Genomic DNA, 264230 nt, shown 5'->3' with positions numbered 1-264230 from the left:
ATCAGAGAAAGTCTCTCTGTCCAAACATAAGTTAACACGGTACGTGTAAAATGAAGAGAATTAGATGGATAAAATTTGATTAACATCTAAAGTGTAAATATCTATCAAATTTGTAACAAAATCTGACAAGGGGATAGTTTTCTATCTGTCTGTACATGCAAGCATGTAAGCGCGATAACTCAAAAACGCAATGATTTACATATATCAAATTTGCCATGTGATTTCATGGGACTAAATTTGTAGCTATATGATTTTATGGGACTAAACTTGCTACGTGATTAGGACTAAATTTGTAGCTATATGATTTTATGGGACTAAATTTGCTATGTGATTTTATGGGACTAAATTTGTAACTATATGATTTTATGGGACTAAATTTGTAGCTATATGATTTTATGAGCCTAAATTTATAGCTATATGATTTTACGGGACTAAATTTGTAACTATATGATTTATGGGACTAAATTTGTAGCTATATGATTTTATGGGCCTAAATTTGCTATGTGATTTTATGGGACTAAATTTGTAGCTATATGATTTTATGAGACTAAATTTGTAGCTATATGATTTTATGGGACTAAATTTGTAGCTATATGATTTTATGGGACTAAATTTGCTATGTGATTTTATGAGACTAAATTTGTAGCTATATGATTTTATGGACCTAAATTTGCTATGTGATTTTATGGGACTAAATTTGTAGCTATATGATTTTATGGGACTAAATTTGTAGCTATATGATTTTATGGGGCTAAATTTGCTATGTGATTTTATGGGACTAAATTTGTAGCTATATGATTTTATGGGCCTAAATTTGCTATGTGATTTTATGGGACTAAATTTGTAGCTATATGATTTTATGGGCCTAAATTTGCTATGTGATTTTATGGGACTAAATTATATGATTTTATGGGACTAAATTTGTAGCTATATGATTTTATGGGGCTAAATTTGCTATGTGATTTTATGGAACTAAATTTGTAGCTATATGATTTTATGGGACTAAATTTGTAACTATATGATTTATGGGATTAAATTTGCTATGTGATTTTATGGGACTAAATTTGTAGCTCTGAGTCAAATTTTGATTTCAATCGGTTTGAAAAAAAATACATTTGAAACAAAAGTTCGGGCAGTAATTATCATGATTTCGATAAATCGCCGAAATAATCACCAATGTTCACTGGATAGATTGTGTAAAAAGGCTAAATTCGCACCAAATATCAATACTTCGTAACTACCGCTCACCAATGCCATGGAAGTCATTCGAGGCGTTACCCAAGATCCAAAATTTTATCCATGTAGCAATTTTATTAAAGAGTATGCAAGAAAGTATTGGAGACTATTATATGTTTATGAGATAGTATTTTGTGCAGGCTCGTTCTCTTTCTAATTATTATGGGGCAAATGTAGTAAACTATCCTGTGAAACAGTACATTTTTCTACCTACAGTGTCTCCTTTTAGTTTTTCTGAGAACAGATATTTATTAAAATGATAGATATTAAGGTAATGTAATATCAACTTGCGAAGTTGCTTCAGCATTCCATCTATTCTTTAACATTTCTAGTCATAGTCATTTAGCAAATAGTCACAATATTGATTTACCTTTTTCTGATTTTCATATCCTCATATTTCCTTTTTTGCATTCGACAATTCTGTAGACATTTTCAAAATGCAGCTATACAAATTATTATTTTTCATATGTTATCAATACAAGTATAAAACCATTATACCGTAAACTGAATACAGGCTATTATTTTATAGAGAGAATTCAAACATGTGGCAAAAGAGTATTTGCTTGGATGCTTTCGTATCCCATATTCCCACGTTTTCCCCTGCGGCGTTCTGGCTTAGGGGTATATCGTCTTCCTCGTGATCTGAGCGCCCCGGGTTCGAGTCATGGTTCGAGTATGATTGTTCTTTCCTGTGCTCTATTTGTGAGGTGTGAAGGAGCCCTCCTGTAAAAAGGGGTTGTGAAAGCGAATATGTGTGTGCCATCTTCTATGGATGAGTAAATGAAATGCATGAATGAAGTCAGCCCCGTAAAATGTGACGGCGTTGTGAGTTGTGACGCCTGAGTAGCTAAAACGTACTCATGGTCCTAGTTGGCGCTACTGAAAACGAGACGCTCTCTCGGCTTAAAATCGCTGCCTCCGTCAGCGGGCTTGTCTACGACAAGTGCCATGAAAAAGTGCCAGTACAACCCTTCCTGAAGGAAGTACGTCTCTTCATCGATAGGAGGAGCCATATCCCTCGCCTTTTTGTGTACCCTCCAGGGTGGCGAGATCCACCCACCTTACCGGAAGCATCTCATCCTCTTTCCGAGGTGCCCCCGGAGGTTTAGGATTTCTGTTAGATGGATGAACACAAATTTACAATAAATTTATAGATTTTTATCAAATTTTGAACAAATCTATTAGCAGGAAGTCTGTCAGTTTGAATGTTCGGATACAAGTGAACACGATCATTGCAAATCAGATTCTACTAAGCAGATAAAATTTGGTATACGTTTAAGCATCTGGATAGTAGATTTATATCACATTTTGAACCTAATTCATCAAAGTGTCGACTGTCGATTTGTACTTTCACATGCATTTTAGCATGATAAAAATGCAACTACTTGGATAAATGAAATTTGGTACACGTTTTAGCACCTGGATAGTAGATTTATATCACATTTTGAACCTAATTCATCAAAGTGTCGACCGTCGATTTGTACTTTCACAAGCATTTTACCATGATAAAAATGTAACTATTTGAATAAATGAAATTTGGTACACAGATTCAGTATCTATATTCACAATAAATTTTTAACCAAATCTGTTCACAGGGTTGACTAACTTATCTATATGTACTCTCAAGCATGTACACGCGATAATTCAAAAACGCTACGACATAAATGTATAGAATTTTGTATGTAATCTTGTAATTAATTGTATTCTGTGTCAAATATTGGTTTCAGTTGGTTCAAAAGTGTCAAGAACTCTGAAAATAAAAATCAGAAAACGCTCGTTGCCTGGATGGTCTGGCTCAATACCGAAATCCGTATTAGCATGACATAGGTTCGATATCTCTACTATATTGTTTGAATATAGTGAATGAAACGAACGATATTGAATTTCATAAGATATAGTGAAAATATCTTAATAATATGGATAAACATTTTATTCTAAACTGTTGTTAAATTACACGACCCTTAATTTCGTATTATCTTTCAAAATGCTCTTCATTTTCACGAATCTAGTCTAAACTTGAAAATGAAACCTTCTACTTTCAGAAAACTTTAGGATCTCATCAACTCAAATCAACATCACCCTGGCCCACAGTAAAGAAAATATAATAATATTTGGTAAAAGCTACAGAAAATATCACGAAAAAGTTTACTGGTAATAAATTAACTGCGTAAGCATTTCCAGTTTGAAATTCTTTAAATATAAAAATGTTTTAGAATGAACTTGATAAATTGCAAAATAAATTTACTTATTTTTGGTTTTAAAATTAAAACTCAATTCTATAAAAGTATCAATACACACTCTCATTTTTATACTCTCCAACCCAGATTCTGAAATCATCTGTATTTCAAGGCAATCTAAACTAGGTGGCGCTGCCATCGTATCGTCTGCTGTCAGAGTGAAAGTGCATATGAAAAACATTACCGAGAACGGAATTCGAGTGGGTGACTGTTCTGTCATGATTTAGCTTTATTTTTTTTCTGCCTTAATTGCTCTAGTTTGAAGCTGAAATACAATCTTTGTATTATCCTTTTCATATACCGCTGGAGACAATTGGTCTTCACTATGTCCGGGTTTTTGCGCTGCCTATTTCTGTTTGCTGTATTATTAGCAAATGAAGCTTTAGTAATACCGAAATCTGATGGACCATCCAAAAGAATTCATGAAAGTGTAAGTATTTTTATTTCTCAAATTTAAATCTATCGTTAAGATTGCTGAATTTTATCATTTTTATTCTGTATACGAATAATATTGTTGTGCTAACGCTATTTACCATTATTTTTTCTCTGCCATATGATTTTAATAATAATAATAAAAAAAAAACTGCCACAATTTTTTTCTATCAACTCTGTTGAAGCCCTTCCGTCCGGTACTTTAATTAAATTTTCTTTTAAGACGTTGCGTTTGTTGGTTTTTATGTATGATTCAATTATATTATTTCATATACTTTATATATGTTTTCTGAGATCAGGTTTTAAATAAAGCAGTCATATTCCGTCATTCTTTATTGCTTTTCTTTTATTTAACTAACTGCATGAAAAATAAAGCTAAAAATTTTAACTTAAATAGAAATTACGAAATGTAATAAAAATTCTCCAAATGTTCATGATATTTTAATTATTTTTTAGGGAATTAGAATAAAATATAAGAAATGTTATGTGTATGTGTACCTTTTAAAATTTAGGCGGTACTTGTTCCGGTATTAAAATAAATATATTTATATAATTTTTTAATTTCGTTAAATATTATCTTTTCTCATCTATTTAAAATATTCTATTACTGTTGCTTTAGTTTCTCTGTAAAAACATAGTATTTTTCATATATACATTAGTTGTTTTTTTAATTTGTTGATTGATTTTATGACTATTTTCAGACAGCATTCAGATTTATCCTGTGTATCTGTTTTCAGAAAAAAGAAAAATGTGCCCTTAAAAAAAATTGCCCAATGTGTATTAACTTTCATAATTAAGTTGTATGATGTTCCTGGTTTAAAGTTCAGCTTCTTAAATTGCAAGGTCATAAGGCCCTGCTCATTTCAAATTCATCAATTCATTTTGGAGCAAACTTGGTATTTTAAAACATTTACTAAAAATAGCATCATCACTATTTTGAATTGAAATTTAATATTTTTTGTAATTTTATTATCATATTTCGTTAGTTTTGTAACAGAATTTTTCGGTTGAGGATGGGGATACAAAAACTTTCCCTCTTCAGATAAAAAAAAGTTGTTAATGGAAAGGAGTTTAACCCTTTGATTATGGATATATAAATTCCACTTAATTTTAAAATTACTTTAAATAGTTCCTATGAAAAATAAAATAAATCCTAGGATAATAATTCCTAGGAATCATGTTCCAAATCTCCGGTTTAAAAATCCTTTGGGAAAGAAAAAAAATTCTAAACACAGTTTTCTTATTTAGAACTTATTCGCTTTACTTGCATAAAAAATAAAGGGGGGGACAGAGAAAGTGCCACGAATTAAAGTTTAGTTCTAGAAAATTTGTTTACATTTAAATTTAATAAGTTGATTCCTTTTTTAAAAAATATTTATACAAATACATTATTGTGAATATATTTCTAGGTCTTGAGTGATGAGAAACATTATCTTGAAGAAGAGCTCCACAATGTTGATTATGATCATGAGGCATTCCTGGGAGAAAAAGATGCCAAAACATTTGCAGAACTTTCACCCGAAGAAAGTAAAAGAAGACTTGGTAAAATTGTTGATAAAATTGATTCTGATAAGGTAATTTTCTTTTCGGTTATTGGAACCAATTTGCTTGAATCTAAGACTATAAAAACATTTGTCAAAATCCACATTTTTGTCTGGTGTAATAACATTAAAACAGTTTTTAAATATTTGTAATTGTAATAAGAATATAAATTAATTTTAAACTTTAAATGGACATTTAAAATAACTTTAAAAGTCATATAATAGCTTAATTTTTAAAAAAGAACATAAGAAAACATGTGATTTATATTTCTTTTAGTGTTAAAATTTATTTTATGCATAATTTTCTTATTTCTTTTGATATAGAATAGATAATTTTCTACTTCTATTTATATTTTCCTGAACTTATTGGTATAGGCATCCAATTTGTTTCTTACTACATAGTTATTTAATAATTTAGGGATATTTAACCATTTTATCATTTAATACTAAATCTTTGGCATGAGGGTAGAAAAAAATTGTCTGCAACAAATAGATATTTAGGAGAAATCTAATGTATTTGCAGCTCATTCGTTTTTTAAAGGATTATCATCTATATTTTATTCATTACAGGATAATTTTGTATCTATGCAAGAATTAAAGGATTGGATACAGCATACTCAAAAAAGATACATTATTGATGACTCTGAGCGTCAGTGGAAAGGTTTCAATCCAAATAATGAACTTGAACTTTCATGGCAAACATATAAGAAAAATGCTTATGGTTATGCTGATGGTAAGGCTTATTTCAATTTTTAAAAAAACTAAATCCGTCTTCTCCATCCTCTTATTATTCTTTAAATTGTTCTAAAACAAAATTCATATAAATTGAAGGAGCTTTTAAAATTACTCATTTGTAATTTCAATAGTTTAAGAAAGTCCAATCAGGTAATTTTCATTCTTATAGAAAAATGCAACTTTTATAAATAGGAATATTGCTAAGCATGTTAAATTCTTAATATATTATCTTTTTTATAAAATATAATTAAAATATAAAATACTTAAAAAGTTTAATATGCTATCTTTTAACTCTTTTCATATATGCTGATGCCTATACCAGTAACCTCTTTTATTTTTGCTTATGCATTAGTTTATATATTTAACAGCAAACTATTAAAATGTCACTCCTTTTGCAGCATTGATCAGATGAGTTTCTTATATAAATCTGTAAATAATATTTCTTTGTATTGTTATAACATGCATAAAGGAATAAGTTTATTGCTTCTGGAAGAATATTAATAAAGAAATCGCAGATCTTATATCTTAGTAGATAAATTTTGTTGCTATCTAAAGGTTGAAGCTCTATTAAGTATCAAAAATAAAATTTGTCTTCATTTTGAGAATTTTCAGTCAATTTTTTTTTAATCAACAAAATGTAAAGTTGTTGTTTTTAAAATGCCTTTTATAATTATATTTCTTATTTTATCAGAAATAAATTCTTCAAAAGTAGCTATTATAATTTAATCTGCAATCTTGTATATAATTAAATTTTGTATTTCTAAATTTTTTACAAGCTGAAAATTAATTAAAAGATCTTATTTTTATTTTAAAATTTCAGAGAATTTTGATGGGGATACTTATGGGTACAAAGACATGATAGAACGAGACTTAAGAAGATGGGAAAAAGCAGATTCGGATCGTAGTGGCTCCTTGACTAAAAAAGAATTCATTGATTTTGTACATCCTGAAGAAAGTGCTCATATGAAGGATATTGTTGTCATAGAAACAATGGAAGACATTGATAAAAATAACGATGGCAAAATTTCTATGGAAGAGTATATTGGTAATTATATTAAAACTTTATAGAATTCTAGTTAGTTGTTTGGTTGTAAATTAAATTTTTTAATAAAAAATAAGCACTTAAAACATGCTGATGGATATATAATTAAAATTAGGGAATAAAATTTTGTGAGCAAAATATTTCTAGCATATTGAATTGCTGCTATATAAATTAAATAAAATATAATTTTTTTCTATAAAAAAACTTGGAAAAAAAATAAAATTGATCAAGATTGGGACCTATAGCTAAATAATATATATATATATAGACATTTAAATTTTCAAATTCACTTTTAATTTAAAATCATTTGCAGGTTGTCTATATACTGATTAAGTTTATTTTCAGATTAAAAATTGAATATCCATAATATATCTAAAATCAATCATAAAAAATAATGCACGAATTATACATGTGAAACCATTCACACATATATATTCATTCTCGTATTTCTCACAAAAGAAACTTGCTCTGTATTCCAAAAATCATAGTTTATGAATGTGCATGTTGTGAAATTTTTTTTATAATAAAACTTTAATCATTCATAGAATCCTTTTATAGTAGTTACTGTTCTTAATCACTGTCATATTTCAGATCTTTATTTTTCAAATTATATATTTTTTGAGGGATATTTTTTAAGACATCATCAAGTTTTAATTTCTGCATAAAGGAAAACATTCAATATGATTGCAAGTATATTAACTAAATTTTGATTATGTTTAAAGAAAATAATGCCATTTCTTTCAAATATTATATTGTAATTTCTAAATTCATTTTAACTATTTAGAGTTTCTATAATAATTTCAATGATTCCAAATTATTTAATGCCTCCTATTTGGAATTTAAAATTATATGTAAATCTGTTATTCTATTTCAAAAATATAACATTAAAAAATTTATTTAAATTCTTGCACAGTAAGTTTTCAATTTAATGAATTAAAATTAGGAAATTGTGTTATGGACAATATTTAGTAAAGGATATTACACTTTAAATTGAGCTGTATTATATAAATGTAAAATATTTAATTTACATAACATATTAAAAATAAAAATATTTTTATAATTTTTTTTATAGAAATATAAAAATTTGGGAGGTTCAAAAATATTAATCTAAACATATCTGTTAAATTTTGCCATAATATTTACATGCTTGGGTGGAAAAGGGATAGTCCAAACTACTGCTCTTATAAGTTAAAAACTGTTTAAAACTATGCTTTTTATACATTCTGTAAACATATACAATCTGCCGAAGTAATTATTTAAAATATATTTGAAATTTTTCTCTTAATTAGATAAATCTTTTTCATTCAAATTATTTATAATATTAAGCTATTTTTTTTTTTTAGTTCTATACTTATAAAGATTGTGGCATGCAAATTTTCAAATGTGGAAGAAAAAAAAATCCTTAACCTAATTTTAACAATTGATATGAAAGATACAAGTAGATTTATGCATTGTTTTGAATAATGTTGACTAAATTTTATAACATTTAAATTAAATTCTTCATTTTATGACTTTAATGAATATATCCTTTAAAATGACATTGTTGAATGTTTAGGTGATATGTATATTGATGCTGATAATGACTTGGAATCTGAGCCTAGTTGGGTACAGTCGGAAAGAGAACAATTCATCCAGTTTAGAGATAAAGATAAAAATGGATTCTTAGAATTTCCAGAAGTAAGACAGTGGATTCTTCCAGATGATTATGATAACAGTGAAGCCGAAGCTAAACATCTCATTTATGAATCTGATGTTGATAGAGTAAGCTTTGATACTATTTATAAAACAATTGGAATAATTGAATAATTTGATATATCATTTTTGTCCATTCACTAAATGGTTTTCTAAATATTAAAGAAAACAAAATATTTTTTCTGTGGTGATATTTCAAGCAGACTTCCTAATTTGTTATGTTAAACTTTTCTAAAGTGGTATCACTGCTCCAGGTGCTTACCATATCAATCAAAAAACCATAATTTTAGAGCTGGACACGCAGTTAATTTTAAGAAACCTTTATTTCTGTAGGTACTAATGCGTGAAATGAAAGCATAAGAACAGAATGTGTCATGAAATTTTGTGTACAGTTCAGAATATTTATTACTTTTTAATTTTGATGTACACTTATAGTAAAAATGAGAAGTTTAAAATTTTAATTGCTTTTAGATAAAAAACTATCTACAATACAAAATAGTTCATGTTTTTGAAGAGGATTAATTTTCTTAAGAACTAGTACATAATTTATTTCTTTTGTTTAATAATAAAGATGAGTTTTTAAAAAAACTTACTTAAATTGTAAAATAAATAAGAGCTGATTTATGTTTTTTAACAAAAAAAGGTTTTAATTATTTAAGGCTGCTTTTTATTTTATTCTACTTTTTCCAAATTAATCCTTTTTAAAATTTAAAATCACATTGTTAAATTATTTCCTTGCTTGTTAAATTAGCATTTAGTGTGTAGTACATAGAAAAATATGGAAATAATTAAAAGAATTTAAAAGTTATATTATTTTGCTCTTCCTTCTTAAATTATGTATAACAAATAATATTCAGTGTATTTAAAAGAAAAATAAAAAAAAATTATAGCCATATCAAAAATTTCAACCAAGATCCCTATTATAGATCTTGGAGTGAAATAGTGTCTTCTGAATTAACTCCAAACATTATGTGTACTTTACATTTTGCTTAAAAATTTGATAAATTCTTTATTCTTTTGTGGGGTTTTTTCCCCATCTCTATAAATAGAGTTTTGGTAGAATTATACCTTTTTAGCTATAAAAGTAGAATAATTCACTTTTTACAAGTAAATAATATTTTGTGTGTGTGTGTGTGTGAAGTAACTTTATCAATTATTTGCTATTGGTTTGAAATATTTAAAAATAGTCTTTTTATGTGAATTTCTTATACATTGAAAATAAATGAAGTGTTATGTCCCTGTTTTGTCATCGTTATTAAAAAAGGATCTACTTTATTTATAACAGGATATCTGTAATGAAGACTTAAAACCTTTCGTGGAAGGGCTAACAGAACAAATTGCAAAAAACTATTTTTCATGCTTCTTTTGAATTCTTTGATATTCGTAATTTTGTAATGTTAGACAATTCAGCAAAAGATCCTATTTAATTCTTTTAAGTACAATTTTTTCATTTATCATTAATTGATGCATCATTTTAATATTTGTTTCCCACTTTATTTTGAGGTCATATCAAAATTTGTATGAATGAAAATGGGTTCAAGAAATGTTTTTCCTTCTTGAAAAAATACTTGGAAAATGTAAAAAGTTTTATATAATGCTTTGGGTTTCTTTTCTTTCTTTTTATTTTATCAGAAAAATTTATCTGACTTAATTAAGAAATTTATCTATTATTAATGATATTTAAATCAACATTTATATCGGAAGCAAAAGTGATATTTTATAGACCTAAAATATGAACAAAATTCAATATTTGAGTAGTATGTATATGTATTTGAGTAGTATGTTGTCCAATATCAAGTTCTATGTAAAAGGTTTACAGCATAACATAAACAAATGACAAATTTCTCTGTGGAATTTAAATTTTATAACTAAATAAACAGACAACCTCAACATTCAAACATCATGGCAAATAGTTAGCACACCAATATTTCTGTAATAAGATATTTGTTAGCGATTGAAGACAAAGAGTAATAATGCAATTTGCAGAAAACAAGCGGGACTGTTTATAAAGATGCCCTTTTATTGCATGATATTATTCAGTTATACATAATTCAGTGCATCATTTTCAATGGAATGTATTGGAGTACCCTCCCTATAGTTGAATCTCGCACCAAATTATTTTCCTCTCTTCAGATTGTTAAGAAACCCATGGCAGGTTGCTATTTCAAAATCAATACCAACATTCTAGAAACTATTATTATGTGGCTCTACGACTTGCTCCCCGATTTCTTTTGTGTGGTTTAATTCTAGCATAAATGTTCTAACAAACTTGTTGACTATGTGCAAAAATATGTACTGGTACCTTTCTAATTTTGTCAATATCTTTGATTCCATGAATAAGCCTTTTCTCATAAAGGACATGTTACCTTACCTTTTAAACCATTCTTGTATATGAAAGCCAGTTTAAATTTCTGAAAAATTCTATCCATTTTTTAACTAAGCTTTTTTTTAATTTGTATCACCCTGAAAGTGAAAATAAATTTGATTTATTAAATTTTTAAGTTGTATTTTCTTTAATTTAGGACAATCAATTAAGCAAAGAAGAAATTTTAAACAAATTTGACTTATTTGTTGGAAGCCAAGCTACTGACTTTGGTGAAGCTTTGGTAAGACATGATGAATTTTAAAGGATGTTCCAAAATAAGAAGATAAAATCTAAACCAAAATCTTTTTTCTGCATGAGCTGCTTTTTTGTATGGAACTTTTGTACTTAAAAAGTATGAATGTAACAGAAGAAAAACATTTTTAAGTGTAATTTACGCTGAGCATTTTATTTTTTGATTCTTTGTTGTTTTACTATTTTTAATACTAAATAATTATGGGATATTCCATTTGTGATGAATCAAAACTTTTCTTTTATAATCCATTTCAGTTGTATTTTCCTAATTATACTATATTGTAAAATTTCTATTAATGACTTATTGAAATATATCTTTGCAAATTATTAATAGTTGTTAATGGAACTCACTATTAAGTGGTTCCTTCTTTGTAAGCAATTATTGTTTATTTTTTTATACTTGTACAGTACAATATCCTGCCCATTGTTATATGATTTAAAAAGTAATTCTGAATTTTTAATTAAAAAAATGTTATATATTTATAGTATGGTTTTGAAGGAGAGAATCTCACAAAAATTAACAATTTTGGCACTGATGTTTCTACTTAATGTATACTTATTTAGTATATAGTGAGCTTATTTTATCAAATATTTGAATTCATTTAAAATTGCTTTCTCTTTATTTTCATTTGTTATTGATCGGCACAGGTTATATTTCTGCATGTTGGTTTTTGTTTTTCCTTTATTTCAGATGAACAAATCTTTTTAAACTATTTTTTGTCAAAAATTCCTTCAGTAAATGTGATGAACATGAATTCCTACATATCTCTTCTATGGATTCTTAAATATACTTTCATAAATTTCATTTTCTCTCGGTGTGTGAATCATATACATATTAATATCTACCAAAATCCCTAACATATTTTAGATGCAACATATACTTAAGAAAATAGAATTTTATTCCAATACTTGATTCAATTAAATATTTAATGTTTTTTAATTATTGCATAATTTGTGTTAGATATTTTTAGCAGCTATTATTACATTGATATTTTGGAAAAATTCTAGCTTCAAATCATTGTATTTGATTTATACTGAGCATTTTTTTTCTTTTTAGTTATATCATAAAATTTTACAAGACAAAAAAAAAAAAAAAAAAATCACCCCATACTGTATAAACTTTATTTTCAATAAAACTGAAAATTTTTAATGATTCTGTCAGGAATAATAGTGAATTCATTTATTGGCATTTATTCATAAGAATATGTTTTGTATTGTGACCAAATACATTCATTTCAATTGTATGATTTTAAATATTTTCATGTATATTTTTAACTCATAATATTAAGATATTTAGTGCTGTAACTTGCATTACATGATGTGTTGGGACAAATTAAAATATAAATAATAATTTCTGATTATTTTCCAGATTAGTGCCATTCTAAGATATCAATATTTCTTCAGAGCTCAAAATGAATATATTTGCTTAGTTACAGCACTAAGTATAACTTATTTGTTACTTTACAAAACAAAAGAAAAAAATATTGGTGTTTATATATGTTGTATGTGAATGGTTAAATCAAAGTATTTAACTGGTGCATGAGCTGTTTTAAATAGGTATAGTAGATAGATGTCTTGAAAATATTCAGATATTTTATACAGGGTATGTATTCTCTTAAATAATTTTATTGGAAAAATCATGCACTTAATTTACAATAGACATTTTATGACATTTTTTATTATATTTTCTATTTTTGTGCAACTGCAGTTGGCTTTATTTTGATATTTTATGCCATTCTTTTTTTTTCAGAAATTTTGTCACTTTTAAATAAAATGAACTATTTAATATATATTAATCATCCAAATGGCCTGTTTTGTTCTTCATGCTCAGATCCAACATTCTTAATTATTTTTTTTATTATTTCTTTGGTTTTCAAAATTTTTTGGTCAAAACTAATTACTTAGACTACTCATATTTTACTCTATATCAAAAAGTATTGTTCCTATATTTTAAAAACTCATTTGACATAGATAAGAATATTCATAAAATAATTAGTTGCATAATCTGTTATCTTTTTTTTATTTACAATATAAATCATATGTTCTCTTCATTTTCAATAAATAGTCATACAGTTATTGCCACCAAAAATTTTTTTAAGTGTTTTAAAAGAGTTTGTGTACATTCAAGATGTTTTTAAAATGTCAATTTTGTGATTAATTTTCTTTTTTTTATTTATGTTCAAAGGAAACTATAATTTTTGTGATATTTAGTTCAGCAGATAGTGCAATCATTGTAGTTATTATGCCAAAGATCATTGTTATTGTTATTGAAAATAACATTATAAGAGCTTAAAATCTCAAATCTGTAATTCTTTAAAAAGAAACACTAACAATTGTAAAGTCTTTATTTTATACATATTACCATTTCATTGATTGGAGCAGAAATAAATAAAATTCACATATATTTATCAAATTAAAACTGTTGCCAGATTTCTTAAAATGTTTCATACAAACCACATTTATTTATGACATATTTTTTTGTAATTTTAGAAAATAAGATTTAGTCATTCATATTCTCTGTGTTGAATTTGTTTTTCTTCATCATTCTGGAATTATATTGCATTTCTATTTTGTTGTTGTTTGTTGAAAAATTATCTTTTCAAATTGTTAAATTTAAAAAAATTTCCTTTTTTTTTTTGTGATCAAATAAATATTTTGCATCTGCAGAATTCAGCCTAATATGTTGTTACGTTGTTAGATGTATTTTCCTTGTGCCAATATATTTTAGATTATTATATACTGCCATTAATTTTGTTTAAATATTTATTATTCTCTTATAAAACTGCTGCTTTTTATTTCATTTGTATTGTTTGTAATCTTTTGATGAAATAAAGGTATAAAATTTTTTAATCTGGGTTTTCTTAAAAACCTCTAGTGGTATTAAATGAAACTGAAAACTATTAATTTATAATGAAAAAAAACATTCAATGTTATTTTTAATATAAAACAGAAAATCTGTATGCCATTCTGTTGCGATAACTCTTACAAAATGAAGAATAATATCAACGTGAAATTAACATATCTTCTTTTGTGATCCATATCTATATTCAATGAACTATTTTCAAATTTAAAAAATATTTATTTTTAAAGTTATTTAATTAAATAAAAGACTATCGCAAATTCTGAAATAAAATGCATTATATCAGTGAACTTGAAATATTTCTTTTTAAATTTGAGCATTAAAAACTGAAACTGAAAACAAACTTTAGAAACTCTATCTAAAAGCTATCAATATATATATATATATAAGAATAAGTAAATAGAAAGAACAAGTTTCTACTGTAAGTGAAAGAAAAAAATTGTTTAATTCTTCATGTATTCTAACAAAATACAATCACAATCAATAAAAGTGAAGGCATGAATCAGATGGATTTAAATATGTTAAACAATGAATGAATAAAACTGCTGAACAGAATACTGAAGTGCTAATGATAATTATCACAGTATTTCTGAGCTGTGTATTGATTATATAGATTCAAAATTTTAGCATTCATAAAATTGATGATAATGAATAAAGATGCACTTGAATGTACTCGGGATGAAGTCTAGTAATGAAGCTAGTCTCAAAAATGTGAGAATCTACAAAAATATTGCAAAAATTAAAAATATCTTACTGGATATTTCTTTATAGTTAAATAATATTTTGTTTTGATGTTTTTATAAACAAGATAGCTAATTTACTATATTTTTTAAAGTGCGATTTTTAAAAAAATCCTTGATTTCAAAACACATTATCTAAAAATTTCATTTAATTGTATGTGTGAGCACATTCAACTAAAAAGAATATATAATTTTAAAAGATTTTTTTTATTACAAGAAGTATTAATAGCTTTTATGGGAAATCTAAATTTTAAATGTTATATTGATATATAAATGCTAACATTCACATTATTTAAGTTTGTTAACTGTTTCAAAAATATGAAAATTCTATGAATGTAGATAAGTATTTATAAATATATCTTATGACTAATGATAATAATCTAAATTTTAAACTATTGCACAGTTTAAAACTTATTATTATTATTTTAATTCTAGAAATGTCTTGTAGAATTTTTCAAATAAATCTTTTGAAATAGAGATTTTAGTGTCGGCATATTTTTATCTACTCAAAATTATGATTCAAATGTTTGATTTATTACTTTTTTAATGACATTCATTATAAAACTATGTTTTAATTATAAACTATGTTTTATAATTATTTGAACTAGATTATTTCTAATTATGGCTGATATTACTATGTGTTTTTTTTTCTAAGATTTAAATTATAGAAGAAATTCATATTGTTTATGAGAAAAATTCATAAATATTACAAAAACAGTTCTTTGTCATCAAGTAGAAGCTTTACATCTAAAATTCTACTTGATTGATTCCATTTAGCAGAGCATTTTTCTGGATCCACATGCTTAGGAAGATTTAAATCCAAATAGTACTTATTGGTTTTACATATCACTGAAACATTTGATATCTTTAATGTGATTTCATCACTTGAGTTTACATCTTCTAATTTTATCTTTATTAATAAACATTCACAGTTGTTGGAACCTGGTCCTTTACCATCAAGCTAAAAAGTAAAATTAAAACAATATAAATCAGATGAATATTACAATTTTTTCTTAAAATGAAGCAATTGAACGAGTTATTATAATTAAGTAGTACATAAGAAAACGAAATTAAAGTTCCTTTCAAGTAGATTTTATGTTATATACATGAGCATAACTTATAAAATCTGATTTTTCAACTTTAAAAATATCATGAATTTCTTTAAATATAGTTAATTTTCTCTCTCATATGATGATGCACCTGTTGAAACATATTATTTGATAGAACTGTATTCTTTCTCCATAAAACTTGTAACTGTTACAGTACATGATTTTTCTGTATAATGTGCTTTTAATCAACACTTTAACATAATATTTTTCTCATTAACATCTTGTAAGCTCATTTTCCACATGTAGAAATAAGTATTATATGTATCAGTGATATGATTCTCTTTATATCTGTATGATTCTCTACAGCATGATATTCTATAATCTGATAGGTATTTGATCTCTTATGTGTCGGATTAGAGAGAATCTACAAAACTTACAATTAAGAAATATCAAAAATAAGTTATAAAAATTCTGTTTTTTTGCCTAAGGAATTAAACTGATTTAAATTTCTTGTATAAGTTGTAAAATTTTAAATAGATTAAGGAATTTTTTTTTCGTTTATTAGTTTTTTTAATTAATATACTAATAATTTAGTTCATATACAATCAATTTTATGCATATATAATTTATGAAGTTTTTATTATTATTAAGTGATTAATGCATTTAGTAAGCTATTCTGAGTTACTTGCATTATGCTAATATAATAAATATAGTTTGGAATAACTACTAAAAAATATTCTAATCTGTTTGATGATGCTTTTAAATGATAATTAATCTAAATTAATGCATTTTACCTGCAAGAACATATCATCAGGTGTAACATTTTGCTGGTAAATCATATCATATTTTGGTTCCTCTTTCATTTGAATCTCATCATAATCTTCATCTGGCACTTCATCATCCTCCCATATGTTTTTTGATTTATCTAATTTAGAGTAATAATTGGGTTTATTGTCAATTTCCGTTTGGTTCGTACTATTATTTTCCATATTTTTATTCATCTTCTCTGAATATATACTTCTTTTTTTAGTTGATAAATAATCAGAATTATCAATATCTGAATCATTATCCTCCTCAAAAGTCAATAAATTTACTAGTTGTCTGATATCAGAAGTTTGGAAATCTTCCATAGCAAATTTATCACTTAGAAAACTATTTACTATTGTTATTATTTAATTAATTATAATAAGAATGACTGCTAATGATAAATGCAGAAATATTACTTATCAAAGGTGGGACTTTTTTTAAAAAAAGAAATGGGAATAAGTTGACCAATTGCTTTCCTTTTCTTTTTAAGTAAATTACCTTCATCCGTTCCTTTACTTTCGTATTCGTTTATATTCGGTAGCTTAGCAACGAGACAAAAGAAAATAGACATAAATCTGACAACAATTAAAAATTTCATTGCCTCTCGATCTAGATCCAGATGAAATTTAAGAAAAATGTATTTGATAGACTGTGATTTTTTCTTGTAATTTGTAATTATTAACTAGTAATAGTTTTATATAGCCGCATCGTAAACTGTAATTTTGCAGTTGAACAACAAATGAAACGTCAATAATCTTTCAGCTCTAGTATGATAGCAATGCAATAAAAAATTATTAAAATAATCAAGTTGCTGAAAAGTAAAATAATTTTTAGATGAAACAATAATTTTTATTTGCCTTTCTTACCATTAAATTTTCATTGCATATATTTTTTATTATAAAATATTTTACAAAAAAATTTAGCAACTGCTACTTCCGAAATATAAGCTGATGTTTTGAAAAGTGACGTTTACTTTTAGTTTTGATCGAATTCCGGTTGTCGACTGCATTAATTAAGTGAATTAAATATGACAGAAAAGTATAGTATTTTATTACCTACATACAACGAAAAAGAAAATCTTCCAATAATAGTTTGGATGATCATCAAATATATGACTTTGGGAAATTATGATTTCGAAATTATAATAATCGACGATGGCAGTCCTGATGGAACTTTGGAAGCTGCAAAGCAACTTGAAAAAATATATGGTTCCGATAAAATAGTGTTGAGACCAAGAGAGAAAAAATTAGGTCTAGGCACAGCGTATATACATGGAATCAAACATGCAACTGGTAATTTTGTTATTATCATGGATGCCGATCTGTCGCATCATCCAAAATATATTCTAGACTTTATTAAAAAGCAGAAAGAAGGTGACTATGATTTAGTATCTGGGACTCGCTATCTCGGTAATGGTGGTGTGAATGGTTGGGATTTCAAACGAAAATTGATTAGCCGTGGTGCAAATTATCTTACACAAGTACTATTGCGACCTGGTGCATCTGATTTAACTGGCAGCTTCCGGCTATACAAAAAAGACGTTCTTCAAAAATTGGTAGAATCCTGTGTATCAAAAGGCTATGTATTTCAAATGGAAATGATTGTGAGAAGCAGAAAGTTAGGCTACAAAATTGGTGAAGTGCCTATTGTATTTGTTGATAGATTATACGGTGAATCAAAGTTAGGTGGTAATGAGATATTTCAGTTTATTAAAGGACTGCTATATCTGTTTACTTATATATAAATTTATGCATATTTTTATACAAGTAAAAAGATTGCTGTTTTGAATAACATTTGAAATTATGCTGATTTGTAGGAATCAATGCAATAATTCTCAATATTACTAGCTATAATGTAATATTTCTCATTACTGTTAACTTTAATCCAGTTTGTTAATTAAAGCTATGTTTTAAGATTGCAATATCCTCATTAAGCTTTTGTGCCTTAACCCTTTGTTAAATATATCTGTTGTATGCCTCATATTAGTTGGAAGCAATCTGTTGGATCACATACTGTTTATTTTTATATGTATATCTACAATGTTTGTAATAATTAAATATTTAAAATACATTTATTTTTGCATTTATTGCTTTATTTCTACAATACTGGAAAATCACTTCCAATTTTTTTTTTTTTTTTTTTTTTTGTATGTTTTGAAACAATTGTAAAACTAGGTGAAAAGTAATAGTTTCAGCATACTGATTTTAGACAATCAGCTACAATTTTTAAAAGAAAATTCACTGCCCAACTTGAAAGTGAACAATGAATGAAGGGTATAACGATACAGAGTTTATTCCTTTCATCATTTTGAGTTAAACAATAATATACATTGTATATACAGAGAGAGAGAAATAGCTTGCAACTTCAAATGCTGTAATTTGAAAAAATATTACTGGGTTTCTGACATTTGGTAAGGAACAAATAAAATTATCATGTTAATATTTCTGCCATAATGGCTTACAAAGTTAAGGTTGATTAAGAAACAACCTTAACTGACAGCTGATTTTAAGAAAGCAAAACATATCCAAACAAGGAGATAATTTGCACTAATTTTGAATTCTTTGGAAACTTTTTTTAAATATATTTTTTTCTTTGCCTTTAGACCATTTTTACTTTTTTTTTTTAATGAAAAAGTAATGTATTTCATACTTTAAATGTTCAAAAGCCAAATATTTAAATTGTATTTATGCATAAAAGTTTTATTGTACTAAAGTTATAATTGTCAGTTCTCCCATTGCCTCTCTTAAAATCTAACAACAAAAAATTTAAATGTCTCAAATTACATAACATTTTCAAAAAAGATAAACCAAAATTAAAGATGTAATTAAATAAATGATTTCATCATGTATTTGCTTATAAATGCTAAAAAAAAAATTGCGATGGGTTACTATTCATCATATTCCAGTTTTATTGAAATATTGTGAAAATAAAAGCTACTAAATAGATTTTATCTACTGCAAAGTTATTGTTTCTCTAGAAAACCGATATATAATAGTCAAACTGAAACTATCCAGATTTATAAGATGAATGTAAAATGGCCATTAGATTTGCTGCATTAATGTCCTTTTTTCGACTTGAGAATATATATAAATTTCAGTTTTATTTAGATCATTAAGCAGCACAATTTATACTAAATGTTTACTGCTCAACTCCAATAATATCTTATGCAATCAAAAAGACATCTTCTCAGTTATAGTAAGGAAGGGTAATCTAAATAAGCTGAATTATGCCAGACAACTAGCATGTATTTACCTTAGTTACTAAATAATTAAAATTTTACACATGAAAGCTTTCTTGTTTATTCAGAACTCTTTCTTAGTTTTATTTCTAATGATTCCCATGTCCAATCTGCATATAATTTTTAAATTAAAAATGAGCCAGTTGCAAGTTTTATTTTTGAACATTATCATACTTGAAAGGGAACATTGTATAATACCAGGCCTACTGTTGCATATACACTGGTATAATTTACTGTTGCAATTTTCATTCTTGCCATATTTAGTTGGGAAAAAATATGCCATCTTTTTAAGATTTCAAAATTATATAATTTTTTAAAATGTCAGTGATTTTGTTAAATGCTGTAAAGCAGTCCAACAAAGTAAAATAATTTAAATTATTTTCTTTAAACATAAATTATGAGTTTTCTACATAAAAATACTGTCATTTCAAAAGCTATTTAAAATTACATTAAATATTTTTCATTTTCTTAGCAGCTTTTTTACAATGTTTTTTTTTAAAAAAAAATATCCAATTTTTTCCCCCCTTTAAAAGTTATATACATAAGTTAACTTTCCTACGCTTAAAAGCTTTTTAAGATACTATTTTGCAAACATGTTTAATTGAAACTTTGAAATACAAACTTGATCTATTATAATTTGCATTTATTGATGCTAAAGAACTTAATTAAATTTCTTTAGGTCAGGATTTTTTAACTATTTGAAAAAGTGGCAAAATTAAATAAACAAACTTTTAAAAAATATTATGCATCTCCAATATCCTCATTCTAAAACTGTGGATTCACTTAATTAACTTAAATTCCTAATCTCATTCCCCGCCCCCTTCACTTACGTATTTTATTATAATATTGAGATTCTTTTTTTTTTTTTTAATCTGGACATAGTTATATTGTTTTTCCTCAACTATAACCATATAACAATTCTATGTATAAAAAAGTTCCAATTTAGTTTCCACTAACATTTCCATTTTATTGTCAAAGGGAAAAAAAAATTGCAATTATTCTGAGCAATCATATCTCGATAGACAACTTATTGTAGGCAAATTAGCAAGTATTCGTATATTTCTAAATTATTTTTCTTAAAGAAAGCAACAGTAACTGAATTTTTTCAGGCTTAATATTGCTATTTAAAAAACAGCAATTCAATTTTTAAAGTTATAATGTATATGATAAATTATTTTGCAACAACTATTTATTCCTGGTCTGTACGAAGAACAGTTTGATAACTAATATTACGGGATAATTTACCGAGCAGGTATTAAGCAAATAAGATCTTTCATGCATTATAAAAAAAGAAATTACACAAAAAAATTTTTTTCCTTCTTCTTGAAAACATTTTTCATTATATCTTTATAAAAATGGATGCAGAGAGAGTGGAATAGTTTGTTCTTCACCTACATCTTTAATGGTTAGAAAATGGGCAAAAGTCATGAACATAGTAGTTTTAAAATTTAATTAAATATAGAATACTAAGAAAAAAGTTTTTTTAATGAAATACAAACATGAAATATTGAGAAATACATGAAACAAATAATTATTAACACAAATGGCTTAAAATTTATTTATTTTCATGTAAATGTAGAAAATTTTAACGATAAGATTTCTGGTAACGAGCACGAGCACCAGGTCCACCAAACTTTTTGGGCTCGCATCGTCTAGGATCAGCTACCAGAAGAGATCTGTCATACTGAATTAATATGTCCTTAATTTCCTTTTTGGAAGCTTCATCAACATCTAAAAATAAAAATAAACTTAATTAAACTACATTTTAAAATTTAGATTAATTGTAAAACCAATTAATTTTGGGACATATTTCAAATAAGAGCAAATGCTGCTATTTATATATAAAAGCTGCTCTATAAATTAATAAAATCAGACAAATAATCACAAATAGTTATCTAATTGAAATTTAAACATTTCTAATATTTTTCTAACTAAAACTTTTTAAGATGCTTTTTTTTAAACCATCGAAAAAAGTATTTTATGGTACTTACATTTTTGATAATATGCAACTAAAGCTTTAGAAATGGCTTGACGAATTGCTAGAAAAAGAATTGAAATTAAAATCATATAATGAGAAAATCAATACTCAAAACTTATAAATTAGAAATGGTACATAATTAATGCAAAAATATAATGCATGCAAACTATTGAAAACTAAAAATTAGCTATGTATAACAACTTTCCAACTGAGTAAATTAAATCCTAAAATTCTTAATTCTCCATTCGAAATCGGGCAATTTCTCGTACGATGTACATTAGGTGTCATTCCTGAAATCAACTGCTGACTATGTTTTTCAGTTATCTCCATGAACTTTTATCACAATGCCTGTAAATGCAAAAGCAACCTGGCAAATTATCAAGTTGAAATTGCAACTTTTCGCTCTATTTTTCTTTAATTTTGTACTGTTACTTTCACAAGATTATGAAATTTCATTTCAGAGCTTACTTTTTCTAAGAATGAGGAATATTTGTTTAAAATAAGATTAACTGATGCTAGCATATTAGAATACAAAAATGTCTAAAAGAGGAATCAACTGCACATACAAAATGTCTGGATTCCATAATATTTATTGTAAAAGCAACAACAAAAAAGTTATGCTAATTGACACCAATAAACAGAAAAATTTGATTTACTGGCAATAAAAGAATAAAATGTTAAGCTCCCCCCCCCATAAGTTGGCTGATTTATTGCTATTTGGCTGGCCCATTGACAAATATATTTAAACCAGAATACTGGCTTATCATTTTTCATCTTACATTGGAAAGACGATAGCCTAAAAATGATTCCTTCTACTTCATAAGAATAGATTCCCTCATGACCTTAAATATGCTCATAGACCTTAAATATGTCTTAAATTCACCATAAAAAGACTGATGAAATATACAAGTTATGGCTGTAATGTCTATGTTTAAAATACACTGGCATAATATGCAAACCTGTCAGAATTAAAACAAGTATTTTAAAGTTAATTCTATAATTTTGATATTTTAAAATTTTATTCTTTAATATTTGAATTCGTATACAAGCTTACTTTATTTCCCAAAGACAATTGCTAATAATCTGCTACAATTTAGATTAATCGCATTTCAATAATAATTAGATAAAGTTGCTTAATTTCCTTTTGATATATTTGCTCAATTGATTTGCAAGAACGGGAAGTACACTATGAATAATATATTTAAAAATAAAGATATCAAAGTTATTTGATCATAAGAATTAAATATAAAGAAAGTTTATCTAAATACACACACAAGCATGCACCCTAAAAGATAGTGGTAATCTCATATAAGGAAGGCATAAAGTAGCATCATGCCTCCTCATAATGGAAGTTAAAAATATGTGCAATATCTTTCAATAAAATGCTAAAAAACATTTCAAAAATAATTAAGATATTGAGTTTACTTTTCCTGTACGGCTCTGTTCACCAACCACAAGGCTGATGCCCTTTATAGTACAGGATTGTGAAATTTTCCAACATTTGAAAAAATATATATATAATTAAAACATCAATAACATGCAAATAATTGGATACTAAAAAATATCTAATAACTATTTCCAGAAGTACATTTGATATGTACATTTACAAAATTAATCAAATGAAAACTGAAATGCATACAAGCTTCCTGAACATAATGCAAATTTTCTAAATAAAATACAAAAATGGTGATTTAATAATTTATAAAATTTATACAACAAGATTTATAAGTTCTTTATTGCTAATAACAATTATAATAAGAAGGTTTCTTAAGCTGTAAATCATATAATCAAGCAGGACCACAACAAGAATCTTGAAATTAAACAAATTTTCATTGACCGTTCTCAGGTTATTGACCAAGAAAAAATGTTTAAAAAATTCTTTCAGTTTACAATATTTCATTTAAATTTATCAATATAAGATCAATTTTTTATCTCTTCCAATTTGGAGGTTGGCAACAAAATAATTCGGATGAAAACCAAAACTGCAAGCAAATGGAAATAAGAAATCATATTATAAAATGAATCATTATACAGTACAGGTATTCGAAAATGCACTGTTGAAAATCAAAAATTACTCACAAAACATCAATTTTCAATAATAATTACTTAAATAGCTATGATTCAGAATGTGATTAGTTAAAATAACAAATTTGATCTATCAACAGAAATTTATTAAATTTAATGTTTGTTTTCAAACTATGGACATAGAAAATCTTATCAACTCCCAGAAAACATTCAATTACCTTAAGACTTCAAAATGAAGCTTTGGGTGAAATTTTATTTACCAAGAAGTTAAGACAAAAAATACCAAGACTAAGTATTTTTGTAGACAACTTATGGATTGCAATAAATAAAGATTAAATTTTATGAGAAAAAAAAAATATTGATATTGAATGCAGCAAGTTCTATGAACTCAATATAAAAATATATAAATTGATTTGTTTGTTTTCAAACTAAGGACATAGAAGATTCTATCATCCAACTCTCAGAAAACATTCTCCACCTCAAGACTTCAGAACGAAGCTCAAAGTGGAGTTTTATATACCAAATAGTTAACACAAAATACCAATTAAATATTTTGCTGACAACTTTTGGATTGCAATTGCAATATAAAAAAAGACTAAAATTTAAATTCAGCTATATTATTCAACACAAACATTTTAGATATTTAATATAAGATTTTTAAATAGACATAGAATCATCTATCATACAACTCTCAGAAAACATTCACCTTAAGACAACGGTGATAAATTTAGGTGAAAATTTAATCTACTACAAGTTAAAACAAAAGAGTACTTTGCTCACGACTTATAGATTGCAATAATTATATTAAACTAACAATCTAATTTAAAATTCACATATATTACACTGTTTAAAATATTCACATTTTAATTATAAAAAAATCTACTTTCATCATCGTTTTTATTTCATACAATCCAAGTATTTCAAATGAAATAACAATACCAAAAAAGATAAAATATTTACCATATATCTGCGATATATGACCACCTCCCTTAACTCTCACACGTATGTCAACACCTGCAAAACGCTCTTTTCCTAACAAAAGAATTGGTTCCAAAAGCTGAAATAAAAATTAATATATCAATCTTGTGCTGCACATTACTACATTATTTATACATTTATACTGATATGTTTTAATAAAAATTAGCATTTGCTTTTGTTGAATGAAAAAAAAAATCTGCTTATGGAAATTTCCAATTACATTTTCATAAAAATTGTACAGAAAATTATATAACTGTTTTACTGTAATTAATTCAGCAAAATTTGATGGTTTTGGGCTACTTGAGAAAGCAAAATTGTTTTTGAATACTTAGAACAATTATAATCTTGATAAAAGCATTGTCGATTCTGAATAAATATAAAAGAATCAGGCAAGTAGCTTCTTCCTACTTAATACATAAATTTATATGTACCATAATTTAAAAACATATAGATACAAAGCAATACTTAAATTGAAATATTTCTATGACATTATATATAATATATTATAAATGACTAACATATTATATATGAAACTGAAAAAAATAACAGTTATAATGGTTATGCAAATTGATTTGAGGTGGATAATTATAAAACACCTTTTAAGTAATTTGGTAATTAATAACATTTTTGAAATAAAATCTTTTACACAAATTTACACTGCATGAATATATTCCAAGATATCAAAGCTTTTAACATTAAATGTTTTAAGTATATTAAGATATACAACCAATCATGTTAAATAATTAATATATAATATAATTAAACATTGAGAGTTTTTTTTTAAAAAAATCTAACCTTATATTTGAGAATCTGAGGCTCAAGCAATTCCAGGGGTCGACCATTTACTTTCAATAAACCATTGCCTGTTTTACAGTATGCAACAGCAGTAGCCGTTTTCTGAAAGAAAAGTTTGGAAAGACTTAAATAATTTAAACAAAATACACAAATTCTATGCTGATAGGAACTAAAATAAATTCTCATTCATTACTTTAAATCTAATCCTGAATATTTTAGTGATTCGATTTAAATGATCTGCAATGTTTTTATTCATACCTATTTTATTCATTAATTTCTTTTATTGAATCAAAAAAAGTTTTGTATTTGCATAATGTTAATGCACTACATGCCTTGCACTTAAATATTCTTGCCATGTAAATACAAATTTATTTATTTTCGTATAAACACTACATTAAAATATAAGAAAATTTCTACACTAATTTACAAAACAAGCTGAAGATTTGTGTATACTTAATCAATGCAAATTAAAGAAATTATCTACGCAAGATCTGATAAAAATGTAGTCATAATAAAAAGCAAATAAAGCAATTAACAAGTAAATTATATAAAGATAATGAGACTGGAAAAAAATATTAAATGTACCAAAAAATTTGCAATATTTACAATTAACGTTATATATTTTGTCGAAGTGAAACTTTGAAAATATCAGTAAAAAGAATCGAGTATTTATATTAAAAATTCACAGAAATTATTAATTTTTTTAACAAAAATTCCGCTATTAGTACATTAGTTCCAAATAATGAATAAGATCGAATGTAGCAGAAAAGTATGTTAATATGTAGGCTTAACATGAAATAAAAATCAGAAGACAAAAAATGAGCAATCAGCTTTTACCTTTCTTCCAAATACTTGAACCGAATTTGTTGCTTCTTTTGCAGCTTGCTCCATTTTACTACAATTTTTACTTTCAATAAATATGATTAAAAATTTAATATATTGAAATGGTCACCCCACGCGCTTCCGCATTACACCGCAAAATATGAAGTTGAGCTGTTCCTTTCAATCCGACGTTAAATAATAATTTTAAAATACTGGATGCGAAATCTGAGAAACAAATCAATTCTATAGTTGTTGAATATTAAAAATTTCGATCTCTATAAAAAATATTTTCTAAATTATGTTTATTTATCTGCCTAAAAACATGATATTTTACAAAATGGAATAAGAAATATGAAAGAAATACTATATATAGTCATTACACCAATACTAACCAAGAAAGAAAAAAAAAAAGGAATCTATCTCTCTGTCTTTCTGCGTTACGTATGCACGATAAAAAAAAATAAGCAATAAAATTGAAATTTCGAATATGGTTTTATCATCAGCATTGTAGAACTATAAATTTTTGATGAAATTCCTTTTCAAGTTTTTTTGCCTCATCTATCATTCGTAACTCGAATGTAAGAATCAAGTAATTCGAAAACAAGAGCAGAATCGACAGATGAAATTCTATCAGTGGTCTTGACACAAAAACTGCAGATTTATATAAAATCGATATCAGAATAAATGTTGAAATTGCATACTCGATTTTTTTTTTTTTTTTTTTTTTTTTTTTTACAAAGCACATTGTAATGTGGTTGTTTCAGAAAACCACGCCTATCATTTTAAGATCATTTTATTCTTCAAAGTGGTAACAAGCAATAAGTAAGAATAATGCTTCTTAAACATCCACATATAAATTTCTAAGCACAGAAAAAAAATTCGTAGTGTTTTAAAAATGTGCCATTTTTATAAAAAAATTAATAAATGAAAATTCAAAAATTTTCTAACAAAAAGAAATATCTTTTCATCCATCTTACCCCTACTTTGATAAAATTAAAACACTGCATACAAAAAATTATGGAAGGAATCTACTGCTTGAACTGGACAGTATATGGAAATGGAAGGCAGAAAAATTCCTTTCGATGCTATTTTAAATTTTAAACAATTTTGTTTATCAGATTATTATTTATTTTGAAGTACTTCTTCAAATATAAAGACTAATTTTGTAGCATTCAATGAAATATCGCAACCAGATGTCTGAATGCATCGACATCTGTAACAGCCTTTTATTGTCTAAGCTTCTATGTCATAAAACATGATATATAAAATTCATCTTCAATTCTAATATATTAAAGACAGGATGTGTGATACACTTGGCAAACTTGGCTGTTACTAGATTTTAAACTCGCGATCTCCAAATGAAAAAGATGTGATTTTTTCCAAATTTATAAAAAGATTTTCAAAATTTTTAATAGGTTTCATTGAAAAAAAATGTTATCTTTATTTCGTAGAAAAAAACTGCTTACGTGCGGTATGCTGTCTGCTATAGTTCAAGATATATAAAATAGCCCTTTCTCCTAAAAGAATTGTTTTCATTCCTTATACAGAATTGCAAGGAATTTTTTCCCTTCCGACTTATTTATTGTTGATTAGCCACCTACTGAAAGCAACTAGTCAGGCCAGAATGCTGCTTTCCAAGCTGTTAAACCATTATATGAAATGTATAACTGTTTAAAGTTTCATCTTTATTTTTTTGATAAGTTTGAAAGATAGGAATTTATTGGAAATGGAAATTGCGAAAATGGATTTATCTTTTTCTATGTCTTTGCCGAAAGAATGTATAAATATATAAAGAAACGTTAGATCTTATGTGTTATTAAATCTAATGCCAAATTTGATGAATTATGTCTTACCAATTTTGAATCTACAACGCCTTTTTTAAATCAATCCAAAATATCATTTAAGTAAATTTTCAGAATTTTGAAATTCGGTGAAAAGTTTTTTTTTTAATTTCCTTAATCAAAATAGTTAAAAGAAAAGAAATTCGATAATGATGAAACTATCACATTATAAAAAGTAGTCTCATTGTATCACATCTATAAAATCACATTACATGAAGTTATTTATAGTTGGTATAAGGAAATATTTCGATATATTAACTTATAAGATGAAATATAAATCAATTCATTCCATAAGTTTACCGGAGAAATAAATTTTAAAAAGTGTAAGGATATAACTGCTAATTCTATTTTAGAGTCAATCCAGTTAGTTCATATATAAGAGAAAGCAAGTTTAATTCAATAGTGCTTTGAGATTTATACTTACCATTCGATCGCTTTATCTCCATTTTTCTCGAGTCTTTATAAAAAAAATTAGCTTGACAAATATTGTACAAAAAAGATGATGGCTCAAGTCTAAATTTAAAACGACGAAAAGGAAAGAGATGAAACGGAAAGCTAAATTCATGCAAAATATGACAATACAAAAAGATAAAGAGTAAAACTTATCCAAGGAACTTTGAGGATCAGAAGTTTGCTGAAGAAATTTGATGTTGAAATTTGTTTTCATCGCTGCATCTGCCGTTAAATTAAAGATGCAAGTGAAAGAAAGTGGACCAATTCGCATTCGCTCCCAGAGTTGTTCATGAAAGCTTAGATATTTTTTACAAAGAAAAAGAATATGTTCAATATCCTCAATTTCATTACAAGGAGGACATTTAGATGAAATGGTCAGATCAAACCTATACAGCTTTTCATGGGATGGAAATGTTCCACAACAAAAATGTGAGAGCAAAGGAGATAAGAGATTTTTCGATCGACGATCCTAGATTTAATGCTTTCCAAGTCATAAAAGCATTTACTATAGTTACTTTCTTTCCATTCCTTAAATCCTATCCTAAGAATTTCATTTTGGGTGTGTTGGAAGATATTTTCTGGGGATACCCATTTCACAGCTACAGGAATTTGCGTTTTTCGAGTTAAATTATTTGCTCGTTTGCTTTCTGGGATACCAGAATGACTTTGGGTTTAAACAAGTTCTAGAGATTTTATTTTATTTTAAGAAAGGAACAAATTTTGCTGGAAAAATGTAATTAGACAAGGGGATTCATTACTAATATTCATAAGAGCTAGTAAAATTAATAAGCTATCTGTGAGTAAGATATAATCGTATGTTTCTACATAAAATTGGGAGATTGCAAGGAAAATTTCAAGATCTTCGCGATCAAAATTATTGTTGAGATCAGAGACCTATCCAGAAATTTGGTGTCCTGTTGTTGTATTGATAGCTACCAGCATAGAAAATTCCTTGCCTTTTGCTTCATCCGTTGAAATTAAAGCTGTATAATTCTACGTAGATGTTTTATGATCTTGAAAAAGCTTTCTTATGACTTCCTTCGCTAAATTTTTATTTTGAAATGGTAAATCATGTAAGAGAAAAGTGATTTTGAGCAAATCTTCTTGAAAAGGAATAAATTATATGATAAAAGTAAGGAAAATTTTAAGATTCGAAGAATGAGTACTGAAGAAATACTGAAGTAAAGCAAGTTCCTTTAATCTAATTCGAACAATGGGGGAGGGAGGTTGGAGAAGACGAGTTAAGTCTGAATTCTTAGAAATGTAAAATATTTAATATAAAATCGTGAAGCTAAAATTTTTAATCTATGGTTTAAAGAAATTTGACCGACCACTCGATAAAGAAGGGGAATTGGTGCCCACTTCGGTAATCCAGTGGATTGCGAAATGCAGATCGCTTTACGATTTCCAGAGGGAGAAAACTTGAGTTTAAGGAAATACAGAGTTGTGGCTACCATATTCTAGTTTATTTACTAATCGTTGCGTTCACTATTTTAAGAGATAATGGATTCTGGCTCCCCAAGAGTTGCCAGCTATTCCTTAAATGGCGCAAGCAGGTTTATTACCCTCTTTTCTAAATTTTGCTATTTCTCTCCCCCTCCCCCTTTTTTTGGTAATCTTTAAAACCAATAAAAGATTTCTAAATAATATTTACAAAAAAAAAATAATAATAATGGAAAGCAAATTATAGCACAGTAAAAAGCAGCAGTATTTAAATTGGATGCATTAATTTTTTTTTGTTGTTGATTGGTTCTCAAATTATACCTGAATTCTAAGTACAACAAAATTCCAAGAATTCTATAAAATGCATGCCTTAACTGAAACCTACTCAACATGGAGAAATAAGCCCAATTTTTATTGCTTGACCATCAACAATGAGGCCAAAATCCAGAATGAAAAATGCTAGTAGCAACAATGAAAAAGATTTGAGTCTCACCTAAACACTAAAATATATTATTGTAAAACATATTTTTGAAAATTGATTTAAAATAGAAAAAAAAATTATATCGGGGGAAAAAAAATTGGTATAATTGAAAAAGTAATTTTTTGAATTTTAAGCTGAAGTAAAAATCATTTTTGTATGCAATATTTTCGGAAGTTATTATTGGGAAAATGAAAAAAATTTCGTTGAATTTTTAATTATTTAAAATTTTAAAAATTGCTGCGAGATACTCATTTTGTTTGACAGTTTCAAGTCAAACGGTTAGGCCTACAGAGCGTCAAAACACAAATACTCATTTATCTTTTTTTTTTCTAAGTAGAGACAGAGATAAAGTAGAGCACTCACCATTTTGCCTGTTACATTTAGGATATCTGTATTACCAAATAACAATAATTTAAAATATAGCAGTGTGAACAAAATAAAAAGAATTTTATTGAATTTTGCTTGTTTATTTTTTCTCGATTTGTACCTCGTGAATTACAGACGATAAAAATCAAATGAAATGATAGAAAAGAAGATGTGCAAAAACTAAAAAGAGAGGGCAATAAAAAAATAATTTACATGAGTCTTGGTTTTCTTATTTGGCACCTTTCCAAATCAGTGAAAAAGTATAACTTCAATCAACGGAATGATGGGGATAAAAATCCTCGAACTCATTAGGAAAACAATTTAATAAATAATCAATGAATACTTGTATTTTGGCCGTTCTTATTTTAAACTGTCTGGTTTACTAAGGATAATGGTTACATTTAATTCAGTTAAATCGTTTAGATATATATTCAAATGTCACGAAAGTAATTGCTAAACCAAATTGTCAGAAATTAAAGCGATGTTATTTTAACAATATAAGTTGTCTTTAATATGTATTTTTATAATAGGGATCAATCACACAGTGTTAATAAACACAGAAGACATCATAGCGTTTATAAAAACATAAATGCACAATTCTTCTATTTTCTAAATTACGCAGTATTATAGCCATTTTTATATTCGTATTGCGAACTACACAGGTGCTAAACAGAATCATTCTATCTTACTTTTAAACAACGTAAGAAAATAAAGCGATTAAATATTTGATGAAACAACGAAAACGATTTGAATTTCAGAGCACAAATGCAATCTATTGTTGGGAAAAATATCATAAAATATTTTTTTTTAATTGCCGAAATTGAGGAAAATTTTGTACGATTTTTAAATTGGTATCATTAAAATGGCAATTTTTAAATTTTCAAATGGTGTGACATTTTGTTTTGTTTAATAATATTTTCGCAAGTTAAAGGAGAAAATGAGGATTAATTTTGAATTAATTAAGATTTTTTTTAAAAATTCCCTGTTCCGATGTGTACATTTCCACTTTCTAAGATATATATATATATATATATATATATATATATATATGTTTTAACTTTAATAGCTCTATATCACACGGTCTAACCTATAGAGAGCCAATACATACACAAACACATGCATTCATCTTTATTATTACTATATATTAGAAAGAAATGCTTAAATAATCGCTTCAAAAATTTGAAAGAGATAACGGAATTAAAATGTTGGATGTAGGAATTTTAGTTTGTAGTGAATAGCTTATAAGCCAGTTAACAGCTACGCTACCCGAAAAATTGCTTTTGTATCGTGGTCATGTTACTGGGCTGCGAACCACAAGGTCCCATGATAATAGCTTATAAGCCAGTTAACAGCTACGCTACCCGAGCAATTGCTTTTATATCGTGGTCATGTTACTGGACTGCGAACCGCAAGGTCGCAGGTTCTATCCTCGCGCATCGCAAATCCGTCACAAGTTCCATTCCTCAAAATTTTTCTGGATAGATAACTACTTTTAAAAATGTCTCAAAATGCAGTAATTTATGTCAGAGGTGAAATAAATTTTCTAAAATGATAATTGTTTTTATTTTCTCGTTACATATTTCTCATATTTTCTTTTAATCTTTGCATCAATCGCCATTTTGAAATTAGATGCTTTGTATAAATAGTCTTTGAAACAAAAGGATAACTTCGTAATAGCATCGCATTATTGTGATAAAGAAACTAGAAAATGTATAGATAGAAAGATTAAAATTAGCAGTTTAAGACTTATGTCAATTAAACCTTAGAACATAGGAAAATAAAATTTTATTTCAAAGAAATATTTTAACTGTTTTTGCGTAGTGAAAGTATGTTTCTAAAAATTCTAGCTATATTTTAGAACAATGAATTTCATGCATATTATTAGTTGTCTTTATAAAATTATTTCAAATGTGTCAAAATTTTGGGGGATACCCTATAGTACAGCTCTATTATATAGCATCCACTAACAGTATAGTATACCCTGTAGTATCCCCTAGTACATTATGTTTTCAACCTTTTATTTTCTCGCATATGAAATATAGAGGAATTATTGTAATCTTGAAAAAATTCAAACTGGGGATTTTGATGAATCTCCACATTTTAGAATAAGTTCCTAAGTTTCCTGAGTTCGAAAAAATAAGTCTTTTGCATTATATATGTCTGTGAAAACGATAATTCAAAAACGCTTTGAGCTAGACGAATGAAATTTAGTATATGGACTTTATACCAAATTTAAAGATATGTTAAAAATTTTGAACGAAATACATTCAGATAAAATCTGTCTTTTCGACTTTTCGAATATTAGCGAACTCGATTACCAAAAAAATATGAAGAGCTAGATAAATGAAATTCGCTACATAAGTTTAGCATTTAAAAGTAAATCTTTCTAAAATTTTGAACCAAATCTTTCAAAGAACTGACCATCTATCGATCTGCATATTTCTATGCGTGTAAAAACAATAACTCAAAAGTATAATGACTTAAATAAAAGAACTTTGATATGTGACTTTGTGATTGCAGCTGTAGTTCTGCGTCAAATGTTGGTTTTAATTCATTAGGAAAAACGCATCTAAAACACAAATTTAATTTTCGGGTAATGATAATTGCATACAAGGGATTAATCGTTAATGATCACATGATGGATTTGGTAAAAATGTTAAATTCAAATTAAAGAACAATATTTCGTAACTATATTTTGCCAGTGGAGCGCAAGGTATTCGCGGACTTGTCTAAGGCCTAACATTTTATGCACAGGTAAAGAGATAACACACTTATTAGAGAATATGCGGGAAAGTTTTGATGAAATTACTGCTACAAATTTCTCTCTAATGGCGCAAAATTCTTTTTGCTGTCATATAGAACAGTACAACGGGCAAATATGTTTAAAAAAACATCCAAAATATCACAAAACATTAAATGAAATTTATTCTTCAGATGCAATGAGTTATCATTACGATTCGTCGCCAAATTTCATGATTATAAATGAGACAGATTTGTCTGGGCAACGCAGACGCACTCGTACATACACATACAAACACTTCCTTTTATAAATATAAAGGAACTAACTGAAAACTGCTCGACATAAAATATTCATTAATGAAGAATTTATAGTTTAGTATATTGTCAAAAAGATTTCACTAAAACCTCGCTTTTACTTCAATATTTGTGAGTGAAATTTTAATTATGCATTTTGTCCCTCCCCCCCCCCAAAGAAAAAATAATAATCTATTTGTTATAATCTATTTTTAATGCCAATGTTTATTTTATTTTCAATACTATCGTTCTCAAAATGTTTCTGTCGTCTGCAATTTTATTTAAAAAAAACAACCTTCAGAATGTTTTTCAACCAATAAAAAAGAATTGCCAAAATTATTTTTAAAAACTAAAAAAAAAAAAAAAAGATAGATAAAATAGATAGCTCAAAATTCCAAATTCCTTTTTGTCCAAAATCTGACAAGGGTTGGGGTATTTTGAACTTAAGACGTTTGGTAAAAATCTCAAAACCCCTGTCAATCAATGAATTAATCAATATCTGTTGCCCAGCAACAGAGTATTTATAAATTTCCTTATTTCAGAATCATCTGCATTTATCCAATTATTTATTATATCGTGAAAAATAATAAAAATTGCCCCAGAAGGATAGTAATATTTATATTGAAACTTCGAATTTTAAAATAATAAAGAATATTTTTTGCGAGATAATTTTCTCAGAAGTTATTGCGGAAAAATGGCGAAATTTCAGTTAATATTTAATTAATTTTTGCATTTTGAAAAAGTTGACAATTTTTTTTCTCCTCTCTTAAATAATAACTTTGCAAAGTTAGGTTGAATTCGGGTTTAGGAAGAGTTGTGAAATATATACTATATAACCACAATGGCTTTTATTTATATCAAGATTTCTATGTAACTTTATTTAAGCAATTGTTCCTTTTTTATTCGCAAGCAAATAAATGCATGACTATATTTCCTATTAATCAAATAAATCTGCAAAACATCATTTTCACAAAGATTTATCTAATATCGTTCTAAAATGTTCAGGCGCTGGAATATAACTTCTCAAATTAGACGTATATATTTGTAAATATTTTGTATTTCCTACATAATATATATACATATTTCATACGTATGATATAAAAATGTTTTAATCCAGAAATGTTATTTTTAACATGATAATGATTATACACTGGTACACTACCTGTGAAATGCGGGATGTGGCGCATTTCAAGATACAAAAGTAATTCAAAACACTCTATAGGACAGGGATTAAGATCTATAGCTGACAAATTCGGCAGATAGTTATTTCTTAAGTAGGGAGAATCAGTAAGAAAAGATTTTCCAAAATTTCATTAAAAGAAAGCAATCCAAATGTACACATTCTTACATAATACAGAGAAAGTATGGCAATGTTCTGATTCGACATTCTGGCGAATTTTCATATTTTCGATCTTCGTGAGCTCGGAAAGCATACTTTTGGCATTATGTCTTCTGTCTCTTATTGAACGCGATAACTCAAAAATGCTTTGAGCTAAACGAATGGAACTTGGTATATGATCTTTACACCATATTCGTATATTTCTACGAAATGTTGAGCGAAATCTAGTAAAAAGAAGTCAATCTGCTCGAATATAAGCTAACACAATAACTACAAAAAAAAAAATGGTTGAATAAAATTTGGTATATAGATTTAAGGTACCTATCAAATTTGGAATCAAATCTGTCGCGGAGTTGACCATCTGTCGGTCGGTAGTTTCACAAAGATGTAAACATGATAACTGAAAAAAGAAACGACCTAAATATACGAAATTTGTTGTTTGTTCTGTATCATATTTCCATTTTAATCAGCTAGAAAAACACACCTTTAACACAAATTCGAATTTTCAGCACTATTAACCGGATGACAGAAATTAATAGCCAAAAAAAAAATTATCATAGATTGAATGAACGATTTATAAAAAAAAATCTTACCGAATTTCTAGCAAAATCTGTCAAAGGTTTAGATTTTCGCATACATGTAAACGCACTGACTTAATGAAATTCGGTATGTGCTCTGGTAAAAAAAAAAAAAAAAAAAAAAAAAAATAGTAGTTCTATGTCAATTTTTGCTTGTCAAGTCGAAGAAAGGCTTCAAAATAATTATTCGTAAGACAGATTTAAAAAAAAAAAATGCTAGATTCACGTTAAATATCTAAATTTCTTAATTATTGTTCGTCAACGTCATATAAAGCATTCACGACTTTACCCAAAGTCCACAATTTTATGCGGGTGCCAGGTGGACTTTTATTAGAAAGTATGCAAGAACGTTTTGAAAGCACCACCCCCGTTGGTTACATTACCGTACATGAAGTACTCCATTATAATACTTTATATTATAATCACCAAACTATTCGAAATCTAGATTTTGACCTATTTCCATGTTTCAGACTGTGGTGAAATCTTATAAGCCAGTTAACAGTTACATACACGAGCAATTGCTTTTGTATCGTGGTCATGTTACTGGGCTGCAAATCATAAGATCCCAGGTTCTATCCTCGCTCAACACAATCCGCTACAAGACTTCCTTGAGTCCGAAAAACACATTTTTGAAATTATACCTTTATGTCTGCCTGTGAACATGATAGTTCAAAAACACTTTCAGCTAGCTTGATGAAATTCGGTGTGTGATTTCTACTCCGAATTTTTAGATTTCTATAAAATGTGAAGAAAGATCAAGTCTGTCCGTCTGACTGTCCGAATATAAGTTAACACGATAATTATAAAGAGAAGAGAATACAAATTGATACACAGATTTAACATTTAAAATGTAGACATATATCGAATTGTCCGCCTGTCAGTCTGTATTTTCACATGTAAATGCATAACTCAAAACACTGACTTAAATATATGTAATTTGGTATATGTGACCTTGTGACCACAATTGAAATTCTGTGCCAAATTTTAGGTTTAATTGAACAGAAAAAAATCAACCAAATATACATTCTGTTTCTGCGTTTTAATCCTGTTGTATATAAAACCATAAATCCCCCCTCCCAAAAAAACAGGGCCAAAAATGTCATTCTAATAAGCCTCTTCCTAATTATTGTTCGCCAATGGCATTCGGTTAATAATACACACTAATTAAAGAATATGCTGTAATGTTTCAAGGTGACCATTGACGCTAGTTCCTTTAAAACTTTGTTGAAAAAAGTTACTACAATTTAGAATTTTAAAAAAATTAGCTTTTCAATCAAACCAATTTTATTTTCATATAATTTTTTTCAGTAATCTTAATTTTTTTTTTTCGAAAAATGTTTAAGTATATTTTATAACAATGCTTTTCTTTGTATTATTGCGTTTATACTCAAGCTCACAATAACGATATTAAATACAGTTTTTGCGCGTAAGTTAATGCTGCTATATAATCAAAAGTAAATTTTAAAAAGGAAATAAAGACAGACGAATTAAGATAATAACATTATTATATACGATGTTTTAGGTTAGAAGATAGAATTTTCTTTAAATGATTTTTATTAGAATCTTCTTTAAATTGTTTAAGATTAACGGTTATCCATGCTAAAAGACAATATTGAGAAAATATATTAGATAATTAGCAAAAGCTACAAATGTTGACTCATTGATTTAGTATTTTCAAAAAAATTCCAAACAACAATAATTAGAAATGTAACGTTACGTCAATAAGCATTCCCTGCACTGAGATTTGAAAAAGTTGTGTGCCTTCTTTTCGCTTAAAAACTTCTATTAATGCAAGAAAAGTCTATTTCAAACAACAACAAAAATAAAATTATTTCGCCTACAAATGAAAATTGAATGTCATTCGTTTGAAATACACAATTTTGAATTTTAGAACGTACATTTTTCCGGAAGTAAAGCCCTGAAGGTTGGTGTGTTTTAACAATAAAAAAAACTTCGCCAGAAATTTAAAAACTTGTCAATAATGATCAGCATATCAAAAATCAAAATCAATGTGTTAAATTTAACAAATGTGTCATTCAATTTTGAAATCCGTCGAGTTTTCTTTACTTACTAGAGATAATATGACGTCATTACACTTTGCAAGACTATGCACTATTAAATAATTACTTCTTTTTGACATAAGCAGGGTAGGCCCGAAAAGGGGGGGGGGTAGATAGTGGAGCTCATAACAAACCTAGCAAATGGCTGATTTTTCAAAATGAAAAAACTTTTTTTTTCTATTCTAACTAATACGCATTCGCCTGACTGTTATTAAATGATTTGTATACCTTTCATACCTATCAGTATAAAGTAAATTTGGGTGGTTTAAATCTCATTACATGTAAAAATAGGTAGCGCCAGCTACATACTGAGTTTTAATATATCTTGTTGAATAATTTTTGTCTTTATTAATTATAAAAAAGTGTGTACGTGGCGTTCTATAGGAATGGCCTTTGACCAAGATATCCCAAATATAGCACATACATATTTTGGAGGTGCGAATTTTTTGAAATTTTAATTTTAATTAATTAAAAATGTAAGCAAAAGTGTGGCGTGTTTCCAAGATGACTCTAGAAAATATTACTGTACAAAACTAATTTTTATACTGTTTCAAAAAATTTTAAAAAATTGTTCTTTTAATAAAATGAATTATGAAATTTTTTCGGAATTTTAGGATTTTTTTTAAAGTATTTGTTATTTTCAGAATTTTTAATAATAGATTTCATTGTTGCAATGCAATTTAAACCGTTTTTAATGTTCCTTCAAATATTTAATCGTACGATTATCTTTCATTCTTGAAAGCTAAGGAAGAAGAATTCTGCTTAATACTTGCGCAGTTTACATGAAAAATAAAAAAGGGAAATTTTAGTAAAGCGAAAATCAGAAGATAGATCATCTAAGCATTTAGTATATGTTTTATACACTTTAATATCATGGAATTGACTCTGTTAGATGGCTCATACACATAATAAACAGAGCAAGTGCAAGATAAAAGTAACACTATTTTGATGACAATCATAATTTAATGCTTAAACATTTTTTTCTAGAGAAAATCTTGACCATTAAGTTATGCAAAAGAGCCTTTATTCAAAATAAACATTTTCTAGACTAATCAGTTGACAACTAAAAAATGATTAGAGAATAATACATTTCATTGTTATTTATTATAATCATTCCACTAAAAGACGAATTTGATACTCTTATAACGCTATTTTTAGACGATTATGCACCGTGACTATTGGAAGCAAAGATGGCAGAAGAAAGTATTGTTGATCAAGTAAATCTCAATACCCGGATACAATCATTGTTTACGTCACAGGTCCACGTGACTCTATCAAGTACGTGTAGCGAAAGCAGCTGCAGGTTTAGATTTTGGGAAGTCCCGCTACGAACGGTGGACGGGGACCTGACCCAGACTTATTGCTTTTATTGATTTTCTATCCTGTATCAGTGGGGAGAAAGAAAAAAAATATCGTGTGGTTGTTACTCCCTCTTCTCTGATCATTTACTGACTCACTCTCTTAACCGGAGGAGAATGTGTTCGGGTCTGATAAATGAAAGGAAAAACCAGTGTAAGTGATCGCCCCAAAACTTTCTCGCATATTCTGTAATAAAGGTGTTATTATTTGCCCACTGAATAAAATCGTGGACCGTGGGTAAGCCCATGAATGCCTTGCTTGTATTGGCGAACAATAGTTAAGAAATATAGATAATTGAAACGAATCAAAAAATTTTACTGAATTTATTGGTGATCTTGGAAAAATTTTTTGACAATTAATCCTTGCCATGCGGTTAATGCACAGGTAACTGCAAATCGAATATGTAATTTGGACGATTTTTTTTTTGACCAATTGAAGCCAAAATTTGTCATGGAACTACAGTTGTAATAACAAAATTAAATCCAAATTCATTGATTTGTGTCATTGCGTTTTTGTGCTATCGCGTTGACATACGTGAGAAAGTGCAAACTGACAAACACTCAATCTTTTCATTTGAGATTTGGTTCAAAATTTTATAATACTAAATTTATACATTTTAAATACTAAACATGTATACCTTTTAAATACTAAACTTGTGTACCAAATTTTATTTATCTAGATCTTTATGTTTAGCAGTTATTGAAGCCGCTTGTACTCGAACAACCGGACATTCTCTGAAAAGATTTCGTCCAAAATTTCGTAGAAATCGACAAAATTTGGTAGATTTCTATGAAAAAACATGAAAACAAATATTCCATATACCAAGTTTCATCCGTCTAGCTCAAACCGTTATTGAGTTATCGTGTTCACAGGCAAATATAATTCCAAAAATGTCATTTTCGGAATTGGTTATATTTGTCTGAAGCATGGAGATTCGTCAAAAATCTCGAATTCAAATTATTTGACGACTGCAACTCTTTTTCTTTGTATTCTTCGTATACGAGAAAGAAGAAAAAGAGAGATACTTTAGCAAAAATTTTAATGTGCATTAACTAACAAATCAAAATGATGAAATTACTATTGCATCTTAGAAAACGACCCTGGTCATAAAACCAGTTTTTACTTTAAAGAGGAGAAAGGCAGTTATATAAAAAAATGAATGCGGTGAAACAGAAAGGAACTTCAAGCGGAGAATTTTTGTTTTGTTTAATTATATTAACATTCCTTTTTAAAGCAACACTAGGGTTATTTTGGGATAGATCTCGTAATTTTGAACCGCGGTCAGATGACGAGGACGACACCTGAACTGGCACCTCCCTCTATAAACTTCCACACCAGCGGAAGGACGTTTGGCACCGACGGATTTTACGCGCACCAGGCTCACTTACACGACGGTTCTTTGGTTGAAACAGATCCCGAATCTGAAACAATCCGGTTCCGAAGCCGAACCTGGAGAATTTTTGTCCGCCTCCAACGAAGAATTTTTCCGATTCTCTCAATTTCATCAGGAACAACAAAGGACAAAAATCAAAATTTTGACATCAATGGTATCCATGATACTGTAGCGATATGTAATGCGCGAGGATAGAACCTGAGACCTTATGTTTTACAGTCCAGTAACATGACCATGATACCAAAACAATTGCTCGGGTAGCAGAGCTGTATGCTATTCACCATAGACTCTCCCTCCAGTGAGTCGGAGGTGAGACGAACGATATGGTTGTTGAGTGGTGATGTATTTTTAGCTGTTATCTAATGGGCCTGTACCCAGTTGAGTAGCACCAAGCGTTATGGCGAGCGTGTGTGGGTGAGTGGTTGCTGATGCTGCTCCATTGACGGCTTTGGGTTGCTGTGGCCTTTTTTTATTGCTGCGTCAAGTGAGTTTGACGACTTTGGTTTGCTGTGGGTAGATGGCGCCACAACAGCTGTACGAAGGTTGAAAGTTCATCGTCCGAGGTCACCAATTTAGCGATATGGGATGAATGAGGATAGAACCTGGGACCTTGTGGTTCGCAGTCCAGTAACAGGACCATGATACCAAAACAATTGCTCAGGTAGCAGATCTGTTAACTGGCTTATATGGTGTTCACCACAATAATTAGCTTGAAATTATAAACTTAAAATGATATTGTAGCAGTTGCATTACTCTATCTTCTCTTTTGGATAATAGATGGCGATGCCTGATTAGGTACTCATCCCATAGTTCTCTGCGATTGTAATTAGAATGAGATGATATGCTGTTCCGTTAAGGTGTGCGCGTAAATGTTTTGTCTTTTGTGTTTGTTTTGTGTGAAATGTGATCATTAAAGAAATGTCCCCGAAAACATGGGTCGTCTTGCTTCCACTGCACGGATCATAATAATCTTTATTTCACCACAATATGATAAAAAAGGAGTGAGAACAAATGACACAAGTGAAACCTGGTCACGTGGTCTCTCCAAAACGTTCCTTACATGGCACTGGTGTACAATAGTTACGAAATATCAACCTTTCTGTGAATTTAGCATTTTTACTGAATCTTTCGTGTCATCCTTGGCGAGTTATTTGGCGATTAATCCCTAGTATACGGTTAATAGTGTCCGAACATTGAATTTATGCTTTAGACATGTTTTTCTCAATTGATAGAAACAAAAATTTAACACAAAATTGTATTTGCAGTCACAAAATCATGCATCAAATTAAAGTCATTGCAGTTTTGAGTTATCTTATTTACATGTTTCTGAAAGTACAGATCGATAGACGGTCAATTCATTATGGACTTGGCTCCAAATTCGAAGGTGTCTATAATATAGATGTTAACTCTATATATTGAATTTTATCTATTTAGTTATTTTTGTTTTGTAGTTATCGTATTAGCTTTGTAATGTCTTGATCTAGACTAATTAAATAACGAAGCAGAATTTCCAGACAATTCTTTATTTTACAGCCCTATATATACAAAAGAACAACTTGTTCTAATCTTGGTTAAATAAATAGTTATTTACACCTGTAGTAGGAGACACAACAGTCGAAGTAGAAGGTTTATCTTGAAACTCAGTTGGTTCTCGGACTCCGAACTCGTGGGCGTAGTCCAACAGTCTGCCTGCAATTCGTTTCTTCTCTTTCTAAAAAAACAATCTCTGCACTTTATTTCGGCGACAATCTCCACCTCTTAATTTACATTGGTCATTTGATCTCTCTTTTGGCCAATGGGGGTTCAGCCATATGCTCTCTCAACGGCGCCAGTGGGTCGTGGGAAGGTTCCTTTCACAAAGAGAAACATCTAGCATCCAGATGTTTGGACATCCCTTTCTCTTTGAAGGTACTATCAATACCTCTTGGACAAGGAATTCCACATATGGTCTTTCACTGTAGTCGCTAATGAACAGATGCGAGACCACCCAGGTGAAAAGATCCACCATCTGGCTATCTCGAGGAGTTTAGTAAGTAACAGCGACGACACAGCTGGCTGTAAATGTCTTATCAGTACTGGGAAACAGGAAATGTTGCAGCTTATATTCAACTAAACGTAGACACATATATAGGTGATTCAGGTTTACGACCAAGTATTATGGATGATAAGCTTAAGTTGTTTTATGTTAAAAACAGACCTGTCAACACAAAGGAGCTTTTTCAAAGAATACTGACGATAGATCATTTTCCACCACTTACTATATTTTTTTAAAGTGCCAATTGGTGAAAAGCAACTTCGCAGCCGACTGATTTATTCAAAAACGCAAGACTCGGTATTTTGTTTTAGTTGTATATTATTTTCCAGAGGAAATGAAAATCTACATGATTTATAGGTGTTTATAAGAACTGGAGAAATTCAAGATCATAAGCGTTCTATCCATAAAGCTGAGATACTGATAGAGAGAGTGCAACCCTACTTTGGTGTAGGACAAGATAAAATCACGTGACCTGTGGACAGAATTTGTGCTCACTGTAACCGCATTCTTCGTTCCCCATTATATTTCAATGGCAGATTTTTTCTCGCTTTTAACTGTTGGATTTTAAAACTTATTAAAGCCATGGTTAACTATTGCTGTGCAACTGGATGCAAAGAAAAAGCTTCTAAGGATAGTCCTGTATCATTTCACAGGTATGTACAGTAAACATATTCTGTTTATATCCATTTTAAATCAATTTAAAATTTCGCAACCTCGATCACTCAGTTATTTTGGTGTTATAACTGAATAATATTTCATTCTTTGGTTTAATTATTGTATTAAATTTGTTATTAAGCTTCATTTAAACTGATGTAACTGCATTATATTTTGTTCTTGTTTTATTTTAATCTCGAATGTGTTGCAAGTGCTTGGCTGCAAGCTTGGCGCCATTTTTTCTCGCCAATACAAGTGTTTACATAAACATTATTGACCGATTAATAATTGTGTATTTATTTTAGTGCAAATAAAATTCCTTATTATTTCCGTTATGTTGTTTCTTTTTTATCATAAATATTCGAATCGTATTATACCGTAAAAGATATTAAATCATCATTGTGAATAAAATAGTGAAGCTAAAACTTATGTTTTATTGAAAATACATAGTAAAATTTCATAAATGGGATAGCAGTAATTGCATGCTTTTATAAATTTTAATTAAGATCTAAAAAGAAACTATTCTAAAGATAAACTGTTAAAGAAGGAAATGCTATCTTTACAGATAAAATTTTTTGGCTAAATCCTAGGGACGGGTACCGCCAAATTTGGCTCCAAACTTTAAAGATAAAGTCACCAAAATAGTCATAATATTGAGAAATAAAATTCTGAAGATTACAGCGTCCGCGGAGCTTGGCGAGAAAAAATTGGCGGAAAATCGCCAAATGGTACCCGTCCCTAGAACTGTACCAAATTTTTTTTCTGAATATTAACTTTATTAATAACTTGCGGTATGCACATACCCTAAAATCACCGTTTTCGTAAAAATTTCGAATTTCCTTATTATTTTGTATTAAATCAACATATTTAAGATTCCAAAAATGATTAAAGACATGTATCAAAGTTTCAGCGAAATTGACAAGGGGTTTACTGTCTGTCCATCTGTATTTTCAGAAATATGTAAACGCAATAGCTCAAAAGCGGAATGATTTAAATATATCGAATTTGATATGGCATTTTGTCATTACAAGTGTAGTTTTGTGTCAAATTTTTGTTTCATTCGGTTCGAAAAAACGAATCTAAAATACAAACACGATTTTTAGACGCAATTAACCGCATGGTAATGATTAATCACCAAAAAACTCGCCAAGAGTAAAATTCGCCAATTCAATGCTAAATTCAGGCCAAAGGTTAATTTTTCGTGACTATTATACGGTAATGTATTCTCTTAGATTGTATTCTGGGAATTGAATACTGTTTTGCTTGAAACATAGGTCGCTGAGAGTTCAACATAAATTGGAAACATTTAAACCAACTTTTTATATAGATAATTTTTGCAAGATTCCATTTTAATTTTAAATTATTACAATCTTCTACCAAAACTATTTCATTCACTTTGAATTTCCTCACTCTTTCACCCTTACACCATTTCGGGTTCGATTGGAGACGATTCAAATAATCTGACGACCATTATCTCCAAAATGTTTGTGCGAGTTTTTTCACTCATTGCCACCTATCAAATCTATTCCTTGGAATTTTTCCCAAATCATATTCAAGCAAAGATGTTAATGCTAAGATAACCAAAAAATGTTGTGGTTTAAGTGCCAAATCATCATTCGGTCACGGCACAGAAGACATGAATTCAGCACAGTTTCTACCTAAAAAATCAGGGTATAAAATTCCTCATGAGTAAGGATATTATTTGTTACGACCCTCTTAAGATTTATCCCTTGCTTCCCATAAACCACCAAAGTCAGGTGCGACCAGAGGGTTAAAATGCCATTTAATCCATTCTCTGGATCAAGAAATTCCTCTAATTTTTCTACATTTTTTATTAAATAAAGTCTTTAAAATTTTGGGTCATTCATTGGTGAATCCTACAAAATTTGTTCCGTTATCAATGAAAATATCAGTTGATTTATCTCTAAGAGATAAATCGTTTCAATGCACCAATAAAAGTATCTGTACTTAAACTATTGACTATTTCTAAATGATGATTACGAAACATATAAAGACACAAACATAACATTTATATATTTTTTTAATTCTACCAGTCACAGACACTCTACAAGTGATTATTCTTGCCACTGTTAAATCTGTCATTATTTAGTTTGGTACTTTTCCGTTAGCCGGACGCAAATGTCGCCAATTGTGAACCAAACGCGAATTTGGCGAAATTCTACATTATTTGGCGATTTTTCGCTGGTGCCGGCTAACGGAAAAGTACAAGTTTGGTTTTTACCTTTTGCACCGACCCCCGGGGGGGCACCTTGAAATTAGGATGAGATGCTTCCGGCATGGTGGTTGGATCTCGCCACCCTGGAGGGTACACTAATAGGTGGGAGATCTGACTCTTCCCATCGATGACGGGACGTACTTCCTTCGGGGAGGGTTGTACCGTGGCCGGTGATGGCCCTTAGGACTCAACCAGAGTTCCCGCCAATGTTGCTGTTGTTAATGTCCGGTCATTCAGTTTTTATGGTTTAAATCCGTGTGCCTTCGTGGCAGGTCGGAGAGTCAGATGGCTGACTTTACCTTTTGCACTTAGCATAAGACAATTAATACATTTTTAATAACCTTTTTTAAAGTATGTTCAACCATTTATAATTCAGATTTGGTTTCGAATATTCACTCAAGTAGCTTTAATACCTGTATCCAAAACAAAACAACCTGCATGTTCATCACATCAAAACAATTATTATACTCACGAATTATTGTATAAAAATTCACAGACGCTTTTGAAGCAATTTTTAAATATATATTACTCGTAGAAATTTTGCCAACGGAAGTAAGAATAGTCAAATGATCTTTGAGTGAATTAGATTTCAAATATAGTTTATTTTAGAAAGTCAAAACACCAAAGGGGAAGTCTGACTTAATGCCCTTTGAATTAATACCAATGTAGAATTTTTGAGGACGACTTTTCGCCAAATATGTAATTTTGATAATTTTTAATGCAACCCTAAAATACATATTTCTAGTCATATATTGTAACTATTACCATCAATCCGAAGTTTGGCAAGTTTTTGGTAGATCGGAACGAATCAATTGTGTTTGGCGAGAAATTGAATACTCTATTTTTTTTTCTGCTATTAGAGAGCAGCACATTGTCATCTTTTATTGTTAGTACACTTTGTTAGTACACACTAATAATTAATTAAAATAACAATATTTAAATAGGGCAAATGAGAATTGTATATAATTATTCAAAAAACTGATTTTGAAACATATATTCGTACTTAGTAATTAACTGTGTGGCCGGGATAACCTGGTTGGTAGGGCATTGGATTCGCATCTCTTGGGTTGCGAGTTCGAACCCCGCTGGTCGAAGACTCCCCGCGTGTGTGGTGACCGGCGCGCGTATAGATCTGTCGTGGTCACAAAGTCCTCCATGTCGAGAGTAATACCACTGGGGGTACTGGATCAGTGGTGATCGTTCTCTGATTCAGGTCTGAATTACGATCTGTAGTTAAGTGAATGAAATGAATGGTTGAGTGAATGAAATGCATGAATGAAGTCCGCCGCGGTTGTGACGCGTGTGTAGCTAAGTTGTTCTCTTGGCCCTTGTTGGCGCTACTGTAAAAGTAAAAGACGTACATTTGGCTTTATGCACAAATGGCTTAAAGTCAGTGGGCTTGTCTAGGACAAGTGCCAATAGAAACAACAACAATTAACTGTGAGTGATTGGCGATAATAATAATTCGTTATCGTTAATAATGATGATAATTCGCGACTACATTTGGCCATTTTTGGATCTTTTAACTTTCATAATAAGCAATGCATTTCAGAAGAGAATTTAAACACATGCCGTTGTTTGATCCAACTTATTTATCATCATTACACACGTATATACAAAAATCATACTCTTATTATCGATAGTTTCTCTTATATTATCTATATTACAGAATCATTATTTCTCATTCCGTCACTTTATATAGAACCTATGATACTTTTACGATTTACATACGTGTAAGCAATACATGAAATCATGATAAGATCAGTTCCGAAACCAAGAAGAAAGATTCGAATGTCATCGGCTTGAAGGTCATGTTGCATAGACATTGTAACATACCGACTTGAATAATGTAAATTCTCCATTGTAATGCCCTAAGGAATTGACAGGAAACTAAAGAATATAGTAAATGCAAAAAGTATCAATATTTTATCATTATTCTTTTCATAGAATACTGGCTTATGGCGGTACACCAGCTAATATTTACCATCAGTAAAATTTCACTACAGGTATAAGTCGCATTTTTCACAAAATCTTTTGCGATATTCAACAGTTGTTTCACAACTTTGAAGGAGGAGGTCATTTCATCATATTTGATTAAATTCTTATCACAATGTTGAGATTATTAACATAGACATTTATTTCTAATGAAAAAGTAAAATTAATTGATGTGATTGCGAATCATCTGCTTTTACCACATCTGTTATTTTTCCTGAAGTAATATATTACATCACTGGCGAATTAGAAATGACTAAATTATTTCATACTGTTACTTATAAACTATTTTGAAAGTGAATAATGTCTAACTTTTATGAAAATAAAGAGTCAGAGTTCTAATACTGAATCAATTTTGTATTATCTTAAGAAATTGAATGAGTGATGAAAAATAACTCTAAGACTCTATTTTTTAAGAGTTGCATTAGACCAATTATAAGATGGCCAATAGGCAGCGCATGCGTAGAAAGGGACTGATTTATGTTTGCCACCATTTCATAAGATAAATTCAGGCATTCCATGCTTTGCTATAAATTACCGTTTTAGCGTTCCTGCATTTTTCTTTTACACTGTGTATCGTATTAAAACGATGGATATTTACAAAAGGAACCATGGTTAAAAAAAAAAAAAGTAGGTCAACATACCTAAATTTGGAAAACTATAAAATAAACCGTCTTATTAAAAAGAACAAAGAGCAAAATTGTTGGAATTTATCCATGATAAATATTCAATTTTAAACGCAAAAACAAACAAACAAAAAAAAAACACCCAAATTCTACAAACGCATGCGCAATAAGAAAAAAATACAATACAGTTGCATGTTGTCCGTTGGACCAAGTACTTGCCATGAACCGAAAAGCATTTTTCAACCTTTCAACGCATGAGTTGACTACTGGGCGAATGTAAACCCACCTTCACAAAATGCTATTCGGTTTTCTTGCAATTTCGCATTTGTAACCAAAATCTATTTTTCAAATTTCGTAAGTGGATATTATTATTATCATGAAGATTTTTTTTTTCAATTATCGATAAAAAAAACAATAAAATTTCCTCCAAACACTCCACTACTAATCGTTCTGAACGCTTTATAGTCAAATAGATTGACTATTATGCAGTTGACCTCTATATGACTTATAATGCGGTTCATGTCAAAAGTAATAAATAAATGAGGGGAGTTATTCAATTCATACTCAGCCAAATCGAGACAATGAATATTAATTAGCAATTTTCCGAGATCGAATAGGCTTGTAGTGACATATTAATAAATGTCTATCCTTTTGGGTGATTGAAAAAAAAATGGCGCCTCAATGGAATTGAAGATAATATAAATATATATATAATTGAAATCTATTGTCGCAAATTTCAAGTTATCATGTGAGAACATTATTATTTTTTTTGTCATTGTTTCTCTTGATTAATTTAAGTCATTAACCAGTTTAAACCGGTTTGAAATAATCAGGCGACTATTAGATTACGCATGCGTTGATATTTAGAAAAAAGATGATTTTTTTACATTTCAAAATCGGTCGAGTTCATAGAGCTGAGATACTGATATTTATATATCAGCTCTATGGTTCTATCTGTCACTTAATTCATTTATTGCTTGGAAAGAGTTACTGAAACGACTAAATTTATATTCGATTATTGATAAAACAAATCAAGTTAATATAAATAAGGAAATGGAATGAACGGATTTTATTCAAAATTTGTTAGAAATCTATAAATCTTATATAAAAACTACATCACAAATTTCATCCGTCTAGCTTAAAGCGTTTTCCAATTGTCTTTGTCACAGACAGATAGACATTTTCCAAAGATGTGCATTTCGAACTAAGGAATGTCTAAAAAGAGGAGATTCGTCAAAATCTGGAGTTCGAATTTTTTAACGATTACTATACTTTCTCTATACTTGTATACGAGAAAGTAAAAATAAAGAAGGGGAGGGGGACTGTCAGAAAGCCAGTAGAGAAATCTTCCACCACAGAGAAGTTTTCTTTTCATTGGTCTTGTGGTGAAAGCTTATAAGCCAGTTAACAACTACGCTACAAGAGCAATTGCTTTTGTATTGCGATCATGTTACTGGGCTGCGAACCATAAGGTCCCAGGTTTTATCCTCGTTCAATTCAATTCGCAACATTGGTGACCTGGACGTGATTTGAACACGCTCTATCCTCGCTCAATTCAATTCGCAACAGTCTTCATGAAATTTTCTCGCATACTTCCTATTAAAGGTAGTATCCTCCTTCATATAAAATTTGCAAGCTTGTGAACGCCACGAGTGCTCATATTGTGATTTTCAGAATCAAGTTCTAGTCTCGTTTTGCTGTTTGTAGTATAATGAGGTGGAAAAGAAGAAAAAGAAACCATGCATGTATTTCGGACGCTTTTCTTCGACCGAAGCCACAATTTAACACAGAACTGAAATTTTGGTAATAAGAACGCATATCGAATTTCAGTTATCCAGGTCTTTGCGTTTCTGAAATAACGCATTTACACTCATTCAAATATATAGACTGTCAGATTTTTAACCCGTTAATCGATCTAGACTTTATATTTTAAAATTGTGCAAAAAAATTTAGCCATTTTTTCCCCTATCGAGTTTATTTGCTATCAGACAGATAGACCGATAAACTTCCTAAGAATAGATTTATCTCAAAATTTGATAGAAATCTATGAATTTCGTGTAATGATTACATACCAAATTTCACCTGCCTAGCTCAAACCATTTTTGAGTTATCATTTCCACAGACAAACATAATTCCAAAAATGTATCTTCAGACTCAAGGAAATTTAGTTGAATTTGTTGACGATTATAATGCTTTCACTTTAAATACTTCATACACGATAATGTAAAAATAATTTTAAAAAATAAACACAATTTTAAAATATGCGTTGTGAATGAAAAATAAATGCGATTTTATATTTATCACAGGAGGATTCGGCATTTAGGGGAAGTAATGATATAAATTTCACAGCTGTAATTTATTAGGTTGATTTCACCCAATCATGGGACAGCGTTTAGATAAAATCCTGCATAAAAGTACCATAACATTTTTAAAAAATTTCATTAGATACAAGATAATTTCTGGTTAGAATTAAAAAACGAAAAATTTATTTTTAAAAAGTTCAAGTTTTCTCAATTTTATTAAATTGTTCTCTGATATGATGTACTAAAAAAGTTATATGTTTTTAGATGTTATTGAAGATAGGTCTAAAAGTGACGCTAGTATGCAAGAAAGATCTATTTGTTTCAAAATAGTAAATTATTTGATAGGTAAAGCGTTATTAGTCTAAATTAAAAACGTATTAGAAATGGAAAAATTTATCGAATTGTCTAGGACAGTGATGCAGAAACGGAATTAACCGATTTTGGTCATATGATTATGACGTCAAAGAGTAATAGTGAGTGAATTGGCTTTATTTTTGTGTGTGTCTGGTTTTCATAGTTTTCATTAACATAAGATCTCTTTCCCTTTATTATAATTCGCTTTTCAGGAAAACTGCAGCGATATATTACAAATTTATAATGCATTTTGTTTAGTTTTACAAAAGTAATTGTTTGAGTAGTAGTTTTACTGAAGAAACACGAGATATCCTATTTTCACATCAAAAATTTTGCAAGACAAACTAATTTTTGGCAGCAGTAAATTACTGTAAATATCTTAAATTTTCCCAACTAAATAATCCAAACTATTTCATAGGAATATAAATTGAATCATTTTTTGAAATAAATGCATCAACAAATCTAAATTAAATCGTTAATCATATAATAAATAATATTTGGATAAATGTGCTTATTCTATGGCAGTTATGAGTTCTCCTGGAGGAAATAATCTTTCCAATCTTGAAGATGACAATACAAACATTATAACTGAAAACAGTGACAGCATTAACAGTTTTGATAATAACTTATATTCATCTGGTGATAGCATCGGAATTACCTGTAATGCATCTGAAAATAAAGGTTTCAATTCAGTGACTACAGTTGATTTAGATGATAATGATAAAGAAGTGTCAGAGAATGAAAGCAGCTGGTCGAAATTACCATCTCTTGCAGTAGAAAACATTTATACATTCCTCAGTAGAACTGATCAAAGCCGCATGTCCTTAGTATGTTCTCGATGGTCTAAAGATTTCAACTCGCCAAGGCTATGGAAAACAATGAAGTTTTATTTGCCTGAACATGATTACTCTTCAGAAATATATCCAGAAGTGAGATTTGCTCGCAAATATGCTTACATGTTTCGGCATGTTGAAATTATTTGCAAAAGAGTCAGGACCCATCTGACAGGTGTGATATGGAGACAGCTGAAATTGTTTCTGAAAGCCATGTTGTCCTCATCTCAGCTTTCTTCAGTCAAATTCATTAATATGGGAAACTATTTCCGTCATCTTGATGATATCATTCGCGAAGACTTATTCAAAATCGTTGTTCGTTTTTTCAATTCACAAGAGAATCTTAAAACAGTCATTTTTCAAGATAGCCACTTCAGCAAAGATGAGGGTTTGGAACTCTTGAAAGCAATGTTCCATTCCGATAAAAACACAATAAGAAACCTCACACTTCAAGGATTTGTAAGTGAGGCTCCATCTATGGAATTGAGCAATCAATATTTGTCAAATTTGTCAGAAGTCTGTTGCAAAATTTCAAATGTAGAATCGCTTGACGTAGACTATATTCAAATCTTTGAAGATGTCATAAACTGCTTATATGAAAAGTTCTCTTCTGGTGACTGCCAGCTTGATAAAAACAAACCCAACATATCGACTCTTTGTATTTACTGCGAAGATAAAAGACTTTCGGGGCTTAAAGGGATTCTACCTGGAACTTGGAAATATTTGACAAATGTCTTTCCGGACATGAAAGTGAAAATGGATGTCACTATACATAACCATCTGTACGATGAGATGGAAAAGTTCCTAGTAAAAGAAATACCGCTGCAGACATTGAATTTTAGATTTGAGAAATCTCCAGCAAATATAAGGACAGATATAAGCGCTTTGTTCACATATCTTCAAATGTGCAAGTATCAGGACTATTTGGAAGTCTTGAATGTTCTTTGGATGCCTTCTATCGATGATTTTGCTGAGTCTGTTATCCCGTTTGTCCAATCTTGCAAAAAGTTACAAACTTTCCACATCCATGCTCAGTACACCCCAACAGAAATTGAAAACGTTCTTAAAGGATTTTTAGAAAATCCTCCCGCATCATTGAAATCAATTACATTATGGTTTAACTATCTTGATGAAGGTGCAGATGAGGACAACATAAGAGCCTTATCAGAAGAATATTATCTATTATTTAACACACAAGGTATAGAATGTTTTTTGATTGTGGATCCAAGTCGAAGGTTGCGAAGGCGTGAGAGAAATGTAATTGTTCCTTAATCTCAATCATATTTCACCTAAGGTAAATTAATGCAAATATCAATAGATACATTCATAATTTTATTAATGAAACTAAAAAATAAATTATGCATTGTTTTAATATTGATTAATAATATATGTTCCCATTACAATTTCTTTTTGAATCTCTTTAATTATTTTAAAGTTAGTTCTGCTTTAAAGTTAATTGTTGATGATGAGATGTTAGATGTTCGTTTGCGGCTCCTTTATCTCAAATTATCCTTGGAAGTTAAATTTTATCTAGACTCATTTTTCATAAATTAGCAATACTGGCTGAAATCTATTTTAATGTTCCCCTTGAGTTTGTCGCCAATATGGTAGCTGAAACATGTAGTCAGAGTAGTTTGAAACGATGAGTACTTGTGAAAAGACAACAAAGGCCATCATCTCCTGTTTCCCAAAGGAGTAATAATTAGGAATCATGTTAAATGGAATTTTTTTTTTCTTTCCTAACAATACTTTGCACAACATTATTTAACTTGTCATCCATTTTTAATTCTGACTTTGGCGACTTGAAATCTTTAGGCGCTGTGAAGGGTCACATTAAAGTAGATTTCAACCCTAAGATTTTATATTTTAGATTGCAAACAGGTTTATTATAATTCAGTATCATTCGAAATGTATAAAAATTCCACTTTAATCGCGCACTCTAATCATCCGATTGGCACAAAATACCGAATGATATTGTTAAGATATTTTCGCAATATTGAACAGGATTTAAAATAACAAACAATAACCGTGAAGATATGATACAGTATTTTGTACCAATTGTGCGCCTAATCTCTAAGCGGTTACTTAGAAAAAAAAAATGCTTTAAATGACGCAAAGAATTATATTTTATGTTGTTTGAGACAATGAATACACTTTTGAAAAATTACAACTAAAGTGTAATAATTTTAAAGAGCTTTTTGTTTCTGTTAACAATATTTAATAAAATATTCTTGCTACATTAATATTAAAAAAATTTACTATTTTGTAACTAAAATTGTCCGAGTTATGAAGCTTGGAATACATTTTAAAACGATTTCAATGCAGCATAAATGGACATATACTAATAAATCCAATGCTCCACATCGAGGCGGCCATTGATTAGCTAAAAGTAAGGAAATTCTAAGTTTCTTATATCGGCCAATTTTAGATGATGAGAAGAAATTTTTTTATTTAAAATATTAATGTGAAAAAAAAAAATATTTCGCTATTTATGCCTTAAAAAAAAAAAATACTGAAAAAAAATCCTAATTTTTTTTTCAGCAGTACATTTGTTGATTTAAAAAAAAAAAAGAACACAAAATCATTATTTAAAACATTTTTTGAAAACTAGATCAGTTTTAACAGTTTTGCGATAAACTTTTTGGCAACGATTAGAGGTGGCCTTCCCAAATGATGAATCTCAACAGAGGAGAAAGAATTTATTACTTCTTGAAACAGCTGCGAGCTGTTTTTGAGGATATAAAAAAATAAATAACAGTCAGTTCTATTTAACTTTCAACATAATGTTGTTCTCCTCTCTAGACTTTTCGTATTCTAAGTATACGAAGCGAAAGTATCAAAATATCAATCTTAAAAAATAAATAAATAAATAAATAAAACCGTGATTTTGTTGAATGTCCACATTTGAGATCTCCTTGAGTCTGAAACACACATTTTTGAACTGCGTTTGTCAGCAGCTATACTTGTCTGTCTATGACTACGATAACGCTTTGAGCTAGGTGAATGAAATTCGATATATGGTCTTTAAACAAAATTTGTATGACTAATTTTGATTGAAACCCATTTACAAAAAGAATTCATAGCCTTACCGAAGAATCACAATTTTGTGTGGAACAGTAGCTGTATGGAAAAAAGTAGCACTTAGGTGTAATATGATTTTTACTTTCTCGTATACGTAGTATGGAGAAAGTATAAAAAAAAATCGAATTCGAGATTTCGATGAATCTCCGCGTTTCTGACCTTAATGAATTAAAAAAAAAAAATCTGGAATATGCTGGTTTATTTGTCTGTCTGTCTGTGGCAAAGATAACTGAATAGCGCTTTCAGCTAGACGGCTGAAATTTGGTTTACTATCTTCCCACCAAATTTGCAGATTTCTATCAAGTCTTGTGCAAAATGTGTACAGAGAGAGCCCGTATATAAGTAAACACAATAATTAAAAGAAGAGAGCTACATAAATAAAATTCAGTACACAGTATTTAACATCTATAGTATAGACACCTGTTCAATTGTGAGCCAATTGCAACTACGGGTTGATTGTCTGTACTTTCAGAAACATATAAACTCAATTATTTAACATCGCACTGAATTAATTATATAAAATTCAATCTGAGATTTTATGAATACTAGTTCAGTTTTGTGTCAATTTATTGTTTCAATCGGTCGAGGAAAACACAAATTCTACTTTTGGGTATTATTAACGCACGTCCGGGATTTATCGCCAAATAGCTCGCCAGGAATGAGACGATAAGGTAGAATAAAAGTACTAAATTCACGTTAAAAGTTAATATTTCGTAACTATTGTATGCCAATGCCATTTAAGACGTTCTCTGGCAATGCAATTTTAGTATGTGAAAAAGTTTTGGAAAGACCATTTCCCGCTAGTTTACGATTATTGTCACCCTCAGTGGCTTTGTGTGAATTTTAACCGGGACGTCTTGCTTTTTTCCTGGCTCATCTGTTTTTTTTTAAACAGTGGTATGTCCGCTTTTAACAATTTGCTTTCCCGCTTTTCCATGGCTTCTCCAAAGACTGGCGCCTGTGGATCTACACCCCCCCCCCTCTCTCCCACCCGTTGTTTGCTACGTTTCTGGCGCAGGGTGGAGAATAACACCTTTATTAGAAACATAGTATGGAAGAAATTTTCGGGGAAACCATTTTCGTTGGGTTTTTTCCTCCCTCCGTCATTTCATCCTATTTTTTTTTTTTTTTTTTTCCCCCCTGGGAAAGAGAACCCAGGAGGCGCGGTGCGAGTTTGTAAACATTATTACTTAGCCGACTGGCTACTTGTAAACTTGCAATGTCACTGAATCCCTTTCTTTACACGTTTTCAAAATGAGGAGGGGGGGGGGGACGCGGAGAAAAAAAAAATTCTTTCTTTGACTTTATTGCGTAATTTTTAAAAATGAATCTAGACATTTTTTTAAAAAAAGTTCTTACATTAATCTATCTCTACAGAATTTTGATTTTTATTTTCTCGTATACGAAATACACAAAAAAAATTGTAATCGTCAAACAAAATGTGAATTCGAAATTTTAATGAACCTTCATATTTCAGACTTCTCTGAAAAATACACTCTTAGATATTATAAATGTATGTCTCAAAAAGCGGTAACTAAAAAAAAAAAAAAAAAAAAAAAATAGATAGACGGAGGAAATTCGGGATGAAGTGTTTACACCAAATTTGCATATTCTTATTAATTCTGATATGAAATACATTCGACCTAAATCTATCTGCCCGAATATACGTTAACATGATAATTACAAAACGAAGAGAACTAATTGGACAAATTTGGTATACATATTTAACATCTAAAATGTAGATACCTATCAAATTTGGAACCAAATCTGTTCAAGGGTTGCCCATTTGTCGGTCTGTATTTTTATGAGCATATAAACGCAATAATTCAAAAATTAATGACTTAAATATATGAAATTTAGTATGTGATTTTGTGACTACAATTGCAGTTCTGGGTCAAATTTTGGTCGTAATTCACCGGAAAAAAGTCTTTAAAATACACATTCGATTTCAGGGCTTCTATGTTAACCATATTCTAGCGAATAATTAGAAAAAAAAAAAGCCTATTAAAGATCCCACTTTGGTTTATGTTTAGTTTAGTTATATTAAAGCCCCGTTTTAAAGCAATACTAGGGCGATTTTAGCGCAGACTTCGTAATTTTAAACCGCAGTCAGATAACGAAAGGTTCAGATCCTACTTTAATAGGCTTTCTCGTAACTATTGTTGGTGAATGACATATATTTATTTGAGAGTATACGAGAAAGTTTCGAGGAGACCATTCCAGCTGATTTTGAATAATGATGCAAAAATAAATGCGAGTTACAAAAAATCAAGAAGGTAAATCAAACCAGGATGAAAGAGTAAGTTGTAAAAAGGGTCTAAATAATTTCTCCCATATATGGTGTGAATATTTTTTTTTAATTGCAAGATTTTAAGTTATGAAAGAAAAAGAAAAATAGCTTCCTTAAATTCTTAACAATTTCGAGCCTCTTGTAATGGTGTCGAAGTCATGTGCCCAGTTTGTTCCTTCTAGTTGTACTATAAAATTGAGTTAACCCTTTCTAGGGTCGTGGGAAGTATGCTTCCCACCACATTTATCAATATATTTGTATGAAATTATGTAGGTTGGCATAAGTTCTGACAATTTTTCTTAGAAAGACAGAAACTTAGATGCTTTAGTTCTTTATCTCAGACAAAATGATGTGTCTTGATTTGTTACTTAATTATTAATGAACCAAATTAATTAATCAAATTAAATTTATCTAATAAGTTAAATGAATCCCTTTTCTTATTCTAATTTCAAGCCTATACTTTAACATAATGACTAGAAAAAAATGGTCCTTTAAAAGGTTAAGAGAAGACTGCACAAACGGCTCTTTGACACGAGGCTTCTGTGGCTGTATGCAATTGAGAGTAAGCGGGCGAATTAGCTAAAGGCGGGATCTGCTGAGAAACAAAGGATTTGATTTGTAAAGCAGATGATGCAGCATATTTCAATCACGCTTCATTTAATTCTTCTCCCTCACTTTATACAAGGAAAAAAAATTTATCTACACGATATTATTATCCATAGCGGATTTAGATAGTTTGATGCCCTTGGCGATGTATATTATGAGAGTTCTATGCTTTATTAAATTTTACATTTTTAAAAAACTTTATTCAACTTATTATTGTTTTAATTAAGATATAGCATATAATCGTTTAAGAACTTTGTGAAATATATATATGTGATTTTATTATTAGTAGCTGTTTTTTTTTAATCGCCGGAAAAATGATTGCCTTTACTTTTAATGATAAAAATTGTATTTATTATCATTAGAATATATAATTACTGAATTGATTAAAATTGATATCCACGAGTTCCTCAAAAAAATGTTTAAGCTCCAAATTGTAGCAGGCATTAAAACAGTGCTATTTTTATAATCGTATACTTATTTGCTCAAGCCATTGCAGCCGAGTAACAAAGCCACTAGACAAAAGTGTACACTCTTCCCCGGAAGTTGTTATCTGGCTTATGATGTTACCACCACAAACCATTCTAATGGAAATAAGTCCCATGAAAACAAAATGTTATTGAAAATGTAACTATCTTATTCATCTATTTCTAACTTTCGTGAAAATGTTACTTTGCTTTTTTATTCTTCACTGTCGGCCTTTGGCTATATTCATTTGACCAATATTAACTCCATCAACCCCTCAAACTTACGAATAATGGATCTTCATTCTTGCATCTACAACATAATTGACCAAAATATACATAAAAATCATACAACATTGTAAAATCAACCCTGAGTGGTTTGAGATAATTTATTTCACCATCTCTATAACCTCCCTTTTTTATTGAAGAGAATCAAAATCAACTTTAGTTTTCTCACTGAATATCACATATTTTTTTATTTCTCCATGTCAGTATTCATAGCTTCTTCCATAGTTGACGTCAAACAGCATCAAGTCATCATCAATTTCGAATTTTCGTTCATGTAAGGTAATATATATGCAGATCTTTGTTAATCTGACATAACATTATTGACGGAACAGGTGTTGCATTAATTAATTTTAGATTAATATCATTTCTTATCATATAAAGAATTGTTCCAAATGCATGAAAAATAGTTTTTATTATTATAAAGTTCTATTCTAAATTTCATCATCAACAATAGGAAAAAGGCCAAGATGAAATATTAGCAGTAATAATGAAAATGAATTTCACTTCAACAATGAAATATATTGTTGAAAATATGCTTAAAATATTTAAAAAAATTAAAAATAGAAAAAAAAGTATTCAGTAAAAAATTAGATGTAATTAAAAAAAAAAATTTAAGATAATGTAAAAGCATTTCATGACACAATGTATTTGGAAGTTATTGCTGAAAAATGCCAAAATTTCTCTGAATTTTTAATAATGAAAATTCCATTTAAATTTTTTTTAAAAATCCCTCCATGATGGACATTCTCACATTCAAAAGTACATACATTCCAAGTTTGTAAACTCTATGCCAAATGGGTAAAAATTAAAAATAGAAAAAATAAAAAAAAATTACTTCTTTAAAAAAATTGGTATTATTCTATATACATATATTATATATAAATTAATTTTAAGATGATGAACAAAATCCTTTCATGACATAATGTTATTGTGGAAAAACACCAAAATTTCTCTTGAATTTTAATTAATGAAAATTCTGATAAATTTTTTTAAAAATTGCTCTGAGATGCACATTTTTACATATTAAAGCACATATGTTTGCAAGCTCTAGCCAAATGGTTTGACTTGTACACTGCAAATACACATATTCATGTTTATTATTAATAGAGATTTCAAGAAATCTGTATTGCACCATACAATTTAACCAACCAGATTTTTTATTATGTCCATTAGACAAAATTCAAGTTAAAAATCTGTTCAATTTACTCTTCCTCCAAACAGCAAAAATTAACTTTAGAGAAGTAAATGAATTATTGTTCTCTAACAAGACAAGTATATCAAAGAAAGCTTGGAATAAAGGGGGGGGGGAGTAATGTTTTTGTATGAGTGAAATAAATCTTAATTATATTTTATAATATATTATCCTCACAAGACAATTTCTAACATTAAGGTGATGTAAAAAATATGAATGAATATTTATATTCTACTCAGAAGAAAGCTTATCCGAAATTCTTCATTCTGAAACTTTAATCTGAATCTCTGATTTCAGCTTTTTACCACAATTCTGAGTCAAAAAGGTTTGAAATCATATGTATTGGAATTATTCTCTACAAATATTGAAAATCCTATATATCATGAGGTTATACGTCACTTGTAAGATATTATTTCTTAAATATATTTTTTAGATCCATATTAAAAAAAATTAAGACTGAGGAATATAAAAGAGCCTTTTCTCTTTTCTTAATAGGCAGACAGATGGGAGAGTACAGCAGTTGGTGAATCAATTTCATTTTTTAGATAGTTAATAAATTGGGGGGGGGTATTTTTTACAATCAGTTTTATTATATGCTGAGGAAATTTATACTCGTAAAAGAGTGTTCATCTGTGTATGCATGGTGTCCAAACAAATCCATTATAATCCCAGCTAAGAAATATAGTTCACAAGAAATCACAATGGTGACTCAATGCATTTTGAAACCCAAAATTATAAAATTAAATATAGATATTCTTGAATTTAATATCATGTATCACTTTGAATATTTTTTTTTTCTGTATATTTACTTATAGTAATGTTTCTATAAAAAAAAATCGATGGTTTATTGAAGAGAGCTAATGATTATCATTTTAATAAAATTTGTTTCCTCTAATGTAATTTACAGAATTCTGAAAAGTTTAAAAAATATATACAGACATTTTCTGCATAATTTTAAGGATTACAATTAAAATTTCTGTATTTGAGATTTCAATTTTATTATCTTTTTTCAAATTCTTGAGGTAATTATTTGAACATTTTTTTTTTTCTAATTTAAAACAAGAATGAACAAAACATCTTTATTCATTGATTTTTAATTAATTATTTTCCTGATAAGTGCATTTTTTTTTACTGATATATGGGAAAAAAGCACAGATCTACTGTAAGAAATTTTATTTCTTTGCTAATTTGACCATTGTAAGGGGACCCCCCCCCTTATAAAATTACTTTCATATAATTTAAATTTTATTTTCAATGATTAAAACAAATATTCTAATTTCATTGTCTCAGTCATGCTTTTTTAAAGCACGAGACAAAAAAGTTATACATTTGCAGTTATTTGTTATTGAAAATTATTTCTATTATCTGTAGTTACTCAGCTAATGTCACAAATAAATAAATCTGCAGAATCTATATTAACTATTTTTTACTTCATTTTTACAGGTATTATTTTATGATTATTGTGGTTCTGATTTTACTCACATTCATTATGTTATGGATAACACTGCATGGGTTTCCATAGTACTTTATAACATAGATAACATATCAATTTCATTGAAAAAATTATTTTTTCATTTAAACTTTAGTGATTCTATTGGTTATTTTAAAACTCACAACAAATTTTGAGTCTTTATGTAGTTAGATATATTTATATAAAGAAGACATTAATCAGTATTTTACATAATAAAACACCATACAACTGGATTGTTATAAAACTAAAACAAATAAATTAAAAATGGATTTATTTATACAGTGATTATATTTTACAATATATTTTGTTTTAAAGTTTTATTTGTTCAACTAGTTTCTTCAGTGTCTGCTTCCAGCTCAACTCTCGGGGGGTTTCCCAGAAATACAACATCATCTGTAACATGGGAGATTCATCAATATTCAAGGAAATAATCAGAAAAATGCTATAAAACAATACATAATTCTTATAAAAGATGTTTTCAGTACATTTATAAGTATTTAAATTGAATTAATGACTTTTAGATTTTTGACTCAAATGGTTGTGTATTTTATTTTTTTTAAACTTAAGTAATTATTTGGCTCATGAATTTGAAGATCATGACAGTCTTTCATATTACATTCTGATAACAGTACTTTAGGATAAAAAAATTAAGGGGAAAAAAAAAAACTAAACCTACTTGCAACAATAGATGTTGATGAAAATGTGGTTCCTCTATTGTCATTATATTCACTATAGACAATTCTTCCTTCAACATATACTCTACTTCTAAAAATAAGTTAAAATGTGTAAAAAAATTATTATATATTTCAAATAGTCTAGTATAGAAGAGGAAAAATCAATGAAAAATTTGTGGTCATATTCATTTTTTGTAATAACAAGAAACAAATTAAATTTTTGTCAATAAATCAAAATATTAGCTTACCCTTTTCTCAAATATTCCAGCACAGTATCTCGTAAAGAATTTTTGAAAACGGTAATTCTGTGCCAGTCAGTCTTTTGTTTAATTTCACCTGTGATGAGAAAATAAATTAAATTCACATTCAAATAATAACAAATGAATAAGTTTCCTTTTTTAAAAATGCTATCCCACTACAATATATTTAATGTACTTTTTTGAAATAAACAATAAAGAATTGATAAATTATTCAAATAGTGAAACAGAGAAGATGAACTGGAAAAGGAAATCTCTTTCTCCCCTCCTTCAATTTTTCCTTCCAACCCACACTAACCCCCCCTTTTTTTTTATAAAAAATTATATAGAAAATCAATGTACTTTTGAAACTTAATAAAAAAAAATATTAAAAGCAAAAATTATTTTCCACATACTGTTTGAATTCTTAATACTCCACATACTTTGTTGAATTCTTAATAGAGTTCAGCAAAAAAATAGGGGTATTGCAAAACCTATAAGATTTAACCTTTTGTCTTTAAATTTTCAAGATTTTTATGGAAAGTTATTTAAAAAATAATCCAAAAATTAAAAAAAAAATCATTCACATTGTTAAGTAGGCACTTTTAATTAAACTTCTAACTCTTCCTATTATTAATTCACATTTAATATCATTACTTGACCTCAGATTTTGCAGTCAAACCAAAATCTTCAAGATAGAATTAGAGTAACAAAATTTTTATACTAAAGAAAACAGCTGCAAATTAAAAAAAAAAAAGGTGTAATGAGTATTATGATGTATTTTTCAGTTATTTATTATTCTACAGATAAAATACTTCATATAACAAGAATTTAACAGCCAATAACAACAGGAATAAAATTATGATTACCTGTTTCATATTTATAATTTGTATTTGTTGCTAAAGTGAACACAACAACAGGCTTCGTTTCTGTGCCTCTGAGCTGCGGATCGATACCAACTCTTCCTAATAGAGTAACATGATTGACACCTGAAAAAGAGAATGAATCAAAGTGAGGAAAACTTAATTTTTTAAAAATATAAATGTAATAAACAGAGAATTAGATTGGATTTTTCTGACACGACAGTCTGTTGACTAAGAGCTACACCATACAAAATCACAGTAATGTGTAATAAACAAAGACAACAGAAGTTGTCATAAAGTGAGTTATATAAAAATTTAATGTTAACTAGATGTAATATGCAATGAACTATAGGATTTTAATACATTTTCTTATGCAGATAAAATGAAAATACCAATTTCTACTTTTTCAACAGATATATTTAAGCTGAATGTATCTTTAAATTGCTACAAAAATATTTGGTAAAAGTAAAGTTTAAGGTACGGATCCTCGCCAAACCGCGCCAAAATATCGCCAAATGCTACAAGAAAAAATTGAAATTTGGCACCGTACCTTAAACTTTACTTTGGCCAAATATTTTATTTTCATAATATCTTTCTAATGTAATATTTTTATTAATCATTTTAAAAATAAGTTACATTTTTTTATACATTATAACTTATATTAATTAAAATACAGCTATAATTGCCAAACTTAAGGCTACAATATTTCCTTTTATAATATGCACTAACTTTTTTCTAAATGCATCCTTGAAGCATCTTCAGAATTCATATTTGTTGTGGAACATTGTCTAGTTTTACTGCATAATGGCATCTATAAAGGAAAAAAAATTAATAAAAAAACATTATTGAGAAATAAAACATAGATTCAAGAAAATAATATAATTCTGAAGATATAAAAACATATATAATTCACGTAAATATATGTAAACAGAATTGAAATGCCAGAGCTATTAACAAACTATAAAAAATTCAAACTACTGTATAAATTTTAATAACATTTTTCTTATAAACATTATCAAGCATAAAAGAATTTTTGTTGAAAGTTTCATCATAATGAATTAAATAATTAATTTGTAATGTGTTTCCATCACATGTATGCAGTACAAGCTGTTTATAAATACAGCTCTAGCATAGGAAATAAATGCAGATAATAAGACATACTAAATAGAGATACATTTAGGTATTTTGCTGCCCTAGACAGTACACATTATGAGGCTCCTCTTTTAATAAGATGGTATATTTAGCTTCAAATTTCATAAACATTTTAATAATTTATTTTAGTTTAATATTTTTTAAAGTTTATTAACTTAGCAAATATGTATTTATCTATCACAACTCCAGAGTTTCTGGCATCCATGTTTGTACACAATATATTATTGAGGTGGTGTTCAATTTCATAAATGTTTAAATAGCTAAGTGAATATAAAGAAATCTGCCCAATTATATATAATAAAATATTAATATTATCTTAATATTTTATCATTAATAGAATTTATATTTTTTATAATTATTTACAACACAATTAGGTAAATGTTTTTAATTGATTTGCTTATGGCACCTTCTCAGCCTAGCAGCTGCCTATTTAGAAATCTGCAAGTGATCCTAAGCAATTATTGTCAACTTGGCTCTTTGGCTCAGTCAGCACCCAACCCAATACAGTAAGTATACATTACAGTAATCAATAAACCCCTCAGCTAGGGTGGGCATATATCATATGTGACTGAATGATCACTTCTTAAACTTATAAGTTAAAATGAAATAATTTAAAAGTACTACAATTCCATATAAATATTATCAAATAATCCATAAACACTTCACATATTTTGCAAATTCTTTGTTAAATCAGCAGACAGCACATTTCGACATGGAAGATGCTATATAATTGGATATCAAAAAAAGCAATTTGTTTTTAACATAACTGTGGTTTCAGATAATTCCATATATCTTATGGAACACTTCTATTTCATTATTAACTAATAAACAAGAAGCTTCAAATGCAATTATTTATTATGTGCTCCATCTATGTTTAAAATGTGTCAAATACCTCTGATGCATTTACTCACAAGTGCCATTGCCCAATAGCGACTATAACCCAAAGTTGAAATAATATTTTCTCAGTTATATCAAACTAAAATTACAAATCAATCAAACACTGCATCGTTTTTGATTTGTAACTTTGAAAATTCTATAAGCAATTGTTGGAATAAAGTAAATATTTATAAGAGAAAATTTTAATTCATATTTTATATCAAAATTGAATAAATATATTAATTGTATAATGAAATTTGATGTAATTATTGAAAAATGACACACGCACACACACATATATATATGAAGAATTTTTAACTACAAATAAAAGTTTTGAAAATTTATCTATTTTATGTTTAAAATAATCACATAGTTTTTTTTAACAGCCAGTATTTTAAGGATTCACATTTAAGACAATAAAGCAGGCCTCAATTAATCAGTATTTACACAGTTAATTGTTAAGCTTTCATTTTAGCCTCTGTTTTTTTCAAAAGAATGATTTATCCTAAGTATAAGCAACAAGAGTAGATCTATTATCAAAATTAGTTGAATGGTATTGTCAAAATAAACACTAAGTTATTGTAAAATTTCAGATAAAAAAAAAAGAGCAGTTATCTTATGCGGTACGGTGTTCTTTTAAAGACATTTAACATATAAAGGGCAATGTGTAACCACATCTGTATAGGATCGCATTAGAAAGTTTTGTTTCCTTACACAGATTCTCTTGTTTTGTACTCGTGGATATCCCATGCTCTATATTCACAGCTTACAATGATTTATCATGTTTGAATTTAAAAGTCACCTCCTTTGTGGACATTTCCTTACACAGATTTCAGAGGCATCTATCAATTAAAAATAAAAATTATTTGTTAATCACATTCTATAATTACAATTTGGCTGTGAAAACTCAATATTTAATAAAATCTGAAGTCAAATAAGTAGCTACAGCTGTTTTATTTCTAGCTCAGAATGTTTCATACCCAAAGACTATAAAAAACTATTACTATTGGGCCTGCATAGCAAATTGACCAATCCCTAATCACAGGAAAATTCAGATATTGATACTCTTTTGATTTTCATCTCTTTTAATTAATTGAACTTTTTACTATTTATTATCACATAATATTTATATGCTTTATTTATTTATCTTATTACCAATCAATTGTTCAGAAATACAGTTTATTATATGAGAAATAAATATATTTCATAATGTATTTGTAAGAAATGCACCCTTACTTTGTTTCTTAACTTGAAGCAAAGGAAATTATACATACCTTAAAGCTTAACAATTTATAACTGCTTAAATGTAAAGGAATTAATATTTGCCAACCTTCGGAATAAATATTTGGACTTCAAAAAATTTAATAACTTTTAAAACTATATTTTTGCATTGGAACAATATCTCATTTTGGAATTAATGAGATATTGTTGTAATTTTGAACTGGTCTGCTCAATGTGAAATAATTCTTAAAAATCCCTCTGTTGATGATGGATAGACAAGAATTTCTTATTTTTTAACTGAATTTCAGGAACAATGTTTAAAAATATGATTAATTAAAATTGCAAATTTTTAAACTTGAAATATTCAAATACAGTTCAAAAATTTGACTTCTTTGAAGAATAAAAATAAAAGAAGCAGAGGATGAGATGGGAGCAGCAGCTAGTAAAAGTGAAAATAAGAAAACATTTGAAAAAATAAGGCACTAGTAATGAAACAATCCTATAATACGAAAAAGTCACTAGTTTACAGTAAAAGAAACAAAATCATATGAAACTGTCCAGAAAGTATATGTATGTTTTTTTTTTTTTTCCATTTTTAAACGTTTCAAATAATTTTGCAAATACAATCTAACTGTACAATCTATATACCATGTGCAATTTTTTGACTCATTTAAAAACTCAACTTATTTTGACTTATTAATTTATATTTCAGTACTTTCATATCGATAACTACCGTAATTAAAGAATATGTGAGGTGACAATGAATGCACAATAACCACAAAAAATTCTTGTAAATATCAGATGAATGATAACAAATGCACATAAAGATTCTTGCTACGAAATTTTATTATTCCACTTTTTTTTCCCACTTCTTATTGTCGGAATGAATTTCTTTTTTCTAAATTAAAAAAAAAAAAAAAATCCATGAAAATTTAGTGTACAATGTATATTCACTTTTAATATTTGTATTTCTATAAAACAAGATTTCTTTGAAAAAGACTTCTTAATGCAATAAGTAAAAATACAAATTTCTATCAATGAAATAGACCCAACTTTTTTTTTTACACAAAAATTTGACATTCAAATCTGCGTAGTATAAACAATTTTATAAAATTTTATCCTAAATGTATCAAATGAATTCTCCAAAGTTGAAATTTTGTTTCCAACATTGAGTAAATTTCTTTAACTTAAATTTTACAAATATTATTAATTCCTCCATTCGTAATAAAAAAACATGAATAAATCCTAAAAGCTTCTAAATTCGATTTTTGGAAATAGTTCCTATTTCACATTATTAATAAAAAAAATTACCAGTAATTTTGTCGATATATTTTTCTGTAAAACTAGATTTGAAAACACATTTCTTATATGATTCATTTCGTATTTTTTATTTGACAATAAAGTTAAAAAAATAATTAGAAAATATAATCATAAAAATTAAATTCAAAAATTCGCAAGTCAGATGGCACAACACTTCTTTCCTTTACTTCATTTCAGTTCGATTTGTTCTATCTTTTTCCTGCTGCTATTGATTAGTTGCAAAATTTTACAGAATGGATAATATAATTTCAGAATTTAAATCAAAATTCACTTTTGGATACATGAGGAACTGCTCAAGTATTTGAATTCAACAATATATTTCCATATGAATATCACATAATGAGGCAAATTATGAAGTTGTTTGTTGGATAATGAAACGTGCAATGCAGCCTTGTAATTTTTTCTAGCTCTTTTGTACTCTGGCTTCATTTTACTTTTGAAGAAAACGGTTCCATTTTAAATTTAGCAATCTATAAGAAAAAATTTCACATTTAAGTTTCTCTTATCAGAGTAAGGATAAACTATTTGATAACAAAGCATTCATATTGAATAAGCTTGCAGCATTTGTAAGTGAAATCATATTACTATCTTATTTAAATAAAAGCGTTCAATATCAGCAACTTTTAAAGTTAATAAAAGTCATCTGAACGATATTTTAAATATCTTTTCCAAAATTAGGAATTTTATTTATCTTTTCTTACTCATCTGAATTATCGTTTTCTTTTTAGAATATTTATTCTAAACTTAAAGAAATATGATTTTAAAATTCTTACTTTCTTAATATCAAATAACATGATCAATTTATAACCTATCTTACAATCTTTTTATTGCAGGTGTTTTGAAGCCGGAAGCTTCGAAATAAAGAAAAAATAACAATTATAGAAGAATCCTGTGGTGAAGCTTTATTCTCTGGCAGCCGGTTACCTAAAGAGCGGGAATACACACGATTTATTTTATTGGAACACTAAACGGACGCATGAGCCTCATTGGTGGAAAGGAGTCACGTGGTCCTCTTCTATATATACATTGTCATAGCGGATTCCCCGCCATTTCGTTCTTGCCGTTTGAAGATTAGAGACGCTTGTTATTGCACGTAGATTTTTCTTTTGGAAATCCAATTGAATTATTTGAAAGCAATATATTTCCCTTTAAAAACATAGTTTTGAATAATTCTTTTGGCTTAGTGCTAACTAATTTATATATTTCTTTTTACTAAATTGAATAAATTAAACTTCATAATGCCGGCAACTAGATCCCGAACAAGCAGGTAAGAAAGCGAATTTATGTCGGAAGTTTGATCATTCGAATTGTTCGTTTTTTCTATTCTTTATTTTATTTTATTTTAAAGATGTTCGTAATTGAACGAATTGTTTAATATTAAATGTGTAAAATATATTTTATTATTCATATTAAAAATTCTATTTCATGTTAATTTTTTTGGTCAACTGTGTGGTTCTATTCTTTAATGAATTTTCGTAATTTTTTCTTTATTTAATAAGACAATATTTCATCATTCATTTTATTTCAGCGCTGAAGTTGCAGTTGAAGTCAGCAAAGATAGTCCTAAAAAGGTAGTTAAAGCTGACGAACCAGTTCCTGAGGAAGCTTCTAAAGTAGAAAAGGTATTATACTCGTATCAAAATTATTCTAACTTGATTATTTCACGTACCAGTGACTAAAAAATTTTTGAGTTTTGCTTTTTCTAATGTTTTCGTTTTTATACAACTAGGTTGATGAAGTAGCTGAAGAAGTAAAAGCTGAAGCCGATTCTAGTGTAGAATCGTCAGAAAAGAATGGTACAGTCGAGGAAGCTTCTGAAGAGAAGAAACCCGACGAAGAGTCGAAGTCAGAAAATGGAGGTAAGCGAGACGAAAAGTAGTCCATTTTGATAACTAAACCAGTTATTTTTCTGTTTTGTACTTATTTTTAAAAACATAATTTATAAGTTGTTTTTCAGTATCCTGTTTGTCTCAATATTTGACAAGCGTTTAGTTCATTATTTGTGTACTTCCGTTTTTAAATGGTTCTGTTTATACAAGTCTAGGCCAACTGTTTTATGAAAGTGATCCTTTGTTAGAAATTTACGATTCATCTTGCATCTTTTTTATGATTAATGCTGTTAATTTATTATTCAATATGCAATATATATAATGATATTTGACAAGCGTTTAATTCATTGTTTGTGTACTTCCGTTTTTAAATGGTTCTGTTTATGCAAGTCGAGACCGACAGTTTTGTGGAAGTGATCTTTTGTTAGAAATTTAGGAGTGATCTCTTTTATGATTAATTCTGTTAATTTTTTTATTCTTTATGCAATATATATAATAGTAATTAACTATTAATTAGCTTTAATTGAAAGTGTATTTTTATTAGCGATTATCTTAAATCTATTAATTTAGTAATATGATTTCAGTTAATTGGTACATAATCTTAAATATTTTCATAAATTATCTAGCTTTTGTCTTATAAATAATTATTGACGTTATAATAAATCTAAGCATTAGCTTAAGATAATGATAAATAAGTATTAACATTTTTCTTTGCTTGATTCTTTTTTGAAGTTATATATAAGAATTATTTTCCGAACTAGTATCGTTTTCAATAAGTTTTAACAGAAAAGCTTCTATAATTTTAATGGCCAAATAATGAACTAGCATGAAGTATTGTTAAGATTAAAAAAAAGTTATTTAAAATTTTTTTTCTCTACCAGGTTGTAGATGACTATTAAATTGCACAATATTCTTATGAATTAAATTTGATTCCTTTTCAAATGTGGATGTATATAAGTTTGTTTTATTTTATAAGATTAACATGTTACAAAAATTGATATTAAGAAGTGATATTTTTGTCATATTTAATTTTATAGATTATACAATTCAAATTTTTTAGTTGTAATTTTGAGGTCCAATGATAGGTGTTATGATATTCTAGCACTTGATTCTGTTTTATTTTTTGGTAATATACCTTTATTTGTATAGGTATTTGTTAATGTTAAGTCATTTATTTTTTCTATTAAATTGGATACATTGTAAATTCATGTTACAGTGACTTCTGAAGAGAAAACAGAAACAGAAGACAAACCAGCTGCTGAGGAAGAAGAGAAAGAAAATGGAGAAGCAGCTGCCAAGGAAACTAGTGAAGCCGAAGAAGCTCCAGCTAAGGAAACAAGCGAAGCCGAAGAGGCCAAAATGGAAACCGATGCTGCTAAGGAAGACGGAGGTGTGAAACGCAAGGCTGAGGAGGAGGAGAAGGAGGAAGCGGATAGTAATGTTAGTCCTAAGAAGGCAAAGGTCGACGAAGCCAAGGAGGAACCTGAAGCCAAGAAAGAGGAGGAAGTCAGTGCATAAACTATCAAATGTGCATAGGGACCATCATTTTGTACATTGATTTTTTAATTTAATTTTGTATATGAGTGGGTGGTTTTTATTTTCATTTGTAATGGAAAGCACAAGTGGCTAGTAGTGCACAGCCGACTTATTCATCTCAGATGGATATTGCATTTAAAGTTATCAAGGAAGATCGGTACAAACATCGATAAAATGAATATTTTGTGGTTGTAATTTTTGCATTTGATTAGCATTTATGTTAAAATTTCAATTCAACTTTTTCTTTTTCCTCATCATATTCAACAACATTGCTGTAAACACACTTTTCAATGGTAATTGTCCAGAATGTTATCACTTAGTCATTTTTGTTCATTTTCAATAATCATTGTACCATTGTCTTCCGTCATTTGATAATTAAAAGTTTTTGTTTGTTGTAAAGTTTTTGTCAATTTTTTTTTCTTTTTGTTTCCACATGAATCTGACATAGATCTGACCTGAGTTTTTAAAATTTCAAAAACAACTTTAAGGAATTCACACTGCAGAATTAATTGATTGGAATTGGCCATGTTAAGTAACTTTCAATTTGTAAAGTACTTAAGAAAAATTATATTTAATTATTTAGGGAAACAACAGAAAAAAAATATAATACACAAGTTAAAAAATATATTCTAGACATGCAATTCTGGCCGAAATCGAGTATTTGTAAATTGGATCGTGATGAAATTCAGAATAGAATGTAACTACAGTTGGAAAGTTGATTCATAACAGTTTGCAAATTCCTTTTGCCATTGGTAAAGATGAATCTTGGAACTGTTAAATCTTTGAACAGCTGTATAGAAAATATTTTCATGTTGACATATTTGCTTATCTATTATTTATATCTTAAATTTTTACAATTATAAAAAAATTAAAATTGCAGTTGTCATAAATTGGGTATTCCAATTCTATATCTAAATGATTTCCATTAAAAGAATCGGTTATAAAATTGAGTACTTGACTGACAATTACCAATTTAATGAATTCTAAGAAATTTTTAACTAAAAAAATGTGCTTGCAGGTTAAGAGACCCTGTTCATGGTAAGCAGTAAGCTTGGATCAATTTCTTTAACTAGCTGTGTAAGAGTGTCCATTGCTTTGAATGTAAAATTTCATTACTCAGAAAACTAATTACTGGTATTTAAATAAAATCTTGTTAAATTAGATAATTGATTTTACATTGGATCATAATGAATGATACAAATTGTTGATTCAGTTCTTCATTGATTGTACAAAATATCTTCAAGTTTAAATATGTAAAGCTAAACGAATCAATATACACACATTCAAGAATTATTAAAAATTCTCACTTCGAATTTAAGACTTTACTTTCTATAAAATTATTTCAATTTAATCCATCCTGTATTCAGAAAATAAAGACTTTTGAGGAAATTAAATGTAACCCTACTGTATTTTTGGTAAAATTAATAAAAATTGTTAAATTTGTATTTCTGAAGTAGCATGAAAATTGACAGATTATAAATATTACTGATTTTTAAAATAATTGTAAAATAATACAATTTACTTCAAGTTTGTGTAAAAATTCGCTTGCTTATATGATTCAGTAGATTGCTAAAATTTAAAAAATAAATTAATACCAGTATGGATTTATATTTACATTTAAAGTTATTAAAATTTAGGTTTTTGTTATTCTGATAATATTGATTAAATGAAATAATTGTTCCATGCTTTATTTTAAAAAGAAAATCCACTTTTTAAGATAAGATTTTGATTGAACTATGTTTCAGTAAATTCATGTCGAATAAAAATTTCATACATAACATTTAAAGGATAATAAATAACAAGCTTCTATAGTAAGTGGAAAAAGCATGTTCACATGGATTTAATTTTTAAATATTTCTTATTTTAAGTTTCCATTAGTTCACTCAAATATCCTGTGATGAAAATTTTACATTCCTCAAGAGCCCAATTATTCAATGCGACAACTTTTGGTAGTGAGAAATTAGATTAACTATGTTGATTGGTTTGGTTTCATGGCACAAGGACCAGATTTTAACTACATTGATATATAATTGAATTTTCAGTTTGAAAATGATTAATAAAGGAAGATTATGTACAAATGTAACATAATTTATAGCTGAATCTGAGCTGATTGAAATGCTAGGAGACTTGAAAAAACTGTTTGATGATTATTTTCAAATTCAAAGCTTTTAAAATCTGGCCAAGAGAAAATTTTCAGCAGTGACATATATACAAATAGATTTTTAAACTTTATATATCTGAATTTACTTTTGTGGTAAAACTTTTTATATCTAAATTTTTATACCATTTTATGAAAAATATACATTTCTAGTCAATCTTCATAAGAAAACAATAGTATGATTTTTGAAGTAAACTGAATGTTTGATTCCAACAGAATGGTAAATTTTCCTTTTTTCAAACATTTAGCTATAAATACTAATACACTTTGATTTATACAACCAATTGTCAATTTACAACTACGTACAATTTTATGTATCAGGAAAAAATAATTTCATGTAAAATGGTGAAGCTTCTGTGCAAATAAAGCAAACAAGTGTTTAGTAATAATTGACCTCAACTTTAAGAATTTGGGCAATATTATTCATTCAGATGATTTTTAATAAAGTGGTAAGTTAGTCTTGGGACATTTAGATTGTTTAGAAGAAAGTTGGGAATTCAAAACTGAGTGCAATCAATATTTTTTGGTATCTAATTATACCAGCTACGGGTAGCTGCCCACTCTTTATTTCTGTAAGCCCTGAAACTAAAGAGGACTATCTAAAAAAACAGACAGTTCTATACCAGAAACCAGATTAGATTGACAGCTCCATCACTATAAACAGGGAAGTATAACCCTTTCCATTCTCCATACGGGGAAAATCAAATACACATTTTATGGTTCAAAAACATTTCCAAGTAAATGTGAAGGAAGGGGGAAGGTGGCTTCAATCACCACAAAGGAAATGCTTTTCTATCCTGCCTAAGTCGGATAAAACGATTTTTTTTTTTGTAGTTTTTCACTAAAAATGTATTTAATAATTTTTTTATTTAATCAGTGTCAATCATTAATTTCAATTAATAATTGACACCGATTAAAACTTACCAGTTTTGTAAATAAAAGCATAAACTCCTTTTTTAAATATATATATATACACACACCCACACCCAAATATAACATTTGAAGCTCTTTTAAATGATGAAACAAACTGCAAGAAATATAAGGATTTTATTTATTTCAACATACTTGAATAATAAACAGCATCCCAACTATTAATATTCTCTATCAATGGCATCCAAAATAATTTTATTAAATCAGTCATATTAAAATTTTGTAAAATGGTTTAGACTAAAAACACGAGTGCAAAATAAATTAAAGTGCTCTAAGAAATTTTACCTTTTCTCAACAATAGATAAAAAAATTTATTAAATAAGATAAAAAAATTCATTCTTGAAATTTAAAATTTTGATCTATAATTTTATAACATTCAAAAAATATACACAAAATATACAATACAAATATTTACAAATGGAATGTAAATTAATATTTGTACAACACTAATTTTTAGAAATGGCTCTAAAATTTAGAAAAATTTAAATAAATTAATGTTAAACCATTTTTCTAAATTTGCTATATTTACAACTGGAGTAAAAGAATTTCAGTAAACAATAGTTTAAAAATATTTTCAAAATGAGTTAAATTATTTCCTGTATTTCACAGAAATTAAATAAGTACAGTGACATACTATGTATTGCTTTTAAATGAACATCAAGAATAAGTAGTTGCAAAAACACTATATTAATTACCAAATATAGTGCATAGTTAACAAAACTTTGACTTCACTACTTTGAAAATATCGAGAAATGAATTAAATAGTCAAATGAATGTCATGGCTTTTCAAACTAAAAATTCGAAATTGAATTTTACACCAAGTATAACAGTAAAGTTGCTAATGTATAAATAATCATGTAATTATAAAGCCTTTAAGTAATTAAAAATTTTTATCTGAATATATTATACCTATTCTGTACATAAATTTATAAATTTAATATATGTATAAAAAATTTTTATAATTTTTTTAGTCCGAAAAATACTGATTCAATATTTTTCGTAAAGTTTGTATAATTAATAAGACTGCTTAATATCACTGTAGCTTTTGATCGGAAGTTTTAAGCTGTAATTAAGTAGAACTTTAGATTTGTTGTACAACTGGTGGTGCTTGGCTAATGGAATTTGGACCTTCAACTGGCTTTTTTTCAGCTTGAGGAACCTATGAATAAAAGATAAAATTTTATAGAAAATAATTAAACTGAGTTAAAAAAATTCTTTTCTTTTAAAAAGAATTAACACATACCTCATTGATGGAATTAGAAGCTTTTTGTTCATTTTTCACAACATTAGCCTGTTGTTGGACAGACAACTGCTCAGGAGGCACAGATGCAAACTGCTGATTGGGTTTGGGTTGAGCATTACCTCCAACTGGTTGTTGTTGTGGATGACCTTGCTGAGGTGCTTGAAGAACCTGCTGAGGATGCCCTTGTGGGATCCCTTGCTGAGGATGCCCTTGTGGGATCCCTTGCTGAGGATGACCTTGTGGGATCCCTTGCTGAGGATGACCTTGTGGGATCCCTTGCTGAGGATGACCTTGTGGGATCCCTTGCTGAGGATGACCTTGTGGGATCCCTTGCTGAAATTGCTGAGGATGACCCTGTTGAAACTGTTGTGGATGACCTTGTTGGAATTGCTGGGGATGTCCCTGCTGGAATTGCTGAGGATGACCTTGCTGGAACTGTTGTGGATGCCCTTGTTGAAACTGTTGTGGATGGCCCTGCTGGAATTGTTGTGGATGTCCTTGTTGAAACTGTTGAGGATGTCCTTGTTGAAACTGTTGAGGATGTCCCTGCTGGAACTGTTGAGGATGTCCTTGAGGTGGGTATTGTGGCATTCCTTGATAATTGATATTTGGCGGTATTCCATGTTGTTGCCCACCGACATCATAATACATTCTTGGATCTTGTTGATAATGCTACCAAATAAAGAATTTTTATTACTATTTATTTTTAATGCTGTTATATAAAAGCAATTCAAATAAAATCCATTTAAAACAAAATCATGATAGTAAGTTTTATTAATAAAATTACCATTTGTCTTTGTCGCATATATTCTTGGAGTTCTGCATCAGAATACACTTGTTGTTCGTCTAATCCCTAAAAAAATGGATTATAACGTAAAATAAAAAAAATAAGAGAAGAATTTAGAGAAGTATTGATATATGAAAATAGAGATCAATGCAAGAAAATAAAAATAATTCAACCAAAGCACTTTAATTAAACAGCCATTTTTCTTGCAATTATAAAGCATACTATGTATTGCATAATATGGATTTCAAAAATACTTTTAAAATTCAGAAAGTTTTTATTTCTTTTTTCCTTTCTATTTTTATTAATATGTATTAAAAAATATATATTAAATTTTAGTAAAAATTTTATTTCTAGGAAAGTTTATGAAGATTATTAGAATATTTAGGAAAGCATCTCATTAACTTTTGAGTCACAGTGAGATGAACCTGAGCCATTCCCACTTCCCCAAATTACTACATGCGATCTGATTTAGACAGATTTTGTTTATATATAGGTAAAAACACATAGCAGATTTTCAGTGAAAGTGGATTTCAAATTAGGAACTCGCTAGTCAAAAAGTTGAAACTAAGCCACATCTAATGTACTTTATTTATCTTGTTGTATTCAAAAGTTTTTACCATTTTGAAGGAAAAAGAGACATTTGTTTAAATTAAGTACAAGAATATATGATTGCTATTATATATAATTATAATAATAATAATAATAATAAAAAATGCTTACTCTCCAGCCTTCATCTTGTTGAAATTCTTGCTGCTGAGTCATTTGAAGGAATTCTTCAAGACTGATGAGACTATCCTTATTTTTATCAGTCTGCACAGACAGAAAGATGAAAATATAGGGACATAGTAAAACATTAAAGATGTAAAATAAAATAAAAAAAAAAGAAAGAAACCTTTACCTTTAAAAGCAGGTATTGCATTTCTTATTTAATCCTTTAAGTAAAGTTGAATTATTTTGATATAATAGTTAGTCAGAAAATTTAATTATCAAATGAATAAACTGTACTTTTTTGTATTCATTCAAATTTCAAGAATATTTTATTCATGGCATGTTAAGAAAATATGTATAAAAAAATTAATTTTTTTTTACATTAAACATTAAAAAAATGATAAATTGATCCAGCCACTTGAAAAATTAGATAAAAAGCATATGCAGATATGCAGTCATGGCCAAAAGCCTTAATTCAATGCAGCTTAACCAAAAGATTTCAATACAAATGAGGACAACTAAAAAATTTTTGGATAAGCAAACTGCTTGATTATTTATTCCATTTTTAATTATTAGTAATTAGAAATAATTCAGAAAGCTGTTAAAATCTTTAATAAAAATTTATCAAGCAAAATTGCAAATAAGAAAAATGAAAGCATATATAATAAAAATTCAATTGGTCATTATATACATCATAATTTCTATGACTTAAGATTATAAACACTATGAAATTCCAACATGCTAATATTTTTTTAACAGATAAATTTCATTACTGAGTAATTCAATTTTGCATGTGACTTTCATATTTATCAAAAATCTAAAATGATGTCCTTTGAAGAATTTTCTGATTTTCAGAGGAAAGCAGGAAGATTATTTTCATATAGGAAACAAACTCTTTCAAGCACTGCATTTTAATCATGTCCTGACTTCCTTTTATTGCACAAGGCATCAAAGAAATATTCAATTACAGAAATGGAATTGTTTTTTTCAGCACTATTATTTTGATAGTCAAAAATTTGAAAACAAGTAATAATTTAAGAATTCTACTACAATTTTTTTAGTAAATATATATGAAAATAATTTTCCTACATTTACTGCTTACTTTTAGTGCCCAAATATGCAGTGGAATGAATCTTTAAAAAAGAACTGGAAGTCAAATAAGAAAATTTCTCTTGAAGTTAAGTTTTTATTAATATAGAAAAATAAATAAAAAATAAAAAAATCCTTTAAATTACACAGAAATGCAAAACTGTGCTGTAATTTAATGTTATATCTTATTTTAAAAGCAACAAACTTTTTATCATATAATATTTTGATTGGAATTCATTAAGTGATTGAATTTCATGGTAAATTACACAAATTTTACTTATATTGTGTTTATTTGTTATTTATAGTACATTAACTTTAAAAATAGAATTATAAACTTTTTTGCATAATCAAACCTAAATGAAACAAAACAGTGAAAAATATTTACTTCATTGAAGATGTGCTCTCGCATTCTGTGGAATTCTTCTTCCATTTCTATAGGATCATCTTCCTCATTGTTTGGATTATAGAGTTTTTTTACCTATATTTAATAAAGTAAGTGAGTGTCATATTTAATTTCCAAGTTAAAAAATTTAAATAAAGAAATATAAATAATAAAAAATGTTACAAGTACATACTTCTGGTATAAGGATAGCTTCAACTTCCTCAACATCTAAATGACCATCTCCATTGATATCTAAAGTGAGCAAAATATTTAAGAATAAATTTATGTGAATCATAATTATCTGCTTCAATGAATAATCACTTTTCTGAATATTTACTTTTTACTTACAAATTTATAACTAAAATGCTGACTACAACTAATATGAAAAGTTAAGTCCTTATTTAGACTATTATTTATATATAAATTAAATATAGATAAGCAACTGAGAAACAACGCACACACACATATGAAAACAAAGAAAAAAAAATCCAGTTTAAAAACTGCTGTTTTTGCCAAGTATAAATACTCTCAAAACTCTTTAATTTCTACATGCTTTCAAAATAATATCGTATTTCCAACTACATAAATTCAATTTTAACTAGCAAATTATGCATGGAATTTAAAAAAGTGAACAAAAAAAATCCATTAAATGATAAATGGTTCTTAATTGTATAAATCCATATTATTAATATTTTTATGAAACTTTCACAGTATGCCAAATAATTTTATTCCAATTACCATTATTAGAAAAAAAAAAAAAAAAATCAGCTTTAGGTGTTATTTTCAAGTTTATAAATTAGAGTTACAAAATACACAAAATACTTCCGAGTGAAACACAAAAAAATTGCTAAATACTGTCTACAAATCTTATCAATTGGTAGACAATAGTAGTTTTTCAGGAATCTCGGAATATTAATATTTTGAAAAAGAATTTCTTAGCCAAACAAAATCAAACATTTGATAAATAAGCTGTATACACATTTTTTTCATATGTTACATTGAAATTAAGAAACATTGAAATCTGAAGATATAATGAGTAACTTTTTACTTTAATATATTGCACATTCAAAGCTTCGGTACAAGTTGCTCACTATGTCAATTAGTTAGAAAACATGTACAATCATATCTGGAAACATTAATGGATTTTAAACTGTATATTATATCTTTATTACTAAAAATGATGAATGTAAGTATGTTGGGTCATTTGACTTAGTGTGATCAAACTTGACAATATATATTTTTTAAGGAAGGAATGTGCAATCCAGAGATTTTCATAAAATTTTAATTAAAAATTAAGACTAAATATCAATGTTTCAATTATAACTTCCAATATGTTATAGCACAAAAAATATTTTTGTCAATTTAAAATTTACAAAAATACCAAAAGAAAAAGATTTGCTTCAAAATTAAGCAGCAGTCAAAAAAAATTTTTAATGTGTATTTTTAAACACTGCTGCTGTCTTCTGTGATTAATTGAACATATTCAGCTTGACCAAGGCAGCTGTTCACTGAATTAACTACAAAATAGAAACTGCCTTACCATGCATGGCAAAGAAAGTTCTAGGATTGAATTCTTCTTTAGGCATATGGTCTTGATCTTCCCAAACCTGTTCCAACTGTGGTTTACTACCCTAGAAATTATTCAAATTTATATTTAATAAGAAGGATAACAGCAACAACAATAATAATAATAATAGAATACAGAAGTAGCTTCTATATATATATTTTGTAATTTTAGCAATATCTAACAAGCATACATGATTTTTACATAAATTTTATATTAAAAATGAGTAAATATTTTACCATGAAAGTTAACATTTTAAAGTACTTTAATGCATTTAGAACAAACATATTATTTTTAAAAAGTTAATAAACTGTTAAACATTTAATGTTTATGGCTAAAGAAAAACCTCATATGGAAATAGGTTCCTCAAATACAATTGACTTTCAATTTTTCACAATTTATTCAGCTTTGGAATACAAAATATTAATTGAAAAAATATTTTATAAATAATTTATAATGCTTCAATCTCATTTGATCCTTTGAAAAGATTTTGAACATAAATAGTAAGGATTTTGTAATGTTATCAAAGTATTTGATCCATTAAATAAATAAAAGCAAATCGTGGAATATACTGAACTCATAAAAAAATAAATACAAAAAAGCCAATAAACGTAATGATGGGAAGTATAATTAAAAGATAATCCATAGCAGCAGGTTAATGCACTGTATTTTTATTTTGATCAAATCAACCAACATTATAACATTTTGTAAATTGGGAACAATAAATAAATAAATTAATTAATGCAATAAAATATTTAGTGATGATATGAATAAAGTGATTGTTACCATTTGAGGTTTTGCAAATTCAATAACTTTATTTTGCTATATCCTTTAGCATAGAAATGAAATTAAAATTCAGTATTTAAGCTCAAAATAATAATTCTTACCGGATGATGTACTTTAGGATGATCTTTGTGTTTGGCAATCAGTTCTTGATGGTGCTTCTCTGCTTCTTTTCTTTGCTCCTCAGTCATGTTTTGCAAGCTTTCACGATAGGTAGCTTCTTTTTCCAGTTCATACTTCTTGAATTCTTCTCTTCTTTGTCTATCTAATTCTTCAAGATCACTAGTAGCCTTTTTTTAAAAAAATATGAAATTAGCAATATAATTTAATATTTCAAACTATGATGAAAAAGAGAATAAGAGTCTTCTACATTAAAATGCATATATAATAGCTACATAGAAATGGTATGAACCCATTTGAATTTCTATAAAAACCAATGAGAATGAACTCCTCAATATTTTCTTGTATATTTCCTAATTAAGATTATTTTCTACCACAATAAAAATTGAGGACATTAGGATATTTAAATTATTTTATCATTCTTTGAATCAAAGATTATGACAAGGCAGAAGGGCGATAATACACTACCACAGTGTTCCACTACAGCTTCCAACTGTCATGCCATATGTTCAAATGTTTTGGACTTTATATCAGAGTGAAGAAAACTATTGATTTTGAATGCCTTCTTTTTGATGAATTAAAACTAAAATTTTATACAGATAAATAACACACTAAATTTAATTATTACAATTTAGATGATCTGCCAACTGATTTTTTTTTTTTTTTAATAACTTGTATTTGAGGAACATAAATAGCTTAAAAGATAAGAATTCGTAAAATAAAAAGAATTCATGCTAAAATATATAAGAGATTCTATAGAGGATTTGTGATATTTCAAAAGTTGCAGCAGTTTGATCCCCAATATATATGCCACTTTTTGGTGCAAATGCAAGTCAATTATTCAAAGGCATTGCAAATGTATGATAAAAGATTATTAAAAGAATGTTTTAAAAACCTTTACTTACAGTTTGAATGAGCTTTTTCAAATCTTCAATCTCAAAACTGTGTGGGTTTTCAATATCTAGATGTTTTGGTATTTTTACCCCTTTACGATCCAAACCTAAGCAATAAACACAGTACATCACAAATCAATTTATAAACGTACTTTTTTTTTCTTTTACAAAAATGACTGTAATCAATTATTTATAATTTCAACTTTGATTTGAAGTAGAGATAAAAATTAACAAGGTGAAAAAAAATAATAAACACTATCATATAATCCATTTAGCTAGCAACTATACCATATATTAAAAGAACATTTGATTTCAATTTCATATCTTATTATTTAATTTAATATAGTCTAAAGTAACTTAATACATAATATACTAATATGTGTTATTATGTTCATCATATTGTAAAATCATGCACAATACATAAATTGTGACTATACACAACACTTAAAATAAAGTTTTACGGTCAGAATTATTATTAGTTATAAAAAAAAAAAACATCTTCAGATTTAACGGAATTTTTTATTTACTGGATGCTAAGTATTTTATTTTTTAATTATTCATTTGCATTTGGTTTAGGTTGCCATTAATGCCCCATCAAACTCTCAACATTCCACATTAAAAAGGCAAATACATAGAAAAAGCACATTGCCTCATTCTGTCACATGGTATCATTAGGTCAGAATGGTTTGATGAAAGCTTGCACATCTTTACAAAATAGAAGAGAAATATAAAGAAAATAACAGAAGAGGCAGGAAAAATAAACAAATAAAAAGTCATCTGGATGTGATCCAAAGTGAAAATAGTCAAGTTTATGTCGCAACCTTCAGACTAGTAGTGGGTGAAAAGTTTAAAAAAACCTTTAAATGTTAAAAATAACTTTTTTCCAGAATAAGATTAAAGAAGCTGTTTTTCATTAGGGTGAAAGAAAGTTAAAGCAATGAAACTTTTGTAATTTTTGAGTTTTAGGGAAAATGATTAGATAGCTTTCTTAAAATAAATCCTTAAGATTATTTAGGAATAGCTTCCTAAGCACATTTTGACTATTCAGCATAAACAATTAATATGTACAAAGCATCAAAAATGTATTAAAAACATAGCTGAAATTTTTCAAATAAGATTAAATTTGTTAATTGATAATTTTTAATGAAATATTAATAGAGAAGGTAATTTAAATAACTTTCTATAACAATTGTAATTTTTGCAAAATCAAAATCTTTGTTTTTAGGTTAATCATCTTCTTTATCTTTTGTTTCTGATTTAAAAGATCTGTTTAAAATGAAGTAAAAAGAGAAAACAACATTAATGATATAATTCTAGAAAATTTCACAAGTAAAAATTCATTTTTGAGTATTATTATAAAGAGAAAAACATATCCATGCAAATTCTACAAACAAGGTTCTACAATCCAAAAATTCTACAAACAAGGTTCATTTTAGATCTAAATATGGCCAGGCAATACAAATAAAGTGATAAAAATTGCCAGGTTTTAATAAACAGCTGGCAGCAAGGTTTAATTTATTTAGATTTATTGGACTTCTGAAGTTACATGAAAACAAAAGAAAATATATATTGAAGCTATTTTGTATGGTTATAAATTTTAAATCTTCTTTCTTATTTGAAATTCAATGATTTATTAAAATGACTGATTTAAAATTATACATAATTTATTTATATGTAAATGTAAATAAAGATGTTGTAGCAATAAGTTCTAGCCAGAATAAAAATGAAAGTTAACATTTGGCTTTAATTTCAATTATTTTTATGGTTTGAGTAGACAAACACTTTTCATTGATCTGATTATATTCAGAATAAATGTTGCTTATTGAAGACACAAAAATTATTTTATTTATCAAATTTTTTTTATGTAACCAGATTTTAATTTTTTAAAATATTGATTAAACATATTGTATATATGATCTGTTTTATAAAAGAAGTAAAATAGAGTGTTTAGAGAAATAATCATGAAAGATATGGAAGTTTTTATTCCATCAATTTGTTAAATTATTTTATATAAAAGGGCTGTTTATAATATTGAGACATTTTTCAATTGCATGCTAAGTACATAATTACAGATATTGCACATTTTCAGCTTCTTTTAAGATTTCAAACTCGATATTGGGTTATAAAATGAATTTTAACAAGTAATGTCAGATCACTGAATTTCTTTTTTCTTTTCAACAAAATTATAAATACAAGAAACTATTTGAAAATTACACATTCTTGCAACTACATCAATAATAATAGCTAGTAAATATCTACAAACAATAGCAAGACAAAGCTTTCAGACAAACAATAGCAAGCTTCTTATTCTTCAAAACTTTAATGATATTAATTTTTACAAAAAGATACCTTTGCCAGCAAAATTTGCTAAAATGAACCTTGCAAGCATAAAATATCATAAATTTCACCAATTATTTTGTTATTTAGCACAAAAATGTACATATATGCAATACAAATAATAAAATAAAAACCTTTAAACTAAAAGAAAAACTCAGAATATATTAGGCAGGACAAAAAGGTGGTGTTAATAATAAATGATGCAAAAAAAAAAAAAAAAAATTAAAGCAGAAAGGAAAATGGCACAGAAGACTGGCAAGGAGAAACAGAGGATATTTTTACGTAAATAAGCAAATTTTCAGGTATAAATTGCAGGATAATAACAGCAGAAATTTATTTTCAAGTAAAACTTAAATTTCTAAAAGAAAAATTTTTTTTTTTGAAAATTAAATATTGTTCTTAAAAAAAAAAAGAAAAGAAAAAAAGACAATTTATTTATTTTATCATATTTTCTTTATATGATTTGAATATTAAAAATTAATACTGATTCATACAATCCACAGAATAAGAAATGAGCAGATAAATTCTGAAATACTTTTTCTATACATTTTCTTCCTCAGCTTTCTATAAAATATATAGAATTTATCTATGTCTTACAAGAAGCAAACAGTTAACAAAAATATCCAGAAATGCATAGACATTAAAAGAGGTAGAAGAGAAAAACAATAAGATCAGAAGCAAGTATTTCTTTAAAATTGGAGAGTTTTAATAATTTGAAGTAAGCACCTGACAGTTATAATAGAAACAAAGAGGCCATTTGACACATTGTTATACTTTCCCTATAAGTGAAACCTTTTGAAGTTATAAAATTCCAAGAAATTAACATCTGTTAATGTAAGATTATTACGACAGCATAGCTAATTAGTAATAAAAACATCTGATTAGTCATAAGCAATATTATTCAGCATTAATACTCAAACAAATAATCTCAGCTAATAATGTAGTTCATTATAGAAATTCAAAACTTCAAGTTTGGTTGAATGCTCCAAGCCTTGTTTCATTTGAAATGTAGAAAATAGAAAAACAATTGAATTAATTAAGCATTTTTCTTTTAAATTTTACACAATATCTTCAGAAATCAAATGTGTTGTATAATCAATGCCCAACAGAATTCTTTCAAAAGAGCCAATAAACAAGCTAATAATCAGACAACCTTTCAAAACAGACAACAAACAAGTTTATAATCATAATTTTTTTCAAAAGAACCAACAAACAAGATAATGATCAGACATCCTTTCAAAAGAGCCAACAAACAAGTTAATAATCATACATTCTTCCAAAATAACCAACAAACAAGCTAATGATCAGACATCATTTCAAAAGAGCCAACAAACAAGTTAATAATCATAAATTCTTCCAAAATAACCAACAAACAAGCTAATGATCAGACATCCTTTCAAAAGAGCCAACAAACAAGTTAATAATCATAAATTCTTTCAAAAACAAGCTAAAGAGCCAAACAAACTAACGATTAAAAAGGAAAGAAAATACATAAATGATAATATCGGTTTTCTACAATGCATAGCTCCACATAAAATCTATATCAAAATACTTTTTCTTTCCTGTTTTAAAGTTTCATGAAACTTTATTTCTAAATCACTTTTCAGAGGAAATTAACACTGCAACTCCACTTCTTTCAAAGTTTTGAAAAAACAAAAAGTATAAATGAAAATTCATTTCAAAGCAGTTATCAAGGAAATATTGAAGAATCTAAAACAGAAAACTGTAAAAAAGATTTTGAGTTAAAATTTCAAAAAATTCTCTACTGGGTAACATTTTTCACAAAGCAAATATTCCCCATTTTTTTTTAAATAGAAATTTAGCACTTGATTTTGATTGTTTCATAATTTAGATATAATTTTTTTAAAAAATGCCCTGTTCTTAGAACTTTTTTTTTTTTTTTCACTAATCGAAATTTGACAAGGGACAGACACAATTTGACAAGGGGGCAGACGCAAGAAACAGTGGAGAGGGAAGGGCTTGCAAGCATAAACAGAAAATAAGCCAACCTAACCAGAAATTCCCATCACCAACACCACCTTCTAAACCACGTTTGTGGTCAGGAATTGTTCTCCAACGCCGACCATCAGGAGAGTTCAACAGATGACCATCTTCGTCTCGGTACAGACCTAATTGAGTGCGCTCCATTTGTTCTTGAATAAGTTTACGCAGACGATCCACTTCAATTCTCTTTAATTCATCCAGCTTCGAACGAACATTATGCTTTACAAATTCCAATTCTTTAGCAATATGACCACTCTGAAACAATATTCAGAAAGTTTTATATTTTATCAAATACCATAATTACAATATTTTGCTTATGAATAAAATAATAACAGAAATCAACATCCATTAAAGAACAAATCATTTAAAAAAATAGTAAATCTAGAAGATCAATATTTATATACATTATATTTAAACATTCAGAAAGTTTTATATTTTATCAAATACCATAATTACAATATTTTGCTTATGAATAAAATAATAACAGAAATCAACATCCATTAAAGAACAAATCATTTAAAAAAATAGTAAATCTAGAAGATCAATATTTATATACATTATATTTAAACATTCAGAAAGTTTTATATTTTATCAAATACCATAATTACAATATTTTGCTTATGAATAAAATAATAACAGAAATCAACATCCATTAAAGAACAAATCATTTAAAAAAAATAGTAAATCTAGAAGATCAATATTTATATACATTATATTTAAACATGAGCATGAGTATTAAAATATTACTAAAGGTGTGGAAATAAGGATCATAATCATTTCTACCTAATAATAAAGATGAATGTGTGTATTGGCACTATACAGGCTACACCCACTGATCCACACTACCAAATTTGACACATATATAACAAGGAGGGAGAAAATGTGCACTTCAGAGCAATTTTTTAGAATTTTAATAAAAAATGAAACTGAATTTTGGCATTTGCCTGCAATAGATTAAAAAATATTATTTCACATTGTTTCAAAATTTAAGAAATTGTCTTTTGAATAACATCAACTTAATAATAAAATGAATTTTTTTTCTGAATTTTGATAATATATATATATATATATTGTAAATTCCAACAACAGATTACATTGTTGCCCTGCAATTCAAACAATTTTCATTATTTTATCATATATTTGAATGCTTAATTTTCTTCCATTGTTGAAAACTAGATAAGAAAGTTTCTGTATAATGTCAGGGTAGCTTACAAGATGGCCACAAAAGTGAAATTTGAAGATATATAAACCCAACATTTATGTTTTTAATAGAACTAAGATGTCATGAAACTGATCTTTATTAAAAGAGTTCATGCACAAAATAAACGGAAATTAAGCAATACAATTAAAACAACTCAGCATTAATGTCAGATTTAATGTAATGGTAGAGCTATGGACATTTAACTGCAGCAAAAGAATTGATTTAAAATCATATATAGTATCAATATTCCCAGTGAATCAGCTAGTCACCCGAGGCACCTAATAATCAATAACCGAAATATTACAAACATATTTTAAAACATGACTCTAACCTATTTTACTTTTTATTTTTCAAAACTTAGTAATTATCTAAGTATAAGTGTATACGTATTTATTGCATAAAAAAACAACAACCTAAAACTTATATCTAGAGAAAATTATTTTGAATAGGATATAATTTTTCATTTATCTCTTGGAAGTGAATTTTTATAACAGAATATAACACAATAACTTTGGATTATTTAAACTATGAAAATAATTTATAATTTCTCATTTAATAATGTCAGAATTTATCTATATTAGTCAGTCTGTTATCCATCTACATTAGTCAGCCTGTTGGCTGACTAATATAGATAGTTCAATAATAATAGTAAATTTAACAATGTTAGTTAAAAGTTTTTGTTTGGTTGATACTGCAATAATGATGCACTAATCAATCATTCACTAACAAATATTTCCCATTCCATGGGAGTAAAAAATAAGGTTAATTTCCTTTTGGGGCATTTTCAGAAAATTCTCACAAATCCAATTTTTAGATTTCATATTTGACAAACTGAGATGATCTACAAAAAGTATCTCCTAGTTATATATAGTTTTAAGCTTTCCCTTACAGGTACTATAGATGATTTTTAGTTTATTTATGCATTGGTATAACTGTTGTATTCTTAAACAATTAAGATTTCATTCTGTGTAACCAATTTGTTCTCCTAAGTAGTCTACAAATAGTTTTATTTCTTAATTAAATTTACAGTTAACAATGGGAGAAAATAAGAATAGTAGCAATAACGATAGTCGAAATTAGCAAAAGATCCTATCTTAGATATAATTTTTTCCTATTTCCTCATCAAAATCGTATATTGTACAAACGTATTTGATTTTTTTTTTTCAAAATTTATTTTGTAGTTTAAAAATCAAACAAAGATGAAAAAAAAATCATGGCAATTCTTATTAAGGCTAGAAGAAGTAAAGAATTCATGAATGAAAATGAAACAACTAAACAGGAAGAGTTTCCGATGACAACACTTAATAATGCAATCCACTAATCATCTGCTGAAACAGATGGTCTCTTATATATAAAAAAAAATGATAAAAGCTTCTAGAACAATTATTATATAAAACAGATGTTGGAAAAAAAAAGCAAACTGCATTTTATTCAATCACAGATAAAGTAAATTAGTCACTTTAAGAATCCTATGTTATTAAGAATTTCTTAGTGGAATAATGAACAATTCAGCATTTCTTTTGGAAGGGGAAAAAACAAAACTCCCCCTTTTTTAATATAGCAGATAAAACAAAAACTTTCTTTATATTTTTGTCCATTAGAATCTATCAAAATAAATTTTCATTTACTCAAACATAAAGTGTAAGTTGCCATTTAACAAACAATATTACCTACCTCAATTTTCAAAATTCCACAAGAGAAAGAAGAAAATTTTTGTGTAAATAATAAATATTTAATAGTGTAAATAATAAATATTAAAATTTTAATAAATATATAAATTGTGTAAATAATAAATATATAAATTGTGTAAATAATAAATATCAAGTATTAACACATGGTCTCTTATTTCATATCATAGGAAAATATTTCAGTTTTTTTCCCTTTTCTTATTTTAAAATTAAGATAGATGATGTTTATTAAGCAAAGAAATGTCTTATATAAATTTTGAGAGAATATTACAATATATAAATTTTTTTGTTAGAATTATAATAATTAAAAAAAATGCAAATAAAATACAAATAATGGATGGTTTAATAATAACATAATTTTTTCAATAACAAATATAAAAATCAATTTCTTTCTACATTATTTAATATTATAAAATGATTTCAAGGATAAAATTATTTATTTTCAATACCTATATTATTTTATTTATATAAGATGTATATTTTTAAAAAATAACTTAGGTATGAATTAAATTTTAGAAGGAAAATTGCTAACACCATATATAATAGTTCACAGTTAGGAATTTAATAAATATTTAATTTAGCAATAATTTATCCCATATGCAATATTTTACTGTTAATAAACAATAACACTAAAAGTTTCATAATATCAAATTATGAACAGACAAAAAAAATCCATAAATAAATTAATATATGGCAAAAAACTGCATATAAAATAGCAGGAATGAATAATGTACCAAGAGTGTATATAAATACACTATTAACAGAAATAAAGTAAGCTATTCTGTTATTATTTTTACTTTATAATGAGTATAAATCAATATAAATACCCTAATTTGTTCGGCACTTATATTTTCCAATTTCTTTGCAAACTCTTTGTCTTCCTCAAGAGCTTGTACAACTTGTTGCAAGTATCTGCCATATTCTAGCCCCTAAAAAAGGTTTCATAAAATAAATTCATTATTTTATTCTAAATGTATAAAAGTTTAAAAAAAAAAATGAAAAGAGAAAAACAGCTACAACAGAACGAAACAATAAAATTTATTAAAAAAAATACAAATAAAAAAAGAATTTCAGATTCTAATTTTTGGCATCAGTACGGACAGATCTATACAGATTGAAGTTTTAGTATTTAAATAAAAATACAGTTACATTAATCAATAAACAAATATATAAACATTTAAAAAACTACTAAGGATTTTAAAAAAATCCTAAAATGCTTCTGTTCTGTAAAAATCACAGTTATTCAATTGTATGATTTTCATAAAAGGGGGAAAAATGTTTCATAACTTTAATTCAAGATTCAACATTTCTAGGTTAAATTTAAAAAAAAAAAAATTGCATTTTTAATCTTTAAACTGAATTATAGCCGTAATATTATTTGCTACACTAGTATAAAAATATTTTTTAAAGAAATCCTTACTTCTATTTTTTTTTTCCCATGAGAAAATCAATGAAAAATGGTTCTTTTCATGTAAAATTTTGTAATATCCGACATAGATTCAACAAACAGAAAGGTAAAATAAATGGGACATATTATGTCAACAGATAAATAAAGATTTGCCTAGTAATTTTGACAAAGAAGGAAATATAAGTTGTTATGGAATGCAGTACATGCATCCAAGAGACAGTAAACACAGAAATTCACTTTTTTTTAAAGGAAATAAATCAATCACATTGAATGTTGCAGCCTATTATCATAGAAGCCTAATAATTCAGCCATAATGGACTGAACACAGACATCAAAAGCCAATGCAGAGGAGAACAATAGGCATTTGGAGGAACACACTTTCACATAAAACAATCTTCTGTATACCAGGCACGCATTTTTTAAAAAATGGTTTACAAACTTTATTGAGTTTAATAATAAAAATATCAACTATCTTTGTAGTGATATTGGTAAGGTAAATCCATGTTTTATTTCTTCTAAATCAAAACAATGTCCACAGAAGTTTAGGGAAAATTATTTTTCAACAGTCCCTCATATATTTGATTTATTGTTTATACGCTAAGAACCAAAATAACCTCGGATTTTTTAGTATTTATTTTCTAATATGCATTTTACATAAAAATAAATATCTTACACTTTCTTTATCTGCATATATATATAAAATCACAAGGTTATCTACCAAGCTAGGTACTAAATCTACACACTTGACTGCAAATAAAAAAAAGAAGATAATTGCATAGTTAGGAATTTATGCAAATGGACAATATTTAATATGTAAAAGGTTCCAAGTTTTTAAATTTTTAAAAAAAGTAGAACTTAGAATAACAGAAAAACCTTATACTTAAAAATTATTGTTAACATAAACAAATACGTATCATGTAAAATTATCAATAGTAATAAAAAACAGCAATAAAAAATGGTTTAACTTTTGGATGAATATTTTAAAAGAAGTGTAAAGCAGATATATCAACTTCAAAAATCATCTGTATCTTATGTAGATAAAACTGATTAATACATATGATATCTCTAATAAATAATTAAATATGGTACATATGTAATATATTCAAGGAGATACATGAATATGATATCTCTAATAAGTAATTATATCTATCCAGCATCAATCTTTTCTACAATACAGAAATTTAAAATAAATTTATGAAAAAAATCTTTTTATCTAATGTTTCCAAAGTTATAAGAAAAAATTTGCAAAGAAAATTAAAATGATTAAGAAAAATAAGTTTTAAAATAATTTATAAAAAAGCAATACAATACAATATTCTTGCACATAAAAATATTTTCATTCAAATTCAAACATAAAATTCTTGTAAATTAAATCTTTATATTTAACAGAACAAAATGTTAAAAAAATTCCTGACATATGCATTTCTAAATAAAATTGAAATAGCAATTCATCAAACAGATCACTTAATCAAAAAAATTTAGAAATATTAAAAAAAAAAAAAAAAAATGCATATTTAGACATATTTGAAATACAGATAAACATTAATTTCCTATTTTTGTAACAAAAGTGAATGAATGAAAGTAAATACATTTATATAGAATATTCATATATTTAAATAAAATTCCTTTAAAACCTGAAAAAAGCTTCACAGTATTTGACCAACTGGGTCATGCATTATAAGAAACACAAGGTCAATACAAAATGTCAAATACCAAACTTGCTGGCAAGTCACAACTCAAAAGCAAAATGATAAAAATCTACTATCGATTGATCCATAAACTTACAAAATCATCCAATTCTTCACCTTTGTCTTTTTTTTCTTCATCCTTTTTCTTTTGATCAACTGGGGGGGCCACAGCAAGCTCCAAGGCCACAAGGACCAGGAGTAATGTAAATAATAAATTTGACATCTGCAAATTAATAAATAATAATTATAAGGTTTTAAAAGAGAAAAATGAAAAGTAAAATGCATAAAAATATTAATCAAACAATATCTAGAATTAGGAATAAAAAAAAAATTTTTTTTCACTAAAAACAGGCAGCAACAGAATCCAAACTTGTCAAATGTCATCTACTGTAAGAATAAGCAATATCAACACAGATAGAAATAAAAGTTCTACAACAAATGTTAAATTAATGAGAAGGATTAATCTATAAGAAAAGTTATAAAATGCACATCATTAAAGGCAAAAATGTGCGATATATATACAAATTTGCAAAAACATACGGCGGACTTTTCACTACTCAGATGATGAAAATATTAATATTCTATCTCTAGCTTTAAAAAAAGAACCAAGTGAACTAACAAAATAACGCAGAGCATAAGAAACTAAGCTATAAATCAAAAGAAATTTAAAGCATAGTTAATTTGATTACTTTTCGTTTGATAACTTTCTCTCTCTAGATCTAATACAATAAAGTTATTTCTCTAAAGACAAATGAAGAATTCGTATGTACTGATAAAACGTTTGATATTCTATGTCAACTGACACAGGTATAAATGTCAAAAACAAGATTTTTACCTTACCAAAATTGTTTCGGACAAATCATACAAATACACGTTGCTTGTCCTACTTGATCTAATGAAATTATGGAAAGAATTGCAAACAGAAAGGAAACGAAAACCATAACCGTAATCTTTAATTTTGTTTTTGTTTCGTTCTGGAAATTTTCTATTTCTAGACTAATACTGGTTTTTTTTCAAGGACGAGATATTATCACGTATTCGAAGTTGCTTTGAATTAAATAAATGCTTTTTAAAAATGATCCAATGATATTCTTTTTACGTAATGATTTTTGTTTTATATTTTTCTGAATCCAAAATATTATTCCCCAATTTCTTCCGTTTGGCAACAAAATAAAGTGTAGTGTAAACGAAAGATATTTCGCGCCTCCAAATTTGTTTTGGTTTCAGTCGTGTTTATTTTTTTTAGTTATAGAAAAGTGTATATACATATATATTTTAAAATGGACGATAAGTATATTATCCAAGAAACAAAAAAGTTGAGACTTGATTTACTAGGTTTGTATTTTAATTAAGCCATGATATAAGTGTGAACATTGTAAAACATTATTTTGAAACCGAAGTGGATAGAAATTATGTGCTATGTGTAATTCTGTTTCTTTATTAAGACAATATATATTTGAATTTGCGTTTAAAATTTTTTATTATGATATAAAGTAGTCAATTTAGAAAAGAATCTAGCAATTAGTATAGTAAATTGGAAATTTCAAGGCTAACATATGGAAAAATAGTTTAATTGAGAAATGATGAGACATGAAAGAAAAAGTGCATGAAAATAAATTATTAATTTGAAACTAAACGATATTAAAAAATAAATTTGAAATATGAATGGGTGTATAGCTGCATGGGTGGTAAAGCCCGAATCAGTATCTCAAAATTAACTGAACCCAGTTTAATCAATATGTTGAGAAAAACCAAATTATGTTAAAAATAAAACTAAGATAATCTATTGTATCCGTATTGTAGCATAATTCTTTGACCTATATAACTGCTTTGAATTAGTGGAATTTTTTGTCTTGGATATTGTAACTTTTCTTTAGTAACTGTTAATAACTGTGTGGTTTTAATCTGTTAATATGAATTATCTTTGGTGTCCAGTTTGTTTGCCTGAAATATTAATTTTCTCTCTTTCAATGTAGAATACTTTAAATTTTGCTATCTGTGCCTGATATCATTAAAGAAAATTGAAATTTATGCAAAAAGGAATTGTCTGTTTACAAGCATATTATCAGTAAAATGATTTTTTAATATTAATTCCTTTAAAATATCTGATCATAATGAAATTTGAAAACAAAAAATAATAGTTTAGAAAATTTTCAAACTATCCCAGTTATTATACATAGTGCATAAAATGCTTTATTAAACAAAACATGATCATCTAAACTTGAAACTAAATTTCCAAAAATTCTGTCAAAGAAAAAAAGAAGGAAAGATCTGAATACCAAATATATTTTAAATATTAAGTTTTATGAGGAGTATAATTTTATGTCATGAATTCTTTGTTTTAATATCTAAAAGTATATAAATAACTGCAATTTAAAACAAAATTATAATTTCTGTAATCAAATCGCAAACTAAATAATTGTCTGTTTTAGCATTATAAAATTATTTAAGTGAAGTTGTATAAAAAATATTTTACCAAACTAATCAAATGAATAAAAAAAATCTTTTTATGGAATGAATTTAGAATGTGAAACACTTATACACACACTCAAATTTGCAGCTTCTATTTACTGGGTAGTGAAAATCTGGTATTGAGTTAATGTGTTAAAGGAAGTAAAGTTAATCAAAGTTTTAACTATAGGATAAACAGCATTGAATTATGAAACAATGAAAATACATTTGATGACAACGCTGAAAAATATATTTACAAATTGTATGGAAAAATATTTTTAGAAATTTGTTTAAATCAGACAAAAAAGAAATATATATATATTTACATTATTTTTGTGGGTATCATTAAAAAGGTAATTTTTTAACCCTGTGATACATGTAGTATCGGTGAAACCACCACTTTCTAAAAATTATTTCTAAATATGCGGTGGTTTCTTATCGAAACCAGGGGCTCTAAAATAATATTCTAACTTTAAGAATTGCTTGTAGATGTCGACACACTAGTTAATACCCTTCTTACGTACAAAAGAAAAAATACATCATTTTTAATGCTTTTTCTCTGTACTTTCAATTCATTTTTTTTCAGCAAGCAAAAAATAAGCACATTTTTTAAAAATCAAATTGTGAAAGAAAAGTTCTTTATACTTCATATCTTTTTAGGTGGTTTCAGAGACATACCATCGCACACCTATGGCAAGAGATTCTCTACCACTTGAAACACGTTAGCAAAACAGATGATAGATGGTTAAGATAAAGGTTTTCCTTACCCTGACTCTCTTAGTCAAGATGATATATTAGAATGATATAATTAATACATTAATCAAGAAACATGCTTTAAGTTTGGTGAAGAATATAAAATGTCATAGTCTGTTTCTTTAATTATTGTCATTCGGTCTTCTTCAGCACCATTGTTTAAGTAAAATTCTATAGAGTGAATATATAGATGTATCAAGTGAAAAGAAATGATTGATAAAAGGAGATAAACTTTGGTAGAAATGAGATCAGACAAGAGTTTCAATTAGCTCTAGTTGATGATATGACTTCTTTAATTGTCTTGAGATTGTAATAGAATTTTTGCAAGAGGCAGAGATTCGATCAGAGGAAAAAAAGCACTTTTGTTATGTATTTTAAGATAAAGGTTCTCAAAATCTCCCCCCCCCCCCAAAAAAAATAATAATCATTCAAGCAATGTTTCCAGTTTTATTTCCTAAATACTCTTTTTTTTTTTTTTTTTTTTTTTTTTTTTGTAAAAGCTTTTCTAATCCCTAAACATTAAAAAAATTTTATTTTTTAATCCAAATTTTTTTTTTTTTCATCAAGTAAATAAAAGGAACAGCACAAATTCTTGGGCATGTGTTCAAGACCTTCATTTGGTCTTGAGTGTTAGTTTGATCATAATGATGGAGATGGTTTTTAACTTTAAGAAATATTAGTTATGTTAATTTTATTAACTGATAAGATAACCTACTTGCCAGAGATTCTGACATTTCTTGAGCCTTGCAATGTATGGCTACTAAAATTGAATTATTTGGGATGATTTTTCACCAGATTTAATCATGACAGTTTGTTATTGGAAACCCTGAAACCATTACCCTATTACCATTTCTGATAACCATCCAAGAACTTTGGCTTGTTTTTGGACAATTCATGCAATTTTGACTTGCTTGGCAAGAAACCATACATTAATTTAATTCCTACCCATTTTTTGAACAGACTTGTTGAAAAATGTCTGAATCTCACAGTACACTAAGACTTTTCTGACACTGCCCATTAACCATTGTTTGAGCTAGAAAAGTATTTTTAAACAAACTTATCAAAGCACATCTGTAATCCACAAGTTCCAGGAGTAACTAATTCCTTTAACAATCTTACTATTTAGGTCAAACTTTTTACAGAATATTGATATTGATGGGAAAAGTTTACAGATTAAAAAGAAGGCAAGGAAAATGGTTAAAAAACAAACAAACAAAAACAAGTTATTGTGCAGTGATAATATAAAGTCATATATTTAAAAATAAATTTTTTGAAATAACATTTTAGTTTTAATAATACTATTATTTAATCTTAAAAAATATCAGAAGTTTAGAAATCTTTATTGTGATATCACTAAATCATATTTAAAAATAAAGCATGCATATTTATAAGTAAACAATTTATTTAAATGAAAGTTGTTTAAAATTTAGAGTGGAAATATTATGCAGTTTAAGAAATATTTTGTGTGATGCTATATTGTCATTTTTCTAAGTTTGTAAATTTTGCTTTTTACCTTGTATAGCTTTGATATGAGAAAATTATTTTTTTGTGTGTTTGCAAGAAAAAAAAAATTATAGAATCTCTAGATGCAATTGAATACAATTCATATTATTTAAAATTACTTGTCAATTTTTGAGGCATCCTTGTTCTAGTGTAAAATAATGTTTTGTTTCTTGATGCTTATATAGCTATTAAAACTTTTATCTCTAGAAATCATTGCAAATACATGTAATAGGGGTGATTACATCTCAGATTTATTTAGAATTCCAAGTTTTTTTGTTTTCTGAAATCTAGAATTTCTGGGTTTCTTCAGAGACTCAATAACGTTTTCAGATTTTGTCTAGTTTGAATAAATCTTGCGATATGAGGAACAAATTAGAAAGTTTTAATTGCAGTTTTAAAAAATGAAAATTGAATTTTCCCCAATCAGAACTTCATTTTTGCTATTATGAAACTGTTGAGCAAGTTGCATTTATAAGTTTAGTGACAAGGGCATCAAATATATATAGTATGTAGCACCAAGAAAAGTACTTAATTCTGAAAAAAAAAAAAAAAATTGTACTTAAAAAAATGCTTAATTTTTTTTGAAAAAGGCAACAGAAGCTTTATTTTTTTTATATCTACAAACATTGAATACAGTAAATCAAAAGTACAATCATAAAGTAGGAAAAGAATATCAGATATCTCAAGAAAGAAAACTGACAAAAGGGCATAGAAAAGAATGCAAACTTCTTCTTTTTTTTATTTAAATGATGATGCATTTATTTTAATTATAATCTTACCAAATTTTTATTTAAAAAAATTCTCTTAAATATGGTTTTTAAAATGTCAAAAAAATAAAAAAAATAAAAAGTTCAAAACTTTTATTTTTTAGGGTTAGATTCTATTACTTTTTAAAAAGAGTTTTTACTTTTCCCATTTTTGTAACTCATTCATTTCAGAAATAAAGTATCTATCCTAATTAACTGGTAATTTATTAATTTTAAGAAATGTTGAAAAAAGATTATAGATTTTTATTGTTTATCTTATATAAGTCTACTTAACTTTTTGATAATTTGCATTCCTATTTTTATTTATTTTTAAAACCAAAAAGACAGTAGAAGACATTATGCAAATACAAAAATAATTATTAAAATTAATACATATTTAAAACTAAAGAACATATCTATTTTAAATTTTTCAATTAAGTTTATGCACTATTATGAAACAGAAAATATCTTGTGCTTAGCATTTATAACATAGCATTATATCTATATCATTTCAGCATTAAAAAACTGTGGTCTAAGGAATGGGCCAAAAGTTTAATAGAAGACAATTTTATTTAGAATAAAATTTAAATTAATATGCTAAAAAAATGTCATATATTATATGAAAACAGCAGTGATAAGCAGGAATACATATATTGGATGAATTGTGCTTCATTATAGTTCTGTTCAGAAGGAGGTTCTGTCATTTTTATAAATGTCAATGATTATACAGATGAATGTACTGATATGTTTATGTACTATGAATGTACTACTAAGAACATAATACTTCTACAATTTCTCATAATGTTAAAAACATTTCAAAAGTGTTTTTTTAAAAATTTTTTATGCAGAATAAGAAATTTTGAGATTTTTTTTTATATCAGTGTAAATGGTATGTTAAAAATTAAATAATTAATGAATTTTCACTGTGAAAAGATTGAGTATTGTAGATTTCTTGTTGCTTTCTCGGCTTAGCAGTTAGTAGTAAAGCAATGAAAATAAATTCATTCTCTATGAATATTTTATGCCATATTTAGTACATTTCTTTATTTTATTATATAACTACCCATTTTGGTATAAGAAATTTGCTGTTTAAAGAAGCCATAGAATCAACTTGTGTCCAAGGAAGCTGCAAAGAAAATATTTGGCAAAGCTGCCAAATTGCAGAAAAATATTCCTCTGAAAAATTCCAAGTCTCAGTTTTCAAAAATCTCTTCTACATATAAATAATTTTATATACAAAATGAAGCTATTTTTTGTACCATTGTGACTAATGCTCAGTAACAAATCATGGAACAATTGAATCATGTAAATTAAAGATCTGTAAAAAAGACCTGCTCATGATTTATTCCCTAAAGGTTCATTGAACTTTAAAGAAATGCTTATTAAAATATGCTTGTGAGGTATATTTACAATTAAGTACTGGTTTTCCTCTAAAATATTTCTATATACTTTTAAATTTGTTCTTGACAATATACTTCTTAAATTATCTTTGAAAAAATCATATGCTGTTCATTTCTTTTATAATTGTTAGAAAATTATAAATGTTATTAAAATTTATATAATTTTTACTTTTTTAAATATTTTGAAATGAATATAAAACCAATTAGACTGCAGTTTTGATAAATTTTTCTATACATTAATTCATGCATTTTGCACATTAGCCTGCATTTTTTTTTTTTGATTTTCTCTTTATTTCCTTTTTGGTCAATCACTCGCTGAATTAACAGTAGTCCTAAAGACATCTGTAAAGGAGATGGGAAAAAAAAAATTAAAAAGCATGTTACTTTTGGAACTGGAAATGTTTTAAAGTGTGCTAAGCTTAGTAATTTTATGCTACAAAATATGTAACCATGATTTAAATTTCATATTCCTTTATATCTTATTATCAAGAGTTTTTCCATTCACAAGGTAGTAATTAGAATTTAGTTATTTGTGATTCATTGTTATTAAATTATTTGCTAGTATATGAATACAAAACAGATATATTTTTATTTTATTGACACTTTTTTTTTTTACCCCCAGCCATTCACACAGTGCCTTTTTTTTCCATTTTATTTTATTGAAATGGATGTTTTTTAAATTTATTTTCTTGTTATTTTTTATTTTTATTATTAATTTTACCTATCTGTAAAAATTTTAATATATGTTATGATTTATTTATTTTGTAGAACATGAAGAAGAATTTATCAGTGGAGCAAGAGATCTCAATAGAACTTTAGACAGGACTGAAGAACTTTATCGTGAAGCTATTTCTTCAAGTATGCTGATTTTTCATTTTAATATTGTATGCATTTTGTCAGACAATACGATTAGTTGATTAATAATAATTGGTCAATGTAAATTAATCAATTTTGTTAGTTATTATTAATTAATTATTCACTTTTTCAACTATAATTAATGCTAACCAGTTAACTGCATTAACCATCACATATGTTGTTAAATACTAATTAACTTGGGAGTTACATAACTCTCAATTTGTATTTATAACTAGCAGCCTTTGGTGACCAGCTGGTTCAGCAGGATTAATCCTTGCTAAAATATTCAATTAAATATTTTATGTAACTCTAATAGTTGATTTCTTAATAGTTCCTACAGCAAAATATTTTTAAGCTTCAAATTTTGATAGTCATATAATTCATACTATTATAGATGCATTGCAATATTCATTGTGCTAGGTATTTATTTCTCTAATTTTCGGTCAGCTCCCATAAAATTTGAACATGAAATAGAAGCAAAGTCAATAAAACTTCAATAAATGCAAAATATCTTTGATGAAATCATATATATCTTTTAAAATCATATCTACAGAAAATCGAATCCTTCAGTACTAAATTCTTATAATTACTGAAAAAAAAATTTTTTTTTAAAAATTGCAATACTTTAAAGAATTATTGAAGAATTCATCATAAAATTCAGATTTTAATTTTACTTTCTAAAGGGTTTAAATGTGGTAAATAATGTTTTATTTTATATCAGTCAAAAAATGTACTTCTTAAATCCATTAGGAAGGCTAAATTTTATTCAGTCCTAATAATGCTACTTAATAATTATGATTAACTATGACAAAATAATGAATTTCAAATGAATATAATGCTAAAAATTATTATTTTACAGGATCTATCAAGTGCAATATAACATAACTGGAAAAATTAATATTCCAAATATATAATAAGAAAATATGCTTGTTATTAAAAGTGACTTCTTATAGTCCTTTTGTTTATAATTAAAAAAATTATAATTCTTAATTTTTTTTTGACTTCTAGTCTAATAACATTTTTAATTGACCTGCCTTCTGCCCCCTTTCCATCTAACAACCATAGGCATCTAGCTATTCGGTAAGAAATCTGGTACTGATTAATTCATGAAAGGCATGATTTCTCTTAAGAAATTATAAGAATATATATAAATAAGAATTGCCTATTCATGCCTGCTGAAAGATACAATTCAGCAACATCTGCACAGAAACATCTGTAACAGGAGTTGAAAGATATTGCATGAACTGATTGCTGCATTCAATTAGTAGGCATATGAAGCATATCTGTGAGATATGTACAGTGAAAATTTGCTATTGACAGGATATGACTATGGCATACTGGAATTTAATGCTTTAACTTACAATACAAATTTACACTAATTTGTATTACATCTACATATAACATCTACATAATTACATCTACATATAACAGTATATCAATAACTTCTGCTTCTTACCTGGACCTTGTATTGAACACTTGATGGCTATTAAAAAGAACATAAATAGTAGACTATTTATGTTCTGAATCATATTTTATGTTGCTATAACTTGATTGCATTCAGATGTTGAATAAATTCAAGAACCCATGAATTCATGTATAATTTATTCTAATTTATTGGGATAAATGATACAAGTTGTTGCCTACCAGAAAGGGTGCAAGACCTTGAAGGTCGCTGAGGAGAGAACCATTATTTATTTGTTGAAAGGTTTACAATCAACATCAGAATATGGGCGGTAAATAAGTGTATACATTATAGTTCATTTAATTAGGAAAAAAAATATTTAAATTGAATAGTTAGCAAACCAATTCTGGCTTCAGGAGACTAAGTTGAAAAGTACATATAGAAAGCAGTAACACACATAAGCATAAAAAAAAAAATATCACAATGTCCAAAGGATGGAAGACATATTATACTGTACAACAATATGAAACTATGTACCTATATCTAAAATCATATATCTATCCTATTATTTAAAGTGAAAAATAAATGATTGACACAAATACAAGGTGAAAATACAAAGCAAATTTTGAATGACAAACATGTAAAAAAAAAAGGTGGGGAAACCTCTAGAAGGTAAATCAAGAATGTGAGCAGAATCGTACAGCTGTACTCCTACATAATAAACAATAACTAGAAGTTGTGCATTTACATAAATAAAGAATCAATTAAAACAATACTGCAAACAACCCTAGACACAGATCCATCATCCTAGCCTCTTCTGAATTTTCTCACAAATATCTTTCAAGACTTCACAAATCTTTCTCATTATCCTTAGAAAAGATTCGTACCTAAGTATACTAGGAAATTAATGAGGTTTGGATTCATTAGAGGGGCGGGTGAGGTGATGAGAACTAGTGCTCGTACATTCAAAAGTGAAGTGGTCGGCATCCCCCAGACCACTGCAGAGGCAGAATAGGCTCTTGGTTTCCTACGTTTGTGTGGAATGTTTTGGGGTGATTGTGCTTTGTATTACTAGGCCTCTATTATAAGTGACTGGTTCAAAGAACTTGTGAGCTTATATAATATCAGCACTACATTTGTCTATTTTTATCATCAGACATGAAATATTTCGAATATTCTGGTATAAGATTGAAAGCCATTTGCATACAAACTTCTCATAAGTTATAAAAACAGAATTATTACTGACTGTCAAGAAATCATTGAAAAATGTCTGTCAAAACAAATCCAGTTTATTACTTGCATCTATCTGAAGTCAAATTTTTGCTTTTCTCTGGGGTAGAGTTTCTGGAAGTTTACATAATATTGGAGAGATATCCCAAGACATTTTGGCCTTTAAGTGCATATACCTAATGGTACATCTTTCATCTTTGTACTGATAATGTTTCTTGAATTATATTTAACTTTTATTCACAAATTATTTTTATGCATTTGTTTCATATCTAACAATTATTGTTCTACTTGTAGCTGAAGCAACAGCTAGCAGAATTATCCAAGATTCTGGTCTACTAGAACTTCAAACAAGAATTGCAAGGCACTGTGCAAAAGCTTATACTGTTGACACATTAGTCTTTAATCCTAGAGAATTTTCTATAAAAGTTGCAAGTATTATTTTTTTTTAATCTTCCCACTAAAAATTATCATGTTATAATTATTTTTTGAGACTTAATAATTTAGTGTAAACTGGAGTTTAAAATTAACAAATGTTTAGGTTTCAAACATTAAAACATCTCTACAAGTAACAGAAGAGAATATAGTATGCTTGCATATTTGTCTGTTGGAACTCTACAGAGTGGACAGTTTGACTTAGAATTAATAAATTTAGTTCAAATATAATTTGGAAAGTGGAAATTTTCATCTTGAAGTGATTTTTCAGAACTTTAATTAATTAAGATTAATTAAGAAATTTAATTTAAGATTTTCACATTTTTCTAACTGCAACTTTTAAAAAAATTATTGTACAAAAATAATGTTTACATTATTAAAGAATGCTATTATAAGGATTCCAATTTAACTTTTGTAGTTTTCTTTTCTTAATTTTAGCAATTTTTTTTTTTTTTTTTTTTTTTTTAACTATGCACAATTTTTAACATTACCTTCTTTGTTACAATAAAATTCAAATAATTAACAATGTTTTATTTTCTTAGTGTTAATACTTCTTCCATTGTTAAAAATGAAGAAATGAAAATTTTATATATATTTTCATACTAATTGTATGAAAATTATACTTGAGTGACCTTTATACTTTTTTTTGTGAATTTATAATCATTTGTGATTATTTTAATATTAATGATATGAAAATAATTTGAATCACTAATAAAACTTTAGGGACTTTCTGCAATCAATATATCTGCTTTCTGGTTCAGCAGATATATTGATTGCATTTAACTTTCATTAAATCTCTTATAAATAATTCTGATAATCATTGTTCCATCTTAAAAAGTTTTTTTTTTAAGCTGCAAATTATGATAGACATTATAGTTGTGTTAATGACCAATTACATGCTATATTTATTGTGCAAATGAATCTTCTTAATGGAATCAAGTCCCATGATATCATAAAGCCATGAAAATTTTAACACTTTGGTTGTTGTATCTTCTGGCTGCATGTTGTTTTTTGCAATATTGTAAATTCAATATCTTATTCAATTCTCAAAAAATATATTGTTTTTTTAACTTTTAATAATGGAAGGGAGATAAGATTAAATATTCAATTTTACAGTGTGAATGGTTTGAATTTTATCACAACTATGAATTTATGCACATGTAGTGGTTTTAGATCAAACAGTTTGCAACATGTTATAGATTATAATGAAAATAAATTAATACTACAAAATTTGTTTGCTTTTATTTATTCAATATATGACCCTAAATTTAATTACATATTTTGAATAAAAGTTGTTGCTGTAGTTATTTTTAATTGTTACTGAAATATCAAGTTTGTTAAACTATGTTCTGAAGCCTACTTTTAAAAAGTATCTTGATTCAGATTTTGGCCAGATAGGGTTTCAGTATTTTATTAAATTGATAGCATTTTTAAAAAATTAAAATAGAACTATTTTATTTATTTATTTAGATCTGTGCTCTAGAGTTAGTTAATTAGAAAATGTTACTGCAATTTATCTAGCCTGCAAAATAAATAGTAGTCTCAATATTCTTACCTAAATATAATTTTCTTTTATTATTTGATTGTGGATACATCAAATGCTGCCTATTTAATTTTATCAATATGCAAAAGAGTTAAAATCTATTTCTGAATGCAAGATTTTTTTTTTTTTTTTGTATAATAAAGTTTAAGGGTAATCTTTCTGCTTTTAGAATTACTGATTGCCTATCATGTTGTATTGAATTTTATAAATTGAAATTAGTTTGGCTTCTTTTTGAGGTTTTTAGAGCTAGATTTGAAATTTGATGACTGATTCAATTGAAATACTCATTCTTAGTATATGTTTTCACTTGAATTGCTGTATGCAGAAACTATAATAATATGAAAATGCTGGGAGTTAAAAAAAAAAAAACTAATTAATTTTTATATTTATCATTAATTTTTTCTGTTTTACTTGGTAGACTTTTCATGTACTGTATGATTGTATTTTAGCATTTTAAGCCTAAAATTGATTTTTTTTTTTTTTTTTTTTTGCATTGAAATGATTAAAGGCTCTTGGAATAAATGTAAAATTTTTGATTCATGTAGTCTCTACATGAATCAAAAATTCAGAACAAGAATTTTCTTGTAATGAATCTATGAAATGAGATAGAAAATAAAAAGTTAAAGTTTATAATAATAATTGATTTAATATAAAATTATAGGAAATTGAAAGATAAGTGTTATTGTAATGTTAATATGATATGATACAATCAAAACATTTTTTATATGTTACCCTATTTCCTTCAAAATTGGCCATGGGCTGTCCCTTGATTGTAAATTCTGTAAACAAAAATTATTTTTTATTAACCTATTGAACTTTTTTTTTAACTTGTTGATGACTGTTGAAGGTGTCAGACCTTTGCATCCACTGATTCAATTAGTTGTTATAAAAGCACATAGTTATTCATGGTTAATTTATTAAATCTGTCAATTTTTATGGTCATATATAGGTCACTAAACTTTCAAAAACAACTGATTCAGCATCTGAAACAATCGGGAAAAGAAATATTACATTCAGCTTTTAAAATTACCTACAATAATATTTGTAATTAATTTTGTCAGTTTTTCTCTCTTCTATTTTCATGTTTTCTCAGTTTGTAATCCCCCCCCCCCTTTGCTGTACACTTTTTGATATTTTAGAGTCAGATTTTTTTAAATTCATTGATTCTGTTTAGCTTCATGAAATTTTTATCAAAAGAACTGATATAAAATAGCTATAATATTAATATAGCCACAAAAACAATAAGTTTACAAAAGAGAGCCTTCATACAAAGTTATTAGAAACATTCAGTGTTGCATTCAGCATTTAATGTAAAAATGGTGCAAACCTGCAATTTCTGCGTTAATTCAAGTTTTTGCAATTTAGCCATAAGAGTTTTGAGAACCAGACTCATGTCATTTCTTTCTTTTCTATTTTCTCCTTTAGAATGTAAAAAAACTGTAATTACAATTTTGAATGAAAAAATTTAATTCATGTAGTTTCTGCAGTTGGTCTTCCAATTTTTGATAGACTTTGTTCCTCTACTTTCAAATCTACAAGAAATACAAGAAATTCACTACTTTTGGAAATCATAGTTATTTAAAATACACGTTTTTTAAAAATTTAAATTTGGCTCTTTAAAATGCTTCATTGCTACATTTTTATTAGCTTGTAAACTGTATTTTGCACTAATAAGTTAAAAACTTAATTAAATTAATTTCTGTTCTTTTAAGGATCATGAAAATAATTTTTTTAATGCACAAATTATTTTGTAGAGAAATTACTATTGCCCAAGATTTGTAGATCAAGACAAAACACCTAAAAGAACTGAACCCCTTCATAAAGTATGGGACAAATTAGGAGACCTCAGTAAAAGACTCATGTTCACAGTTCCCAACTTTTCCTTTTTGTAAGTGAATTGTGAATAATTTTCTTGAAATGTTGTAACCTTATAAAATGCTTTTAATCTTTCTGAATACGAAAATCCTGCCGCTTTCATAATTCTTGGAGTTCAGAATTTTTGAATTCAAGCATTATTTCAAGTATTATATAGAGATTTTTTTTAAAAAATTATAATTACTACATATTGAAATTAATTATATTTTCATATTAGCTTTTAATAATTATCGAATTTCAGTTCTTTGTTATTCAGTAATGGCAATGGACACAGCATCTAGATCAAGGTGTCAGTTATTGTGCATATTGATTTTGTATTATATAAATTTGAGAGTAAATCCTTGTTCCTAAGAGGATATTGGGATTTTAAATATAGATGATTTCGTAATTGTTAACTAATAAATTATATTAAAGAATTTATCAAAATAAGCCATAATAAGTATTTACTTAAATTAAGTAATCCAAGTATTAATATTATCTTTTCTATTTCAGTTAATGGACCTTTTTAAAAGTTTATAAAATACTTGTATGATTAAATTTATCTATTTCAATTATATTTTAGTATCATAAGCAATCAGATATCAAACAGTAGTATGAAATGTAAAAAACACAAGCATAATAAAAATATTAATTAATACTAATATTAAGACAAAGTATTCTGGTAATGAGATTTATGAATTATATGATGCAACTTATAATGTTTCACTTGAAAAATGTAATTATATATTGGATTCTGGAAAAAAGTTTTCATTAATGTATAATTTATTTATATATAATCATTGAAATCTTTTAGCTAATCATATTAGAGTGATACTGTAAAAATGTTATACATTAAAAAAATAGCTTAAAAATTTTTCATTAACTGTTCGTATGTCTAATTTAATATTTATTAAGTTTATTTTATTTTATTGTTTATTTTTTTTAAGTGTGAACTGATCGAAAGAATGTGAGAGGCTCATCTTTTGTAAGGTTTCTTTTAGATATGGCACATTTGATGCAGATCCTATAGAAGCTCCTAAGAAGCAAAGGAAGGTAGCTGCGAAAGATAAAATAGGGGAACAAACTAAACCAGAAAAAGTGAGCCTATTTTGTGTTGGGGAATTTTTCTTTTATTGAATCATTAAATTTTAACTTATTTTTGAACTTATTTGAGTGTCATTTTGGAATGGACCTCACAGTCTTTTGCATCATATTATATTCAAAAATAGAAAAAAAAAAAAGAATTATTAGGATTTTTTTTTTAATATGAAATTTTATAAATTTTTAATAAGAACCTCTTATTTAATTCTGAATTATATTGTGAATGAAATTTTTATGAATTTTACAAAATAAGAGTACTGATGAATATATTGCATCTAATATTTTATGCTTTGTTTTAAATAATGTGTTGTATGCATTAAAGATATTTGGCATTACTACATTTCCACGCAGATAGTTTAGAATTTCAGTTTATTTCAAATATTTAATAATATTATATAATTTTAAACATTATGCATATTATATAAGCTAAATAATTGGAGTAATTAGAGTGAACACTCAAGCCCATCCTACATAGTGATTAATATTTACATTACAGTAATTTTAATAAAAAATTTTTACTTAATATTTTTTATAACGAAGAAATTTTTTTTAATAAAAACATATTAAATAAGCAGTTATTTTTTTAAAAAAAATTCATTTAAAGATCAAGTTTAAAACTAATTTTTCCTATAATTAAAATGTGCCGGCTGAAAAACTTAAAATTTACTATATACCAATAATACATTTATTAATACTGTTGTGTGTATTGCACCATATTACATTTATTCATGATAATTAATTTGAATTTTACATAATTTAAATTAAGTGTAATTTGTAGATAAATATGGATAAAATGAACATTATTTTTTTTATGATGAAATGGAAAGCAACAATTGTTACGATTAATTCAAAAATATTCGAAATTCTACTAAAATTAAGCACAGTTTTATACCGAGTATTGCAAAATTATTGCAATAATTCATAATAATAAGAAATTGTCCATTTACCCTGACCAGCAAAGAAAACCCCTTCCTTATTGCAAAAAAAAAAAAAAAAAAGGAAGTATATAGATTGAAATTGATATTAAAGCAATATTTCAAATTATAATGTTTGAACAATTTAATGCTTTCTTTTAAAGATTATAAAAAATTTGTTATCTTTCAGGTAAATCCAAATGCAGCATCCAAACAACAAGATGTTATGCTAGCCAGTGCTGAAAGAATTCTGGCAATTTTTCAGAAGCTTGCAAAGAAAAATAAAAGTAAGTAATTCTATTTATTTTTTTAATATCCTCATTCTTTACTTCTTTTTTTCATCTTATTTTAATTTATTTGCCTAACTTCGACTATTGAAAACTACTTTATCATTCTTTAATTTCTTGTTACTTTATCTATAAAATAGCTTATAATTTCCAACTGATGCAAAAAAAAATTTTTTTTTTCAAATTAATTTGAATATTCTATTTTTATTCATAACCTTGAAATAATATTGCTTAAAAATTAGATGATAAAGTCTAAAGGTTGTTAAAAAAATTAATTTTGCTTGTTTTTTAAAAATTTGTATCATTTATAACTATGTTTTGAATTTTTTAGCTGATGTGTTATGCTTCTATGAGTTTGTGACTGATCCACAATCTTTCACAAGAACTATAGAAAATATATTTCTTGTTTCGTTGCTAGTCAAGGTAAATGGACAATTTGTTGTTATTATGAATTATTGAAATTGTCTTTCTTGCATTGTTTAATGTGTGGCATTTATAACTATAATAATTCATTGCTTAAGCAGATTGTTAAATAGGAAATTGACAATACGTATTACACCTTTACAGCTCTCAATCTTATTATGAATGAAAAAACACTTTCATAATCCCGTTTCCATCATAAAGATTTTATCCAAAAGTTGAAAGAGGAGGATGTAACAGTAAATAAGAATAAAATAAAATTAAATGAATTATTTCTGTGATCATAATGGAAATCTTTTAAATTAGACAGAAATATTAACAATATTTTTAGCAAGTATTAAAGACTATGAAACAGCATCTGAACAGAATTCTTGTGACCTCAGTATTTTCCTATATTACTCAACAATGCTGAAGAAGAAGCCCTGTTATAATTTTTTAGTAATTTTTTCAAGCAGTAGTAGTATTTACTGCAGCTCCTTTTTTTTTTTTTAATCACAGAAGTACCCTGTATGCCACAACAAGGATAGAAATTAAATTTCTTTGTGGTTCAATTATATGTCAATCTTATAGTAATTATAAAATTTGTTGCAAAATGATTAGAAAATATATTTATAGAACTTTCTTTAGTAGTTGTTGATAAAGAGACAAATATAATTATTGTAGAAGATAAAATACAAATTATTAATGCATTTTTGGTTTCTTTCATTGAGTATTGATTAGATGCAAGAATCATAAATTTGAATTAACTAATCAATGTCATAATTAAAATACATTCACTTAAGAATACATTATCATTTACAGCCATTATATGGTGTTTCATATAAAAACCTATTTTATCAGCTGCATTAAATAGAATATTTTTTAAATATTACAAATGGTTTACCATTAAGCATGAATTTTTTTAAATTTTAACAAATGTATGTTTTTTCACTGGAATTTATTTTTCCACATTGTCCTTAAAAATAAATGAATATAAACATACTGAATATCAGATTTTGTTAAAAGTTTTCTTTTAAAGTTACAAATTAATAATAAATTTTTTTATGTTTATTCATAGATTATCATGACTGATATGTATGCTTATTTTTGAAATAATTTATTTTTTCCCCCTTTTTATAGGAAGGTTATCTTAGTATTTTTTTAGATGAACAAAAACTGCCATACCTTAGTAAGTACATTCTACCATTGAGAAATAAATAATATCATCTTACTCAAGTTTGAATAATCTTTTATAAATATGGTGGAATTTAGCTAATTTGATTTTTTTTTTCTATGGCTCCTTGAATTTCTTACTAACATAATTTTAAATAACAACCTTGATTAATTTATGTAAATTGAAAGTCAAGCTAAAAATTTATTTTTTTTTATAGCTAAATGCATTTTTACTTTGCAGTTTTAGTGTTCAGTAGTGATTTTTTTTAAGGTCTTTAATTCATTCATTTTCACTGCTGTACAATATATTACAAATTATTTATTTTTGAAAACATTAACTGTAAATTATATTGTGCAACTTTTGCATTATGTTCCCTCAAATATTTTTTGTTGTTATTAATATTTTAATAAATATAAATCTTAACAGTGACTTTCTATTTTGGCCTTGACAGTTTTGAATTAAGTTTCATTATGCATTTTAAACATAAAATGATATCTGCGTTTTAGAATTCTTTTATATATTTATGTTCTTTGATTCATACATAAAATGAGAATACTGTAATATTCATATCTAGATTAATATTTAGTTCTAAATCTATAAAAAAGATTTGATTGTGACATAGAATCGGTGATGACGAAGAGTCAGTGAATTCCACTCTTTACTTCCATACCACTTTACCATGAGAATGTTTAATTCAGATGATTTAACATTTATAAACCTTTGAATGCAGCGGATATTAAATCTCGAATTGAAAATGCTACTATCATGTTATATCAAATACCTATAATATTTTAATGCCATTAAATTTTGCACACAGTTTTCATAATCAAACAATTCTATTTTGGTATTAAAGTTATTATTATGAAGCACTAATAATATTGAATTAGTCTCCAGTGTATTTTATGTAGATCTTTCTTAATTAAATGGCATTTAATCAAGTTTTTTCAATTGTAGAATTAATAAGCAGAAGTGAAAAAGAACGGTGGAATACCTCTCAAGGTCAACAAACTATTTTAAGTCTTACTATGGAAGAATGGCAAGTAAGTACATTGGTTAATTTTTAATTTCATTGAAGATCTTAACTCTGTACCTGTAAAAGAAATGTGTTGTTGCGAATTTCAGCCTGTAGCTCCAACAAAATGAACATTACTAATCCATACTCAATCATTAAGAAAACAAGCTCCTGTTATCAGTTTCCTATTGAAAGATGGTTTGGCTGTCGTGCCATTTAATGCACATATGATCATACTTGTCTTCAATTTTTTAAAAGAGGTTAAATATTTAGTGCACAGTTAAGTTTAAGGGAACCATTAAAAATAGGACGGAGCTTTAATCCAAGTGTTTAAGTAAGGGGGGGGGATGGAATAGTAAAAATCAATGTAAGAGTTGTCAGAAGTTTATTAGTATTCACATAGCTGTTTCCACATAAGTTTTTGTAGCAAGAAATAATCACAGCTATGTCTAAATTCTATCAGTTTTTTTCTGGAATTAATTCATCTCACTAGTGTGTAGCCGTAATAATCTTTAGTTCCCTGACTTTTGGAATATATCTGAGGAAAGTAATAGGCCATGATAGCCTGGTATTAAAGTTTTAGTTCCAGGTTTATAACTCAATTCACTGCAAAGCTGCTATGTAAATGCATTTGACGCATTAAATCAGTTGGGAACAAATATCTTGCTGTTGGTGTGTGTGGAAGTTCGGCTTTAGTCTCATTCTTATTATTTGATGCAGTCCAAAATAACCCCAATATTGCCTCAGAATAAGACATTATTATAATTAAACTAAATTGAGGTGTGTAATAATGGCTGAATGTGTAGTATTATTTATTTTATGTCATTTGTAAATAGTAAAGAGAAAATCCTATCTTTATTTCAAAGGCTGCCCTATTGAAATGTCTGTTATGGCAGATAATAAGTTAATCGAAAGAAAGATGTTAAATATCTGTTCTCTGTTTTTAGTGATATAATTTTCTACTTCCTAGACTTTAAAAAATTCTTTTTAATTAAAATCTTGCTACGCAGTTTTTTTTTCTTCTTTTTTTTCCTAATTTACTGTTGTCATTTATGAGAGTGCATAAAATAATGTTATATTTTAAACCCAATCAGTAGAATAATTGAAATAATAATTTGGAGTGTATTGAAATATCTTAATTTACTATGCCTCTTCATGAACTAAATATTTGCTGTGATTAATTTATTACTTCGTTATTGCAGGATATCATCCAGACTTTTAACTTTGAAACCCCACTTATACCACCGAAACAGACACAAGCCGAAACTTAGAAGCAGTAATAACTGAACATGTGCCGTCATTTCATATTACATATTTTTGTTACTTGCTTCAATTTTAACCATTAAATGGCTGTTTGAAACAACCAATTCATACAGCACTACTGTTTGTATACAAATACATTTTACATCTTAAATAAAATGATGATTCTTTTAAACCTTATGTTCATTTTGTATAGTATACCATACATACAACCACTATAAAATAATTTTTAACTTAGTTTTATTACACGATTTATTTTTTGATGTTTTTATAGCGTAAGGAAGCTACCTGTATACATTTTTTTGCTTTTCTTCAAAAAAGCAATCTTGCCACAATAAGGGTTAAAACTGAGACTAATAGTTTGTTAGTAGCTAGTATATAAACTAACAAACTCTTAACTTCAACTCATCAAAGTTTTAGTAGTTTCTGTTTTTTTTTTTAAAGTGGAAGTTAAAAATATATTTTCTTTTCATTTACAAATTGAAATAATTAGATATCTATTCCTTCTCTAATATCTTTTTAGGTGAAATAATTGATATTATTACAGAGAACTTAAAAATGAATGACGAAAATCCATTTATTATCAAACAACAATTTCTATCCTTATCCTCGTCCTCACCAAGCAAACAAAAGTCAACATTAATGAAAAAAAATGCTTCAATTTACAAGTGAATTCACATTTAATTAAACACTGTTAATTATATACAACAAAACTGATTGCAGTGTGAAAAAATTGCTATTAAAATTATCAAAATTCTCTTGACAATTTCACAAAACTATTAGTTAAGTACAATGTACAAAAAAATAATTAAATACTAAACTTGTGCACATAACACATATAATCTAATATTAGTCTGCATATCTGATATTTATTACAGTTCTGCAACTTCACATATTCTATAGACTTGGAGGGGGGGATCTCACATGGAAAAGTTCAGAAATTTATTAACAAACAACATAGAATAAAATAAAAAAAAAAGCAAAGAATCATAAAAATATAGTAGATAAATAAATAGTTCATATACAAGTTCTATAATTTCAGATTGTCACTTGCTAAATTTAACAATTTATATTTAAAACGTCGCATGTATATTTAAAATAAAATGTGTCCTCACTTTTGAATAATTATAAAATATTGTAATATATTCATGAAAAATCTATTACACACATCTCTCTTAACCTTCATCTGTAGTATGAAGAATTAATCATCTCACTTTTTTGTTCACTGCATTTAAGAATGCTGTCTAGATAATAAAGATGAATCTGTTATATGATGAACCCCACAGTTAACAAATATAGCATATTATCATTCATATTTTTCCCCTTGCAATTTTAATAAGTGAACAAATATATTTTAATTACAGTTATTATTACATATTGAGTAATTTAATATAAACAACAGTTTATGTACATTTTTTAATTTAACCCAAAAATCTTGTAAGCAAAAATAGCATATATACCAAATATAAGAGAAATTATGGCTTTGTCACAGAACTTCTCCGTAACTGAAATGACAAAAAAATTATTTATTTATAACAATAGCTCTTACTCGCAAATAATTTTTCATTGATTTTAAAAAAGCAAACACCTGTTGATTAGCTTAAACATAAATTGCTTATGATGGGAAATTAATCTTTAAAAAACAGCATCCTAGATGCTTATAGAATTCAATGTAGTTACATCTTTCAATTCTAAATCTACTATACATTTACATATGGCATTTTACAGGATACAGCCCCCTTTCTCAGATAACTATAGAAAATTTAACTTCTTCATAATTACAATGTAAATTAAATACAAAAATGTTACAAAATAGATCTCTCTTTGAATAGCAGGCCAAAGAAATAAAAACTATGTGCAACTTTAACATGGCATACAATTTGATAAAATCCATTTTCTATATTTGCCTTTGTAAAACTTCCTTCCCAAAAGCTGGCTCTGAAAAAATATTTATATTTTATTAACATTTGAATTGTGGATTATTTGTATTTCTTATTAGACTATTGCTTGGAAGCACATATGCAACATCTGAATAACTTTTTAAAGTCTTCAAGCATTTGGAGTTTAAACATCTTCAGAAGTGGTATTATCTATTATGGAGGGTCGAATTCTATTATAAGTGAGAATTTCTTTCAAACAAAATAGAGGAGTCAATATACACTTATTATATGCACTGCAGCATCCATGCATTTTCTCTGTACTGTCCTTCCAGTTCAGTGACTTCGTAATTGCACACAACACCATTTATAGCTGGCAAATGTTAATGCAGGGACAAAATTACATTGTGCTTTTGTACAGCAAATTACAGGTGTGGCAGATCCCATAGGGATCATACTATCCGAATTTTAGGGGTTTCACTTTGCAATTACTTCTACATAACTAGCTGGATAGAGTCCAACTTTGCCATCTTTCCGACCTTTGCACCATCCTTGCTCATCTTCGTCTTCTAACTTTTCAAACACTTCGCCTGAAAAATTTATAAATCATTGATGTACTTTATTTGTTGAAATAAAAATTTATAATGAATACATAAAAAAATCCATATAAAAATCTTTACAACTTTTCTTAAAAGAATTAATTAGATGACATCACAAACATAGATTGTGATCTATTGACAGAAGTATAACATTAATTTGATTTAGACTTAAAGCTATGGCAGTTACCAAAAGGTAAATACATTGAACATCAGTAAAGCTTATAGTTTAAGGAATTTTGTATAATGCTAAGATTCTTTTTCCCATGCTCATCCTAACTTTTTTTTTTTTTTTTTTTTTTTTTTTTAGCTAAGATATAATTTTTTATACTCTTAAAAATTAAAATTGTGAATTATAATTCACAATTTTTTGTAACTATCTGATTTTTTTCATTCATGCTTTTCTAAAAATAGAAATATTATTTAATAAATAATGGAGTTATTTTTTAAAAAAAATATTCATGTCTGTTTTAAAATACCAGTAAGAAAAATGTATACACTTGCGATGAGACTTGTGCTCAGTAGTTAATATACTGAAATATTAAATTTAGTGATGGAAAAAAAAAACTGATTGAATTATAGATATATTTAAGAATAGAACTGCTCAAGATGGAGCATTTTTTAGAAGGTTAAATTTGAGTGAAATAAAATAGTTATTTGATGTGATTATCACTCTAAATCAACCTTAAGCAAATTTTAACACTAAGGTATACTTCAGTTTCATCACATATAATTGAATGTAGTTATACAATTGCATTAAATTACATAACTGCACCCAAAAGGATATAAAAAATATTAAGGATTTTTGATCCACCATTGCAAGTGCATGCAGTTTGCCAAGCAACTGAGCTACAGACTAATTAGTATATAAGAATTAATTTTATAAAAATACAGCATTAATTTTTTAATGCTTTGGTAAAAAAAAATAGTTGTCTTTTAAAATGTGTATTTTGTAGTTGGCTTCTAGTTGTATAACTGTCCAATTATAAAAATAAAAGCATTAATTAAGCCAATGTTAAGTTGCTAAATACCATTTTTAAAAGATAACTCATCATCTTCTGCTCCTTCATAATCATAAAGTGCTCTGACTGGAACTCCAGGCTCTCCTGTATCTACTAATGCCTCATTAGAACCTTCATCCCATTCTTCTTGGTCTTGGTCATCATCGAAAGGATTTTGTTCTTGTTTCCCATTTCTAGAAGATATTAATTATTAAAAATAAAATAACACAGACACACAAATAAAAAACTAAATTTTTAATTTTGGCTTATAAATATCCAATATGGTAATTAGTTATAAAGATACAACAGATTTTTTTTTACTGAATATTAAGTGAAAACTTGATACAACAATTATTAAAAACAGAATTTTTCTGTAAAAATTCTTAGATTGCTACAAAATTAAATATAAAAAAAAGCATACAAAAGAAAATGCAAACAAAGCTGAAGCAATGATAAAAATTTCCATGAAATAATTTTGTCTTAAAAAATTAATTTCAACCATTATATAACAATATTTTTTAAAAGCAATTAGAATTAATTTTTGGCTATGTTGCATATGAAAGTAATAAATATTTTTAAGCATTCGTTTTATATTCGATTTATTAGAGCAGAATTCTAATGCAAATACCTCTATAAAGAGTTTTAAATTTAAGATCCAGCTTTATCAGCCCACCTACATTTTATTTTACATAAAATATTGCAATTAAAAATTTATTCTCTTGTTCCAATTTCTTATAAATATGAAATTTATTCTCTGTTCTTAGTTAAAACTACCATCTTTCATGGCATTTTTTTTTTTTTTTTTCTTTTTCTACTTCATACGAATATATGATTATGACAATACTTAAAATTTATTTCATTTTATAACTTCAGGATGGGGGGAGGCATCTTGAGTCACCCTTCAAAATTTTTTATTGAGTTCAAGTGTTGAGAATAGCATCTCATTTATGATGTCAAATACAAAATAAATCTTAAGTGACTAAGAGACTTTAATAAATATAATCAAAAATTGCTTTCTTGAAATTATTAACAATCTGATTGCAATGATTATTTTGAAGACATCTGAAAATCACAAGTTTTTTTTAATATTTGTCAGCCAATGAAGCAAATGTTTTGATAAATTATTCAGTTTAAGAATTATACAAAGCTAGACATATGAATAAAAACATGGAAAAAAATACCACCCCAAGATTAATTTTTTTATTGAATGGCGAGTTTAGTGGCAAAATAATCGAAAATTTAAATTACACTTGGCATAAGTATATCAGACCCCCCCCCCCAGAACGAAATAATTTTTTTTTAATCATTTAAAATAAAATGAATATACTTGACTTGGATGACAAATGAATTTAATTGCAGTTTCCAAAAATTTTGATGAAATATAAATCTGTGATGGAGCATACATTATATATCATAAATAAATAATAAAAAAATAATGTTAGATTTTGATGTTGGTTAAGCATTTAAGGAACATATATATTAAGGTATTTACATTAATCTGTTTTAAGAACAATATATTCAAAAATATCAAACAGATGTTAATCAGAAAAAGAAATTTTATTTATTCAATTAATATTTATATTATTATCCATTGAATATTATTCTAAGTATCTTAATGTCTAAAACCAACTACTAAACTTAAACATATATATGACTATAAAGCCACAATGCACTATACTACTAATTGAAGGAGAAGAAAACAAACAGATCAATATAATTATAATGCCCGTGCATGCGTTTTTGTATTACTCAACAACAACTGAATATAAATCATGTATAAAATATGCTACAAATGATACTGATTTTATTGGCATTAACATTAGAAGATATTATATTAACAGCAAATATCTAATGAAATTAAATTCATTAAATTACTTGTGCATGTCTAACTTGCTGTGTACAACTTGAACACAAATACATAATTACAAAGAGAACAAATAATTATATTGCTAATTCAGTTTTTCAGAGTTGTATAAAAACATCCATTTTAAAAATTATACATGCTGTAGAATGTTTTTGACTATTTTCTCATTCGTTAAGCATTTTCAGCGTAGGAAACATGCTTTAATATTTAATAACCCTAAAATTTATCCCTTTAATTGAGTAATTAAAATAGAACATGTTTTAGAGTTGCCCTGGCTGTCTAACAATGTTGTTCAAGAAAAAATCCTAACATTTCACTGTAAAAGCACTTTTAAAATTGTAAGCATAATAATGTAATTTGGAAGAAAGAAAAACTAATTATAAATCTTTTTGAAACAATTATATAATTACATTATTATAATACAAACATTCTATACATTGTTGTTAATCATGTTTCAATACATCTTTATAGGTGTGTGTCTTCAACATCTTGGTATGCCAATGCCTTAGATCAATAAAAACAATTATCTTGCACTGTTCTATGCATGAACTCTAATAATATTTTAACAATAGCAAAGAAGTCATGATTTTCCCATTAATGGTTAATTCAAACTTGTCAAACAAAAATATCAAGTCACTTATTTTTGGAGCTGCCTTTTGTGGCAAGCATGCATACAAATTGCAAAAGCATGCAGTAAATTTTAAGCTAAGCAAAAATGCTACATTGCTGGGGTTTTGAGCAGCAAAATCAAGAAGTTCTTTAGTTACGTGTTTTTGTCTTCAAAAGCTTCATTATCACCAACTTCAAAAGGATTGTTTGGTAGCTTTTGGCTAATTATGAAGAATAAAATCACATGATTACATAATTACAAAATATCAAATATCAATAATTAGATATAAGACAGACCAGCTGGATGATTAATTATTAACAATAATATAGCAAACTTCTCATGCAAATGAAAAATTGATTAAGCATTAATTTTTAATGTTAATCAAAGCTACTTTAATCATATATTACGACTTCAAGTCAAATTATGCAGAAAAATATTGGGGCATCACAATCAGTTTCATCTGTCAGATTCTTTACTATTTATAAGAAATATTAGTGACAAAAGTAATCTTGGCACAAAAATATATAATAAATTTTAACGAAATGTTAGATTTAATTTAAATCTGATTGAAAAAATCTATTTTAATACACCCCTTGAATTTATGACCAATATGGTAGTTCAAACTAGTAAACCTATTCACAGCATTATTTACCTTGTTAGCCATATTGAATTTTGACTTTCACAACATGGCATTGTTAATATCCTCGATGATATGAAGGGGCACATTAAAATATAGTGCAAAAATTTTTTTGGTGAAAATAACTGCAAACTTAATAAATTCTATAAAAATAAAGTCTTTAAAAACACTTTTATTAATGTTTTAAAAAAGGATTTTGTATTTTAATTTCTATTTTTCAGTTTTTATTTATAATTTATTATTATGAATATAATGGAATTTCAATAATCACTAATAGATGGTACCAATGGATAGTATCAAAATTTAATTTAATCTAATAATTGATAATAAAGTCATATTAATCTATTAATATATAATTAATAAAACATTGTGTTATCCAGAAAAAATACAAGTGTACAAAATTCCAATATACATGTAAGTATGTAAAGAAAATTCATTACAAAATTCAATTTTTTACAAACTTGAAATGAGGCAAATTAAATTTACAGATTAAAAAGTCCTGTTTTAAAGAGACTATCAATGAAAGTAAATCTACAATCAAAAAATTATTTTCATATGTAAATAAACAAATAATAACATGAACAAAAAAATATTTTCTTAAAGGAAGTTGACTTACAAGTTGATAGCTGAATTTCTGTTTGAAGATGGTTTGCTCTTTTCGGGTCGCATTTTTACTCCATCGTTGCTAAGGGTGCCTCGTTTTTCTTTTTTAGAAACATTTTGCGATTCAGATGTAAATTCCTATTTTAAAAAATCAATAAAATACTAAGATTTATATAAAAGCAACAAACTAATAATAAAAATCTATATTAGTACAAAGAATACAACTACATTAAAATGAATCTATAAAATGTTAAATAAAAATTCTACATTAAGTTTCTTTCCCTCAGATTGAGTTATTATGACTTTTCTATCTGTTATGCTTTGCAATTTCTTAAAAAGTATCTGAGGTTTGTCTCTGAGGCTGCCTTTTTGATGTATTTCCAGATAGCGTCAATAGTATTTATGTACTGCTTTTGAATCTCAACTATTATTTATAAACTAAGATATTTCATCATCAGCCATTTTATAATACTCATCAGCATTCATTAGGAAAACATAAATAATACTCTGAATTACTAAAACACAGAAAGAGGCACAAAAATTAACAACAGTCATAATAAGTTTTGAGTCTCGGACAATATTAATTTATGATCAGTTATGTATCCACATAATCTTACAAATAATGAAACAACATTTAACAAACAACAGTTAAACCATAATGTACATCTTTTGAATAATAATTTTTAATTAATTCGAAACCATGTCATTTAAATCAGAATGTTGATAAACTTTTTAACAGTTTCATTTTAAACCTTCAATCAGTTGCACCCCCCCCCTCATTCCTACTTTTCAATTCTAAACAGGACTTATAAATTTACTCATATCCTTTACTTAAAACATGATGAAGAAATTAATGAAAAAATTTTATCTACTTTTGAAGCTCAATTCCTAAAGGTGAAAAATAATCAAATTAAAAGCGACCTGAATTAAAATTAGATATTTTCAAACATTTTTATAAGGATATTTTAAAAATATAATTTATGTGTTTATATATTTTTTTATTGTGATAATATATAAAAAAATGAATTGGTGTGATATACAATATAAAAAAGCAATGATTGCCTTTTATCTGTATATCAATGTTAAAATAAAAATAAGTTAAAATTAATGCAGAGTCAAGAATTCAGTATGAGAGAGGGAATTCCTAACAAAATTCCTTGTTACAATAGTCTGAGGAATTAAGGAATCAATGTAAAAAAAGGCCTGTCTCTATTTAAATTGTATACTTTTAACATGATTTTAGGAATTTTGAATTTACTTTGTGCACACAGAGGACATTAAAAAATCATAAAGGCATCCTTATTTACCAAATTTAATTGCTTTTAGCAAAATCAACAACCTAAATTAGCAACAAAATTATCTGAAGATAAAATAGAACCAAATCATGCTATTAGTGCTTGGACACAAATTCAAGTTGAGAATAAGTAATCACAATATATAAATTTTGGTATAAAAACAATTAAGAGGGTGGGCAGAATTTTAAGGTTTCTAAAATCTGTCACAGTTAACAAATTAAATACAACCTTTGAGATTTTTTGAAGTTTTATGTGCATATAATAATTTTTAATATACAGAAGAAAAAAAAATTGTGATTCAATGAAGCAAAAAAACCCCACACATATTTATATAATCCAGATTATATTTCTTTTTAATTAAAGATTCATGTTAAAGAACAACATGTATCATGAGCAAATATTCCTTAAGGTTAATAACATATACTTTAAAAAACATTTCTCAACTATGGCACAGAAAATGACATATATGATGCAATTATTAATTATACACGACATTTTTGAAAATTCATTCATACACAGCCCATTTTTAAAAAATATATTGTATAAATGGAAACAGAAACAGTTTTTTTAGTGCACATATCACAGAAACAGACGAAAAAAAGAATAGAATTCTAGAATAATTAGAAGAGAATAAATTTCATGAGTAAAACTCCAAGATCTAGAAATTACAGAAGAAAAAGCATCAGGCAAAACAGAAGTTAGAAAATCCACATCCATGAGGTTAGTTGCTGAGCTGAAAGGGTATAAAATAAAACAGTTATTACAGGCAGATCCTCCCCGATTTTTTGTTGGTTGACCAAGAGGATTCCACTTTCGGGCACAGCTCCTTTTTTAAGTTTGCCAATATCACGGAACTCTTCACAATAATCCTGAGACAAAGCAAATAACACATTCACAAAAGAAATTGAAACTACAAACAAAAGCAAGCGAAATTAGATGCACAAAAAAGCAAGAAAGAACATTTTACTTATGCGTACTTCAAAATACATAAAAACTGTAAATAGTAGCTAATTACTTATTTTACAGGACTAAAATGGATGGCTCTTATTTAAATCATAATGTTAATTGATGAATCTATTATCTATTAACGTATATTAATATACATAAATTATTGTAAAAAAAGGAAGCCAGTAATATTCTATATTTTAATGAACAATATTTATCATAAATCCTAGGATTTTAATGGAGGAAAAACAGAATTTTTACTCATTTATGTGAATTTTTAATTAAAATGATGCTGGATCAACAAATGTCTGATTGACTGATTTAAGTATCCTTAGATGAAAGGACCCAACTATACAGCTAGGCATATTTATCAATTTTTCACAAATGTGCAGTCCCATACTCTACACAATTACATCAAACAGCATATGATATTATATCAACAACAACAACAACAAAAAAAAAGTTAGAAGTTGTACTTAATATGGCAGATGGATCTATAGGAGTTCTCAGTTTTGGTTGAAATTAATAATAAATTCAGCAGCTGTCCTTTTATAGGTGGCTGCAAGTTGTATGCCAAATGATATTTTTCATCATGTTTGCATTTTTCTCATCTTTTTATAGCAATAATTTGTTGATATCTTATATTAAAAACTTCACCCTCACTAAAATAGGTCCAAATAAGCCGAAAAAAAGTAACCTGGTATACAGTTTAATTCTCACTTCCTTGTTGAATGAAGTGACATGTGGAGTCATCTCCACTACAATGTCAGGATATTCCACCAACAGGAGGGGTTGTACTGTGGTTGATGATGGCCATTGGGACTTGACCAAAGTTCCTGATCCATGACTATCATTCAATTACCCTGGATGCTATAGCAAGGTGGGGCTTATTTTTGCATTTAAATAATACTTTGATGAATTTTATTCAAATAAATCCATTTCTTTTATATTGTTAGTTAAATTAAGTTCAAAGGAGTTCTTTTATAGATAATAACTCTTAAATGAAAAATAACTTGGACTTTTGATATTAAATTATTAGCAAAATGCATTTCTTGTTTATAAAACAAATATAATTTATTATTTAGCAACCATATTCTGCATTGCCATTACCATGATTTTGAGGCACAGTTTCTCGACCAGAATGAGTTGTATTCTCAAAATGGTAAATTATAACAAATTTGATTTTGTTAAGATTGTAAAGGATGTTTATCATATTGCATTATTCTATGGCAAGTATGTCAATTTCTGGCACTTCAAGAATCAATAAAATTTTATTGAAAACTGAATCTGTAACTTCGGCATACGAAGTAGTACCATACTTCCTACTTCAGTGCCATAATCCCTACATCATCCGAGTCAGCTAGTGTGATAAAAATAAGAAGATTACAAAAATAAATTAATATCAAAAGGTAAACACTGATTACTATAAAAATATCACATTCATTTGACATCTTTTATAAAGAAGTTCCAAATTTAAGAGGGAACAATTTGTCATAAATTTATTATAAGTAAGAATAATTAAGTAACAAATTATAGATTAACAGTGACAATAAATATTTTCAAATAAAGCAGCATTTAACATTTTTAGTAACACAGCTGAAATGCAATAAGCAAAAGCTTATTTGATTAGTTAAAGAAAATCGGTTAGAAGCAAATTTGCTCGAGACATAAAATGCAACGTAAAACTCAAGCGTTTAAAATAAAATATTACAAAAGACATATATTACAAACTCTCATTAGAATAGAACTTACTTCAAACTGGGGCCAGTTCATTGGCATTCCTACACCATGGTTATTTGACCACCATTTCAAATCTTTCTTAGCATCTGCATTTTGTATACTGTGCCTGTATTCTTCATAAATTTGTGGAAGCCTATAAAACATACAATATCTCAGGACAAAAATAAAAATCAAATTAAAATGAAAAATACAACGACCTATATTTATCATATATTAAGTTAAGTTTAGTTATATTAACATCCCATTTTAAAGCAATACTAGGGCTATTTTGGGATGGACCTCGTAATTTTGAACCGTGGTCAGATGACGAGGACAACAGCTGAGCTGGCATCAAGCCGCTCCAAGCTTCCACACTACACCAGTGGGATGATGCTTGGCAATAACAGATTTAACGTGCACCAGACCCATTTGCACAAAGGTTCTTCGGTGGAATCGGGTCTCGAACTTGAAATCCTCCAGTTCCGAAGCCGACATCTTTCCACCAGGCCACCATGGTCCATTTATCATATATTAATAGAACTAAAAGTATATTGTGTAAGCCAATAATAGATTTGAAAAGTAGATAATAAGCCAGCAGGAATGGTCATCCTGAAACTTCCTTGCGTACTCTCCAATAAAGGTCTTATTTCCTTTCCATGCATAAAATTGTGAATCTTGGGTAAGATTATGAATGCCTTACATGGCATTAGCAAACAATAGTTATGGAATCTTGATTCTTGGAATTAATTAAAAATTTTTACTGTGTGGATATATATTTTGGACAGCATTTTCTCCCCAATCAACCGAAATCAAAATTGGACACAACTATAGTGATACTTACAAGATCACCCAGTGAATTCCATTGATTTAAGTCATTGCATTTATATGAATACAAAAGTACAAACTGTCAGATGATCAATTCTTTGACAGAATTAGTTCAATATTAGAGAAAAAGCTACATCTTAGATGCTAAATGTGCGTATCGCACTTCATCTCTCCAACTCTTTAACGTTTGTAGTTTTTGAGTTATACACAGCAAGACAGACACACTTCCTCTTAATGAATTGCATTGAAAATTTGATAAAAATCTACACATTTGGACCAAATACCAAATTTTATTCAACTAGCTGAAAGCTTTTTTGAGTTATTGTATTCATAGACAGACAGATATAATTCTAGAAATGATTTTTTTTTTTTTAAACTTAGGGAGGTCTAAAATGTAGAGATTTGAGAAAATTTCGACTTTGAATTTAAAAAAAAATTATTATAATAGTTTCTCTGTATTTGATATATGAGAAAGTAAAAATAATGAGATAATGGCTGCAAATAGAATAATTAAAATATTAGGATGTCCCATAGATTTTTCCCTGTTTCTAATGAAATGAATACACGATATTTACTGTTTATTATTTATTTTGTTATATAAGAACTTTTTTGCTCTATTACCTTCTTCCATCTCTCAGGGAGCCTCATTATGCGTACTTTCCAAAATTGTTGTGTTTTGAACAAGAAATAATCCTCGAGGTGCACTTTTATTTTGAAGCTGGATTTAAACCGCTTATCGTGAATCGAATTTTTTAAGGGCATAAAGAAGTAATAATCAAATGGAGCGAGATCTGGAGAGTATGCAGGATGCGATAAAACACCACAATTAAACTATAATAGTTTCTGCCTTACGACTAATGCAATATGTGGTCTCGCGTTGTCATGATGAAAAACAACGCCTCATCGGTTCATTAATTCTGGCCATTTTTTTTTTTGCTATGGCAGCTTTTAATTGATCCAGTTGATGACAGTATTTCGTAGAATTTATTGTTTCACCTTGAGGAAGGAGTCTAAGAAAATTACGGCTTTCCAATCGCACCAAATGGTTCTTGTATGACTGAAACCAATGGCATAGATGGCTAATAGATAAGCCTGCATGTTTGCACAAGCAGAGCCTGATAGACCACTCATAGCGTAATGAGAAATAAACTTTTGGAGCAACCTAATATATACATATGGTATTTACTCTAATCATAGACATACAGCTTTCTAAATTGTTAGAGATATACATATTCTTCAAATTCAAAAATAATGTTTTAAATGATGTAAAGAAATGCATTATAACGTTGTTTAAGCCAATATATATATATTGCAGAAAAAAGAAAAAAAAAAAAAGATGAATTTTAAATTTTTATGCAATTTATTTATCCTATTAGTTAAATTGAATTAAATATTCTTTACACACAACCATTTTAATTAAAAAAATTTCTATACTTCACATAAAACTAAGTGAATTATTAAACTCTGAATTTCATTATTTCGAGCCAGTCAAAGGCTACCTTGAGAAAACACCAATGTCCTGACAGTTGAATCTTTCTCAAGGTGGCAGTGAAATGAATCAATGGATCATGGCAATTGAAATAATCTAAAAATCGTCTAGATTCAGAATTTCATAACAATCAATTTTAATCATAAAATTGTGAATGTTTTTGCTTAAAGTATTAGTGAGCCAAGAATGTTTTAGTATATACCACCTACAATATCAGGGGATATTATAATTCACAATTTTTCAGCAATTAATTTATTTACTTAAACAACATAAAATATAAATTCTTATGCCATTTACAGCATTTGTCCAAATGAAAAGTATAAGCCTATCTCTAAAGGTATAGAAAATAGTTATCACACTACAATTAGATGGTCACTCAAGTATATAAAGACACAAACTTTATATCAATTTAATAAAAATCGCAATGATTAAATATATATAACATTTTTTTTAACTAGTAAAAGTAAAATAAACTTACTCAGCGTCAGTTGAAATATTAAGGCACCTATGTATCGCAAACAGCATTTCTTTGAAAAAGTCTAGTCTTTTTTCTTCAAATTCTTGGCACTTATCAAAAACAACAGTCATATCTTCCATGTATTTCGCATTGTAGTCGTTTATTTCTTCTAATGCTTGCTCATATCGTTCTTTTGCTCGTTGTGCTTCATATTTGCATTTAGTGACTCTATCTTGTAATTTTGTAACCTAAATGAATTTTCACAACTTTAAATAACAGGAAAACAATTAAAATAAATTGTAATTTTAATTTTATTTATTATTTTATAGATTTATCTCAGTATATTTTACATTTTAATTTAAGACCATAGTTTAAAATAAACTAGTTGATCAAAACTGAAGTAAAAAGTTGTTAAACCATTCAAAGTTTGTTTTATGAACATTATGTGACAATAAATGATAAAAAGATGTTATATGACTCAACAAAATATTTTAGAAATATATTACATGAAAAAGTCTTAAAGGAGAAATATATAATTTTTAATGAGTTGTTTCGGATTTGTTTCTACATTCAGATAATGAAATAACTGATTAAATTAAATTTACACTGAAATAATTGATGATCTAGAAAGATAAATAATTTTAAACTCACAAATTCTGATATAAAGTCAAAGAAAACTTTTGTAGTATGTATGATATTTAAATACAAGTAGTATACAAGAATATAGAGTGAGTATAAATGTGATAAGTCTCTATTGTAAACATTGCCCAATTTCTTTTTTCTTTTTCACAAAGTGTCAATTCAAGCAAATTTGGAATTGAAAGCATACACTCTATAATGGTTGGTACCACTTCCAGCCAACAGAATAATTCAATCAATGCTTTTGTTAGTGGAATCTTTTTTCCTCTTATGCTTTCTAACTACGAAAAAAGAAATTAATCAATGCTTTCATCATTTGTATGGAGACTTATGACACTCCCTATATTATGGCTAAGTTCATTTTTAACCATCAGATTAAGAGCTAATAGAAATTTTAAATATTATTCTTGAATGGGTAAGTTTTGTAAAGAAGCAGGAAGATACAATTTTCAAGTCGATCAAAGATAAGATATTTTTTTTGCCTGTGTCTTATCTGTTTATGTGTGCACTCATTAACAATCAAAGCAATACAATATATCAGCCTAGTATAATTATCGATAAGATATGCATTTTGTACATATGCAACAAGAAGACAATGAAAATGAAGTGTTAGCAGTATACCAGCTATATAAGTTGATATAATGAATTGAAATTTTTTTTCCTCAAATAATAGTGACATTACTTCTACTAAAGAGATTAATTCAAATGAAACACTGTTGTTTTAAGGCAATGCCACACGCACGCACGCACACACACACGTATATATAAAGTTAAAAATAACATTTCACTTATTTGAAATTTTTGTAAATAATAATAAAAAAATTGCTGTAAAGAATTTCAGATAACTAAATTTAATTTCTTCTGCATTACGGCTGATCTACGAATGGAATAAATGTAATCAAATATGAAATTAAATTATTTAGTTCACATTAAAAATTTATCCTGGAAGAAGTAAAGATTTCAACAAAATGAATAAAATATATGGAGAGTGATTTTTTATTATGTCATCAAATTGCCATGTATAGATAGATGAATACATTTCAAATGATTTCAAGAATAAAAATATTTAATATACATATTAAAAATATTTTTTTTTTAAAAAAAGGAAGAAAATACACTGAAATGATATCAACGAATAAATATACCTGGTCAGGAGATAAAGAAGTATCAGCCGAAGCATTTCTTTCTTGATTAACTGCAGATCGTTCATTTTTGCAAGCTTGATGATAGTCTGCCTTAGCTTTATTGACTCGTGCTAATAGTTTTGACCAAGGTTTTTGTGCCTAAAGAAAATTTAACAATGTTATACACACATTGATATCTACACTATCAATTGCATGCCAAAATAGAAATTTGAGGAAAAGAGTTTTAAATTTGAGAGAGAGAGAACATAATTCCAATAAAAATCTAACACATGCAGCATAAAAAATAATCTTTTCAAATGAATATTTTTTTATCTACATTAAAAAAAAAACTTTTTTTATTCATTCAGTATATTTCTCATATGACAATGACATCATATGATATGAGCCCATTTATCTTTTTTCATAGCATCAATTTTTAACGGAATAAAGAATTTGGAAGGTTTCAGATTCATCTGTGGTCACCAAAATTAAAGTATTTTGGTTGATTTCCCTTTAAATGCAACTGCAACAACTTTTGGTGAGGTGGTAACTTTTTGGATAATTGACATGGTTTTGAGATGTTTGGTAGTAATTTGGAACAAACTTCAAATCTAATCAAAAGTTTAACACCTAGGTGAAATTGTCTGATTCACAGTTATTTTCTAATTAAATGAGCTTTGCACTAGTAGAATTAAGACACAGAACAAAATTGGTAATGAAAATAGGTAGAAGAAATATAGACAGTCAACATGTTAAATATTGGATATCATGAAAAAGATTAAAATTTTTAAAATTTATACTGTTTACAAGAAGAAAAAAAAAATCCTCATGCATAAATATCTACTTCAAAATTTTGCTTATAATAACTGTTTATAAATTAATGAGAATGTTAAAATATATCTTTACCACAAACTTGGAACAAATTTGAAACATAAAAGAATAATGAAAAAATAAATAAAAAGTTTCTATACCTTTTTAAAGCTATCTTCCATTTCTTTCTTTTCTTTTAGTTGCATCATAGATTTATGAAAATTGTCTTTTTGCCACTGTTTGATTTGTGTTATTACATCATTTAGCAGTTGATCTTTGATTCTAAGATGCATGTCACATCTTCGATCTGCTTCGATGAGAACTGCCTTCCAGGCAGCTTCTGTTGTACCATATTCTGGACCTAAGTAGAATAAAATAAATAACAACTTAAAACGTAAATTAAACAAGCAGATTGTATTTTGAAACATGATTGATTATATCAGCATCTAAAATGTGCAAAATTTTTAATTTTGTCTTGCAAAAATCATAGTATAGTTACAAATGAACATGGATCATGATTTATGTAAACATAAAAACTGGAGAGTAGTTAATTACTGTAAAATACAAAATTAAATAAATTAGAATTGCATTTATTTCACAATTCAACATTTCCGAATCACATCAGTTTTATGTTTGAAAATAATTTATCAAAAACTCATAATCTATGACAATAGAAAAGAAAAAATTGAAATTTATATTTCCAAAAGAGAGTGAAGTTTTCTTGTTAAACAATTTGAAGTTAAGAAAACGCTAATGATTTTCTATAAATGTATAAATTAAAATCAATTAAAAACTTGAAAAAATTACAACTTTTTTTCCACTTCTTTATACAACATTAACTTAATTATCAATACTGATGATCTGAGTCATACATTTAAAGGAATTTAATTCATATTTGTGGATACATATTCCACAGATGGAAACAAAAGCCGATTCCTTTTCTGAAATGATGCAATTTAGAAAGCTACACGTTCTTCTTCTTTTTTCCCCCTTTTCTTTTTCTTTAACACCAACATGAAAGACCTTAAAAATAAAAGTTTTATTCCATGAACATATTAAATTTTGACTACGCAAAAATGTCTAAAATATATTATTAGACTTCGTCAACAAGAATTGCTGTTTTTAGAAGGAACATTCATTTGGACTTCCATCACATAATGTGTTGCAAAAATTAAGAACAGAGATGCAATCTCCCCTCTCCTATTTTCATATTATTAAGAAAATAAATTTAAAAAAATGAATTTAATAAATTTCATTAAAAACAAAATTTTCTTTGATTTCCAGTTATATTAGTTTTACCTCTGTGCAACAATGCACACTCTTAGTTTAAATAAATTTTTTGAAATAATAACAATAAAAGAAGGTACTTGTGGATATTTATGAGTCTTTTGTTTTATAATTAAGAAAATGAGAAGTATCGCCAAGATGATTGAATGTTTATGTATAATGATGGTTTACGCATAATAGAACTAGGTAATCTTGACATAATCTGAAAATCGCCAAACAAAATGGGAGCTATAAATATCCATAAGCATTAAAAATAGTCTTAAAATTACTTTTTTTGAGATTATTAAATTCTACTTTTGTACATATAAATAAAGGATGATACGTTTTTCATCAATATAATAAATACATGATTTAAATGCAATGCCTTTTCTCTCAAAGCATGCCAACATCGGATCAGCCGACCTGAAACTCGCCAAATGTGGTAAGCGTCAAAGAATGTACGTGTCGGAATCGTTACATTTGGCAAGAAATTCCCAGAAAAAAAAAATTAAATTTGTCCACCACGCCTTATTCTGCTTAAAAATGATCAAGCCATGAAAAAGCAACTTACCTTTTTCTATGATTTCATTCCACTTTTTTGACCAGTTCCGTAAACTTTTTGCGTAAGTTTTTTCTATTTCACTCCTTTCTTGAATTAATAAAATGAGATCGTTGCACAATCGAAAACTGTCTTCGACCCTTTTTGTAGTTCTTTTATAATTTCCGGGCTCCCAGAAGCTATCGCTACCCACTATGAGCAGAGCATCATCACTGTGGTGTGACATTGTCCGTTTGTCTAACTAAAAAAACAAAAACAAAGATGTAAGAAAGAGAATTTTGTAGTGGCCATTAATAATTATTGTAATTAAAATTTTTGGATAAATACACATCAAAATAATTGCCACCATATGTATAAAAAAATTAAACCTCTCGTCTGAAGCATGATATTATTTTAAGCTTGCTACATCAGTTTACAATATTTTTTTTAAAAATTTACTCTTAATCACGGCACACAAAATAATATATTTAATATTGTCACAACGCGCATGGTTATCAATAAAATTAGTTTAAAAAAAAGTACTGATAAAATATATGTTTAAAATTTCATTGACACGAGGGGGGGGCTCGTCTTGAAATAAAGCTGGTGTCAAAGAAAAACCAATCTATATGAATCTAAAAAAAGATATAAAAATACTTTTTGTGCTACAATATGCGCCGAAGTTACTAAGGGAAAATGTTAACTTTTTGATTAAAAAGCTATTTTGAAAAATGTTCTTAATGAGGGCCTATTGCAATGATTTGGTGGTTCTTGGGAAGTTCCCAGGCTTTGTGACCTTTCATCTTCCATTCAGATTGGAATAAATTGGCCAGTGGCATGATAATATATGTTGATTATTATTTCAAAATTATAGTAGTTAAACTGATAGTGAATATATAAGAGAATTACACTAATCTACAAGTACAATAAAAAAATATTCCAAAAATTAACTACTCCAGTATATTTTTAGATTCCAAATTTAATGAACTGTCTGTCTTGTAGAGAATTTTGAATTGTTTTTACATTATACACAATGCAATTTTTGGATTCTGGTCGAAATCTAGTTCAGGATGCTACTTCCCCTCGTAAAACACGCCAAGTCGCCGAAATGACAATAACCAGATAAACAATACTATAAAACTGTTATTTTCTGTCATCATGATTTTCAACTTTGACGACTTTTCATAGTTGGCATTTTTGATGAAGTGAAGGAGAACCCTAAACTAGATTTCAACCATGAAAGTATCCAGCCTGCGCACATTATCACTTTAAAATTAACAATTAAGAAGAAATGGTACCACCAGTTATAATAAAGCTTAATTACTAGTGCGAGTTTTTTTTTTTTTTTTTTTTCTTCTTTGAGTTTGGCAACCGAAAAAAATGTTTGAACATGCTTCAAAATTTCGAAGTATGTCGCCAATATTCAATGTATAACTTTGTAAAAGGGTATTAATTCTAACAGATTTGATGTCAGAAAGTCAAGCCGATGTTATAAGGCCACTTTTTAACGTACTTTTATTAATTTTTCATTCGCTTACGTAATTTCATACTTAATTTATAGATAAAAAAGTATTTGCGTCACATTTTATTACGGATTCGTAATGTTGTGTCCCTGCATAGTAAGTCTCTTTATAAGAAGGATAGTTGTACAGAGAGTTTCAATGGATGCCGAATCACTGACCCCCGGCCTTGGCGACAAAAATGATGGATCCCGATAGGAGTCGACTTTTGACAATTTTTATAGAAGTTTCTTTGTCTTATCACAGAAATTATAAAAAGTCGGGAAACAGAATTGAAGTTATTAATATTGAGTCAGTTGAGAGTAGCAGAAGAGTCCAAGGGAGTGAGTAGTTGTGCGAAGGCTTTTTCCCTCGAGTTCTCTCTGAGAGCTTTCTGCTTTTACAGTTGCTTATTACCAATTTGTTGCTTGTGTATTGCTGTTTACTACAAGCACTGTTCTTGTATACGCTTCGTACGAATTTTGCTACTGAGAATTCATGCTTTCATGTAGTCTCACCATCTTTATCCGTTATTGGCTTATTGCATTTTTTTACTGTAAAACTCATTGGCGGATTTTGGAGATTTTCTGTCACAATTGATAAATTCAAATACACAACTGAACAACATTTCATCACAAAATATCTGCCTTATTATTCTTTTTTTCAACAACAAGCATTCCGAGAATGTCGCATCTTAACACAACTTACGCAACAAAGTGAAATAAAAAAAATATAACACAAAAAGCATAAATTTTTTTCTATATTAACAAATTTGACTTTAAAACTGATGCAGAATTTTTTAATAGTAAAATCAATTTCAGATCCGCCCCCCCCCCCCAAATATATGAAAATTGGATACATAATTAAAATACATGATTAACATCCCTAGAAATAGTTTTAAATGAACATTTGGAGAAATTTATACATTCTACATTAGGGGTTGCAGAATATTTCTTATTCGATATAAAAATAAATAATGCAAATAAATAATTTATGATACGAATAAACACATTTTTTAAAAAAAATATTTTATTCGTAATTATTGCACACACAAACAATATTACACACACAACCGCCTTTGGTGACCAATTATTCACCAACCATAATAATAGTAATATTTTAGTTATGCTAACCAATTTTGTTGAACTACATCTTATCAAATTAAATCGGAATCTATTTTCAATTATACTTGCGTATTCGGAATGGTTAGCCATGCACGTAAAGTGACAAAATTAATTGGCGAAATCGATCCATTTGATATGGCTGAAAACTCAAGTTTTATTTTGCGACAATTCTTGGAACTTTAGGACCCTAGGGTGCCAGGCAACCACTAATGATATATTTAAATTTTCTTAAGAAAGAAAATTTTTGAAGTCGACGCAACGGTTGTACCAAATGAAAAATTTTGTGGATCTTTGCCGTATTTCTTCTTTGACATTAACTCTTGTTGAAAATAACTACAACAAGAAAGGCAACTATTTTTTTAAACCGTACAGGGTATTCCCCCACCCAAATTTTAATCATTATTAAGCATATTTTACAACAATACTTTTCAGTCTTCCAATTACCGAATTTACTCAAACGCTTTAGATAAATTATTGCTGAAATTTTGTTTGTGTGCACGATATGGCTGCTAATTAAATTAAATGCGAAAAATAAATATAAATGAATCAAGCCTAAAACACTATCCTTTTACGATGTTTCGATCTACATGTTTGAATCTCCTTTAAAAATTTCAGTTAAAAGGCTATGTGTTGTAAATGCATCACTGAAAATTGCGCAGTACAATAACATTCATTTTATTTTCAACTAGTCGCCTTAGACGATCAACTGATTCGCCGGATATATTGGTTATATTTAATTTCAGTTAATTCGTTGAGATAAAACTTCATGCCCATGGTTCCATCAAATAGTCAGACACTGAAGCAGTGTTATTTATCAAAACAAGACTATTAACTTCATATGTTCTGTTCTTTGTACATATGAACTTTTCTAATGGAAACAAATTCCATGACATTATAGCGCTATTATGTCCGGTTCATCTTTAAATTTATTTAGCGGTATTGTAACCTTCTCTTTTTTTTATTGGTTCTGTAAACTGCATAGACAGTAAATAAGATCCTTCTTTAGTTCCCAACAATGCAAGAAAACCACGCAATGAAATATTGAATGAAACCCTTTCGTTTTCATTCACAAAGATGAAAATATCGTGAAATATATTTGAAAATTATTCATAAGTTAATTAAATCTAAACTAAAAATTTTTACGTTTAATTTAAATTGATACTAAAAATTGGTATCATTGGTATATATATATTGAAACAAGTATCATTGAAAAAATAATTTTTTTGACTTTTTAAAATAGCGTAAAAATTATTTTTGTGAGGGAATATTTTCGGAAATTATAACGAACTCTCTAATCACAATTTAGCTTATTTTTTAATTAATTAAAATAAAAAAAACGCTTTGAGGTACACATTCCCATCCTCCAAAGTATATCTTAATAAAATTTTGTAGTTCTACGGTTAAACAACTAATTCAGTTAAACAGTCTGATATATTTTTATGTCCGTGATTCTATAAAATTTGCAGGCATTAAAGCCAAGTTATTTTGATTATCTTCAAACGTTCTCTGAAATTAAAATCATTAAAAATAAATTTAAAAAAAATTCCTCTCGGCAAGCTGGAAAGCAAAGGTAGATAGATTCCTTTACACATCTAAGTTACTATTTGGCAACATAAATTGTTGATGTTAGAAACAGTCAAAATGAGAGTGTAGAAATCACTTTTCAGCCCCTAACTTCTAAGATATTGCAGTTATCAAAAAACTTAAAATACAAAAGTTGTTCGTCTTCATGAGGCGCTCATTTGGATAACTGAATTAATTTTTCTGTCTTCAATATTAAGAAAGTTATAGGTCGAATGAAAATTTCAAACCCTCTACCATTTCCAATCCCTTTGATCTAGATGGGCCATTTACGAAATCCTCCAAGACATTTTTACATTTCTAACAACATATTTCAGGGCAGTTAAAATTAAAAAAAAAATTACTCTATATATATAAGCATTATTTTATGTGAAGCAGAATCGAGGCCGTGCGCGAAAAAGACAAGAGCGCTACCTAGAGGAGGCCATAAACATGAGAAATTTAGCTGCTGTGACGTCACAGCGTAAAGCCTTCGTTTGAGTGCTTGCGATTGGAATGCGCGCGTGATTTAAAGAAATACATATCGAAATTCCGGTGTATTCTTGGATTAACTCATTCTAAAGTAAGTTTTTTAAATTTATGTTAGTTCCATACAAAAATATAATCTAGTTATATTTTAGAGTTAACTTTGATTGCAATATTTTTAGATATAAAGCTGTTCTTGTATTTACTCACGTGGTGACAAGTCTAATTTGATGCTTTAATTGTTGATTATATTACCTCTACATTATCGTTTATTTAATTATGTAATTTAAGCATTTCTTAGGTTCTTCTAAAGCTTAGAAATTTCAATAGCTTCTTTTAAATGTAAGCATTTCATAATGGTTAGAAATTAATGTTACTCTCCGAGATCGGCTAAGCCTAAAGTACGGAAAAAATCAACTCGCTTGTGCGGGCCGAGCAAAACGAAATTGTTCGGCTGAAAATTAACGGACTTTTTCTCTTTATGTAAAGCATACATAATTTTTTTAATTCAATTGTGAACAAAAGAAAATAATAGGTTTTTGGAGGAAATCGCTAGAAAATTATTCAGAAACGCAGTTATTTTTTAAACATACAGAATGACGAATTTTAATTTGAAATAGTTTAATGAAATATTTCCTATATTATTTTTATTACAGGTAATAATTTAAATTTGTCGAGATCCTTGAACTTAATGCTAATTTAGCTTTTTTAATTTTAGTTAGCTTTAATCTTACATTTTTTTGTAGAACCTGTGCCCCATTATTAAGAATGACGAGCTTAGAGCTAAAAATTTGAAAAGAAAACTGTCAAGTTTTTCTTAGTAGGATAAACTTTAGGATATTAATCTTTTAGCAAACGAAGGAAATAGACCTACTGGGGAACCCACCTTCGCTTAATATTTCTGAAAAGGGGTAGTGCATCTAGAAACAGTACCCCCAGGGTGATGTGGAAAGCTGTTTCTAACAATTTAATTAGAAATTTATGTAAATAAAATTAAATAATTTATCATTTTTGTATATTTTTTCTCAAAACACTGGATTATCCAACATCAGAATTTCCTACTTTGAATTAATCTTTTTAAAATTGATTTTTAATGAAATATCAGTTTTTTGCATATGCTATTTTATGAATATGAAAAAAAAAAAGTTTTTTGGTTTCTGGTACTTTTTCTCTAAACAATGGGTGATCTTCTATCAAAATTCATTTCTTGCAATTGAAATTTGTGTCAAAGCCTCTTTAAAAGTTTTTTATTTTACTTGTACTATTTTTTTCAAATATTTATTTTAATTAATCGTCGATGTTAAAAATTCATTCAGTAATAAGTAAATGCCAAAAACTTTGTACTTCTGTTGTGTTTCTGTAAATGCGATTTGATTTGAAAGGAAACTTATGGATTTAAAGATACAAATCCCCAATTTATTTCAAAGGTCTTCTTAATCCGCAAGAAAATAAATGTTTAATTAAAGAGGTTTTATGAATTCTTAGTTTTTATTGGCTATTCATTCCGAGGTTAGTTTGAATCCGTAAAAAAAGATAGAAAAATTTCTATCGGAAGACGAAATAGTTAGTTTCTGCATAGGAATAGCGTTTCCCTACATCACTAACAGAGCTAAGCAGAGGCTTTCGACTGTGACGTCACGAATTCAACCTTTCGGCCTCCTGCATAGCTACTTCTGTTTATCTTTTTCGCGCACGGCCTCGGCAGAATGCAGTTTGAAGACAATGAAGATACTTTTAATTTCGTGACGTCGTTTTATTTCATTTTGAAGAAGCAAGCATACGTACAAGCGATGAGCACACAGAACGACACAGAAGAAGAAATGAGGGAAAAGCTTTTGGACATTTTATCACTGATCTTATATAACCTATGATTTTGATAGGAAAAATATTTCTTTACAGTGCTAATATATTACGAGATTTCGATAGGGATTTTCGTTACACGCGCGGAGAAGGTAGGGGAAACACAGGAAGATTTTAAAAAAGAATTTGCCTCATCAGCGGTATTTTGCCTCTTCACGCGCAGTGTGGGAAAATTAGATTTTAGCTGATTCAGCAATTTAACAAAGCTTCTCTTGAATTAATTAAGTAGAGACAATGGAATTGGATCACGAAATAAGAGAATATTTTAGAATGAAGTTACTATGGGCTACATAAATATAAAATCTTAGAAATTAATTAAGTTGAAATTAAAGTTTAAAATATCATTACACACACACATATACATATAACTTTTGCACGAAGGGTGGTTGGACCATGATCGGTGAAGAACTGAAATTTTCCTGAATCTTGTCACGAGAACCATTGCAATAGGTAGTTTTTCTTATAGGAATTTATCTAAAAATTCCTATAACTGAGTTCCTAGTAACTGAGTATTCATATAAAGAGCTTTTCAAACTCATTACTAGGAGAGTTATGCCATCTCAAACTACGGCCTTACAATTCTGGACTTACTTCTCGATTGTGTAACTACATTCAGTCAGTCAATCAGTGAGTCAAAAAGTGAAATCCGGTCATTTCCAAAACAGCTATGATGAATGTTATTTTGCAAGAGACACGCGCAAGAACAATTGGAAAAAACACCAGCATGTGAGAAAAAAAAAAAAAAAAAAAAAAATCAAAACTTGATTTCCACATATCCTGCTTTATGAAGGCGATAGAAATAATAGATACACCACAAGCCAGACACTGATAAACAGAGTCACCGAGGTTCAACAAAAAGAAAGTGCAAGTATTATTTCCTTTTGTGTAAAGATCTTGAGTATTTTTTGTCACAATCATTAATTATTTATATTTCACTTGGCAACGCTGACAAAGTTTGCATTTTAGATCCACAACGAACCATTTAACAACATCCATCAAACTTAAGATAGGAAGGTTTATATTTTGGTAATGTTCAAAAAATTCATATAATGGATAAGAAATCATTCATTTTGATTTTCTCATATACTAAACAAACAAAGAGAAAGTATTGTAAACGTTAAAAAAATTTGAGCAAGACATTTTGACGAGTCCTCACGCTTCAGACATCCATGGCTTCGGAAAAAGACATTTTTGAAATTATGTCTGCCAGTCCGAGAAAACAATCATTCAAAAACGCTTTCAACTAGAAAGATGAAATTTGGCATATGGACTTTAAACCTAATTTGTGCGAACATTTTGAACGAAATCCATTTAGAAGTCTGCCTGTCTGGTTGTTCAGGTACAAAGAAAGAAAGGAGAGAGAAGGGGGGGGGAGGACCTCAATTACTTCAAAACGTAAAGGGTTACAAAGATAAAATTTGATAAACAGCTTTAGCATCTAAAATGAAGATTTTTCTCAAATTCTGCACCTAAGCTATCAAAGATTTGACAGTTCGTTGATCTGCGCTTTCGTATGTATGTTAACGTAATAGCATATAATTTAACAAGATGGATGAAATTTGGTGCATAGATTTAACACCTAAAGTGTACATATCTATCAAATTTGGAACCATATCCGTCAAGAGGTTACATAGTTTTTCTGTATTTTCACAAGTATGTAAATGCAATAACTTAAAAGTGCCATGATCGAAATATATCATTTTTTCCCCTCCAATTTTTCTTAATACAGTTGTAGTTTTGTGTCAAATTTTGTTTTCAATCAGTTGAAAAAAGCACGTCTAAATCACGAACTTGATTTTCGGGTATTATTAACTGCATGTCAAAGACTCATTACTAAAAAAAAAATAACAATCGTCAAGAATCACATGATAGGTTTAGTAAAACATTCACGCTAAAGATCAATATTACATAATTATCGTTTGCCAATGCCACTCAAGGCAATCACGGATTACCGAAGATTTAACATTTTATGCAGGGTGAGAGGGTTTAGTTTAGTTTAGTTATATTAACGTCCCGTTTGAAGCAACACTAGGGCTATTTTGGGACGGACCTCGTCATTTTGAACCGCGGTCAGATGACGAGGACGACACCTGAGCTGGCACCCCCCCTCTCCACACCACACCAGCGGGAGGGCGTTTGGTAAGGATGGATTTAACGTGCAACAAACCCCCTAACACGACGGTTCTTCGGTGGAATCAGGTCTCAAACCTGAAACCCTCCGGTTCCGAAGCCGAGACCTAACCACCAGGCCACTGCGGCCGCATGGTGAGTGGGATAATACCTTTATCGGAGAATATGCGAGAAAATTTCGGGGAGACGACTCTCGCTTTTTATTTACTGATGCAGATTTAAATACCATCATACGATTATCAAACAACATACAATAATAGTCCGCTCTGTTTCAAAAATATTTCAATTTGTTTGCGAACACTGAATCTAAATAGCGATTTCAAAGCAGTGGCAATAAGAAGGTCGTGTCAACTCACTTCCATCCATAGCACATCATTACGATAAAAGATAGCAACTCAAATTTAACAATAAATACAGCAATCTGATTGGTTAATAATATCTAAGAATTGGCGAAATGGGCCTCGATATCAAAGTTGGAGAGTTTTATTTTGCGATATCTTTCAAAGCGAGAGAGGTTAAGGGCAGATGAACATTGATGAGGTACCTAGAGGTCACTTAAAAATTTTCGAAATAGGTACAGTGGTTGTGAACTCGTTCACGGTTTTTCCTTATAGAGAAAATACAGTGAAACAATGTTTTGAAGCTTCCACTGAAAAGGGAGAATGGTGGGTAGTAAGCGAACACTGATGATATATGTAGAGGCCATAAGCTTACATATGAAATAAAAATGTGCGAAATCGGACCAGTGGTTGGGAAATCGGTTATTTGGATTTCCTGGTAATTTTCAATACATACATTAGGTTATATACACTTGGTTATTTCAATATATATTATTAGCTATCGACTACATAAATTTTGAAGCTCTGCATACGAAAGACTATAAGCGTCAAAATATACTAATATGACGACCAATATCATGATGCTGTATAAATGTCTAATAAAACAATATGCGAAAAACTGGATTTTAACATGAATACAAAAGAAAATTTCTAAATCAAAAATAGCAGAAGAGATTTAATTTTAATAGCTTTCATAAATAATATAATCATAATTTAAAATTTATTAAATAATAATTTCAATAATTAATTAAGTAATTTAATAAGAATATATTGTACAGCAATTCGAGTACTACAGTCACGATAATTCTTTAATATAAACGGTTATGTAAGATGTAAAAGAAACAAACAAAAATTCTAAAGTGAAATAAGGGCTTTAAAAAACTTTTTCACTTATTATAATTGAGGTTATAATGTATGGACATTTTTACTAACGGAATCCTTGCATAAATTTAATTTTACAATTTTTATTAATTAATTAATTAACATTATATAAAAAGAGAATTCCAAGAATCAGTGAAAAACTGCATAATGCATTCCAACGCACACCTATATGAGTATATATAAAACATGCTAAATTAATTATTTCAACAAAAATAGAACTAGCACCCTCTATCATCATTGTAGAAAGTATGTCAGTTTAAGATGTAATCATAAAAACCGGAATATGTTCGAAGAGAATGCTGCCATTAGATGATATATATATTATATATATATAGTAATGTATTTTTTAAAAATATTCGTCAATCCAATGGCTTATTTATAATTAAATGCCAGTTGTTGGAGAATTGCAGGACTAATGCACAATAAGGACGGGAAAAAAAAAAAAAAAAACCCCTTCGAAAAGCTTTAAATTGATTTGTTTCGAATTTTACATAAACACTTGCATTGTAATGACGACGGAAATAACAAGTAAAGTTCAATATTGTTGCAATATCCTATTTACAATAAGAAACTTTTGAAGAATTTTTAAACTTTAGAAACTTAGATTTTAATACCTTTCTCAAGAAAAAAATCAATGATGATTTTGAACTATTTGAATTATAGAATGTGAATATTTCCTTTTTTTAAAATTGCTGATCGAAGCTAAAGAAGCTAATTAGGAAAAATTTGGCCGGTGCAGATCATTTATATATTACAATAAATACTCCAAATGTAAAAGATATGTTACTTTAATACATTTTCTGCCAAATTAATTCTGAGCAAAAATTTTAAATAATTTCATTCATAAAATGAAATAAAATAGTTTTCTCCTTTTTGAAAGACATTTTCTAATAATTTAAAATAAATTAAAAAAAAAAAAAGATTATCAAAGAAACCAAGTATATTATTTTTCAGATTTTGTTAACAACGGGTACAACACAAATTAAAGGGAAACGCAACCTTCACACATTTGTTCAAATTGCAAAATAAAAACTATAAATTAAAACTAAATATACAATATTTGCAAATATAGGTACAATTAAGTTAGCTAGCTCTATTTAATTACATAATCGTTGATCTTATTGTTAGAGTTATCAGTTTATTATGGAGATTTGTTCGCATCAATAATCAATTAAACAATTCAAATGCTACAAAATTCTTTTAAATCTCAAGTAAAGTTCAAAATTGCATAAATTTTTTTTCTTATTTGAATTATACTTAAAAATAAAATTTTTACGTATTTATTCCATTATATCGCCGGTTGAGTATTACAGTAACAAAACTCCGAAAAGAGGCGAGAGGATTCCTAACTACATTGCCTCTAAAGTGTGACGTACGCTATGGGAGACTAAACTGACTACACGATTACTTTCTTTCTTTCTTTCAATATGATGAATTTCGGAACTAAACTACCACGATTTTCAATTGCTGATATTTTTTATATATTTCCCGAAGGAATTAAGACGAAATGCTAGATAACGCAAACTTCATCATTTCTATAAATACAGCCTTATAATCACTAAGATAATAAAATTTTAGTTTTCAGATGGAAGAAAAGAATATCAACACCTCGTATAGAAGTTCAATAATGTTGAAGAATTACATTAAAACTTTAGGGCCATAGATTTTAACAAAGGGATTAATTACAATCTAATTTAAATATTTTTTAATTTAATTACTTAATTTAAATCTTCTTCTGAACTCTTATTATATAGAGACATTCACTACAACATTGGTTACCCAATCATCTGTAGTGCTTCTTACAGATATATTGCATACAACGAATATCCACAAATTATTGAAGAATAGATATTTTCAAAGAATTTTAATTAATTAAAACATAATTCAAAATTATTTAACAGACAATTAGTATTAACAAAATATATAAGTAAAATAATTTTACTTAAAAAAACGATTCAATTTTGTTGATCAAATAAATCAACACTGTTTGCCAGATATTTACAAAGAGTCCTTAAAAAGAGGGTATTTTCCGCGGTTTTTGTAATTTTCCATAGTTTTTCTCTACGTATCCGTAACTCCTTAGTTTTCAACTCATTTCCGTAGCAACTATGGAAATTCTGCAGCTGTTGAAGGGTATGTAAAAAGACTAACCTTTCATTAACCCACTCTTACAAACAACGAAGTTATAACAATGGTACATTAAAACCAACTGAAACCTTTTACTTCTAAACTAGCCGAGTTAAATAATGTTCTAGTATGTAACTAATCATGCGAAGATCAATATGTTACATGTCAGTAATGTAACTACTGATGTTTGATTAAAATACAGACAAAGAGAGATTAAATAAATGGATAGAGGTACAAAAACGAAGAGACTGATGCTGGTACCATTAAAAATTTTAGCTGTACACCAAGGATCTGATGCACTTTAAACATATGGCACGATACCTTAGTCATTGAAGGTTGACTGAAGAAATAAAGATAAATGTTGCTACAAACAGGGGAAGATACTTACCATTATTTTAAATGTCTAGACAACGATAACAAGCAAACTACTCAAGATTCCTCGAAGGTAGGATGACTCACAAAATCCCCTTAAAAGTATCCATCAACTGTCAAGAGGCACTGAGAAAATTCCGTAACACAAGCATTTAATTTTCGTCTGGTGTAGTCCAAACGAACACACACAAGCAGGTGGGTAGGTACCTCAAAGGTGGCGCATGTAACTACTTTCTCCTCTGAGGTAAAGCAAGGCGATCAGGAGCCAAAGACATCATCAAGTGTTCAGTAACGCTTTTCTGGTTTTTCGGGCAAATCCTCAAAGCAGCGAAAAAGACCAACAACCCATTTGGGCTCAAAGAAGCGTCGCGAAAGAGTGCCTTGTCAACGCATCATTTCGTATTCGCTTGGTGGCGGACAAGAGATAAGTGGACACGCAATGGGACCGCTTCCAGAGCCATTGTCCCGCAGCGATGGCAATTCTTTCCATCCCCTAGGCGAAATTGGTGCTTTCCCGCCGTCTTTCAAGTAAATAAAGGAAGCGCCGTGGTAAACAAAACTAAGAAAAGAGACCTCTTCACATGGATGGTTTTTCAAAATGAGTGAGTGAATTAATTCCCAAAGGAAGCAGAGAATGTAATGGACGAGTAAAGAGAGCTAGAACTAAATTTAATGCAGTATGGGCAGTATTATGACTCATAACTGCAAAATTTTAACAATTTTCCCTCAGCTCTTTCGTATACTTTCACAGTATGGCACATTTTGTGTCTAGTTTCGTAAAGTAGTGAACAGATCAATAACGTATATTATACATTTTCACTTTTACTGATTAGATCTGAATCAAAGATACCATTTTGATGTCAAGACTATACCAATCTTTATTTAACTGTTTATGAGTTTGAGTTACAGACTTTCCATACAAACAAACAGATAGCCTACCCTTCGTAGGATTTTGTCCAGCATATTTACAATTTTGGTATAAAAATTATATATCAAAAATGTATCTACCTTAATTGTTATGTTATTGTAGCTATCAAATTTATCCACACAGGAATATAAGGTCCAACAGACAATCAACCCAAAGACGGATCTGACCCAAATTTAATACAATTCCAGTGATTAAAACCATATGCTGAAATCACCTACACAATACACGGCATTTTTAAATCAAATTCACAAACACACGGAGATGAAGGAACATACATCCTTTCGATGAATTTCGTCGAAAATTTAAAACATATATATATAATTGTAATGTACAGACCATATATTAACCCTTTGCTCTCGGAAAAATAATTCGATATATAATTATTTACCTAATACAAAGACTGGTTTATTGCTCCGAAAAATAAATATATAAAATTGTTTTAAGTTGAATTCTCCCGTTTAATTAACTTGCATCTTCTTACTACTCTGCAGATATTTTTAATAATCAAAAATAAATAAATAAATAAAACGTCAAAATGATGCATCGTCTTAAATGGTGAATGAGATGCAACCGAATGCAAAGGGTTAAATTTCAATTGTCTTGTTAGGTCTTGCTACGATCTCTTCCATGATGCTTAGCTTTTGCTTTTGTTCTATTTATTAATTTCTGTTCAACTTCTGACTGGTTATCGAATGAAATGAAAATGCAGGAGATTTCGTTGCGTATATATTTATATTTAGTTGGCACAAAACCTATATTAGTTTTGCATTTCCCCCTTTTTTGTAAATATCTTTTATCTATATATTTAATGAAATTTAAATAGCTTTACAGACTTTCAATTCGCTTTTTTGAATTCGATTAATTACAAATCTTCCGTGTTTATTTGGTCGGAGGAGTTTTTTTATTCTTCAGGGCTTTGTTATGCATGATGTATATGTGCTATCATCTATATATTTTGGTACTGTATGCTTGGCATATGTTATAACTGTAAGCCGGTTGGCACCTTTTATTCCACCCCGTTGGCTCTTTCTCCCACCCCATGTGTTTAACAGCACTGTTTTGAATGCCATTATAAAGACATTAAATTACACACAATTACAAATCTAAGCGAAATTGAAATTTTGAAACACTCTTTCTTAGGATCTTATCTCTAAGTCCAACTGTTGGCAACGTGCATCGTTTTGAAAGGATATTTTTTCCATCATGCATGCAGCAATTTATAGATAGTATAACAATCAATAAACATTATCATGTTAAAAAAACATTTTCTAAATCTTTATTCTTATACTATATCTCTCATTACTGATATAGTTAAGATCAAGCCACTTAACGATGACATTATAATGTAATAAATTGTACTCCAATCATACTGAATCAAATTTCATTCGACGGACACACGCGCACTTAATTAAGGCTAGATCGATACGATATCGGCAGAGTATCGATATTTAAGATCATCATCAACATAATGTACCATTAAGATACCATTATGATAGATGTATTGAATTGTTTACTAGCTTCGCGTGCAGTCCTTTTGTTTTGGGGCAAATGATAATCCAAAGAAAATGGACATCTCAATGGATTATTAACAAAGTCCGCAACGTAATCTCACAGATCTTATGGTGTAAATGGTTTGTTTTCAGATTTCTTAACAATCACGCATCTGAAACGAATATTAGGTCATAATGGCGGCAGTTGATTTCAAAGCCATTATTATCGGATTCTGTAAGGAGAACTTATTAACATTTGCAGTAGAATCTCAATAATTCGGCAGATATCAGACCAGAGACTGTCAGCTTATGCCAGAATGCACTGACGTAGTAAAAGTTCATTAAAAAAAGCATTTTAATACCAAATACATGTTTATGCTCTAAATTATACTATATATTTAATAAATATAAAATAATTCAAAGTCATTCTCAAAGTTATTGAAATTCGCTTTCTTTAAGACTTCCTGTACACCCTTAACTGGATTATAATACGAGTAGTATTGGTGCAATGCCAGATTAGTATGTAGCCTTTAACATTAATAATGTGTGCGCGCGTTGGTAGGCGTTCTGCAGTCGGGACCGTTTGGCTAGAGCTACCAAATATGACACATATATATATATTTTGGAGGGTAGCAAAATGCACCAAAGAAATATTTTTTTTATGAAATATAAATTAGAATTTCATTTAATTAAAATTTAAGCTGAAATTCAGCGTTTTTAAGCGAACAACTTCTAATAACCGTGCAAATTTTTGTTAGATTCGGGCATTTTTTTTGTGCCTAAATTTCCAACAATAGATTACACTGTTGCTAAGAAATTCAAACCTCTTTCATTGTTTCATCAAATATTGAATTGCTACATTAAGGTGTACGTATACACTAGAAGTTTTTTTTTTTTAAATTTTAACTTTAAAAATCCAGTTTTTTTAGAGTAGGTCATTAATATATGTTAAAACTTATTTCAGTGTGAAAAAAAACCCATATAACACTAATTAATTAATTAAATAATATTTAATGAGCTAATTAGCCTATTTTTTGAAACATGATATCTTAAATTCTAATTTGTACAGTCACACAATTCTAGTTGGAAATTATGCCTAATATGAGTCTTCATGTTGTCTGCCTCAATCAAGTTATAAGAAATATAGTTTTTTTTAACAATTTTTTCATCAACGATGAATAGAACAAGCGAGATTTTTTCTGTCATTTTAACTTTTAAATAGCTATTAAAAATTTATTTCCATAATTAGAACTTTGATTGAGGCACAAAACATCCGCTTTTCATACAGATTATTTTAATACATAAATAATTGCATTTTTTTTTTTTTTTGTTGAGTTATGATTGTTTGAATGAAGCAACAGAGTGGGAAAATATCATTCTTTATATAATGAGTTTTAAAAACACCGTAACTAGAGTTTTTAATGAAAGCACTTCAAGGAAAATAATTATAACTCGAGAAATATTTCGAATATTAACAATATCTTGGTATTGTTTGAAAGCTAAAGGATCAAAGAACATTATTAAGCAATAAAAAAATATTCGATATTTTGAACGATTTTTGAAATTTCAAGTGTGTACATACACCTTAAAGAAGAAGGATTCTGTTTACTATATGTATAGGCTATGAGATGTATAAAAAATATGAAGAAATATGAAAAAATATGACGGATATGAAGTTACATCTAAATGATTTACCAAATACTAATAATTATTTAATTTCTGATATTTTAATTTTTAAAAAAAATAATTATAAATATTTCCGACAAACCAGCTGGCCACCAAAGACCACTAGTGTACAATAAAATCGACATAAGTTTCTTAGGACAAATATATAATGGACATCGGATTTTATTGCGTAAGAACCCGATTTAAGTATGTAGCGTTAAACATACAGCGACAAGGAAAATATACAATGTATCGGATTTTAAAATAAACAGTCATTTTAGAATATATAACAGTAAAGGTAACTGTTAGACAGTACCTTTCATCAGTTTGATTCATTCGCTAGTTCATAATTTACAGCGCACAAGTCATTATTTGAACTTGCAACATTAAACATATGCCAATTAATGCTAACACTAAAGCAAGTCGGTACTTATTAACATCAAGGATTGGCGATATGTTGGTGATAATTTCTTCGGCGAAAATACGATTTTTCTTCCGGCAAACTTTGTATAAACATTCTAAACAGATGCTTGTTTTCTTCTCGTAAGTTAGAAGCGAGCTCATAGGTTGGCGCGTTTTGGTGTTGGCGAATTTTGACTCTTTTATCGTTAATTAATAAATAGGAGCAAGTCTGTCGAGCTCAAGTACTAACACGAGTTCAAATAAACAAAATCTAAGTTTATGCGATCCAAAAAAGAATATATGTATAAAAAAAGAACAAGGACAATGGTTAACTTTCTTTCTTGACACTACGCACAATCTTCCTTATATCAAGATGTCACGTTTACAGTGATTATTTTAAACCTGACCCAAAGACATAATCAGTAATTGTTTATCTGACAGGAAACTTATTTCTTCGCGCAAGCGAATATAATTGGTTTCCTTCTATAAGCATTTTCAAAAAAGGGAATAATTTCATAAGCCAACTGGCGAATGTTTTCAAATCTAGCAGAAAAATATTTGCAAAATTTCAAAAATGCGCCAACATCTAAATGTATTTTGCCATTAAATCTAAACAGCACAGGATCTCGACTGCTTCCATTTGTTCTAATTCTACATCAAAAGAGAAAACTGAAGGGGGGGGGGGACTTTTTTTTCAGGCATTTAAAAATCTTCAAACATTTCAAATTCAATTATATTGCTTAGAAATTATTCGTTGTATGTATGATAAGAGGCTATTCCCCCTATAATTGATTTAGTTATGTAGGAAATGCATTAAATTGTCATTTTCATTGCTTTTACCAGTTTTTTTAAATTTTATTATCAAATTGCGAAGATATTCGTTGTGTATTGTATTATTTGATAACGGATTCTAAAACCTTCCGCGCTTTTGCTCATGCGTTAGGATGAGTTTAATTATCAAAATGGTGTGAGAGAAAAGATGAAAGGAGGGGATGTATACATTTAACAATAAAATAAACTCGGATTACTCGCAGACTGAATTAAAATAATACGGTCAGAAAGGACACGATACTCAAATACACGTGAGAAAAAAAAATGAACAAAAAAGTATCTAATAGGGCGGAAATCAAGGTCAAAGAATGACGAAGAATTTCGGAAGTGAGCTCACCCTTCCCTTCACCTTCTCCCCTTAATGAGATAGAATCGTCGAAAAACGGTCGTCTCAGAATACTGAAACAAACTATATATGGCTTCAAGTCTCGAAACTTTTACACAACAGCGTATCAACAAATAACAATAATATAAAACTGAAAATTTTTAAGTTTAAAGTATTTGCCACGATAGGTTATATCTGATCAGATGAAAAGATTTAAAAATGCATTCAAATTTTTATTAATAATTTATTTTTATTTTTAAATAAAATCTGATGTTGTTCAAATCGTCTGAAATCTAAACAAAATGAATTGCATTTGAATATCAACAATTTAAATAATCAAATGAAACTAAAGATTTAACTGCACGATCATAAGGACAGAAGAAGTAATTATAATAAGTTGGAAATGACTCATCGTATGTATAGTTTGGTTTCATGCCATGGTTTCTATAGAGATAAATAGTTATGCGCAGAAATAAACAATAGGAAGAATTTTCGCAATGGAAAATTCTCAAGGATATTAAACAGCAGTTGTGGAATTGGATTTTTATTATTTTTTAATAATTTAAAACATATTTCTCTGAAATATAAGCCATAACGAGAATGTCAGCCAATCTGAAGTCATAACAGATAAATAAAAACAAATATATATTCCGGAACTTAATAAAATAAAAAGATATTAAATTAAAATTATGTCATCAACATTTCAAAAATACGCTATCGTGGAACTAAACTGGTCATCTTATTAAAAGAATGGCGCCTCATAATGTTCACTGCCTAAGGTCGGAAAATATACAAATTCGTCGTTGTATATTTAATAGAAATATTTGGAAGAAAATTTATTTTCAATCATCAATACCCGATATTCCATGTAGAAAAATTCTGCACACAGAACAAACGTGGAATACTTTTTTTTTAATTGATAGATAAAATATGATTTCGAAGTGTTAAAGACACATTGTTATAATTGATACTCTGTTTTCCCAAGAAATTAACATATTACAAAAAGTAATATAAACCATAAATTAACCAATTATGCCTTTCTAGTAATGCGGTTAGGCATAGCACGCCGAGAGTAATTTTTTATGAAAAGAAAGATACCTTCTATTAAAGAAAATTACATATCCTATCAGTAATGAATAAAACAATAACATTGAATAGAATGCCTAGATTTTTTTTGCGACGTATCAAATATGTAAAATCTAAGCATTCTACACAATGAAAAATACTACTTAGGAGAAAGCTACTTAGAGAATCAAATGTTAAGGCTTTTATTTAAAAGGACGCAATCTGCAGAAATACAAATATTATTTTTAAAAAAAAGCTAGTTCTTATAAAATTGTTCTAAAATTAGCTCTTATAAAAAAAGCAATAGACGTGTTTCATACTTTGCCATTTTGTCATTTAGTATTACACAGAATGTCTAGGAAATGTATGAAATATTAATTATTTCATATATTGTCTAAAAATGATTGGACATTGCCGATGCATATAAACACTATTAACATATCTTATTACAGGATTCGAAACATTTAACTTTATCTATTTATTTACTTTTTAACAAGTTACCATATGAATTGTCAACAAACGTAAATTAACGATTTTCACTGAGTTTAAAGAAAAAATTTCACGATATAATAAAAGGATGGAGCACGTAAAATTAAAGAAAAATCTACATTATTCATTTTGCACAAAAGAATCTTACCTCGTATGCAACTGGAGACATTTAAGTGTAAATACAGCTAGGTTGGTGACAGTACTAGAACCTAAAGAGCTAATGTTTTTAAATGCTTCAGAGATAGTAACATTAACTTCAAAAAAGCCTGAACATTGAAGATTTCGAAAAATATATTTCTAATGGCAAATAAAATTATCGTCCTGATAATCAGGAGGTACGAGATAGATCTGAAGATACCTAATCCGGATATGGGTCAAGGGATGGATTTAATAAATTCCGCTGTAATAGCCGATGAACAAATCGGTGAGGTAATGTGGTGGGAAAAAATACCACGGTTGGTAAAGTAAACAAAGTAATTAATATAAGCCCCAATATGGAAATTTTGTAAAATGATTTATTTTTTATACAGAATCAAAAAAACAACACATTTCTTAACCAGATGTATTTATTGTGATTTAAAAAGGAAAAAAAGAAATGAATAGGATATTTACTTTAACATTTACGATAACTTATTATTATTATTATTTTTTTTTTTAAGAATGCGCCGTAGAAAATAATTTAATTTCTAAATGAGTCAAACACCACGTAATGGTACTCAATGACTGATGAATGTACTTTTCCTGTGAAACAACACAATGGTTCTTTTAAAGTTGATTTTTTTTTATGGGTGCGCAAAAATTAATGATGGACCATCATAACTGAAGATGGCTTTATGCAAAAAAAAAAAAAAAAAAAAAATCTTTAACGAATACTAAAATCCTGCATAGATCATTCATTATACAAGCCATTTTAACAGGGAAAAAAAAAATGTATATCGCTTCTTCAAACATTGGAATTTGAGATGATTAGTATTTTTTTAAATAAGGCGAAAATATATGCGCATTTACAACAGAATCATTATTTATGTTTTTTATTTTATTTTTTCAGAGGATAGATAATGGAAAATTACTTTTTCTGAAATAGAAAACGTAAAAAATTAGCAACGCTCCTTTCCAGAAATGAGAAAATGAACTTCTTTCTGGGAAAACAAACTAACAAAAAAAAAAAAAAAAAAAACACTTCCCTTTTTTATTCAAGATTTTTTTTCTTTTCGTTTTATTGATACTATTTTAAGGAACATCACAAAATTATTTTTAAAACTTTTACACTTGAAAACGGAACAACGAAGGAAGAAAAGAAAAACATATGGAATGGGGTCTTTATCTGACTAAATGTACTTTTTTCAAATTCCGAACAAAAAATAAAATTCAAACTGATTACAGAACTTCATGAATATTAAACAAATCACTTTTAGTTTGTGAAAGAAAAAAAAAATACTTTTTACATAAAAAGAACACAGACATATTTATAAGGGGGGATAGAAGACGATTTTATCCAACAGCTAAAAAAACTCAATTCTGAAACCAGTTCAGCTTTTATATTTTAATGCATTAAACATTACTACCTACTACGTAGATGTTGCCCAATTTTAAATATTTCTTAACAATATGAAATAAATATTTACAAAAATTAATCAAGCTATTAAACGACAAATGTCTGATTGTTACGGAAATATAAATTTTAGAACAAGGGAATTGCTATTTTTTTATACTTTAATGTAGTAAATATTACTAAATACTATTTAGATGTGGCACAGTTTTAAATATTTCTTAAAATTATAAAAGAAATACTCACAAAAATTAATTATTCATGCCAGGAAACTAATTTTGAAAATTACCTTGATACTGATGGATCCGTTACTCCATTATCAAGAATTTCCCTAACACAGTATTAGGGAAAATAACACTTTGCAACTTAGTACAATGATTCGCTTATTTATTTAAACCAACAGTACAGCCTACATTTATTTAAGGCAAGGATATACATTATCGATAATGACATATTTATGATGTCCTACTTAATTTAAACTATCTCAATACAAGACTCAGAATAAAAAGCAACCTATAAGTAATTATATTTCACATTTTATACTATCGTGTTCTCTAAAGAGTTATGAAATAAACCAGTGGTAATGGTCTCTCCAAAACGTTCTCACATACTCTCTAACAAAGATGTTATTCCAGTGAAAGCCTTGCACGGCATTGGCATACAATACTTACAAAATATTAATCTTTGCCGTGAATTTAGCATTTTTACTGAATCTATCATATGATCCTTGGCGAGTGTTTTGACGATTAATCCCCGGCATGCGTTAATAGTATCCAACAATCGAATATCGGTTTTTCTTAACCGATTGAAACAAAAAATGTGACACAAAACTGCATTTGTAGTCACAATATCTTATACAGACCGACAGACAATCAATCTTTGTTGGATTTGGATCAAATTTTGACAGGCGTCGTCTACTTAATAGATGTTAAATCTGTGCACCGAATCTTATCTATCTAGCTCACTTCATTTGGTAATTATCGTGTTAACTTATATTCGAACTGACGAATTTCCTCTGAACATATTTCACGCAAAATTTGTTAGAAATCTATTCATTCGGTTTTTAGCCTCCATATCAAATTTCATCCGTCTAGATCAAAGTGTTTCTGAGTTATCTTTGTCACAGACAGACGGACATTTTTCAAAATCTCGATTTCGAATTCTTTGACGATTATTATACTTTCTCTATATTTCGCATACAGAAAGTATAAAGTAATGGGAAAATGAAGCTACAGCAAGATTCAGAAAACAAACTAAAAGTTGCTAATACAAATACAATCAAACGCTCATAACACGTTGGTGTTAAAATGTGTTTTATTATATAAGGGGGAAAATGCACTAATGTTTAGCGGCAGGTACTAATTTGAATTAGAAAGGAAGCAGTTCATGATCATATGATACACATCATTTGCGCACGGTGATGTTAATTTTGAAATCTATTCCACATCATGCAAGTGGGAGAAAGTAAGAACATGTTAGATGATATCCAAATTAATTTGTAAATGCAATGTTAATTGAAATAAATCATGGAAATATGACAATAATAATAACGTTTTACAATAATTAAAGCCTCATTTGGACAGTATGTATAAATATTACAAAATGAAAGTTTAGTTTAGTTTAATTCAGTTATATTAACGTTCTGTTTTAAAGCAACACTTGAGCTATTTTGGAACGGATTTCGTAATTTTGAACCGTAGTCAGATGATGAGGACGATACTTGAGCTCGCATCTCCTTTCCCACACCACACCAGAGGCAGGACATTTGGCCCCAATGGATTTAACGTGCACCAGACCCGGTTACGGTTCTTTGATAGATTCCAGTCTCGAACTGGAAACCCCCCGGTTCCGATACTAAGACTTTACCAGCAGGCTACAGCAGCCCTACATAATGAATGAATTCCCAGCATAGTTGTGTATCTTTTGAAATAGCATTTCACTCATTAGAAATGAGATTCCAATCTTTAGTCCAAGATATCATAGAGAGATACTGTTTTAGGTTGAATCGTATTTATTTATTTTATTTTTGAAATTTCACTTTAATTAAACAGCAACGGTATCGAGTAGATGCATACACAGAGACAGATTTATGTTTATTTAATAATTGCCTCTATCAGCCGTAAAAATGAAAATATTATTATTAAATATATCTTATAATATTTCAAAAAAATTATTAAAATTAGAACAAAAATTGCACGATATAAAATTAATATAGCTGAAAAGCTTAAAAAAAAAAAAATTTTTTTTTTTTAAATGTTGCAAAAATCTTTATTGCCAATAATAACTTCCGAAGCTACTAAGAAAAAGGTTAAAATTCGGACTAAAATTTTAGCTAAAAATCTATTTAAATTATTTATTTATTTATCTTCTAAGTGAACAACTATCACCCAAAAATTACGAGTCAAATTTGGTTGCTCTATGGCCAACTGTCTGTCCTGTAGAACGTTTTGAATGATTTTTGTAACACGGCAATTAGAAGACAATATGCCCGTCTGTTAATATTACCTTGTTTTAAAAAAATGCCAAAATGGCAATACAATGAAAATAATAATAATCAGACAAAGATAACCATAATTTTTCAGATATCGAATTGCATGTTTAAAAAAACGTTAACTGTGCGATGATAAACAGGCACTGACATCAATGTTTGTTTTCTTCAGAATTTAACCACGAATTCCGATCCACTCAATCAACAAAAGGTTTTTGAAGGGAAAACAAAAATCAATCGAGTTGAAATGAAATCCACAAATCAAAATGGCACCGATTGTATCCATCAATAAATCAGAAACGCTTTGAGATCTTGCTACATTTGTCCATACCTAGCAAAGCGTAAAAATCTCCTGCAAAAGCAAAGTGCATTACCACGCAGGTTAGGCCCGAGGACATACCAGGAATAATAATTCGGTTCCAGTACCAGTTTCTCTTCTTTATATCCGCGCACAAACAACCGCCTTCCTTCCTTCCAGCAGATTTCCAGTTTTCACTTCATTTTCTTCTTTTTGCTTTAGCATCTTTTCATTTCACACAGTAATCAAGCGAGAGTGGTGACTTTTGGAGTGGGCCGTAAAAATACGAAGGCTGGATTTTAAGAGCGTTCGTTCTCTTGATTTAAAAATGGAAGAGAAAATTTAATAGCTCAGTAAAATGAAGAGAAAGGTTTCTTCTGTTTAGAAAATATTGCAGTAAAAAAAATCTCGGAAAAATGCAGAGAGAATTTGATTAATGTAGAGAGAAAGAAATTGCTCAAGCAAAAACTTTTGCCCCTTCCCCCTCCCCCCCCCCTCCTTAAAAAACACCCCTGGAATTGATGCGACTGAAACATGGAACAGAATATGAGTTTGTATTCATAATCCAGAATTGCTATGAAAGTTTGAGAATATTTTCATGCTCCTTTTTCGAATTTCTAATTTTTTAATATCGCATGAAAATTAAATATTTTTTTTAACATTATACATCACAATTTCAAGTATTGCCCACAATACAATTGAAAATTTAACGCAATACAAACTTTATACAGTTTAATTAGGCAACAAAATTATGGATTTACCATATATTTAAGCAATTCAATTGAGTCCCTTTCATTAAAATGAGTCAAATACAAAATTCTATTAAATCTAACGAATGTATTTTGTTTATTTTTCATTTCTTCGATAATGTAAAAAACGTCACGTGACAGCTGGTGTATGGAATGAAATTTCATATCCAATAGATGATAAAATAGCCCCCCCCCAGATCTGGAGTGCCTCCCCCCTGTCTCATTAATCCCAAGGTAGAAAAGGCGTTGTTTCAAAAAATAAGCTGTCATTAAATTTAATAAATACAATACGAGTAATTCAAAATAATTAACATTAAAATATTTAATTCCAAGTTAAATTCAACAAAAAGCAAGGATTGAAAACAGAAGAAGAAATCAGCCACAGTAAGGTACCATAATTAAAACTGGCATGGACAGCTGAGATTCAAGTTACGAATATGTCATATCTGCCAAGTAGAATCCTATTGTACATAATCAAACTCTACCACTAACAAAGGAACATGTATGAGTCTATGTTTTCGCGTTCTACAGGACACACCATTCGAGCCAGAACTAACAAAATTGGCATAGTTAAACTTTGAAGGTTAAAAATATGCTTTTTTTTTGAAATTTTTATTAATGAAATTCAAGAGATATATGGCGCAATAACACTTACAAATATTATTTCATAAAATGTTCACAACATTTTAAAATTGTATTTCTAACGATGCAAATTTAATAATCATGCAATTTTTTTTCTCTAAATTTCGATAATTTAAAAAAAAATATTTTTCATTGTATAATTTCCAACAATAGATTTCGATATTGCAACGTAATTCATATTACTTTCAATGTTAAATCAAATATTTAATTGTGTTATTCTCTTTCATAGTTAAAGATAAATTTTTTTAAAAAAGCATATTAATTCTAAGATACAATTTACACGTTTTTTTCTATGAACAGTGTACAACGTGAAATTACATTACCGTAAAAGACACTCTGAAATTATAAGATAAACCAAGTGTAAGTCTAATAAAACAACACGGCTTTAATTTTACCAAAATTTGGAGCTTAAAATACTTTTTTGAGGAAATAAAAAGCATCGTCATGCATAAGAGATTTAATTTAATTTAAGCACAATCAATATTCCTGGTGAATCAACAGGTCATTAAAGATGCATTGTATATTATAATTTAGAATAAATACGTTAACAAATTTGTAACTCATCAATTAACCCAAGTAATAGTTTTTAAAGTAGTTCCCACAGTAAAACGATTGAAATGGCAAAACATCCAAATGCAATTTCAAAGCCATATGAATAAAATAATTTCTTTAAATAATGAATTCCTTATCTTCACTTTAAATCAATTCCCCCTTGATTAAAAATGAAGATAATCATATAAGTTAAACCTTCTTCGGTTTATAATTTTCTGATTATTAGCTGAACTATCCAAACACAAATGAATTAATTCAAATTACCAAATTTTTAATTATTCATCCTATCATTAAGATTTAACCATTAAAGCACAAATGACAAATGTCATGTGATGCAGATGTTCTAGCAACACATTCAAGCAACTTAAAATCATTGTGATTCATGGATATCTGAAAACTCGATGAAATCAGCAATATCCAAAATTATATACTTTTGTTCGTTCAAGTGTCCAATCCAAAATTCCGATAATTTGATTTGTTACATTGACATTCTGCTTGGAACATATTTAGTTTAGTTTAGTTATATTAACATCCTGTTTTGAAGCAACACTAGGGCTATTTTCGGACGGACCTCGTAATTTTGAGTCACGGTCACGGTCAGACTTGAGCTGGCACCCCCTCTCCACACCACACCAGCGGGAGGACGTTTGGTCAGGACGGATTTAACGTGCAACAGACCCCCTTACACGACGGTTCTTCGGTGGAATCGGGTCTCGAACCTGAAACCCTCCAGTTCCGAAGCCGGGACCTTACCACCAGGCCACCGCGGTCCTGCGTGGAACCTATAGGAAGGCAATTGCTTATTAGCGAACTACAGCTGAATCGGTGCATTATGCTTCTATCAAGTCACAAGCGTTTGACCTCTAACGCCATATTTAACACGAACCTTTTCACTTATAAGGTGGACTTTTATAATGGAACAACATCTCCAAAGAACGACCCTGTGATTTCCCAAACAAAGAATCTGTTATCAAGTTATAATCTACATTCAGGACCTCAATTTTTTTTCTTTTATTCCGTTTTTGAAGCTATAACACAAAGCTTCAACGAAATTATCACCAAATAGTAGAAGTATTCCAAGAAATGAAAAGGATAAAAAGGAATATATCTTTTACAATGGAGGATGAGTGTCGTCAAATGGGTTAGGACGCGGTAACCATGGAGATGACTGTTAAAAGTTAACAGATCTTTAATGTAGCTTGTCATAAAAGCTTTATTGGCAAGCAACGCCGAGTCAAATTTTCCGAAGGCAAGTGCCAAAGATGCTTCTGGAAACAAAACAAGCAAATAATTTGTCACGAAAACGTTTGGAAAAGGACCAAGGGATCAGAAATCACCACCATTAACTTGCCTGGCTGCTTACCAAATAAAAAAATAAACGAAGAGAATTTTGAAAATCGCTTGAGATTATTTTCATATGGCAGGGCTAACAAAAAAAAAAAAAAAAAAAAAAAAAAAAAAGAAGAAGAAGCATTTTAAAGAAGCATGGGATTTCGCGAGAGAATGAGAATAAGAAAATAAAAACAATTTACATGTTCACACTGAATTTCTGAATAATTCGAATTTGAATATAAAACCTAATCCAAAAATAAACTTTGGTCTCCTTAAAACTTTTGAGAGTTCGCAAATTGTACAGACTAAGTCAATGGCAAAGGATACCGACGTGCTCTGATTGGTTTAAGCCTTGGCATCTTTTTGGAAATGTTTTGCACTCATAATAGTGTAATTTTCGCTAATTTGGGCTAAACCTTGTACCTTTCATTAGTTTTATGAAAGATACGAGTGAATATCAACATGATCTAATTTTTATTAATATAATTGTTTTCTCCAAATATTACTAGTAAGACTACTAATACTAATTATTAATAATAATAATAAATATTACTAATAATGCTAGTAATACAAGTAACTAATGTTGTTTATGCACAGAAGTATAAAAACTAAATGAAAGTAATTACTCAATATAAGATGCAGTAATTAAATAATTCTTATTTTTCTATGATTTTCGTGCCTTTCTTAGATAATTTATGCAGTCATTGAAACTTGTTGCTGAACGTTTGTTACTTTCCCATCAATTACACATGGGGAGATGATTACTTAATGCCCAAAACGTATAAATATGTAAGCTGTAACGGAATATGTGATTTCATAGCTAATTTTTTTAGTTATATAAAAATAATATTAAGAAGAAACACATACAAAAAATATTTTTAATAAATTGTAATTTTTATATTTCCTGAACTTAGGTTTCAGGATTTGATCTTTTCCGCTGTATATGTGTTCCAGATTAATATTACATGTGAACCGTAAAAAATAGGGGGGGGGGATAAATTCACAAATTTTATTTACTTTTATAAAAATATATTTCGGTATGGCATCTTTTTGGCAAAACATTGCCAAAAAGATGCTAAGGCTTAAACCAATCAGAGCACGTCGGTATCCTTTGCCATAGACTTAGTCTGTACAATTTGTGAACTCACAAAACTTTCGCGGATACTCTCGAGCAAATATGTTATCCCAGTGAAACATTTTGCATGGCATTGGCGTACAGTGGTTAGGAGATATTAATTTTTGGCGTGAATTTAGTATTTTTAATGAATCTATCGCGCGATCCTTGGCGATTAATCCCTGTTATGCGGTCAAAAGTATCCAAAAATCGAATTTGGATTTCAGACGCGTTTTTTCCAACCGATTAAAACAAAAATTTGACATAAAACTACACTCAAAATCGCAAAATCATGTACCAAATTTGATGTATTTAAGTCACTGCATTTTTGAGTTACCACGTTTCTGAAACTATAGACCGACAGACAGTCAACCCGCAGTTAGATTTGGCTCAAACTTTGGCAGATGTCTACACTACAGATGTTAAATCTGTGTACCGAATCTTATCTATTTAGCTCTCTTCGTTTTGAAGTTATCATGCGAACCTATATTTGGACAGACGGACATAATCTGAACAGATTTTACTCAAAATTTTCATAGAAATCTGGAAATTTGGTGTAAATACCATACACCAAATTTCAACCGTTTAGATCAAAGCATTCTTGAGTTATCCTTTTCACATACATATATTATCACCAATGTGTTTTTCGATCGCAGGGAGGTTTAAAACGTGGAGATTCATCAAAAATTCGAGTTCGAATGTTTTGAGGATTATTACACTTTTTCTATGCCATGTATACGAGAAAGTAATTAAAATCAAGACGTAATATTTGTGAATGATCGATAGAAAAGCAAGATCTTAAAAAAATCTTACACCACCGAAATGGTGAAAATCAAAATTTTAACGATGTAATTCAAAATGATTTACATGAAAATAAGAAGTTGAAGAACTTTACTAGCACTATTTTGGTATCATTTTTCTTTCTTTAATGTTTAGTTCCAGCATAAGAATAATTTTCAAGAGAATTGCTTTTTTGGATACAATAGCATACGAGTTTCCCCCCAAAATTTTGTCTTTTCAAATAATGAAATAAAAACTGCACTCAATATAACATCGTACATAATAATTATAAAACTGTAATTTTAATGCAACCGGATTTGAAATGAATAAAGCTCACCCCTATAATCCCTTTTCTGAGACCAGAATCAGAAAAGGCATTTGTTCCATGATAATTCCTTGAAAAGCAGGGGCGGGAGGTTACAGTAAAGAGAAGGGCGTATTTATAACAATAATTACGATATTATGAAATTTCAAAATAAGAATTAGAAAATAAATTTATAAAATAATAAAGAAAAAGAACGAGTAGAGAGGACAGATTTTTAGATTAATAAATTTTTCATTTTCAGGTAGAACGTAACGTTTTTCTGAGTGTCATATGTTTTGAAAAATAAGCGTCAAACGAAAAAAGAAAGCATATTTTTGATCTCCTAACTATTCGCAGATATGGTCTGCTGAATTTTTCAGTTTCAAAATTTTGTCACGTTTAAAATTACTACCTTTAGAAAGACACTAAATTTTATGCAATTTTGACAGCCACCTTTCACTTATATATGATCTAAAATTCAGATTAGTTAATCGTTGTAAGAAGACATGCAACACTAACCAAGCAAATAGCTATCAAAATTTAACTGGTAATTTGTGGAGCACAGTTTGAAATTCCTAATCAAACGTGAAATATTCGGGACGATGTTTACTCGTTTATGCCAGACTCTTACTGCATAGAGTGCTCTTGCAGTAAGAACCGATCAACACAGTCAGTTAAAGTTACGCCAAAGTCAATGACAAATATAACGTTAGTGAGATATTATTTTTAGTTTTGTTGCCGTACATATTATTATTTCCTCTCGAAGGACTTACCATGGAGTCCAAAATGAAAATGGCACGCCATAAGTGACGAGTACCAAATTGAAACCAATCCATCAGAGGAAACTATTGCTTTACAATAAACAATAAATACATTTACAACTTACAATAAACATTAGCTGAATATTCCTCCTATGACTTTCTCGTACTTTAAGACGATATAATATTTCATTTTTTTTATCATTCTATAATTTCTACACAGATCCACAATTTTAATAAATAAATAAAAAAAAACGGCATATCTAACTCCATCTATCCGAAAATGTTACTTTCGGGTAGGTGAACGCGATTTTTTAATTATCACGTTCACATATGTATGAATATATAATAAGATAGATGATCGTCTCATCACTGGATTTGGTCCAAAATTTAACATAGATCAGCACTTCTGATGATAAAATTATGTTCCAAATTTCATCCATCTAGCTCTCTGCATTTTGGCGATATGACATTCCCATCCACCAGACGGACAAGCAGATTTAAAATTATGTTTCAAATTTCATCCATCTAGCTCTCTGCATTTTGGCTTTATGACATTCCCATCCACACAGACGGACAAGCAGATTTCCCTTAATTAAACTTTGTTCAAAATTTGATAGAAGACTACGAATCTGCTTTTACGACCACGTACAAAATTTTACTCTTCTAACTCAATGAGTTTTTGTGCTCAGAAACAAAGAGGCATAATTCCAAAAATGCTTTCCTCCCCGTATTCAGGGAGATCTGAAATATGAAGATTCATCAGAATCTTCACATTTTTGGCGATTAAAAAAATTATTTGGCGTCAAATTTTTTGGCGATTAAATTACTTTCTCTTTCTTTGCTTCATAACGAGAAAATAAAAACAATAAAGTGTGTCGCACTTGTCTTCACGAGATGATAACCAATTAAATATATAAATATAGTAGGCTTTGTTACCTAAACTACATTTATTTTTAAAAAATACCCTAATAACTTCACCACTGAATCAATACAGTTTTTTTATGCCTGGTAAATGTTGATCATTAAGAACGACAGAACTGAACAAAACGAGATATTATGCAATTACATATGGTTTACAAGTGTTTGAAAATAAATAAATATACTGACTGCTAATTCCTAATGCTGACTAGCCATTTTTTTCAATTCCTACTAATAGTTCACACTCTCCCTATATATCTTCTTCAAATTTTCAATCGTTAATAAAATACTTTTTATTCATCCACTCAAGTTCAAATGAATTTTTTTGAAAACTTGTAGTGGATGACACTTGTTTTTAAAAAATATTAATTAATTAATTAAAGTAGTCTAGTAATTTCAATTTGATAGCCAAAGTCACCAAATCTGGCGACATGTCGCCAATCTCTGAGATTACTGATACGACACCCGATCATAAACAATATAAGATATATATAAATAATATAAGTAGGAATTCAATTAAAAAATTTTGTCATTTAATATTGTAATTCTGTCATATGTATATACATATTTATATTAATCGTAATTATTTAATAAAAAGTAACTGAAATAATTTTTGTTGTTGTTGATCTAAGTAGGAATTGACTTAAAATTTTTTTATATATATTACTTGTTAGTAGTATTCTTAATATTCCATTTTTATTTTATACAAATTGTTCCTTAAATCATTTTTAAGACCATCAAAGCCATTGATGAGGATATGCTCCTTCTTTTCTTTTCTAGGATATGCACTTTCTTTTATTTTCTGTCTCATGTAAAAATAAAAATTAAACTTAAATTCAGTGCCATCTTGATTAGAAGACGAACAACGCTCTCAAAAATCTTACATACTAAAAACGCCCTACTCCCAATTCTGATTAGTTCAGATAATCGATACTTTACCATGGTACATTCACATTAAGAAGCAATCAAATTTTAGCTTCAACCTCTCGATTATAAAACAACCAAACAAACGATGCAGGTTTGACTTAACGAGGCACAAAGTCTGCACCTGAACGCATTTTCCTCAACACAGGCCAGACGAAATTCCAATTATTTCTACAAGGATTTAATGAGTAAGTTTTCATATACAACCCAAAAGAAAATTCCTCGAACACAGCGAGAGAGGAACACGGGCATGGGACGACGCTGAACCCTCCAGGACACATCGCAACAAGTGGCACCCCGATTCTCTCTCCGAGAAATTAGGGATGCGAACTTCCCCTGAAAGCCTTGAACCCATGCTTGCCAGGTCAGACTCGGCAGCATCTCGTAGAAGAGAGGGAATCTTCCACCCTATCGCAAAGACCGACTTCTCTACGCGTCGCCGACGATGCAGCATCTTCTGCTCGGCCATAATTCATTTTTAATAACTGAGTAGCAAATTGCGACGTGAACCGAAGAACATTAAGGATTCATGCTCGTGGGTTGATGGCTTCCCGTCCCAGGCTTGGAAAGCCGATTTCTGTTTTTTTTTTTTTTTTTTTTTTTTGTCTTTTTCGCTTTCGTTGGATTTGTTACAGTGTATGGAAGTGACAAGTGTTTTGACGCTGTGCTTATGCAGATGTGTCATGAATGGTGCTGAAGCTATTGTTTAGTAAGTGGGCCATACTGTGATGTTTGCGTGCCATTATCGTCTATTTGCAGAGAACATTTGGAATGGCAATTAAGCCGCTTTTCCCTATTGGAAAAATGGAATGGGAACACGGGTGTTTTAATGTTTTATATGCTTCATTGGTTTATTTGATGGTTAGTAGTTTAGTTAGTAGCAACACGGAAGAACCAGACTATATTTGAATATGCTCAATAACAAGTGTGATACTAAATTGCTAAGTTTGCATGCTTTTGATGAGATTTATGATAAAATGGATATTTCATAAATGCAAAAGATTACAGCCTTGAATTTTCCAATTTTGTATTTTGGTAAATAATGAATAAGTAAAATACAAGAAAATTATCAAATTAAATAAAATTACACTTCACATGGGCCATCGATGGCAGTGGTGTCAATTTATGTCCATATGATACACAAAAAAATGCTCAGCACAGACTAATTTTGGAATTAAAAGCGCATTTTGCTGGCAGAAAAGAATATAATTAGATTTTGAGACACGAAGATTTTTTGGGGTGGGAGGGGATTAAGACATAATACTAATTTCGAATAGTAATCATGTGATGAAGATGATAACTAAACCGAACCACTTCTTCCCCAATCAACCAATGATAGGACGTTAACTATCAGATTCAATTTGCATCAGCTCCACATGCACTGTAGAAAATATGTAGAAACGGGTCTCGAGCTTGAAGTCCTTTGATAGTCGAGACCTTACCACCAGTCCCTGGTGGTTTCCAGAAAATTGTCTTGCATTTAAATGGCAATAAACATAGGTAGTTGCTTAGCTTATGACTTGTGAAGTCGCCTAAATTAACACCATTAAAAAATCGACTCCGTAGGTGAAACTAAAAGCTAACTTCAGTGAAATGGATCAAGACGTTTATTTATTGTTTTAAATATGATATATACATCATGCTTTTTAAATTGACCAATAAGTGAGTTCGAACACATGGAAGAAAAAATTATTTAAAATCATGCACGGATTACACATTGATGACACTGCAAGACTTTTTGAGAAATTGCTCAAAAAGTAAAGGGAGGGAAGAAAACCATACAGAGCTTTAGGTTCGTGCAATACACCCTTTACTCTCTCATTTAATGATTCACTGCAATAAAGAAAACCTTCCATTCCATTTTTATCAAGAAAAGTGCGGAAAACACTGTAAAATGGCGACCGCAAAAAACTTCAACCAACATTGAACCAGTCGAATGTTTTCTTTCTGCACACGAAAATAAAAAAAGAAACGAAAAAAAAAAAACCTTTTTACCTATTTTTTCCATATTCAGATGGGAATAAAATTCGTTCAAAAAAAGAGCCAAGAAAGAAACGCCATTCCGCAAATAGCTTTTTTTAGAGGCAACATGAAAACATCAACATAAAAGCATTCATTTCAACCACACAGGAGCATAAAGCCATCAAAAAGAAAGAAGAAAATTGAAAATTTCAACACAAAAAGAACAAATATAGCTTTGCCATGAATAGCAACAGTAATGGATTAACAGACAAGTTGCACTGACAAACACAGAATCATTTTCAAAATATGCATAATAAAATGGCACCAATAAAAATATTAAACTAATAAATAAAACGATTATGAAATTATTTTTCGCATATTCATTTTTTCTTTTTGAACGAATCACTCCTTTTTTTAATGAATAAATAGTAAATTCATAAGTAAAATATCTTTTACATCGGATTTGCCATGAAAGAATGTTATCATGGCAAATCCCGATTTCGTAAAGATTTAGGAAAGTGTCCCCTTATGTTAAACTTTAAATTTCTAAAAAATTTCTCCCACTTAAAAAAAAATAACAATAAAGACTTTATGAACAGTCATGACATTTAAAAATATCATAAAATATTATGCTCACTGGATAGATATTCTTCAATATATAACAGGATATATATATATATACACATATAAAAGGGAAAAAAAAAAAAAAAAAAAAAAAAAAAAACTGAATTTGGTTCAGCAAACCGCAGACATTTCTTGATGGGAAATAAATGAAGCATCTTTACAAATAAATGTTCGAGATTTATTTTGGCGTCATTAATGTTTAAAAAAATTCTCAGAATTATCCTCATTCCCTAAGTGTAACTGAAATAATTAAACAATAGATAATTTAGCAAATTAATTTTCTTATTTCCACTAAAGTTGCTGGCAAATACATTTGCTGCTATCATTTTCGAAATCATTGTTTAATATATTAAGAACCATTTGTATCCAAATAAATATATACTTCCGATCAAATTCATCAATCTTTGCATGCAGTTATGGTGTTTGGCATACATTCTCAAATTTTTTTTAATAAACAAAAACCTAGATGTTTTCTTTTCTAATCTCACACAAAATGACGCCTCTTGATTCGTTATATAATTATTAATCAACAAAATTAATTAATGAATCAGATATAATTCATCTAATAAATTGAATGAATTCCTATTCTTATTTCCTTTCTAAAATTATTTTAAGACACCATTTCTAGAAAAAAAAATGGTCGGGGGTGAGGGTTAAGTGAAGAGAAAGAATATTGTCAATTTCTCTAAATGCGAAAGTTCATAAAATATTCAATTAATTAAAAATTAACCGAAATTTTGCCATTTTTCGCAGTAAATTGGGAGTAAATTATATCCCAAAAATATTTTTATATCACCTTAAAATTCAAAATTGTATAATATCAATGATATCAATTTCATTTCATGAGAAATTTTAATGGGAGGTTAATGATGAATTATTCAGTATCTTCAATTTTAAGATCTTAATGGATTAGGGTGAATTTAATTCAAACTCCAAACAGCTTGATTGACATGAGTAAAATATCAGTCATATTTAAACGCAGTTCAATCTTTACATGCTTTGAAAATTTCTCTAAACAATAACAGCTAAAAGAACGATAATAGAGTAATTGATGGCATAAACATCCTGCGGTACATACATAACCATGCCAATATTTACATTAGATACATAAAAGAATCGAGGTTAAGCCAACACGGACAAGTGTTATAAAATTCACGAGATACGCATCACGGTCTACGGGTTCCAAACGATATTTTCTCAAGAGGACGTCACGTCAAGTTCCTCTTCCTTCAAAGAGTTTCTCCCTATCAGTGGGCCGATTAAATGGAAGTTCGCGCCTATTAGAGCGACCATTTAAAAAAAGAAAAAATGATGCTAAACACACGATGAACGGAATATTAATCGTTTCGATTCGGGCACCCGATAAAAGGATGATACTACTAGATGGGACCCGAAGTGGGTCACTGAAATTGCAACAACAATGCCAGGTATGCGTGACAGTTATCTTTTCGTCTCCGTTGGCGCTAACCGGCGTTTGTTGGCATCTTTAACCAAAAATAAGCCAGGAGAAAAAATAAATAAATAGACCAAACAAAAAGCAGCGGAGAGTTGAAAGTAAGTTCCATACAATGCTGTTAACAATAGAAAATGGAATGGGCAATCGTAAAATGTACCAAACATGAAACCTAAAACACGGAAACCTTCATTCTGGAAGTAACAATTAGCGGGAATGTTTCCCCCTTCATTTTTAATGTACCTCCAAAAAGAAGTGTTTTGTGTTTAGCATCGTTGTACGGCGAAAAGAGCATTTTGGAAAAGCATCTCCAGGAACATAACTAGAAATTTCGGGATTCTGAGGCAATAAATAATAATTGAGGGTTTCTCAGCGAACTTTATGTTTAGTAAAGATTGATCAGTTTTCAATAATGTAAGCATACATTGTAAATTTATTTCGCTAAATATACCGTTGATGTATGTAATTATATGTATTATTATATAGCACTATATGTAATTGCTGGAAACATACCACAAGGAATAATTGCTAATCTACCTTCAGTAAGAAATCACACAGCCTTCGAGGGCTTACATTCATCTATTTATACCTAAAGTTTTTTTTGCGAGAACCTGATTGTAGGATTTTATTAGAACATTGACAGTCACTTTTTCCTTCATATTTTCCGATAATTCCAAAATCTGCCATAAGTTTTTAATCATAGTCGGTCTATACAGTGACGCCATCTGGTAACAATGTTATTATAATCCGATTAGTCATTGATGTATTCGTAGATAATATTTTCATTATTTAATCAGAAATGAACTTTATTTCTGATTGATAAATAATTACTTGGCTTAAAAAAATGAAAAAAATTTGAACATCGTAACAAGTTTTAATTTTTAAACTGTTTTAAAATAAAATTTTCAGTATAGAAAAATTGATCTATTTCCTTTTTCCTCTATCAGAGCACTGCTCCGGTATTACTTACGATTCTGAGAGCCTCTTCCTCGCGATGGAAAATGCTTAAATTTTATACAGTCATAATTCAGTTGAGAATATACACTTAAATTTTCACCTGTTTAGCTCTTCTCGGTATCAAATAATCAATTTCCAAACAATTGGTGTAAAATACGTCCTTTTTGATGAATTTAGCCAAAAAATGGATACAGCTCTGCAATTTCAGTAATAACAGTTATGTACATCCATTTAATCGGCTAATTGCATTTATCTGGATTATCATGAAAGAATTGCAGAAAACTCGATAACTAAAGACCTACAATATGGTTTAAATTGTAGATCTAATAATTTTATTAATCATTCGCAACCAGCTCATTCTATTTCTGAGATATCGTGTCTACAGACATATATATATATATACTTTCAAAGACAGTTCGTTTTCTTTCTCCCATACTTGGAAAGGTTCGAAACATAGGAATTCAGTCAAAATATCGAATTTTGATTTTTTTGAGAATTACAATATTTTCTTTTTATATAGTTTATAAGCGGAAAAGTAAAAAAGGAAATACGAAACATAATGTAAACTGCATTAAAATTTTTGAAAATATCGAATTTTGATTTTTTTGATAATTACGACCCCCGGGGTCTGACTCCTCCCATCGATGACGGGACGTACTTCCTTCGGGGAGGGTTGTACCGTGGCCGGTGACGGCCCTTAAGACTCAACCACAGTTCCCGCCAATGTTGCTGCGGTCCAGTTATTCAGTTTTATGGTTTAAATCCGTGTGCCTTCGTGGCGGGTCGGAGAGTTAGATGATTGACTTTTTCGATAATTAAAATATTTTTTTATATAGTTTACAAACGAAAAAGTAAAAAAAGGAAGTACAAAACATAACGTAAACTGCATTAAACATTTTATCTGAGAAATGTTTACAAATGAACGATATCTAAAAATTTCCAATTCTTATATATAACATGCAAAGAAAAACAGTTTCTCTTTTTTTCTTCAGAAAAATCTAGTTCTTTAAAAGGTAGTCGCAGGACTTCTCTCTGTATAAGTATAAGAGCGATTACTTAAAATACCAACATCATTAAAACGCGGAAGCTCGGCGTTTGAAGGAACAATAAAAGCTTTCTTCGGGATTGAACCGGCTCGATTAATGAGTTACTCACACGTTGGAAGGTTATTAAGGACGTGTTTCATATGATACGCTAATGAGAGCGAATTTAATATCGCTTTGGGTCTTGTAAAAACATTTAATGCTCGCGATAACTAGTGTCTGGATTGCACATCAAGAGTTAACTTCTCGTCAGAAAAAAAATGAACTGCTTGGGACGCTTCGCTAGTGAAATCTAATCCTGCATATGGCATATTTTTAAAAAACGTTTCCGTGCAGGAAGTATAGAAAATACTGCTGTTGTCGGCCTCCACATTTTGATGAATTGTTACATTTTAAAACCTTCACAATCTTTTTTTTTTTTTTTTTTTTTAAACTTTATGTTTGGAATTATTTCCTGTGAGTGATCATTCAAAAACGAAAAGAAGCTTTGATTGATAATTTCTATCCAATTTTGGAAAATATTTCAAGTTGAAGTTTGCCTGTCCTACTGTTCGGTTATAAGCACAATATAATGGCAATAAGTTATAGTATAATAAGACAGAAAGCTTGTCACAATATAATAAGACCAGCACAGCATAATGTCTGTTCCTTTATGCAAATGAACTAAAGAATCAAATAGCTAATTTTACGATAGCTGCAATTGTTTAAATAGCAATCTAATTTAACAATGTACTTCGTTTGCAAATATCTTTCGCTTTTTAAAAATTTTTATTTTAATTTAATCCGCATAAGGCACACTTACAAACTTAAATAAAATCAACTAAGATAACCCCAAGAAATTATTACAAACAAAATCACAGCGTCGAAGTGGCCGTAATTGTTAATGCAATAATCTATATCTTTTGTAACTAACTTAATTTCTCATATTTTCAGTTCATAATTTGACACTGCATATTTTCCAATTTATTAAATTTTCATATCATCAAATCAAATTAAACGATCAAAAAAAAATTGTAAAGAACTGTGTACATCATATGTTAAAAAATTGTCCCACATTCTAACAATTATAATTGTATAATTTCCCCCCCTTTAGTAATAAAGTATTTCGAGGGGTGCTTCCTTCCCAGAATGGTTCCACGTTCGAGAGCATACAACAGTGCTCATTTTCGTACGCAATAACTTGGGGAAAAAAACAAAAACAACCGACATGAACTAAATAGTCAAAATTTTGGACTAGTTCCATCAAATGTTGATTGTCTGTCAACAGATTTAACCATGTATATATGATAGTGATTAAAAATGGAACTTGTCAAGGTAAAATGAAATTTCTTATGCAATATGGATACAGGCGGCGGATTTGTATTTAACATTGAATCCAATCGGTCATCCAATTTGTATGGAAGGCAGATTTGCATTTAAATTTGAACCCAATCGGCCTAAGAGATGCGATACAATTCTAAGATTATATTCGATTATTTTCACTAGACAAAACTACACATAAAAGCACCATATAAAGTAAATATCCATTAAAGTCGGAAAAGAACACTCCCACCACTTTTTTTAAATTCAAAATATTCTCCACGAATTTTTACAGAATCATACAGTATTCTTTCCGAATGTTTTTTTAAGGTTTCCAACTAGCTATAAGGAGATTTTTCAAATATATATATATATATAATAATGTTTATATCATGCTTTTTAAATAATATCAGGATAAAATCATGAATAAAAGAGAAATTATTTAAATATACATATAACTTTTGATGAAAATGCTTATTTTGATGTAAATTTTAGCATTTATTTACAAAAACCAGGATTGTTTCAGAGAAAAAAATTGTCACAATTTCTCATTTCCTTTGTAACATTACAAGTGTCACATATCTTAGAGTGTAACTCACTATTATCTAAGAATTATATTCAAAAATAATATCTTTGTGTGTAAAATATGAAATTTTAGAATTTTTTTCAACAGTATTTACATTAAACAATCATAAATCCACTTCTAGAGCATTCAACATCAAATCCATAGTTCATTACATTCTGCATAATATATCCAGCACTAATTATAAATTTCATCAAGGTATCTTGATTATTTTTTTGAGATATGGCGATGCTCGTACTGTAGAATTATATATATATAACTCGTTCTTCCTGAAAATATATTTAAAAGTTTTAAATGCTTAAAAATAAGCATCACTCACATGTCAATAGTTTGCTATAACTTAGTTCCTAATTGACATAGAGACAAAATAAAGATTTGAAATAGAAACGTATCTATTTTTGGAAACTGCAAAAAAATAAAGATGCCAATTTTTATCGACATTCATGCATTCAACCTAGTCGGATACCTCAAAAATTCACGATTAGAGCTGGATATAAATTAAGTCATATCACTGACTCTCCGACCCGCCCGAAGCTACACAGATAAATAAATACTGAATGACCGGATTGCCGCAACAGCCACACTGGCGGGAACTGTGGTTGAGTCCTAAGGGCCATCACCGGCCACGGTACAACCTTTCCCTAAGGAAATACGTCCCGTCATCGATGGAAGGAGCCAGACCCCCACTTTTTCGTGTACTCTCCAGGGTGGCGAGATCCAACCATAATACTGGAAGCCATCTCATCCTCATTTCGAGGTGCCCCTCCCATCCCCGGGGTTGGATATAGATTAAATAAAACCTTAAGCTATTTGAGAAACGGGGATTTTTATAAATCTAATCAAGTAGTGCATTTAATAAATATGACACTTGCTCTCCCACATTTTTTGGAGGGGGAGGGGGCACAATTTGTGCAGCTTATACATAGATCCAACACTATTCACGAAAACATATCTTTTTTTTTTTTGTATTTCTGACAAACTACGTTGCAGTGATACGTTGTAACTGTCTTGCCTGACAGTTACAACGTATCACTGCAAATATCATAAATGTTGTATAAGTATCTAGCAAACGATAATTTGGCTGTTTGCATGCAAGGCAATATAACAAACATCATAATTAGTTCTCTGAGCCAGGATCTTAATTACAAAAGAATTGCTGACTGGCATTATGCGGCTCTTTCTTGTCGTGGCCACTGAGGCTTGAGAATTCTAGGAAACAAAGCTCCTCTTAATTGCTTCATTAATAAGTAGTCTACGACCGACTGGTAATGTACACGAACAACAAAAATAAGAACCTTCAAAACTTTTTGAATGACTTGTTAGACTGGTAAAGATGCATTTTTATTGTTGAGAGCTTATGCTACAAAATAACATTTGTTTGTTAAAAAAAAAAAATGCATACTTCTGAAATAGAAATATAAAGGATTCCTCAAATTTAAGAGTAAGAAATTTTGTTAGTACACAATTGTAAGAAAAAACATTTAAGGAGATTTGAACATCTAGCTCGATATATGGTACTATGATAATGTTTCCAGCTTGATCCGTCTACTTTTAATTTAAAATTTACTCTTAATTATAAAGCAGCAGCAATGTGTGTATAAAAACTATACTTTATACCGTAGCTTAAGACTTATAAATCTAGTAGTTAAAACAATAAAAAGAATTATTATAAAACATACTTAAAAATATTTTTCAAAATTTCAACCAACTGAAATCGAAATTTTACACAAAAGCATAATTGAAATAAAAAAAAAAAACTTGATAAATTTGGGTCATTATGCTTTTACATGCTTGTGAAATACAGAAAAACTGAAAGTCAACCTCTTGACGGATGTGGTTTCAACTTTAACATATCTACACTTTACATGTTAAATCTGTGAACCAAATTTTATCCGTCTAGCTGTCTTCGTTTTGTAGCATCGTGTTAAATTACATTCGAACAGATAGCCAGACAGACTTCATCTGAACGGATTTTCATAAAAATTTGTTAGAAATCTACAAATTTGATGGAAAGACCATACACCAAATTTCATCCACTGAGCTTAAAGCGTTTTTAGGACATATTTGTCGCAGACAGATAAACGAACATTTTCCAAAAATGTGCTTTTCGAATTCCGGGAAATATAAGAGAAAGTAATAAAAAGCTGCGTAAATAATATAATTAATTAATTCTAGAACTATTAATAGAATTGAAGTTCAAAAATAAGTCGCTTGGGAAGAAGATACTTTCTAAATATTATATTGCATCAGAAATTGAATGGGAAAAGTATAGGCATTGATTGTGAGGATTCCTGGAATCATAAAATTCTTATTAAAGATACTATCAAACATAATTTCATTTGTGTAGATTCAGCTGACTTATTTTTAGGTCACTCACTCACTCACTGGAAGACTGGACAGAAGCCAGTCTTAAGAAGAACCGCAAATAGGTTTGTTGATATGAAACGAAAACAAAAAGAAATCAGAGGAATCCAGAGAGCAAGGCAAACATTTTATAGTACGCACTAATCCTTTTTCAGCGCTTTGAAAGGAATGTACACGGATTAAAGGAAATAAGAAGAAAGGCAATCAAAATGTCCTGCACAATGATTCGCATCTCCTCTCTTCATTTTCTTCTTCATTTTTTTATGACTAAATCTTGCCCGTTAAGTAACCGAACACGATAAAAATCTTTCGACGAATGGAACTCGTGTAAGTACTGAAAATGCAATGTCATTTTATTCAGTTAAGGGAAGGATTGATTTTATTTCAGTTGCACATTTTCATTTATTAATATCACGCAACCCAAAACATAATTGAAAGTGATCTTTTTTAATAAAAGCAATTCAGATTAAAAAGATTGCAACGACTTTTAAAATGTGGATAAAAAAAAGATGCAAAAATGACAGCAATTAATTAACTAAGATCTTTAACCTATTTATGCTAATTCAGTGAAAGTTGAATACGCTAATTTAGGTAGACTGTTCAAAAATGTGTGGATTCTAATAACAAAGTCAAGTTTATGAAAATACGGAAATTACGCCAACATTACGCAACCATAAATTCTTATTTATTTCTATTTTACAAACATACTTTATCAGTATTTCTTTTCATATAAAAATACGACTAAAACAGTAAAATTTGTTCAACAAAATAATTACTACTCAGTATTAACGGACATTATCTATATCTATACACAGTATAAAATGAAGTCTACTGAAAGCATCTGTTGAAAGAGAAAAACTCGAGAAATACTTAACTGATATTGGAGATATTTTTACTATTTTGTAAGATTTTTATTGGGGTAGGTTTTAGTATATTGAAGTCATATATATATATATAAAAGGAGTATTATAATTGCGATTTTAATTGTTTTCCTACTACGATTCGCGCATGCGTAGATCAGCAGTATATGTGTTCTGCACTTAGCGCATGTGCGAACACCTCAAATGGCTCATGCGTAAATAGCAAGAGTTGTGGTATGCATATGCGATACATTTCTTCGTTTACGTCTGATTATTTTAAACAACGATTCAAAACTTATTACGACCCCCCCCCCCCGAAAAAAAAAAAAAAAGGGAAATCAAACCTTGACCGGAGAGCTAATTTTTTCTCTTGGATGTTATGCACGGGCAACCCTGTGCGGGTACTGCTAGTATAAATTAAGTAAGACTTTGTTAAAACATTAATTTCTGAATTTTATTTGTGGCGTTGAAATGCAGCACAGTCTTGTCGAGGTTTCGTTTGATTGCGGATCGAAAACCAGAGTTAAGATTTTGTCTTAAATGTTGTGTACATTATATTCTTGGTTGGCTGGAACAACCTCATTTGGGGATGACGTAGAAAAACCATATGTTTCCTAGGCATATGTTTGTCTACAGCTCATAATAACGTAATTTACAAAATTGTATTTAAGCACGATGTTGGGCTTGATGCACTTAAATGTAGTTCTTATTGGAAACAAAAAGTAGTCAACATATGGGAATGGTTATATTTACATCACGTTTAGAAGTAGCATTAAAGCTATTATGAAATGGACATTGCAATTTTGTACAGTGGTTGGACGACGAGGATGACACCAGGGCCGATATCGCATCTCTCCAAACTTCCACGTGGGAAATCACATTAATGTTATCTATCGGAGGTATCAGCCTGTGAGCTGACATTTAGTCCCCCAACGGATTTAGCGTGCTCATACGGCAATTCTTCTGTAGAATCAGGTCTCGAACATGAAGCCCTCCGGCCACGAAACCAAGATCTTACTTTCAATGAGGGTGGTGGTGATGGTTGAATAGATTTTTGATGTGGTAATGACTCAAATTTATAAAAACAGCCTTTAATAGCATTTCAAACAGGAAATTAATAAAGCAAATTAAATTACCCAGTTCAATTTAGCATGCTGTTCGAACTGTACTGAAAAACAGTAAGTGACCAAAAATGATCGTTAGTTCTTATGAATTTTTGAATATTATTCCGAGGGAAGATGATGGAATTTAAAAAAAAAAAAAAAAAAAAAACTTAACACAAAAGTGCTGTTTATTCCTAACCAGAATAAACATACTTCACTAAGCTAGACGACGAAAAAGTGCTGTGTCGTGAAAAACCACTTTAAGAACGCCACTGAGTGACAATTTTCACCAGAATTACGCACAGGCACACTTATCGGTCCTTAACCAATCCCTTTCGTCAAAAGCAGTGTTCAAAAGTCAGTCAGTCACCCTCCCATTAAGACAGTGGCGGCGAGCGGTTGTGACCAACTTTAACCACTCTTGAAAAGAAAAAAGATTACAGGATGTCGGGGAAGTAAAAGAAAAAAAGGGATGTCAAGAGATGAAAATTATCACATGAATGGCATCAAATGAATAAAAAAATTTCGAATGTGACTACACTTCTTACTTCCTCGTTTATGAAGTATACACAAAGTATTGTAATCGTCGAAAAATTCGATGTGTCTCCGTTTCTCACACCACCATATTTGGAATTATGTCTGTTAGTGAACACAATAACCCGAAATAGCTTTGAGCTAAGTAGCTGAAATTTGGTACATGGTCTCTGCTCCGAATTTTTCGATTTCTGTCAAATTTTGAATGGAATATATATGGTGAGTACAAATGATGGACCCGATTTCAAAAAATCATATTTTTGAAACTACTGCACATATTACAATAAGATATGCATGAATTTGAAAAGAAGTTTACCAGGGTTTTTTTTTTTTCCCCAGTTACAAATGTCCGATGTGTGACCCTCTTGTGTGACAAAAGATTTTTGTATTCACCCTGTATATAGAAGAAGTTTATCTGTACGGCTGTCAGAGTTCAAATGAACTTGAACGTAAAAAACTAGATCAATAAAATTTGGTACACTGGTTTATCATCTAAAATGTATATTGTTACGAATCTGTGATGCGGCTTCCCAGCATAGTTGGTTCCATAGGAGGTCCCGGAGCTAGGCGACAAGCTTGGCGACCATTTGACGACTTTGGCGCCAAAATAGATTATACCCGAAACATCGAGAATTTTCCCGACCGTCCAATAGGAACGGAGATATGCCTCGAACGTTCCTGATTGGTTGAGAGGCTTCTAGCCCCGCCTCCTGAGACCTATAAAAGGAAGCACCCGCAGCTGCCGAGCAGTGGTGAATTGAGTCACGAATCAGTGGAGTCGAAGAGTAGTCGGAAGCGGAAGAGTAGTCGTCGTGGTGAACCAGATCGGAGAGTTGTAGTCGTGAATTGAGAGTAGTCGGAATCGACGTAAAGAACTGGCCTTCCAGAGAAAGCTGAGTGAAGCTAGTGCTGAACTAAGCTGTGCGCTACTGTCTGCAGTAGAGAGTCTTGTTATATGCTGCTGTTGTTGCTGCACGTCTCGGCTGAAGATAATCGTCTTCTGTGCTGTATATAGTTGTCGTCTTTGTGCTGTCCTGTGTGTCTTCGTGTAAATAAATGTCGTTGTTTTATTTTCTACTGCCGCCGGCTGATTGAGCGTTCTCCACACCATATAACTTCCACTATCCAGACGAACCCCATAAATTTCGTAACAATATTCATATCATATCCTGAACAAAATCCGTCCAGAGGTTAATCATTTTGTCAGTTCTACACATAAATACTGCATTATAGATATACGAAAATAAAAATAAATTTATCGCTTCGTTAGTTTCTTTACCAATCTCAACACACAGCAAATATGAAATATTCAACCTACGATTAGAAAAATTTAAATACTTAACTGCAGTGAAATGCAACTTTCGAATAATGATATTAAAAGTCTTAAATATCATATCGTTTATAGTAACAGCAAAAACAGAAGATAACTGATACTTGAATTGCGGAACAAAACGTTAGGTATTTTTGCAATAGAACTTATTTAAGAAATTCTTATATGGGATAAGGCAGCTTAAACATTGTAATCTAAACTTAAAAAATAAAAATTCCAGAATAGTTATACAGGTTATCTATTTTTCGCAAAAGTCGATTCACAATAATTACATGCACCACTGAATTTCCTAAAATTTCAGAAATAAATCTTTAAATTTAAATCTGTCTAGAATTAAATCCATTCATGCGAAACAGGAGAGGTACTCCACTCTATATATTTGTGCTCTGTTGTTACAAAATCAGGTTGAGTTTATGTATTTTTATTTGGAAGATGGGTGATGTTTCCATCGGTTTTAATTTCGCGGGATTGATTTCTGTGGAATCATTTTTTTCCCTTGACAAAAATATATTCTTTAAACGTTTTTATTTTCTCTTATACAAAGTACACAAAGAAGAAGTATTGCAAGTCAAAGAAATTCGAACATGAGATTCTGACGAGTTTCGTTAGAAAACATTCAAACTTTGGTATTGAAATGGTCGAAATATTATAAAATGTATCGTGCTGACAGGCATAAGGGCAGACAAGCTTCTTTACGACGGATTTCATCCAAATTTGGTAGAAATCTAAGAATAAGGCATTAAGAGGACATACCAAATTTTATCTCTCTAGCTCAATGTGTTTCTACTTTCTCATACACAAAATACATGAAGAAAAAGTACTGTAATTATAAAAAAAAAGGGGGGGGGGGGAAAGAATTTGAAAATATGACGAATCTTCATGTTTCAAAACTCTCCGAAGCCAGAAAACACATTTTTGGATTTAATTCTGTCTATGTCTGTGACAACGAAATCTCAAAAGCGCTTTGAGTTAAACGGATGAAATTTGATATAAATGTCTTTATACCAAATTTGTAGATTCGTAACAATGAATAAAAACCATTTTCTGTCTGTCCAGTTCAGATGTACGTTAACAAGATAACAACAAAATGAAGAGGGCTAGATAAATAAAATTTGGCATATAAATTTAACATCTAAAGCGTAGAAATGCAACACATTTAGAACCAAATCTGTCAAGGAGATGACTTTCTGTCTGCACTTCTGCGTGCTTGTAAATGTGATTATACAAAAATTTAACAAATAAATGAAATTCGTTTCACAGTTTTAGCATTTAAAGTGTGGATCTTTATTAAATTGTGAGCCAAATCAATCAAAGGTTTGATCATCTGCCATTCTTATTTTCACAAATATGTAAACGCAATGATTTAAATTTAGTACGTGATAATGTGACTTCCATTGCAGATCTGTATTCTAAATTATACTCCGTATTTATGCTGTATAAAATCGCAATTTATGTTCTGTATTAGAACTCAGTATTCTGGTAATCAACCCAGTAGTTCATTGCCAAAAATCACAAACTATTAAGCCCTTCCGCAATTATTGTTCATCAATGGCATGCGATTAATAATACAAACGTACAATTGTTAGAATACGCGAGAAAATTTTAGGAAGACCAATCCCAATGGTTGACATGTGTCTTTCGAATTCGGGGATACTTGAAACGTGGATATTCATCTAAACCTCGCTTTCGACATTTTTTTTTCACGATTACAATACTTTCTCTTTGTATTTTTCTAGTGTATTTCGTATGCAAGAAAATAAAAAACACCAATAAACACATTACTGTATAAAATCGCAATCTTTTCTAAGTTGATGAACTTCAAATGTTTTCAGAAGCGAGCGAGAAAAGTTGCAATTACGACACTTGACAAAGCATTCCAGTGATCAATTCTTTTTTTCCTTCACTTAGAACTATAACGAGATTCTCCCCGCCATACCGGAAGAACCCCCTACGGACAAGCAAACAACTAAGGCACATGCGGCTTCCTTTGGAAAAGTCATACGATTTTTTTTTTCACTGCCTTCGTTACATTTTTCATTTATTTTTTCGTCCCCATGAATCATCTAAAACATATAAGTTGGAATGCAAGCAGACACGGGCTGCGTCAGGTTCGCAAGCGAAACTTGTCTCGGTATGTTTTAATGGATTTTGTCCCCAGGGCTGGAACCCTAGAATTTTCCGAGACGGGTCACGCTAGTTTTGAATCTATCATATTGCGGTTTACTTTACTACTCTGATCGAAATGTAAATGTTAACCCTACACCAGTGGCCTAAGGATGAAAGGGTAAGGAAAATATATAAAGTGATTGGACGTTCCAGATTTACTGGGACAGTACCAAATTTTAGTCATTAGAATGAATCTCATAATAAAAAAAAGTAGAAAAAAAAAGTTTAATTTTAGCCCACACTTTTGCTACGTAGTTACATCTACGTGGTTAGACATCACTCTACTACATTTTAGTCATTAGTATATATCTCGTATTAAAAAAAAAAATTAATTTAGCCCACATTAAATTTAGCTAGGTAAAGAGTGGTTAGAATCTCGATATTAAACTCTTTGTACAAGACTCAAAAAGCGAAGAGATTGTTCAGATTTTTAATTATCAGTAAATATGATGGAATCCACATAAATCGAAAATCTCTTTCTGTAAATAGAATGTTTGTATTTTTTTTTATTTCCAATAAAATAAAATATATAAAATAAATAAAAATAAAATATATAAAATAATAAAATACAAATGATAAAATAAAATTTGTTATTTTTATATAACAAATATAAAAAAAAAATTACAGACCAAATAAATAAAATTTCTATACACTAAACAAAAACTTTTACAGAGAACAAAATGCGTATACTTATTGCCAAGCCAAAGCAGCTGAATTCTTTGATAAGAAGGAATAAAAATTATATAAGAAAACAGATTTTTACTGTAACAGAAATTTTCAGAAATTGTTTACAAAAAGCTTACATAAACATTTACGTATGAGTCAAGTATTTTTATTCCTCTCGATGAATCCTTTTTTTAACTTGGAGCGATTTTTATTTTAAATTCCTGTTTTTAATAGTCCTAAACGAAAGAATTTCAATGTAAATGATAAATTCGGCTTCATTTAAGATACAAAAAAAAAAAAAAAAATGAAAAATAAAGACGTGGCGATAAATTATGAAATTTCAAGAATGATAGCAAAAATTCTGAAAAATCGTCATTTGGATATTAAATTTTCTTTAAAAGCAGGACATAGAAAATAATGTAAAATCTTCAAATTTGAAAGGGCATTTGAGGTATATTCAAATGGGTTAAAATGATACGAGGCAAGAACATGGCCATGACTGGACATTCATTAAGAAAAAGATGACTAAATATATTACAAATTAAATATTTATAATAGTATAAAATTTTTAAAAAACTGTAATATGCTTTCTTATATATTGAAATTTTTATGTTTTGAATTTTTCTTCAAGGCATCTTCAAGTTCGATATACCAAGGTACAACTATAGTCAATACTAAATTAAGGTTAACTTGTTATGATTTTATGATAAATTCTCCAAACAAATTTTTACAGATGTACATTTTTTTTAATGAGAAACAACCATATCTAAATTTCCATAGAAATTACATGAATTTTCAATTTTTTTTTTCTTTAGATAATTGTATTTTTGATTTACCGTGTTTACAGAGGTCTAAAATTTGAAGAATCATCAACGTCCGTGATAGGATATTTTGACAATTATGAAAATAAAATGTCTTAGCATAAAAGAAAACAAATGAAGTCTGGATAGTATTTAGGGAGATATTAACTAAGCCTCTGAACACAGTGGGCAGGTCATCTTTTTCGTAGTGTTTATTCATGCTTGAGCCAAGCAAGTGCGTGTACTATAGAACTTCATATTTCTATGATTCATCAACGTTTAAAATTTAACTCACAAGAACAATAGATTTCAAAACACAGATAAAGACTTCTTAAAAGACTATTAAAGGCAATTCGGTAAGATAATCTAAAGCATATTTACTAATAAAACAAAAGCTCTTTTCCCATTGCTTAGAAGGGAAAAAAATAAACAAAACACACAAACAAACATTACTATATTTTCAGGCTGAATACTCATTTTATCCCACTTTAAAGCGTTAAGCACTTGGAAAAGAGCACGTTCAAATGTACTTGAAGAAAGAATTTTCTTTCAAAACCCTTATCTAACTCTCCTAAGGACCTCGAAATGTTTATGCTTTTCCCAGCAGATATCACTATTCGATTGTCTTATCTCTTTAAAATAAGAACAGATCAGTAGCATGTAATTGCATGGTAGTGAAAATGCAAAATGATATCGATCGAATTGCACACTTTAATATTTGCAAAGTTATTTACTTTGAAATAAATAATATAATAAAAGCTAAGCAAGTGTTTTATCGCTAAATGTGAAAAAAAAAAAAAATTACTATCCCTATTTTTGAAGTAATTGCACTTTTCTCCTTATGCTTCAACCGCAGTAATTTCTTTTGAAGGAAGACGGGAAGGAAAACGGGGGGGGGGGGAAGCCATATTACTTTTAATAAAACTAAAATATCATTTAGAAAAATGTTTTAACATAAATCTATAAAAATATATATATAATTAACTCCTTTCTTAAATTTTCGGAGTTAAAAAAAAGCCATCGCGTTTTCTGAAAACTGAAATAAGCACCAAGTAGGAAATATGAATATTAATAAAAATGAATTAAACAGCTTCCTTTTGGATTTATTATAACATCCCCCTTCCCAATGATTATCTCCAGTTATTTAAAAAAAACAAAAAATCTCCAGAATTTCTCGTAAAATGCACCCTTTCTTTCTAAAAACTTGTTTAAAAAAATCACCGCACAGGTATTTTAATAAGCATCTCTTCTTTTTTTCAATACAGTCAACTCACGTGATATCGCAAGCAAATGCCAAATGGATGGATATGTCATCTATGTAAATGGATGTGTCATCTAAACATATGTCTCAATATTGCAACTATTTGAAACGGTGCGTGTGCAACTGTCAACATTATATGCAATGAGCTATGACACCAAATTTAGTTTTTAAGCAAACTTTTTGCAAGAAAAAAAAAAAAAAAAAATCTCAAAAGAAAGCATGGACTACTTAAATTCTAAATGAAGGTTTTAATCTTGTATCATATTATGTAATGTAATCTTTTCGGCATACAGATCCGTCAAATGCACTTGTGCTCATATTTATTGACTAACTCTTGTAAAAAAAAAAAAAAAAAAAAAGCAATCTACTATATAATTTAAATTAAATAAAAATATAAAGTCAAGAATGTCACAAAATGTTAACTAGCGTTAATAATGTTAAACGAACGCGAATGTAAACAAAGAATGATATTAAACCAATTAGAAGAAATTCAACAAATAAAAAAAAAATAGAAAAAATTTCTTATGTAAATATCTTTATCTAATATATATACAACAACAAATAAAAAATTATTTCAAATAGCAGAATATTCTGAATAGAATTTATTTAAAATTAATTAATTTAATAATAAATAGGAGTAACAAAACGCTAGGCAATGATCAGTGAATTCCAAATTTGATTTAATATCACTAAACTAAGAAATTATTAATTATTACTTACTAACAAATAGAAAGAATTGGTACAGCTGTACATGAAAACTGCATATTTTAAATTGCATTTCTCCATACTTAAATAGCATTGTTTCTTGTGCAAGTAGTAATTAATTTACTGCACTTTATTCTAATAAACAAGCATTAACTATTTTTGAATCACATTTGTTAAATGTAATCTGCTAAATGCATTACATCTGCTAACTTTTCTCCTTATAAACAGCGATTCTGTTATGAATAAGCAAACGATAATTTTCATCCGTATTTTTATTTTATAATTTTTTTCTCAAAAAAAAAAAAAAAAAATATGTTGCCATTCAGCCGCTCAAAGAAACCAAAATTGTATCACTCAAAGAAATTTAAATTCATTCAGAAAAGTTAACTGAAGTACAGCTGTCGTTTATGTTAAGCCATTGTTTTAAAAAGAAAATTCATAGGCAAAATAGACAAAGATCTCACAGAATTTACGGAACCGGATATTTTATCTGACTTCAGGATATCTCAAATAGGAAGTTTGAAACCAAATGCTACATACTTCCCTCCCGGTTGCGGTTTAGTCATAAAAACCGCAACATTAAAGAATCTTTATTAATAACGAATAAAACAATAAAATCATTCAGAACAGTAAGTTACGCGAACTCGGAATAGAAAATTATTCTTTTTTATTTTTTCCAGATACTAAGATTGTAATGCCAAATTGCAACATAAGACTCACCAGTAAAGATTCTAGACATTATATGTGCCCTTATCCAATGATTAGATAGTCAAATGTTAAAAAATGAGCCACGCTCATCAATATGGATAAGAAAAGCATTGTTTCCCTCTAGCAAGTATAATTTTAAAAAAGAATTTTAAGACAATAGGGGTTTCAAACTACAATAAACATACTTGACGATGCATTGTGATTCACAAACTGGACTGCTGAATTGCACATTTATAGGAGGATGATTCTAAGAATATGTTTTATAAATGCCCCGTGTTATTCTACATTTCCTTTCACGAATCACGTTAGTCGAAATCAGTCGGCATAGAAATAAAAAAAAATCGAGAGTTTTCTACCCTGAATTTTATGGTATAGTTCCACAAAAGGATGTCATTTAAAATTTAAGGTCAAAAATAATTTTGTCTTGATGATGTACAAGCAAATGTCCCAAACGACATCAATAAAAATATTATTAAAAGAACCCAAAATTCTTTGCGGCAGACGATTTTTCATTACGTACTTTTTATATTTTTCAATTAAAACTTTAGAGACTTATCCAAAGAAAACAATTTTTAATGATATCCAAAAATTCCAAAAAATAATAGCCACATATTTAAATATATTTAACACTTTCACTTGTTGGAGTCGATATGGAGATCGTTTATTCAAATTAACTAGTTGGAATTAATCTAAATAAATTGTTATACGTTTAAATAAATAACACGTTTTCCCGCAAAGCAGCTGAAAAGCAAAGATATTTCTCAATCACCGAAGACCAGGGTTAACATTGACGGTATAGTACAAATATTTTTTTAATAATGATTTAATACAACTAATGAAACTATATATTCATCTAGTTTAGTTATATTCATATCAACGTTTTGAAGAAATTTGAGAACTATTTTGGAACGAACGTCATAATGAATCACGGCTAAGTGACGAAGACATATTTGAGGATGCACCCTCTTTTCAAACATCCGCCCCCACACTATCGCAAAGATATTTGATCCTGGACGCCAGATTTACCATGACCACACCCATATTCAAAACGGAAATTTGCAGGAATCGTGTTACGAATTTAGAGCTCACTGTTCAAAAGAAAAGACTAAAGGGACATTAATTCTAAATTTATAAGGCAAATAGAAAATTTATAACTTAAAACAAACAGGAAATATATATGTATGTGTGATGCAGTATCCTCCCAAAAGGATGAGAAAATAAAATTTGTAACGATATAAAATTTAAACATGTCACCATGAAATTCATTTCCAGATCAACTGTCTATTTTTAATTATTTCTGAAGATATTTAATTAAATAATAAAAACTAAGCCAAAGATTACTGTTTTCATTCAACCTTTCGATAATAATTTCTAACATATTTATCGTATAAATAATTATATTCAATTTTGTTTTATATAACATCTTAAAGAGCAAATTATTTTCATGTAATGGATATTAATTTAATTCTCATCCAGTTCTTTCTATAACTTTTACAAATTTTTCAGAATTCCTCCTAAACACAATTTGAAACAATCTTTTCCATTGTAGTAATTAAATTCAGAACAATTTTACAGTTCCGTAAAATTTTCACACATGCAATTTTGACACTATTACATTTACGATAAGAATAGATTTCTTTAGACATTTAACACAAATAGAGAATTTCAAGACCGACGGGGCACTTAAGAGCATTTAAACCAATGAAAATTTTATCAAATCAATCTCGAAAAGGTTAACCGTCACGAATTTTAAAATAATCCTAATCAGTATATAAGATCATTCAAGTTTACTGAATCCGTTTCTTCCAAAGGAAAGGTAAGTAATAACATTATGCGGTATTTCTTCGTTCAGGCACAAAAACACCGAAAAGAAGAGAATTATATTTCGAATTGCAGCAATAAGAGATGAAGAACTTTTGCTGTCTCCGCATCAATGATGAGGAGGGGGAAAAGGATTTTCAAAGAAAGCTAGACACGGCCAAGGTAGTTCAAAACATAGAGATAAAAGAAAAGGGGATGGTCGCTATCGAAGAATCAGACAACGAGGGAAGAGGTGAACAAAAGACTTTCTAGCGGAAAACTGTTTTATTAGACTTGGTGTTTATATAATTAAAATTTGATAATATTTGTAACAAAAGCAACACCGGGTATATGAACTTGTATGAAATAAATTTCCAATACTCCAATTGTAAAACTCTAAAGAGAAGTCGATAAATATAGAAAGATAACTTTACTTTAAATCTCTTTAAAAATATCGCCAAAGGAAAAAAAAAAAAAAAAAAAAATGACAATCTAGAACTGTCACGCAACTTTTGAAAAGAATGTTCCTTTTTACAAAACCTTCAGCCACCATGTTATTACCTTGACCTACCGACAGATGACGTTACCTAAACAAACAACTCAAAGAGACGAAGCACTACTTTTGAATTTCCGACACATTTACTATTTATGGGAGCTTATGTTAACAGGTTGCAGGGACATTGTATTTATTTTTTAGAATGTAAACAATAAATATTATAACTGGCGAAAATCTGACCTCGAGATGCTAATGAATCCTCGCACTTTAGACTTTCCGCATCAAGGGGGGGTCTTCCGGTTATGTCAGTCTATGAACATGATAAAAACAAAAATTAAAATTAGACAGAGGAATGAAATTTAGTATGGGATTTCCACACGAAATTGTAGATAATCAAAATTTTGACTAAATCCACAAAGAATAGGGGGGTTTTTTGGGGGGGAGGGGGGTTCTACCTCTTCGATTTATGAGAAAACGTAACTCTAAAATGCCACGTACCTAAATGAAATTTTTTAAACTATCATGAATTGCAAATTGAAAACGTACGTCAAATTTTGCACTCATCGGCTATAGGGTAGGGAACCGATTAGAACTTCTCTGTAACTAATTAGGGATAAATCGGTTGCTGGTAAGATGACAAATTTTGAAATATTGAAAAGTAATCATTACCTTAAATGATGTCATAAGACAATGTCTTAAATTTGCCATCATTTGTCTTAAATGATGATACATTTTGGAAAACAAAAATATTCAAAAATCGATGTTGGTCACTTTTTTCATTAAAAAGCTTCCATATCCAAACAGCGCTTGAAGACTGAATTGACAATGATACAGTACGATACAGTAAAATATACAACATGCGCAGTAATGTTTGTCATATGTCTGTGACATCACTTGAAGTAACTATTAAAAATGTGTAGTTATTCAACGATTATAAAATTTTAAACAAAGTAAAAAGATAATTCTCTAAAATAGAAGATCCTGATAAACAGACGAATAATTTCTTATGGCGATACTACACAACAATACTTTGTCTCCTTTGATGATACTGTCAAATCGTGTTCACATGCAAGCGAATACACAAAAGGTGAACTCATTGACGGATATGGTGAAGAATTTTAAACAGATCAATTTTTATCTTAAACAGTGTATGAACGTGACAGGCTGTTTCGTATAATCCTAAATAAAGGTATCAAAACTCTTGATTAAAACTGTACACTACTGGTGAAAACACTATGAGTACGCATAATTTTATTTATCTCAAAGCAATAGGGGAATATTACTAACGAAAATGAAGTTCGCCCTTCTGCAATTTTTTGTGTATATTGACATAATATGGCACATTTTGTGTTTAGGATAATGTAAAATAAATAAATAAATAAAAATGCGATAATACATTTTAAATACTTTGTTTTCGATCGCTTGAATCCAAATATCTAAAATTTGAATTACAAGAGCACATACCAAATTTCATAAACCTTAATCGTTACATCGTATAATCGCTGAATGATCAAGTTCATGCGAATACACAAATGATGAATTCATTGATGGATAAGGTGGAGTATTTGAGAGATCTACAATTTTGATGTTAAGAATGTACAAAATTATTTTATCTATTTTGCTCTTTCTGCTTATTAATTATAAAATTTGCAGGGACTGAGACAGATAAATTATCCGCATTCAGAATTAGTCCAACATTTGATACAAATCTATAAATTTGTAGTAAACAGTAGATATCAAATTTCTTTTCGTTTAAAAATTTGAGATACTTTGTACAAAAACAGACAAGCATAATTCCAAAAACATATTCTTCGGATTCCGGGGCGTCTAAAACTATATGAAAAAAAAAATCATTAAGATTTAAATTAAAAATTAATTTCATTAAAATTACAAAGTCAGAATTTTGAAGGATTCAGTTTTTTCCCTTTATATGCTTCATATACATGAAAATAAAAATACACTTGTTGGCGTAAAATAATTAACATTTTCTATAATAAAAAACTTAAACAACTATAAAAAAAAACTTGCAATAAAACGCTTTTTTTTTCCCTTTTGAATTTTGGACAATTACAATCTAATTCAAAAACACCTTAAACATCAAGTAAAAGGACCCCCCCCCCCAAAAAAAAAAAAAAATTCAGATATAAATATTTAAATTCGCTCGGACTTAATCGATAAATGATTTATTGCGGCGAAATGTTACAAAGTTGTAGTAAAATTACAGGTTAATTGGGCGATTTCCACACTCCAACAGAAGAAACGTGATGCAAAAAGAAGGAAAAAACAAAAGAAACACAGAGCTTCATGAATGGGAAAGCACGACCACGCCTTTAATTGAAAATGTGAATTCCCCCACCCCTCCATCATTTGGATAATCTTTTTGAGAGAAAGATGCACTAATGCAATTACCGAGATATGAATAAAGCATGAGGATAAGTTTTCCTTCATAAAATTTTCAAGGGATATCCATGACTTTGCATCGTTCTGCTCGTTTTCGTGCAGATATGTAGGGCCAATATTCACAAAATTAACAAAAAGAAAGAGCTCGTATTTATGGAGACAATATACGTGATTTTGCAGATTCGCGAAAAACACTAACGCACGAATCATTCAAGACTAATTACTGATGAATGATAATACCTTTTATTATTATTATTATTTTCTCGTACACGCAGTATAAAGAAAGTATAGTAATCGTAAAAAAAAATTCGAATTCGGGATTTTGATGGATTTTTGACACATTTTTGGGAAAACTCCCTTCTGTCTGTTTGTGACAAAAATAACTCAAAAAAGCTATAAGCTTAAGAAATTTGGCATACGGTCTTCGCACGAAATTCACAGATTTGTATCAAATTTTAAGTAAAATCTGCTCAATGGAAATCTGTCTGTCCTAAGTCAGGCTAACACGATAATTACAAAACGAAGACAGCTAGAGAGATCGATAAAATTCGGTACAAAGATTTAACATCTGCAATGTAGTTGGCTGTCAAATTCATCGCCAAATCCAATGACGGGTTGACTGTCTGTCGGTCTGTATTTTCAGAAACGTGTAAACGCAATGATTCAAAAACGCATGGCATAAATATATAAAATTTTGTATAGGATTTTGTGACTACCATTGGAGTTTCATGTCACATTTTTGTTTCAATTGTTTGAGAAAAACGTCGGCTAAATTCGATTTTTGGATACTATTTATGCATACCAGGGATTATTCGCCTTCAGTAAAAAGTCTGAATTCCCACCATATTTTGTAACTATTGTACGCCACTGCCATGTAAAACATTCTCTGGCATGATAAATTTATAAGTTACAGTATGCGAGAAAGTTTTGAAGAGACCACTCCCACTACTTACTTCCTGGCACATAGTACACAAAGTGAAAGCATTGTAATTGTTAAAATTCGACATCTTTATGCTTTAGGTTTTCCGGAGTCCGAAAAATGCATATTTGGTATTATGACACTACATATAGTTATAGATAATAGTTTACTACTCAAATAACTATAAATGTTTTAAGCTAAGGATGAAATTCGGTATATAAACAACAAATTTATACATTTTGACCACAATGAGGGTGTAGAACATCCAAGGGAAGATTGTTTGTCTGTTCCTATATATTTAAACATAACTCAAAAACGTCACGGGTATCGTTTTCGCGTAAATGAGCAGTACATATATATTTACAATAAGGAACGGACAAAATTTATGGACGAAGCGAAAGCAAAAGGCTCCACGTTTCTAACTAACTGTGCAAAATTAAAATGACTTCATTTTCCACCTTTAGAACCTATTATACATATTAATTAATATATATCTATACATTAAATATTATAACGAGAATTTTGATATTTTACATTCACCAATCTAAGAAAAATTGAGTCCTTTAAAACTTAAACAATAAAAAAAAAAAAAAAAAAAAAAAAAAAATTCCTTTAGATCCATTATTAGTCAAGATCGATTTACTCCTTAAGGCCTTTTATTTATCAGATTCGAATAAGATCAACTCCCCCTAAATTATGAAAAAATTATCAAAGAATTTATTATAAAACATATAAGTGTCTCTTTCCTGGGAACCCCCCCCCCCGATTTTATACAAAAAACAGTATTTTTTTTAATAATTAATTATTAGAGATAGGATGGTAATCTACTGCCATCTTAAAATTCCATGAGATGGCTCTGATGGATTTGAAATGAAGTATGATTGAAAAATATTCATATGTAATTAGTATATGATTCGTATTAAATATTTTTTCCAAAAAAACACTATTAAAAAAAAACCCTGCCGAGCCAAATCTTCCAGATATTAATATATTAATTCGACATCAAGTTGTATTTTATAAGCTTACGAAGGAATCATTTTTATTCTTGTGCAATGTAATAATTATTAAGATAAGATGGATTATTTAGCTTTATTTTGTTGAACAAAATCTGGTTCGAGGCTCCGTAAATCAACTTTACACCAGATATCACTTTTGATAGGTCCGCCCTTTTCTACACTTAACCTAGACAGGCAGAAAGGAAACTATCTTTGCATTCCAAATGGACGACAGAAAAATATTTTATTTTATGGAGTTTTTATTTTTAAATTATTGTTCAAATGATACATACAATTTGAAACAGAATACCCATTCTATTTTAGATCTAAAAAAAAATTGGCTAAAATGTTAGAAATCAAATGAAATAAAAGCGAGACTAGTTTCGAGACATAATTTATCACATAATATAAACACAGGCGTGACAACTCAAAAAAGCATTTCACGGATTACTTAAAATCCTCCTTACAAAAGATACGGAATGAACCAATATTTTACATATCTTTAGAACTTTTGATAAAACTCTTCCACAATAAAAATAGAGGGATAAAAGACTTTTAAACAGGCGATTGCTGCAAACATCACATATTTATGAGATTCAATAAAAATTTCATAAGGTTCAAGCACCATAGAGAAGCGATGATAACTTAAAAGCCCTCTTTTCATATTCAAGAGACACTGCTAAAACCTCGGTGCGCACCCATGGCTGCCCAAGCATGAAACATTCCAAATATTCCGACAGCAACGAAAGCGGCATTAACACGCGCTTAAGTTTATGAGACATTTGTTCGAATAATAACAATGCAGGAAGCACGCTTTCGAAATACTTGGGATAATTCAAATACACACAGTTTAACCAAGGGAAGGAGGAGTCAACAGACGAGAGTGGAAATAATTTATCTTCAATGCTTCAGTTTACTTGGTTAAAAAATGCACCAGTTTGTTCCAAAGAGGAAAACATCAGTGTCTTTATATTATATGGAAATGGCATTTTAAGCAAGATCCTGAGATAAAGAGTTCGAAAACTTTCAAACATCGGGTAGCACTTTTTAGAAAAACTGAATCCATAAACACACATCATTCATAGTGAATCACCACAATCCATATCATTCACAGTGAGTCATTTTTAAAAAGATAAACAGCTCATGTTCTTTAGAAAGAGTTTTTACAGGAGCTTCTGTTTTTTTTTAAAATACTCATCAAAAATGTTTATATAAATGATAACGAACAACTTCGAAATTAATGTTCTCCAAACTGAATTAAACATCCATAGGAAAAAGGAATTTCTAATTAGATGGACAGGCACTGAACTTTCACAATTAGCTTATAAACCTATTACGTGATTTTTTTGCTGTTGTGTTGCTACAATGTGCCCTGATGCAGATTTTTAAGCCTTAACTACATTTTTTGCAAATTATGGTGCGCTAGATACATATACATTCAAGATTTTGTCACAACCCACCAAAAAAATAAAAATAAATAAATAAAATAAAATAAAATAAAAATGGTTCGATTCCCACAGTTTGGAAATCCCTGTCCTAAGAGAAGCAATGGTGCATTTGATACCAAGAGATTCTTGATTATAATAAATGGTGTCACAAAATTAACGCAAGATTTGAATTTGCCACCATTCGTGCAGGAAAGTGTTGGCAACCCTATTAAGAAACCATTTGAGAGCTGATAGTATAGGGTTAGTAAAAATGGAATGTTACATGACAGAAAAAAAGCGTTTTCATTGTCGAAGAATACTTTAAATAAAGGAAAATTTGACGACCACAGTTCCAAAATTTGTAAATTGGCCCCCTAGATCGAGTGATTTAAAAAAGTCCAATGTTGTTAATTCCCTCGATCATGACTATTTGAATAGCCCATGATTTGAAGGCCCATCAATTCATGAGCTATTTGAAGTCAAAGGTCTATGCCAACAAATCCACAAACACGTGCGCATTGAAGGAAGAAATTTAATGTTGCGTGAACGAAATTCAGCCACATTTATGCAAAACGGTCACGGAAAATTTCGACAAAAGTGTGCGTCTTGGAGGCCATTTGCCTTATATGTTATTCCATACATAACCCTATCCTATGTACTTTACGATTCAATAAAAATACAACAATTTAAATTAAAAAAAACTGTGTTTGTTATTTAACTCAAATCTTGCATTAACACCGTTGTTCTATCGTGTAACACTCTATTCTTATTAACTCCAAATTATCAGCTATCAAATGATTTCTTAACAGATTTGCTAACACTTTACTGCACGAGTGGTGGCAAATTCAAATCTTGCGTTAATTTTGGGATACCCTTTATCAATCTGGTTTAGAATTCTTGAGCATAATTCACTGACAAAACCCAAATCTAAACCGCGGATAGTTAATTCTTAGACCCTCTAAAACACTCAACTTTCTAACATTCTTTTTTTTTTTTGATACTATATCATAGAATCTTCATATGCAATTTCTAACCATTCGTAAATATATATATATCTGTATGATAAAGGCATTGTTTCAACTCATAAATTCCACACGAAAAGCATTAATGAATACGAGATCGAAAATGATTGCAATAATGCATTCAAAGGCTCACAAATAGCATATATAAAATTCGTTAAAAAAATTATCTGAACTGGCCTTTTCCTGTACGTCGTTTTTGTTCTGTTCACCAATATTAATTCTTTTTATCTCATTATTTATATTGTTCTACAATAATTTCCCTCGTCCTTAATATATTGTGATTTTTTATTTAATATGAATTAGTAGAGCGTATGTAAGAGACTTTTGAGAATAATGCTGCTTTTATGTCTTGCTTTAGAGTAAAATGAAGAAAACAGAGTGCATAATACATATTCCTTATTATCGATTGATTTGGCTTAAAATTTGATACATATTTAAAATCTGGATGTAGAAACTACTAAATTTGAACCATTCTGTTGGATTTACAAACAAATACAAAACTTTAACATTAAAAAATCACAAACCTTCTTTCAAAGTATTTTGGTTTACCTTTTTAATAATTAGGTTTCTGTCAATTATTTGGATATCAGTTTCTTCTACCCGTACGAGACTGTAATTGTTAACGTTATTCATAACACGATGGTCATCAAAAACGGCAAGAAAGGTCAATTTTTCAAACCATTCTTTATTATTATTGTTACTTTTTGTTTGAGTACAAAATACCACATATAACAAGTAAAACAATATATGTATATGAGAGAGAAGGAAATAGTCAAATTTTACTATTTTATAGAATAATTATCGAGTCAGATATGCATACCAGGTTACAAAATTGCAAAAACAGACTAATCGGCGTAAAGGAAACATTTTAATGTAATTTCACATTAACAGATGAGTATGTATATATAAATAGTGAATCAACATTAAATGATGAAAACAGAATGTGAAACATGGCGAATGACGCCTTCATTGCTCATCAGGGGATGAAATTAATCCAGATAGCAATAGAAATTACAGCGTTTTCTGCAAACAGTCTCGAACAATTAAATAAAACATTAATTTTACTTCAAATACTACAGCAGACCAATGCAGAAAGATAGAAAAAGCGATGCAAGGCTGAGATACAAAATAAACAATCTTAAAGGAAAGTGTAAAACAGACCAAAGTAAATCAAAAATAAAAATATATTGGGCACAATAAATGAAGAAATTGAGGAAGTAGGTACATCACAAAGGGAAAAGAATTTAAGAAGATACATCATGTTCTCTAAGCGGCCGAAAGGTCAGGCGGCATTTAGGGACTACTGGCGCGTGTTTGTGCGAGTTCCCAGATGAGAGCTAATACCTTTTTAGAGCGTGCGACAAAAGATAATGACAGAGGAGTTATATTTGAAATGAAGTGGTGTAAAAAGGAAAGAAGTTAAAGGATGTCTGGAAAAATTATGAAAAAAAAAATTATTTTGTACACTTATATTCTGATAAAAATTCAGATTTTATATTATGATTTCAAGGATCAAATAATATTATCTTTTCTAAAATTTATAATTGTACCAATGTCATACTGATACACAATCCATCACTTAATCTTAAAGCCATTAATCAAAAGTTCAACAGATTGATTCATTTTTATGATTAATTGGTTTATATTAAATAATTAATTGAGTTAATAAGATCGATTGATTTATATTGAACATGTTACAGAAGACTATCGATAGTGAGATTATCTATTAAGCACTTGATTAGATTTTTTACAAAGTTGCAAATTTTATTAATTCTAATGAGTTGATTTATAATAAAGTTTTTGTAAATTTTTCAGGAGATATTAGAGTTTAAAAAATATATCTATTAAGGCTAATTTTGAATTTATTTTCCTTTATCTTAAATATTAAACTTTTCTATCCTTTTTTTCATATGTTTCAGGCATTTTCTTCCTTTCTGTTTTATTTCGGTTTAATTTCGCTTTTCGCTTTATGCTCTTTTATTTATATATCTTTTGTTTATGTTTGGAAAATACAATAAAAATTATTGTTTATCAGATTTTAACAAAATCTTAATCCCAAGATTTTTTCCCCCCTACTTTCGCTAATCCAGTTTTTCTAAACAGCCCCTTTAGGGGTTTAAGTAAAATTAAATTATTTAATAAAAATATATTATGTAATAAAAGTTAACAGAAAACAGTATATTATGTCAGTGGCGGATTTCCAGAGGACAGAGGATTTCCGACTATATACAGTAAGGTCACTGGGCTTGTAGGGTGGAGGGCGCAGGCAGGTTGATTAAAAAAAATGTTTCTAAACAAATAAATTTGTAAAAATACAAATCCTGTGAATAATAATATTAATACTTTGCCGAGTATAACTGGCATAGTATGTACGATTGAAAACTCTGTAATCATAAATGTTTTGGACATTTCATCACCTTTATTATTTCTGCGATTTTCAGATTTTACATAGAGAACTATCCATATACACATAGTTCATTGTATAGCGTCAAAAAAAAAAAAAAAAAAAAAAAAAAAAAAAAAAACTTTAAATCTTTGTATTCCCAGAAATTTCCATAATTTTAAATCAAAAAATTTAGTGTGAAATTAATCTAGTAACTAATCAAATAAAAAAATTCAAAACATATCTAGAAATATATGTTAATTCCTGAAGAATATATTTTATATTACATGTTATTCTGTGTTATATAACACCAAATATATGTTAAATTAAAGTACTATATTAAGCGCTAAATTTTTATTTATATGTAAAATTACTAAAAATAAAAAAAAAATTAATCTAAAATAAATTATAAGCATCACTAAATGGTTTATAAATTATTAACACACTGATTCAGATAACAATTAAATGAAATATGGGGCAGAAATTTAGCAATATATTAAAAACAGAAGCCACATACCGTGAATTGCTTAGAAACGTAAAATGTCTAAATCATATACTTATATAAATAGGAAAAAACATATTGGAGTAAAGGTTTGGAAATTAAAGAGCGTTTTAAAAAAAAGATGAAAGCTTACGTGTCAATGGTACAAAAACTAGACGTACAATCCAAAAAAAGTCCTCAAATACAGTACATATCGCAAACAATGACAGAAGACAGCCCCGTTATTTTTTCAGATCACCCGGCATGTCTAATAACGGGACACACCTCGCCAACAGAGGAAGCATTCACCAGATAACAAAAGAGTTGTCATCCGAGATTGGGCCACCGAGTCACGCTATGCACATTCACACCACCACCATCACGAGCAGCGCGCGCTCCCTTCCGAGAGATGGGTACGAATAAAAAAAAGAGGGAAAGAGAAGAAACCTCGCTCTCCAAAGAGATGACGGATGAAAAAGCAAAAGAAGATTCGCAGCAGCACCCGGATGTTCCGGTTGCTAAGCAACGAAAAGTTCAATCATCTTTTCTAGTTAAACAGAAGAGAGCCGGCTAAGTTCTGACTGAGAGAGGGATTCGCCCGCCCATTGCTTGTTCGGAGAGCAAAACTTTTTTCGTTTTGTTCGAAACTTCCCTCAATACATTATCCAAGCGTGTAATTTCTTTATTTTTATAGATCGATTGGCCGAGGAATTTAAAGGATTTAAGGTGGTGAACCTTAAAAGGACAAATTTGCTTTCAAGGAGTTGATATTAAGGAATGTAGATTAGTATTAACCGCAGATTAAGTGGTAAGAAGAGTGGAACAAGCAGTAAGAAAATTGCTAACACAGTTCATTGGTTTTCATTGGTGATGTTAACCTACCACATGTAGAGTTTTTAGTTGACATTAACTAACCAGTGTAGATGAAATTTAATACATGGACTATACACTAAATTTATAGAATTCTATCCAATCCTGAGCAAAATCTAAATTAACACGATAATTTAAAACGATGAGAGCTAAATTGATAAAATTCGGTACACATATTTAACATCTATAGTATAGACTAATGTAGATTAGTATTAACCGCAGATTAAGTGGTAGGAAGAGTGGAACAAGCAGTAAGAAAATTGCTAACACAGTTCATTGGTTTTCATTGGTGATGTTAACCTACCACATGTAGAGTTTTTAGTTGACATTAACTAACCAGTGTAGATGAAATTTAATACATGGACTATACACTAAATTTATAGAATTCTATCCAATCCTGAGCAAAATCTAAATTAACACGATAATTTAAAACGATGAGAGCTAAATTGATAAAATTCGGTACACATATTTAACATCTATAGTATAGACTAATGTAGATTAGTATTAACCGCAGATTAAGTGGTAGGAAGAGTGGAACAAGCAGTAAGAAAATTGCTAACACAGTTCATTGGTTTTCATTGGTGATGTTAACCTACCACATGTAGAGTTTTTAGTTGACATTAACTAACCAGTGTAGATGAAATTTAATACATGGACTATACACTAAATTTATAGAATTCTATCCAATCCTGAGCAAAATCTAAATTAACACGATAATTCAAAACGATGAGACCTAAATTGATAAAATTCGGTACACAGATTTAACATCTATAGTATAGACACTTATCAAATTTAGAATCAAATACAACAAGAGGCTGTCCGCACGTAGGTATGCAGTTTCAGAAATATATAAATGCGATAACTCAAAAACACCTTGACTTAATTATATCAGATTTGGCATGGGTTTTGTGACTGAAAGTGCAGTTTTGTGTCGGATTTTTGTTTCAATCGGTAGTGGAAAACGTGGCTAAAACACAAATTCGATTTCTGGATACTACAAACGCGTACCATAGATTCTTCGTGAAATAATGCGCCAAGCAATTATACATTAAGTAAAAATGCTAAATCCACGCCAAAACTTAATACTTAAAAGTTAATATAATTATTATACTATCGTACACCAATGCAATGTTGGGCGTTCTCTGGCATGGCAAATATATTAGAGTGTAAATATACCAAATTAAGTATGTGATTTTATGATTACAAGTGTAGTTCTGTAAGATTTTTTTTTGTTTTAGTTTTAATTGGTTGAGAAAAACGCCCTTAAACCACAAATTCGATTTTTAGATACTATTAACTACAGGCCAGAGATTAATCGATTATCCAAAAATCTCGCAAAGAATACACGATAAATTCAGTAAAAATGTCAAATTCATGACAAAGGTTAATATTTCATAAATATTGTGCACCAATGCCATGCAAAAACATTCAACGTTCTCTAGGATAACAGTTTTACTATAAAGAATGAGAGAAAGTTTTTGGGAAATCTCTGCAGCCCGTTGTTATTTGAATTCTGAAACAAACTATAAAGTAAACATAAAAAATAAATAGTTTTAATCCGCCGGTGTCCTGGCATAAGGGTAGCGCGTCCTCCTCGTGATCTGGGAGTCCTGAGTTCGAGTCCCGGTTCGGGCATGGTTGTACTGTGTTCTATCCGTGAGGTGTGTGAATGTGCCCCCCTGTAAAACGGCGTTGTGCAAGCGAATGTGTGTGAGTTTCATCTTCATATGAGCTAGAAGTCAGACTTCTGCGCTCAGGGGTCTTTACCCTCAGAAGCTACTGCAACCCTTTTCCGTGGTAACGCGGACACGACAACATCAGTTTTAATCCTTTGGGCCCCACCGGGACATATATGTCCCACTGATATTTTTAAATCATCCAAAGAGATAAGTAAGAGAAGAATTTATTGAAGTGCATGCCCCAATGGTTTTCTGTGATTAAATTCATATGTTAGTGTAATTTTTAACTGCATCTTAGTTATAAGATAATAATAAAGAAGCCCGAACGAAAATTGTATGTGCCTTGAGTAAAGTTGCAATCTGCAAAAATTGTTTTACAATGTATTATACATAGAAATGTCATGAATAATGTTGGATATGTAATTGGTAAGAATTTTCTTGCAATAAAATTGTTTTTAAAATACTATACAAACTGGAGACAACTTTTCAATGTATTTTCTGTGGTCATCTCAACCCCAATGGGACACACGTGTCTCATTTAAAAAGACTACTGGAACACATATAACCCATCTCAAAAATTGCACCTATAGTTAATTTTTACTTTTATTTTAGCAGAATATAGCTATTTATACTTTATTTGACCCATTAGAGCTCTAAATTATCTTAATTTTGGAAAAGAAAAAACTGGCATTGAAAGAGTTAACAACAAAAATAATTCATAGAATAAATAAGGCTTAAATACGAAACGATTAGATCGATAAAACAAAGTCTATGATAAATATACTTTTCAATAAATTTCAATTCTACGTTGAAAATTCTTTTGCGAATAAAAATCATTAAATTCGATTTGCAAGGAAAAAAAAAAAAAAAAAAAAACCCACACACACTATTCTTTATTATTTTCCCATTTGTTTTAATAAATGCTATCCTTTATTTAAATTCCCCTTCTGCATTTCTCTATTGCTCAATTACGATGAAGTATCCATTTCCAATTTTCAGAATCTCCACGAAGGGGAAGATCGAATACTTAGGAAATAACCGGATAATGGCAAAATGGAACTTCGCAAGAGCTTATTGATTACTATTTGACAGTTATTACTCGCTAAACCATTGCATACAGAAATTTATTGACAGGTATAATATGAAAACTTTTTCGAATTTATAGGATTATTAGAGCATGCCAGTCCACTGGTAACGATATATATTTGTCAAAGAATATTTATCAATGATAAAAAGCTTTAATCTCTTCCTTTATTTAAATGAAAAAAATCAAAAGTCTTGAAATATTCTAACAAAATGTTTGAAAAACTTTGTATTATATCATTTAAATTCTTTCTTTAAATATGGTACAGGAAAATAGCTAAAATTAACCCGTTAATGACCAGTGTCATATTTGTAAAGCAGTTACATTTCACAACCGTAGCTAACGGATCGCATTTCATTTCGTTTTTGCTTTGTTTTCTTGTTTCTTGCTCTTGTTTCTTTGTTTTGTCAATGTGTATTCAATTCCTAAACAGCTTTCATTTAGTATATATCATGTATCAGACAAATTTCTAAGTTAAAAGCAACATCACTGTGAGTTTTTTTTTTTTTTTTTTACTACCTTTGACTTATTTTCGAAGTAATGCAAAGAATATGAAAGTAATTTTTATTCCTTTGATATATATATATATATATATATATATATATATATATATATATATATATATATATATATATATTAAATTCTTCTACTGTTCGTTTCAGTATCCTGAGACGACCACATTTCGACGCTTCTATCTCACTAAGGGGTGAGACGCCACATTTCGACGCTTCTATCTCACTAAGGGGTGAGACGCCACATTTCGACGATTCTATCTCACGAAGGGGTGAGACGCCACATTTCGACGATTCTATCTCACGAAGGGGTGAGACGCGGAAGGATGAGCGCATTTCCGGATTTCTTCGTCATTCTTTGACATTGAGTCCCGCCCTATTAGATACTTTTTCGTTCAATTTTTTTCCACGTCGTATGTGGGTAGCTTGTTGTTTCTTATCTTATTATTTTATTTTAATTTAGTCTGCAAATAATCTGAGTTTACTTTATTGTTAATAAAGCATCTTCTCTTTTCAGTGTTCCTCTGACCCCTATTTTGACAAATTAAACCCATCCTAACGCATGCGGAGGGTTTTAGAATGGAAACACATACAGGTGTTGGTAAACATTAACAGGTGTTGTCTGTAGAAGGAATTCTTAAAATGATTTTTTAATGAAAAACAAACACACAAACAACGACAACAACAAAATGAAAAACAATAAAATTTTACTTCGCAATTATCTAGTATTAAATACAATTTAAGAGAATTTTACTATAATCTAAGCTTTGAATCAAGTCTAGAGTAAACGAATTAAATGGTTCGAAAAGGGCTATAAACAGTTCTAGAAGATATAGTAGAAGAGTTATTGTTCTTTAAAAGAGCTATTATCAAGCAGAATGCAAGCCAAGTACACGAAACCATCCAAATATAATCTGTAACTGACCTAACTACTAATCATGCCCTCAGGTTACTATCTATTATTCAAAGAGAGAGAAAAACATCTATTGATGGTGGCAGCGATGAGGACTGAAGTGTAACGAAAATTCTGATGTAAACAGTGTGGAATGCATTTTGTAATCAAGGATGTGGTGTAAACATCGTAAATAATATTTTACTACAGATAACTTGTTCATGAGAGAATCCGAGTGAGAAGTTCAGTTGCCGTTTCAGACCTCATAAATAATTAAACAAATCCCAATAATTTTATTTTTGCGGTTGCATCCTTGCAGTCCGTTGTAATTTAATATCTTTACTACTAATAAAGAAGAATGTATCTGTGTGTGTGTTTGCACTCTATAGGTCAAACCTTTTGATCTGGAGGTATTACATTTGTTTCATGTTATATATATTAGCAATTGCATGGCCGAAAAGAAGAAACCTTTGAAATTATTAAACTTTGATTTGTATCAACCAGAGAGGCATTAGTTGTACAAGAAACCAATGATCTTAAAAGATGTAACAGTCGACATCATGACACAAGAGTAAAAGAGGTAGACATTTTTCCTTTCAGTGATTTTCATAGGGATTTTTATGACGCATGCAGATTTAAGAAAGGGAATCTCAAGCATCTTTAAAAGAATGTTGTAAGTATTATTGATTTTTATTCCTTCGCTCAGAGCGTGAGAACATGAATTAGCAATTTTGTAGAGCGTGTGTAGAATTAAATAAAAAAGTGAGAATTGGATTAGGAAATAAGAAACATTTCAGAATGAAGTTATTACGGGCGGCTACATTAAGATAAAATTTAGGAAAACAATTAGGATTTAAATTAGTATAAAAGATATCATTCATCATTAAATATTATATATAAATATATATATTGGAACGTAGGAATATGCATCTGAAAGTTATTGTTATTGATAATTCAATTAGAATTTTACTTAAATGAAAATTAACATTATCTAGGAATTTTTTCGTAATCTACAAGTATTAGACCTAATCGAGTTCGAAAAATACATTTTTGGAAAATATTAGTCTATTTGTGACAAAGATAACTCGAAAACGCTTTGAGCTAGACAGTTGAAATTCTGTATACGATCTTTACACCAAACTTAGATTTTTTGTCAAATTTTGAGTGAAATCTGTTCAGAAGAACTATCCGGCTGTTCAAATATAAGTTAACACAATAGCTATAAAATGAAGAGAGCTAGATAGATAAGATTCGGTATACAGATTTAATATATATAATGTAGACCCCTGCCAAATTTTGAGCCAAATCCAACTACGGATTCATTGTTTGTTGGTCTGTACTTTCAGAAATATGTAAATGCGACAATTCAAAAACGCCATGACTTAAACACATCAAATTAGACATGGGATTTTGCGATTACACGTGCAGTTTTGAGCCAAATTCTGGTTTCAGTCGGTTGAGATAAACGTGTCTATAACACAAATTCTATTTTCAGATATTATTACCCGATGCTAGAAATGAATCGCCAAACAACTCGCCAAGGATGACACGAGTTTCAGCAAATATGCTAAATTTACACCAAAAGTTAATATTTTGTAGCTAATATACGGTAATGTCATGCGTGGCATACTGTGACATGACAAATTTAATAGAGAGTTTGGGAGAGATATTCCCACTGGTTTTTGTGTTACTTTAACAACTTAACTCGTTACGATTTAATATAATGGACACAGGGAATCAGAAACCTAAAGTCATTCGATGCGATTCTAACAACGCAACGATAAGAAAACAGATCCTCCATCTAAGAAAGGAGCTATATATAGATTGAACAAAGAACTGATATAGCATGTATGTATGTACTAACGCTTTCACACCTGCAAACATAAGTTATATAATATCGCACGCGATGAGAAACTGTCACGAAATATCGGAAGGCATTGTTACGAATGGCACGCATTATTCATTTTTGCACGACACTGAAGAATGTGTTTACTCTGAAAAGGGACGATCGAAATATGCTTTCCCCCCTTCGATCGAAAATGGAATTTCGAAGTGTATATTCTAAAAATAGAGCAGAGAAGTAACGATCGTAAGAAATATATATAATTCAGTTTTTTTTTATGACAGAATCTCAGGTGTATACTATCTTGTTGATTAAAACTTTTGCGACTCTGTATCTGTACCAAACAATAGAAATGTTTGAACGATCAGATTTACTTTATCTGTAAACACTAGACAATTTTTATCGCCCACGCTTAAGGATATTCCAGCAAGCGTTCGTATAAATGGAGACTATAACACTGTTAACTGTGAATTTTTTTAGTAAATTCATTTCATGTGAAACCACAATCACATACATTTAACATATAATTAACGATGCATAAATAGTAAGAAACAATGCGCATGCGCCTGTCATCTACAATCTTACATAGCACTATAACGGTAAGTTTACGTTTTGTGTTACCTTTCTGAATGGGAGGAGGATACGCATTATTTAGTTCTCGGCAGCAGCGTGTTAAGAGGGCTCTATTACATATTTCTGTAAATTATTCATTTAAGAATTTTGGAATTTTTTAATGTACATATATTAAAATATAAACACGGCAAATATCTTTAAAGATTTTTTTTTTTTTAAATTACACAAAATATAATTTTAAAAAAATTTAGGTATTTTAAGTGACATAATTTTTTCTTATTATCCTGTAAAATTGTTTTTGAAGCAAAATTAAGTCTGATTTCGCGATACCAATTAAAAATTAATTTAGTAGGAATATTTTAAAACACATTCATCGAATTTTCATAATAATTGCGTATTTTTTAAAACTAAAATTGATTTTGAACAATTAAACAACTCGAAACATAATAGAGCACAACCAGTTCCCCCCCTTTTTTTTTCTTTTTACTGTTTAACCTAAATCCTCGCTATTAATTTTTTTATAATTTCTTTAAATATTAAGACGCCTGGAACATTTGAAATGTATTTAAATTTAACTGGAATACCCTTTTGAGAAATGTCATTAAATTATATTTATTCCTCCCAGTCCCTAAAATGCTCATTTTAATGAAAAATACATTTTATAGGCTACTTTAGTTGAATATAAACATACATTTTAGTGATGAAACAATAATAAAAAAAACTCATATTTTCGTCATTTTTGGAGTATTTTAAAGTCCACTTTTAAGAGAAAGGCCGTAATAAATTGCCTGCGGTTCTTCATTAAGAAAAACTGAACAAGTAGATAAAAGACAGTAACACAATTACTGTAATCTGCATAAAATAGCAATTACAATCCAGTGTACAAGCCCCTTCTCTAAGGTGGTATACCCGATTCCATCATTGGCGATGGAATGGTTAATCAAATAACACCACCAATGCAGTATCTCTAATAGAAGCGAGACCTGGCTTATTAAATCGAATCGTTTCTCTAATCAACTTACTTTGTTGCACAGCTTCCTAGGGTGGGGGGGGGGAGGTAATACAAAAGAGAAAGACGATTGTCGCACAAAAACTTTTTTAAAGCTTCCAATAAGCAATTCCATGTAATTAAAAGCACAGACCATGAAAATGTCAACGGTGGTAAATTTCATAATTGTACAACATAATGCGTATTCTACACTTGCGAGGATGCATGTTTTTTCCACTATACCGGTATATATATTTATTAAATAATTTGTAGCGAACAAAAACAAAGAAACTAATATATAATTTAAACAAAACTAACTAAATACATTATGAATCCAAAATAATCATAAGTGAGTAGAATTGTTTATGAAAATGAAAACGGCAGTTTCTAAATTTAGGTTAATGCGCCTAGCTTTCGCGCATTATGTCATTCACTGTATCATACGAAAACTGTATGACAAGATGAGAATCTCAATAAAAGTTTTTTTTACGTGTGCGTGTGCTTTTTGATTGCATTTTATATTGAAATTAACTTTCAAGCAGAATTTTAAGTTATATTCACCTCACTCGCATAGCATTAACGGATAGGATGAAACCAGATGTAAAAAGAAAACAATGTTTTTTAAAAAAGAAAAAATGTTTTAGAAAAGAAATGGCAATCAAAGTAAATATAATACAAAAAAATATATATATTTTTTTCATATAGCATTAGAAATTTTTAAAATTACAAGTAGTAATTGCTTGACTCAAAATATTTCCAAATTTGTATTGTTAAGAGTCACACTCTATGTTTACTATGTGACTAGTTATTTCTAACATACAGCTGTTTCCATGGAAATATTGACTATATATAATCTCAGATAAACCGTTTAGGTATAACTTCATGTCCATGTTTTGTAAAACTACCAGACATTAAAGCAGTGTTATTTTCAGTACCTCACTTAAGTTTTATTATTGTGTACACAAACTTTTCAAATTAAAGTTAATCTCATAGTATCGGCTACGTTAATATCGTGATGTTATAACGCAATTAAAAACGCATGGGTCCGATTTATCTATATTCTAAATTTCGAGATATCATGATTTCACTTTGTCTGGTAAATTACAAAGATATTAATGGAAACTATATAGATAAGAACTCTTCTTGTTCAGTTTTCAACAAAGAATGAAAATATGATTAAATATTTCATGAAAACAGCTTGAATTCAGGGAAACAATGTAACCATTGTTAAAAGTTAGTGAAATTTTTTTTTTTTAAAAATTGCTAAAATTCATACAACTTTTTACGTATACTAAATTGATATTATTAAAAAGACAGCTTTTAAAATTTTGGAACATGCAAAAATTAAAATTAAATTTTTAAGCAGTAATATATTTTTTTTTAATTATCGCGGGAAAACGCCATCATTAAATTTAATTTTCTAATCAAAGTTTTAAAAAAAATCGCTCTGAGATGAAAATTTCCACCCTCCAAGTTATATACAGTGGCTCAAAAAATTGAGAGTACACCTTACTTTTACTTCATCAATCCGACTTTCAATATAAATAACACATTACCGGGAAGTGCAAACATGATTTTATTTTTACACATAACAAATGGTTTAATTTAGAGTAAAAATAAAGAAAAATCAACGAAAAACTTCTAAATTGAAAATTTTCAGAAGCATTTTAAATAAACATACGCAGAATTTTGCCTCAAAAAATTGACAATACACCAATGAAATTTTTGCAATATCACGCATAGAAACAAAGTGTCACTATTAAATTGCATGTCTTTTGGCTTTTATAATGGTCTCTAAACGTCATGGTACCGATTCGACCCATTTTTGGTCGTATCTGAAGATATTTTACGCCATTCTTCTTGCACCACTTGTTTTAAATGGGTTTTGTTTCTAATTTTGTGTTTTTGAACCCATTTTTCGGGTATGGCCCACGAATATTCAATGGCATTGATGTCAGGGTACTGTGGCGGTATGTGTAACTGCTATTTACAATGAAAAAGACACCATATTTTGAAGTTACGTGTATTCTGTTTGGGGTCGTTGTCTTAATGAAAAATGAAATTTCCATCTAAACCCAAATATTTAGCACTTTCCTTTAGATTGCTGCGAAGTATATCCAAGTAAACCGTATCATTTATAATGCCATCTATAAAAATTAAATTTCCTACCCCGGATGAAGCCATGTAACTTCAAATCATCACGGAGTCAACATCATGTTTAACTGTAGGTCGTAAATTTTTTGGATCCAAAGCAGTATTAGGCTTTTTCCATACAGTAAGATGGTTGTCACTGCCAAAAATGTTGAGGTTTCTTTCATTACTAAATATAGATTTCTTCCAAAGGTTATTGGTCTTCAATTGATGAGTTTTTGCAAACTTCAAATGCTTTTTCTGAATTTGCAAGCTGGTGAACGGTTTCTCTCTAACAATGCTACTTTTATATCCAGCTTGTTTAACGGCATTTAGCACAGTTTCAGCATTTACACTTCTGCCTATGGTTTGAAAAGTTTCTGCAACAAGTTGGATGAACCATATGGTAGCAGCAATCTAAAGGAAAGTGTTAAAAATTTGGGTTTAGATGGAAATTCCATTTCCCAGCAGGACAACGACCCCAAACAGAATGCATGTAACGTCAAAATATGATGTCTTTTTTATTGTAAACAACAGTTACACACACCACCACAGTACCCTGACATCAATCCATTGAATATTAATGGGGGATACTCGAAAAAGTGGTTCGAAAATACAAAATTAGAAACAAAACCCATTTAAAACAAGTGGTGCAAGAAGAATGGGGTAAAATATCTTCAGATACCACCAAAAATGGGTCGAATCGGTACCATGACGTTTAGAGACCATTATAAAAGCCAAAAGACATGCAATTTAATAGTGACACTTTGTTTCTATGCGTGATATTGCAAAAATTTCATTGGTGTATTCTCAATTTTTTGAGGCAAAATTCTGCGTATGTTTATTTAAAATGCTTTTGAAAATTTTCAGTTTAGAAATTTTTCGTTGATTTTTCTTTATTTTTACTCTAAATTAAACCATTTGTTATGTGTAAAAATAAAAACAAGTTTACACTTCCCGTTAATGTCTTATTTATATTGAAAGTCGCATTTATCAAGAAAATGTAATGTGTACTCTCAATTTTTTGAGCCACTGTATGTGTTAAATTTGGTACACGTAAATATATGTGCGGCATATAGAGGGCAAATATATAAGCCTATAGAGGCAAAGAAACATACACACATTATTAGAACAGATAAGAAATAACTTCATAAAAGAAAATTTCACATTTTGTTTTTATTTAGAAAAACAGAATATAGAAATCTGTCACTATTCACCATTTTTAAAATCATTAATCACATTACTAACTAATGTAACAATTTTAATAAAACAGCAATTTTACAGTCGGCTCAAAATCATATTTCCATACAATTTTTCTATAGATACTTAAAAATCTTTTTGTTTAGTATTAAAAAAATAATGAACATGATTATTTCACCTATTAAAACGAAACAATATTACAGATTATTATTAAAAATTATAATTAAAAAGTATAATTCGATAATAAATTCGATTTTCAATCAGAAGATATGAACAAGGGCATAAAATAAGACGCTGTGAAATTAGAATGCCCGAGATCAATTTTCATTCCCAAAACCTGTTATATATTATGCAAATGCCATTCCTTTCTAACAGCTCACTAAAGCAAGCGCAGCCAAAATTAATCGATGCAATTTATTTGAGAAAAATCTGTAGAATTCATTTTCAAATTAATGGCCTGACATTTAATGAGGTTCATAAATGCCAATATCAAATATCAAAGAATAAATTCTGTAGGCGCACAGGTGGGCAGTTAGCTAGTAATGAGAGCGAAGGCTGGAAGTTGTCCAGTTACGATTATTTCTCAAGGTCACAGGAAATGAAACGAAAATATTTATAACACATGCTTGTAAGAATATTCTAAAATGTTTATTTGCCTATTGCCATGTAAGAAGACCAAATCGTATGAAATATCACTTCAGAATAGCAATGTAACATCATTTCGCATCACAATTGTAGCCGAAAGTAATTAATTAAAAATGAATTCGACAGTATCAATTTCCATTAATGGTTACAAATATGACGAAAAAGATAACTGATAATAAACAAAAATTATTAATTTTTATAAATTATATTATTCTTTTATTTTTAATTTTCTCAAGCTTCAAAAGACACTAATTTTAATATATTTTAATCCATTAAAAATCGTTTGCAGAAATTCCTCATGAAAATTCTTCGATTTGATATATAATAATCATGTGAACAATAAAACCATACTTTTCATGAGATAAAAATCATTATTTTAATTAAATATTGATAAAGAGAAGACCAGCAATTATTTTTGAAGAGAAAAATTATTTAAATACATTATTATTTTTATTTTAAGTTTTATCAAACATCAATCGACAAACTTGTTTTTAATATATTTTAATCCATTAGAAATCGTTTGCTGAAACCTTGTTTATGTAAAACGATTGTGTGATGATTATGGAAACAATAAAGTCATATCTTTCATGAAATAATAATAATAATTTTATTCTATTGAAATATTTGTAAATGACCAATAAATATTTTTTGAAGACGAGAAATTCATTTGAAATGATCGTGTCTTAATTTTGAAAAAGATATACATTTTTCATATGATAAAAGATTTCCGATTAAATTTTTTTGCAATTAAGTATTTATAAATAACAAAGCAATTATTTCTATTGAAGTATTTATTGTTTATGAATATAATGCATATTCATTATTTTTGGAAAATGGCATGTATAAAAGAAATTAAGTATATTAATATTAAAGTAGTTGTAATTTTGTGAATATTTCAAATTACAGCTCATTCACAAAACTGAAATGCATTAATACGCCATAAAAGTTAACCGATATGATTATTCCTCAAGGGCATTGATAGGGTGGAAATGAAATGCAACTGATAAAAAAGAACACGTAAAAATATCGCTCTAATTACGAATCAACTAAAACATTAACTACGAGACATTACTACCATACCAATCGCCACGGTATCTCGAGCAGGGACGCTATAGAACTATGAATGTACCGGTCCAACCCCATTTTGCACCACAACTGTAACTGATAGAGATGAATTAAAAGAGGCATTAGAGAGAAGCATTCACTTCCGCTTTCCACGCTGCGGAGGTACGGGGTGTGATATAATGATTTACTAACTAATGTAACATTGTGCCTCGGTTCTGAATGGGCGATTTTAACACGCCCTGAAGGTCCATCATTACCAACTACCGATACAGCACGCATTGCTTGCTTTAATCATTCAGTAGGGAGCGAGCGTATACTACTCCTTCTCCAGGTTTGAGTATGGAAAAGCGATGTTGATCAATGGGTCGACCTCAATGTGCCCAATCGATTTTTCCCATACTAATCTATTTTTGGCTCGAAAACGGTAGAACTTTTGATAGCGAAGCGGAATCTCGAACCTCAATGGTTGGAAGGGGGGTAGAAGAGTTGATAGCGCAGCAATAAAGTGAAGAGTCTATTAGAAAAATGGGGTTTGAAAAGACTGGCGGAATAGATTTTTGTTCTTCTAACTAGATTACGGCTCCTTATGCTCTTTTCTTTATTTCTTAGTCGGAGAAATCTAAAGAGATAAAAGTTATCGCGGTATTTATTAGAGGGAAGAGACTGACATTGAGTGGAGGGGTAGAGAGGAGAAATGAGAAATAAAAAAAAACTAGGGCAGTATTTATTGTGGGAAAAATTAATGTCTTTCCGATAATATAGATCCGTAGACAGATGTTTATGTCATATTTAGTGTTAATAACGAGACAAATATTTCAATGACGTTCGAAGTATGATATAAATTCGTAAATGAGATGCGAAATGCAACAAACCTTTTATTTTTTGTTGACAAATGAAGGCTTGTTAAATGGGACCAGATAGAAAATTGACTTAATTAGCACATAATTTCGAGATATGCCCAAATCAACTGTAATTTGTGTAGTTACAAATCTTATTCAATTTCTATTCATATACGATAATATCCCACAGGTGGAGAATGAAATCACGAGTACGCGGATGAGAAGTTGTCGGATAGGTAAATAGGATCTCGTTTTTGATCAGTCATCTCTATTCCAATATCGGAATATACCTCTTGTATAAGATGTTGGAAAGAGGACGGTGATGTCTATTAGGACTTTCAATTTGCAAATACTGCCGTGAAGGTGATCATTCTATTAAGCCCGTGATACATAAACAGCGCGAGGATAACTCCTTTTCGTTGATGTATGGTAATGATATGGGGAGGGGAGTTCTTTGAGTACGAGGATGTGGTTTCTACATCAGTATTTTTTTAAGGTTCATTAATTGGTCGTTAACGAATAGCAGGAAAGCCTCTAGCGTCACACATGTAAAGGGCACTATTTCGCAAGATTCTCAGCGTAAATATACAGGTGGTTATCAAAATAATGGAATAAAACAGACATTTAAGAATGCACTTCGCAGCATTAAAATATAATCCTATAGTTATCATTTTTTAAAATATAAAAAGCATATATCACAATAATATGAAATAGCTTTAGTAAAGTTTTACATGTCTTAGATTTTCGTCAAAAGCGCAAAATGTCAGATCTCACAGACTTTGTCACAAACTACTTCAAAAAGGAATGTAGGAACTCGATTAGCTGGAGCAACTGCGATCGAAACATGCCAGCTTTCGGGCGTTTCCAGAGGTACGGTGTATAAAGTCATGACAATGTACATACAGGACAGCAAGGCAAACTCGGCAAAGCAAAATAGTGGACAGAGAAGTTGAGAGAAAGATATTGCAGCAGACGGTAATGTCTAAAAAGAAAACAATGGCAGCCAAAGTCACCGCAGATCTCAAATAGCATCTGAATTTTCTAGTGTCAATAATTACCGTTAATGGGAACCTTCATAAACAGAGCATTTATGCCAAAGCATCAAATCTCAAGTCACTTGTCACAGATGTTAATGTCATTCATCGTCCACAGCGGTGCCATAACCAGAAAATGGGTCGACTGACAAGAGGAAGACCGTTATATGATCAGACGAATAATCTTTTCCACTTTTTCCCACAAGAGGATGGGATATCTGCAAAAGCATATGATCATGATTGTCTCCTACTAGCTGCCAAGCATGGAGGTGTATCTATCATGATATGAGCAGTCGTGTTGTGGTTTTCTATTGGTCCAATCGTAACCCTGAAAGGAAGCATCATTGGAGACAAATATATAGCAGATTCAGCAGCCAAGAGCCTTTCTATGATGCAAACTTTGTTTCCTGAAAGGGATGAAATTTTTCAGGATGGCAGTGTCACTATTCATGCAGCAGGGCTTGTCCACTGAACACGAGGATGAAATGAAACATCTAACTTGACCCGTACAGTCCGTAACCACAATATAATCGAAACGTTAAGATCTATTTTAGAGCGTTCAATCCAGAATTAATATCCACCAACGACATATCTGGAATTTCCACAATATCTCCATGAAGAATGGTACAATATTCCTCTCTCAACACTATTCAGTACCAGCATGATTCGATTCACAGGTGAATATCCAAACTATATTACAGGAAAAAAGGTGTCTACGTTTTATTAATAAAGATTCTCGTTTTCGCTTGAGATGTTTCATCATTTTGATAACCACCTGTATTTTAAATACGCGATAGGAAGATTTTTTACTCGCAATGAAATACATATATCAAACACAATTTTATCCATCAGATTTACGTGAAACCTTATCAACTTCGAGATTCTAAAAACATCAACAATCAAAATGGCTAGTAATATTGTTTATCTATTATTCAATAAGCTAGTTGTTAAAATAAGTTTTCAAATTGTTGAATAAACTTCGCATAAAAAGGTCTTAATCAATTTAAGAACAGCTGCATTAAAAGTGCAATTCCTTACTTCTCGGGATAAAAATAACGTGATAACATTTCATGGTTAAAATTATCAATGTAAAATCTTTAAAACAGACACAACTTACTTGAATGAAATACCTTGATATGATAATCTGTAACCATGTCGGTTTCTTACGTTCTTATCAGTCTTATTAAAATTGCAAAGAACAGCTATCTCAAAAAAGATAGAAATGGAATTCTGAGAGAAAGCAAATGTAAAAGATTTTTTGTTACATCCTACGCAAAAATTTTAATTTTGAAATCCTACTGAGTAGATTAAGAGGAACACTATTTTTACTGAAAGCACAGAGTGCAGACAATCAACCTTTTGTTGGTTTCGTTTTGTAGTTGTCGTGTTATCTTATATTCGAAAAGCCGCACATACAAACATTCTCTGAACGAATTTAGTTCGAAATTTGTTAGTAATCAACAAATTTGGTAGGAAGACTGTATATCAAATTTCATTCATTTAGCTCAAAACGTTTTTGAGTTATCTTTGCCACAGACAAACAGGTAGACAGACATTTTAAAAAATGCGTTTTTCGAACACGGGGAGATCTAAAACGTGGAGATACGAGAAAATCTCGAGTTCGAATTCTTTGACGATGAAAGGTGAAACTAAATCTCAAAATTTATCAAAACCCCGAGAATGAATTCATTGACAATTACGATGCTTTCTCTCTACGTATTTTGCATACGAGAAAATAAGGAATAGTGATTACACTTCAGAAATCGCAAAAACATCTAATCTGCTTATTTTTATCAACTGATGGTATGCAATAAAATGGGTGCAAATGGATACATCCCAGTCTCACTCTATCAATTACAAGAAAAAAAAATGCAATTAAAGGAGCCGTTACCTATTTATCGAATATGATCAGAACACAGCTTGATTTCTCGTACACACGTTTGAATGAAGCATAATTCCTTTTTAAACCTCACATCGGCTTACTTCACGAATCGAATCTATTAGTTAAAAAGTTTTTATGGGAGAATTGGTACCATGCCAAAAAATGAAACATAAAAAAAACGTTCAGAAGCATTTATCGCCTAGTTATAAATTATCAACCACTTTGCATTTAAGTGGGATGGTGCATTAAACCACCAACTGCGAACAATTGGTTGCTCGTAAATGAACCAAATATCTGGGTGTTGTTGTGGCACGAGTTAATTATAAAATCAATACAAACAGAAAATAGTTATAATTGTTTTATATTTAGCGAAAAGAAGCTCAATACTTTATCAAAATACAGAATGAGTTCATTATTTTACCACGAATCAGAATATATAGTGGGGCGGTATAGTAAAATCAGACTTTATCCAGATTTTTATTAACTAACTTCTATGTTAATATTGTCATATATTTTTGTTGAAAGTTGAAATTGATTGAGGTGAAATCTACCAACAATATTATTTTCACCTCCTTTGAGTTGGTGGCCCCATACGACGAAATTTTCATCCCCTTCCCCCATTACACATACTTCCCGCCATAAGTATATTAAACTTCAGTGAAATGTTATTATTATCACTCAAAAGTCTATTTTTTTAAAATTATTACTGATATGCTGGGTACGGAAGATTTATTATAGCTGCATACTTTCAAATATATATTTTCGAGCGAATATAATGTGTGTAAACATATTTTAACAACGCTTGGCCGAAAAGTTGGAACTTTTAGAATTTTAACTTTGATATATTTCGCCACGAGATATTATGCACAAGGAAGAAACCACGATAAATTGATGTCGTTTTACAACGAGATACAAGAGCAAAGTGACAGAAATCTTTCCCTGCACAGATTTAACTATGAGAATTTGATAGGTTGTGACAAGTGTAGACTTAGAAATGGAAATCTAAAATATTTTTAAAAGAATGCTGTAAGGATTAGGAAATTTTATCCCTTCACTAGGAGCGGGAAAAAAAGCTGAAGTCATCAGTTTTCTACAGCGCGTTTTAAAAATAATTAAATAAAAAATGGGAATTGAATAATAAAAGAACAAAAATGAAGTTACCACGGACTAATTTAAGATAAAAATTTGGAAATTAAGATTTAAATTAGATTTTAAAATATTACTTCATATTATATATATGAGAGAGAGAGAGAGAGAAGAATTCAAATAAAAAGTATCTGAATCGTGGTTATCAATTTATAGTCTTTCTCAATTTACTAAACAAAATAGATACAAGTTAGTTTGTAAAAAGATTTTTGAAAAAGATGACATTCCATGATTTTAATTCTTAATGTTTCAGGAATTGTCTCTACTCCTGCCTCTTTTTTTTTTTTCGGTCGATTCCTAGATTCCTGCTCCTAGCCAAATTTGATATACTCTTTCACCATCTTATTAAGGAATTAAAGCAAGCAATAATAAAAGAAAAGGAATAGTGCTAAATATATCTATTTGGATATATTTAATAAAAATCAATTTATTTATCCATTATAGTATTTTTTTAAACGCTTAGCTGCCCTATTCTCCCGTTTAAGATAGAGCTTTCATTCTTTTTTTTTTTTTTGCATTTGTTTATCAGTATTATATTATATTATATTATATATGTATATATATATGCGAAAAAAATGTGCATAGAATAAATATTGATCGTCTTATATATATATGTGTGTATGCAAAAATAATTTTGCAGAAGCGTGGCTGAAAAGAAGAAACTTAAAAAATTAATTTCAATTCATTTCACCACGTGCGCGATACTTTGTACTAGGGGACGAAAGACGGAACACGTACGTTCTCATCAAAAGTGAGAGAAATTTTTTTCTTTCTTCAATGATTTTACTATGAGATTCTGATAGGAATTTCTTTGATACGTGTCGACTTAGGAAAGGGAATTTTAGATATCTCTGAAAGAACGCCATAGGCAATAAGAATTTTTATCCCTTTATTCGGGGACTAAGAGTCAGCACATTTACAGAGCGCTTGTTAGAAGTAGTGAAACAAAAAAGTGGGATTTGGATCAGGATATAAGAGAAAATTTTGGATTAAAGTAACATGGGGTAATTTAAGATAAAAATTAGGAAATTAATTACGATTTAAATTAAATTCAGAGATATCATTACACGCACACATAATGAAGTAATAATAATTTTTTTCATTATATATAATTGTAAAATATTAGATTTTTAATATTTATTAGATGTATCTTAAAAACCACGCACAATTTTATGCAGAAGTTTTAGTGAGTCTACAATTTAAAGCAAAAATACTCTTATGTGAAAAACTAGCAGGTAATTTTAACTAAAGAATTAGATAAAAATTATTTCAGCATTCTAAAGATGGTTTTAATTTAATGTGAAGTAACAACGTTATCAAAATATTCTCAGTAGTAATTAAAATGCCAATGCTAAACACTTTCATTGCCATAAAAAGCAAATATTTTTATTAAATCATTTCTTTAAAAGTGCAGCAAAATGTACTAGAGAAACGGGTACTTTCCACCACATAATTCATTTAAAAAACAGAATTAAAAAGAAAACGAATCTTACGTACAAGTGACTGGAATCGGTAGAAAAATCTGATTTAATCATTGCCGAAGCACTTTCCAAGAACAGCTACTTTTATGGCGCTAAAATATGTGCCATTTCACCAATAAGAGCATTGTTTTGTTTCACGCGTATATCAGCCAAAGTAAATAAAATGATTTTTTTTTCTCTCTTTTTCAAGATTATGGCCACGAGAAAGCATAAATAAAAGCGTGTAGTCGATTCCAACAATCAGCGGGGCATACCAACCGTATCTAAACATCAACGCACACGCTATATTGCTATTGGGGCAGGTAAACAGCAGTTAACGTACGATAATTCACGAGCGTGACTTCCTTTTCCTGTGGGACAGTGCAGAAATCGATAGGCACCTGGGAGAATAAGGCACAGAAGTGGTTTTTCTTTCCCTTTCTTTCTTTTTTCTTTTTTTAATATGGTACTAAAATATCCACAGCAATTAAAAATAAAAAAATTCTTGAATAAGACAAAAATTCAGTAATGTGTATGGTAGAAAACAAACGATTTCGGTAGTTGAGATTATGATAAGGATTTCAAATTTTAAGTTTTGATTTAAATATAGGTTAAGACATCTATAAATTTAAAATAGTAAGGAAACAAAAGAACTAACTCCTCAGCTTCCAATGATTGATTCGATTTCGCCAGTCTTTCTTTCATAACAAGCTCATGACCGTCAATACTACACTACGCATCACTTTCGCAAACATTACGTCACTGTGCATTCTCTAAGACAGAAGAGGACCAATGACAGATTTCCTTTCTATTTTATATGAATGCAAATGATTCTTAGAGATACAATATCAATAGTCGCTTGCCTCCCTCAGCTTCCATTTACGGAGAAAATCCAGAATACTTTCACTCATACTTTCTCTTAACAAAAGTGTTCCCAGTGCTAAGAACGGTACTGAATCTGGTATATACATATATATATTTATTTATATTTCCACGATATTATGTAACACCATCCATAATCGCCCCATCTCTATATATTCTAAAGAAATCTCTCTTTCTCTCTCTCACACACACACAAACATTGACACAGTACCCCAGACTGAATAACGGGCCGATTTCGCCATCTTGAATGCACAGCACAATACACATAGAGCAGTCATTCTATGTGTATGGTGCGAGTATAATATATAAAAGCACTTCCTTTGCTTGTGAAGAGGAGTTTCCCAAATTTGATTGACATAGTTAAATTATTGTTACTAATATGGTGGGCGAAGAGCTGGTCAACGAATACAATTGGTTCAATTTTAAATGGGACATACGAAGAATTACTGATAGTAAATATTTCAAATTAATAGCACTTGGAAGCTATGAAAGACTCAATAAATGACAGAGGCTATAAATTGTTAAAATGTGGCTCCTACGAGTTGGCGGCTGACTTTCAATATCAGATAGATTTGTGCATTTTCTGCTAGGATGAAAATTATGAAACAGAGAGCGAGTTGCAAAGAACGAATAGGGTTGTAGTAAATATAATTGCGCTGAATTCGGCGCACCTTTAGTAACGCCATTCTCGTTACTGAAAAAGCGCAATGCAGCCAAATCCTGTCAAATTCATGCCCCTTTCCTCGCTTATCAAAATAGAGCAGTCAGATATGAAATAAATCTTCAGTCAAAACCGCCAACTGTGCAAAATTTAAATAAGTCTTTATTAATAAAATAAATTTTAGTGCGCAATATTTCAAGTGCCGACGAGGATATTTAATGCAACTTAACTCCCCAGTCTGTAGGAATGAATATTATTTTTGCATTGCATTGTAAAAACTCTATATAGTAATAGCAAAACAAAAGTCGGATTTTTGTTAACTATGTTTTTAAAATTATCATAATTATGAAAATAAATAGTATATCATAAAAAACACAATAATATGCTTTTTTTTCTTTTGAATAATTACATATTTCTTTTATTATGATATAATAACTTAATAATATAACGTTATAATATAATAACTTGACTCTTCTCACAAATGTTGGTGTGCATCGTCTACGTTCGTAAAAAAGGTAATAAAGTTTTGGATCCCCTGACTGCGTAATTTTTTTAAAATTACTATTTATATGCGATGTTTGCAAACAAGTCCAAATATCTTTCACACAAATTGAACTGATATTGTTTGACAACGGATTCTAAAACCCCCCGCGCTTTTGCGCATGTGTTAGGACGGGTTTAATGAGTCAAAATAGGGGTGAGAAGAAAGATGAAAGGAGGAGATGTTTACATTTAGCAATAAAATAAACTGGGATTACTCGCGGAATGGATTAAAATAATACGGTCAAAAACGACACGGTACTCGCATACACTTGAAGAAAAAAAATCTAATTGGGAGAAAATAGAGGTCAAAGAAGGACGCAGAATTCTGGAAATGCGCTCATCCTTCCGCGTCTCTCCCCTTAATGAGATAGAATCGTCCAAAAGTGGTCGTCTCAGAATACTGAAACGATGAGTACTATATGTTACACGATAATATTATAATAAAAATCTGAAATTGTAAAAATAAACACACTAAACAGCGAAAAATGAGGGAAGCAATAGAAAATAGACTGATTGCCAATTAGCGGGAATCGCGGGATACGCAGCTGGAGGGTTACAGTAAAGACAAAAGGAGTGGGGGGGGGGCGAAAGGACTAATTTGTCACCATTACATAAGCTAATCAAGTACCTCTTGTTATAATAAACCTTTTTTTTATTTCATTTTATTTCTTAACGCTACAATGCGTTTGCATTGCATTTGGTGGCTCAATAGGAAAAAGTGAAAGTATGTAAATAAAAATGTATCATCTGCTTCCTCTTTCCAAGATTGGCACGGAAGAGTGCAATGGTTTAAACATGATGGTTAATTTGTTCTGAGTATTAATAATCATGACTCACAGTTCGAAATTCACCAATTTGTCAGTATTCTTCTAATTATGATAAGTATAGCTCCTATTTTATTTTTTATAACAAAATGTGTTTTGCATGTTTGCATTTCGATACATTCTATCATATTTCACATAAATTGTAGAAAACATATCCAGGGCTGTTCGAGGAGTTTGTTGACGCTATATTATATTAGCTATAAAGCAAAACCTATAAATAAAGAACAAGAAAAAAAAATGACGAAAATAAAAGATCATGGTTACTGGCCAATTCTTGTCAGAGCATCAGAAAATGAAATTTTCATAAATATGACGTCATGAAACCGATGCAATAGTTCCAGTAACAGATTTAGGTGCTTTGCTGCCCTTGGCAGTGTATATGATGAGGACCCAGTTTCAATATAATAATTAATTCAGTTTCACATTTTCGCACATTTTTAACATTTTAAGCATTAGTTTTAAGTTAATTATTTTTTTACTTTATTAATTTTATAGAATTATATTTGTTATAATTTATTCTGATCCAAACTGCCCGGCATTCATGTCTGTAAATAATTATTGAAGAGGGATTCGGTATTTATAAATATTCTAATAAGTAATGAACGTAGAGGAACATGTAGGAACCAAACCAATTATACTTAATAAAATATTGATATTATGCTAATATTTTATTTTTTTCACACAGTTTTTATTTTTTTCAAAAATTTACTTGGCAACGAGAAAGTTCTCCCCTCCCCCCGTATTTTAATTTGATTTGCTAGCGGCTTCCTCTGAACCTAGCAGATGTTTAGTTGGAAATTCATCATTGAATTCAATTTAGTTTTATTAACATCCCGTTTTAAAGCAATTTTGGGACGGACCTCGTAATTTTGAACCGCGGTCAGATGACGAGGACGACACCTTCCTCCTTCTGAACTTGAAACCTTCCAGTTCCGAAGCCGAGACCTTACTACCAGGCCACTGCGGCCCCAAAAATTCACCATTGACTAAAGCCACCTTTGCTTAACAAAGTATGAAATAGAAACATTTTTTCATTCTTATAAAATGACAAATTTCACCCAATAATAAGTTCCATAGATTACGCCTTATTCTTATCGCATATTGTGCATAGTAGGAAATAGTACGCAACATTTCTGTTGCACAATATCAAATTCATATCAAAGTGTGTTATTAACCAAAACTAGCAATAAATTCTAAGATATCTAGAAACATATTCAAATCGAGGTTAAAAAACACAACAAAAGACATTGTTTAAAAAGAAAGATTTATTAAATAGAAAATGTTTATAAGAAAGCTCTGAATAATATAAAATACCGATTGGCAAGAGATATGAAAGTTTAGCATTGCTACCTATCACTCCATCAGCTGCGAAAATTTCACTCCATTACACCACATCGGTGTTATTTTATCTTTCAAAACACCAAAAACGCAAAAGAATACAAAATCCAAATTTATAACATTGAATAACTGTTCCAAATTCCAAAACATACTTTATAACAGTGAATAATTAAATATGAAATCTGATATATTTTTTAAAAAACTAATCAAGCTTGTGATGTGATCAATTTCCTAGTTACAAAATATCACCGCGTAGCTAACGATGGGTATGACAGATTTAACAAGTTCTCATTAAATCAGAAAGGATAACAAATTTATGCTCGAGCCGTCGAACGCAAATAGAAAGACAGCGTATAGCGGTGTCAAGGACAAAAACTTTCAAAAGGACGAAACAGATGAGTTCATTCCGATAAGGAATAAATACCTAAGTCTTTTGCAAAAACAACGTGAACCTTAAAGATCGAAGTGAAAGATACATATAAAATGACGCACAGAAGAGGCAATCAGTGGCCATATCGTTTAGTTGAAGAAAAACAGTATTGCTCAAGAAGAATGGTTTCGACATATTATTAAATAAGAACAGTGTAAGATGTTAACTGTATCTTCAACTAGACTGATGAAAAAGTAAAAGGTGCGTGAAAAAAATTAGCAAATATGCAATTTTGATAATTTGCAACATATATGCATATTTTATTTATCTAACTTAATACATTTATCAATTATCGTTTTCACTCCCATACGAACAAACCGATTGACAAGCAATTGAACCTTCAAAAGCGACTCAAAAATTTGACACGGAATCAATGATTCTAACGATGCAATCAACCATATGATAAATTTCATTCATTCGATTACTCATTTCCACTTTCTCTTATACATAGTGTTGATAAAGTATAGTAATCGTCAAAAAATTCGGACTCGAGATTTTGACGATTCTCCACGTTTTAGACCACTCTAAAAAAAAAAAAAAAAAAAAAAACCTAGATGGTTGAAATTTGGTATGCGGTCCTTACGCCACATATTTAGATTTCTATCAAATTCTGAACAAAATCCGTACAACGGAAGTCTGTTTACCCGGCCGTTCGAATGTAATTTAATAGGATATTTACAAAACGGAGAGAGCTAAATGGATAAAATTCGGTTCATATGTTTACCATTTATAGAAAAACTACTTATAAAATTTTGAGCCAAATCCAATGATAGGGTTAGCCATCTATTGTTCTGTACTTTTAGAAAGAGTTAAGCCGGCGTCCTGGCATAGGGGTAGCGCATCTTCCCCGTGATCTGGGCGTCCCGGGTTTGAGTCCCGATTTGGGCATGGTTGTTCTTGTTCTATCTGTGAGATGTGTGAATGCACCCTCCTGTAAAAAGGGGTTGTGCAAGCGAATGAGTGATGCGTGAGTAGTCAAGTCGTACTCTTGGCTTTACTTGGCTCTACGATAAAAACAAGAGGCGCTTCCCCTTAGGCTTAAATCGGCTGTCTTTGAACAGCGGGCTTGTCCGTGGCAAGTGCCATAAGAAACAACAACAGAAACAGTTAAAAGTGATAATTCAAATATGCGATGACTTTAATATATAAATTTTTTTTATGGGATTTTGCAACTATAAGTGTAGTTTGGGATCAAATTTTTATTTCAGTCGAGTGAGAAAAACGTGTCTAAAACAAAAAATTAGATTTTTGGACCCACATGCCCAGCAGTAATCGCCAAAAAACTCGCCAAGGATGAGACGATAGATTCATTAAAAATGCTAAATTCATGCCAAAGGTTAATGTTTTTTACCTATCGTACGCCAAGGCGTTCTCTAGGATAACGCCTTTATTACAGTGTATGCGAGAAAGTTTAGGGGAGTTATAAACTCTTGCTGGTTGAGTTATATTAACAATAACTGACGGAAAAAATTCCCTGGGTGGATTTCATCCAGAATTTGACAAAAATTTTCAATTTCTATTAAATGAGCCAATAATGCAATTTTATTCGTCTAATTTGATTCCGGTTTGAGCTATGGAATTCACAAACTGGTTGACAGACGCAATTCTAAAATTGTGTCTTTCATACTCAGGGAGAAATGAAGAAATTTACCAAAATCTCGAATTTGAGTTTTTATGCGATTACAATGTTTTCTCTTTCTATATTCTAAACAAGAGAATGTAATAAAAAGATCTTAATGCATTTTCAGACTACCATTATACTAACAAGATGAATTTATTTAATTCGGCCAAATCTGCATCGCATTTTAGAGATCTTCAAATGCCTAGGCAATTTTTTAGTACTTCTTAGCAAACTAGTTAAAGATAGCATGGCACATCATAAGCTAGTCGTTTTATAACGAATTAAAGAAATATATTTCTCGTTTATAATTAGCTGTATCATATATATTTTGCTATGATCGTATCAAATGTTTATATCCTTTCAACGAAATGCATGAAAAAATAATTGTTAGGTAATTAGTGCTTAGAGACAAGAATGGAAAATTAACCAGCGGCAATGGTCTTCCCAAACATTTTTTTCGCACACTTTCGAATAAATTTGTCATGTCAGAGAATGCCTTACATGGCACTGGCACACAAAAGTAACGAAATATTAACATTTGGCGTGAATTTAACATTTTTATTGAATCTATAGTATCACTCTTGGCGAGCACGCGTTAATAGTAAATATCCAAAAATCTAATTGATAATTTAGATACGTTTTTCACAACCGATTGAAACAAAAACTTGACACGAAACTGCACTTGTAGTCTTAAAATCCCATACTAAATTTGATATTATTAAGTCTTTGTGTTTTTGAAGAGCCATTTTTTTCTAGTCATATTAAGTTAAAATATTTTTAGGCTTGAAATTAGAAAAAGGATTCATTTAGCTTATTAAATAAATTTAATTTGATTAATTAATTAATTTGGTTCATTAATAATTAAGTATCGAATCAAGACACAACATTTTGTGTAAAATAAAGAACTAAAGCATCTAAGTTTCTGTCTTTCTAAAAAAATGTGTCAGAACTTATGCCAACCTACATAAATGCATACGAATATTGATAAATTTGGTGGGAAGCATACTTCCCACGGCCCTAGAAAGGGTTAAAGAAAAGACCGACAGACGGTCAACGCCTTGTAGGATTTGGCTCAAAATTCGATAGTTGTCTACACTATGGATGTTAAAATTTGTGTACCGAGTTTTGCAGTTATAGTGTTAACTTTTATTCAAATAGCTGGACAAACGGACTTCCTCTGAACAGATTTTACTCAAAATTTGATCGAAATCTGTAAATTTGGTGTAAAGACCGTGTACCAAATTTCAATTGTCCAGCCCAAAGGGTTTTTGAGTTATCTTTGTCACAGACAGACAGACGGACATTTTCTAAAAATGTGTTTTCCGAACTCAGAAAGGTCTAAAATGTGACCTGTTCGGATTTTTTGATGAACTGGCATTATAGTTTCTCTATACGAAGTATGCGAGAAAGAAAAAGTACGATCATTTTCAACATTTTATACATCAATGACACTAAAATGTTTTGCTACAATTTTTCAATGTAAACGCAAAATTAATAACCTATTAAGTTTCATTTGAATATATATATATATATATATATATATATATACACACAACGAAAAAGTCCATTCTGTCAACAATGCTTTATATATAATTGAATGAAACTTAATAAAATAATCGAAGCTTGCGCTTATCGGAGCAAAATTTCTAATCATGCACAACAGATAACACGTTATTTGTCCATGAGAGATAGCTGCTCTGATTAATATGGAAATCTTTTCTTCGACGATTAATCTATTATAAATGTAATTCGCAGAAAAAAAAAACTGTCAACAAATGTGTAGTAGAAACTGCAATGGTGAAGACAAACCGATTAGATGCAGAGAAATGCATACACAACTAACCACCTGCTTATGTTCATCTAAAACACTGAGCGATGATGTCATCATAATAGCACGGAAAATTAACTGTCTGTTACGCTTTTTATCGTTCATAAAATAAAAGGAATGAATCACAGGTCGTTTGCAGTATTCAGCTATTAAAACACAGAAGACGAAAGGCTGGATTAAAAAGGACTTTTATAGCTGTTCTGCAAACTTCAGATCTAAGTCAGAGATTCATCCGCATTTTCAAAGATAATTTGCCAGACAAACTTTAAATATTACCCACAAGTAACCCTTTTTAAAAAATAGTTACTTTTGAAGGCCTTTTCTTGTTTTACTGTAGTTCTTGATGGTGGCTGGTAATTAACTTTTAAACCCTTTAATTCACTAAGTCATCTTGATCCTAGTTGAATGCCATAATCGATGCGAAAGGAAAACACTTTACAGAATAAATATTTGACATCTTAGACAGTCCCTTTTGTAGTTCCGGCAAGAGATGTTTCAAAGTAGACCTCTAGTTGCAGCTACATAACTGAAACAACTGCCTCTTCCGACTCTACAAATATATACACCACACGAACGAAACGACACCAGGTTCACATTCACAATGGATCAGCGAAAGAGATCTATCTATGGAATTCATACTTATGATCATCTGATGTAGAAATCGGAACTTTGGCTCCGACTCCCGAACTGTTCATTATAGGAGTTTAATAGCATGACAATATATAAATGTTGATATGTCGCTGTTAATTAATCGCATATATGTTTGATTCAAGGAGTAAAATGTTTTCTAATGACCCTACTGAATGGATGTACGAAATTATTATAATTTCATTATAATAATTTAGTAAAATTACACAAACGATTCAAAAAGAAAAGAAGAAGGGCTCATCAATTTCATACGATATTCTTCGATAAGGATTTTAAATAAAGCAATGAGAACGAAAAACATTTGTTATAACCGAATCTAACCCCCTTTAAAAAGCTTATTATCTAAGGAGTACCGCTTCATATGACATAAAAATACATAATTTACCAAGTTCATTAAAGTCCATAAACTACTGCAATTAAGCTAACCATTACCAATAATGTACTTCGCCTTATTATCGAAATGATTTAGTTCTCCTGTTCGATAAAAAAGTTTGTGTCACGAGCACTTCGAGCAAAGCCAATAGAGTGGTGCACATCAAAAGAGATCGTTAATGTGAAAAACTAGTCGAAATGGAATAGAATATAATGAAAGGCTTGATGTCCATTCCATCCAAATTTCCAATTAGAATGGAGCTCAGTGGAAGAAAGTGGAGAAGTGATTTGAGTTGTAATGTAGCAAAATTTTCACCGATGGAGTAGAGCGATGATAACGTAGGATGTTTGTAAGAGACTGTTCTCAGTGAATGGACGAAAAGAGAAGATAGAATAGTGTTGGCAATTCATTGGTGTGGTATGAAATAATCGTGAATGACTGTTCTAAGATAAATTTGACATTGTTCACATAATCTTCCATTTAAGTAGAAAAACAAATTAATATTTTTATCCGATTATATACGAATATTGAATAATGGATTATAAATGTATATCTTAGCAAATAGTTTTAAGAAAGTGACATCTCACTGATAATATACAGAGTTGCAAATTAGAGATAAATTTGAGTTGCACAAAATAGCATTAAAATCCCATATAATGTGACATCTTGTTACATGAAATGCATCTTGTATAATATGAAAGTTCATTATAATTTACTTAACAGAGGCAATCTAGAGGGTAGAGGGTGAGGTCTCTTTCAGACCTTAATTACTATAAATGTTTCGGCAAGTATCTCTACACTATACTAAGCAAATAAGAATGCTTATGTCTAAATATAGAAAAGAAATATATATATACAGCAAATTCTAAAACAGGATGCAATTCCTGAATTGAAAATCTTTAATAAAATTTAACATATTTTAAAAACATTTCCAGTAAAAATGCTTTTTTTTTTTTTTCGACACAAGAGTGGAAACAAATTTTCATTATCACCATAAACAGATAGTAGTTTATATTTTTAAATAATGATAAACACTTTCAATTTCCAGCTTATAGCCTAATAGTTAATAGTTTCCAAGTTATTAAATAGACAAGTAATAAAATTTATTTCTGTATTTAAGTCTAATCTCTATTAATAATATTAATTGTTGGTGCTCTTTGAGCTAGACCATTTAATTAAAACCACCAACTGTGGAAGGTTAGAATGTAAATCTTTAAGTAATTCTTTTAAAATTTTAATTAACTGAAAATTAAGTAAAATTTTAGTATTTTTCTATGATAACTTCCAAAAAAATTGCTGCACAAAAATGAATTTTATAATGTTTAAAAACATGAAAAAATATCTGTTTAATGATGGAAATATTTGCTAAATTTTGGCAAATATTTAAAAATATATTTTATTGCCTGATTTCCAACAATAGATTACTTTGTTGCCCCGAAATTCAAGTATTTAATTGAGTGATTTTCTTCTATTGGTGGAAGCTAAAGATTCTGTTTAGTATTATGTAGTTTACAGGACAAATAAAAAAAAAAAATGAAGTTACAATATCACAAAATTTAGAAAACTGAATGAATTAGAGATTTACGTTTTTAATAGCACTGTGATGGCACGGGATTATTCCTGATAGAAAGGTGTATAGTAAATAAAGCATTACAAAATATCATGGCATTAATACTAGTCATGGACAAGAAGTTATATCTAAATTACTTATCTGAAAATCAAATATACCCAATAGTCACGGCAAACTAGTTCTAGTCTGAGATGACTAGTCATGAAAAAAATATCAATAGTTATATATCCAAGAAATATTAAACCTAAAAAAACTAAAGACTTCATATAAATTTGATTTAAAGATAGTTTTATTGTTGATATTTCACTATTTTTTTTTCAAAAAATAATTATGTGATCTTTAACTAGATTAAAATAGATTATTTAAAGTAAAATAAGCTTGAAGATTGATAATATATAAATATATTTTCTCACTGTCTATTCCCATATAAATAAATAAGAATAAAATTGAAAAACTAAATCTGGTTTATAGACTTTATTTTAAATTAATTACAATACAAAAATGTATCCTAATTTGTCTTTGAAAGGTAATATCATAACATATAAATTTCATTTAGCACTTTTCCCTATTATTATGACAATAGGCAAAATAGGAACTAAATACAGCTCCTTTAGTAACTAATATTTACAATTAATATTAGCACAATAGGAAAAGTATGATCCTTTAATAATTGCCAATATTAGTCTATTTTCCTTAAAATGTAAATTAAAAGAAATATAATCATTTCATAAGTGAGGAAAAGAAATGATATCCCAGTATTCCTAGCAATCACACATTTTTTTTAAAGATAATTATATTTATCTTGTTAGCATAACAGAGTAAGTTTATAAGGATGGATGAAATTAAATTGATAAAAGAAGCATACAGAAAATGTAAAAATATAGTTTATAAAAAAGTTTTGCATTCTGCCTTTAAATCGGATTTTAACAAATACGTCGACTACGTAACCTCTGTGCATAGAATTTTACAATTTAAAAAAAAAAAAAGCTAGTATTTTAACCTTTTGCTTACAGCAACCCTTATTATATGACAAAAAATATAAATTTGAAATATATACATGTTTCATATCTAATGCATTTGACATGTTTTCAATATTTTTCTTGTGAATTTACTTATAATTAAGTTTTTACATATTTTATTATAATTGACAATTTGAACAGACATTAAAAGTAGAAAGTTAAGAATAACCTTTTAAACAGAATAGAGCATAATATGAGTATAGAAAATTCAAATTTTATTAATAAGTGTTCTAAGTATCTTGGAGTAATAAAAGCATTTCAAAGAAATTAAAGAACATTTAAAAATGTTATTATATTCCACAGAATATCCTTTAAGAATATATGAAGCTAAATTCCATTTAAACTTATGGAGAAAAAACACACACATTAAGATCACATTCAAAGCTAATTAATCATAATGATACACTACACAACATTTCCTGAAGTATGAATTTGAATTTTCAGCGAGTATAGAATTAAAAGAATAAAGAGTTAAACAACAACAATCTCCATTCAACATGAAATTTTATGTTCATAATATTAAAACTTAGACATCTTAATCATAGAATAAATATTTGCTTATAATATATGCTCGCATGACATAATTATCATTCCTATAATTTTTTTTTTATCAATTTTATTTCATTTATATATGATTCACACATTTTGTATAGAAAAAAAAATCACTGCACTTAAATTTAAAAAGGAAATAGAATTATAGAGACAAAATAAATAAATAAAGGTAAATTATGGCTAACCGTCAGTACAGTTCAAAATTTTAATTATAACTAACGACGAAAATTTTTGCATTCATTTTATATCGTGCAAATTCGATTACAATTTTTTTATAATTCTGAATTTTAAAGAAGAAGAAATAAAAGTGCTGCAGATAAAACATACTTACAATTATTTTAAAACAAATTGTAATAACACAAGAAAAAAGAAATTGATTCAAAATTTGAAGTGGGCGAAACACTAGCTGTATTATCAAAACCCATGGCATTTCATTCAAACTCGAAATGAAATTCTTATACAGAATATCTCCTATATATTTTATATGATTTTAAAAGAAATTGTAAGATCCATGTAAATTCCGGGATGACAGAAAACGAAACTTTTGACAGGAATGTTCGATCAACACGAGTTATTTCATTAGCTAATTTCGGCCGGTATTAAAATAATGGACAAATGTTGGGTAGCCTGCATTAATGTAACGCAGAATAAAACATAATTGCTTTATGAAATAAGTTATATCATATGGTAGCAAAACTAAAATCTTTAAATAGAAATTATTTACTTACTTTTCAGACACTATCCATGTAACGTATGCGTCTGTCTAAAGTATCTTATATTTGCATACAAACTTGCAGTTGCCAGTCTTCTCAAAAGAAAATAAAAATAAATTATAGTAGCCCAAAAAATGAAACAAAAATTGCAATAATAAATCAAATGAATTTTCTTTTCTGAAATATTCTTATAACATAAGAAGTTTTCCTGAAGCTTATCTTTGAAATTATATCAAATTTATGAACATTGGTTTCTTGTTTTATGGTGAAAAAAATTTTATAGGTTTTTAAATATTTTGTAAAAATATAATTGAGTAAAATGTTTACTTTTTCTTAAATCTTTCAGTATATTTTAAATTTAAAACACGTTCTCTTAATTTATATTAACTACAAAAATATTTCAAACGGAATATGAGTAAACGAGAAAAGTACTTCGAGTTCTACTTTCTCTTTTTTAAGTGCGGAAGGGTGACAAATGTAAATAATTAATATTTTCACACTTGAAACTGCGATGCAAAGAAATTTTTTGTTCTGAATGCAATTTTGAAGATATCTTTTGGTTTTCTAGGATAAGTTATCTTATTTTTAACATATTCAAATATGATTTTTTCTAACAATAATTACATCTTGACAAATATATTGACACGTCTCAAACTTGCCACCTGGAGTGGTTGTCATCGTTTAAAATAGACATAACAGGTTTATTTCGGCTATATACGAAATAGTGAAATTTAGTGCATTCGTACAAGATTGTTATATTGCAATATAAGAGTTAAGATTGTAAAATTAGATTGAATTGCTGTCGCTTTTAATATGTGATATTAAATTAAATAAATATGTTCAGCCGGTTTACTAATGCCCTGTATAGTGCGGTGGATGCATTAGCACCACCTCACCCTTTGCAAGAAGATTTTGTTTGGCACTGGAAATCAGTAACGAAATTCTTTACCGCTAAAAATGCCTCAAACTCGATTCCAATTGAATCTACTTCTATACCTGGACATTTAATGGAAATGCTGTCGATTTTAGAGCAAGAAGAAATAGAAATTGAAACTGGCAATATTGGTCCCTGTATGGAGTATATAATGCAGCATAAACTATTGGATACTATGTGTGTTTTAGCGACATCTGATGCACCCCCAGGAATGAAAAGATACATGTTCATATTTATTACAAAAACTCTCAAAATCATGCAGGAATCTTTAATTCCTCATGTGAGTGTTTGTGTACCTATTCAGAATTTTATAAAATTATGTGGTGAAATTGTTGCTGGTCCAACTGAACGTGAGGAAATGGACTTCTTGCAGTGTATCTGTGATAAAATAGAGAAAAATCCAGATTTAATCAATTGCTTTTTTCTTGTAAATTGTGAACCTACTTCCCGCAGAAATTCAATGGTTGCGTCAGCATCCAAAGATTGTATTAATTTTGGAAGTTCAGACAAAGAATATGCTTTAATTTCATCTTTATTGAAATTATATCAAAGTCCTGATAATGACATATCTGTTAATGCAAGAGACTCTTTAAAAACTTTATGTTCACGTGCAGATGAAACTATGGCCATAAGTATTGCACAGTTTACAAAACTGAGTCAAGTTCTTTGCTCTAGTGTTGTAACTTTGTTCTCTAATATTCCTAGAATATTAAAAATACATGATATAGAAAATCCTTTGTCAGAAGAAGGTGCTCCAATATCTCCTGACAAGAGAAAATATCTGTGTTATTTACAACAACTTCATTATATTGATTCCCTGATCGAAACAGCACATCATACTATCAGTGATCATTTATCATATAGATTCAAAACAGAGTTCCTTGACATTTGCTTTTATCCATGTTTAGTTGAAGAAACAGATGAAGACAAACTTTTATTTTCCACTACGCTGATTGCTAGTTCTCTTCGAAATGTAAAATCACCAAAGCTGATTGACGCATTTGCAGCATTTTTACTGAACGATGAAAGTGTGGAATTGCCAGAAAAGTCTGAAACAACTGTGAAATCTGTCTTACTGGAACGTTGTCGCAACAGTGATGAAAATGTCGCTCTATCTATATGTAATCTTCAGCTATTTGAAGAACTTCTAGTAAGACCTACAAAATATATACTAGATAATTTAATATTAAAATATATAGATGGAAGAGGTTATTATGATCATGCAGCTTCAGACAGTTGGCTTCAATTTTCTGATGATGACACTTGTAGTCGATATAGTGATGACTTATCATCGAATTCTGGCATGTCCAATAAATCTGTTGCACCTACCTACATTCACCGAATTATTGATGCTTTTATTGCTATTTTACCTGATGATATTAAATCTTGTCAAGATGAAGATGATACCGGTTATGAAACCTACCTTAAAGAAGCACATAGAAGGTTTTTGGAAGTACTGTCCGTTTGTGAAGGTTTTGAATGGCCATTGACTTTTTCTGATAAGGAAGACTGTCAGGTGGGTGCAGAAGATGACTCTAGTTCAGAGTCCCAACCTGAGGCTGATTCTGTTCATTGGACATTTTATGAAGGGGAATTTCTTAAGATGTTATTTGACAAACTTGAACTTATACTGTTTCAACCCTATGAAGTCAATCTTCAGTTGACTGCTATCATTTCCCAAATTGTTTTATTTCCCAATCCCTATATTCATGAATACTTTTTAAATCCTCTCATACCTTATAATCTTGGTGCAAGATCACTTTTCTTAGTCCTGTTTAAAATTTCAGAGGATATACAAAAGGAAGTTCCAAAAATAAGGGGATTTGCTACAAAACTGAAACTGACGCGTAATGCACTTTTGAGTGATGGGAATGAATATGCGACTTTTGAGGAGTCCCATGTATTGGAGGCTTTAATTATTCTTGAAGAATTTTGCAAAGAGTTGGCTGCAATTACATTTGTAAAATACCATGCTATGTCTTAATATTGTTTACTTTTAATTTATTAAATTAGAATTATTTATAAATTAAATTTTTAAAAATAGCATTTAAGGCTTGACTAGACATTATATGTATACCTCAGTATTAAGATAGTATGCATATTTTTCATTTATCAAGGCATTTGTTAAACATTGTATTCCTAATATTGTAATTTTATTAAATTTATTTATTTTGCTACAAAGCTATACTTTTCTTTTTAATATAAAAAGTGATTGAAACATTTTTGAAAATTTAATTCGGCCAAAGGAGTAATATTTTACATTTTTCTTTAAAGAAAAGTAAACATTTATGCACATTTTCTTATGCTCTTTATCAGTACAGTAACTGACAAGGCAAAGCATTTTGAGTTTTTTTAAAAATAAATTCAAGGTATCAAAAATTATAAATTATATTTTTAGATGTTAATAGAATATTTATGTATTTAAATAAACAAGCAAGACTGTGATAATTCAATGATGAGATGATTATAGAAATGTTAATTTGATTATGATTGTTGATTTCAATTCTAAGTCAGTTCGCCAATTTTCAGTGTTTATAAGTATTGAAATGATTACATATAAATTTTATATTTATATGTGTTGTATATGAATATAATTCTACAATTAATATTAAAAATTAAGAAATTATGTTTGATTTCAATATGTAAGTATTATATAAATTATTTTAAAAAATTGAAATCTTACAACGTTTATATCATCATTATTGATAAATTTGGTCTGTATTAAAATAAGCTCCATTTTATATTAACAACTATATTTTAATTTTATACTTATTGAGGATTTTATATATAAATAATTATACTTCATAAAAATAAATCAGTGGTAAAAAATATTTTTTGAGATTCAAACATTGCAACCATATGTTGAACACAATTTAGGTCCGAATTAAGACAAATTGGACTAAGTGCTGCTGTTTAATCAATGGCACTTATTTTCATACATTCATAACTTTTTTAATTCTAAATTGTATTGCAGATATATATGAAGTTATTTGCCCAATATTTTAAATATATTTATAAATAATTATAAAACAAATTTAACTTACTGCCTTTCTTTTTATTAATATATTAACTAAAATCATTATTAATGAAAAAAATATTTGCTTCTTTCTGGCTAATAAAATTAAGAAATTCATCAAGAATATGGTTTGGGATGCTAAATACATTTTAAAACTACTTGTAAATTAGGCAGTATGTTACCTAATGAAGTCTGCTTCTATAATATTAATTACAGTATAATACAACTCTAATTTACCTATTAAGTAAATTAGTCTGAATCTGAAATTTAAACAATGATTTTAAATAATGGCTTTTTTTTCTCTACGCATTTTTAGTTATTGTAATTTTCAGAAACCTTTATATACTTTATCATTAATCCTTATACAATTTTGAGTATGTGTTGATATTTATGGTCTCCAGTTTACTTGGTGATTATCAGATTACACCAAGTTCCATTTTGCATAAGATGACAAAATGGTTGCATTATGGTTTAACTTGTTTGTGTGATTTTTTAATTTTTTTTTGGCGATATATCATGGAGACCATTAATATTACCCTCCCCCCTTTTTTTGTCTTGTTCTGTGTAAAATCTTTATTCAAAATTGTTCTGTTAAAACAAAAATATGCAGAATTTTTATATGATAATGCACACATGTTGTATTAATAAGAAAGTTTCTTGCATTTAAGGATATGATTAGATGGTTTTTGGTTATGGTTTTATTATCAACTTCTATGCATTAAGAAAAGAATGATTTTTGATATAGCATGTTGTTGTTTAATACATAAGATACCGACATTATTTTCACAATTTGATTTATTTTTGTAATACTTTCATACTTATGTTTTAACCAAATCAACTAATTTAATTTATACTTTTGCATTGATTATTGACAGTTGCAGTGAACTGTATGATATAGTTTCAAAAATTTCTCAATGGGTACATAAATAAAATGAATTAACTATGATAATTCTGATGCTTCCATTATGAAGTTTTATATCTAAATTAATTAAAGGAATGCAGATTTATGTTTCAAAAAAATTTAAAATATATTTTTGTAAGATTGTAATGAAATTTTCAACCTAAAAAAACTATATATAATTATGTCAGAATTATTCATATCCTGTGAAATGTGTAAGGTTATTTGAATGATTGTCATCGCTACAACAGAAGATAAGGAACTGCAGTCTTAAAGCCATGATTGATTCAGTTCAATCAATCATTGCCGAGATAACTTGACTTTACATTACTTTGCCGTTAAGGGAAGTAAAAATCTGCTTACTTATCTAGCAGTTTTTCATCCACATATTCATGGTGCTACCTGGTGAAGGTAAAAATATGTGTAAATGATTTTGGTAGGTCTTTTTATTGTTGCATTAATTATCTGAATTTTTCTTTCTTTATGAATTATATTACTGTTTTACTGACAATATAAAGTAAATATAAAATTAATACTTACATAGAATTAACATTAAACTTCTATTTCAATTGTAAATAGTACACTATTTTGATTTGCACAAGCATAGATGTCAAATGCATTGGAATAGCTTCGATTTAATATATAAATTTATTAAATTAAAACTGAACTGCTAAGAAACTTGGGTACATCTAAAAGTATTGAGATGATTTTTTTTTTTTTTTTTTTTTCATTTTAGAATCATAATTTGTTTTGTCTTCTGTTTCCTGGTCTTTATTTTTTCCTAACAGTGCTTCCAGAAATATTCATTTAATATTTTGAATGACATTTTTTTGGTCTTTGACATTTACAGGGGTACTTTGTGGCTTAGGTATCAGAACACTCTTTTCGTCTCATTCTTGGAGAAGAGTAAAAAATATGTTGCGGTCAATGACCGATTTCTTACCGACATATTCTATCTTGATGCTTTACTTTAAAATTGAATTTTTGAGTCTGCATTGAAATATCTAAATACATCTAATGTTTAATGCAAATTTAATTTGAATCTTCTTTCTAATGCTTCTTTTTTTCTGCAATATCTAAAAATTCCCAAATTAACAAATATATATGAATGCACATAGAGAAAAAAAGAAAAGTTGCTAACAACTAATTGTAATTGTATAGAATCTTGGATATGTATAAATTTCATGTAACTGCTCCAAAATTAGATATAACGTTGATACCTTCTTATCACCCTAAGTCATTATAATGCAATGACGAATATAAATTTTTGTAATTTTACTTGAAGTATTATGAGTCATGTACTAATTTTCATCTTATCAAAATTTAATTTATGATTATAGGATTCAGTCATGCTTTTAACTTTTGTATATATAAAAAGATTTTTTAAAAATCTTTGATAATTAAATCGATTTTTAATTATAGTTTATTTCGGAATGCACATTGCAAAATCTCCAAGACTTGCATATTATTCACCAAGGTCAATTGTAAAACCAAACAAACAAACAAAAAAGATTGTTTTTTTGTATGAAGATGCATAGAAATATTGAAAAATAAGCTCTTACATATTTTATTTTGATACCTAGTTAATTGTAACATTTGAATTTTGTATAATTATGATATATGAAACAATTTTCATTTTAATTCTATATTGGTGATATAATTAAGATGATGTATTTTAATATTTAATTTATTCTGAAGTTTTTCACTGATTATACTTTTGCTTTTCAGATTACATAACTTTAGTTTATGTATATTTATATTTTTTACTGTTATTGCATTAAAAAATAATTGTGTAAAAATTAATGTTTTTTAAATTTTTGAAAAATTTCATTTTTTTAAATGTTTGTTGCAGTTTAAAAAAATCCTTTTTATTCCAATTACTTGGTAATAATATTGAACATCAACCATAAAGACAAAATCTAATAGCTGTAATATTTTCAACAATAGAAATATTTTGAAAATATAACAAAAAGTCTACTAAAATTTTTATATCTGTGCTTGTATTGTTACATATTATTATGCTTCAAGTTTTTTTTAAATTACTTCTTGCTATATTAATTTAAATGTATACTAATCCTTTAAGTTTTCATTTCATATATTACCTAAACTAAATAGCAATTGTATGGAATTTTTTATTATATACACAAAAACAATATAATTTGCTTTTGCTTTAAGCATAACATGTTCATAATGTTATTAAATACAAATCTTTTAGTTATAAAAGAGTTGCATATTCTGAGATATTAGGTGAAAATGTATTATTTGGATTGAAAAGCATATTGGTGAAAGAGCTTTGTAGTTCATATCTAGTCAGATGTTAAAGGCAACATCATTTTTGTGCCATTGATTAAATTTATATCCCAGTGTATATTCTAATTAACAAGCACCTGGTGTACAGGGCATTAAAACTAATATTTGCTGAATAAATATATTTATTTAATGTGTTGATTGTTCTTTATTTTATATTCAACATGTTGTAAAATGTAATTAGTATAATTGCATAAGAGTTTAGTTTTTACAGAGCATTTTCATAATTATTAGTGAGGAGAAGGGCATTATGCTTTCATCAGCGATGCAGCTGCAAGTAGCTCTCAACTTCGATATTACAAAGTTATATCATTCATTAATCACATTTATGTATTGAAATTGAATAGAAATACTTTTTCGAATCATTTTATTTCAGAGGGAATGCCAATTTAACCAATTTTATATACGCTTTTGCTCCAATACAAAGTTATCTCCCTCACCCCACTATAGAATATAAGAGAAAATGAAATTCCAAACAAGTAAATATAGCTTCACAATGAAATTTATTTTTCATAAGGTAATTATGCATTTTAATTGCTATTAAATATCAAATTTTATAAGAATCAGACTTAAATCAGGAAACATAAACAATTCTGAAAATTTGTATGATTTTACAAAATGAAATGGATACAAATAAGGCAGAATAAATTCGAAATCTTTTTACTATTTTAATTTTTTCTTTAAAAAAAATAAAAGTGAGAATCTTATTGGATTGACACATAAAAATAAAATTAAAAAAAAGAAAAACAATGAGATATCTTGACTCAAAACACAGTCTCATATTTACAAAACAAATTATTTGGCAGAAAGTAAAGACTAGTAATATTAAACTATCTTTTTAATATTCGGTTAAAATCTTGCTAAAGATGTCAATTACTATAACAGAGTGAATAAGTATGAATTAAAAGCTTAAGATTGAGCAGTATAGTAAGGAACACAAAACAAAAACAACTGAGGTACTGGAATTTTCGGAGAAAAATAGTTCAAACTCAAAATGCATTATAACAACAAATACATTTCAAATGAATAAGCATTTAAAAAAAAAAGTGGTTTGAGCTTCTAAATAACAATCTCAAAGCACATAAAATAAACTGCATAAATGAATGTATTTCAAAATTACATACTCGCATGCATCAAATGATAATATTTGAGCAAGTAAAAGGAAATAAAATTTTAAAAATAAATGAATAAACACTTTAAGTAGAAAGCAAAACAAAGGACTTTTTTTTCACTTCAAATAATTTGTTTTAATAAGTTTCAGAAATTACTAGATACAGAGAGAGTTTAAATACAATTAACATATGTTCAGGTTTGTAATTAAATATTAACTACAAACATTCCTTTGTCATCCGTTTCAAACACAAAGTTTTTTTTTTCTTAGATAATTATCAGAAATAAATAAAAAACACCCTAAATTTTTTTTGATTCAAATAAAAACTGAAGACAAATTTACACTTACTGTACATAGAAGATGTAATAAATAATGCAAAAACCTATTCTTTTGTACTTTGACAAACTCGCACAGATACAAATATATTTCAGTATCCTTCAAAAGTTTCAAATACACATATTACATTGAAAAATAGTAGCAAGTTTTTTTTTAAGGAGGGATGAGAATTTAAAGGGTAATAATTTATTTAAAGCAAATTTTCATACAATATTCCTTTAAAAATTACATTAAAAATATCTTGAATATATTTATTAGTACCAATCAATCAACTATTAAATGTCTACAGTTTGCCATTTAAGCAAAAATAAATAAATAAAGATTAATTTTAAATATGTGTTATTTTTTGGATTCACAGTTTTAACACTTCAATATTATAAATGAATTCATTTTAAAACATGGTCATTTTAGCCATTTTAATGTAAAATTTGGAAAAACTTATCATAAATATGATATTTTCAGAGAATAAATCGCTGCAATACAATTTAACTTTCTGAATAATATTTTTATTTATTTATTTGTTATTATTTTTTCGTTTTTCATGTTCGGTTCAAAAGCAGTTAACTTATTTATATTTTTCTTAAACAACCATGAATAAAGTACTTGTAATATTTTAGAGGCATTATTAAATACAAAAATTATTGATTGATTTAAAATAAAAGCTCCTAAGAATTTTTTCTGGACATAAAATCCCTCAAAGGACATCAAAAATAATTTAGGCATCATGCAAATAATCCTTAAATACAATAATGAAAAATATACTTTAATTATTAGTTAATTAAAAATAATATTTAAAAAAAACTTTTAATTTAGAATGGTTTCAGCATTTCAATTTTTGAAAAATAAACTAATATTTCTTAATTTGATTACTTAATATTAAAGAGTAACAATTTTTAATTCACAATGATTTTAAAAATTCAACTTTTGAAAAATAAATGTCTCAATGTCTTGACTGGATTTCTTCTTTCATACATTTTAGAAAATTGGAAACAACAATTAGATAAAAATGTGTTTTAATAAAATTTTAAGCTTTTATGTTTTAATGTTTGCAACCAGAATAAAAGAATCAAACATTGGCATTTACCTAATTTAATTATATATATATATATGCTACAGTGAGGAATAAGAGAATGCCAACATTTTCTGCTGAGTGTTGACAGTCTCATTCGGGTGAATGTTGATATTTACCGGAGAATGTCAACTGTAACAGTTTTTCACTGTAACATATACATATATACCTTTATAAAAGTATTTTATAATTTTTACTTATTTAAAGTTGATGAAATTTCCAATACTTGCAACATATTCTGCTTTTTGACCAAAAGAGGTTTGAGACTTGAAATTGATTTCTTTTTGGGAATACAATTTAACATTACTTCTTTTATAAAATAATACATGCAGTTATAAAAAAAAATAAGCCAAAATCGAAAAGTAGCACAAAGTGTAAATTTTGATAAATAAATACAGAATGAATATCTTACAGAGAATTAGAATTCTATTACATATGCATTCTTTCATACAAAATTCCACCATTTGAAAAAGATTATAAATTGTATAAAACTTCTTAGGTTAAATCCTGCTATGTCTGCATCAACTGAAACTGACCATTCATCTACTTTATTTCTGTCAAAATTTTGCAAAAATATGGACTGGTATTGAATTTTTACAGGTATACAAATTTGCTAAGATGTCAATGCATATTATTATTACTGAAAAATAATGATAAAACTGCTTGTTATTTGCACAACAGAACAATTAATTTTTTGAGGAGATAATTTTTTGCATGGGATTGATTTATATAATTTTTCAATGGTAAATATAATTTAAAATTTCACAATTTTTTAATTCAATAAAATGCTACTTCATAATAAGTAGAATAATATTTTTAAGTATGACTTTTAGCAAGTAAATTAGATCAAACAAAAAGTAATTACAAGATCTTTTAATGTATTATCTTAATGCTCCACCATTTAATTTGCAATTCAACAAGTACTAAAATGTTATAGAAAAGGAGCATTTATACGCAACATATATTCAGTGGTAGCTTTGAACTAAAAGCTACATTCATTTGTACAAAATGGATAAAACACAACATATAAATAGCAAATCCTAAGATAATTTTTGGCTACCAAGCCGCACAGGACTCGGTGATTGATGGTTACCTAATCCAGCCAACCTGCTTGGTTGTTTCAGCTGAGGAGTAATTTTGAATAATTGAATGTTCATATGACTACAAATCTGATTACACACTATTGTGCAATAGTGAAGCAAATCAGCTATAGAATACACCTATAAAAGTAATATAATAAATTAATAAAAGTCAATGTGAAAAATCAAAGTACAGGGTGGTTATAATTAAAGTTCCACTTTCAAATGGTTATCAAATGAAAACTACTGGACCAAATGCTATCAAATTTGGCAATAGTTTAAAGGAGGTCATGGGAATTTCTTTTAAGCACAAAAAAATAAATATACAGAAAATCACCACCAGGGGGAAATGGCACTGTATGCAATAATGTTAAACAAAATGAAGACATTGTTTTAAAATGAGTTTAATCGTTTTTGAAATGTATAACAAAGCATATTCAATGTGGCATCCATCATTTTCTGAAAGCAAGTTAAATCGTATAACTGCATTCTCAACAACAGCTCTTTGCATATCCCTCGATGTATTCCACTTTCTGAATGATACCTTTGCAAAGCCATTCAGTGCTATATCATAATAACATTTAATGAGAAAAGAATGGTCTAGCATGGTTAGTGACATTGTCCATTCGTAACAATGAGAACTCTGACAAAATCATTTGCTTCTTCCTGTCCCCACAAACAGTTTCATTTCAGAAACAATTAAACACTTTCAATCAATGTCTTCATGTCTTATTTTATTTAACAATACTGCATACGGCACCATTTCTCCCTGGTGGTGAGTTTTTGAACTTCTTTTGGTGGAAAAGAAATTTCCATGATATTCTTTAAACTATTACCAAGACTGATAACATTTGATTCAATAGTTTTTCCTTTTATGACCATTTCAAAGTGGAACTTTAATTATAACCACCCTGTATATAACATACTCAAGAATAAAATAATTTTTATGTATAAAAGAAATAAATTAAAAAAATGAAATAATTCAATATGTGAGTGGTAATTAAATTGCATTTTAAAATTCTAATAGACAAATTAAGTCTCTTTCTGTGCTAGTAAGTATGAAACTGCCTCACTAATAATTATTTCTAATGGAAGAAATACTTTCTACTTCGATCCTCCACAGATAACAAGGGATATTCTTCCAGAGATATTTAAACCCTATGAAGGGCAACATGCAAATGATTTGTAATTTCTTATTTTTGAAATAAAAGAATTCATCTAAACAAATAATATGAGATGAGCAGTTATGTGATGTTTGGCCGCTACTGACCATGTCTGCGGACACGATTGGCGTGATTTGCCGGTGAGCTTTTTTTTCTTTTGTAAATACATGATATGATTAGGAGAGCTTGTGTAGGGGAAGGAAGGTGGATGGTTATGCTTTGCTTTGATTTTTAAATAGATTTTCTTAAAAGAAGTTTGAGAGGTGCATTTTATTTGAGATATATGTTTTCTTTAAGAATATGCTTGTGTCATTACGATTTCATTGGAATCTAGACACCAGTTTCATTTGTAAACAGGGCTCCCATTATTATTGAAGGGAGAGAGGGGATATCACATTTATCTTGCACGTAAAAATGCAAATGATAAACTGAAATCAATTTTTCTCTGAAATCATAAAAATACCACATTACTTGTTGTCTGCTATTTTTCAATGCTTAAATGAAGCTCATAAAAGTTAACCAACTAACTAGTAAAATAAGTCAAACTGTTAAGTTTGTGTCTAGATATTATTTCTTGATCTCTCTCAAAATGTAGGGCATAGAGGCCATATTTAAAAGCCAAGGAAACTATGTCTTTTCTTTCTTTCTTTTCTTTTTTGCTCTCGATATAGATTACACAACAAAATAGTATTTTCGAGCTTTAAAATACTCTTCAATACCAGAAATGGTGAGGGACAAATAATAACATAATGAATAGAACAGAAAAAATTAATAAAACAGTTTGAATATCTGTCCTGATTTCTTTTAAAATTATTAATGGAACCAAGTAAGAATTTAAATAATATTCTAAGAAAGCAAACTGGTCATTATATGGCAGTTAGTAATAATAATAAAAAAGGACTAAGAAAATAATTTGGTGAATCACAAAATTAATGATTTTCATTAAAAAACAATGTTACTAGTATTGTAGAATGAAACATTAATTTATAATAATGGAAAGTTTTGTTCCTTTTAAGCTATCTATATATTTATAACTAATTCATTAGACGAATATTTTAAAGTAATTTATTTTTCAATAGCATTAAAAATACATTTGCAGCTGTATTTAACATTCAAGTATTATAGTAATTAATTTTTTTTCAAATTGAAAATAGTATCTTACCAAGCATAACCACAAGACAATGTGTTCATTAATAAAAGTGTTGAAATATTGATTCAAAAACAACATCCCCGGTCCAATGAGGATGGAATCAAAATAATCCAATTCACTTTTGGTCATGTGAGCAACCTAAAAGACAATAATATGGCAAATGAATGAATAAATAGTCTTTAATAATTCTAAATAGTAACATCTCAGAAATGAAAGTAAGAAATATTAATCCATTAATACCTAGCATCCTATTTTTAGGACAGTTACATTTTACTTCTATGGTTAAATTGGAAATATTTAATCGTTTTCTTTTTGTGTTGTTTAATGTTTTTCCTGCTGTTAACAAATTTTCAAGCATTATATAGCATGTATTTATTAAATTTAAAGTCAAGATATGATTATTTTGAAATTATTTGTTTTCATTTATTTTTGAAGTAATGGAAGAACTTTAAAAGCAATCTTTATATTTTACATTTTAAAATCGAAAAAATTCTATCTGAAATTTTTTTAATGCCTTGTATCAGATTTTGATAATTTTGTTTTAAAGAGTCTTGGAATTTAATTATAGTTTGTTTTTTTAATTTTAGAGTTTTTTTAACACAGTTTAAAAGTAATTTAACAAAATCTATAATTAAATTATGTAAAACATTGCAAGGTTATATGAAGCACAGGAATTAGGAGTAAAACAGTATTATGTTAAAAATGAATAAATACTTCATTTATAGTAAATAATTAAAGTATGTAAAATATTCAAAAAGAATTTTGAATATTTACTATAATTCAAAAAATTAGTTGGAAATGAAATGCAGATGAAATAAGTTATGATGTAGTATTTGTAATATATAATCAAAAGCAAATTTTTACAAAATAATCGAGTATTAAATTAAATGTGGATAAAAAAAAAAAGAGACAAATTAAGAACTACAATAAAAAAAAGGCTGCAATGCAATCTGGAGTGGATTTTCTTAAATTTAAATTATGACATATAATGTTTTTTTTTTGGGGGGGGGGAGGATAGAGTATTAAATTACTTTCAGGATAGGTTTTTCTTGTTCAAGACACTTATAATACAGCAAGTGAAGAATACAAAAGAATCCTTTCAGATTTCATTTAGACCCTTATTTAATTTACATTTACATGAATAATGGATTTAATTTTCATTTTAACATATTAATTATAGGTATAAACACTTATCTATAATAACCATACAAATGGATGCTTAAAACTAATTCTAACATAAAATACTTCAATCAATAATGTATATTCAATTCTATTAAATTATTTCTACTTATTATTTATTATCTACAATAAATCAAGCATTCTCTCTCTCTCTCTCACACACACACACATACACACACACACAAAACACCCAAGATTGGTTCAGTTAAATAGTACTATAGGTTGTTTACATGCAATTCAAGATAATTGCAATGTTTTATCAAAATTTAGTTTTAAATAAAATTAGGCGATATTCTAAACAATGAAAACTGCTTAATTCCATACACTTTTTTTAATGGTCCACAGACTAGGATCTATTGAGTGAAAGCAAATTACCCTGACATGAACAGATAAAAATGTAAATATTTAAAACTTACCACTAATTTATTTGTGACTTTTGCAGCCACTATGCCAAAAGCTAAAATATAGAGACAGGGATGCATTTCATATATATTTTCAGTTGATTTCTGATAAATAGTGATAGCAAGTATGATCACAATTCCTATTGGTATGGATGGAGACAGAACACTTGTACCCTAAATAAAATAGAAAACAAATGAAGAAATATTCAATTTTTTTAAAAAAAGTAAGGAGTGACATGTAAAACTATATGCATTGTCCAGTTTTTATTAAATAAATACAAACTGTTACAAAAATATTTATTTATCTTTTATGTAATATCCGCTAATTAGATTGCATCTTTGAGTAAAACAAATATTATTTAAAATTGTTTAATGGACTATTCTTAATCAACTAAATATATAAGTGAAATATTATTCTTTAAAAATCACGCAACAGGATTTTGTTGATTAAACAAATTAATACTATTTGTTAGACATTTATAATTTTGATTCATAGATTAGAAATCAATTAGCAGCTTTTTAAAAGTCATAATTGCTCAGTTTAATATTACTATTAATTCCTATATTCATCTTGATTATGAGGAGCAACTCCAGAGTTTTTGTAATTATGCTGGAATACGATTTTTTTCTAGAAAAAATACTAAAAATCCTTTCACTATCTGCATTGCTGCGAGCAGAGTTTTGGCTAAAAGGTCTTGTCGTCAATATTTTTAGTTTTCTGCAGTTTTTACCTGCATCAGTTTTCATCCGTAATAACCATAGAAATTCTACAGCTGTTGGAAGGTATACTGTAGCATTATTTCCATTTTAAACAGTAAAAAAAAAAAAAGTCCATAAATTATTCAATCCAGCTGCTTTAGAAGTAATCTTTTTTAACATATTATAAAGCGTTTGGAAGAAATCTTCATATTATTCATGTGTAATTAAAGGAAATTTTAGAAAATGATTATAAGGGAGAAAACTTGAACATTTTCCATTTGCATTCCCACATTATTAAACATTCAGTCATTTATTTTTAAAAATACAGAATTTTTTTTCAAAGATATTTATTCTTTGATTCTTTAGAATGAATTAAACAAATTTCTATAAAAATCTAAGATAAAAGGTTAATTAAAAATATAATAAATAATTAATAGAGTTAAATAATGCTTAGAACAAATTCATCTAATGTATCACTAACTTAATAACCAAAATGGAATGGTTGCAAACATTACTTACAGCTACAGATGAGCCATTTTTTCCAACTCCACCTTTGCAGAGAGCAGCAATATGAAAGTAGCATAGCACTAATGAAACACATAGTGCTAAAATAATTGGCACAAGTCTAACTTCAACATTCAAAACAGGAATCTAAATAAAAAAACAGTAAGTTTAATACTTGTTTCCTATTGTAATAATTGATTTAATTTTATATTTACATAATTATAATTTTTGAAGCAGAGTCGTGGCCGAAGACAGAAAAGACATTTTGAATCGTTAACTTCATTTTATTCTCTTCCGGAAGGTATGATTTATTTACAAGAGGCAAGGACAAGGCACATCCGTTCAAAGCGTGGCACAAAAACAGAAGGCAATATAGAGGGTAAATAATTTTCACAATGCTTATATACGAGATTTTGACATTATATATATATATATTGAGAGATATGGCAATAAAGGTTATCAGATGTTTAATCCATCAAGGAAACAAAAGCAACTATTTCTTTATATCTTGAAAATAAATATGTTATCATAAATTCTAGAATAGTATTGGCTTGCTGACTGGCATTTTTGACTTTTCCAAGTAATTTCCTCCTATGTAACTTAAAGATGGATTTACATAAATTTCATCTACTAGAAAGTAGATATGGTTTTAAAAAGGATATAGCATTTCATTCTTTTTCTAAAGGTATATAATATGATTATTATTGGCATCACTACTTAGGCACATATAAGCATTTAGTTCATTTTTAATGTGTACAGGATGAGGTAAAATTAAAATTTTTGTACTACATATAAATCTATAAGCAGCAGACAGAAAAAAATAAAATTTTGCTGCAAGGAGAAACTATAAAATAAATATGCTCTATAAAATCATAATACTAATTTTAGTTATTCAATAATCATGCTGAAGAATAAAATCTTATCACTGTCATCTTGCTGAGAACATGCTTCTTTTATCAAATGTACTGAAACATTCCATTTCCTCATTATGTTGAATATTGTTTGGTTTGAATGCAGCTAATCACCCCTCAAATAAACTATCAGATTTTGTCCACTGATCATATTTATTATATTTCCCCAATATAAAATGGTAATATCTTGTCTTCGAAAATGTAGAATCATGCTACTTTCTACAGCTAAATAATTATAAATTTTCATGGAAACAACAATACTAGGACATTGGATTATATTCAGCTTGTAACATAAGATGAAATTATTAGTTTTTATATTTAGCCATTCATAACTAAGTTTTTTAGCATATGCTTCCTGAAAAATTTCAAAAAGATTAATTTATGTTCCATTTTTCAAACTTTTGTTCATCTTTTAATATCAAGGCAATATTTTACTTGGTATTATCAACTCGCTATCATCATCTTTAATAACTCGATCTTCTTCAATAATAAATAGCAAACAAAAATGGGCAGCAGTTTTATTAGAAACTGCAACAGTTGAATTAGGAGCTGTTCTTTAACCACTGGCTTAAACCGATTACATCCTTTGAAAAAGGGAATGACAAAATATATATGTCTATATTGTGGTAATTAGAATAACCAGGTTGCAACATTTTCTTCTTTTGCCCATATTAGTGCAAGACCCTCAGCAATCATCAAGCCAAATATCTTAATAAATTTAAAATAATAAATAATTACTAATAATTAAAATATTTCAATAGAATTATTTTGTAAATTTCAATTTTTTTAAAAATATGTTTTGAAAATTTACTTACAATATTTCTGAACAATTTTTCATAAAGCCATCATTCAAGTTTCTCAAATGAATTGAATTGATCTATTGAACTAATAAATAAGGATTATAAACATTTTAGAACGGCACAGGTGGAGCAAGGTATCAAAGAGGTAGGGAAACACTAAGTTAAACAAAAGGGCGGGGGGATCCCTATAACCTAAGAAATAAAAACATTTAAAATTGAGTGCATGTTACTTTACACTATCACTATATTTGAAATAGTTATTTATGAGATATGGGCTTATTTGATAAAGAATAAAACTTACTGCATTGGATATATTTTATGCTTTAAAAGATTAAACTATGAACTATAAAATTTCATTTTGCAATGTGGGCACCTGTGGAAAACAAAGTGATTGTTTGGTAAAATAGATTTATTTCGTATTTTAGGTTTCCGCTACTGATCAAAGTTAATACTAATTTGTACTCGTACTGTCCTGAAATTTTAACAAGTAAATGAAATTTTTAGCTTGAACTTTTACCAGGGGTAGGATGAAAAGATGGCAAAACCTTGAAAGTTACTGCAATTTGCAAGCACCTTCCAATTTTTGCATATAATTTGGTGTGGCACATTTTGTGAGAGAGAGAATTAAGAGACTTTCCATTAAATGAATCCAAAATTTGACACAGATATACAACTTTGATTACAAGATAGCATAACGAATTTTCATTAATTTACATGCATTTTTGAGTTCACACACATGAATGTACAACCTAATAAATGGTCACCTTTTTGACAGAATTAATTTAAAATTTAATATTCCTCTACTATTTAGATGATAAATTTATATTAATTCTATCTAGATAGTTCTTTGTATTTATGATTTATCGAATTTACACACAAATGGCTCCAGATATCTAAAAGATAAATTTATTTAAAAAAAGCATCTGTATACTTTTTATAGTAAAACATTGGTCACCATACATTTACAAAAATAAAGTGTGCTGAATTTCTTTCTATGATAACTTTTATATATACTTCATAAAAATACAATTATTTTCTTTAGCTAATTATTTTACTATTATAATTTTTTTCTAATAGTTTATACTGTTACAAGTTAATGAATCACGGCTAATAAATAATCACATAAAATATTTTTTAACTAAATTTAATAAAATGCAGATTTGAATACTAAAGGATTTTAAAATCACATATCCTATCTAGATAGAGTTTAAATATTAATAAATAGAATTTGTCAATAGTTTACATCCTAGAGCATCCCAAAACTATACACACAGTTGAAAACTATTAAACAAACAATTATTAATTTATATTAAACTTTCATGATTCAAATTAACAAGAGAATAACTACACATTATAAGAATTAATGCATTGATAAATTAAAGGCCTATCTTGGCAGAATTCAGGTGCACATAAAATTAGAACGAAAAAGATAATCGAGTCCCAACTCTTATTCCATCTTAATTCCAATGAATTTCTCTTTAAAGTGCACATTCAAACTTACTATTTATATATGATAACCCATAGCCTATAACCAACAAATAAAAAGCAGCAAAATAATTATATTCTCAAGGAAACTTCAAAACCAAAATTATCAGCAGCATCTGATAAAAATGGACAATATTTTAAAATTTCAATTCATTTAATTGCTTTGAGTTAAATATTTTCATAACTGACATTCTTCATTAATAGTTATACAAAAATATGTAGTATATCATTTTTTGATACATCCTGTAATTCTTCAATTCATATAAACAAAATACAATGTTTTTATTTATGTCATTAAATGATTAAACTCATAACAATATAATCATCACATAAAATCTATTTCTGATTACGCTAACTTCCTTACCTTAGAAATATTCTACACCTCAAAATCTACTTCTCTTTTTATACTTAAATCAATTAATGTTTCAATATGAAAAGATTATTTAATTTTTAAAAAATATAAAAAGAAAATACTAAAAAATAAGATACCTTTGCCAACCATATGTTTGTTCCAAACAATGCAGATATGACATGGGCACCTATTATGGTACACTGACATTCAGTAACATCAAACCTTAAAAAACAAAAATTTAACTCAATTACATTACATTTATAAATTTCCCAATTCCTAAATACATGTAAATTTTTTTTTCTTAATATAGAAATAAATTATGCAGATAACCTTTTTCTTTTTTTAAAGAAAAAGATGCAGAATTTCTGATGCTGAATTTCGAACTGGTTCTTAGTTCAGTTCAATTTACAAAACTTTATAATTAAAATGAAAATTCAGTTTTGATCACTTTAATTATTTAATCATATTTTTTGGCAATGTTTGATTATGAATAGTTATGTTTTGATGATTAATAATATCTTTGAGAGACATGTGAATTTCTATCACAAATGTAACAGTCATATCTAATTGCATCATATGCCTGAAAAAATGTTTTAAATGTCAAATGCACATATAACAAAAAAAAAAAAAAATTCTACTATCATTTAGTTAATGCTTTATTTAAATTGCAAAGATACTAATTTATTCCTCTATGGTGGTCCTTGGTTCAATTCAATTCATGAAATTTTATAGTTAAAACAAAAACCGAGTTTCCCTATGTTTTAATTATTTAATCATATCAGTTTTTAGTAGAGTTTGATTACGAACTGTCACGTTTTGATAATTGATAATATCTTTGAGAGGCATGCGAATTTCTATCGCAATCTAGCAATCATATCTAAGCGCATCACATGTCTGAAAAATATTTTAAATGTCAAACGTATATATAACAATAATATATTATATATATATTCCACACTCATTTAGTTGATGCTTTATTTAAATTGCAAAGATATTTATTCATCTATGATGAAATTCCCACCAAAATTACCAATATATACACACAATCACAAATATAACCATCCAAACTCACATCTGATATAAATTAAAAAAACATTATTTAGAAACAGAGTTATAAGATACATTATTACAGTTTATATTAATTTTAAAGAATTAACAATTAAAAAAAGCTTTCATTAATAAAAAAAATGTAAATGTTAAAATATCTTAAAAATAAATATCATTTTTCCATTCATTAAGAATTTTCATGAATAAATTCTATATTTCACTTTCAATCTATTTTTCTACTTTTCATATAAAACAAATTAAATTTCATGCAAAACAATTTTCATTAAAATAGTATTAGTTACAGTAACGTCCCATTTTAAAGCAACATTAGGGCTATTTTGGGACGGACCTGGTAATTTTGAATATTGGTCAGATGATGAGGACGGCACCTCCCTTTTCACACGAGAGGGAGGATGTTTGGTCTGGATAGATTTAACATGCACATGACGGTTCTTCGGTGGAACTGAGTCACGGACATTAAACCCTCTGGTTCCAAAGCCAATACCTTACTACCAGGCCAATGTGGCCCTAATTAAAACAGTAATTGTACATGTTTGAGATAATAAAAATAAAAGGATTTCAACTGCTGAATCAAGAAAAGAAAATATGTGATAGTGCTTAAGGACTGAAGTTTGCATTACAGAAAAAGCTGCATCTGATTATGTATCATTGGTGGATCACAGACTATATTGTCATCACATTTTAGTATTATAAAATCATAGATAATTTTGCAGTGCTAAGCTAGCAGTATATTTTTCCAACAAAACCCTCAAAACAATTTTGTGATAGTCACTTATTATCAAAAACACAACTGAATTAAATTTATGTACCAGAAAAAGAGCATCATTGGTCAACAGATATGGTAAATATATTTAATTGATAAATGCACTGAACTGTTATTAACAGAAGAACAAAAGTAGTAATGAATCAAAGTGAAAAAAAAAAAAAAAAATTCAAAAACAGTTTTCATATCAAAGACTGAAATGAGCATTGCTTTATAATGTGATAGCATAAAAAAATACCTGGTAGTTCTCTAAATAGTTCAAAGAGTGTATATTTCTGTGCGTGATATTTTTTTGAAATTTTCCAACATTTTCACTCTTTTTTTTAAAACTTAATGTTTATTACTTCTAGCTCTTAAGTACAACTTGTAAATGCCAGGTTTATTTATTCCTTGCAATTATTCACTGTCTCTTATAAGTACTAATGGGGAAAAGGAAGGGGAAGGATAAAAGTAAAACTTTTATTGTTTTTATCATTAATTTAAAATACCATATTCAAAATTTGAAAGAAAAAAAAATGTATAACAGCATTATTTTCTAAAATACGAAAAAATGAACTTACTTTCCAAATCTTAAAGATCCTGTTATATATGTCTGCCAATGTGCACAGTAAAATAAAATTATAGCGATGAAACATTGGAAAAACATCCAGTTGGGATATGCCCCAAGCTTAACTGCAATACATATACCCAAGGAGACAAACACTATATTGAAAAAAGTACATTAATTATGAGCCCTAGCGTGATTTAGCACAATTTAACGATAAAAACTTTTCATGAATAATTTTTTTAAAACAAATAATAAACATACATCAAACAATAACAAATAAAATCTGAATTAAAAAAAAATTGTGAAATAAATGTATGCACATAGCTAATACTAACAAAGTTAATAGTTAATTTAAAGCATAGCTGCTTTAAAATTATATTTTATCGATACAAAATAATCTGTATTTTTTTTCAATACCATGCAATTAAATAATATTTAATTCAATCAGAACACAAATTTACTCAGATTTAATGAAAATAAAATACAATATTTTAAAACCAGTGCTTTTTAAAATTTATATATTCCAATAGAAGATTTGATTGTAAAATATAATACAATTTTATAAAAATCATATATACACGTGAATAAAACTTATTTTTGAAATTATTTTTATAAATATGTATCTTGTTTTAGAAAAAGAATCCAAAGCTTTATTGTTCAGCAAAAACAGTATATGATTGCAATATAGAAATGAAAAAAAATAGCCTTTTTTTTTTTTAAATGAGTGAATATTAAAAACTATACAAATAGCTAATGAATATTAAAAGCATATTTTTGAATCTCATTTTAGCTCTAATGTCATCCTTTCTTATTGCAATTTGATAATCTTAAGTTTGTGATCAATTTACATAGCGATTCTTCTACGAGTCCATGGCCAATAACAGATTAACTACTAAATTGTCCAGTTCTATGTCCAACCTAAATTAAATGGCCTATTCTAATTGGGAAATATTTATTAACGATATTAATTGTTATATTGGATATTTATGGCTTTATTAATTGTTACTTTTGGATATTTATGGTTTCCGGTTCATTAGATAATTTTTAAAATACACAAAGATGCTAAGTTCCATTAACTATAACATAACCATAAATTTATGGTCTCGTATTATATTAATGATTATATTTAATAACAAAACTAAACTAATGATTAAAACCAATCATGTAATTAAAATGATAAATTCCCAATAGCATTTCAATTTGTTCATATTAAAATACATATTCCTATATCATTTATATTTTTACAAAAAATAAATGATACAAACCCGTGGATATTGAATCACATCCATGGTCAAAAAGCTCTCCCAAAGGAGAACTGGAACCTGTCCTCCTTGCTTGCTTTCCATCACAAGCATCGAGAGATTGATACACAAAAAGACCAGCAGCACACAGAAGGAAAGCCCAGCTGGGAGGCTGCAACATATCAGCAATTTCAATTAATTTTGTGGATTTTTTTCAACATTTTCATTCAAGATTATTAATAGCTCACTTATTTATTTGCGAAAGGAGAATACAAAAATCACCACCATCTATTAATATAACAAATAATATTTAATTGAAAGATCAGAAAAATAAATTCAGTTTGCCATCATAAATTATGCAGTCATCTTAAATTTTAAAATTATATAGTATGTTCATTCAATTTTAAATCATCATAAAATAGATGTTAATAGATACAGATTTACATATAGATTATTTATTTACATGGTACCTGAAAATAGAACCAATTAGGCAAGTAAACACTTGTGAAGAAAATAATAATTCTTGTACATCATAAAGATGTTACTTGAACAGCACATTTAAAATATTCCTTATAATTATATAAATCTATACTTCTCTGCTTTATAAAAAGGCTTTATTAAAACTTAAATGGTTAATTTAAAATTTTTATATTTGGCGTAACAAAAATTAATGTTAACTTATAACATTTCCCGAAATGTTTCATGATTATATGGCAAACAAGTAATTAGAAGATTATTCAATAGTTTGTTATGTTTTCTTCAAACATTTGTTTCCAAGACTTAAAGTCATTAGAATTTTATTTCAAACTATTGGAACATTAAACTTTGTTCACACACAGAGAATAAATTTTTGTGCCTATAAATAATGCATTTATTAAAAAACAGAGTGAAATGAATATAAAATCTGTAATACAATTACAATTTTACATTATCTAAATGTAATCCAAATGCATTGCAGTAGAAGATAAAATATTATTTAAAAGAACTCGTAAAATCACTATTTCAAATGAAATAATTTATATTTAAAATTTTGCTTAGCTGAAAAAAGAAAGTAATAATAGCAAATTCAGACAACTTAATTAAATAAAAATAATTGGTCAAAATATATAAAAATTAACAAAACTGTAAGATGAACAATATAATTCATTAAACAGGCTTTCTGATAATGAAACAAATATTCCCAATTCAGCAATTTATATACTCTTATCTTACACTAATTAAAGTGAATATATTATGTGATAAATTATTTTTAGGCTTAAAACAAAAATAAATCTTTAGTGTTAATCATAAATCTAAATAGTGTTTATGATCTTCATATTCAAAAGTAACTATCCAATACTCTGAATTAAAATTAAAAGAGATCTTTTCAATTTTCAGAAACAACTTTCCTATCCTATATTGATGCAAATTTTATTTCTTTCTATTTTCTGTTCTGCTTTATTCAGACAAGAATGTCACAGTTATTGAAAGGATACAAATGACATTTATATTTTTTGACAAATAAATTTTTACGAAAAACTACTTGGCTCATCTTTCATACAGTTTATCTACTATTCAAAGTTTTTTTTTTTTAATAACAAACTACAGAGAATGAAACGGAAAATCATAATTATGGAAGGCTAAGAAATTTTTAATGAAACTCTAAATAATATAACATATCCGTAAGCATTTGCTAAGTTTTTGACAGCCCTTTTTTATAGTTCATTTAAATTCTCTATAAACATAAAAAATTTAGAATCAAGTCAGTATTTCAAATTTATCCGCTTGTAAATTGAATCGGACTTTCTCCAACAAAAATTGATGATGATAAATGCATTTAGAAAAATGAAATTGAAAACTGCAATATGTCATTAAAATTAATGAGATATTTTTGAATTCAAATTAATTGGCAAACAAAGAATAACAGAATTTAAATATAAAACAGAAAATCACTCACCTCTTGCTGAGCATCTGGACTGTAATACACCAGTATCAGAGTAGTTACTATAGTAATTATAAGGCCACAAATAGTCATTAAATTCGGCGCAAGCCATAAAGGTAATTTGGTTACTAACCAGTTCCAAAACGGCTGCAAAAGAGGATCCAAAAGAGTACTACCACAACTGTTATATTTATGTTCACCGAGTTTCTTTAACTGAATAGGAGTCAAAACATCACTGCTACTGAAAATCATTTTGATTTCAGTTTCTTTATTCAAAATTGCGATAAAAGAACACTAATATACAACACAAAATATTTTCAATCACTCGGAAAATATTTGTCCATTACATAAACAAGCACTATTCATTCAAAACACATAATCGTTCTAACTATAGCCACAGGGATCACAGCATGGAAAAAAGTATTTACGCTACAACTCACTAGGAAATAAGCAGATGGGGTCTAAAGTTCATTTCACAAATCGGTGGCGTGATGGATTAGATGATGCATCAGATGCATATAAAAAAAGTACTGTCACACAAGTGTACATTTCTTGCATTAAAAATGTGACACCAAAGTTGGTTTTTCTTCTAAATTTAACTATAAATATATACTCCCCCTTCTATGCATTTAAAGATATTATGTAGATTGGAAAGTGAAGAGTTATCAAATTTTATCACGAAACGAAGTTGACTAAACTATTTCTTTACTGACTTCCTGAAAAGTTTTACGCGTCACATCCGTTACTCACTCTATCTGTTTGATATTAAACAAATACGCTGCTTAGATAAAATTGTTGTTTAGATAATAGTTTCTTGAGCATCGCGACTTCATTTACACACAGGAGTAAATCTTTAATAAGAGAGATCTGCGCATGACCGAAATATATGGTTCGGCTTGGTTTGGTTTCTTTTTTTCACCAGGCCATGAAAAGTTAGGCTTGAACACTAGCTAAAAATTTTACTTTATATTTTCTTTTAAGAAATTTTCTTTCCTCCTTTTAAATACTTAAATATTTGCAGCGAAAATAAAATAAAAATGGATTGCTCTGCTGTTGCACCAGGAAAAGTATTCTAAATAATAGATAAAAAAAAAGATTTTTTTTTTTCTTTTTATCTTGACCCTGATCCAAACTCCTTCGTCATTTTTCTCGTTGATTGTTTACACCTATGTACCAAAATTTTCTTTAAAAAATGCAGTTAGTCACTCGAAACAACAAAAGAATTGTTTTGAACTCGCAAGAAAGAGCCAAAGACCCAAATAACAATAATAAAAAAATTGGAATGGATCAGAACTTGAATCGCCATTTCTGTCGGACAAGAACAGAGTCTATTAATGTTATCGTATTTCGTTTTGGAAGGGAATTCTATCAGCTAAAAATTCATGATTTTAATCAAACATTTAGAATATTGCATCACATCGAACTGAGATATCATACAGTATCTTCTGGCAATAGAAATTCTACATTCTGCAAAAGGAAAAGCCAACAGCTTTCTCTGTGCATGAGGCAAAGGGAATTGATTATCAGATAATGCTATACATGACTGTTTTTGTTATATGACTGTGAATTCATATAAACGAACTGCTTATATTTAGTTTTCTCCACTTGTTTTAATTAAGCGAACAAATTGCATATATGGTTTGATATATATGACGATAATGAATTCAAATAAATAAAGGTGCACATTTGGGACACATTTCCCATTACTTTTTTTTGTTTGAAAATTATATTTCCAATAGGATTACTGTTGTTAATCATAAAATGTTTTAATTTTAATATTGCAAATCTTTAACACATAAATAAAGAGATACTATGAGGCATTTTCTTCTATGAAATACCATTTATCTGATTGAGAGTTAAAAAGTTAGAGAAGAGAGTTTTTAAAAATATCGAAGTCTGATACATATGAGGATAACAGGTCTCAAACTTTATGTAAAGGATATACAATTTTAATCTCTCACATATAAAGCACAAAAAATAATAAATAAATAAATAAAAAATCATAATAATATCTTCTGGCAATAGAAATTTCTGGCGTAAAAAAAAAAAAAAAAAAAAAAAAAAATCCCAAGTTTAGAAAACATTCTCGTTCACAAAGAAAGTTCAAAGAAACAAAAATCATTATGTTCTTCAGGATACCCGAGTTTGTTATTAAAAGAGACGTTATTTGGTAAATGTTACAGTAGACAAAAGAAAATATCGATCTTTCTAGATTTAAAGAAATAATGTAATGCTATCACATATGTATGTCCATGCTTTTGTTAATCAAAATAGTCAGAAAATCACATTATAGTGGGAATTTTAAATCATCGTGTAACCACCCTTTGCTAATATCTGAGGCAAAATTAAGCTAAAATAGCAAAAGGCTTCCTATATGTTTGATTATGTTTACTTAAATATTGTAAAATTAATAAACCGAATGTATGTTTCAATAAAATTGTGTTCAAACCTGGATGTCGGGGAGATCCGGATGACAATAAATAAATAAAAACAAATACATTTTTACAAAGTTAATAATTAAAAAAAATATTAATCTAAAACCAATGTTAAAAATATGAAGCTAAATTGAGCTACTACAAAGGGCGCCTCAAACATGCACTGCCTAAGGCCGCAAAATACCTAAATTTGCCACTGGACTGAAATATTCTTTTAAGCATCTTAAAATTGCTTCTTCAAATTTTTCACTACTCAAAGTTCTATATTTTTCTTAATTACAATATTATTTATTACTTCCTATAAGGTACAGGTAACTTCAAAGTGCTACTTCCTCTCTGTCGTAGTATCCGGGGTAAACTGAATGACAATCACCGCATTCGTTGAGTTTTAATTTTTGCTAGCTTAATGGGACACATTTATACCTGACTGCTATGGAATTTCTTTAATCTACTTCGAAAAAGTTTATGACCATTACCGGCCATGTTATAATCCCTCTCATAGGAGTATGACCCATTATCGGTTTTGGGATATTAAGTCCTACATCACTATTTTACTCATCAGGGAAGCGAGAAACGTTTTGCATGCCTTTCTGCGTTTTGCGGGTATTCACCAATAATGAAATGCAGGTAAAGATAAAAGAGATTTTAACGCCAATAATTCTTTAATTTAATCCAATAAAGATTATAATTAATTAAAAACTTGTGTGTTTAAAAATAAAACAGAAATACCAAGAAATAAAAGTTCAGACTCTAATCGTTGCTTAGTAAGCGAAGTATCTATAAATATTTCAAAATCGTTTGCATTTTTCAATTATTTATCAAATTTCAAAAATTGAAGAAAAAATTGCATGGAAATGAAACTGAAATCGTTGAAAGGATAAAATTTTAAATATTAAAATGGTATGCATATATTTTTACGTTATTATGTGATATATAATTTTTTCCCGATATTACTGCTGAAAAGCTATAAAATTCTAGTCAATTTCTAATTAATGTAAGAGATAATTTACTTTGTTCTTTGAGCAGTTGACTATAATTTTTCTGTTGTTTTAAATAATAAGTGTATAAGGTTTGGTTGCATTAGACTCAATTGTTTAGGAGGACATGTAGACCATATACACATTGTCATAAGGATTTTGATTTATTTTCAGATTAAATTAACGAGTAAATGCAACAAGAATATATGGAAGGACGCATAAGAATTCTGGAAGAACACGGGTCACTATTAGCATTGCAGAAGAGTTTTCAGTCAACCGGATTGATATCGATATTAATATAAAAAATAATGTAATGATGAACGAAGTAAAAGTTTTGTTTTTAACTGCAATACACACTAAAATAGAAATTTGTCGGCTATTTTGTCGAGTCGAAGTGTCGGAGCACTACTAAAATTCATACGAGATTAATTCTTAATGTATACTGTTGATAAGAGATTTCATATTATGCTATATTCTGCATTGTTTAGCAAAAATTCATAATTTATGGGATATCGAATTGCTCACTTATTATGGCCAATCTATGAGCACTACAGCTGATTATTTCATAATAATTATTTTAAAAAAATTATTTTCTTTTCAAATTTTTTATGGAACATAAAAAATTTTCATCATTAAAAATTTAGTTCTTTTCTTTTTTTGTAATTCATTTCTTTAACACGTTTTAGAAAATTCTATCTCTTTTCACCACTCAAGCTATCCAGAATAATGTAATTAATTACCCGAACATTGCGGTTGTTTCATATCTCTCTTCATATGCGTTTCATACGAAACATTAAAGCAAAATCTTTCGTATGCCATTACTGAAAATAGGTCTCTTTTGGGGCTAGATTTTCCGTTAAACGATCAGAAAAAAAGAATTCAATGGAACTTAGCCAAATTGATTGCTTTTAATTCCATTTCATTAGTAATGCGGATTCTTTCTCTTGTTCATTGAATTTTTTATTAGCATAATTTTAAAATATCGTCTGCGACTCAAATTTTTTGGTTAATTTGAAGTCAAAGCTAAAAATTTATAAAAATTATTATTTCCTTTGAATTGCTTTCCATAAATAAATACATCTATTCCTTGTAATCTAAATAATGGGAAGCTGATAATTTTTATAATTTTCTGATATAATATATCTTACTCTTATGTATCTTGTGCAATGTATCAAATTAAAAAAAAAATTCAATAAAGAATTTATCAGTTTTATTTAAAGAATGTTGAACCTATTAGATGTGAAATATAGAATTTATTTTGAAATTTTATTGCATAATTGTTGTATCAAATGTGCTTTAAAATTAGTTTTTTTCTTAAATATTTATTTATTAATTGAAACGAATATCTAAAAATATTTTTATGCTATTTATTAACCTTACATAAATCAGATCTCTCACGGTGTTATTCGTGAAATGATAATAGTCAGCAAAAGCGCAACATGAAATAATGTAAAATGAAGTTACGAACATATTTCCAAATTAAAAATAATAATATATTTTTTTAAATTTATGCATCACAATAATGATATCCTATAGTAAAATTCAAAACAAATAAACTGAAAATGAATATAAGTTTTTAATGAAATAATAAGATTTTCATTAAAAGTTAATTTAGTCTCTGTTGATCTGAATTGTTTTTTGCTAACAGTGCAATTAAAATTTAAACTAATTTTGTTGATTTTTGGAACTATTAGTATGTTTATCCCATAAACTGGAATAATGTTTCAGTTAAAGTAGATGAAATAAGACTTTTAGATGTTACTTAAAATAATTAATATTCTAAATAATATTGATTGTTTTGAATTAAAGTTATTCAATAGAATGATTTCCATTGACGTAATTGTATCAATGAATCTTTATTTTTTAAATAATAAGATTTTTAAGAAGGACATCTATAAATCATGCAAAAGAAAGAAACTCAACTGAAATTTTAACTAATGTCAAATAGATGAATACATTTTAAAAGGTAAATATAAGTTATATGCAATTCGTATATAGGGCACTTATTTACCTAATTACTGTGCCTTAATGTATATTTTCAATGAAAGAGTATTTTTTAAACGTAATAAGCACTTATAAGAATAACAATTTTAACTTATGGGAAGGTTGATAATGCAAACCTTAAAAAAATTACATTCCTTTTACTGTTACTTATGGTATGCTTATTATCCCTATAATATACAAAGAAAGACTTGTTCAGACTCTAGTCTGAAGTGTGAAAATGTGACCTAAGTCTAAATATTTCCACAAAGTTTGCAGAAAGAAATATGAAAGTGTGTGTAATATGATGAATGTAAAAGAAATGTTTCACTTATTGGCATTTTTTCACTATGGAACCACATAAAAATTAAATTTTTTAACTTTACTGATAAAAATGTAATTTTACACAATTGCCTACCTTATTTATTGAAGCTTTGCATTTGAAAGTATATATCTTATTGCAATAGTTAAGGGAAAAAACGTTTGTTCCTTTATTTTAGAATACTCTGTACATTTCATTAATTAAAAAGAAATCAAGATTTCCGATTGATAGTTTAGAACTATATTATGTAAAAAGTCTAATAAATTTTTAACATTAAATTTCAGAATTCGGCTTTTGATGTGAATTGATTCTTAATTTTGATTATCTGTTTGTCAAATTTCATGGCTTGTAAACGGATAGATTTATCTGAACAGCGTAAAAGCAGATAAACAATTCCTTGTATAAAAACTAACTATATATCACCTTCTAAAACTGGTATATATATATATATATATATATATATATATATCTTAATATATATAAATTACGTGTCACGTTGTTTGTCCGCGATGGACTCCTAAACTACTTAACCGATTTTAATCAAATTTGCACACCGTGTGCAGTTTGATCTAACTTAAAAGATAGGATAGCCCTTTTTTTGAATTTTTAATTAGAATTTTAATTATTAATTAAAAACTAACTTTCCCGCCAAAAAAATCTTCAAATCGCCAAATGAGTACGGCTTCAATTTTTTTTCCTAACAGTCATGAGGCTAGGCTTAAGATTTTTCGGCTGATTATTTGAAACGATTCTATTTATTTTCTTAATGTTTTATGCATTTAAAATGAAACATTGTTAATGAATAGATCTTTCAGATTCATTCTTAAGTACTTTTGAATTAAAATAAAACAGAATAATGGAAATTAAAAATTTCTAATCTGCATAGCGTTACCCCAACTGGCGTAGAAAAAATCACGCATTTGCGTTCCGTAACTGGCGTTGAAAATTCACGCATGCGCATTGTATTATGATTGTTTACATTTCAACGGAAGCGGACTCGATTTAAATTATTTTTAGGTTCGTTGCATGTTTTTGTAATTAAATTGTATTTAAGTTAGTTATATATTTTTTGTATACGCTGATAGTTTTAAGTACATCGTTTTTTAAGTAGTTTTTTTTAACCTGTTTTCAACCGATTATTTTAAACGATTCATTTTATTTTCTTAATGTTTGATGCATTTAAAATTAAACATTGTTAATGAATCGTTCTGGTCATGATGAATCTGAGAATATTTTGTTGACAAATTCTTGAAATATTAGATAAATTAGGAAAGATATTCTTTAGTGCCCATAAAGTTTAAACGCTCAGTGACTCTTTTCAGTAATCATATTACAAAAAAATACTTTGTTTCAGTAAAAAATATTATTATATTAATTGCAGATTAATCCTTTCCACTTTAATTTATAGTATAAATTCTACGGGAACTAACAGAAAATGAGAGAGATACATATTACGTTGTGACTGAAGGCGTTTATAATATTATGAGTGAATTATATATCAAAATTTGAAGTTTTAAAATATTTTGATGAAGAAGTTATTAAAGTAGGAATTGCATAAAATATTTAATTATTAAAATTTTAACGAACATTAAGATGGGCGAACCGGCTGGTCGCCAAAGGCGGCTAGTATATATATATATATATATATATATATATATGAAATAAAGCTTTATTGTCATTTGAAGTTAAAAGTTTTCATTAACTATATTAATTTTTAAGCTCAATTATTGCTTATTCGGATCACTGATCAAACAGAGTTTGATTATGTGTCTGCTAGCTTCAAGTCAGCCAAATTCTCAAATGTATATATTTAAATTAAAAAATTTAAAAACTAAAATTCTATACAGATATGAGGTTGTTTTCAGATATTTCATTGAAATTTAGACGGTTTATTAAAATTTTATTGACATATTTTTTTAATTCTTGATATCTTTTCGGAGTTCCATAATATAAGGCAAAATTTTTTTCTGAGTAAATTTTTTTAACTCAGTAACCTGAAACGCAAATTATATTAACCTTGAAAAAGAACGAAAAACATCGCGATATTATCTTCATTAATATATTAGTGATAAACAAGCATATTTCAAGGTTAGGTTAGTCTTATCTGTCTCTTATCTTTTCGAAATTATTCATACTTTGTATTAATATTGCTTATTGAAGAAAAACGAGGAAGTATATTCAGATTGAATGATAAGATAACACTTTTTTATTAAATGAAGTCTCATTCAATGGCACAAATATTATAATAAGAACGGAGAAAAATTATTTAATTTAATATTAATCATTTAATAATAAATAACTATTTAATTTTTTTTTTTGGAATTTCTGATATATTTTGAATTTTTAAAATACAAAGTTTAAATTTTGAGAAATGATGAATCAACCGGAGCAGTTTATATCAGCAACAATCAAAATAGAATGTGCAATATAATAGATAAAAACCAATAAAAACTATTTCTGTCTTAAAAATTGATTTTCAGTTATTTCTATATTTATTATCAGCATTTTTAAAATCTCTACAGCTTGCTAGTTTCCTAGATATTTCTCTTCGTCATCCAGCTACAGTAAACTAAACTGAATTTGTATTTTTCTAATTCGAATTATACGACATATTGCTGATAGAATCAATTCATTAAAAAAAAAAAAAAAAAAAAAAAAACGCATGTTCGTCTGAAAACGATTTTTAAGTTTCTATTTAATTTATATCAGAATGAATAATTATTCATAAACAATCCGAAGAAAAATTATTAAATCCGAATCATACTAATGCGATGTGTTCGTTTATGCTTAATGATGTTGAAGTTCAAAAGAACCAATCTTCATAAAGTTGAAAAACATAGAGCAAAATTTTGTGTTTGAGCTCTGTTCTATATTTAGCAAATTTCTGAAAACTTTTTTGTTTTCTCTTAGCATTAGAATAAAATGTATTTAATGAATTTAAGACTAGTAGATATGTTTTTTTTGGAAGAAATTTAGTAATTTGGTAAAAAATACGAATAATATTTGCTAAACATATTTTTTTATAGAAGTGAAAAATTAATTATCTGAAATGAAATTATTTTTTTAATGAGAATTTATTATAATCATAATAAGATAGCGCTATTTGAAATATATTTTATTTTAATTATTAAGTATATACTGTAATGCATAGTTTCAATAATAATTTCAAATCAGCAGGAGAGGTCCCTCTAAAACTTTATAACCTTTCTCCAATACATTATTTTTATTTCTCCATCCCACATAAAACTGTGCACCTTGGATGGGGACCGCGAATACTTTACATAAAATTGGTGAACGATAGTTAGGAAATATAATTTTTTGGCGTAAATCTAGAATTTTTACTGAATTTATCAAGATAATATATTTTTTGAACGCCTTTTTGCCGATCCATGGTTACTAAAATTTATCACGGGCGTAGCAGTTGTAATCTCAGGATAACATGCCAAATTTTATTGATTTAAATCATTAAGTTTATGAATTATTGTGTTTACTTGCATGCGATAGTATTGATCAACAAATGATAAATCTTTTGATACATTTCGTTCAAAATTTAATAAGAATCTATATTTTAAATGCTAAGTCTGTGTACCAAATTCTATCTATCTAGCTCTTTGCATTTTGCACTTACCGAGTTCAGTTGTATTCGAACAGTCAGTCAGGGAGACATAAGTTTAAAATGTATTTTTCGGACTCAGAGAAGTCTGAAACGTGGAAGTTCGTCAAAAATCTCTTGTTCGAATTTTTTGATAATTGCAATTTCTCTTTACTTTGTATACGGAAAAGTAAATAATGTTATAGTTTTTTTAAAAAAAAGTTGAAGATTTTCTCCTTAAATAAATATCATTATATCTTTTTTTTACCTATAAATACGATCGAAAGGAAATAAAAGTCAAAAAGAGAATATTGTGTTTCATACTTGTATTTTTCCTCTACTGGATGTCATAAAAAAGCAATTTTTGGCATTCCTTTTTTATGTTGCAAATGCACGACACATTTTTTTGTGCACCAAAAAAAACAAAAAAACAAACCAAATAATCAAACAAAAAAAAGACAACAACGCTGAATATCTTTTGTTTTCATCCAATGCAGGTGGATTGATTTAGGTATAACTGAACGCACTGAAGCCTTCAAACGTCATTTGTAAGTGACGTATATGAATCGTGAATTGTTTTTATTAGATGTTTCCGGCTTTTTTCTCTTCATTCTTTTAAAAAGGAAACGATAATGTTGCGAATTTTCATTTATACAATCGTTTCAGAATTTAAACTAGTTTGGAAACTCCCTAGAATAGTATTAATGCGGCAAAGTTAAAAAGTTTATATTATTGTAAACAGTGGTTTATTGACTAAGATATCATTTTTGTATTAAAGCACTAAATATGGAATCATTTTTGCATGGATAACAAATGTTACGAAGAAACACATGCAGTCTTTTATTAATTTAATGTTGTTAGCAAAATACAGAAATTCAATCTAACGCCTCAAAAAAAAAAAAAAAAAAGAAATGAAAATAATTTTTGAAGAAAATTATTGACATTGAGAATTACGAAATTGCTATTCTTTGCAATTTTTAAATTAAGATAGAGGGAAATACTTTATCAACAAGACCGATAAAAGCAGATTTTTCATTACAAAAAAAGAATCTTTTGATGAATCTACTTGAAATTAATATTAGAGGGCAACGAAGTCAAATTTACTGTTTTCGCTTATTCAATGGAAATTTTGCACATACAAACAAAATTGAATGAATGTAAGTTTTGAAGTTTACTTAGCAAAAACCAAATACATTTAATATTTGCTGTAAGGGGCAGTTCCTCGATAAGAGAGATTTCATCGAAGAACGAAGAAATTCTCCTCTCATTCAAATAGTAAAAATTTTAGAAAGAAAAAAATCACTGGTACGATCCTATAAGGAAAGAGACTTTCATTGCGGAAAAAGTTGGTAGACAATGATTATGAGTTCATAAAAATGATTGTGAATGTATAAGTAAAGTGAAAGGGTATAATTAAAATTACTAAATAAAATAGTTTAAAAAGTCATTCAAATTTCCAATTCACTTAAGTGTCGTTATGTGTTAAGCGATAGAAAATGATTGAATGAAAGTTTCAAATTCGCAACGGACTCAAAACTCAATCTTAAAACACTGAAACGACATGGTGCAGAAAAAAGACAGGGATTTTTTTTTTGTCAATTACTTAAAAGTTTAAAGATATTTGCATTTATTTTAATGTATTCGAATTGGGGGAAATACAGAAAATTTGGAGGATATTTTCTCAAAATGGTGGTCTATTCCTTGTAAAACAGGATGATAGGTGTACTGTAAGATGGATGAATTATAATAAAAACAGCAGTCGGATACAGCAAATCCTGTCGATACTGTTTCGTTCCGTGTTGGTGGGGTTGTTGGCTGTGCACAAGAAGAAGCGTTTCAGTAAAGCTTCCCATAGTAATAATTTTGAATGATAAAATTTCTAGAAAAATAATTCCAGTTAATTAAGCAAATTGCTTCATAAAATAAAT

The 264230-nt window shown here is 28.6% G+C and overlaps 12 protein-coding genes across 23 annotated transcripts; 6 read left to right on the top strand and 6 right to left on the bottom strand.

The window, feature by feature from the left end:
* The first annotated feature begins 3641 nt into the window (after nucleotides 1-3641).
* LOC129971386 (calumenin-like) lies at nucleotides 3642-11957 on the top strand. Its single transcript, XM_056085102.1, has 6 exons — nucleotides 3642-3903; nucleotides 5315-5479; nucleotides 6017-6179; nucleotides 7002-7226; nucleotides 8779-8984; nucleotides 11438-11957. The coding sequence occupies exons 1-6, from the start codon at nucleotides 3799-3801 to the stop codon at nucleotides 11540-11542; spliced, it is 969 nt and encodes a 322-aa protein (XP_055941077.1). The 5' UTR covers nucleotides 3642-3798; the 3' UTR covers nucleotides 11543-11957.
* A 3667-nt stretch (nucleotides 11958-15624) lies between these two features.
* LOC129972691 (uncharacterized) lies at nucleotides 15625-17695 on the bottom strand. The gene is made up of 2 exons (XM_056086913.1): nucleotides 16976-17695; nucleotides 15625-16093 (listed from the first exon to the last, which is right to left on the bottom strand). The coding sequence occupies exons 1-2, from the start codon at nucleotides 17309-17311 to the stop codon at nucleotides 15839-15841; spliced, it is 591 nt and encodes a 196-aa protein (XP_055942888.1). The 5' UTR covers nucleotides 17312-17695; the 3' UTR covers nucleotides 15625-15838.
* Nucleotides 17696-17946: 251 nt separating this feature from the next.
* On the top strand, nucleotides 17947-19032 carry LOC129972092 (dolichol-phosphate mannosyltransferase subunit 1-like). Its single transcript, XM_056086074.1, has one exon. The coding sequence runs from the start codon at nucleotides 18016-18018 to the stop codon at nucleotides 18730-18732; it is 717 nt and encodes a 238-aa protein (XP_055942049.1). The 5' UTR covers nucleotides 17947-18015; the 3' UTR covers nucleotides 18733-19032.
* Nucleotides 19033-21770: 2738 nt separating this feature from the next.
* Nucleotides 21771-27000, bottom strand: LOC129972665 (40S ribosomal protein S16). Its single transcript, XM_056086880.1, has 5 exons — nucleotides 26840-27000; nucleotides 26003-26104; nucleotides 25190-25286; nucleotides 22218-22265; nucleotides 21771-21957 (listed from the first exon to the last, which is right to left on the bottom strand). Exons 1-5 carry the CDS (start codon nucleotides 26891-26893, stop codon nucleotides 21812-21814), a joined length of 447 nt encoding a protein of 148 aa, XP_055942855.1. The 5' UTR covers nucleotides 26894-27000; the 3' UTR covers nucleotides 21771-21811.
* A 24897-nt stretch (nucleotides 27001-51897) lies between these two features.
* On the top strand, nucleotides 51898-53475 carry LOC129971737 (F-box only protein 39-like). The gene has a single exon (XM_056085714.1). The coding sequence runs from the start codon at nucleotides 51898-51900 to the stop codon at nucleotides 53473-53475; it is 1578 nt and encodes a 525-aa protein (XP_055941689.1).
* Nucleotides 53476-61846: 8371 nt separating this feature from the next.
* LOC129972930 (single-stranded DNA-binding protein, mitochondrial-like) lies at nucleotides 61847-68101 on the bottom strand. Of its 2 annotated transcripts, XM_056087252.1 has the most exons (7): nucleotides 67926-68067; nucleotides 66108-66235; nucleotides 64095-64176; nucleotides 63372-63491; nucleotides 62515-62602; nucleotides 62269-62357; nucleotides 61847-61985 (listed from the first exon to the last, which is right to left on the bottom strand). In XM_056087252.1, exons 2-7 carry the CDS (start codon nucleotides 66141-66143, stop codon nucleotides 61918-61920), a joined length of 483 nt encoding a protein of 160 aa, XP_055943227.1. In that variant the 5' UTR covers nucleotides 66144-66235; nucleotides 67926-68067; the 3' UTR covers nucleotides 61847-61917. The 2 variants fall into 2 exon arrangements, with proteins under 2 accessions (XP_055943227.1, XP_055943226.1); XM_056087251.1 differs by lacking the exon at nucleotides 66108-66235 and having other exon boundaries at nucleotides 67926-68101.
* Nucleotides 68102-68974: 873 nt separating this feature from the next.
* On the top strand, nucleotides 68975-71698 carry LOC129972929 (uncharacterized). The gene is made up of 4 exons (XM_056087250.1): nucleotides 68975-69201; nucleotides 69463-69556; nucleotides 69664-69793; nucleotides 70980-71698. Exons 1-4 carry the CDS (start codon nucleotides 69173-69175, stop codon nucleotides 71279-71281), a joined length of 555 nt encoding a protein of 184 aa, XP_055943225.1. The 5' UTR covers nucleotides 68975-69172; the 3' UTR covers nucleotides 71282-71698.
* Nucleotides 71699-74485: 2787 nt separating this feature from the next.
* Nucleotides 74486-93273, bottom strand: LOC129971379 (nucleobindin-2-like). Of its 5 annotated transcripts, none has more exons than XM_056085092.1 (13): nucleotides 93123-93273; nucleotides 92380-92505; nucleotides 90014-90115; nucleotides 86303-86552; nucleotides 81969-82063; nucleotides 81048-81233; nucleotides 80137-80227; nucleotides 78790-78848; nucleotides 78600-78692; nucleotides 77138-77227; nucleotides 76418-76483; nucleotides 75631-76302; nucleotides 74486-75546 (listed from the first exon to the last, which is right to left on the bottom strand). In XM_056085092.1, exons 2-13 carry the CDS (start codon nucleotides 92503-92505, stop codon nucleotides 75469-75471), a joined length of 1908 nt encoding a protein of 635 aa, XP_055941067.1. In that variant the 5' UTR covers nucleotides 93123-93273; the 3' UTR covers nucleotides 74486-75468. The 5 variants fall into 5 exon arrangements, with proteins under 5 accessions (XP_055941067.1, XP_055941064.1, XP_055941065.1 ...); XM_056085089.1 differs by having other exon boundaries at nucleotides 86333-86552; nucleotides 93123-93268; XM_056085090.1 differs by having other exon boundaries at nucleotides 86423-86552; nucleotides 93123-93268.
* Nucleotides 93274-93358: 85 nt separating this feature from the next.
* LOC129971380 (non-structural maintenance of chromosomes element 4 homolog A-like) lies at nucleotides 93359-112773 on the top strand. Its single transcript, XM_056085093.1, has 10 exons — nucleotides 93359-93617; nucleotides 99904-99993; nucleotides 102917-103050; nucleotides 106352-106485; nucleotides 107453-107549; nucleotides 108657-108753; nucleotides 109085-109176; nucleotides 110293-110341; nucleotides 111281-111366; nucleotides 112541-112773. Exons 1-10 carry the CDS (start codon nucleotides 93563-93565, stop codon nucleotides 112607-112609), a joined length of 903 nt encoding a protein of 300 aa, XP_055941068.1. The 5' UTR covers nucleotides 93359-93562; the 3' UTR covers nucleotides 112610-112773.
* A 384-nt stretch (nucleotides 112774-113157) lies between these two features.
* LOC129971361 (protein kinase C and casein kinase substrate in neurons protein 1-like) lies at nucleotides 113158-228152 on the bottom strand. 7 transcript variants are annotated; one of them, XM_056085052.1, is made up of 12 exons: nucleotides 228078-228104; nucleotides 185832-185901; nucleotides 130927-131155; nucleotides 129251-129450; nucleotides 128301-128438; nucleotides 126538-126764; nucleotides 123779-123899; nucleotides 121846-121950; nucleotides 119800-119924; nucleotides 118704-118766; nucleotides 116103-116266; nucleotides 113158-115065 (listed from the first exon to the last, which is right to left on the bottom strand). In XM_056085052.1, the coding sequence occupies exons 3-12, from the start codon at nucleotides 131138-131140 to the stop codon at nucleotides 114953-114955; spliced, it is 1470 nt and encodes a 489-aa protein (XP_055941027.1). In that variant the 5' UTR covers nucleotides 131141-131155; nucleotides 185832-185901; nucleotides 228078-228104; the 3' UTR covers nucleotides 113158-114952. The 7 variants fall into 7 exon arrangements, with proteins under 7 accessions (XP_055941027.1, XP_055941025.1, XP_055941028.1 ...); XM_056085050.1 differs by lacking the exon at nucleotides 185832-185901 and having other exon boundaries at nucleotides 228078-228152; XM_056085053.1 differs by lacking the exons at nucleotides 185832-185901; nucleotides 228078-228104 and adding an exon at nucleotides 215098-215116.
* Nucleotides 228153-228528: 376 nt separating this feature from the next.
* LOC129971360 (FHF complex subunit HOOK interacting protein 2A-like) lies at nucleotides 228529-234609 on the top strand. The gene has a single exon (XM_056085049.1). The coding sequence runs from the start codon at nucleotides 228899-228901 to the stop codon at nucleotides 230978-230980; it is 2082 nt and encodes a 693-aa protein (XP_055941024.1). The 5' UTR covers nucleotides 228529-228898; the 3' UTR covers nucleotides 230981-234609.
* A 1130-nt stretch (nucleotides 234610-235739) lies between these two features.
* LOC129971362 (cholinephosphotransferase 1-like) lies at nucleotides 235740-253853 on the bottom strand. Its single transcript, XM_056085057.1, has 8 exons — nucleotides 253012-253853; nucleotides 251100-251247; nucleotides 249848-249989; nucleotides 247594-247678; nucleotides 243924-244055; nucleotides 242721-242879; nucleotides 241138-241263; nucleotides 235740-238953 (listed from the first exon to the last, which is right to left on the bottom strand). Exons 1-8 carry the CDS (start codon nucleotides 253246-253248, stop codon nucleotides 238774-238776), a joined length of 1209 nt encoding a protein of 402 aa, XP_055941032.1. The 5' UTR covers nucleotides 253249-253853; the 3' UTR covers nucleotides 235740-238773.
* Nucleotides 253854-264230: the final 10377 nt, after the last annotated feature.

Source organism: Argiope bruennichi, chromosome 6 (assembly GCF_947563725.1).
Source record: "Argiope bruennichi chromosome 6, qqArgBrue1.1, whole genome shotgun sequence".
In the NCBI taxonomy this organism is placed as follows: Eukaryota; Metazoa; Arthropoda; class Arachnida; order Araneae; family Araneidae; genus Argiope; species Argiope bruennichi.
The sequence above is the reverse complement of the archived record's forward strand: the minus strand, read 5'-3'. Positions and strand labels throughout refer to the sequence as shown.

What these genes read in the sequence shown, in the direction of transcription:
- LOC129971386 (XM_056085102.1), top strand. Translation starts at nt 3,799, where the DNA reads ATGTCCGGGTTTTTGCGCTGCCTATTTCTGTTTGCTGTATTATTAGCA. An exon ending in TGCTTATGGTTATGCTGATG is followed by an intron (nt 6,180 to 7,001) that starts GTAAGGCTTATT and finishes TTAAAATTTCAG; the next exon opens with AGAATTTTGATGGGGATACT. An exon ending in TTCTATGGAAGAGTATATTG is followed by an intron (nt 7,227 to 8,778) that starts GTAATTATATTA and finishes TTGAATGTTTAG; the next exon opens with GTGATATGTATATTGATGCT.
- LOC129972691 (XM_056086913.1), bottom strand. Translation starts at nt 17,311, where the DNA reads ATGGAAGATTTCCAAACTTCTGATATCAGACAACTAGTAAATTTATTG. An exon ending in CTGATGATATGTTCTTGCAG is followed by an intron (nt 16,094 to 16,975) that starts GTAAAATGCATT and finishes TTTACTTTTTAG; the next exon opens with CTTGATGGTAAAGGACCAGG.
- LOC129972092 (XM_056086074.1), top strand. Translation starts at nt 18,016, where the DNA reads ATGACAGAAAAGTATAGTATTTTATTACCTACATACAACGAAAAAGAA.
- LOC129972665 (XM_056086880.1), bottom strand. Translation starts at nt 26,893, where the DNA reads ATGGAGCAAGCTGCAAAAGAAGCAACAAATTCGGTTCAAGTATTTGGA. An exon ending in TTCAAGTATTTGGAAGAAAG is followed by an intron (nt 26,105 to 26,839) that starts GTAAAAGCTGAT and finishes CTTTTCTTTCAG; the next exon opens with AAAACGGCTACTGCTGTTGC. An exon ending in AGTTGCATATTATCAAAAAT is followed by an intron (nt 21,958 to 22,217) that starts GTAAGTACCATA and finishes TTTTATTTTTAG; the next exon opens with ATGTTGATGAAGCTTCCAAA.
- LOC129971737 (XM_056085714.1), top strand. Translation starts at nt 51,898, where the DNA reads ATGAGTTCTCCTGGAGGAAATAATCTTTCCAATCTTGAAGATGACAAT.
- LOC129972930 (XM_056087251.1), bottom strand. Translation starts at nt 67,991, where the DNA reads ATGAATCATATAAGAAATGTGTTTTCAAATCTAGTTTTACAGAAAAAT. An exon ending in AAATTATAAATATGAAACAG is followed by an intron (nt 62,603 to 63,371) that starts GTAATCATAATT and finishes TTCTCATCACAG; the next exon opens with GTGAAATTAAACAAAAGACT. An exon ending in CTGGAATATTTGAGAAAAGG is followed by an intron (nt 62,358 to 62,514) that starts GTAAGCTAATAT and finishes ACTTATTTTTAG; the next exon opens with AAGTAGAGTATATGTTGAAG.
- LOC129972929 (XM_056087250.1), top strand. Translation starts at nt 69,173, where the DNA reads ATGCCGGCAACTAGATCCCGAACAAGCAG. An exon ending in ACTAGATCCCGAACAAGCAG is followed by an intron (nt 69,202 to 69,462) that starts GTAAGAAAGCGA and finishes ATTTTATTTCAG; the next exon opens with CGCTGAAGTTGCAGTTGAAG. An exon ending in AAGCTTCTAAAGTAGAAAAG is followed by an intron (nt 69,557 to 69,663) that starts GTATTATACTCG and finishes TTATACAACTAG; the next exon opens with GTTGATGAAGTAGCTGAAGA.
- LOC129971379 (XM_056085092.1), bottom strand. Translation starts at nt 92,505, where the DNA reads ATGTCAAATTTATTATTTACATTACTCCTGGTCCTTGTGGCCTTGGAG. An exon ending in GTGAAGAATTGGATGATTTT is followed by an intron (nt 90,116 to 92,379) that starts GTAAGTTTATGG and finishes AACCTTTTTTAG; the next exon opens with GGGCTAGAATATGGCAGATA. An exon ending in GAGAGCACATCTTCAATGAA is followed by an intron (nt 77,228 to 78,599) that starts GTAAATATTTTT and finishes CTGTCTGTGCAG; the next exon opens with ACTGATAAAAATAAGGATAG.
- LOC129971380 (XM_056085093.1), top strand. Translation starts at nt 93,563, where the DNA reads ATGGACGATAAGTATATTATCCAAGAAACAAAAAAGTTGAGACTTGAT. An exon ending in GCTTGCAAAGAAAAATAAAA is followed by an intron (nt 108,754 to 109,084) that starts GTAAGTAATTCT and finishes TGAATTTTTTAG; the next exon opens with CTGATGTGTTATGCTTCTAT. An exon ending in ACAAAAACTGCCATACCTTA is followed by an intron (nt 110,342 to 111,280) that starts GTAAGTACATTC and finishes TTTCAATTGTAG; the next exon opens with AATTAATAAGCAGAAGTGAA.
- LOC129971361 (XM_056085050.1), bottom strand. Translation starts at nt 131,140, where the DNA reads ATGTCACACCACAGTGATGATGCTCTGCTCATAGTGGGTAGCGATAGC. An exon ending in CTTCTTTATCTCCTGACCAG is followed by an intron (nt 126,765 to 128,300) that starts GTATATTTATTC and finishes AAATTCATTTAG; the next exon opens with GTTACAAAATTACAAGATAG. An exon ending in GCTTTTGAAGACAAAAACAC is followed by an intron (nt 116,267 to 118,703) that starts GTAACTAAAGAA and finishes AATATCTTCTAG; the next exon opens with AAATGGGAAACAAGAACAAA.
- LOC129971360 (XM_056085049.1), top strand. Translation starts at nt 228,899, where the DNA reads ATGTTCAGCCGGTTTACTAATGCCCTGTATAGTGCGGTGGATGCATTA.
- LOC129971362 (XM_056085057.1), bottom strand. Translation starts at nt 253,248, where the DNA reads ATGATTTTCAGTAGCAGTGATGTTTTGACTCCTATTCAGTTAAAGAAA. An exon ending in ATGTGATTCAATATCCACGG is followed by an intron (nt 249,990 to 251,099) that starts GTTTGTATCATT and finishes TTTTCAATATAG; the next exon opens with TGTTTGTCTCCTTGGGTATA. An exon ending in CAAACATATGGTTGGCAAAG is followed by an intron (nt 244,056 to 247,593) that starts GTATCTTATTTT and finishes TTTTTTATTTAG; the next exon opens with ATTCCTGTTTTGAATGTTGA.